General features: G+C 42.0%; 3 protein-coding genes across 6 annotated transcripts; 2 read left to right on the forward strand and 1 right to left on the reverse strand.

The window, feature by feature from the left end:
• Positions 1-3900: 3900 nt before the first annotated feature.
• Positions 3901-21951, reverse strand: LOC145356659 (soluble calcium-activated nucleotidase 1-like). Of its 2 annotated transcripts, none has more exons than XM_080209521.1 (4): positions 21866-21951; positions 9928-10581; positions 7249-7452; positions 3901-5407 (listed from the first exon to the last, which is right to left on the reverse strand). In XM_080209521.1, exons 2-4 carry the CDS (start codon positions 10559-10561, stop codon positions 5037-5039), a joined length of 1209 nt encoding a protein of 402 aa, XP_080065647.1. In that variant the 5' UTR covers positions 10562-10581; positions 21866-21951; the 3' UTR covers positions 3901-5036. The 2 variants fall into 2 exon arrangements, with proteins under 2 accessions (XP_080065647.1, XP_080065646.1); XM_080209520.1 differs by having other exon boundaries at positions 21783-21883.
• A 118-nt stretch (positions 21952-22069) lies between these two features.
• On the forward strand, positions 22070-62885 carry cog1 (component of oligomeric golgi complex 1). 2 transcript variants are annotated; one of them, XM_080209523.1, is made up of 15 exons: positions 22070-22788; positions 26220-26464; positions 31374-31555; positions 31782-31952; positions 33183-33339; positions 37989-38199; positions 40993-41793; positions 43963-44109; positions 47042-47203; positions 48409-48536; positions 48645-48753; positions 50356-50465; positions 51803-51881; positions 58019-58072; positions 61221-61306. In XM_080209523.1, exons 1-14 carry the CDS (start codon positions 22090-22092, stop codon positions 58034-58036), a joined length of 3219 nt encoding a protein of 1072 aa, XP_080065649.1. In that variant the 5' UTR covers positions 22070-22089; the 3' UTR covers positions 58037-58072; positions 61221-61306. The 2 variants fall into 2 exon arrangements, with proteins under 2 accessions (XP_080065649.1, XP_080065648.1); XM_080209522.1 differs by lacking the exon at positions 58019-58072 and having other exon boundaries at positions 61221-62885.
• An 11680-nt stretch (positions 62886-74565) lies between these two features.
• Positions 74566-182026, forward strand: map2k6 (mitogen-activated protein kinase kinase 6). Of its 2 annotated transcripts, XM_080209189.1 has the most exons (12): positions 74566-74862; positions 101830-101896; positions 115897-115945; positions 123914-124027; positions 134489-134608; positions 136796-136912; positions 138866-138917; positions 142676-142803; positions 145013-145090; positions 154169-154308; positions 168823-168868; positions 181805-182026. In XM_080209189.1, exons 1-12 carry the CDS (start codon positions 74844-74846, stop codon positions 181880-181882), a joined length of 1008 nt encoding a protein of 335 aa, XP_080065315.1. In that variant the 5' UTR covers positions 74566-74843; the 3' UTR covers positions 181883-182026. The 2 variants fall into 2 exon arrangements, with proteins under 2 accessions (XP_080065315.1, XP_080065316.1); XM_080209190.1 differs by lacking the exon at positions 145013-145090.
• Positions 182027-288358: the final 106332 nt, after the last annotated feature.

Below are 288358 nucleotides of genomic sequence, written 5' to 3' on the forward strand. Positions count from 1 at the left end.
AAGAAATAGGAGCAGGAGTAGGCCATCTAGCCCTTCGAGCCTGCCCCGCCATTCAATAAGATCATGGCTGATCTTGACTCCAGCTAGGACAGTTAGTGAGATTTTCCAAGCCCAGGCATGTCATGGGGGTTACAGATAGTGTGACTTGAACCCAAGATCCCGGTTGAGACTGTCCTCATGTATGCAGGACTTGGCTATCAGTCTCTGCTCAGCGACTCTATGTTGTCGTGTGTCGTGAAGGCTGCCTTGGAGAACGCTTAACCGAAGGTCAGAGGCTGAAAGCCCGTGATCGCTGAAGTGTTCCGCAACAGGAAAAGAACACTCTTGCCTGGCGATTGTCGAGTGGTGTTCGTTCATCCGTTGTCGTAGCGTCTGCATGGTCTCCCCAATGTACCATGCCTCGGGACATCCTTTCCTGCAACATATCAGGTAGACAGTATTGGCTGAATCTGGAGGTTTCTGTTGTGATTCTCCTCATCTGAGCAGATCCTGTATATATGGAGGGCTTGTCCAGCCACTGAAAGATGCCCTCATAAAAACAGGTTATGGGGCTCAGCTCAACGATCACCAGTTCTGACATGCCACTGCGAAAAACTGCACCGACCTCCTCAGAAGACAAACATGGGACATGGCAGACAGAGTACCCTTTGTTGTCCAGTACTTCCCCGGAGCGGAGAAGCTACGACATCTTCTCCAGAGCTCTAACATGTCATTGATGAAGACGAACATGTCGCCAAGGCCATCTCCACACCTCCACTTCTTGCCTTCAAACAACCTCAAAATTGACCATTATCCGCAGCAAAATACCCAGCCTTCAGTAGAAGTGATCGTGACATCACACACCCCTGCAAGATGTGCCAGATCATTGACATGGATGCCATCATCTCACATGAGAACACCATCCACCAGGTACATGGTACATATTCCTGTAACTCAGCCAACATTACCTACCTGATACGCTGCAGGAAAGGATGTCCCGAGGCATGGTACATTGGGAAGACCATGCAGACGCTATGACAATGGATGAATGAACAACATTCAACAATCACCATGCAAGAGTGCTCTCTTCCTGTTGGGGAACACATCAGTGGTCACGGGCATTCGGCCTCTGATCTTCGGGTAAGTGTTCTCCAAGGCGGCCTTCATGACACACGACAATGCAGAGTCACTGAGCAGAGACCGATAGCCAAGACCCGCACGCATGAGGATGGCCTCAACCGGAATCTTGGGTTCATGTCACACTCTCTGTAACCCCCATGACTTGCCTGGGCTTGCAAAATCTCGCCAGCTGTCCCGGCTGGAGGCAATATACATCTCTCTAAGCTGTGCTTAAATCACCTTGTCTGTACCTTTAAGACTTGATTACCTGTAAAGACTCGCATTCCAACCATTATTTTGTAAATTGAGTTTGTGTCTTTATATGACCTGTTTGTGAACAGAACTCCCATTTATCTGATGAAGGAGCAGCGCTGCAAAAGCTAGTGGCTTTTGCTACCAAATAAACCTGTTGGACTTTAACCTGGTGTTGTGAGACTTCTTACTGTGTTTACCCCAGTCAAACATCAGCAACTCCACATCATAGATTGGATAGATACAGGGAGGATGTTCCTGATGGTGGGAGAGTTCAGAACTAGGGGTCATGGTCTGAAGCTTCAAGGTAGACCAAGGGATGGAGGTGAGGAAAAACATTTCTTGACCCAAAGAGTGGTGAGATAGTGGAATTAATTACCACAGGAAGTAGCTGATGCCAAAACATTGAATGTATTCAAGAGGTGGCTAGATATCGCACTTGGGGCAAACGGGATCAAAGGTTATGGGGAAAAAGCAGGATTAGGCTTTGAGTTGATCAGCCATGATGGTAATGAATGGCGGAGCAGGCTCGAAGCACCCAATGACCTCCTCCTATCGCCAATGTGCTCTCCAAAGAATAATTTGTAGAAAAACAAAGAACAATCTTAATGATCAGTAGTTGTATGCCTACTGCTCACACTCATGAGGCCCAAGCCATTTGGAGATCAAGGCTTCAACTGCAGTCTGCGGCGACCAGCTGAGCGAATCCCACAGGTTCTGGGAGAGTGGGAAATCGGTCAGCATCCAAGTTAGGTTGGATGACAAGTCAAAGCCTGGGAGTGGAGGGAGAGACTTTGGACAGGCCAAAAGCCTATTCAGTTTTTTTTGTTGATCCATGAGAATATTTTCTGGGATGTTGTGGGAGTAGATTTCAGCAATCCCTGTAAGAGTTGCTCATCATTTATAAATGGGCAAATCACATATGGTTTAACCTCCACCCATTTGTATCCTGAAATTGCAAGCAGGGTTTAAGTAGGTCACACGTCTGGGCAACTGGTCTGGTATCATGGTCATTACATTACTGTGTTCATTGTAGCAGGTCATGCTAGAGGGCTCAGGCTTCTCACAATATTTACCAGAATTATACCAGGAGAGTATAGAAAATCTGGGATTCTTCTTGATTGAACAGAGAAGGTTAAGATAATTTTTATTTTAGAATTTTAATTTCAGATTTTTAGCATCTGTTGCATTTTGTTTTTCTTTAAAGTTAAGGGAAGCTTGAAAACAGCTGTACAAAATTGTCAGTAAGGAAAACCCGTTTCACCGGTCTGTAATCAGGATACAACTGACAACAGAGACGCGTAGCAAGTTATGATCTGAAATGTACTATCTGAAGCGGAAGCAATTACCAGGTATATAGTTGGAAAAATAACTATGCAGGCATACAGGTAAAGAGCAGAATACACACAACTTTATAAAATAATAACCCTTATACAAGATGAAACTCAGAGGGAAAACGAAGATCAAAACATATAGATGATAAGCTCAAATATGGCAACTTACCAGTCCTTTCCGATTTACTGATTCGAGAGGTATTCAATTTTGTTTCTAATTAACAAAATTACTGTCTTACAGGCCACAAAAATCTGGTGTGATTACTTAATAGATCAAATATATGTTCGCTAACAGCATAACAATTTCTAGACGTGGAAACTCACTCGATTATGAATGAATTGACATTCCTTTGCCAGCTTAAATGAACAACAACAACCAGAGTTTGGAATGTTGAAACCTCGCAGTTCGGTTGAAGATTTTATGAACAAAATACATAATTGACAAAGGCATTGTTTAAATACTTGGGTGATGTAATTCTATCATGGTGATACAGTGGATAGCACTGCTGCCTCACAATGCCAAGAACCCGGGTTTGATTCCCGGCTTGGATTACTGTCTGTGTGGAGTTTGCATGTCCTCCCTGCGTCTGCCTGGGTTTCCCCCTGGTGCTCCAGTTTCCTCCCACAGTCCGAAAGATGTGCTGGTTAGGTGCACTGGCCATGCTAAGTTTTCCCTCAGTATACCCGAACAGGTGTCGGAGTGTGCTGACTGGGGGATTTTCACAGTAACTTCATTGCAGTGTGAATGTAAGCCTACTTGTAACACTAAAAACAAATAAACTTGTAATGGGTCAGCGTAACTCCGGGAACGTCTTGCACATTGTTAACTGGGGGCTTCTCTACTACTGACAAAATTAGTTGCATTTTCTCCAAATCAGGCACAGTGATTAAATGGGATGTGCCTATATTGTTGTCTTTAGTACATTTCCCCCTTCCATCTTTATCTAAGCACGAAAGCAACTTGTAACCAGATATGGGACAAAACTTAGTTTTCATATGCCCTTTTCCACCATATGGTGCTAACGTTTCCCTGAAAGATAAATTACAAAGAGAATTCTGAGGGTAGAGTTTACCCTTTGGATGCAATCGACAATCCAGGCATAAACTGCACTCAAATTATCATTATTCGTCCAAAATGAAATTAGATTCCTGTTTCCACTCCCTTAGTTGCATAATCACAAAAGGAAAATCTTCAATAAAGCAAAATTGGGCAGCATTTTAGAATGTAATTGTTTATTGTTTCTCCTTGCTTTAAAAACATCCTTTAGTATATATATATATATGGCAATCTAGTGCAGTTTTATTGACATCTGAAAAGGTGTTCAGCACAAAAAGCAGTTTTATTACAATTTCTAGTCCACCTTCTAGCAAACCTTATTTTTAATAAGGTCATGAGAAATAGGAGCAGGAGTGGGCCATACAGCCCCTCACTGAAAAGGGACTTAAACAGTCAGATCCATTTCCCAGTTTCATTGGTGTATCCTAGTAAATTTCATAGTCAAATTAAAGTGGCACATGAGTGCAAAATCTGTTTGAAAGAGCTTGCAGATTGGTTGAAAATGAGCATAAATTAACAGAGACCTGCCACCGTGATTAGTTTGATCTGGGATTTGTGAACAGGGATGATTTAGCATGATTTGCTTTAAATCATCAATAAAAGATCATAAAAGCTGTATGCAACTTGCACTTGAAATTCAGCAAGCTTTTGCCAATTTTGAATGAACCTTGCTGTAAACACCAGTGAAATCCAGCAAAAACTCCACACCTGTATATGTCACTTTGCCTGCTCCCCCCAGCATGACACAGAGTAATTAATGAATTGCTGCTTAAAGATCAGTTGTGCCAGTCAAGTTTGGGATATCTTTTAGAAAGTCAGTGACATTGGCCAAATTCTACCCTGGTAGTTACTTTAGTATGCAACCCTTGTGAGATGACTGGTTTATAATACTTTCTAGTTCTCAGCTATGCAAATTCAGCAAGTGCAAAGTCAACAAGTTCATAAGCAAAATCGGTATTGATTTACATTTAAAGAAAAAGGCATACTTTTTTTTTGGACTGGGTTGTAGACTTTACACCACATAAGCATGAGACAACATCCCCAGAAATTGTTTTATCCAACAGATTAATTGTTTGATCAATGTTCGCAGGAAAGAAGAAAAGTGTGAATCTTGCAACACCTTGTATTCAGTTCCTTACATGTAAACATGAGGGAGGATATTACACAAGGACTTTACTTCAGGTTAATGGTGACCAAGAATCATTTTAACAGATAATACCAACACTGGAAACTGTCCTTCTGAATATTCTTGGAAACAGTAGTACTTGAATTCAGATCTGTGCACTTGTAATGGCTTATATAAATTCTATTCCTTCATATTTTATATCCCCCACTTTTGTTTCCTCTAAAAGGAAGCGTCCATCTAAAGTAAAAGCCATAATATAAGTCGCTACTTTCCCATTATCTTCCTCAGATTTCAGTGATACAATGATCTGATCGTCCGTATCTGGAACAAATTTAAAGGAAGAGAATCCGTGAGTAGGGTTAACCACTCCAATCTTGCTCACCAGGATCTCCTTAAAATCTTGAGTACTTTTAATAATGAGGTTTGTTCCCCTGTGCTCATCATCTTTCTCATTATAGCGCTCACTGCTTGCTCGCCGTGGCAGGAAAAACCAGCGCTGTAGTCGATCACTCCAGGCCGCAGATTCATGAATGAGGTATCCTATGTCGTGGAAAATGAAAAGGCTTAATTTTCAGTCAAGGTAAATCGTGATAACTCAAATTACACTGAATCCTTGGCTTTTAGCTTCTTGTATAAAATCTTCCCAAATTGCACTTACTTTAAAGCAGACATTTAACAAGAGAAAAACTGCACTTAGTTAATGAAATGTTAATTCTGATCGAAAAGAACATGGAATGCTAACAACTGATTCAGCATATTATAAAGTGCAGCTTAAAAAAAAGGCCTCCTGACTTCAGACTTGGTACGTTAATAGTACAAAAATACAATAAAACCATTGAGAATGCTAACAATGTAAACATAACTAAATTACATTATAATTGTAATAAATAGACCGAATCTTGATTTCAGTAGACTGGAAGCGATGGTGACAAAGGCAGCATCAGGTAATTGGCTCACAGCAGTATCAATGACCACACTGAAGTAGTCTGAAACTACACCATTCTGTTAGATTAAATCAAAATTACGTAGGTAATCGATAACTTCACCTTCTGAAAGCACATTATGATTACAAATTAAAGGCTTTGAAAATGGCACCTTTTAAATGAAAGCCAATAATCACTGGTATTATTTGCATTCTCTTAAACCTTATTTTAAAAGCCTTGGTACGTCGTGGTTAATCAATAAAAATTAATGTTTTTGGTTATCTGGTTAACTGGTCATCCAATTAACTGATTGGTGTAATTCCAAACTGATTATCCAGTTCATTAACTGTGTTACAGTTCCAGGTGTATTTGGCATGGTCCTTACATTAAAATATAATTCCAAGTTGTATACTTGCAGTATATCCAAGATAGCATGTGCCAATAAATCTAGGCCAGCAATGCCAATGGCAATGTTCTAAAAGGTTTCCTCTTGGCAAAAAAAATTGCATTGTACTCTATAATTAAAGAAAATCAGAATCTGATTTTTAAAAGCAAAGTAATTAATTGCTTAAGTAGTAGGATTGGCTAATATTTTATTACCAAACTAAATGCATTGCTGCAATAGAATCCATTGGCTCTGACAGTACCATATGCCAGAGCTCTAAAGAAGAAAGTTGAGGGTTATGGTGAACACTTGTTACAAATTTAAGTCTGACAATATTACAAAAGTAAGATTACACACAAAAATATGTTTAAGTGTAGCCATGTACAACAATCCGATTTCTGGATTGTTCTTCCAGAGAAAAGTGGATCCTCTATATCTTGTCTTCGTTAAGGCTAGCACTAAGTTCCAGACAGTTAAAAAGGATTTTCATGGAAGAATCATAGAATCCCTTCATTGCAGAACGAGGCCATTTAGCCCATCGAGTCTACACCTACCACAATCCCACCCAGACCGTAAGAGCGTAACTCCACATATTTACTCTGCTAATCCCTTGACACTTGCATCAATTTAGCTTGGTCAATCAATCTAATCCATACATCTTTGGACTGTGGAAAGAAACCGGAGCACATAGAGGAAACCCACACAGACATGGGGAGAACATGCAAACTCCACACACACCTGAAGCAAGAATTGAACCTAGGTCCCTGCTCAGTTAGCATTGAGGTAGCAGTACTAATCATGATGCCACCAAACCACTCCATGTAGGTTGAGCGGGGCTAAAGAAAACTGCAGGTGTTTTTTTTTAGCTAAATCAATGGGAGCAATGGGAGAGTGGCAGTAGAGTAAGAGGAGGAAAGGATCACGATCATATAATTAGGGTAATCAGTGTCACTAAAACACTAAAAACTGCACTGGGGCATTCACCTGCGTAATTTTGTTACTCATGTATAATGCAAGTTTTCTTCAAGCACATGCAATAACAAAGCACCTTCCTTTCTCCAACAGTTTCTTACCTGGGGCTTTGATTCCAGCAGCTGTGCGGAGTGCATTGTAGTGAGACACCCAGTTTTCATGATTTACATCACCTTTGTAACCAATAACTTTCACCCACTCTGGGTTTTCATTGACTACTTCTCCCGTGGTGGTAGTCCACTCCTTACCAAGTCCACCCACATAAAGGTGCTCGTCTTTTACTGCCAACCATTCAGCTTTGAAACCTTAAGAAATAGCAGAAGAAAGTAGTCTGAGTGAAGGTATTCCATAATAATGTAATGGGATGAAGGGCACACATCTGAAACATCAGCTAGTCCTTTTCTTTTACAACAACTGACTGACCTGCATATATCCAACACATTCTGTTTTTTTGTGTAATGCAGATACATCACAGCACTGATATAATGAAGTAAACTAGCAAGCAACTAAAATATACATATTCAATACCAAGGAACGATTATCCTGCACTTGAGGATTCACTCAGGTTATTTACCTTTAGTAGTTGTAAACAGCTGCTGTGCTTGCCGTTCCATCCACTGTTTCAACAGTACTATCCTTACACAGCTACAACAGGAAAGCTTTGGTTTCAACATGTTCAACAAAATGCCTCAAATAACAATTCTTAAACGTCTCCCATGGAGCTGTACAGAATAAACTCTTCTGTACTCCTTTCTCCACAATATTTTAAATTTATTACAACAACTTTTTTTGTATAGATTAAACCGTTTGGTAGATAATAGCTATAATTTGCCAGCCGTTCATCACGGCGGGATTCTCTGTTCCCACCGGCAGTGCACTCCTTGCTGCAGGTTTCCCAGTGGCATGGAGTGGCTTCAATGGGAATTTCTGTTGACAGTGGCAGGACCAGAGAATCCCACCATCAGCAAACAATACGTCACCTTAAGACACCGAGAAAAAGGCTTAGGAGAGGAGAGGCCAGAAAATCTTGCCCATAAAATTTCAACGTCTTGGGGAAGTGATTTTGGGGACTGAGAGCGTGAAGGGAGAAAACATTATACACTTAAGAGTAAAATTCTAAACCCAAGACAATGGCAATGACAATAATTAAGAAGGGGAATATAAAGCACAAGAGCATAGGTCAAGTCACCATAGTGTGATAATACTGTGCCTTTAAGAAATGAATTTTTATCATGTGTCTTGTGAGGGGTGTTTAAAATTCAGCTCTGTTTATGGTGCCAATTCATCTGTTCCAGGCAGCCCATATGCTGAGAGTGCAAATGAATAATCAATCCTTGATAATAAGATCTTTGTTTTAGCCTGAACTCATACATTTTTTGCTTATTTTTATTTTTTCTCCTGGAGTTTTGGAGTAGGGTTTAATTAGGTTGATTTACAAGAGGCAGAGTCATGTGACTGAGCAGAGCTAAGCTTGCAGAGATAAGCAGGAGATTTTACTTGGGTGTGCAAGAAGGGTTTCTCTCTCGCTGTCTGGAGGCTGCTGTTTGAGTGTCAGAACAGTAAGAAGTCTCACAACACCAGCTTAAAGTCCACCAGGTTAATGTGGTAGTAAAAGCCACTAGCTTTTGGAGTGCTGCTCCTTCATTGGGTAAGTGCACTTACCTGACGAAGGAGCAGTGCTCTGAAAGCTAGTGGCTTTTACTACCAAATAAACCTGATGGACTTTAACCTGGTGTTGTGAGACTTCTTACTGTGTTTAATCTAGTCCAGCACCGGCATCTCCACATCACGAGTGTCAGAAGACCGATGTCTCTCTGTACATCTCTCTCTGGAAGTCTTCAAATGCTCTAGGGACTGTTAATAAGTAAAAGTAGGCAAGCCTGTGTTGTTTGCGAACAGATTTTTGAATAGGAGTTTGATCTATGAGGAATATTGCTTAAGTTGGAACTAATACAGGTAGGTTAACAGTTAAAAATTGTGAGCAGTTTTAGGCTCCTTATTGGAGGAAGGATGTTCTTGCTATAGAGGAAGTGGAATAAAGGTCTACCAGACTTAATCCTGGGATGGTAGGCACTGAAGTACGAGGAAAGATTGCGTCGTTAGGATTATATTCACTGGCGTTCAGAAGAATGAGTGGGGGGATCTCATGGAAACCTATAAAAGTCTAACTGGACAGGGTAGATGCCAGAAGCATGTGATGGCAAGAGTGTTCAGAAACAGGGGTTACGGTCTATGGGTATGGGGTAAATCATTTAGGACTGAGATCAGGAGAAATTTCTTCATCCTAGACATGGTGAGCCTGTGGAATTGTCCAGCACTGAGGCCAAAACATTGCTTGTTTACAAGGAGTTGATGTAGCTCTTAGGGCTAAAGGGATCAAACAATATGGGGAGAAAGTAGGAATAGTTAATGGGATCACATGATACAGAAGGAAAAAGTGAGAACAGGTTACAGAATTGGATGGTCAGCCATGGTCATAATGAATGGTGGAGCAGGCTTGAAGGGCCAAGGGGCCTACTTCTGTTCCTGTTTTCTATGTTCCTATGGATTGGAAGCAGATCACCTTGCCATTCTTTAAGAGGGTCAAAAAATGTTACAGTAATTAACATGCATATAAATAACACTTTTGGTTTAACAGGATAATAAAATGTGTTTAATTATCCCAGAATTTACTACCAGTAAAAGCTATAATAATTTAAAGTGATTGACAAACTACAATATTCCATAGGACCATAGAAATTACTTTTGCAAACTAAAAATAAAACAAATTACTATAGTACCTTTCTCAACAGTTCCATCTCCATCGGATAGAATTACCCAAGGGACTGCCTTATCGCCATCAATATCATATACCACTCCTGTCCTATCATCCACAGTGTAAAGCTTTCCATTAAATGCTATGAGTTCTGACAACTCCATGCCACGTCCCTTTTCTGACAAATGTGTTTTGAGAATGGACACGTTTTTGTCCCATTCCAGAGTCACTTTGTCACCACTGTTTGATAATATCAAGTATCCTTTCTTTAAGTAACTAAACCAAGTGTCACTGTTCAGTTCATTCTTTGAGTTGGTGTCCAGGTCAGCGATCAGCCCAATACGGTATCGGATACCTTCCAGGGTCTTCTGTGGGGGCGAAAGAGGATAAGTGTCATTGTATCTATCCCTTGGAAAATTATCAATCTGCCAGTTGTGGACATTTCGTGGATGAGGACTAGTTGGGGAACTCTTGTGAAAATATAGCACGTATATTACGAAGAGAGCTAGAGCAGCTCCTAGTATAGTCTTCCATTTCAGGTGAAAACGTGAATCTCTTGCTTTTGTCATGGAAGCTATAACAGGAAGACCACCAATAGATATGTGAAGGGAGCTCATAGAATCATTTCCATTGGATAAACCATAAAGGTGTACAGGCATGAAGCTGCAGCAGAAGAAACCTACATGAAAGAAAAACAAGGATTAAACAAAATACTTTCAGAAACATTGCAGTCAAAAAGTGTGAAGAATATCTTGTAGAATGGTTATAAGTGATAATTGTATATAATTTCAGCACAATTATAGTATTCAAAACAAAAAGACATTGCTATCATGGTTTCAATGCAAATAAGTTACTTTTACGATAATTGGCACTACTGTATGTCACAAATGGAAATCTTTACCTCATAGCATAAGACTATAATAAAACAAAGATGATATGCATGTTAATCCAAACAGCAGCAACTACAATCAGGTTATTTGAAACATCCTAAAGGGCTTTACACTTCAGTTGACACTGAAGCAAAGCCTAACATTATCCAACATGCTCAAATGCAAAATATAATATTCTAAAGTAAAGATCATTTATTTATAAATAAACTTAAGTTTAGACAATTATATTTTTATAATTATAATTTTCTTGACCTTCCACAAGAACACTTACATTTATGACTACTATAAATTGCTTAACACACTCTTTCCTGCTCACCCTATATCTTCTCTTGTTCTGATTGGTCTTGCACAACAAAAGTAAAAGTGAACGCTTCACTGTAAAAGTCGCATTGAATTTCGGAATCTAATCCAACATGTGGTGTGAAGTATGAACAGCAACAGTAGCAACACTTGACTCACCCAACGAGAACTCCTCTCTAATCCTGCCTTGATATTAGCCCATTGATCAGCTCTTACTACTTTTAGCCAGTTTGTTAACCATAACTTTAACTACAAATATATATGTTAAAAGACTCCAAATTATTTTAAACATTTTATTAGGCATATACGGTTTACTACAATCAACTTAAGTTGTCATTTTCTCCAACGACAAGGAGGTTGGAGTTGCTATTTATTAGGTTGCTGCACAGATAAACCCTCAACATCACCTCAGATTATCCTCAAACTTATTCCAACTAAATGATTCAATTATTTTGCTTGGACTAGATGTTTGGATGCTTGCATCTGTTTTGTCACTCTTTTTGAATTAGGACATTAGCTTGATTACAATCTATTGTGATTTCCCCCGTGTTCATTGGCTCTATTAAAAGCTGGTCAGCACTTTGTAAATCTCCTTGCTAGTTTCAACATTTTAAGTGAAGTATCATGTAAACCTGGGGAAGTATGTGATGTATATATATTTTTTGCAGGCCACGTTATAACTTCCCCAATGAATGTATTGAGAAAGTGGTCATTCAGAATATTCATTATCACTCATTTAACAGATTCAAGTATATTTGCATCTTTCAGTATTTTCACTTCTGTTCTTGATGTTGTGTTATTGAAACCTTTTACTTGTCTATTTTGCATATATAGTTGTGTTTTTTCAACATCTTAGTTCCTCTTCTGATCAGCCTTTTAACTTGTTTCTACACAATCTGACATTACTCAGCAGCTGCTTTCTCATTTCTCACTGAAGGATTTTTGGAGGTCACTTTTCCATTATTTTACTTTTGATTTGATTGTTACCCATTTAGGATCATACTTGTTTAACCTGATCTTTAGATTTTAGAAGCAACCAAACTTGCCCAGCTGCTTCTTCAGTACACCTCGGTAAATCCAGTTCACATTCTATCTCAGTGGAGTCCCAGCAATACCTTTAATTTCTCATTCAAGCTTTTCCAAATAACGTTACAGACACAGGTTTCATTTTAGACTGCATTAGGAAACATTAAAGTATTGTCCTGTCTTGTTCAGGAAACAAGAAAGATTCAAATGTTTAGATTATTTACTTGTGACGCATTATATCCTTAAAGGTGTGGCATTTACTTTCTACCGAAATGCTACAAACCACTTCCTCAAATCCATTTATCTCAATTTACACTCACCTATTTGCATTTACCCTTCTAAAAATCATAAACCAAGCTCCTGGTCTCTCACATTACTGAGTCCCAGATAATGGCAAACTTAATTGCCCTGGAGGTGCAGGGCTGCCATGATTTCCATTTAAAAAAAAAGTATATGTTATTTCTTTACCTAGACAGGGTAAGTTAAGATATGTAGTAATGCATTATATTTATCAATACTTACTTGTATTTCCTCATTTAAATTATGCTGAATAAAGTATTTCAAGTAACTAAAAATTCAAGCTAACGAGAGTAATTCTTCCCAAAGCTTTATTCCCTCGATTTAAATTAATTTACCTTCCAGTTGTTCACGAGATAAGTGATCAGCACTTTTTCTCAGCTTCTGGAATACATAATTGCCCCAAATATTGACACAGATTCTATCTTCTCGGTTCATTGATGCTTCAGATGTTCCCACATTTATAAATCTTGTACAATGGCCTCCCAGTTCTATTGTTATTCCTACTTCTTTCAGTGTTTATATATAAAGCACCTAAAGTTTATTTATTCATCACAAGTAGTGTTATATTAACACTGCAATGAAGTTACAGTGAAAATCTTTTAGTCACCACACTCCGGCGCCTGTTCGGATACACTGAGGGAGAATTTGGCATGGCCAATTGACCTAACCTGCACATCTTTGGACTGTGGGAGGAAACCGGAGCACCCGGAGGAAATCCATGCAGACACAGAAAGAATGTGCAAACTCCACACAAACAGTGACCCAAGCTGGGAAATGAATCCCTGTCCCTGGAGCTGAGAGACAGCAGTGCTAATCACTGTGCAACCTTACTGTAGATTTAGCAGAGAGCTGAAGATATATTTCTGTAACTTTGAAGCACAAATGGAATTCTTTGAAGAATAAATTCACACTCAAACAATCACAGAGATACCTTTTTACCATTTCTAGCACTTGGGTAAATGGTTCCTTGACATTTTTACACTAAAGGCGCTTGGAAGTTTGCAAACTTACAAAACCTTAGGAAGTAACCAATTAAAATTGACCAGTTTAATTAGTCAAACAAAAACTTTTTGACGAAATTAATTTTCAATTTAAAAATAATTATTAGAATTCAAATTGTTTGTCCATATTCCAGCTGAACAGAAAACCTGGGTTTGCAGTGAAACCTGATGGAGGTTTGTATTGGAAAAGATTAATTTTCAAGATAGTTTTTATGGCTCGTGAAATCCAATTGTCTTTGAAATATTTTTGAAATTAATCAAGCATCTATATTATGGTTGGTTTTGCTTTTTGAATTCCTAGTATAAATCTGCAAGTATTCTAAGAATCCACTCTAATTTTGGGGAGGAAACTAAACTTAGAACATATATGAATTTTTTCAGTGTATTCTAGTATGTTGACTTTTGACGTCCAATGCCTTTAACTTAAGCTTCTTATCATAGTATTGAAGTGTGTATACAGCCTTGCCCCTCCCAGCACTGTAACTTCCTGCAGCTCTACAACCATAAAAATTATTTGTAATCTTGCTTACTGTGCATTGTCCAACTTGTCGTCCCCCCATTGGTGGCTGAGCCTTTAACACAATTATTCAGACACACCTTAAATAAAGAATGCTTCTGTTGCCACACTTCTCTAGTAGAGGACAAAGGTTGTCAATTGTATGATGGCTAGAACCAACCAAACTTGATCAGCTGCTTCTTCAGCACACATTTGCAAATCCAGTTCACATTCCACCAGGATGGAGCTCCTGTGATACCTTTAATTTCTCATTCAAGCTTTTCCAAGTAATGTTAAAGACACAGGTCTCATTCTCGGATGTATTAGCAAACATTAAAATATTGTCCTGTCTTGTTCAGAAAACAAGGAAGATTCAAATTTTCATGCACTTTTTTTTGAACTGCAATTTCCACTTCTGGTTGGGGTCTGATGGAGAATTGGGTGGGAATGGAAAATGCTTAGAGCGAAGGACAAAAACTGCAAATGGTGCTACTATTCAAATATCAGAACAGAAAATAAAAGTGCCAATGTGACTGACTATGACTTCTACAATAAAAACTGGTGATCTTGACAATTTTTAAACTTTCCAGTATCAATGCAGATAAAATTTGCTATGCCTATTACTATTTAATAATGTATTCTTTGTAATCCTGTGAAAGCACAACAAGACCCAAGTGTACTTCAAAATCTTTCCAATATGCATATAAATTGTGAAAAATTTCTGTTGAGCATCATGAGTAATTCATATATGCTTGGTAACCAGTAATTTCAATGAAGGCAGTGTTCAGCTACTTCAATTTTAAAATATATTATCCGCTCACTTCATGAATTAATCAAAATATTGCATTGCATTGTTTAATTTTTCTCTGGCACGAGTTTGAACCTGGCACATTGCAAATGGTTTTGCCCTTTTCAGCAAATTTCCATTCTTTTATGAGCTGATCTTACCAGATGTTAATTCTCTATGTAACTGCTTGCAGCTCAAGTAGAAGAAGTGAAAATAACTTTGAGGATTAGAGGCCCAGAAGAAATTAACTGATGGCTCAACACCTTATATATTGAGGGTAAAATAACTTTATGATAGTTTTAGACAGTTAAAGAAAACGCTGCATGAATTACTGTATATAGTTACGCAGAGCCATAACAGTCAAGCATCATGACTCAAGTTAGATCATTAGCCTTGGCATCAGATACATTGATATAGAAAAAACAGTATTCAAGTATAATAGTAAAGTGTTCACGATATATTCAAGGCACCAGTTTCTAAAAACATAAGAAGGTGCTTTAGAATCAGTGACACATACAGTTTAGACGAGCACTGCCTTCAGATCTAAACAAGCAAACTACAGATATTACCACGTGTGGCTGTTTGCCAGACAGTATCGACTTACAGAAAAAAAACCACTTCAGCAGACTATACCTGTCTACAAATAAGACACGGATTTCTCTAACACCACATTTACCCAAAAGCAACTAATAAAGAGCTCATTATTCACTACTCCAGCGGGGTTTCAGCTTCAACATTTGATTTTTTTTAAATAAATGCTTTAGTTGTGAGCTCTTTGCTTCTCCCTATGCCACAACTATGATCATGAACTTACTTTGGGAGGCTCATATAAGGAAACTTGCATTCTAATGGTTTCACTAAGCACTTGTACGTTACCTCAATTTTTCTATTTAAAATTATTGAAAATAACAGTAATACATTTACTAAAATATGCCTAATCTGAGAATAATAGCTAATGATATATTCACTGGTTAAATGGATGGCTGGTTTGTGATGCAGAGTGATGCCAAAGCGCGAGTTTAATTCCCATACCAGCTGAGGTTATTCATAAAGGCTCGCCTTCTCAATCTTGTCCCTCGCCTGAGGTGTGGTGATCCTCTGGTTAAATCACCACTAGTTAGCTTTTCCCCTCAAAGGGGATGGACACTGATGGTCATCTGGAACTATGGCAAATTTACTTTACTCTTTGTTCAACTATACAACATCTAGTACAGCTAACTTAATCTCTGGGTGTTGAGGTGTTACCATTCTGCTTATGTTATGGGCAATATAGGCAGAATGTGGCAACATTGCATATGGGCAACGGTCAACAAAATATACAATGGCCTATCACCGCTCTGGGTGAAGAATATCACTTAAGAATATCCTTCCGTTGAGGGATTCACTTAACCACTCTCTTATTTGGAAAAAAACTTCCTCTTTATTCTTATATTTTTGCTAGTTTACTTTCAATCTACTTTTTCTCTCTTTACAAATTTGTAGACATAGATTTTTGGCAGCTGTAACAAGTGAAGGAGAACTGGAGAAGAATTTATTCTATTTTTGCAGACTTATTGTTAGCATTGTTTGGTGAGCAATTTTAGGACCTAACCTGGAAAAATTTGAGACTGATGATATAACCTATGGAGATATATATGTCACTTAAAGTGATGACGGTAGATAGGCATTGACAAACATTCAAGGAGTACAAGGGTGACCTCCAACAATTGTTTATTCATACCTGTTGCCAAAACTAAAATTGGAATGGTGGCCAAACAAGAGAAATTAGAGATAGCATTAGCTCTAAGATATGGGTTAGGTGGATTGGCCGTGCTGAATTGCCCCTTAGTGTCGGGGGACTAGCTAGGGTAAATGCATGGGGTTACAGGGTTAGGGCCTGGGTGAGATTGTGGTTGGTGCAGACTTGAAGGGCCGAATAGCCTCCTTCTGCACTGTAGGGATTCTGAGAGACTTCTATGAGAAACCAATAACAATTATTTTATTCTTATATGTAGAGTCAGGCTCCAGTTCAAATCTACCGATTTGCTTTATTTCTTCTGAAGATTGGGGATAGCTAAAGAGATGCGAACTGTTTACTGACAATGGACCCATTAGCACAAGAAAAAATTAATGGTTGGAGACACAAAATTTTAATTATGTTCAGCTAACTAAATTTAACTCAAATAGCCAGGCAAATGGGACGTAGTGAATCAAAATCCCTGTAGTGCAGAAGGTGGCCATTTGGTCCATCACGTCTGCACCGACTCTCCAACACAGCATAGTACCCAGACGCTATCTCTGTAACCCCAAGTAACTCACCCTACTAATCCCCCTAACTTACACTTCTTGGGACACTAAGGGGTCAATCAACATGGTCAATCAACCTAACCTGCACATCTTTGGACTGTGGGAGAAAATCGGAATACCCGGAGGACACCCATGCAGATATGGGGAAAATGTGCAAACTCCACACAGATAGTCACCCAAGGCCAGGTCCTTGCTGCTGCCAGGCACTTGTGCTAACCACTGTGCTGCAGAAACTAGAAACGTTAGATAGAATCTGAATAAACAAAATAAAGGAAATTAGAGAATAACGGACACCTTTTTTATTCATTCATGGAATGTGAGATTCAGTGGCAAAGCCAGCATTTATTCCCCTTTGGAAATCACTAGTGAGCCACCGCTGCAGTCCAAGTGGTGTTGGAACACCCATAGCGCTGGTAAGAGAATTCTAGAATTTTGACCCCATGACAGTGAAAGAACTACAATATACTTCCACGTCACAATGGTTTGTGACTTTGAGGGAAGCTTGCAGAGCATGGTGCCTTCTTGCTTGTTCTTATAGGTGGTAGAGATTTGGAAGGTGTGGTTAAAGAAGAGTTGACAAGTTACTGCAGTGCATCTTGTACTGCCATAACTGCTGCTATGGTGCACTGGTAACGGGTGAGATCTCAATCAAGCTGAAAGATCAGAAATTATTACAAAAACTGCAAATGGTTGCAACCAATCAAGTGTATCGGAGTGAACACATTCAGCAAAAATCTATTTGCAGGGAATGGAGACTCTCTGTTCGATCCCATGCATGAGGAATGGTTGCTGCCAAGGTTCAGTGGACCCTTGTCTAGAAGGCTGTTGTCTATTCTCTGACTTACTAATAAATAATTTAATGTTGGTGTTACCCTTTGTATATTTGAAAAGTTTGATGAAATGCTCTTTTACAAAGTCTATTTATTCTTCACCATCTAACCACATCTATTGTTCTTTTCAATTCAACAATACATAAGCACTAAACAAGCCCACTTTTCTCTCTAATCAAATAAATGCCAATACAATAAATCTCAGTCAGAAATTTCCAACATTTCATTGAGAAAATAATTAATTGCTTTGAAAAATTATGTCTTCTAGTTTAAGAATCTACACTGAACTCAATGACCTTACTTTTTACCACCATTTTAATGGAGATGAATTGAGTGAGAATATTATGCACCAAGTTGCTCGCAGTGACGTTGAGCCCAGGTTCATTAAGCTTCTTCCCTGGGGAGCTTGTTGTTGATCAGTAAAAGCTTTTTAGTTTAAGTATGAATCATCAATTGATTATTTAAAAGGTCTTCCTTTGTCTATGCCTTCTGGGCCACACTCAGAACGCAGGTGGACCGCACGTGGCCCTGGGCCACAGATCTCCCATCACTGTCTTAAAGACCAAGTCATTAAATATATTCAAGCCTGAGATAGTCAGACTTGAAGATCAGCCATAATCTTGGTGAATGATAGAGCAGGCTCAAGGAGGCATATGACCTATCCCTGCTCCTATTTCCGATATTCTTTTGTGTAATAGTAACTAATATAACTTTCCCCTCCCATTTTCTATCTCATTCCTGATCCCCACGCCACAACTCAGGCCCAAGTACCCCCGCTTGGAAACCAGTTAAACATTAATGGATTACAATTAGTCAAATTCTTGGTTCAATTGCTTCAACCACTGCTACACAAATATCAAAAATGCCTGCCGTTCTATTGTCCACCCACACTTTGGTAAATCAGACCACAAGGTCCTGCTCCCGGCTTACAAGCAAAAACTCAAATGGGAGAATCCTTCAAACAAAGTCATGCAATGTTGCTCTAAGGAATCAGATGATCCCCTGTGAGACTGCTTAGAGTCAGTAGACTTGTCAGCACTTAAAAGCTCTGTGACCAGCCTGCATGACTACGCCAGTACTAACTGACTTCATTAGTAAGTGTGTAGAAGACCATGTTTCCCACAGGGAAACCATGGATGCACAGGGATATCCACTGCCTGCTGAAGTCCAGGTCTGAGGTGTTCAAGTCAAATGACCCTGACCTATACAAGAAAGCCAGATATGATCTACTGAGATCCAACAAATATGCCAAAAGACAGTACCAGACCAAGCTAGGAACTCAGGCTAACTGTACAGACTCCTACCAACTATGACAAGGCAAGACTCTCACCAACTTTTATAGATGCACCATAGAAAGCATCTCTTCTGATTGTATCTCGGCTTGATACGGCTCCTGCTTTGTCTAAGACCGCAATAAACTACAAACGGTTGTCAACAAAGTCTAATCCATCACTCAAACCAGCCTTCCATCCATTGACTATCTACACTTCCCACTGCCTCGGAAAAGCAGCCTGCATAATCAAGGGTCTCATGTACCCCGGACATACTCTCTTCCACCTTTTTCCATTGGAAAAAAGGTACAAACATCTAAGGACATGTACTTACCAACAGAAAAACAGCTTCTTCCCTGCTGCCTTCAGACAATTGAATGGACTTACCTCGCATTAAGTTGATCTTTCTCTATTTCCTACCTTTGACTGTAACATTACTCTCTCCTTTCCTTGCCTATGTATGGTATGCTTTGTCTGTATAGCATGCAAGAAACAATACTTTTCACTGTATACAAAAACATGACAATAATAACTCAAATCCTTTAAAATTGATGTGAATTCCTTTGACCAATGTTGCCAGGAGATTTAATCACTACATATGAACCAAGTTGAAGCATGCTGAAATCTTGGCATTACGAATTGGCTAACTGATCCAATTCCTTACTTTGAAGTTTCACTGGGCAAAGTTTGAACAACTGATCCTAGCTCTGGTAGGCCACCAGCCAATTTCTCAGAAGCTTTAGTTTGGTTTTCACTTAAACTTTAGCTCAGATGTTGAAGCTGCAGCAACACAGGTGGATATTTGTGAACAGCACTTCCTACAAGATAGTTCCCTGGACAAACATGACTCCAAGTGGCTTACAATAAATGGTCATAAAATTAACAAAGGAAACAACCTTGTTACAACTTGTCTCAGGTATCTCATATTAGTAATTTCCCAAATTCTTGTGGAAGGCTTAACGAATCAGGATGTTGTAATTAGGATTGTGTTGGGAGAAAACAACATAGTTTTAAACTAAACACTAAGTGAACAGTCTCCCAAAAATCAGAGAAATAATGTTCAAATTACTGTAAATAATTCCAACCATCAACAATAGGCTGCTCAACTGTTGCTGGGAATGGAGTTACTCAATCCACTGTTAAGGGCCACTTAAATGGTTGAAGGTCAGAATGGTTGCATATCAACCTTAGTCATTTCATAGCATATCAACCCTGATTGATAAAATGAAATTAAATGTACCCATGTTGAGAAACATTAACATTTTAGCTTTCTCACAGATGCATCCCAGATTTCTCATAGATGCATGACAGCTTAAGTTACAATCCTTTACTAGTGTCATTAAAATGGGCTACAATATAATTGGAATGATACTCATGTATGGAAATGTTACATTTTCCACTTTGCTCTGATGCACAATCAATTTTTAGTTCAGATGCACACCTCCCCTGATTTGGACAGGGAACGGGAGAAATATAGAGAAATAAAAGTGAGTAAGATTGATTGAGATTCATTTCAGTTAGTATGAACCACAATATGACGACAGCAAAATAACTCAGTAGTTACCAAGCTACAGAAGCCTACTAACATCTCCACAGGCTATAAGAAGTTGACAAGAAATTGAGTCCTCCCAGAGGCACCCACAGTCCAAATCAAAAAGTGTAGTTTACTTATAGGTAGCCAACTGTTACAGTCACCATACATATTACTTTTAAACTTCAAATCATATTTAAATATACAGAAATTTACACAGTGAGACCAATCATAAGAGAATCACAATTAAAATCTATGCCCAGTATTGGATACCCACTCTTACAGGAAATAGATTTATTTTAGTCCATAATATATGCCCCAATTTCCAACAGGAAACATCACTAAGGTTTAGTAACTGAATAAAATTGTACTCTTCCTAAATTCAAAAGGAAAGGACATGGTTGCACAAAGATTGCACAATATGGAATGGGGGGGGGGTGCAGGCAGAGAAGACTGATTTCAAACAGGTCAGATTGGGTGCAAAACTATGTCACAAATTGTGGTAGGTGCCATGGGTTTACGGGGTCTGTGGGTGTAATAATGATTGATAATATGGGCATCATCACAGTGGCACAGTGGTTAGCACCGCTGCCAGAGCACCAGGGACTTAGGTTTGATTTCCAGCTTGGGTTCACTGTCTGTGTGGAGTCTGCATGTTCTCTCCGTGTCTGCGTGTCTCCCCCATTTCCTCCGGGGGCTCCAGTTTCGTCCCACAGTCTGAAAGATGTGCCAGTTGGCCATGCTAAATTGCTCTGATATGTCTGAGGGACCAGCTTGGGTAAATGTATGGGGATAGGGCCTGGGTGGGATTGTGGGCAGTGCAGACTTGATGGGCCGAATGGCCTCCTGTGCACTGTTTCTACGATGATCAGATGTTCGTGCCTTCATAGACCACCTCATATTCCTTTGATCATTAACCTGATCTGTCAACTGCAGTGACACAGGAGTTGGGCCAGACCATAGATAAGATTTTTTACAGCTGGACTTCCTGATAGAAGCAGTCCTTGTTCTTCATGGGCACAGCACTGGTTCCGGGAGGGAGAGGGTGGAGGGGGTCCAGCGCCCTGGTAATGCCGACCGGTCTCCACCATGGCATGGAACCCTCGCCCTGCGGAAAACACCAGGGAATCCAGAGAGCCATTCCGGAGCTGGTAACACTTACCGAGCCAAGCGTCGCCACCGTTCCAGGGTTCTCGCTCTCACATTACAGCCAGGGAGTGGAGAGCTGCCACACCACTCACTCACCTGTGAACTTCCGCTGGGAGACAACAGCCCCGCCCCCCTCATTCCCACATCGCTGCCAGGAGAGGAGGGGATGGGGGAAACGAATGGCGCAGACTCAACCGCACCGCTACAAACACGCATGCGCTGGTCTGGAGACAAGTTCCATCATCGTCAGCCGGAATGGTTCAACTAGTACGCATGTGTCGGTCGGGCCAGGTTCAATCAGAGCGCAGGCGTCAGCCAGAATGGTTCGACTGGTGCGCACGCGTCGGCCGGGTTCGGTTCCATCAATGCAATGGTTGGCATGGTTCGAGCAGGGCGCAGGCGTTAGCCGGCATGCTTCCAATAGTGCGCATGCGCTCGACCGGCAGGTGCAATTAGCATGTTTGTCAAGTCAACTACTGTGCATGCACTGTCCCGGCTTCATTCCTCTGCGCAAGCGCACTGTGTTCCCCATCGATGAAGGCCACGTCTGTTTAGAGAGAGTTGTTGTTGAAGGGAAAACCGCCACTTCAGGCAATCCTCTGGTAGATTTTTCCCCTTTAAATCGGAAGGTTAGATTGTGCGAGGCCTGGGTTTGCCCAGCGGGGTGGAAGAGCGGCGATTTGCCTCCGTGGGTCGCCGGCGACATGGCCGTGCCTGCCAGGAACCTGCGGATCAGCGACATCCAGGACCCCAGCGCCCTCTTCGAGCGCTATGGCACCGAGGAGATCCGGCAGGTGGAGCGGAGGGTCCGCGCCGAGATCGAGCAGAAGAAGGAGGAGTTGCGCCAGATGGTAGGAGAGAGGTACCGTGACCTGATCGAGGCGGCCGACACCATCACCGACATGAGGCTGTGCTCCGAGAAGGTGGTCAGCTCGGTGCGGGATATGTACGAGTACTGCAGCCGAATCAAACCGTCCGCCGCCGGCAGAGTGGCTCCTCTCAGTGTCAAGCGCAGCCAGGTGTGTGCCTGCCAGCCAGTCCCTGTTTCTACAGCAACCGGGGTGGGGGGGGGTCCTCATCACAGGGAAACCTTCACTAGCGAAAGCGAGGAAGAGCTATTATACTGTGCTATTCCATGTTGCAGCTTATTTACTATTTTTATACTGTGCATTCCTTATTGCAGCTTATTTACTATTCTTATACATGCCATTCCTTGTTGCAGCTTATTTTTCTTCTGAGTTTTGACTGGGTAGATGCTGGGGGCCTTTTTTCCCCGGCATGAGAATCTAGAACTAGGTAGCCAGAAGCAAAACACTGCGAATGCTAGAATTCTGGAATATAAACAAAAAAAGGCTCGACGTGCTCACAGAATTTGGCAGCATCTGTGACCTTTCATTTGGTTTAGGGAACACAGTCTTTGGATAAGAGTCAATTGTTATTCTCTGGAACACTCAATGCAAAGAGCTGTGGATTCTCAGTTGAGCGTTTTTGGATGTTTGGGGAAAAGTTAAAGTTTAATTACTAGTCACAAGTAAGGCTTACATTAACACTGCAATGAAGTTACTATGAAATTCCCCTGGTTGCTACACTCTGGCGCCTGTTTGAGTCAATGCACCTAACCAGCATGTCTTTCAGACTGGAAGGAAACCAGAGCATCTGGAGGAAACTCAGGAGAATGTGCAAACTTTAAAGTTGAAGAATGTTGGAAAAGTGGAGATGAGACAAAAGATCGAACATAATTTTACTGAAGGATGTACCAGGCTCAAGGGGCTCTCTAGCTTACTCCAGCTTCTTATTTCTTGTTTTCTTTCCACTTGCCATTCCATTTCTCTCTTCGTTCTGGTGCAATTTTGATTCATGTCTAAAGCATATAGGCTATTACTTTTTTTGTATTCATCAATTTTCAGCTAAAATGTTTTCAGTGTTTTATTATGACATTAGCAAACACCTATCTCAACCAGCATTTACGAATTGTATTAATACTGTACTTAGCATTGTTATGTTCTCTGTTCAACGTTTCACGCTATTTAACTGACCAAAAGAACAGTATATTAGTTGTACAGTCAGGGGAGGTAACCTGATTAATGTATGGCCAAAGAGATTAGCGTTTGGGATATTTTTAAAAGAAGAACAAGGCATACTAATGTGAGTGGAGTTGAGGAAGAGGATTCTAATGTATACTATAAAGAATGCTGTGGATGTTAGATGTTTGGGAGTTAATGTGGGTTTGGATGCAGGCACCAGTGTTTTAGGCAAGTTTGTGTTTTATGTAGAGCAACTCTCAAAATATTGGCAAAGTTGATCTGACTGACCATAATGTTAATTTCAGGTGGTAATTTAGGCAGATATAGATATTTAAAGTGGCAAAAGGCATCTTGTTAACAATACATGAAATTGGATTTATAAAGCAACTTTTAATGTAGAAAAACCCAACCAGTGTAATTATTTTAAAAAAATTGTACCAGATAAGGAAATATCCAGATGATACGAAGGTTGGTGGTGCTGTGGATGGTCTGGAGGTATGCCAGAAGTTGCAGCGGGACGTAGATAGGATGCAAGACTGGGCGGAGAAGTGGCAGATGGACTTCAACGCGGATAAATGTGTAGTGGTCCATTTTGGCAGGACCAATGGGATGAAGGAATTCAATATCAAGGGTAGGAGTCTTAGCTGTGTTGAAGAGCAGAGGGATCTTGGGGTCTGGGTCCATAGGACTCTTAAACCGGCCTCGCAGGTGGAGGATGTGGTCAAGAAGGCGTATGGTGTACTGGCCTTCATTAATCGAGGGATTGAATTTAGGATTTGGGAGGTAATGCTGCAACTTTATAAGACCCTTGTCAGACCCCACTTGGAGTACTGTGTGCAGTTCTGGTTGCCTCACTATAGGAAGGACATGGAAGCTATTGAAAGGGTGCAGAGGAGATTTACAAGGATGTTGCCTGGATTGGGAGGCATGCCTTATGAAGATAGGTTGAGGGAGCTGGGATTCTTCTCCCTGGAGAGACAGAGGCTGAGAGGTGACCTGATAGAGGTTTATAAGATGTTGAGAGGAATAAATAGGGTGGATTCTCAGAGGCTATTTCCCAGGGCTGAAATGGTCGCTACGAGAGGACACAGATTTAAGGTGCAGGGAAGCAAGTACAGAGGAGATGTTAAGGGTAAGTTTTTCACTCAGAGGGTGGTGAGTGAATGGAATCGGCTGCCGTCGGTGGTGGTGGAGGCGAACTCGCTGGGGTCTTTTAAAAGACTTCTGGATCAGTATATGGGATCTAATGGGATTGAGGGTTATAGGTCTATGGCTTAATAGGTATAGATGTGATCGGCGCAACTAGTGGGCCGAAGGGCCTGTTTGTGCTGTTATGTTCTATGAAACATTAAAAGAAGTGAATAATTGCTTTGACCAAACTTATGAAAGGAATTCCAGTATGTTGCTTTGATGGTGGAAGGCATAGGAAAGGGGGAGATGTACAAGGAGTTGGCATCAAAAAATTTCTGAAAGACTGCTGCAGGGCTGGACAATGTTAGAGTTCAAAAGAGAGGACATGGAGGGGTTTAAATGCGAGTTCAAATTTTTTTTGTAGGTTGACAGGAAAGGGAATGGGCAGCATTGTTTGAGATGGGCTTAAGTCAATGACGAATAGGAAGAATATAAATTGACCAAGATGCTTTGGAACAGTTGAGTCTGGAACTAACAGGTGCATAGATAAAGGTTTTGAAATTGGATGGAGTGAGCTTGGAACAGAAGTAGTTGGTGTCATGAAGGTGATGTATGTAGTGTTTATGGTAAAGATTATATGGGATTGAAAGCTCACTGATGGGGTGGGATGCTTGTTGTTGAAGGTTGAGAATGGCAGTGAATCAAATTGCAAAGGAGAAGAACCTGGTGGACAACTGTCTTTCACTGCCATGGTATATAGTTTGATGTTTTAGGTTATTAATGCATATGCAGAGTTCAGAAATAAACTCCAAAGGAAGGGTGGATTTAGGATTGAAGCTGCATACTTAATGGGAGGAACTGAAAAGGCATTGGTTTTGCTGTTTAATTGGAGAACATTCTGGACTGTTTATGACAATGTGGGAGAAAAAGGCAGCAAATAATAGTGGTGGTATCTGGAAACAGAATCCATCAACGTGTGTAGAGTTTCGAGGGACAGCACGTTGTCTGAGTTAGGGGAGGGGAAGCCAGCAAAGGCACCTTGGGCCATGGGAAGTAATCAGACTCCAATGAAAAACAAGTGCAGGATGTCTCCCGATGACGAGACAGGTCAGAGTAAAACTGAGTAAAAGTAAAAACAGCCTGTGATACACAACAGATTAATCAGTGTCTCTGAAGGGAAAAGGCAGGGTGTAAGTATAACCTCAGCAGACTTGATCTTTAAACGATGTTACTGAGTTATCAGCAACAGTAATGTAAATGGAGACAGTGATTTTTTTTTTGTTTTTCTACTTCAGGCTCAGCAACAATCCCAGGAGAAATTCTACAGTATGGCAGCACAGATCAAACTCCTTCTGAATATGCCAGAGAAAATTTGGAGTGCCTTAGAATCATCACAATATCTCCATGCTACTCAGTTGTATCTGCTGTGCTGTCACATTCATAGTATTCTCCAGTTGGACTCATCGGGTTCCTATTACAGCCCAGTCCTGGCCCGCTTTCCCATCCTTGTTCGACAGGTAGCAGCGGCAAGTCATTTCAGGTTAGTTGGCCATGAATAAAAATAACTATCTTTGGCAGTCACAAACAATTTTAATATATTTGCTTTGTTTTAATACCTATACAAAAAAGGTTTGAGTAGAAGTGCTGCTGTGTTTTTAAAATGACCTTTTAGATGTTTCTGCATCTTTCCAGTTTTGGCTCTATATCTGTGAAATTGTCTCCCTTAGAAGATTATCATAGTTTAAAGTCAGGTTTGTTGAATGACAGCAATGTGCAATTGGAATTAATCTTGTTGGTTGTTGAAAAAATTTAGAAAGCCCATGCAATGTTTTCATACGTCAACAACAAGTCTAAGCTTTCTCATGGGTGGCACAGTGGTTAGCACTGCTGCCTCACAGCACCGGGGACCTGGGTTCAATTCCCAGCTTGGGTCACTGTCTGTGCAGAGTCTGTATGTGCTCCCTGTATCTGCGTGTGTTTCCTCTGGGTGCTCCTGTTTCCTCCCACAGTCCAAAGATATGCAGGTTGCGTTGATTGGCCACGCTCAATTGCCTCTTAGCGTCAGAGGAACTAGCTAGGGTAAATGCATGGGGTTATGAGGATAGGGCCTGTGTGTGATTGTGGTTGGTGCAGACTCAGTGGGCTGAATGGCCTTCTGCACTGTAGGATTCTATGAAATTCTTTTGTTTTAACAGTCTTTTTGAGAAGACTGTGGCAAATTCTGTGCTTGAAATTCATGGATCAAAAAGGCAGAGTTTCAGACACAACACAAGTTTGCAAAGGCTTCCGTAAAACAGGACAAGATTCATTGCCAGAGTTCAATTAATACAGAATACTGAGGTCTGACTCTGATTTTTAACTCCTTGTATTGTGAATACAAACTGAAGAACTGTGATGTTGAAGGTGGCTTCTATTGTTAAGTGGTTATTGAATCATAGAATCACTACAGTGCAGAAGGAGGCCATTCAGCCTATCGAACCTGCATCATCGACAATCCCATCCAGGCCCTATCTCCATAACCCCACGTATTTACCCTGCTAATCGCTCGGACGCTAAGGGACAATTTAGCATTGACCTCACCTGCGCATCTTTCAACTGTAGGAGCACGCAGAAGAAACCCATGCAGACGTGGGAAGAATGTGCAAACTCCACACAGATGGTCACCCATGGCCAGAATTGAACCCACAGGAGCGTGATGCAACCTTCCACAGCAGTTAACTCATTGTTTGAAAGAGAAGCAACCAAAACATTGCAAGTACATAGCCGAATTGGAAACTTTGTGGGAAAAATCACAGTATTTTCAATGTTATACAATGCGGTTGAGAGCTATGGTAACAAATTGCACAATTGCCTCCCCACAAATGTGAGTTAGCAGTGCTAACCACTGTGCCACTCAAATCACTGACTGAAAAGTAATTTTCTTCAGAACTTCCGGACATACTGATTTTCAGTCACCATGAGTTACTTTACCTCGTGGGATAGAGTTGCAACTAGAGAAATAAAGTAGGACTTATCAACAGTGTCAGTTCTATGCTGGAGCATCTAACTCCATTGAACTGATTTGAGACATTGTGTCTGGAGTTAGATGTTTGTGACTGAAGAGAGCATGATATATTTGTGGGGAGGCGATTGTGCAATTTGTTACCATAGCTCTCAACTGCATTGTATAACATTGAAAATACTGTGATTTTTCCCACAAAGTTTCCAATTCTGCTATGTACTTGCAATGTTTTGGTTGCTTCTCTTTCAAACAATGAGTTAACTGCTGTGGAAGGTTGCATCATGCTCCTGTGAGGCAGCAAGGACCATTTTTACTATTTTAAAGGTGCTGTCTAATTTATCTTTGTGGTGTTTTTATTATCTTCCACACTGTGAGATTATTCATGTCATTCTGTCCTGAAAAGTTACCATCAAGTTAGGCTTCCCCATCTCCTCCTTCACCTAAATGTTCCCTCTACAAAGGCATTATGTTGATATACTGCAGAACTGACAAATGAAGATTGTAAGACAGGGCTAATCTGTAATTTGTTTGAGGATGTAGTGCTGTGCAGCATTAGATAGAATCTTGCTATTCTGAACTTATATTGGTCTTTGGATTGATGTTTTCTATTGATTAATGGAGTGCCAGGCAGAGGCAGCAACTTCCTGAACAAGACTGTTCCTGTTTTTTTGCTCTGTATTGAAGCCAAACATCACGTTTGGCAATTTTCTCGAGGTACTGTTACGGCCAATGTGGGAGGAGTGCACAGTTTCTCTAGCCCCACTACTCCACAGGTCGCACCATAAGTGTACATGTTAAATTCACTCACTACATTGGCCAGCTGTTTACCTTTGTTGCTGCTAGACCCAGAATAAAAGAGACTTCTTGCTAACAAACTCAAAATAATAGATTTTTTTTAAACTAAAACATTTTTAATGAGCAAATTGCAAAACTAGTTAACATACAGTTTGTAATCCAGAAGTGTAGTGATTTGCCCCTTTTACTATCCCAATGAACATGCAAAAGTGGCCTTGGAGGGCGTGCAGAGGAGGTTTACTAGGCTGATGCCGGAGTTGAGGGGGTTGAGCTATGAGGAGAGGCTGAATAAACTAGGCTTGTACTCGTTAGAGTTTAGAAGAATGAGGGGAGATCTCATTGAGACATATAAGATGATGAATGGGATGGATAGGATTGAGGTGGAGAGACTCTTCCCGCTCAGAAAGGACAGTAGGACTAGGGGGCACAGCCTCAAGATAAAGGGGGGGCGGTTTAGAACGGAGTTGAGGAGGAACTTCTTCACTCAAAGGGTGGTGAATCTCTGAAATTCTCTGCCCGTTGAAGTGATGGAGGCTGCCTCGCTAAATATTTTTAAGACGCGGGTTGATGGGTTTTTGATAAGAGAGGGGATTAAGGGTTATGGGGAGAGGGCGGGAAAGTGGAACTGAGCCATGACAGATCAGCCATGATCTTATTGAATGGCGGGGCAGGCTCGAGGGGCTGGATGGCCTACTCCTGCTCCTATTTCTTATGTTCTTATGTTCTAAGACAAGACAAATTAGGTCTCTGCGGAGGTTGGAGTCAGGGAACACTTTATGAAAAAGGGTAAAGTTCAAAAAAGGTCTTGATCCTGATGGTTTTTGTGTTCCTGTTTGAAAGACAGTGCACTAGTCACAGTAGTTATCTGGACGCCCTTTCCAAAGAATCCTCGGTGCAACACTGTCTTTGTTAATTCTTTCTTGTCGCAGTTCCGCAGGCTTCCAAATACGGACAAGTTATTCTAAGATGAGAGAGAGGAGCAAACTTTCTTCACAGTTTGCTCTCAAGGCACAGAGTTTTAAGAAAAATGTTCAGCCTGTTTACTCAACCAATCAGCAGGAGCCAACAGCAGTTTTTAAAAATGTTAACTCAAGTATTAACTCTTATCTGCCTAGGTGTCTTCGTCTTTGGATTTAGCTGAAGTTATGTGGTTTATTTGGTGGGGGATGGTGGTAAAACAGCTCAGACCAGAGTGAACTTGTAACCTTTTTAAGAAAAACCCTTACGGCAGTGTCCAAATAACTTGCTCTCCTTTTTTTTTGACAGCATTTAATTCTTGGAGATGTAGATTCCTAACAATACCAACAAGTAGCTGCACAGATGTGAATGAGATGTGCCAGATACTTCTTTGAGTGTTTTCAGAAGATTGGGAAACGTAGCTAACTTTGTAAAGTAATATCTACTTAGATCCAAAGAATGACTGATTTTGTTCTTTATGCTTGCCAGTTACTCAGAACTGATCAGAATTATTCGTCTTGGTTTAGGTGATGTGGGAAGAATTTTAAAGTTGTGCGAAAAAAAGAATCAAATATGAACGGTGAACAATTGTCAGGAAAACTTTCCTTTCTTTGTCAAGTCCAGCAGCCTTCAAAGCGCTTAATTGCAAACCTCAAATGTTAAAAAATATACTAAGCCATGCTTGGATTTTGAACTGTACTTCTGTAAAAGTAGATATGATGGGTAAGGTTATGTTCATTTCAGGACTTTCAGCGGCTTTATGAACAGAAAGGAATCACACAAAAGGTCATAAATATAGCTATAATGTAAACATTCAACATATATGCAGAAATGATGCTGCTGACTGACGTGGCTACTTGTTTCCGAAGGCAAATCATGGAGAATTTATGTTCTTTCCTTCTGTATATTAAAATTTATCAGGTTACAGGGTTCTTAAAATAAACACAAGTTCCCATTCCTTGGCTGATCCAGTTAGTGGGGTTATTTCTTCAACCAGAAATCCACAGGAGAATGCTTAATGGAGTTCACTTGGGTTGTACGGTTCACTTAATATCAGGCGCAAATCTCTTCACCAGCCCCACAACAAATGTGACACACTGTACAGCACAAGGTGAAAATTAAATTCCTATCTTTTAGTGCAGCATTCTAGTAACTGCACATATAGGTGTACCTATTTACCAATTTTGCAGTGATATTACAGCTAAATAAACTAAATAACTTCCTTTTGAATTTAAAGAAGCTATAGCATACAGCTGCCTTTTGAATCAGTTGTCGTTAGTTTGAATTTGACATCCTTAGTCAGTGATCACAAAGATTGTTAGTACAAAGCAGTAGTAGACAGTATCGAACTTCTGATGGTGGCATTGAAGTTATTAATATAGAGGAGTTGTAGTTTTATAGAACACAAGTGGAACTTAAAGTGATTTAATTATGGAATGCAAAGTACAGATATTATGACCTTTTTATTACATGATCAGAAATGAGCACAGTCTGAAGATTTTAAATTTCATTGCTTCTTAATTATTCAGTTCTGCTTCATGGGAATAACTTAGCCTTGGTCTTGCTAAATCACAAAAAAACCCCTTTGGTTTTTAGTGAGAGCTAGCATGTCAGCATTAATTATTTGTGAAATGAAATGTTCATTCTAATATGAAACGGGAAGAATACAGGTTCTAAGTCTTTTTTTATTTTATAGGGCATCCATTTTACAAGAGAGTAAAACACTTCTGAAGGGCCGAGCAGTCTCAGACCAAGCAATTGCAGAGGCTCTTTGTTCCATTATGCTCCTGGAAGACAGTTCACCACGCCAAGCTCTTGCTGATTTCCTTCTAGCGAGGAAATCAGCAATTCAGCAGTTGCTTAGCCAACCCCATCATGGTGAGCACTGGACCTTGTCCTGTTTCTGTAAATAAAAAAGGAGTCGTTGTGTTTGAAACTAACCTTTGGCTAAATTAAAAAGGAAAAGTATGTTTATTATAATCAATTATCAGAGTTGATCCTCATGGATTAAGAAGTTTTTCTATCTTAATGGTACCTTTTGAAGATTGAAAGGCTAATTCACATTTTGAAGCTTGCAGAAATTAAATCGTGTTGTGTCTTTTAGGTGCTGGTATTAAGGCACAGGTATGTTCACTTGTTGAACTGTTAGCCACCACATTGTATCAAGCTCAAGCTGTATTTTATACACCGACTGAAGGAAAAGTGCCAGATACATCACTGACCTGCAGCCTTCTCTTCACTACCTTGGCATCTATCACAAGTGAGTCTCCAGCAGGTATGTAGGGGTCTGTCTTTGTCATTTGCTATTAAAAATTGTTTCTAAACTTGTAAAATGCCTACAGAATTATTCCAAAACTTATCCTTTTTGATTACTGACTGACACCTCTTTAGTAATTGACATCAGAAGTGGATGACAAATGGAATAAACACTAGCTGGGGTGTGGTGACTAGCATTGTTCTCGAGGGTCCCATAAGGTGACACAATGGCAGTGGTTAGTACTGCTCCCTCATAACGACAGGGATCCAGGTTCAATTCCTGGTTTGGGTCACTGTGTGGAGATTACACAGTCTCCCTGTGTCTCTAGGGGTTTCCTTTGGGTGCTCTGGTTTCTTCTACAGTCTCAAGATGTGTAGGTTAGATGAATTGTCCATGCTATATTCGCCCTCAGTGTACCCAAACAGGCGTCAAAACGTTAGGAAATTTTCACAGTAACTTGATTCTGAGTAGGGGATTTTCACAGTAACTTCATTGCAGTGTGAATGTAATCCCACTTGTGACTAATAAATAAACTTTACTTTTTACTTTATTTTCTATTATTTTTCTTTTTGTGAATATGTAACTATATTTGTAATGTAAAATTCTTGAATATGTTTTGCTGTCTGGTCAAATAGTGAGTATAAACTCACTTTCCCAAAGGATTGCTGTTTTGTATAGCGTTAACTGTACAGACGAGGTTGGATTATAATCTGGGCTGAATCAATTGATAATTCTTGGTGGGAATGGGAATGAGTTGTACAATTGGACCCTGGGAAGGGAAAAACAGATTTGGTTAAAGCTCATGATCATTATCCAGTGACTCCTTTTGAAAGAGCTTGCATATTGATCACTGTTGGCTTTTTGGCATGATTGGACTTGGGTATTGAGCCTCCTGTGGTCCATTGTATGGTTTCTGTCAAAAATGATTGCTTGCATGAGATATTGGAGGGATACGAGATATCTTAGAAAGATACTGCAGCTTGACTTAGCACATAAGTCTACCAGGATTTAAAAGTGGTCGTAGAACTTGGAGCTGATTGTTCCTGCTGCACTGCAGAAAACACTGGTGTATAACAACAGCATTGATTCTGTGTCTTGTCGAAAATCCCAGTCATGTGAGAGTAAATCCCGTTCCCTGAGGTAGAAGATCATTGCTTTCAGGCAGAGTTCATTGTGTTTGGAAATACAGGAGAGAATATTTGTTTGTATGCACAAGTAACTAAACACCTCTTTGTTTGATTGTTGCAGATAGAGGAATCTCAGTGTTAAAAGAAGAGATGAAATCTGAGACCTGGTTCAAATATTTACCACCTTCTATTGTGGATTTTCAGCCTCCTCTGAGGACTCTTGCTCATCCAATAAACCGCGATTACCTGAGAGACACTCTTCAGCAGTGGATCAACATGTAAGCAACTGGATTTTATTTAGATGTTGATGAACACCAAAGAGCAGAAACCAATGACATTAAAATGAAACACTGGATTAACTGCCAAAAATGCATTTAACAAGAAATAGGTGGCATGGTAGCATAGTGGTTAGCACTGCTGCTTCACAGTCCAGGGACCTGGGTTTGAATCCCGGCTTGGGTCACTGTCTGTGTGGAGTTTGCACATTCTCCCTGTGTCTGCATGGATTTCCTCTGGGTGCTCCGGTTTCCTCCCACAGTCCAAAGATGTGCGGGCTAGGTTGCTTGGCCATTCTAAATTGCTCCTTAGTGTCCTGGGATGCATAGGTTAGAGGGATTAGTGGATAAACATGTGGGGATAGGGCCTAGGTGGGATTGTGGTCGGTGCAGACTCGATGGGCCAGATGGCCTCTTTCTGCACTGTATGATTCAATGATTTCTGTGAAGAATTGTAAAGAGCATATGCATTTCATCAATTCCAAGATTAAGGCCAGTGAACAGTTTTTACTAGCTTGTCCTGTCTTTTCTCCTTGTTGCTCTTCACTCTGAACTTCCAGCAACGTCTGGTTACTTTTCTAAATTATTTAAAGAAAAGCTAGATTAAAAATAAATTCGGATGAAGTCAGTATTGGGCTTTTTAAAACTGAAGAGTTGTCCATGTGTTTGTGTGTATGCATTGATTTGACTTATTATTGTATTGGGATTCAGTGAAAAAATATTGTTTATTGTGTGCTATACAGGCAAAATGGACTGTTCATAGAGTACATTAAGGAGAAGGTGCAGGCTCTAGTGTTGTGGTTACAGGTAGGGTGAAGAGTAAGATTGGCGTAATAAATGCCTACTAATTACACAATTGTTTAACACTCCCTCAAGGATGCACTTGTGCGTGATGTCATGTAGCAATCTGGAATGTATCTCAAATTGAAATAAACAGACTGCTGTGTTCTTCAGGGGAAATTCCAGCGTTATGTCAGTCATGAATTTGTTAAAAGTGTGAATTGCCCAAGTCACATACAGAGGAGTTTGTAGCCTGCACAATGCAAAGAAAATGTAGAGGAACGTTATACTTGCAACAATTTTTATTTATGCAAAAATTCCAAACACTCTTTTTGCTGGAGAAATCTAATTCTGCTTCACCCTACAGAAGTAAAACATTTTTTTCTTATTCATTCTATTTATTAAGTTTTAACAACAATCGTAATGAATAACAGTGCAGAAAATAGCTTAATGTACAGCAATAATTTGGAAGCGAAGTGGGGGCAAGAAGGATAAAAGGTGAAAAAAACTTCCTAAAAGGTAAATAATGAGAAACTTAACAACAACCGTAGAACAGATGTAGTTTTCATATGAAATAATATGTACAATCTAATTGGGGTCAGTTTTATATGAAAGTAGACAGCTGTAGTTCCTTAAAATAATCTAGGAAACTTTGCCAGGCTACCTAAAACCCACCAGTGGAACCTTTTATAGTGAGCTTTATTTTCTCAAGTTTAAGATCAGGTATCCAATTAGTAAAAGAGAGTGGGGCAGGCTGCTTCCAAGTTAATAGTATAATGTACCTAGTAGAACTATTGAAAAGGTGAGTCTGAATTTTTGTAAGAGGAATGCCATTTGGTTCCATTCCAAAGAGTGCTGTAATAGTAAAAGAATCAGTATTTGTGTTAAAAATATGACAGTGTTTTAAAAGTGTCTAAATCAAAACCAATTTAAGAAATGGCTAGTATATTTGAAGTAGAGGTGCTGGGGCAGTATGACATTTAACACAGGTTTGATCAAAATTTGGATGGATCTTAGATAATTTAGTTTTGGTAAGATGGATAAAATTTTAAATTATAGCAAGCTATATCTTTAGATACTGATGAGAAATGTACACGAGGAAGAACAGATTGCAAGTTTTCTTCTAAGTCTGAATCAATGGCAAAAATTCTCCCAAAACAGTTCTAGGTGTACAATTTGTATAAAAACTGGAGTTAATCCTGTTGGGTTTTTTTTGAGTGGAATTTTTAAAATGAATCATTCACCTGTGCACTGCAGAGTACCTCAGCGTGAATCGTGCTAAAAATCTGTGGGCAGGCCCTATTCCAGCTGGAGAGGTCGGCATCATGGTGCTGAATGGGCCACTGCACACATGCCAATTTTTCAGAGCCGAGATCGGCACATGCGCAGTAGCCCGTACTGCCGGCCTCTCGATTGCTGGCCAGCTCACTGGCTGCCCCTCTGGGCATGTCCAGGCCAGCCCCGATTTTCCCAACCCCACACCCCGGCAGTCTTGTTGCCCCGACTCCTCCTGGGGAAGAATTGCCCCCAATATCTTGCTCCTAAAGCAGCATGGTGGCACAGTGGTTAGTACTGCTGCCTCACAATGCCAAGGACCTGGGTTCAGTTCCTGGCTTGGGTCACTGTCTGTGCAGTTTCTGCACGTTTTCCCCATGTTTGTGTGGGTTTCCTCCGGGTGCACTGGTTTCCTTCTGTGTCCAAATGGACATACTAGTAGGTGCATTGACCATGCTAAATTCTCCCTCAGTGTACCCCATCATATGCTGAAGTGTGCGACATGGGGATTTTCACAGTAACTTTGTTGCAGTGTTAATCTAAGTCTACTTGTGACATTAATAAATAAACTTCTAAAAAACAGTTTTTAAGGTAGAAGGCAAATGGCAGTGTAGTGAACAAATTAGAGAATATAATTTAAAAATGAACACCCTAACAAAAGGATTTAATTTTAATATATCGCGCTGTCAGAGGGCAAAGAACCACAATTATTTTTGCGCTGAAAATTTCTGATTTGTGAGCAACGGAAGAAGTGTATGGGAGCAGATCAGATTTCTAAAAGACAGTCAAAAGAAACAAGGCTTTTATCAATGGGTAAGTTTTTTTTAAATATGATCTGATTACAAACCGGCATTTAGTTATGAAAATGCATCAGCATTTAGTTTTACTAAATCACCACATGTAGGAGGCTATAGTTCATTCAGTTAGAAAGTCCAGAAGTTCTTCCTTCCAACATCCATTTGGTTCACCCTATGTTCCATTCTTTCATCAACTTAAGCCCATAACCTCTGGCACAGAATATAAAAAGGTTTGCATATTCTGCCAACGCAGTTGTACCGATATGATGTCATTGCAAGGTTCCATTTGTTGGTGATGTCTGTGGATAGTATACTTTTGATTTCACTGTTTTTCAGTGAAGCGACCTAATCTACTTGCAATCATTTAATCTTAAGTTGTTTAATCTTGGTCAAAAGTTCATACAATTCCCTCACGGGATTCTAATTTTCTTTGATTCCCTAGAGCAATGCAGTATCAAGCTGCTGTCTTTTGCATCACAAGAGGCTAACAAATCAAAGCAAGCAATGGCCGAAAGCAGGGTTATTTTCCCCTCGCAAACCCCAAAATGTCTTCTATTCTTTCCCATTGAACGTGATAAGAGATAAACTTGAGTATAATATACTGTTAGATAAATGTCTGAAGCTGGTGTCAATGGAAAAATGATTATCTCAGAAAGTGATGAAATTCTGGCACATATGGATTGTGAAGCAGTCCTCTATGGTTTGCTTGGCACTATACAGTTTTCATTGTACTACATATTTCACTGCATTGGGAGTTTCATTTTTTGAAAGAAAAATAAGGCAGACTTTTTGAACTTGACTGGTTTCTATGATAATCAGCCTGGTACAAAACATGACTATGCAACAAATGAACACTGGTTTCTGTTCCTGATTCTCCACTCTGTCGTTAAATCAAAGCTATATACTGGGGTCCAGTGTCACTAGTCTTCTGTTCGTGCGCAGGTGTGTATCAGTGGCCATCTTTGCGGGGGCAGACAGTGTATAAAGAATGCTGCCATTGAATCAAGTTGATGAAAACTAATGCTATTGTAACAATGAAATACAACACTGCATGAAGCTAAATTGGAAATTTTATTCACAGGTGCATTTTATCTCAATCCTCCCTCGGGTACCATGCCCTAAGAAGGTATTAGCGACCATGAATTTTGATTAGATTGGTTCATGATTATGCTTGGCAAAGTACTGCAGTGATTTGCCATTGCCTTCTGCAGAATGGCTGAGCAGCTGACTCTCCCACCTTTACTGCTTACCTTCAGGCATATTGGAAAGATTTACAGAATGTTAATTAGACATTTGGCCACATTACAAACTCTCCTACTGTAGCCATCAAGTTTGAAGTGGACCTTAAAGCTGGAGTTTCTAGCCCAGGGACATAAATGGTACCTGCTGTGCCAAAAAGCCTCCGGTTACCCTATCCCAATAATAAATTACATGCTTGGCTGGTCCTTGGGCTCAGCTTCATTGGATAAGACCATGAATTTCTGTAATGTTGGGACTGTATATGATTATAAATTCTATTTTGTTCAAGATGGCAATGATTTGGGAGGAATTTTCGAGTTTTGTCCTCCAGAGCCACCGAGTAGTCAGACATGTATTTACATCATGATAGTTAATATGGTAAAACAGAATGAGGAATATTAGTGCAGTATAGCAATTGAAAAAGTTAGATGTAGACAGAAATGAATAGCTAATGATCATGCAAACAGGAAGTAAATTTTTTACTCAATTTTTAACAATATTTGGATTTAGTGTAATGATTTAATTTTTTAATTCTGATTTAGACTTTAACTTTTTTAAAAGGTGTAAGGAAGACATAAAGATGGGAATTGGAAACCTGTTGATCTATGTGAAAAGTCTGAAGGGTCTTGCTGGAATTCGAGATGCAGTGTGGGAGCTCCTGACTAGTGAATCAATAAGTCAGAACTGGGAAACTGTATGCTACCGTCTACTGGAGAAACCTTTCTCCTTCTGGGAGGACTTCCTTCAGCAGCTCTTCCTTGACAGACTGCAGGTAGATAACATCAAGCCATATCAGCATAAATGCAAATGACTTTTGTGCTTTTTGGTGGTTTAGGTTCTTTCTCAAACTGGTTGTAACCTCCAGCTAGTGATTTCTAAAGTTTTCAGTTTTATAGAATCTTTTTTGCTGTCCACATTATTGTGTTCGGTATATTCATACTGTAAATCTATTCTTTATCTGTAGATTTAGGGAAGGTAATGACTCACTTTCTCTGTGGTCTCTATAATAACGATAAAAGATGGGTTTCAAAGGTTAAAGTCAAGAAAATGGGCTTTTTTTTATTTCTAAAATGTTTGAAATATCAAAATAAGAAAGAGGTTTTATTTACCTTTCATTCAGCATCTAACATTACACAGAAAGACATGGGCTGGGATTCGCTCAGTTCCTCTAAGTTCCCAACGTGTGGGACATTGGGAGTAAGCCCCTTCAGTTTTTTTTGTTGCATGATTTCCTGAATGAATCTCCGACCACTCTGAGCACTGCATAGTGCCCTAGTGTGATTCACTATGAAAATCAGGGAGCTCAGGGCTGTCACCTGAGAAGCTGGCAGCATAGCGCTGAACTGGGCACTACGCATCTGCCAAACTGTCAGTACAGAGATCAGTGCATGTGCAGTGGTCCCCCATTGCTGGCCATCAACACCCCATTGCTGACCTTTCGACCCCCTCGCCTCCGATTGCTGGACTCCCGTATCACCCTGTCCTATGTTGTCATGATGCTCTCTCTCTCTCTTCTCTCTCCCTCCCTCTCTTTCCCTCCCTCTCCTCCCCCCCCCCCCCCCCCCCCACCACACACACACACACACACACACACACACACACACACACACACACACCACACACACACACACACACACACAAATCCTGGTGACCAGATCTAATGTGCAGACCTGATTGTCAAAAATCTTATGCTCGGAGAGTGCGGATGCTGTGATGCCCTGCGGGAACCTCACGAAATGGCTGTCACTGATGTCTCCTGGCCTGCTGCACTTCTCGAACAGTGCAGTGGGCTGGTAGAATTGCCCCCATAGCGTATCTGATTCATCAGAGAACTCCTTGCCATAGTTTGTGAAGTTACAGAACAAATCTCTTCATTGTTCAAGATTATTAGATAGATCATCAGTTTCATCCTGAGCCATTGATGTCACTTTATTGAGCTGTTAGAGGTTGTTTGCAGCCTTGATGTCATATCTGAGATATAGCTGAGCTTCCAACTTTAAACCTTTTTTATTGGCAAGAACATCTGCTTACACATCTGTAACATTTAGTGTTTCTGCCTCTGCTTTAACACATCTGCTGAAACACTCACTCATTCCACCATGACTTCCTACCTCAACTATTCAGTGCTTTCTTAACTGACCTTTTGTATCCCTCCTCCTCCTATAAACTTTAACTCATCCTTAACTCTGCTGACTATATCCTTTCTTGTGCCAGGTCTTATTCTACCATTACCTCTGCTCTCGCACACACCTACATTGCCTCCTAGTCTTCTCGAGCTCTCAAATATGAAAATTTAATCCTACTTTTTAAATTCTATCTAAAGGCTCATTCCTCCCTATCTCTGAAACTTCCTCCAATGTTGCAACTTTCCTCCATCCCCTTCCTTTCCCGAGCTTTGTTCTACAGACGCTACTGATTTATACACCTCCCTGTTGTCTTGCCAGTAGTGGCTTTCTTTTCCATATCCTAGTCCCATGATTTGAACTCTCCTTAAACTTACTTAACTTCCTCCCCTCCTTTAAGATCACTTGTAACACCTTTGACCAAGCTTTTGGTCACTGCTGCAACATCTCCTTTGTTGGCTTGGTATTCATTTCATCCTTCAGGTTTTTATAAATCCTTTGTGAAGTATTCTGTTAAAGGTATTGTAGTTTAGTAGTTCATAACTTCACTGTCAAAGCTTTTCGCCTTGCACTCATTAGGACAGAATCACAAGAATACCAAATTTCAAAGGAACAAGGAACTTGTACGACAAGCGAAGAGGGTGGTGATTGGTTGGGAGGCGGGTCCTGATTGGTTGTGACATTGCCATGGAGAACGCACGAGGGAATCACTATCCCAAAGATTTTTAAATTCGAAACAGGCAGGTGAACTCTGGTCGAGATATTGCACCAGAGAATACTTTTGTTTAGTTGAAAAAGGTGCAATGCCAGGACATGTTCTTCTTGTTTGCAGAGGACAGTGCCCTGAGTATGAATATATGTAGCATATAGCAGATGTAAGTGAGCCGCAACACAGTTGGCATTGTTGTTCAACTGCAGAATTGCACTAACAACTAATTTTAGATCATCGGTTGAGCTTGTAATGTGGCCACATCTAGAATCTACACATTCATACACAGGACCCTGTCTGTCCTCTTGCAAATAAAAATAACATGTCCAGGCATTGCACCTTTTTCAATTAAGCAAAGGCTTTGGGGTGCAGCTGTCCCTGGTGCATTCCCAAGGGCAACATCTTGATCAATCAAAATCCATTTGTCAACCAATCTGCACCCTTTTATGTAGTATAAATTATTTGTTCCGTTTTGAAATTTGGTATTTTTGTCATTTCTGTCCTGATGAGTACAAAATGAAGCTTCAACAGTATGTATCTTTTTTCAGCAATAAAGGTATGAATATAAATGTGTATTGTCACATTGAGAAGAAAATCAAAGAGGTCTGTATCTTAATTAATAAAATTTAAAATGTAATTATAGAAATATCGACAGAAGTTTCACCGCGGGTGGTATCTGGGGACCTTTGTTCTGTTAAGACGTATTTAATAAAAGTCCTTTTTTTCTCTCTAGGCACTGACAAAAGAAGGTTTAGAATCCATCTCAAACAGTTCCAAACAGCTCTTGGTTTCGGCTCTACAAGAACTTCAGGTCAAGAACTCCAGCACTGCTCCACACAAACCTGTTCAGTTTGAGTACAATGTTGCTGCATTTCTATGGTCAGAGAGCAGCAATGATCTTTTAGCAGATACTGCCTGGGTCAGTGTAACAAATCGTAGCCAGTTTGTAAAGAGTGGACTCTCTATGAAAGCCCAAGCTCTCACACTTTGTGTTCAAAGTTTCTGTACTGCACTTGACTCCAAATTAAAAGTTAAATTGGATGATTTGGTTACATACCTTCCACCTGATCTTTCTTCTGTTAGGGACAGTTTAAATGAACACTCGTCCTTACAGCTACAGAGTTCAGCGTTTGATAGGTATGCTGATACAGCTAAGGTTGAAGAAATGCTGCGGACACATTGCCTTTCTTGTGTACAGTATATTCTGGACTGTGTGAAAGCAGAGCTTAAAATGGCAGAAGAGAAATTACAAAATTGCACATACACTCCTAATGATTCCAATCTCAGTGCTGTCCTGTTCATGGCACGGTTATGCCAATCTATAGGAGAACTCTGCCCTCATCTAAAGCAGTGTATTTTGGGTAAATCAAGTGGTAATGATGTACTCATACGTGAGCCCCGTCCTGTCAAGAAGCTGGGTAAAGGGAAGCTGCAAGAAGTGAAACCAACGCAAGCTAAGTGGCAGGAAATGAAGGATCAGCTGTTGCAACAGAGCATGAGTGCTTATAGGATTTGGAATGTTACCATATCAAAGGTCAGTGACCAATTTACCTGATATTTGCTTATAAATAGTTTTTTTTTAAACAATGCTTTTATGCCACAGAATTGTTCTGCGAATTCGGATTTTCATCTTTTTGCTTGTAAAGGTAACCCAAAAGTTAAAAATCCAGAGCAGAAAAAATGCTAAACAGTTGCAGGGTAATGTGATTGATTTATTTTCCCTTTTGGAAAGTATGTTTGTCCTCTGAGTGTACTCCAGTCAGCTGTTGCTCCACTTCCCCAGTTCACTGATTCTCCCTTCCAGTTCCAGTTCAGTCTTGCATTGCTGATTTATAGTCTCCTAGCCCCCGTATATCCTTCTGGGCCACCTCCAATTTTAGATTGGCATTATGAATCAGAATTGAAGGTTGGAGGATTGGATTATCGCATTATTTCACTGAAGGATGTTTCTGTCTGTTGTTGCTGTACATTGGGGGCTGCAGTTTTCTGATCATAATGTTTCCTTTTGCCTTCAGCCCAAGTTCCTCTTACTTATTTAAAATTAAATAGATACAGTGGGAGCTGAACCTGGTGGTTGAATGAAGATTGTCACTTAAATGCAAGAGCTGGAAGAATGGATTGAAAATAATGCAAATAATCAGACTTGTTATTATAAAAATTCCTGTTGGATTTATGACTGTGTAAATCTCAATCACAGAGAGGCACTTTCTTCTTTTATCTGATTTAACATACTTTTACTATATATAATAATTTTTTGTTTAATTGGGACAATTCCATTTGAACCTAATCACTTTGTGTTATCGCATCCTAATAGGACCTACTGGTGAATTTTGCTGGACTGGGCCTGGAATTTTTTTCACAGCAAAAACTGCATTTTACAGCCCATCATACAAATCTGCTGCTGGTTTAACTGCTAATACAAGTGGCGGATTTGTATTAGAAGCATGGTGATTTTATTGCCTCTGACTTCACAAGGCCACTGGCCTGAATAGCATTATAAATTGATAATAAAAATTCATGGTTTCCCTGGAGGAGAGCTCCCAGTGATTGCCAGAGCTGTGGGAAGAATTTTCTTCAATTTTACCCAAAACATTGGCCTAGTAGTCACTACTTATTGCTAAGGGTTCCCAGTGCAGCTGAATGTCACATAGAGGGAGAGAGAGATAGGAGGAGGAAGGTTTCAACTCCAGGGACTAACAGCTGTATATTTTCCTTTTGCTATATGTTTCGTCTCTATTTCCAAAATCATACTGCAATGTAAATGAGAGCATCTTAACAGGAGTTTGAGAACTCAAGCCTATTGAAAATCTTTGTCCTGTATTTTATTCTGTTAATATATCCACAGACTTTAATACAAAAATGGAATTGAGCTTTACATGAAGAAATTCGTCTCAAATGTGTAAAGTTTTCAGTTATTATACTGTAACATCTAATGTTTAATTACCTGACCTGTTCACTATGATGTAAAGTGTCTTTTTGAGAATTAGGTTAAATTGCAACTTTCACCTCCAGAATTACCAGCTGATTGAATAATTTGCTGCGTTTAGAAGCAATGGTACTATAGCTTTAATTTCTATTTCATTTGAGGATGCCCAGCAGGGCAAGGAAAGTTCTGCTTAATTTGTTTAAAATCATTGTGTGGTCCTGCGATCAATGTGCTATGAAAAGTGATTTGGTTTCTACAATGTTCACCTGATTAAAAAATGGTAGGTTTGACCTACCATTGAGTTCAATACTGTCTAGCCAAATCCTCAGATGCCACTGAAATGAAATGTTGCCTTGCAAAGCCAATGACCGTGCAGGCTGACTTGTTGCACACAACGGCTCCCACACATAGGGGTTTTGATTAATTATAGTTTAGTTTGAGCAACGTTTGTGAGATGAAGTGATTTTTACATGATGTTTGTAGCTTGGCTACAGTTGTTGGTAATGACTAAAGCTCTCATATCTAGTAAAATAGAGATGTTTTACATACAGGTGCTACAAACTTTTTGAACATATGATTGGCAGCATGCCTTATTGGATTGGATGCCTATTTAAAAGCATGAACGTTGTAAATTTAATCTTCAGTGAAATTGAGAAATCTCATTTTTTACAATTATTGTTCCGACTGGAAACAGAAACTTCCAATTTACTGGTGTAAAGACTAGCCATCGTTTTCTCATTCCTTTATAACTAGATATTTTTGATTTCTTTCTTTAAGGCCCTTGTTGACCACTTCAGTCCAACATTGCACTCTCATACGGCTGGAGCTATTTTATCTACAGCCACCAACTGGGATGAAATTGAAATTCAAGAGGAAACAGAAGCTGGAAATAGTGTTACATCCAAAATTCGTCTTCCTGTTCAGGTTCAAAAGATTGTTGTTTTTTTTTCTGTGTTGTAACTCTTCGGATTATTTTTACTACATTTATGCCCACTACTCCCAAAACTGTGAAAACTCTTCACCTCCTCCCTATATTTGTTGCATTAATTGTAGGATTGCTAGTCGTTAAGGTAATTTCCAAACTGTTGAGGAAATAGAGGCTGCTGATGGTAACAGCTCTTAGTATGAAGAATTACAATTATGTCATAAAAGTCCTCTTCCACGTATGACCAAATAAATCCAGACATTTTCACAAGCAGATAAACTATAGCCTCAGCTTTTAGTACTGTTGAATTAAAACATTTATTTTTATAAAATTTGCAAATGATGTTAATACATGGCACTTTGCACTATAGTTAGCCCAGAATTTAGAATAATTGCAGAAAGCAACAAGTGTAGAATGTTCATCAGTTCACGTGTACGTAATTATTCCTACTGTTATTTATAGTAAAGTACAACTGCTGCTGGAATTTGCTAGGCTATTTCTGAGGCAATAAAAGTAGTGCTCAAAGTAATGTGAAGCCACAGATGTCTGTAATCTAATCTAGATCATGTGGCAAGAATATAAACCCTGACTACATACAATACAGAACTGAAATGTAAAATTCTATTGATAGTTGCAATACTACCACTGAAACATTCAATCTGATGATAGTAATGGAATGGGAATTCTGTTTCTTGGAAGGCTTCTTTTGTATGTTTACTGATTTAATGCTTGGACAAAGTGGGCCCTGATGTGATTAAGGTAGGCCAAAAATGAGAGTTTTTTTTGGAATTATTTTTTAAACTTTTATTATGTTTTACTAACAGACTACAGTTCCATCCAGCCAGGCTTCTTCTTTCCTCCTGTGAGGTCTGCTCAGTACTGATATGATTTTTATTAATTAGTCATAGAGAAGAAAAAAAAGAAATGGACATGTGAAATATGTTCTTTTGTTCCCTTGGCTCAGCTTAACCCGAATGTCCAAATCTGTTCACAAGGCTACTGATGCTTCCATATGTAGGGAAGCTTTTCCAACACATCCATACATGCGAAGATTAATGCAGAAATTTAGAAGGTGCCCGCAGTTATTCTACGCTCTTCCTGAGTGCACTGTGGAGGTTCCATCAGCCTGCAATCCCAGTGACAGAATACTCTGCTTTTAAACTGCTCGTCTTGCTATGAAAACCCTTGAAAAATGTACATCTTTCAAATGAGATGTAACCTGGGTTTCTGAAGGATTACCAAGTTCATAATTATTGCTGTAAACTCCCAACTGTTTGGAAGAGCTGATTTTATATTAGTGAATGATCACACTTCTCCATTATGACACCATTTCACTTCAGTTTGTTCGTAATATTTTAGTTTCTAAATCCAATCATCATTTATTTCACTATTTGAAAATGTCAATTAAAAGTGAAGGAAAATAAATGCTTTTAGCTTCCTAGTTTGTTGTCTTTAAAAATACTTGAATGTGACTGCCCTTGATCTCTACAGAGATTGCTAGATCTTTCAGGGTAGTTTTCTTAAGACCAGCAGCCACTAATTAAAGTAATACACCTGGTTTACTTCCTGCATATTCTTAACAATTTTCCCTACATCTAAATTGACCTCTTGATGCTTCTTTGATGTGCTGAAAAGCACAAATTTTGCTTTCTAATCAGACCACAGTTTTTTGGGGTTAGCCGTACCACCCTTCACTGGGTGGTAAGGCTTGAACCTCCCTGTATTTCATTGGGATCTAGAACGGGATGAAATAATAAAGGTGCAGTCGATTATTTCAGCTCCAGTTTAACGTTATTTTGGCTTTGATTGCTGTTGCACATTGGTTAATGCCAAGTCTTTTAAAGGTTACTTCTATTTCATCCATACCTATTTCCACCCCATTTATGTTGTATGCCTCGTGTTCTTTTTCTTCTGATTTGTGACATTCTATAATAGACTACATTAAGTGACTTCTCTTTGTTTTACCTGTTTGCACATTTTGTTCAATTCATTTTGTAATTTGAGCTGCATCCAGTTCTGCACCTAGTTATGTCCAGGTCATTAATGTAAGTGAATTTCCTGTCTTGCTGAATTTATGCCCAGCTGCCAGAGGTGCAAAAATTATTCTTAATCTGCAATGCAATTCAATCCCTTTATCAGACTCTACATTTAAAGTTGTGTCAAAGAATTGTGCTATCTTTGAAAATTGTGTCCATGTTTTTGGACTGTCGTATTTCATATACACCCCGGTAATGAGATTTCCAGATGTTGCAGGTCCAACTGAAGGAGCTGAATTAATATTTGTGGTTGATATGAAAATACTTTGAGGCACCTCGTATCAAATTATCGTTGTTGAAGTTCACTCAGCTTCTTTGTGTCAATTGCATGATGGCACAGTGGTTAGCACTGCTGCCTCGCAGCACCAGGGACCTGAGCTCAATTCCTGGCTTGGGTAACTGTCTGTTTGCATGTTCTCCCTGTGTCTGCATGGGTTTCCTCCAGGTGTTCTGGTTTCCCCCCAAAGATGTGCAGGTTAGGTGCATTGGCCTTGCTAAATTCTCCCTCAGTGTACCTGGACTGTGGCAACAAGGGTATATTCACAGTAACTTCATTGCCATGCCAATAAAAGCCTACTTGTGACACTGTTTTAAAACAGTAACTTCTCTGAGCTACCATTTTGAATGAAAGAAATCTGCTCTCTAAAAATAGTTTTCTCAAAGCTTAACTTGAGAGGCTTCTCAAAGAGACCACAGTTCCTTTGTTTTTGCTAAAAGTGATATTAGTGGCAAGATTCCATTATATAATTGAGAAAATTCAGAGTCGCTTTAGCAATTTGTATTAATTGTTTTATAATTACTAAACCACATGTTTATCATCAAATTAATTTCAAGAACATTCAATTATTATTCTAGTACTTAATTTATTTTGTGTTTTTGTTTTTTCTTTTGATAGCCATCTTGGTACGTCCAGTCACTGCTATTTAACTTATGTCAAGAAGTAAACCGGGTTGGAGGTCATGCTCTCCCTAAGGTCACGCTTCAGGAGTTGCTGAAGACTTGTTTGGATGAGGTGCTTACCAGTTATGAAACATTATGTTCTGTAAAACAAGATAAGGTGCGTATTTATATATTTTTAAAAACTTGTCAAGACATTGTTGGTGCATCTAATTAATACTGTAATTACACAAAATACTCAAAGAAAATACCAAGTAGTGAACTGTACTTCAAAAATTAATACCTACAAGTTTGATTGAAAGCTATTCGTCATTGTCTGTAATTCCTCTCCTTGCTGTTTATTTAATTCAGTTGATCAGTTTGTTTACTCATGAGGAATTGTGTCCTTCGCTTCATATTAATATATAAACAAAATCTCCATTAATTGACTTGTTAATGGATAAAAAAAGTATGACAGGATGTCTTTAATTTCAGTGGGATAGTGGATTTTTTTGGCTCTGTCTCTTATGTTGCCTAGGAAACTGTATGTGTAGCCATGGTTATCTATGTAGACCATGTTAGCAATGGTGATAAGCAGCTCACACCATCAGTTTGCAATATGCTTTATATTTGATTAGTTGTTGATGACATCTGTAATCCTTTAAATAAAAATTATGATTGCTAGTTCCTGATTACACTTGCAGATCCTGCTTACATTGGGAGCACCTTCCCCCCCCCCGCCCCCCCACTCTCTCCAATTACAGTCTGATCTCTGAGCATTTGGAAGAAACTGAAGTCAACAATGCATCCTGTATGAGCCAACAGCAACATTGGCAGGGCAGATGCAGGGAGAGAACTAATGACTTTATTTGTTTTGTTTCTGTTGCAACTTATCTTCTGTTTTAGATCCCCATTGCTCCAAATTATTTTTCATTCAAGGGGCAGATAGATAACCAGCTGAATTACCTTTGACAAATTTATAGAGGATAAAAGTGTCTCCTGGATTGTAACCTTATTGCCATTCCATGTCTGTTTCTTGTTTGTTGGCCAAAATTCGTGACTTTTCAATGCATAGGCTGAGCTCTTCATTAAAAGACAAGTTGTTTGTCGCCATAGATCTACGATAACAGAATTTGCTGAGTGATATATTGTAAATTTACCTTGTAGGGAATTACTGGAACTCTGCTACTTTCAGCAACAAGGTGTGATGGCAAAGTTTTAAAGAATATCAACTGTACTTAGCAATCAGAAGTCCATCATTCAAGAACTTTTTTTTTTCTGACTCTGAGGCACCTTGGCATGAAAGATTACTGAACTAACTTCCTTGGAACATGATTGCAAGATGTGACGTTAACATTTTCATGTTCAATTTGTGTTCTGTTTCAGATCGATTCTGTGTTCCCTTTAACCCAAAATAGAGCTCTGCAACTGCTTTTCGATCTTAGGTACCTTGGTTCAATTTTAACAGCCAGAAATGAAGAGGTAAAAAGCAGCAGAATCCAGCAGGACCCCAGGTACTGAATATTTGTTAAGTAGAAAAGTGATTCAGATTCATAATTTTTATAGACCTGATATTGGACATACAAATGTTATGGTTGCTATTCCTCTGTTTTTTCACTCAGGGTTCAGAATGTGGCAGATGCTCTGGAAAGCCATATTGATCCATTTGATTTGGATGTTTTTACTCCACACCTTAACAACAATCTGAACAAACTTTCTCAAAGAACCTCAGTAAGTACAACATTCATATTCAAAATAAATTTATCCTGTGTTTTTTCAAGTTGCAACCTTGGCTGGAATATTGGGCCAATATTTAATTAAACTGAGCTGTTGCGAGGAAGGAAAGTTACTGGAGTATTACCTTTCTTGTGTGCGGCTGGCCCCAGAGCCACAGCTTTGTCCATATTATATAGATATCTAAGGTTGCCACCTTTTATGCTTTCTTTTGGGTTTGCTGTACTGATAAAGTAGAAATAAAACAAACGTTACTAGAAATGTACATACTTTCCAGGTTAAAACAATGATGTATAAGTGCTCATTTAATGCTTTGCAGTCTATTCATCATTGCCCAATTGAGATTTTACAAATACCGTTATGATTTATAACCTACCATTATTTAAAGGACTATATGTAGGTCGAGTATCCTTTATCTATAAATCTGAAAGCTGAACACATCCAAAAACAATTAATTTTAAAGCTCATTGAGTATGGGTAGTCTAGTTGTTTGTCTGCATTATTTAGCTTGCAATTTATGGTCAACCTGTCAAAAGGAAACCTTTTCAGGTACCCTGAACTACTTATTCAGTGATACATCTTAATTTTCTAGCCATTTTGTTTAGAGCATAGCTAACCTAAGCTTAAGCTATTGTAATGCAATTTTTTCATGTGGTATCTGAAAACCAAAATGATCTAAAATCCAAAACACAGTTAGTCCTGAGAGTTATAGATAAAGGATACTTTTTCTGTACCCTGAGAGACTCATAGAAAATCCTTTTTATAAACCTTTCTGTATTGATAGATCCTTATGTAAGTTAAAGCATATTAACTACTGTCTCTTAAGCTAATTAGTTTTGATGTACTGTATGACAGAAGTAAATCATTGTCATACGTAATAAAACAACTCTGTTAATTGTCACCTCAATTTATTGCTGACCATACTAAATTTAAAAATAACTCTAAATCATAGAATCAGAGGCTGCTATATTGCAGAACGATGCCATTTGGCTCATCTGGTCTGCACCGACTTTGCATCAGAGCATCTGATCCAGGCCTATCTTCGTAGCCCCAAATGTTTATCCCACTAATTCCCCTAACCTACACATCCTGAGACACTAATGGACAATTTAGCATGGCCAATCCATCTTTGGATTATGGGAGGGAATCAGAGCACCCAGAGGAAACCGACACAAACGCAGGGAGAATGTGCAAAATCTATACTGACAGTCATCCACGGCCGAAATTGAACCCAGGTGCCTGGCACTGTGAGGCAGCAGTGCTTGCTACTGTGCTGCCTAACTGTATCTTATATTGTATCAATTCTGCTCACGTATCATTCCTATTCTTACTGATATAAATTGGTTTCCTATCCTTCAGTACCTTAAATCTCAAGTTTTCATCTTTAAATCCCCAATTCCAAAAAAATGTCCTTCACTGCCTTAGTGTTTTCCCAGAATTGGAAGTTCAAATTCTTCAAACACATCAGATTTCGAAATGTAAGACTTGCTGACGAAAGGCTTTGAGCCAGAGCTTTTCAGCAGCCCTTAGCATTTGGTAGGAAAGTGTTGTTTTGATGTAGAAAGGTGTACTGTAAATATACATATTTCTGTCCTTTAGGTGCTGTTTGGGTTATTAACAGGCACAGAGAAACAATACACCAGCAGAAGTGCACCTTTTAATTCACAAGAACCTCATAACATCTTGCCACTGGCTTCTAGTCAGATCCGGTAAATGAATTCTTGTCGTATTTCTGCAGCAGTAAGCTTGAAAGGATTATATTGAAGTAAACTTGTCAGACCACATCAACATGTGCACAAGAATTGCAGTACCGCCAAGCTTGATCATTCGATGCTTTGGTCTGTTTTCCCTGCAAATGGCAAACAGGTGATACTAGGTGGCTCTATGTACCAAAATCATTTTGCTTTGATAATAGGAATTTAATAATTATGGAAATCAGAAGACCTCCATCCTAAAGGATTCCTCACCAAACGTTCTTCAGTGACAATGTGAAGGGCTTTGGGATGCTTTATAACATTAAAGGTGCTATATAAATGCAAGATCTTGTACAAAATTTAATTTGTAACAAGATTAAATTGTACAACTTAACCCACTGCCCCCCCTCCCCAGTTTTAACTATGCTTCATAATATTGTAACAATTTCAGGCAGATGGAGCTCTTCAATCCATCTAGCCTATACAGCCGCAATATTTCCTTAGTCTATTTGTTATAATCCTGAAAATTATCAATTAGAATCCTTCTTGAAACCCACTAAGGTTGAAATACATCAGCCAACACAGTAATTCTGCTTCAGTACCTTAGAGCATTATGTGGCTCATTTATCATGCGGACTGGGATTCTCAGATCAAATCTTCCCACCAGAAAAGCATTCCTTTAGAAGTGGTCCAGCAAGATGAATACTAATGAAAGAAAAATACTAATTTTGGTGCTAATGTTCAAGTACGTGTAGGCCACCTGGATTTATGGTAACAATAAAACCCTATGTTTTTGAGAAGTTCTGTCCCGTATGTGCCAGCTTACCACACAGCCCTGATAAAAAGTAAAGAAGTGTGTGCAGTTAATGCACCAAAGCAAATTGCAATTTCTGCTTTGACGCTGAACTTATTGCGTACTGTTATGTTTATCACAGAATCCCTACAATGAAGAAGGAGGCCCTTTGGCCCATCGAGTCTGCACCAACCATGATCCCACCCAGGCCGTATTCCCCTAATCCCACAAATTTACTCTGATTTCCCCTGTTACTCAGGTCAATTTAGCATAGCCTATCAACCTAACCCACACACCTTTGGACTGTGGGAGGAAACCCATGCAGACATGGGGAGAGTGTGCAAACTCCACACAGTCACCCAAGACCGGAATTGAACCCAGGTACTTAGCGCTGTGAGGCAGCAGGATTAGCCACGGTCTCGCTGTGTTATCATGGTAATATCAGTAAGGCTATGTAGGTTATGTAGCTAAATTTTTCATCTGCTTGGATCCATAATAATTTGTCACCTAGTGGTCAGCTAATCTACATGACATCAATATTGTGAATCTTTGTTTCCAGATTTGGTTTGTTGCCTCTTAGTATGTCAAGTTCACGAAAGCCTAAATCATCTGTCCAGGGAAATGAAGTTAAGAATCAGGTTAGTGTAATCCTGCTCATGCATCACTCCTATTCTTACTGATATTACTTGTTCTTTCAGTATTATTCAGATGTATAATATAAACTTGATTTAAAAATATAACTTCGGTACTATAAAAAAATTTAAATCTTTTAGTTTTTCCAAACTGTGTTTATTTATAGCTTATTGAAGTTTACATTATACAATGACCTGTTTTTTTCTCTAAAACGATAGCAAGGTGGGATTCTGACAAAATTAGCATTGCTTGTTATTTGCGGTTAAGTCTTTCGCAGCCTTCCACCTCATGAGAAGATGGTGGCCAGTTTCTGTTAAACATGGAGCTCAGGCACCCCGTTCTATCATGGCAGCCACTGCTGCATTGGCTGCAGGTGAAGACAAGTTTGTGGAAAGGGTGCAGGATTTGCTGGTCTCTGGTTTTCCCCGGGCCTTTTTCTTGGCCAGCCGAGCTTTCCATTTCATCTCGCCTCTTCCGAACAGTCAGCCTTCGGTGGTCATGGATGTCGACAACTGTGTCAAAGAACAAAAGAACAAAGAACAACCCAGCACGGGAAACAGGCCCTTCGGCCCAATGAGCCCGCGCTGCCTTTTCAACAAAGCATTTTCCTACACCTACCCTGCCCTGTGTGTATGTGAATGGAACCCCTAATGTAGCCAGATTCAGGGGAGAATAGTGTAGGGTCAATTTGGTACACCAGTCAGCCTAAGAGCACATATTTGGGGTGTGGGAGGCACCCGGAGGAAACCCACGCAACCACAGGGAGAATGCGCAAACTCCCACAGACACAGGCCCAAATCCATGTATCTGCACAGCTAGCAGTGATAGTCACTGAGCTGTTGTGGTGCCCGTCTGCCGGTCCAGGATTAAGCATACACAACGACATGAAGTACTAGGCCACTCTCGAAACCTCCAAGAGCAGCCCACGCACGACCTACCGTGTGCATGCCCCTCGTTTGACAACAAGGTGGACTGACACCGGTGGATTAAAAGAGACAAAACATTAACATGTAATACTACATTTCTGGTGTCATCCCGAGGCTCTGACCCTTTTTAATACCGTCTACTATAACCCTCCATCCCTGTTTCGCTCATGTGTCTATCTAAGTAAACCTTAAACAAGTCCAACGTGCCTGCCTCCACCACCTTACTTGGTAGCACGTTCCATACCCCCACTACCCTCTGCGTGAAAAACCTTCCTCTAGTATCCAAATTATACTTCTCCCCCCCTCACCCTTAGATCGTGACCTCTCGTAATTGTCCCCAATCTAGGAAAAAGCCTGTTGACTCTATCTATTCCCTTCATTATTTTATACACGTCTATCAGATCCCCCCTTACTCCCCGTCTTTCTAAGGAGAAGAGCCCCAGTTTCTCCAGCCTTTCCTTGTAACTCAGTCCTTCCATGTCAGGCAACATCCTGGTAAACCTCCTCTGCACCCTCTCCAGGGTCTCCACGACCTTCCGGTAGTAAGGTGACCAGAACTGGACACAGTACTCCAAATGCGGCCTAACCAACGTTCTGTACAACTGAAGCATTAGACGGCAGCTCTTATACTCTATACCCCTTCCTATAAAGGCTAGCATTCCGTAAGCTTTCTTCACAACCTTCTCTACCTGTGTTGACACCTTCAGAGACTTGTGCACCTGCACTCCCAGGTCCCTCTGTATTTCTATACTCTTAATCGGTCTACCTTTTATCATGTAACTCCTCCCAGCATTATTCCTTCCAAAATGCATCACCTCGCATTTGTCAGGATTAAATTCCATCTGCCATCTATCTGCCCAATATACCAACCTATCTATATCCTGCTGTGTCACCTGACAGTCCTCCTCAGTATCTGCCAATCCTGCCATCTTGGTGTCATCCGCAAACTTGCTGATCACACCATGTCCTATGTATTCACGTTAAATGTTAGCCATGTTTATAGTTAGCTTTTATATATCCTTTCAATGGAGGTTTGGTTGTCCAGCAGATAATGACTGTGTCAAGTTCACCACACAGAATATCTTTAGACATAAAGCTTGTCATCCATCCAATGAAAATGGCCAAGTGAGCGCAGATGTCTTAGCTCAACAATAACTGCATGCTGATGGAATTGACATGCTCCAGGATCTCCGACTCGGTGACTTTGACCTGCCAAGAGACTTTGAGGATATATCACAGACAGCAAAAGGTGGAAACTGTTCAGTTTTTTTTCCTGCTAGTCTTTTAAAGGCGTGTGTTAAAGATACAGGCTTGGTAGACAAACTGTTTGATGTTTCCAATCAGGTTGCTGCTAATGCGCACATTCTTCCTCCGCTTAGACATAACAACTGCACCTTTTACGATGCTTGTATCAATTTTGGCATCAAGTGACATATTGCTGCTGATTGTAGAGCCTAAATACATGAAATAACCACCAGTGTCATCTTGTCAGTACTCATTGGCAATAAGGTAACATCTACTATGCCACATGTCTTTCTGATGCTGATAGGCAAACCAAACTCTTTGCTTAAGTCTTATGAAAGCCTGCTAATTTTCTGCTGAAGGTGTTCCTTGATGAGGAATGCGTGTGCGGTATTATCAGCATAGAACAACTGTTTCAGGAATTGGGGCATTTTTGTCTTGGATCCAGTAGAGTGTCAGTTCTGATACATAAGTAGACGTGCTTTTGAGGTGAACTGAAAGAATATGACCACAGCAAAGAGTAAAAAATGCCAAAGATTGTTGATGCCGGAACACGATCCTGTTTGTCCCCTCTTTGGATATCAGTGAGTTCCAATACTGCCTCGTCATAGCTGACCTTACGCGTCATGTTGTCACGGAAAGAGATCATACTAAGCTTCGGGGGTAGTTTGTTTCCTCCAGCAGATTAGACACTATCTTTGCTCAAAGAGCACCATCTTTGCCACAGTGATTAGCACTGCTGCCTCAAAGTGCCAGGGACCCGGGTTCAGTTCCAGCCTCGGGTCACTGTCTGTGTAGAGTTTACACATTCTCCCTTGTCTGCGTGGCTTTCCTCCACATGCTTCGGTTTCCTCCCACAGTCTGATAGACGTGCTGGATAGGTGATTGGCCGTGCTAAATTGCCCTTTGTGTCAGGGAGATTAGCAGGATAAATCTTGGGGTCATGGGGATAGAACCTGAGTGGGATTATTGTCACCGCAGGCTCAATTGGGCCAAATGACCTCCTTCTGCACCGTAGGGATTTTATTCTATGATTGAAATGGTTGAATGTCTTGGTTAGATTGATGAAGGGTAATATGTCACAAAGTTGTAACAGTGCACAAGGCTTTTTGGTCCATTATGACTGCACAGCTCACCGAATGAGTAATTCCCTTAGTGCCATTCTCCTGCCTCCTCCCCATTATCCTTCACATTCCTCCTCAACTAACAGTTCAATTGCTTTTTCAGTGCCTCACTTGAGCCTTCCTCCACTACTATCTCGGGCAGCACTGCTGCACAGAAATGTTCTTCTTCACATTACTTTTGCTTCTTTTGCCAGTTGGTTTTAAGATGGGTTCTCATTCTTAATTCTTTCACAAGGAATTTGTCCAAACCCCTCATGATAATGATCTTCTTTGTTGATGAAATTTCTCTTGCAGCTACAGACAGAGAAGATCATGTCAATTGTGATCTTCCAATTGTGAAACCACACTAAGTATCGGGGTTCAGCCAGGATCTGCAGTCTGATGAGGGTAATATGGACAAATATTTTTCCCATGATGCTCAGCAGGGAGCTGCTTTCTTTTGCATTCACTCTGGTGGCCCTCATTCTTGTACAGGGTCTCTGTCTTTGCATCATGCATTTCCTGAGGCACTGCGCCTTTCTCCATCAGAGATGGACAAGTTTCTGCAGATGCTGCAGGTGTGCCAGCATCTTGTACTTGATGAGTTCAGATGGTATAGCATCAGCACCTGGAGCTTTATCAATGACAAGTGAGTCAATAGCTTTGCCAAGCTCCTCCACTGTGTGTTTGATATCCAGCTGTTCCATGACAGGCAGGCTTCCTGTAGTTGTAGAACCTCCTCAGTGACTGTGTTCTGCCTAGGATGCAATTCCAGATTATGTTTTACCCATTTCTCCCACTGTTTTTCACAGTCAGTGATGAACTCTCCTGCCTTTGTTTCCATTGGAACAGTTTCTTTTGGACCTGTTACCTTTTTGATCCCATTATACTTGTGTTGAAAGATATCTGTATAATCTGATAAAGTTGTAACCAATAGTTATTGGTGCACATCCAGCAAACTGTTGGACTTTATTTGGAGCTGCTCATAATACATTCTCCCCCAAATCTCTCTCATAACTAATGAGGTTTGATCATTTTGCTTGAATAAAAGATTTAATCACAAGTGATGTTAGCCTCAAACCAGTCAGTGTTTTTTGCTCTTGCTTTCCATACGTTGAGAGTATGGTATTGGTCCATCGTGTCTCCAAGTGTGTTCCATTTTGCTTCTGCCTTTGGGGGAAAAATGTTCAATTGAATCGAGGAACTATTAGTTCTTGTCTGGGTAGGCAGTATGGCAGATGTTGATATAAATATGACTTCTGTTTTGAATGAAGAAGTTTCAAGGGTTGCACACTAACTGATACACGCCACAGTCAGTAATGTGTTCAGAATGCTGTTGAGAGAGTTGGTGATCAATTCTAGTTGGTGCCAATGCCTCCAAGACACTTTGTGGCATGGTTTGTTTTGAAAGGAAGTGTTGGGTATGCAAGACAGTAGAAGCAGTAAAGTTTGAGTACTCTCTGCTGTTCTCATTTATTTTTCCCAGCCATGACTTCTGAGGCAGGAGGGCCATTTTTGCATTGAAATCCCTGGTAGGTGAAATGTTCTGACCTGGGAATTCTGCTGATGGTGTCAATCTGTCATAAAACTGATCTTTTTGCCTCTGAAGTGGAGCACAGCATTGGAGCATAATACTTTTGAGGTTAACTGCCCCAGTTTGAGTTGAGAGGCAAATGGAGAGAACACGTTCTGGATGATTTGTAGAGGGTTCTATTTTCGAGGTACAGTGAATTCCACACAGTGAAGCCGACATGCATTTCCTCTGCACTCTTTCTCCCGGCAGATTAATGTATAATATTTCTCTGTTCAGTGATCCACAGTGAGCAGTGAGTCACTTTGGAAAGCTAACCAGTGTTCATCCTAATGACTTGGTGACAGGAGTGGCTGTGAAAGATGAACTATTTGGACATATGTCTGTCTTTGGGCTCCAACTCCCTTAGAATTTAACCCTCCCGAGGTGTCCTCAGGGAAATGGAAGTATTTATCCTAACAGCATTTGGCTTATGAGTGCAATCTGAGGGCCAGAATCCCTCAAAAGTTTTAGCCTGAGACCACAAGGGACCCAATTTCTGTATGTTGCCAAGAGCTGAGAATTTGTTGATGGAGAATCTGTGAACGAACCAGGAGAGACTCATGCATTTGCCTCTTTCTTTCACATCGCTGCTAGACAGTAGCGTACGTTGAAAATGAGAAGAAAACTAATGCACAAAAAGCATGACGTACTCTTCACTCACACTCGATGCATCACATAGATTTATTGGACACATACCATACCAGAGCCAAATATAGTGCTTTGGATCCGATTGGGAAGGGGGGGTGGTCCTGACCTCTGGCAACCCTAACATTTTGCCTCGGTCTGCACCTTGGAGAGGACACTCTAGTTTTGCTGCATACTTAGCGTATCAGTCAGTTGGCTGGATGGCTGATTTGTGATGCAGAGTGACACCAACAGTGCAGGTTGAATTTCCGTACCGGCAGAGGTTGTTATTGAAGGCCCTGCCTTCTCAGTCTTGCCCCTCACAAAGGGGAGATCAGCCTATGGTCATCTGGAACTAGGTGACTTTATTAAACTTTATAATAATGATGAATAAAGTTATTCATATCGCTCTTTTATAATGTATACAGATACTGGTAATTAAATACATTGTCTACACATACCAAACACTGACTCATTGGAACAAGTGCATCACCTTGACAAAAAAAAATCCTTGGCTCTTCACTTATCCCACGTACCAAGATGGTAGACAATTATGATTGTTAAAATGGTGCTGTGTTTCGTTAATATTACACTACATATTCTTATGGTATGACACTGAAGTAAAAATTACATTTTGTAAAATGAGTATGATTTAACTCTTTCTGTAAATTCAGTTTCAGTTGACACATTGAGCTGTCACAGCTGCAACCTTCATGAAGCTTCACTGGGTATTTCATTGTCCTGTGTGCAGTGTACTTGGCTTTGCATTGCAGTTTGAGTAACTATATACAGTAGATAGTATTATGATCAGGTAACAATCAGTACCAGTGTATTTATAGTGAGTGGGTAGTGATAGAGTGAAGGTGAATTCAAGCATATTTAAGATTAACTTTGCGGAAACCAAATTTTTCTTTGAACCAGCAGAATTCTTTGAATCTTCACTAAAAATAGTTGCGAGATCTCATCTCAATAGTCGTAGAATCCCATGATCTCTTCAAAGTACCCAAGGAATAATATGAGCTTCATAAAGCTCAGAGCTATCTGTTTCTCTAGTAGACTGGCATTGAGTTTTCGGTTGAAATCGAATAAAAATAAATGGGTAAATTGAAGTTTCTTACTGGTTTCTGATGCTCCAAAATCTGATATTCTTCTAAACTCAAATGCACTGGTTTTGTAGTTGCCTGATTGTAATAATTTATCCCTTGTTCCCCAGTTGATATTTTTCTGTGATTTGTGAGTGTTCTTAGTATCTGTCAATTGAGCTGCCTAGCTGAAGCTGTGAATAATCATCGGAATATAGCAAGATTGACTTGTAATCTACTGATTACTCATATGTTTTATAAGTTGCTGTAGAACTTGGCAGCCCAGGTGCAAGAGGCATTTTTTTCTTCCTTCCTTTGGCTACCACAGTTGAAGACGTTATGACTTTAATGTTTGGCTATGCATGAATATGTAATATCCTTTGAGGACTGAGTTTTTTTAAGTAGTTTTCAAATTACATAAGTACCAACAAGTAAAATCAAATTTGAAGAACACAAGATTATACTTTCTCATCACGTTGAAGAATCCGCTGAAAACTGGAGTATAAAATATTTCCATTTTCCTCAGAGGTTAAATAGTCTTTATCTGTGATACTCACTGTATACAACCTATACATTTCTATTCCAAATGTACTAACTTAATTTATTGCAATGGGAAAGAAATTTGCACTGCAGTGCTTTTGTTCTTTGGAGCATTCTTGTTGATTGCTATTGTACCATTCAGCTTGTTTCCTTGTCTATCAAATTGCATGCTACAGATATGGAAGTGATTTCTAACACATAACAAATAAGAACCTATGTTGATGTCGTCCAGAGCCATTTTGTTAAGGCATTCTTAATTATTGATGATGAAGGGCATTCAGGGTCGCCTGTGTGATGGGGAACTTTTGGATAGAGTTTGCCGGTGGCACAGTGGTTAGCACTGCTGCCTCACAGCACCAGAGACCAGGTTCAATTCCAGCCTTGGGTGACTGTCTGGTGTAGAATTTACACGTTCTCCCAGTGCGGATTTCCTCCTGCTGCTTTGGTTTCCTCCCACAGTCCAAAGATGTGCAGGTTAGATTGGTTGGCCATGCTAAGTTGCTCCTTAGTGTCAGGGGGATTAGCAGGGTAAATGTGTGCGGTTATGGAGATAGGACCTGGGTGGGATTGTGGTCAATGCAAGCTCAATGGGCTGAATGTCCTCCATCTTCACTGCAGGGATTCTATATTGTAAATTCAGATCTTCTTTCTCCTATCAGTAGTCTGCAAGAAAATGACCATCTCCATATTGGGAATTCCGGGTTTGCTGTACCACTGAAGGTTTTTACACGTTTGTTAGTCGGTTGTTCAGTGAACAATAGATCAGAAATGCTAATGGATGTATTTCAACAAAATTTTATACAAAGATAGGGTATGGCTCAAGGAAGAGCTGCTTAGTTTTTGGCAAAGATGATGATTCTGATCCTGGAATTTTTTTAAAGGATTCACTCCCATTGGGAGATGGGTAAACTGACTTTTGATTTCAAATGTTGTGCAGTGTCTCAGCCACTGATGACATTTGTCATAGCTGTCAAAATATGAGCAGAGTTTTCAGAGCTGGTTGTTGGATGTAGATTAGCCTGAGGCTCTTCCAATGAGATGGAAGCTCTTAATAAAAATATTTATTTTTACACCTTGGTAGTTAGAGCATTAACCAGATAGAGAACAGCTGTGCAATTTAGTAATGTTGAGTCAATACAGTGTGGAGGAGATGTGTGCTAGTGGCCTTCACTTGTTAGTATTGTACTTGTGGTGTACATATGGGACAAAGAAAATATCATAATGTGAACTGTTGGCACACAGCCTTTTAGTGTTATTCAAATGAGCAACTGATTTTACTAAAAAGGATTGCAAATGCTTCATAGTTGTTTCCAATGTATTTTTCCTGAGTGAGTTACTCTTGTACTGTTATGGCTGATTGTGTTATCAAGAAGACTAATGTCACAATTTTTTGATTTGGGAGAAAGGAGCGGATGAGGTGAAATGTATACAAATGCACTGAGCGACATTAAATCCAAACATAGAAAGGAGTTTGGCTCCAAAGATTAGCTAATCTTTGTTTAGTACCTTAAGCCAATGGAAATTTCAACTTGGAGCCAAAACTGGTCCCATGGATCTAGTTTACTGTCAGGTGGACAGCTGTGTGACTGACCAGAACTAATCCAAACTTATTGGTACTTAAGGCTTTCACTCTCAGCTTCTAAAAACAATGTTATAATTTAGTTACAGTTAATTGAAGAGACTACCATATCAGTATCGTCTGTTTATTTGTGTGATTCATGTTACTCAAAAAAAAATGACAGCACCGAATCACGCCAAATCAGCTTGATTTCTGGTATCCATAGTTTAATTCATGAACTGTGATGACAAATTACGTAATCTTGATAATTCACAGTCAAAAGCATACATAGGATAATGTGCTTTGAAGCATATGGTCCACCTGAACGCCAAGAAAAAACTCCTCTTGCAGTTTACCAATAAGGAATGATTCTGGGAGAATTCCACCTTATTTCTGTGGGCACAGAAAGGGAGCACTTTGGGAATGCTGTCATCTTGGATTTTGGGGGAGTGAGGATAGGTGGTTGTGAGTTCATGCAATTAGTATTGAGTTAGTTGACTTGATAAGGAAGCTAAAATGTTATTCTTAGAGTTACAAGAGTATAATTATTGCAAACCACATTGTTGCTTAGCTGCAAATAATGAAATGGCTTACAAGGAGCTCTGCTGTTTCATTATATCATTCTGTTTAGTGAATTGTAAATGTATCCAGAATATAGCAATTAAAACAATTTCTTTTGGTCTTTTTTTGGTACAGATGCTTCCCACGTTGGTCACAGAAGATGCAAATCAGGGGCCTGGCTCCTTATTCCGGCAGCTCGCGGCTTTTCAAGAAGACGATGCATCATCGTCATCATCCCTCTTTAAACTAGGGTGGCTTTCAAGCATGACAAAGTGATAATGTCATCTTTCAAAACAGAAATGGTGGATGTAAAGTGTGATGTAGCTGCAAATTAATAAATACTGTGCAATAATACCAACTGCCATCTAAATGTAAATGTTATTGCCGTTGTAACTTACAGATGCACTAATAATGCATTTGTAACCATGGGCAGCCACTTTAATATAGCTATTACTTTAATATTGCCATTATTAGGGTGCATATTTTCTAGAAAAAGTATATCACTGTCATTTGGCCCACAGTATGTCAACTTGGGCCTTTATTGAATTGAAATATGGATTCATTCCTAATGAAATTGAACTAGTTAACCATGATTGGTAACATGAGTGTGTCTCTAGGGTGCAGAAGCAGCATTCAATGAATTCATTCTTCAGCTGTTCATACATGCAGCCATTATCTGTCAGTACAGATTTATCAATTAGCAAACTGCCATTCCATTAGCACTATGGGATATGTAGTCTTATTTTGATGATGAAGTCTCAAACAATATCTCTCAATATCTTCCATTAATAGGACACAGATGTAACAAACATCCTGTTTCTTCTTCTTGAACAGGAATATCATAAAACTTATTTCAAGATTTCAGTCCAAACAGAGAACAGATTACCTTCTTTTCAAATCACAAAATAATGGCATCTCCCTCCAGTAAAATCAGTTCCCTCAGCTGGATTGAAGCATTATCTTAAAACCAAAATACTGCAAATGCTGAAATCAAACAAAAACAGAAAATGTTGGAAAATCTCAGCATGTTCGACGGTATCTTTGGGGAGAGAATAGAGCCAGAGTTTTGAGTCTCGATGACCCTTCATCAGATGAAGATGTTCCAGCATTTTCTCTTTGTTGTTGAAGCATTATCTATTTTATGAATGCTCATGGAAATGGATAGTTGGATTACTGCTATATGATGATAGAAACCCTGCAGTGCAGGAGGAAACCATTTAGTCCATAGAATCTGCACAGACTGACGGAGCATCTTATCCAGGCCCTAACCCCATGCATTTACCATGGCTAATTCATCCAACCTTACACATCTTGGGACACTCGGGGGCAATTTAGCATAGCCAATCCACCTAACCCACACATCTTTGGACTGTGGGAAGAAACCAGAGGAAAGCCACACAGACACACAGAGAATGTGCAAACTGCACAGAGTCATCCAAAGCTGAATTGAACCTGGGTCCCTCCCAAGCAGGGCTAACCACTGTGCCACTGTGGTGCCTCTCAACCTCAGGACGTCAACTCTCCAAAGAAGCATTTTACCCCCACTTTCTTGTCTCATGACCCCTCAAATGAAGCTGCAATTTCTAACATAGCAATAATAGTTTTTCCCTGAGCATTATGTTTTATTTTTTCCCCTAAGTGTTACATTTTATTGGAATTTCATGTTTCAAAGTTGTAAATGGTTTAGCACTTGAGTTTGCAGTCTCTTTGTAACAGATGGACAAATGTTCAAGTTACATTGCTGTTGAGGGCCTACTGTAATATTGAAATTTTGCTTATTTATTAAACACCCTTTTCTGATTGTAGCATTATGATTTGACTGTGAAAACTGCTGTAATTTAAGATAGATTTACTAATCTAATCTTGATTAGTAAACCTAATCTTGGTTGATTAGTCTTAAATATAGCTCAAGATATAATCAGGGCCAAACTATTTATTGGTATGCATTCCTCATTTGATATTGGGCAAATATATGTACTCAGCCAGAAACCTAATGATCTGAAACATATTTTGTATCTGAATCATAAGATAGCTTTTGATTTTCCTGGTAAGTAGGAATATGTTGGGTAAATGTGAACTTGCAGAGAGGCATTAAATCCAAATCTTGAATTGATTAGCTTAAGCCAATGGAAATTTAAGTTTGAATCAAGATTGATACCAATCTGTATTTGCCTTGTCTGGGGACAGGCATGTATTGACTAGAATTAAATTCATAATGTGTGAGCTGTCACCAGAAGCTGAAACCTTTGGTACTGATAGTGATAAATGAAAGGCATCGTTCCAATTTATGTTTTATTTGTGAAGTGATTATTGTCATAATAATAAATGACAAAAATTCTACTCCTTTTCACAATGTCAAATGTGGGGTCAGTGGACGTTTTGAAATACAAGCAGAAAAAAACGTCTTAGCCAGTTTCAAGCTGTGTGGGGTGTGTGTGAAGGAAGAGGAGAGAGAAAGAGTTCTGGCCACAACTCTGAACTGAGATTCTGAAACCAGCCTGAAATTCTGAGTACATTTTAAATTTGGGAGGTACTTGAATTGCACACTCAGCTATTTTTATCTACTCTAGAGTTCTTAGTAAGCATGAGATTTTATTTAATCTTACTAAGAACAAAGCATCTTGGAAGTACAAGGATTCTAAAATAAAAATGTTTTCTCAGTGGAATAAAAAATAATTTGTTCATTTTCCCATCATTTTTGCAAATAATGGCCATCATTATTTTGTAGTTCCCTTTTGAAGTTTGTTCTAATCCGATTTTCCTTTGAACAAGAACTTTCTCCAGTTGCGCATCGATAAATTTATATCAGGCAATATGCCAACACAAATGGTGAAATAAAGATAGTACTGAAATTATCAGCGAATTAAAAACTGACTGTGTTCAATTATTATCTCCTAGGAGCAGCATATAAACTGGGGAGGGTAGAGATGGGGTGTGTGGTGGACAATGATGGAACATTATGATGCTCTGGAGGTGACTGCAATAAGATATTGCTGGAGAGGTTTGGGGCATATATCCTAATCTGCAATCAGGAATTTAAGGGTTAGACATGTCCTATGTGTCTTCAGAGATCTAAGTTTCCGAGTTTCATAGTTCATCATTTCACCTTGACTAGGTTGACAAAATATGAGAAAGCAACTGAGTCAGATTGGGGAAATGATGGGGCAAAGTCTCAAATGCAGGTGTATGAGGATGAAACAGGAGGAAGAAATGGCAGCTTGATTTTTGTGACAGGAAGGATCATGGGCTCCTTGGATTTGGTAAGGATGTATGATGCAGGGAGTAGGAAGTCAGGAGGTTGTTGGTCATTGAGGAGTCCATGGTTTTGCTTAGCTTAAGGATGATTCCCAATAAATAGGACAATTTAGCCTTTAAGTTTAGGCATAATGAAGAAACACTTAAGCTGATGTCTTTGTCTTGCAAGTTTCTCTATGTTTAAATTCTTTCAGTGGTATACACATTATAGTTACACAATACATGAGTAGGAAAGCAATCACAAAAAAAAATGAAACAATGGCATTTTCTCTAACTCAGTTTTTCAGCTTTCTCAATTACTTAGCCCACTCAATAAAATTCTGAAATACCCTAACAGCACTGTGGGTGTAAATGCAGCGGTTCAAGAAGACTGTGCCTCACCACCTCGAGGACAACTGGGGATAGGCACAGATATCCACAGCTAAAACCAGTATCACATCCTCCACCAAAAATCTCTAACCTCCCTGACTTAACTATATGTTTATCTCCCAAAATCTATTCTGAAAATGTTGACATCCGGTTTCTGTTTTATCCATGAAGCTATGATGTTGTTAACCATCATGATCTTTCTGAACCTTTTCAGATTACTTAGCAATGAGCTTTTTCCTTGATTGATTTCCCCTCTCCGTGTATCCCCAACTCTTCTCCCTGTCTACCATTCAACCAAGGCTGTACCTGCTCTTTTTTAAAAGATGAGAAATAGGAGCAGTAGGCCATTTGGTCCCTCATGGATGTCCCGCATCAACAAAATCGTTACTAATTATCTACCTCAACTCCATTTTCCCACTAGGACCATACCTATTCCCTACCTGTGAAGTGTGTGATGTGTAATAAGCATAAAAATGGGAATGCTTTATAAAGCATAAATTGCCTTCAAAACATTATTCAGTTAATAGTATTTTTAGTCACGAGTTCCAGTAAAAATCTTGTCTTGGCATCTTTTTCAGCTGTTAACTTGGAAGTTTGAATTTATTTTTAAACATCAATCTCTATGGGGATCATAGCGATTGCTCTATCAACTTTTCCAAATTAGTAAAGTGTTGTTGTCTTGCATTTATGCTTCTACACGCACACACACGCTAATGATATTTAACTTTATCTCTCTGCTTCTACCATCAATACAAAGACTGTTGTGATAAAGTCTGACTGCCTGACTGATGTTGAGATCTAAATTCCCCAAGGTGCTTCCAGCTCAAACTTGGCAGAACTGAAGCTATCCTTTTTGATTTTCATTAAAATATATTTCTTGTTGGCCTTGATTTCCTAGTTGGCAATGTAAGGCAATTGAGATGTAGAAACTTGGCATACTATTTGACTTTGAATTCATTTTCTTATCCCACATCTTTTATTATTAAGATCACTTATTCATCTTTGCAAGATTATCTGCCTCCAGTCTCATGATGAAATCTCAGTCCTTGTTTACATCTCCTGGTGGCTTGATTTTTTAAAATGCACTCCTTGCATGTCTCTCTGCATCAGCATTCCCTCAACTCATGTAAAATATCATGGCCCTTGTTCACTCACACCTTCCAATGCCCTTCCCCTCTAATCTCTGCACCTAAATTGTTTTCAAACTTTGTTCTCATGTTTTAATCTCACCAACTCCCTGTGTCACACTAATTCAGTGATTACCATCCTGCCTTACATATTTCTAACAATAGGTTTCTCCTTATCACCACTGTACTAGTGGTGACTCTTATTCAGCCTATTTCCTTAGCCCTGCCTCTTTATGCATGCCTGAAAACGTTCTCAAAATTTTTCTTTAATCATCCCTTTGGTTCCTTTCTGATTTGTCCCTCCTTGCCGTGTACTGTCAGTTTCTGGTCCATCTCAAGCTCAGGTGCTGTGGAGCATTTTTTGTAAGGAGCAGGAAAGAAATGAAAGCTGTTGTTCAGAAGAGAACAACAAAAATGGACAAAAAAAAATTTCTTCTTACAAATACCATCTGCATGTCCTCCAAGTGCAGGGAGTAAATGATCAGTTGCGTCAGATTCATCTGAATTTATTCTTTTCATGAGATGCAGGTGCTGCTGCCTTGAGCAGCATTTGATTCCCATCCCTAACTGCCCTTGCGAAGCTATTGGTGAGCCAAACTCTATTGCCTACATTTGTCTTTGGTAAAGTTCATGTTCTGCTATGCAAAAGGCAAAATGTCTCCCCCTTGTGCTTCTCTGAACATAGTGCATGGTGTCCCCCCCCCAGATTGATGCCTGGATAGTGCTTGTGAGAGTGGAAAAGGTATATCTAATGGCATTATCTCAAATTACATCTGGTTTATAGCTTAGACAGCCAACCTGTTTTTACAAGATCTGCACATTGTATACCAGTTCTTTGTTAACTTATTCTCACCTAGTCTTTTTCATTGCTTTGCCCTGACTGCTCCCATGATTCTTAACAAAAAATTGTCTCACTTATACTTCCCTATATTTTTTGTGCCTCTTCTTTCCTATGTGCATCTACCTTTACATGCAACCACTTCACCTTTGTTTTTCTCATACATCATTTGTTTTGGGTGGGAAGATGCTGTTCTCGTTTATTTCTAATGTAAACAGACTTACTCAGTAAAAATCTGAAGTTGTCAACATTTGCTCTGTGTAGACTGTGTTCTTGCTACTGTTCACATTTTGGTTCCCATGGCCTTTCTGCATCACAGAACTATTCCCTGCAGGTTTGGTGGCTAACAGGCACCAGCTGCCAGCTCTCCCAAGTGCTGGTCTTGATTATGCCACTAGGAGGTGTGCAAATTTCCTTAGTGACCTGATCTTAATGCTTCCCCCTCCTTTTGTGAGGAAGATCCTAACTTACTAAGCATTCATATGCCCTGCTGCGACTATATCAAGATCAGAAATATTAAGTCACTCTCTGAAAAAATAAACTGCATCAGTATTTCTGGGAACAAATTCCAGTTATATCTGTATTGTTGTAAGCTAATAATCAAGTCTGCACTTGTTTTTCTTTCTTTCATACATTGACGAAACTCGTCACCAGATGACTGCCTTCTATATTTACATCAATAGCATGAGTTAATATAAGGGCGGCACGGCGGCACAGTGGTTAGCACTATTCCCTCAGGGCCAGGGACCGGGTTCAATTCCCGGCTTCTGTCACAGCCTGTGTGGAGTTTGCACATTTTCCACGTGTCTGCGTGGGTTTCCTCTGGTGCTCCAATTTCCTCCCACAATCCAAAGATGTGTGGGTTAGGTTGATTGGCTCTGCTAAATTGCCCTTTAGTGCCTGGGGGTAAGTTGGGTTATCAGGATAGGGCTTGGGTGGGATTCTGGTTGCTGCAGACTCAATGGGTTGAATGGCCTTCTTCTGCACTATAGGATTCTATGAAGAGGATAAGAAATAGAAACAAACTGAGATCATAGAAATTTGGAGCAAAAGTAGCCCTTCGAGCCTACTCTGCTGTTCAATCAGATCATGGCTGATCTCTTCCTGGTCTCAAATCCATTTACCCATCTGTTCTCCATATCCTTTTAACCCGTTTTCATTAGAAATACAGCTCTTTGAGCCATTCAATAACAGCACTCAATTCAACTTTTTCTACTTCATCTCCTGATTCCTTTAGTCTCTATAACACACTTGATTGCTGCTGAGATGCATCATCCACAAGGAGTCAGGGATTTTTTTTTATCCTTCCATCTCTTGTCTGCTTATGGTGAAGCACAGATAAGGAGTGTACAGATAACAAAGGATCATGTAATTCATAGACAAGTTACAAAACAAGAGGAGGTCATTTGGACAATCATGTCTGTGTCAGTTAATAAAGAGCTACCTATTCTAATCACAACTTCCTGCATGAGGTCATAGAATCACAGAATTTCTACAGTGCAGAAGGAGGCCATTTGGCCCATCAAGTTTGCACCAACAACAATCCCACCCATGCCCCATCCCTGTAATTTCACATATTTACCCTGCTAATCCCTTTAACCTATGCATCTCAGGACATTTTGGGGCAATTTAGCATTGCCAAATAACCTAACTGCACATCTTTGGACTGTGGGAGGAAACCGGAGCCTGGAGGAAACCCACCCAGACAGGGGGAGAATGTGCAAACTCCACATAGGTAGTGACCTGAGGCTGGAATTGAACATGAGTCCCTGGAGCTAAGGCAGCAGTGCTAACCTCTGTGTCATCCAAGGTATTCAGCCTTGCGGGTCAGGGCTCTTCAAATGGACATCCAAGTACTTTGTAAATGCCTTGGTCAGTCTTTTGCATAATGAGCTTCAGGTCCCAACCACCACATGGGGTAAAAATTGCAATGAAGTGACTCAGTGACCATACAGTAGTAGTGTCAACTGCCTCTCAAACAAAGTATTCAAAGTGACAAATCCTTTTGGAAAAACTTTGAAGTGCCTGAATTTTGGAAATTCAGCACTGGGCCTTTTATTTCTGAATGATTATCTGGCAGATACAGTAATGCCATTTCCTGAGGATGTTCCCACAGCACAGCCTTCATCCTTTTCATTGTTACTGTCACAAATTGTTAATGGGAAATTGCATTTCACTGATACAGGAAAGGCTGTATTAACCAAGTCCACAATCACAGAACACGCTCTAAACTCCAAATCTAAAAAAAAATGTTTTTTAAAAGGATGTGTTTGGATTTATTTTCATGTTTGCACTTGCTGTACTTATGCAAATATACCCAGAGTGAATCTCTTAAAACAAGAATTCTTTGTTCAGGTTTGTAAAAGATTTTTTTAAAATTCTCTCCTTAAAACGGTATCTGTCAACAGCAGTGTGACACCAACATAGTTAACAGAGCTAATAACTTCCCTAAGGCAGTAAATTGCTGCAGTCTATCTGGAAGCATTCACTTTTAACTTTATTTCCCTGTGTAATTGAAAAGGTGATAATATATCAGTGGCATTAGAGAGCTTTTGGTATTAAATATATTGGAGAAAAAAAGATTTTCTGGGATGCTACATGAATTGCAGCTCTGGACAGCTACAAGGTTTACTACTACTGTAGTTGTGTGTATAACTGGGTGGCTCGATGGCACAGTGGTTAGCACTGCTGCCTCACTGCCAGGGACCCATGTTCAATTCCAACCTTGGATGATTCTCCCCTTGTCTGTGTGGGTTTTCTTCAGGTGCTCCAGTTTCCTTCTAAAGTCCAAAAATATGTAGGTCAGGCTGATTGGCAATGCTAAACTGACCATTAGTATCAGGGGGATTAACAGAGTAAATACGTAGGGTTATGGGGTTAGGACCTGTGTGGGGTTGTTCTCGGTGCAGGCTCATTGGGCTGAATGCCCTCCTTTTGCACTGTAAGGATTCTATGATTTCCTCTACACTTATTCAAATTAGATAAGCTGCCTGAATAATACAAGTAAATAGTGTTCTGGTATTGTCTATCTTTGGATATTACTGATATATTTAATAATTATTATAATTAAATATCTATTTAGAACAATACCTGCCACCAACAGATTTACTCTTATTCCTGACATTCAAATTTTAGCTCTGATGAAGGGTCATTCCGATTTGAAACACTGGTTCTATTCTCTCTCCAAAGATGCTGTCAGACCTGCTGAGTTTCTCCAGCATTTTCTGTTTTGTTTCAGATTCCAGCATCCGCAGCATTTTGCTTTTATCTCTAACTTTAGAAAATTGAGTGAGATTCTAAATGAATGGCCTAATTTCAAATTTCAGAGTCACGCAAACAGACTTGTTGAGGACTTTGTGAGCCAGTCTAATTCCCCATCTGACTAGGTGGAAAACTCAAATGATGCCAGCAAAAAAGATAGATTAAGTGAAATTTTAATTCCATCATTAAAATACAATTCTTTATTCATGCGCAGCACATGGGCATTGCTGGCTGGCCAGCATTTATTGCCCAACCCCAGTTGCTGTTGTGAAGAACTATAGTATGCAAATGTTGCCTGTGTCTGTGCACACTTGGAGGTTGAACTCCAAGCCAATGTGAGGACTTTCACCAACGCATACAAGAGCACAGGTTTACATGAAATACCTATGAGAAAGGTCCTCTACCAACCTGGCCATGCCACCACCTCCGCAACCCCATCCCCTCATTATTAAAATCCATGGCAACGCTATCTGGACAACGTAAACCACTTACGTATCTTGATAGCCTACTGTCAACAAGGGCAGACATCAACAATGAGGTCAACATATCTTTCGGTGTGCAAGTACAACCTTCAGTCATCTGAGGAAGAGTACCTTTGAAGTGCAGGACCTCAAACCTGCACCAAGCTCATGGCCTACAAAGCAGTAGATACCTACCTGCCTACACGGTTCAGAGACATGGACTATGCACATAGGCATCTCAAAACTCTGGAGAAACACCACCAGTAGTGTTTCCACAAGATCCTGCAAATCCATTGGCAAGATAGGCACACCAATGTCAATATTTCTACTGAGGCTAACATCCCAGCATTGAAGCAATGACTATGCTCAATCAGCTCTGCTGAGTGGGGCATATGGTCCACATGCCTGACACGAGACTCCTGAAACACGCTCTCTACTCGGTATGCAAGCCCCAGTAGGCCACATGAAACATTTAAAAGGAGGTGAACACCTCAAGTTTAATCACCAAGAGCAGGATGAATTTAGTGTTGCAAATGAAAGGAACATGCGGCAATCTGGGCACTTCACCCACCCACTCCTCCAACCACCAACTGCCCCACCTGTGACAGAGACTGCAAGTCACGCACTGGACTCCTCAGCACTCATTTTTAGTATGGGAGCAAGTCATCCTGGACTTCGAGGGACTGCCTGAGAGAGGTACCACTGTCTGGACCAGTTTAATTCCACTCTTGATGATATAGAATCATAGAATCCCTACACTGCAGAAGGAGGCCATTTGGCCCATCGAGTCTGCACCAACAACAATCCCACCCAGGCCCTATCCTTGTAACCTCCACCCGTAACCTCCTGACACTAAGGGAAAATCTCATCCAGACCTGCTTCCCGAAACCCAAAGTATTTACACCACTAATCCCCCTAATCTTGGGACACTAAGGGGCAATTTAGCACGGCCAATCCACCTAACCTGCACATCTTTGGACTGTGGGAGGAAACTGGAGCACCAGGAGGAAACCCACACAAACACGGTAGGGAATGTGCAGACTCCGCACAGTCACCCGAGGCCGGAATTGGACCCGGGTCCCTGACGCTGTGAGACTGTAGCGCTAACCACCGTGCCCTACAATATAATATGATACATAATGACAAGAGTTCCAGTTCAAATCCTATTTAAGAAAATCAGCAAATTAATTTGTGATTTTTTTTATCAGCTGTTTGTTGCTGCACTTGCAACTATGCTCCAAACAAACGTATGTGTAGAATGGCGTGTATGGTCATTTAGATTTAACTGGTTACACTCTCCCCCATTATCTTAGCATTGAGGCATTAACAAAAACAATTAGAGTGTCTAGTTTGGAGCGTGGTTGAAAAGGTAGTATTTAAAGCTCTAATGTTGGCTTTGATGTTAACTAAATCATTGTCATGGTAACAACTTAGGTTGCGCTATTCCATTGTCAAAACAGTGTTTTCTTCTATACTGGGTTAAATGTTTTTTCTTAATGCAATCTTCATAAGGTTACAAATAACTATCCTGCTGCCCTCTCCCCTTTCCAAAACCAATCAAATCTCAGCTTTCCCCCTATGCTGCAGAGTGGACTGAGAATAATTACATTTTTAACCTTCCTGCATGGCTGATTACATCAGCTTACTGTCAGGGACTAGAATGGAGTCCCCAGACAGTCCAGCACAGCAAATCAGAAAAAATGGCAGATGTCACCCAAAATTGCCCTAACATCTTTTGCACCTCTTGTACAAACAGAGTAGTTTTGTGTGGAAGAATTGTCCTGTCAAAACCAAAAAACTACAAAGGGTTGTGAACGAAGCCATCATGCAAATCAGCTTCCCATCCATTGACTCTGTCTACACTTTCCGCTGCCTCAGAAAATCAAGGACCCTACACACCTCAGGCATACTCACTTCCACCTTCTTTTGTCACGAAAAGGATACAAAAGTCTTGAGGTTACATACCAACTGACTCAAGAACAGCTTCTTCCCTGCTGCCCTCAGACTTTTGAAAGGGCCTACCTTGTACTGAGTTTCTCTACACCCTAGCTATGACTGCAGCACTACAGTCTGCACACTCTCCTGTCTTTCTCTATGAATGGGAGACTTTGTATAGCGCACAAGAAATGATACTTTTCACTGTATATTAATACTTGTGGCAATAAATCAAATTTGACTTGGGGGGGGAGCGGCATGGTAGCACAGTGGTTAGTACTGCTGCCTCGCAATGCCAGGGACCTGGGTTCGGTTCCCGGCTTGGGTCACTATGTGTATGGAGTTTGCATATTTTCCCTGTGTCTGTACGGGTTTCCTCTGGGTGCTTCGGTTTGCCCCCGCCACAGTCCAAAGATGTGCAGATTAGGTGAATTGGTGTTGCTAAATTCTCCCTCAGCATGCCCAAACAGGCACCAGAGTGTGGCAACTAGGAGATTTTCACAGTAACTTCATTGCGGTGTTAATGTAAGCCGACTTGTAATTAATAATTTAATTTTAACAGATGTTTAGAGAACTTTAGGGGACATAGATAAACTGCAGAGCTGGGCCGAGAGGTGGCAAATGGAGTTTAATCCGGAAAAACGTGAGGTGATTCACTTTGGTAAGAGTAACAGGAGTACAGAATATAGGGCTAATGGAAGGACTCTTAGTAGTGTTGATGTGCAGAGAGATCTCGGGGTACATGTGCATAGCTTCCTGAAAGTTGGCACCCAGGTTGATAAGATTGTTAAGAAGACGTACGGTGTGTTAGCTTTTATTGGTAGAGGGATTGAATTTCGAAGCCGTGAGGTCATGTTACAACTGTACAAAACTCTGGTGCGGCCGCACTTGGAGTATTGCGTACAGTTCTGGTCGCCACATTATAAGAAAGATGTGGAGGCATTGGAAAGGGTGCAGAGGAGGTTTACCAGGATGTTGCCTGGTATGGTGGGAAGGTCTTATGAGGAAAAGCTGAGAGACTTGAGGTTATTTTCATTGGAGAGAAGGTTATGATGTGACCTAATTGAGGCATACAAGATGATCAAAGGATTGGATAGGGTGGACAGTGAGAGCCTTTTTCCTCGGATGGTGATGGCTAACGTGAGGGGACATAGCTTTAAATTAAGGGGTGGTAGTTATAGGACGGATGTCAGAGGTAGGTTCTTTACTCAGAGGGTAGTAAGGGTGTGGAATGCCCTGCCTGCAGCAGTTGTGGACTCGCCAACTTTAAAGGCGTTTAAATGGTCAGTGGATAGGCATATGGGTAACATTGGAATAGTTTAGGTTAGAGGGTCATTAGATTGGTTCCACTGGTCAGCGCAACATCGAGGGCCGAAGGGCCTGTACTGTGCTAAAATGTTCTATGTTCTAACTTGAAGATGGTTCTTTTTTTTAAAACACATCATTCTATGTAAATATGCAAAATGTGAAGAAAAGATAATGAACGCAATCATGTACAACCACTTAAAACAAGAAAGATATCCTTGAATTCCAGGTAACCCAGCCCAGTGCAAGTCATACGTCAAAAACCCTTTCTGTGCGAAGTAACAAAATGCACTGGGATGGAAGTGATATTGGTAATTGAAATCAGAGTACAGTTTTATGTCCTGAACTATTCATGTTGAGTTCTTGCGTTCTGTATCTTTGGTTGGAGTGTACTTTAACATTTACTGCAATCCCAAGCACCTATTGTGTATGAGAGGTTTAGTTTATTTATTCTAGTCACAAGTAGACTTACATTAACACCACAATGAAATAACCGCGAAAATCCCCTACTCGCCACACTCCAGCACCTGTTCGGATACACTGAGGGAGAAATTAGCATGGCCAATGCACCTAACCAGCACGTCTCTTGGAGAAGACTGGAGCACCCGAAGGAAACCCATGAGGAGAACGTGCAGGCTCCACACAGACATTGACCCAAGCTGGGAATCGAAACCAGGTCCCTGGAGCTGTGAGGCAGCAATACTAACCACTGTGCCAACTTTAACATGTAGATGCTACTTCTCACCATGTTGCACAGTAAAGTGTTTCATGTAGATTTATTGCCAGATTTCACCCCCATACACACTCTCTGGTTTGGAAATAAAAGTTGGCTGCAAATGAAGACTACAATTCCCACAATGCTTGCTTCTGCTGCAGGAAGAACGTGATGACACGCTGAGAAGTTTGAAGCTGGTGAACTCAGCTCCGGCCGATCATGTAGCTGCAGCTCCGTAATTACCGATCCAGCTCTTTTGCATTTGCAAATCTTCGCTTGCTTCCGAGTTGTGCAACCGGCCATGCTCTGTGCATAGCTCGCAGCTGCAAAAAAAACCCAAATTCGAGCAGGATTCCCAGGTGGAGGAAAATTGGGAGGCACCAATCTTTTGCATCTTTGTTGCAAAGCTGAAAAGGCAAAGTCTTTTGTGATTCCCCTCCCCCCCTCCCCACACACAACTCCCCTCCCAGCAAGGGGGAGAGGAGGGAAAAAATGTCGCTGTCAAAAGGAGGTAAGGTTTGCACAGATGCATGGGGCGATATTTGAGTAGAATGCAAAAAGACCTGCGCTTAATGCAAAATGCAATGGTGCACCTTGAGCTTTGCAATGTCAGTGCTAAGTTTCAAGGCTTGTAAAGCTGATTGCATTTCCTGTTTTAGCTGAACACACTGAATTTGCATTTTGCAGACAGGATCCTGAGACTGGGTTTTGCTGTTCAGCTGGTCACTGACGTCTTTGCATTCCGATTACTGAGCTCAGGCTGCTTTTTTGCAAACAGATCGAGGTGTTAATATGTTACGTAAAGCGCGGCTGGGCTGGGGAGGGAGGGGGTGAGTGTAGCGTAGTGTTTAAATACGTTGCATTGATGAGCAGAGACTGCATGCCAATTCGCATTGAGGGAGTTTTTTTTAATTACGCGCATTAACTTCACACAAAACGTGCGGGTTCGCCGAATGCATGATTGGCAATAACAAAACTCAAATTGCAAAAAAAAGTAACTTGCAATGAAAGCGACCAGGACTTGGCGTTTCAACAACACGGTGGCAGCACATTCCAAATGCATAAAGTTACTCAGAATATGTTTGCATTATTTGGTAAACTGGACCGAAATTGCACCTTATCTGAATGCAATGTATTTGTTTCATTAGGTAAATTAGAATTGTACCTTGTTTGAATTTGGTAAACTACACCAGAATTGTACCTTGTTTGAATGCAATATGCATTATTTGGTAAACTGGACCAGAATTGTACCTTTGGTTGAATGCAATATGTTTGTTAGAAATTATTTGTCACTTTCAACACTCAAACATGGATATTACACAGAAGCAGCAATCGCGTTGATGCCAAATGTTAAATACTTTGACATTCTCCCATTTGCCGATCAGATGAAAATAACTAAATGGTGATTATCGCCTCCAGCCCACAAAGACTGGACACATCTGTCGCCGCCTTTTGTATCTATGGAATGACACAAGCGCTGGAACACTATTGGTGGCCGCTTCACAATAGCAGCACCCTGCCTTTGGACACCCTGTGACTCCTTCAAACAAACCCCCCCACTTTCAATCACATCCACCTCCTGACCACTGGGAAAGCCGACCCTCGCTTTGTTAGCGTTATCTTCATTCATAAACAGCTTCCCTTCCTCCCCCATTTGTGACCATCAGGGTTCAGCATGTCAGTGTTGGGAATGTAACGAGTTTCTAATTGTTTTTTAAGTGTTGGGAAGCGCAGTAAAGTAGCGTTTTCGCAATCTCGGCATCGCACTTACTCCATCCCCATGAGCACAGCACTCTGACAATATTCGTTACCAACTCCAGCAAGTCTCTATCGATCTGAGATTTAGCTCCTACAAACACGAAATGACACTTTGTTTCAAGTCCTTTTTTAATTTGCTCAAATTACTGTAAGGAGGAGAATATTTTCCCCTCTCATTCAGAGATTTTGGTGCGGGTTATATCCCCCTCTGCCTGCGCTTCCTGAGGGGTCCCAATTCTTCCCAAGTGACTGGGAATATCGTATTGCCTTATCTTACTTAAAAGGAAAAAATCCTCGGGTAGAAGAACTCTGTAGGACTCTGGAGTTAAAGACTGAATTATCAGTATTGGGAGAAGGAACTGTTAAGAGTGATATTTATGGTCACATGAAGTGACATGGCTTTCAGAATTATCTTAAGTATATAGTTATTAAATTGTGTACAAAAATAATTATTAATTCTAATTTGTGACCTAATTGTTAATTCTGATTGGTAACAAGAATTGCCTTAAACCCCTATCCTGGCCATTTAATTTATTTGGAGTCTTTCACATCTATATGGTGCAATAAAAGATGTCTCAAATCACGGCTAGTTAAGTTATTTTGAAGCGTGGTCACCACTGTCAAGTAGGCAAACAGATGAGCCAGCAAGCTCCCATAACTGCAATGGGATAAATGAGGCTTGGAGGGCTGAAGGGCCTGTTCCTGTGCTGTACTTTTTCTTTGACCAGGCATTCCATTCTGGTGATGTTGGTTGAGGGAACAGCCCTTTGCTTTCTCCACAGCAACACCTAGACCAATCAGAGCAACTTACCAACCCAATCAGCATCCATTTCTCCTCTAGTATGGTTCTCGTGTATTATAAATTGTTGTGATCCTTTGAAGTTTGACATTCTTGCATTTGGCCTGATGAGTGCAAGATGAAAATCTTGCAATGTGCAAGTGCGGTATTAAGAACTTCAATGGCACACTAAATTGTCTTTGATTATTAGTGGTCATGATTGATACTAATTTAGCTTTCTGATAATCATTAAAACCCCTGAGGAAGACATTTGTATTTTTGTGCTTCACATAAAATAATTATTAATGACTTATTTTAATTATAATTTTGCCACACTACTTTTGAAAGAATCCCAATGGTGAATCACCTACAGCTCCCAGAAACAATTATTTGATATATTTATTTAATTTGCTGGGTGCGAGGCGATTTCTACCCTAGAGTGAGTTGGTTCATTTATAACGATTGAACATAGGAATTAAGAGCAGAAGTAGGCGAATTAAGAGCAGAAGTAGGCAAATTAAGCCCCTCGAGCCTGCTTTACCATCCAATCAGATCATGGCTGATCTCTCCCTGGTCTGAAATCCACCTGCCAACCTGTTCCGCATATCCCCTTCTCCCTTTGTTTTTATTTGAAGTATATCTATCCCCTTCTGGAAATCCTTCAATGATTCAGACTCCACTGCACTATTGGACAGCGACTTTCTCAAATTCTGCCAGAAGTAATTCCTTCTTATCTCAGTTTTAAATCTAATGCCTGTCAACCTATAACTGTGAGCTCTTGTTCGAGATTGCCCCAAAGGAAGAAACATTTGGTCTACGTTTACTCTATCAATCTGTTTCAGAATTTTGTATACCTTAATCAGATCCCCCCCCATCCTTCTAAACTCCAGCGAGTCTAAACCCAAAGGTTTGACGTATGACGATCTCTCCTCTTAGGACAACTCTTTCAGCTCCAGAATTAAAATACATTCTTTATGTACTTTTAGACTATGGGCTTTCTTATGCTCCACATAGTACTGTAAATTATGTTGGAATAGTCTCCCAATAAAATGCTTTGTTGCATACTTTACAATTGTATCTTATGCAATGATCTAAATCCTGCAAAAATTTCATTACTTGGACTTTTTTATGTAATTGTGAAGCTGCGTGCAATAATCTGTCAGGAAAGAGTCCTGTTGAAGTGAGCTATTGCTAAAACTTAAAACATTTACATCTGTGATTGGAGAACATATAACTTTATGGTGCAGGCAGTAGTTATTGGAGGAGCAAATGTTCTCACTGTAGCAATCTTCAGATGGTTATAATGCACCTTTCGTTACACTTACTTATACACTGGCTTTATATTTGAAGGTGTTAACATTTCTTCATAAAAAACACAAATTATTTCTATAAGGAACTAGTCAAATCTAAATACTGTGTCTGTTTACTTGGCTGTGATAATGAAGTCTTGGGATTCAAGTCTTTTGAGATTGATTTGGATTAATACAACATTTTTAAATTCGTTATGTAACCAAACTTATTCAAAATCATAGAACCCCTACTGTTCAGGAGGCCATTCGACTCATCATACCTGCACTGACCACAATTCCACCCTGGCCCTATCCCTGTAACCCCATGCATTTACCCTAGCTGGTCCCCCTGATACTAAGGGGCAATTTTAGCATGGCCAATCCACCTAACCCGCACATCTTTGGACTGTGGGAGGAAACCCTCGCAGACATGGGGAGAATGTGCAAATCCACACAGACAGTGCCTAAGCTGGGAATTGAACCTGGATCCCTGGCGCTATGAGGCAGCAGTGCTAACTACTATGTCAGAATGCTGCCCCAAAGTAGTCCATGTTTTGCAGAATAAACTCACTTACATAACTGGAATAAATGAAAACTAATATTGATGATGAAAGTGTCCACTTTCACTGCCTGCTTTAAATTTCAGTTTCAAATTGTCAGTAAAGGATGACCAAGAGTATGTAAGTTGGAGTTTTGACATGAGGCCAAGCTGAGATGTTCATCATTGCCTTTCGATATTGTGTTTCTTGGATTATATACATAATAATGCTATTTAATTGCTGTAACTAAGTATAGGCAAAATACTGCGAATCTGAAACAAAAACAGAAAAATATGGAAAATCCCAGCAGGTCTGACAGCATCTGTGGAGACACAAAGGGTCATCCAGACTCGAAATGTTGGCTCTATTCGCTCCCCACAGATGCTGTCAACTGCTGAGATTTTCCATCAGTTTTCTCTGTTTGCTGTATTTAATTGCTGCTCACTCTTCTGGTTCTCACGAGTTTGAAATAATTGAACTCAAAATGTTGGAGTGTGTTTCTTGCTGTTTTCCATGTGGCTGGTGGACTGATACATTTGTGCTTGGCATCTGACTCCAGTGTGACAGTGAATGTAGCACGCTGGATGTATATTCACATAATAATTAGCTGTTTGCAAATAATATAACAGTGACCCTATAAATGAATTAATTGCAGATAACTTCAATATACACAAGAGAAAGTGAGACTGTACAGTGAAGGTTTTCGAAAGCTCTGGCCCACCACAATGTTGCTATTCTCTCAGCAGTGACCTAATGTCTTGCAGTGATTAGTTGTGATTATGCTGTCTTTTATTTCAAACTTCCAGTAAGTACTGTCTAATTGTATTTTCAAGTAGAAAGTATGTGACATTCCTTTTTTTTAGAAACAACATGAATAAACCTTCCAACTGACCACTCCAAAACCGACCGCAAATCAAGTAAGAGTATATTACACCAAGGCATGATGTAAAATAAGATAATCACAAATTAACTAGTATTTTGCCACAGAAGTGGATATTATATCGAAATGATAGACAATTTTGTATGCATAATATTAGAAATCTGATGGTGTTGATTAGAATCACAATCATGCTAACAGACGCAGTACGGTTTCGTTAAAGGGAAGTCGTGTCTGACAAATTTACTGGAGTTCTATGAGGATGTGTCTACAGCGGTGGATAGAGGAGAGCCGGTGGATGTGGTCTTTCTTGATTTTCAGAAGGCGTTTGACAAGGTACCTCAGAAGAGGTTATTGCAGAAGGTCAGGGGACATGGAGTTGGGGGTAGGGTGTTAGCGTGGATAGAGGATTGGTTGTCAAATAGGAGGCAGAGAGAGGGGGTCAATGGGTACTATTCGGATTGGCGGTTGGTGACTAGTGGAGTGCCCCAGGGTTCGGTGCTGGGGCCTCAGTTATTTACCATTTATATAGATGATCTGGAGGAGGGAACCGAGTGTATGGTGTCGAAATTTGCTGATGACACCAAGATTGGTGGAACGGCAAATTGCGTGGAGGGTGTGGAGAGTCTACAGAAGGATCTAGATAGGCTGGGCGAATGGGCCAGGAAATGGCAAATGGAATTTAATGTTGGCAAGTGCGAGGTGGTCCACTTTGGTAGGAAGGATTATTACTTACGTGGCGAAAAACTGCAGCAGGCGACGGTGCAGAGGGACCTCGGGGTCCTTGTGCATGAGTCGCAAAAACCCAGCCTGCAGGTGCAACAGGTGGTCAGGAAGGCAAATGGGATGCTGGCCTTCATAGCGAGGGGGATTGAATATAAAAGTAGGGAGGTCTTGCTGCGGCTGTATAGGGCATTGGTGAGGCCGCAGCTGGAGTACTGTGTGCAGTTTTGGGCGCCGTACTTACGCAAGGATATTTTGGCCTTGGAGGGAGTGCAGAGGAGGTTTACTAGGCTGATGCCGGAGTTGAAGGGGTTGAGCTATGAGGAGAGGCTGAATAAACTAGGCTTGTACTCGTTAGAGTTTAGAAGAATGAGGGGAGATCTCATTGAGACATATAAGAAGATGAATGGGATGGATAAGATAGAGGTGGAGAGACTCTTCCCTCTCAGAAAGGACAGTAGGACTAGGGGGCACAGCCTCAAGATAAAGGGGGGGCGGTTTCGAACGGAGTTGAGGAAGAACTTCTTCACTCAAAGGGTGGTGAATCTCTGGAATTCTCTGCCCGTTGAAGTGGTGGAGGCTGCCTCGCTAAATATTTTTAAGACGCGGGTTGATGGGTTTTTGATAAGAGAGGAGATTAAGGGTTATGGGGAGAGGGCGGGAATGTGGAACTGAGCCACGACAGATCAGCCATGATCTTATTGAATGGCGGGGCAGGCTCGAAGGGCTAGATGGCCTACTCTTGCTCCTATTTCGTATGTTCTCATGTAACATTTGGAATGTTTTAAAAGTGGACACCAGTTTGTTTCATCCCTAACAATTTTTTGACTAACAAATCAGCAATCTCAGACAAAGATATGCATCATTGGTCCATCTTGCCAATTTATTCAGCTTCCTATGTAATCCAGTTGTCCTGAATTGTACTTACTGACAGAAATTTGTGTCGTTTTGGGGACGGCACAGTGGTTAGCACTGCTGCCTCATAGCACCAGGGGCCCAGGTTCGATTCCCATCTTGGGTGACTGTGTGGAGTTTGCAAATTCTCCCCATGTCTGCGTGGGTTTCCTCCAGGTGCTCTGGTTTCCTCCCACAATTCAGAAATGCGCGGGTTCGGTCGATTGGTCATGAAATTGCTCCTTGGTGTTAAGGGGATGTCCAGTGGATTAGTAGGGTAAATATGTGTGGTTACGGGGATTTGGAGGGAGGAAGAGACTGTTGTCGGTACAAGCTCGATGGACCGAATGGCCTCCTTCTGCCCTGTAGATATTCTGTTCTATGATTCAAATTGCTTTTTGCACACTGTCATGATTTTTACTCTGCCTACCTCCCTGTTCTGTACCTTTATCATGATTGTACTCGAAAAAGATGTGCCTGACATTTATAATCTTCTTCACCTTCCCTAATTTGGACCAGAGACTACAGTACTTGATTTTTTGTAATTTGACATGAATCTACTTTTTTTTGCAACCCCAAATAGTGTGAAATATTTCCAATAAATTCCTGTAACACCAGCACGTCCCTCTCACATTAGCTCAATCAACATTTTTCAGTAAATCCAATCTTCTTATTGAAATGTTCATGTGTTCCAGAATTTAAAGATTGAAATGAAAATCTGAGCTTTTGAAAGGATGAGTTACAATGAGTTCTACATTTTCTGTTTTTTTTCAGCTGAAGTGATTTAAAAGACTGAACTTGGCTCATTGTAAAATTGAATGAAACAGCAGATAGACCACTGAAACCCATTAAAGTGTTAGGCTAATAAATGTTTGCATTAATTAAATTGAGTAATTTCTTAATCTTTATGTTGGCCAAATCCATTACTTCTAAACAGAATGTGTAAATTGGTGTATTTTATGTAGAGATTGCAGTACTGTTATTAAAACATTTTGCAGTGTTGCAATCGTCTCCAGTCATGACAGGTGGACGAAAACAGGAATTTGAAGATCCTAATTTAAACTGAGACTATGAGATGAGTATTACTGGTCCATGGAAATTTTCTTGAACAATATGAGCAGGGAACTTTCCTGAGTCAGTTTCTTTGGCTTTCCCCAAGGTATCCCAGCCCAGAGCTTGGAAGTTAGTTGTCTCGGGGGAAATATTGTGTGAGAATATGAAGATTAATTCTAAGACAGAGCTATATCTGGTACAGAGTGTGCTTCCTTTGTCTTCAAGAGATATTTAACTGAAGGTGCGCTGGATTACATTACATAACATATGGCTAACAAGTTAGGTAAGTTTCATGAAAAGTTTGCGTAATGGCATTCGAGATCAGTAAAACGTTGCATTTGCTAAATCTTATTTAGAGCCAGCCATTGTTAGAGGAAACTGAATTTGAGAGTGTCTTGAACAAGTGCGAAAGAGAATAAATACATTGTAAGCGCACTAAGACAGAAATAGGCAGATGGAGCCATGGCTATGACTTATTTTGTCAAATGACAGTGATACGTATTTCCATTCTGCTGTGTCTCCAGTTGTCTAGACCACATGGTTAGTGCTGATTCACTGCCAATTTTGATGAAGCTTTTCTTTGGATTACCCAGCAGTTACTGAACCCAGAATATTTCAGATTTTGCTCTTGTTAACAGTTTCATATTTCTAAGAGTGCAGTACCACCAGAAGACCTCCTTTTTCCAGTTCAGGGTTGGCCTGGACAAATCGATTGCAGCGATTCAATATTTACACCACAAATCCCCCCTGCCCACCCCAAACCAGATTTTCTTCTCCTTTTCTTCCCATTCTCCCAGGGGATGGTGATCCATGTTGGAATATAATTCAGTGATTTCTAATGCCCGTCTTACAAGTGCCATCCTTGTATTGTGTGAGGAATTGAGTGTCAGCAAGTTGTTTGTCTATTTTGAAGAACCGTGTATGTTGCACATTTTAAATCTGCATAAAAAGCATTGTTTTTTTTCAAACATTGTGCTTGACTTGCATTCTGTCAATATCTCAGATCCACCTAAAAATGGGCTGCTGCCTATTTACTGTACATTGTGCCTTCAATTAAAGAGATAAGAACTAATTTTCCTTGTCATCACTCTGATTTTGTCTTTTAATTTGGATTTTAAAAAAATTGATTCCATTCTTAATGTGACAAAGCTAAAGTTCAGAGAGGACAGGGCAAATCCATTCCTTACTTGCTCCAAAAACCAAATTCAAAAGCCAATTGAATCCAATTCAGGGTCCCCATGAGAGATAAACAAGATCTAAGCTGACAGAATAAGGCATTTCACCCCATTTTGGACTTGATCTGAGGCTTGATCTTAGCCAAAAAATTGAGACACGATTTAATTTAAATTTATTAAGCCAGATGATGATTTGCCAGAAACGTTACTGGTTTAATATCAGGTAATAGAACTCAGACTTCAGTGTGACACCATGCTGTTGTCCTAGCTTGGGTGGCAGGGTGGCAGAGTGATCAGTACTGCTGTCTCACAGCGCCAGGGACCCCAGGTTCGATTCCCGGTTTGGGTCGCTGTCCGTGAGGAGACTGCATGTTCTTCCTGTGTCTGCGTGGGTTTCCTCCCAGATGGTCTAGTTTCCTCCCACAGTTCGAAAGATGTGCTAATTAGATATGGTAGCCATGCTAAATTCTCCCTCGGTGTACCCAAACAGATGCCAGAGTGTGGCATGGAGGGGATTTTCATAGTAGCTTCACTGCAGTGTTAATGTAAGCCTACTTGTGGCACTAATAAATAAACTACAGATATGTTTCATTGTGAGTCGGTGACTCCATAACATAGAGGAATTCATTCAACTGAAAAATTCTGATGGAGTATAATTGGTCAGCACTGAAATATACTAAGATTATATTTCTTGGCTTTTGGCACAAAGATAGATCCTGATGCAAATATAACTTTCTGCTGCCCTGGAAGTATTTAGGTGAAATCTAAACATTTTCTGCTGTGGAGCAGAGAGCCTGCTTCTGTGCTGAATGATTCTAAGGCTCTAGAGGGTAGACAGGAAAGTAGATTTTAGGCCACACTCTGATCAGCCATGATCTTATCGAACGGTGGATCAGGCTTGAGGGGCCAAATGTTGTATCCTGCTCCTAATTCATGTGTTCAACTGAGGCCACTTGGTCCACCGTGCTGTGCCAACTTTTTGAAAAAAGCTGTTTAGTGAGTTCCTCTCTCTTGCTCTTTCTCTGTATCTTTTTCCTTTTCAAAGTTAAATCCCGTTTTCTGTTGAAAGGTATTTTTGATCCTGCTTCCATTACCCTTTTAGTATGGGGTTCATTGTTTACACGTAGTTCAACTTAATTTGCTTCTAACATCCGGGGATGGGATTCTCTGGCCGAGCTTGCTCCAAAACCGGAGAATCCCCCCTGAGGTCAATGGACCTTTGCGTGGTCCCACCACCACTGCCAACCTTCGCCCCCCCCCCCCCCACCATGATTCCTGTGGCTGGTGGGATCGGAAACTTCCCCCCCCCGCTCCGATCTTTTCCCTCCAATTCATTAGCAACTGCATTTTCAAAATCCAAACTGTCTACACTCCACACAACAGTTCTGCAACTACTGATTTGCTCAAGTGCAACCTCACCTCTCTATGTTTGATGAGGGCGTATCAAATAAATGGTAGGGCACTGGGAAGCTCAGAGGGACAGATGGATCTTGGGGTACTTATTCACAAATCTCTGAAGTTGGTAGAGCAGATGAATAGGGTAGTTAAGAAGGCCAATGGGACACTTGCTTTCATCAGTCGTGGCATAGAGCATAAGAGCAAGGCAGTAATGTTGGAGTTGTACAGAGCATTGGTTAGGCCACAGCTGGTACAGTTCTGGTCACCTCACTATAGGAAGGATGTGATAGCACTGGAAGGAGTGCAGAGGAGGTTCGTCTGGATGTTGCCTGGGATGGAGCATTTGAGCTATGAGGAGAGACGAGATAAGCTTGGATTGTTTACAGAGAAGGCTAAGGGGGACATGATTGAGATGTATAAGATTATCAGTGGTATTGGCGGGATGAGTAGGGAGCAGCTGCTCCCCTTGGTTGAGGGGTCAATCACAAGGGGGCATAGTTTTGGGGTAAGGGGCAGGAGATTCAGAGGCGATCTGAAATAAAACGTTTTCACTTGGAGGGTGGAAGGAATCTGGAATGCTCTGCCTGGGAAGGTAGTGGAAGCCAGAAACCTTACAAACTTTAAAACAGATTTGGATACTATTTGACATATCATAACGTTCAAGGATATGGAACAAATGTAGGAAAATAAGATTAGCATAGCTTTAGTAATAGTTATTGTTGGTGCAGACTCGATGGGTTGATAGGCCTTTTCTGCGCTGAAAGACTTTGACTCTGTAACTGTACAATCCCCAGTAAAATCATTACTCCCTCTCACACGAGTTCAACCTTCCTTTCCGTTTCCTAAACCCTTGTCCTTGCCTGCTACCCTAAGATTAAGACTGTCCGTTCAGTTGCCTGTGTCATTTCTCTCCCTTCCCCAAGCTCATCAGATCAAACTTCCTCTAAGATTTTCCCCATCCCAGCCCTGAACTCCAGTTTCTATCCCACCACCCACAACATGTCCCCTCCGAGCTAACCTTTGTTCGAGATCTACCTCCTGATCAAAGATCACAGAGCTGAAACAATTTCTCTCTCCATAGACGCTGCCTGAGCTGTTGAGTATTTCAAGCATTCTATCTCCTGTGATACTGTTCCATACCCTTCAAATCTGCCTGATCATCCCACTCCTAAGTACACCAAACCTTGAAATCTTTGGCCTTACAGCTTATTGTTTCAGCTGCAACCCCACTTTCCTCTCAAGTATTTAATGCTGTTACCTTCCAAATCCATGCCTACCTTTTCCCAAATCCATGTTTGAAGTCTTTATCAAGTTTCCATCCCTGCCAACGGTGCCAGAATAGCTCCTATCAAAGTCACAAATGATATCATATGTGACTGTGACAGAGGTAAACCACCTCATCGCATCCTTCAGGACCTGTCTACAGCCTATGACACGGTTGTCCACACCAATTTATTCCAATGTCTTTCCACTGCCATCCAGCTCGGTGAGACTGTTCTTACCTGGTTCCATTCTTCGTTATGTAATCATAGCCACAGTGCCATCTGCAATGGCTTCTCCTCTTCTCCTGCACTGTTGCCTCTGTTTTCAAATCCCTCCATGGCCTCACTCCCTGCTATTTCTGCAATCACTTCCAGCCCCCAACTCCCTGAGCCACCCAGTCTCACCTAATTTTAACCTCATGAGTGTGCCTGATTTTAACTGTCATTGGTGGCTGCATCTTCATCTGCCTAAACCTTGAAATTCTCTCTCTCTTCCACTCAGACTCTCTACCTCTCTTTCTTCCTTTCAGACACTACCTAAAACTATGATCAAGCTTCGGCCATTTTTCCTAACATCTCCTTCTGTGACTTGGTGTTATTATGTTTGACGTTCCTTGGAATGATATATTATACTGCAGGTGCTGTATGATATAAGTTGTTGTTGATTTTTCTCTAGGCTTCCTGTACGTCTGTGCATCGGGATACCAAATGCCACTTTTATGCAAATATCCTGCTTACTGTCTTTATTTAATATGCAGGCATGAAGTCTTTATCTTTTGTATAGGCCACAATTGTGGTCTGTCGCTAAACATTTTTGAATTGATGATAGCTTCACAATAGCATTGCTAATACTTTTATGACTGCTCAATGCTTTCTGTCACATTAAAAAGTCTTCAGATTTTACTCCTACAATACTCACTCGACTGCAAAATGGCTGATCCCATATCTCCTTTGTTTTCTTTGCTCCCATGTCTAGATTTCTTTCTCTGCCCTGTCTACAATGTAGAAGAAGGTCATTCAGCCCATTGCGTCTACACTGACTTAGCATCTTACCACCTCCCGCCCTATCCCTGTGTAATAAGTGGCAGAGGCAGAAGTCCCTTCCCCAAATTCCCTTTATTTACAACTCTAACAGCTGTACACAGAGTGCTATCAGTGAGCAGTCTACCTCCAGGGGTGTCAGAGAAACTGCCATTCCCAGTTGAGTACAAGGCAAAGACCCCCTGATTGGCCCAACAATTGAATCCTTAATCAGGGAGTTCATACTCCAAAAGACCAACCTCAAAGGCCTGATCGAAGTCATTACACTGTGTAACCCCCTCATTCACTTTCCCTCATCTACCTTACCTACACAATTTGGGACACTAATGGCCAATCCACCTAATCTGCACATTTTTGGTGTGAGGGAGGAAACCAGAACACCTGGAGGAAACCCATGCAAAAACAGGGAGAACATGCAAAATCCACACAGACGGTCACCCAAGGTTCGAATTGAATCTGGGTCCCTGGTGCTGTGAGGCAGCACTGCTGACTACTATAGCAGCCTTCCAGCTTTGATCTCTGCTTTGATTTTCTTCTTAATTTCGAAGGAAGAAACAAATTTCTGGGAAATGTTTTTGAGACAGCATTTGACCTTTCATACAGTGTCACAACTTGTTTCTGTTTCTGTAATCCAAACACCCTGCTGCATGAATTGCTCACTGGCTCTCAATCAGAAGGTGAACAGGTTGTCATGAGGACAACAATATAAGGTGTATGCTGGTGATTCACACCTCCTGATATCAAATGATAACAAAGTTCAATAAATGTACTATAGCTAAGATCTAAGGTTTTTCTTTCTTCCTTAAAAGATCCTGGCCACTGAGTGGTTCTGCTGATCTGCCAACTACATTTCTCACTCAATTATATTGAGCAGAATCCTGTATCTACAATCTTAGCCAGGAGCGGTGCAGAGAGACTAGGCGGAGATAAACTGATATTTAAGACTTCAGAATGATTTTTTTTGTTGGAAGTAGACAGAGGAGAAATAACTAGTTAAGCTAGCTTTTTGATTTGATTTATTATTGTCACATGTCTTAATACACAGTGAAAAGTATTGTTTCTTGTGCACTATATAGACCAAGCATACCGTTCATAGAGAAGGAAAGGAGAGGATGCAGAATGTGGTGCTAGGGTTAGAGAAAGATCAACTTAATATAAGGTAGGGCCATTCAAAAGTCTGATGGCAGCAGGGAAGAAGTTGTTCTTGAGTTGGTTGGTACGTGATCTTGTACTTTTGTATCTCTAAATAATGATGTGACTTTGATAATTATCAGATATCAAAATATGGTCAATCCTCTGTCGTTTGGTTCAGTTCCATAATTTTGTGTCCAAAATATATGCAATGAAGTGACATCAGGATTGTAGTTATCCTTGTATAACCAGCCCCTTGACATTGGCATGGGGCGGCATGGTGGCGCAGTGGTTAGCACTGCTGCCTCACAGCGTCAGGGACCCGGGTTCAGTTCCAGCCTCGGGTCACTGACTGTGTGGAGTTTGCATGTTCTTCCTGTGCGTGCGTGAGTTTCCTCCAGGTGCTCCGGTTTCCTCCCACAATCCAAAGATTGTGTGGGTTAGCTTGATTGGACAGGGGAAAATTGACCCTCATGTCAGGGGGATTATAAGAACATAAGAACATAAGAAATAGGAGCAGGAGTAGGCCATCTGGCCCTTCGAGCCTGCCCCGCCATTCAATAAGATCATGGCTGATCTGTCGTGGCTCAGTTCCACTTTCCCGCCCTCTCCCCATAACCCTTAATCCCCTCTCTTATCAAAAACCTATCAACCCGCGTCTTAAAAATATTTAGCGAGGCAGCCTCCACCACTTCAACGGGCAGAGAATTCCAGAGATTCACCACCCTTTGAGTGAAGAAGTTCCTCCTCAACTCCGTTCTGAACTGCCCCCCCTTTATCTTGAGGCTGTGCCCCCTAGTAGGGGTAAATTAGCAGGGTAAATGTGTGGAATTACAGGGATAGACTCTGGGTGGGATTGTGGTTGGTGCAGACTTAATGGGCCGTATGGCCTCTTTCTCACTGTGGGAGTTCTATGATTCATCCTGCTGGATTAATTTCTGGAGGCAAAGTTTTCACATTTATTAACGTGTGTGTGCGCGTGAGTGTGTGTGCGCGTGTGTGTGTGTGCGCGTGTGTGTGTGTGCGCGTGTGTGTGTGTGCGCGTGTGTGTGTGTGCGCGCGCGTGTGTGTGTGTGCGCGTGTGTGCGTGTGTGTGTGTGTGCATGCGCGCGTGTGTGTGTGTGCGTGTGTGTGCGTGTGTAGCTGAAATTAAGATGTTGATTCCAGTCGTTTTCATATTACATTTCAAATAGGGTGAAGATTCATTTTACAAAATTGAAGGTTAGGAGGTAACAAACACAATAAATCAGAATTATTTGGTTCAGCTCATTTAATAAAACTTGTTAATTTGTGGCAACTTTGCACATTTAAATGCATTAAAGCTGTTTCTTAATGTGGCATTTTGATGGGTATTAACCTTTATCCTGTACTAAACAAACAGAAACTGTAGTTAGCAGAGCAATGGTTGTGACTCACTTAAAGGGTTCATCAAGTTTGTTGATTTTTTTTTAATATATGGCTTCTGGTGATTCTTTTTGACAAGTAGGGGCTGGGTCTAATTTTAAATTGGCATGTTAACATGATGGGCTGTAGTGCCGAGTCGTTTTAGAGCTATTGATGTTGAGAATATGAGTTTCATATTTTGAATGCTGTGCAACAAATTCCATTTTGTTCTTTGAGAGGCAAAAGAACGAATGGTTACTTTTTCCCGAGCTGGTGATAATAGGAAGAAGTCAGAGCATTTGTTTTAGACCAGGAACAGTAATGATGCAATTTCAGTAATGCATTGTATTTGATTTGATTTATTGTTGTCACATAAGAACATAAGAAATAGGAGCAGGAGTAGGCCATCTAGCCCTTCGAGCCTGCCCCGCCATTCAATAAGATCATGGCTGATCTGTCGTGGCTCAGTTCCACTTTCCCGCCCTCTCCCCATAACCCTTAATCCCTTCTCTTATCAAAAACCCATCAACCCGCTTCTTAAAAATATTTAGCGAGGCAGCCTCCACCACTTCAACGGGCAGAGAATTCCAGAGATTCACCACCCTTTGAGTGAAGAAGTTCCTCCTCAACTCCGTTCTAAACCGCCTCCCCTTTATCTTGAGGCTGTGCCCCCTAGTCCTACTGTCTTTTTTGAGCGGGAAGAGTCTCTCCACCTCTATCCTATCCATCCCATTCATCATCTTATACGTCTCAATGAGATCTCCCCTCATTCTTCTAAACTCTAACGAGTACAAGCCTAGTTTATTCAGCCTCTCCTCATAGCTCAACCCCCTCAACTCCGGTATCAGCCTAGTAAACCTCCTCTGCACTCCCTCCAGGGCCAAAATATCCTTGCGCAGGTGCGGCGCCCAAAACTGCACACAGTACTCATGTATAACTATATGGTGAAAAGTATTGTTTTTTGCGTGCTATACAGACAAAGCATATTGTACATAGAGAAGGAAAGGAAGAATGCAGAATATAGTGTTACAGTCATGGCTAGGGTGTAGAGAAAGATCAGCTTAATATAAGATAGGTTCATTCAAAAGTCTGATGGCAACAGGGAGGAAGCCTGCTCTTGAGTCAGTTGGTACGTGACCTCAGACGGCAGCACAATGGTTAGCATTGCTGCCTCACAGTACCAGGGATTCGGGTTCAATTCCCGGCTTGGGTCACTGTCTGTGTGAAATCTGCACATTCTATTTGTGTCTGCATGGGTTTCCTCCGGGTGCTCTGGTTTCCTCCCACATTCCGAAAGACGTGCTAGCTAAGTGCATTGGCTATGCTAACTTCTCCCTCAGAGTACCCTAACAGGTACCGGAGTGTGACGACTAGGGGATTTTCACAGTAACTTCATTGCAGTGTCGATGTAAGCCTACTCATGACATTAATAAACTAAACTTATAATCTTAAACGTGTCCTCAGACTTTTGTATTTTTTGACCCAATGGAAGAAGGTGGAAGAGAGTATGTTCGGGGTGTGTGGGCTCCTTGATTATTCTGGTTGCTTTTCCGAGGCAGCGGGAAGTGTAGACAGTGTCAATGGATGGGAGGCTTTGCAATGCGATGGATTCTTTGCGATTGCTAATTTGATATTTTTGGCATACAACATGCTATTTACTGTGCCAGTAATTTTTTTTCTCTTGGCCCCTTGCCCACATTGGGGAGCCTTTTTTTTTCCTGAAGGCCACCCCTACTTTTGAGTGCAAATAGCTGTTCACGAATACAGCCATGGAATGTACAGTATTTTCTGATGTGTGTGCAGCACCATATCAGGCAAGTAGCAGGATTCCCCATCCTTTCAAAGGTTGATGGACTGTTGGCAGATCTGTTCAACATAAACCTTGCCATTTATTTGTGACATTTTGTGCCTAGTTAATACTTTCCCAGGATTTAAGGAGCAGTGAAACAAAATTAACCTGACAGATGTTTCAAGTACCCAGCACTTTAGATTATGACTGATTTTAGCTCTTCTGATGCCATGGATTGTGTTTAATTTTTGTTTTTCTAAAGGATTATTATCCTGCTCTTTATTGCAAACTGTTTCATGTAACAAGTTTCTCCCCCTCAGGGTGCAGAGAAGGAGAGTCTCCAAAAGTTCAATGATCACTACCTGGGAAGCACTTTCATTGCCTGCCCAGAGGTGAACCAATTTTTTGTGCTTCATCTCTTTTGAAAATCAAAGCTGTTGACAGAGTGTGAAGTCACTGACTCGCTCCTGTATCGCTACAGTGACATTGGCACAACGATTAGCACTGCTGCCTCACAGTGCCAGGGACCCGGGTTCGATTCCTGGCGTGGGTCACTGTGTGGAGTCTGCACATTCTTCTCGTATCTGCGTGGATTTCCTCCCATAGTCTGAAAGATGTGCTGGTTAGGTGCATCGGCCATGCTAAGTTCTCCCTCAGTGTACCATGTGCTGGAGTGTGACAACTAGGAGATTTTCACAGTAACTTCATTGTAGTGTTAATGTAAACCTACTTGTGGAATTCATAAAAAGAACTTCAAAAATTTAAGCATTGCTTTAGGCACAGGCACTAATTTTAATGGCAAATAGCCAATATATGCTAACAGATATATGTACTCCACATGCGTATATTTACTTAAACATCTTAGACCATCTAGTAGCCAAGTGAAGGAAGCACTCACAATAGTCAAAACACTCACATACTCTGTTGTCATCCTATCATTTATCAGCAAAATGTCAAACCCCACGTGCATAAGCTGTGTGAATAATAGTTTTTAGACCACCTGCGCATCGATAGTGTCTGTTACTCATTTTTAGTTACGACGGGTAAACAGAAATGCAGTAAGCCACATTTAGCTAATGGCTAATGCACTGGACAACACTTGCATTAAAATGACAATAAACACAAAATGAGTCCGTTGTGATAGATTTCAAACTAAGTCTTAATGTATACAGGAAAAAAGTCCTGCATGGTTATCCGACAGATCGATAAGAACAACTTGCATTTGTATAGTGCCTTTTATTGTGAGGTGTTTTACAAAAGCACCAAACAATATTTGACACACAGCCACATAAAGGAGATATTAGGGCATCTTGGCCAAAGAGGGAGGTTTTAGGGAACACCTTAGAGGAAGAGATGTAAAGAGAAGGAAATTTGAGAGCTTGGGATACAGTCAGCTGAAGACCTGGCCACTAGTGGGAAAGAGATCAAAACTGAGAATGGACAAGAAATAGGAATTCCAGGATCACGAAAGGCTTGGGAGGTTTACAGAGCTGAAGGAGATGACAGAGATGGGGAGGGATGAGGATTTGAAAACATGGAATGAACCTGCCCATTGAATTCAATAAGATCTGAGCTGAGCTGATTGTGGCCTTTTCTACCCCCATAACCCTTAGTTATCTTGCCTGTCAAGGATCTACCTAACTCAGGGTTGAATGTACTCAGTGACCCAGCTTCCACTGCCCTCTGGGAAAGAGAATACCAACTCTAACAACCTTCTGAGAGAATAAAATCTTCCTTATTTCTGTCTTAACAGGGAGACAGCTTATTTTTAAACTGTACCCCCTAGTTGTAAACTCTTCCCAAGGGAGAAGAATCCTTGCAACAACCCTGTGAAATCCATTCAGAATCTCATATGTTTCAATTAGATCACCACCTCATTCTTCTAAACTCCAATGGGTATAGGCCTAACCTGTTCATCCTTTTCTCATACGAAAACCTCTTCATCAGCTGAGTGAATATTCTCTGAACTACTTCCAATAGAGACTAAAACTGTAGTGAACCACAGCTGTGCAAGATTGCCTATTTTTATATCCCATTGCCCTTGCAACAAAGGCCAACATTCCTTTTGCCTTTCTAATTACTTACTGGTCTTCCATTCTAGTTTTTTATGATCCATGTGCCAGGATACCCAGATCCCTTCATATCACAGATTTGCACAGTCTCTCTCCAGTTATAGAAGATTTTGTTCTTCTATTCTTCCTATCAAAATCAACCATTCTGATGAAGGGATGGGTTGTTCCAAGTTGTTAACGTAAAGGCTTCTCTTGCCATTCCACAAATTCCCTTTCTAATTGGTGAAAACCATAAACTGATTGCTTTTTCTGCCTCACATGCCATCAGAATTATTCTTGCATTTGGTGGATCACTCAATCTTGATTCGTCCTGACAGGAAACCCTTTTGAATTTAATTGTTTTTTAAGCTACTCACGTTTTGAATTTTTCTACAGAGGGTTGCAGTTATGTCAAATCTGCAGCTGAAAAGTTGGTTACATCACTCAGTGCTCCCAAGGTTGTGCAAATTACTACTGCTTGTTAAAATTATGGCTTCATGTTTCATTGAACAACATGTAAGAAGAGCATGGCATACCACAAACACTCTGGTTTGTGCTAATAACTCAAATTTTGAGTACAGCTGCAAAAAAAAGACCTGTTATTGAAGCTTTTCATCTTGCATTCATCAGGACAGAATCAAGAGAATACCAAATTGCAAAGGGAACAGCAATATGTCCCACAAGAGGAGAGGATGCTGATTGGTAGAGATATTGTTATGGGCATTGTCCTGACGTTGGCAGACAGAATATGTCCACTCATTGCGCCTCTTTCAACCAAACAAATGCTTGGGGCCAGCCGTTCCCTGGTTCGTTCCCCACGTCAACACCTTAATCAGTAGAGACAACTTGCCTGATTTGAATTTAAACAAAAGCATGGCAATTAATTGCTCCCTGCTGCATTCTCCATGGCAATCCCTCCACCAATCAGAGTCTACTTACCAAACAATCAGCACCCTTTGCTCCCTTTGAAATTTGCTATTCTTGCTATTCAGTCCTGATGAGTGCAAGATTAAAAGCTTTCATAGCCTGTTTCTTTTCTTTAACAATACTCAAGCTCTGTGCTACTAAGTGACTGGAATGAGTGATTGTTATTCGCTTAGTTATTACAGCACATATGCTGCACCTGGATGAATTTTACTCCAATATTCCACAAGACTTTTGGAAATTGGAAATCTCAAACCGCCCTCCAAACCATTCACCAAATGGTATATTTTAATAGCTGATATGGGATCCCTCTCTTCCCACTTTCTAGTGAATTCACTGATAGAAAACTGAACTGCATGTCTTGAATTACGCACAATTGTATCTCACAGAAACAGGCCATTTGGCCAACAGGTCTCTGTCAGTGTATGTGCAACACACAAGCCACCTCCCCTACCTTCTCAACCATATCAACATATCATTCTATTCCTTTCCCCTCCTGTAGTTGTGTAGCTTCTTCTTACCTGTATTCACAACCTGGTGATCAGCCTTGGAACTGTATGCTGTGTAGTTGTACTGCTACAACTTACTACAATGCATCAGACAGATCGGACATCTCATGGAGATCGGTTTCACCAAAAAGCTTTAGCTTGTCTCAGACTGTATCCATATGTAGAGACCTGTATTCATGCACATTGGGTAGGACCAAGATGCATGTAATCAATGTGTTCTTCTCCCATTCTGTCTGTGCATGCTTGCAAATTGTCTCATCTTGGCAGCTTCTACAGTGTCGTAACTCTGCTCCTTTGGAATGATTTACCTGCTAAGTGCCTTAGAGCTGTTATTCTTGAAACAGTGATATGCAAACTCTGGCTGACAATGACAACTGTCTGATCGGAGGTGGCATGGTGGCACAGTGGTTAGCAATGACAGCTGTCTGACTTGGGATGGCATGGTGTCACAGTGGTTAGCACTGCTGCCTCACAGCATCAGGGACCCGGGTTCAATTTCTGGCTTGGATCACTGTCTGTGTGGAGTTTGTCATTCTCCTCGTGTCTGTGTGGGTTTCCCCCCACAGTCTGAAAAATCAGTACTGACTAAGTACATTGGCCATACTAAATTCTCTCTCGATGAATCTGAACAGGTGCTGGAGAGTGGTGACTGGGAAATTTTCACAGTAACTTCATTGCGGTGTTAATGATTCTGTCCTGATGAGTGCAGAATGAAAAGCTTCAACAGCCTGTCTCTTTTTCTGCAATACTGAAGCTCTGTGCTACCAAGTGACTAGAATGATTAATTGTAATTGACTTAGCTATTACAGCATATGTGCTGCACCTGGATGAATTTTACACTAACATTCCACAACACTTTGAGAAATTGGAAATCTCAAACTACTCTCCTGTGTTCACTCTCCTGAATTTTATCTGCTAGCCCCAGTTAAATGGAAACTTTATCAGCTGCAGATTTTCAGTTTTAAAATTGCAGGCACTCACCTGTGTGTTGCTTCACTAAACTACGGTAAATAATATGTAATAAAAGTATTAAACTCCTAGTAATAGAATATGGAGGCAAATTATTCATTTCCAGGATTGGCTGACTTTGTGTTCTCTTCCTATTCTTGGAAGCAGGTGGAGAGGCACTGTAGATAAGGTTATTATACTAACTGTGTTCAATAGAAGGGGCGGCACCATGGTTAACCTCACAATGCCAGGGACCTGAGTTTGATTCTCAGCTCAGGTCACTGTCAATGTAAGCCTACTTGTGACAGTAATAAATAAACTTTACTTTCCTCTTTGCAAACTTTATAAGGCAGAGTTGTTTTTGGTTGGATTTGTCTGCATTTGCAGCTGGCTCATGGGATCACTTTTAAAAAGGAATAGTTGTCTCCCCTTAAAGTTAATGATGTAATTGTGGTCCACCCAGATTAACTCTACGAGATCCTATTTTGTGATTTCATTGATGCAGGCTTTGCTCAGGCAGGGGTGAATGTGAAGGGTCCTTATTGATGTCACTGACTGCTTCAACAGTTTGCCTTTAGTTAACATATAACATGCAATTTTTCTGTTGCTAATCTTCCTTTTCCTTGTGATGGTAACATTGATATTGGCCAAATGAAGAAAAACTAGAAATCAGCCTTCTTTGAGATCATTTAGTTCCACTCAGAAATGAGGGGACAATATTTATGTTTAAAAGCAATTCATCATTGTTTGGCACTAGTTATATAATGCATCTTTCTCAATGCAGCTCAGCAAGAGCAAAAACTAGATCAAACACATTGAGGATACCAAAGTTTGGGGGGTTTCTGGAGGATGTGTGACTACAGGAATAAATGGTTGATTATCTTGGCTGGAATTCTCCTGGCCCGTTGCATTGCTGAACAACAATACACTGGTCATGAATCTCTCAAGTGCTTTTTTGTTGCGCTATGCTGCCAGCCTGTTGTGAGAATAGCACCACCTCCCCCCCCCGCCCCCCCCACAAGTTACCAGAATGAATCCTGCTGAGGTACTCTGTAATGAGTGTCAAAGATTCATTCAGGTAAGTACACCCAAAAAACAGGCAGGAAATACTCCTGTTTTCCTGCCCTTTGGGCATTTAGTTTTATCTTGGGAGATCTGAAAGATAGAAAGCAGTGTATTTGATTGGCATGTGGAGATGAAAAAAAAACTGCTCATTAAAAAAGAAAATTTCTGTGAATTGGCCTAATTTTAAGTTAGTACAATGCCGTTTACTAACTGTGCAAAGCTAGATGGACCGAGATCTCTCACCTTCTGTGTTAAGACCTGTGTTCAGGTCTTGCTGCATTTGGATGTGGACTGCATCAGTAGTAATATAGTAACAGGTATAGACCATTCAGCCCCATGAGCATATTCTGTCATTGAGTTATATCAAGGCTAATCTGTATTTCAAATCCATTTACTCATCTTAGCTCAGTTACTCTTGACACCATTATTTGATTTAAAATCTATCAATTCTGTGCAGTTGCCCCAGCACTCTCAGTCATTGGAGGCAGAAAGTTCCAGATTTTCAGCATTACTTGTGTGAAAAATTGTCTTTTATGAAATAGCCACCAAAGACCAACCAATGTACTGAATAGAGTGAATATTGGGTATTGTTATGTAGTGATAATGTGCTGACTGAAACAGAATTGAAGCTTTAAATGTCCGGATACTTGCTGGCTGGTGCAACATCAACGAGGGTGTTTCGGAAGTGGATTTTGGTGCAGTTTTGATGCATAAAGATTGTCCAGCAATAAGTGCCGCAAGATCATCTGATGCTATGGAAGGGAATTAAGAAAGTTGACAAAAAGTCACAGCTGGTGGATGGGAATAGTTTGAGAAATACATGTGTAGAAAAATAATGTTTGAGACTGACATGATGGCCTTGAGAAGAAAGATTTGCATTTCTATAGCGCTTTCACAACCTTGGGGCACCCTAAAACACTTTACATATGATGAAACACATTGAGTGCAGTTATTATTGTGGTGAAGGAAACATGGCTGACCGTTGCACACAGCAAACAGCAATGATTGGACGATCTGTTCTAGTAATATTTGTTGAGGCATAAATACTGCTAAGAACATGGGGTTAACTCACTTGCTGTTGTTTGAAATAGTGCCATGGGAATTTTCACACCTGGGCCTCAGTTTTTGTTTCATTTGAAAGATGGCATCTCCCACAGTGCAGCAATCCCTCACTTCTGTTTCAGCCTGGATTTTTATATTTAACTCTCTGAATTGCAATTTGAATCAGAGAAGAGAGAGCTACCAGTTGAGGTGCTGCTGACACGAACACCCAGAGAGCTGAAGAATTCCTCTTTCTTCTCTGAAGCTGTTGCAAACAAATGCTGCACTGGTTGCAAAACGACACCTGGGGAATGCAAGTGAGTCACTCGCCTGTTTCAGTATTGAATCTCTACCAGAAGATGATGAGTTTGAGCCCCATTCCAGACAGCTCCAATGAATTGAGATTAAATCAAGGGCCATCAAAAAGCCCCCGTCATTCTTTACAGAGAGAGGGGACCCTTTTTGTCCCTGGATATCAACTAAGCCTACTGTAGACATTGAGCAATGAGGAACCTGACGCGAGTATTATTAATAAGAGGCGTTCATGTGCCTTTAATTATTGGGGAACCGACCTTCCGGGAGATTCCTTTCAGCAAGTTCTGTGTCGACTTGATGCACAGATTAGCATGGAATTGGCAAAGAATCATAACTGAGATGCAATTTTTCTCAGAGACTGGTGGAATTTGTCCAACAACTTCTGTCAAATGCACAGGTAAATCTGTGGCAGTTGTGAGCAGGTGCCAGTTAAAGCATTGAGCATGTGACATGTTATATTGGTTCAAATAGAAGCTTTTGGATAGGCATCCAATCATATTGTTTCTCACAAGCTTAAAACCACAGTTTTTGTAAATAACTGGTAAAGTTGCACAGTTGTTAACACTGGTACTTCATGGTGCCAGGGACCTGGGTTCGATTCTGGCCTCGGGTCACTGCCTGTATAGAGTTTGCACATTCTCTCTGTATCTGTGTGGGTTTCCTTTAGGTGCTCCTGTTTCCTCCCGCAGTCCAAAGATGTGCCGGTTAGGTTGATCGGCCGTGATAAATTGACCTTCGTGTCACGAAATTAGCAGGGTAAATATGCAGGGTTACGGGCATATGGTTTGGGTCGGATTGTAGTCAGTGCAGTCAATGGGCTGAACGGTCTCCTTTTGCACTGTGGGGATTCTATGATTCTATAACCACAACTGGGTTGAGTGCTCAGTGCAGCCGGTGAACTCTGTTTAATTTGAAGTGAAGGTAATTGTCTCCAGGCACCTGTGAGGATTAATCTGCCACCTCCAATGTCATTTGGGCTATGGTGGTGGGCAAAGGGTCTCCAGGCTGGGAAAGAAGCCTGTGGTTGATGTCAGGCTGATGTAATAACAATACAGAAGGTGAGTCAGTGGGTAATATCTTATGGAATGAGGTGTGGTAGGTTTGACAGCACTTAAAAGTAAATTTTGGAAAAGCAGCAATACTTGAACTGGAATGCTCTTGAAACTGCAATTGTGATGTAAAAATGCAAGGATGGAGATTTCAGTTGCACTATGACCCACTTTTTCAAACTACAGAAGCAATGAGAAGGGTAGTATATTGGCTTGTTATGTCAAGAAACTGAGATTTTTTAAATCCAATTCTTTATTGCAGCCAAATTAAGTATCCAGCATTCATCATTTTCAAGAGAAAAAAAAGTTGATTAGTTTTGAAAATAAAATTAAGATTTGTTGGCCTATCCTATGTATACATGAAAACATGGGGGTGAATGAAAAATGATATTTACTTTCTTGAAAATGTGAATAGCTTAAGTAAATGATTCTGTACACATAACTTTGTATTTACTAAAACACAAAGTCAATATTTGATTTATGATACTTTTGTAATGGTTTGATAAATGAAAAGCAAAACCACACAGGAAAGCTAAAAACCTCAGGTCACAAATGTTGGTGTTATTGAGGTGCACGCTAGCTAGCTGTCTGTTCCTCATAAAAGGATCCTTATTCTCCTCGTTTTCACCGCCACTGTGAGGTCTGCTTTCAGTCATGTGGTTGGATTAACAAGTGGTCATTTGTTTTTTACATGTGACAGGACGAACTTATTCCATTCGGCCCTGCCATGCATGCACACATACTACACATGCACGCAACATGCATAAACAGAGGTTGACACTAATTGCCTTAACTGAATTGGTGCAACACTTATGCCAGTTTTCACTTTCAACTCACCCTTTTCCCATCTCTCATTTTTGTTTAATACTTGGTTGAAGTTTTATCACTGGAAGGTCATTCCTACATTAAAATTGCCACTGGTGAATTCTTTCATTTCTGATGTTTAAATGCCTCTGATACAGCCATGACCTTGAGAATTGCAGTGAAGGTTATAATGCCCAGACTGGAATGAAGCTGTGATGAGAAGCTTTTGGTGGATGGTCAGACTTTTGCATTTGACCCATTTGAATTTTCTTCCCTCTTCTCACTCCCTACATGATTCACGGAAAGGTGGGAAAGTGCTTACGCTAGACTAATAATCATTTGCCCATCTTATCTACTTCACACAAGCAGGAAACATCATTTTTCCATTCTAAGGGATAGAATGGATCTGGAGAAACTGGGATTGTTCTTGAATTTTTGATTTGTCCTGTTATTGTGTGTAAAAATATTGCGTGCTATACAGACAAAGGTTCCGTTCATAGAGAAGGAGAGAAGAGGGTGCAGAATGTAATGTTACAGTAATAGCTAAGGTGTAGTGAAGGATCAATTTAATCTAAGGTAGATCCATTCAAAAGTCTGACAGCAGCAGGGAAGAAGCTGTTTTTGAGTCAGTTGGTATGCGATCTCAGACTTTGGTATCGTTTTCCCAACGGAAGAAAGTGGAAGAGAGATTGTCCAGGGTGCGTGGAGTCCTTGATTATGCTGCCTGCTTTTCTGAGGCAGTGGGTGGTGTAGACAGAGTCAGTGGATTGGAGGCTGGTTGCGCGATGGACTGAGCTTCATTCGCAACTCTTTATGGTTTCTTGCAATCTTGGACAGCACAGGAGGCATACCAAACTGTGATATAACCAGAAAGAATGCTTTCTATGATGCAACTATAAAAGTTGATGACAGTCTTAGCAGACATGCCAAATTTCCTTAGCCTCCTGAGAAAGTAGAAGCATTGGTTGGGTTTCTTAACTACAGTGTTGTCATGGAGGACCAAAAACAGAAAAGGTTAAAAGGAAATTTAATAGGAGGTGTCCAAATTATAAAGGGATTTGACAGAATAAATATGTTAACTCTTGCAGGAGAGGCAGTACCCAGGAGACACAGATTTTAGATAATTGGCGAAAAAAAATCTAGGGAATTCTGGAATGCATCGCCTGAAAGATTAGTGGAAGCAGATTTAGTTGTATTTTTTAAAACCAAACTGTATAAATACTTGAAAGGGAAAATTTGCAGGGCTCTGGGAAATTAAGGGGATGGGGAGGAATGGGATAGAGTGGATAGCTCTTTCAAAGAGCTTGTACCAATTAGTTTGTGATGCAGAGTAATGGCAAGTATGTAAGTTCAATTCTCGTGCCAGCTGAGGTTATTGTTGAAGACCCATTTTCTCAACATTGCCCCTTGCCTGAGGTGTGATGATCCTCAGGTTAAATCAGCACCAGTCATCCCCCCACACCCCTCCTCAAAGGGGAGAGAAGCCTATGGTCATCTGGGACTATGGTGACTTTGCCTTTACAAACATAATGATTCGAATGGCCTCCTATGCTGTGTCTATGATTTCTGCAAAGACAATAGTTAACTTTGCCCAATATTTGTGAAGTTATGATTCCACCTCAGTAAAGGTGCAGGATGCCAGTTCAAAATCATCTTTCTTTCTGTGCTTTATGTCTGAACAGGTAAGAAAAAGAGCCGGGGATTGAAGTTGTCAAAGGAGGTTTTCGAGCAGCCACAGGCAAGCCCCACGTAAGTAATCACAATTTGCTGAAATTTGGGACTATTCAATATGAGGCAGGAGCGCAAGGTTATTAAAACCGTAGAGCAGATGCAAGGTTGGGGTGACCAGGTGGATAACATTTTGAGTAATGTTTTGAAAAGATTCTTTTATCAAAAATGGATGGCATTTCACCATTACTGGCATAAATGTGAAGGAAACAGCATGACCATGTGGGCAAACTGGCAGGTGGGATTGTTCTATGTAATATCTAATAAGATGATTATAAGAACATAATAAGAACATAAGAAATAGGAGCAGGAGTAGGCCATCTAGCCCTTCGAGCCTGCCCTGCCATTCAATAAGATCATGGCTGATCTGTCGTGTCTCAGTTCCACATTCCCGCCCTCTCCCCATAACCCTTAATCCCCTCTGTTATCAAAAACCCATCAACCCGCGTCTTAAAAATATTTAGCGAGGCAGCCTCCGCCACTTCAACGGGCAGAGAATTCCAGAGATTCACCACCCTTTGAGTGAAGAAATTCTTCCTCAACTCCGTTCTAAACCGCCTCCCCTTTATCCTGAGGCTGTGCCCCCTAGTCCTACTGTCCTTTCTGAGCGGGAAGAATCTCTCCACCTCTATCCTATCCATCCCATTCATCATCTTATACGTCTCAATGAGATCTCCCCTCATTCTTCTAAACTCTAACGAGTACAAGCCTAGTTTATTCAGCCTCTCCTCATAGCTCAACCCCCTCAACTCCGGCATCAGCCTAGTAAACCTCCTCTGCACTCTCTCCAAGGCCAAAATATCCTTGCGTAAGTACGGCGCCCAAAACTGCACACAGTACTCCAGCTGCGGCCTCACCAATGCCCTATACAGCCGCAGCAAGACCTCCCTACCTTTATATTCAATCCCCCTCGCTATGAAGGCCAGCATCCCATTAGCCTTCCTGACCACCTGCTGCACCTGCAGGCTGGGTTTTTGCGACTCATGCACAAGGACCCCGAGGTCCCTCTGCACCGTCGCCTGCTGCAGTTTTTCTCCACGTAAGTAATAGTCCTTCCTACCATTATTCCTACCATCATTTGGTTAAGTAGATGTTGGTTTTTAATCTGTTACAGGAGGTAAGATTCTAACTGAAGGAAATAACCTAGGCAGGAATAAATTATTCCTTTGGTAATGGCAGTGTGTTGGTGAGAGTTGGGCTTGTGAAATGATTGCAACTAATTACGAAGTTCCTTGAGGTGGGGTAGAGAGAGGAACAAAGGTAGAATTGGACTGCCATTGCTCACAGTGTTGACTTGTATTTGTTAATTAGAGAGTACAGTGACTGAGTGAATAGTCCTGGCATAGGTGCTAAGCTAGGGTGTTCAATGATTCAAGTCTTTGTTGGTTGTGTTTAAAACCTGATGTAAGGCAGAAAAGTTACAGTTTAATTAATTCCAGTATAGTTCAGGTCAGAAACGCCAAAGTGTTTTATGAAGTCCGCCTGTAGCATAAATTTTGCATCTTGAATTTGGCTAGGATAAGCATGAGATGTTTCACTTCAGGCATGATTCAAATGACCCAATAGGGAGCTTTAATCAAACAAAGTTTATTTAAGAATACAGTTAACATGTATAGAAAGAAAATTAACAATAATGTTTACCAATTACAAACAAAAAAATTGATATTCATTAAATCTTAACAGCTAAATACCATTCTGACCAAACCAATCCCATGAACAAAACCCTTGCCACAGGCTTAACACAGAAAATATGAATGCTCAGGTGATGCAGGAACTCAGTCCTTTGGTTAAATGCTGCAGCTCTCTTGATGCATACACAGAACAGCTTCCCAAAACAATAGAGAGAAAGAGAGAGAATCTAATCACTAGCTAACAAACCACCAACAGCAGAACTTTTACTCCAGGAAGGCAAGGAGACTTGCTGCCAGCTAGCCAGCAGAATGTATAATCCCAGAGCAAGAGAGAGAAAACCTGCCTGCCATTTGACAACCAGGGCAGCTTCTGACTCTAAAATCAAAACTGAAAATGAATCCTTGGGTTCTTCTGGGAAGGGACCACCTTGTCAATAAATCTTCCCCCTCACAATGCAAAAGGTCGTAAAATCCCAGAAAGTACCTAAAGTCCAGAATAAAAATAAACAAAAGTTCTTTAAGTCATTGAAGCAGAAATAAAAGGACTTCTAGCAGACAGCTGGTGCCACAATGAAACCAAAAGGCCAGCTTACAAACTGCAGAGAGCATGACTGAAAGCAAAACATTTCTTAAAGGTAGAATTGTATCACAATTCAATCATTTAGAGCAGATTCTGACTTTTGGCATTTGATTTCTAGCTGATATGTTTGACAATCTCATATTTCTTTACTGTCCTTTTCTTCTTCTTGCCTCTTTGAGAGATTGCATTGAATTAGGACCAATTGGACTCCATATGATCGCAGTTTTAGTTTGAGGAAATTTGTCCCCTGTGGAGAAAGTGCTGCTGCTCAGACCCATTGCTGATTCAGACTGATAATAATGAGAGAGCAGAGGGATTTCTTTTTGGCTGCTAATGCTTCAGTTTGAAGCTTTCCAATTTCAAGCGGGCATTGCACTAATTTATTGTATACTTGACCAATTCCAAGCTGCTTTTTACAAAAACGGAAACAAGTGTTGAGTTCAGCGAGTAGGAAGACCGGATGTCTGGCACTGCTGAGCAGCGGGACGGATGTTTGATTCTTCCCACTTCATTCAGTCACAGGGTTTGATGTGGTGCTGACAGACTCAATACACAGGGAGAAAGATTAAACCAGGAGGTGATTCACTGTCAGCTGACAGATGTGTGCCTCCAAGTATCCTGATCATTGGAAATGGCCTGAGGCTCACCTGCTTCTCAGGTGTTGGAAATAAAAGAAATTGTGGCTGGGGACAAGGGAGAGGGCAGTGAATAAGGAGATGAAATAACTTTCAAAATTGGCTTGCATCATCTCTCATTGTACGTACCGTGCAGAAACTGCAAAGATATTTTCAGATTGATTCATTTTGATGTGGACTCAGCTGATATGAAGGGGGTTTTGCCAAAGGGTCATCTGGACTTGAAACATCAGCTCTTTTTTCTCCTTCCAGACCTGCTGAGATTATCCAGCATTTTTGGTGTCAGCTGATGTAACTTGATTAACCTTATTCTCCCGCACTTCTTCAATCAGCTGATAATATTCCACCAAGTTTCAGCTATTACACACGTATGTTTTTGATCAGTGAATCAGAAATGCCATTTGGCCAGTAATATTGACCATCCATCTGACATTCCAGCGTCTTGGGATAATGCCCCTTTGGTCGTGTTAGCCGTGAGAAGACAGGATGGCATGTGACCAATGTGCATGTGGAAAAGAAGGACAGACCATTTATTCTATATATGAATATTGCTCCAGCTTTGGATTTGCAACTACTGACACAAAACCAGTGTACAAAAGATCTGAATTAGATATGGCTATTTTTACAAATTAAATAAATTTCCTGCTTCGCTAATATTTATCTTAATTTCTAGTTGATATTCGCGGTGATATGATGGATGTGACTACTTTTCTCAGATGGATTTATTACATGATCAGGGTACAGATCTTATTATGTCCCTCTGAAACCAGGAGTAGTAATGGTCAGTGATTTAATATTTAATAGACAATTCCAGAATTTCTCCAAAATTACTATTATGCCAAATATTATAAGGCTTGTGGCCTCCCTCTTCAAAACAGCTTGAAGTTAAATTACACAAGAAAACAATACATAACATTTATTTAAAATCTTATTGAGACATACAGGATTCTCAGGGGGCTTAACAGGGTAGCTACTGAGAGGTTGTTTCCTCTTGTGGGAGAGTCTAGGACCATAGAGCATAACCTCAGAGTAAAAGCTCGCCCATTGAAGATCGGGATGAGGAGGAATTTCTTCTCTGAGGGTACTGAATCTGTGGAAGTCTTTACCACAAAGGGCTGTACTGGCTGGGTTGTTAATTAAGTTCAAAGCTGAGATAGACAAACCTGTAATCAGGTAGGGAATTAAAAGTTAAGGGGATAAAGGAGGCAAAGTGGAATTGAGGATTATCATATCACAATAACCATGATCTCATTGAATGACAGAGCAGACTTGATGGGTCAAATAGCCCATTTCTGCTCGTACGTCTTATGGTCTTAAATGTACATATGAATAGAACATGAGTCTTGTGCAGTCGTCATCAAAAATGCAGCTTGATGTATATTTAGTCCAGATGTAGAGTTGCTTAAATTCAAAATAGCATCTAGAAAAATGTCATGAGGACAGCATTCCAGGAAATATTCTGTTTTATGGGAAATCTGGTGCTATGTTTAGAGTTGCAAACGGGAGTTTAAAGAGTGGAAGAAATTGGATTCTGAGAGACCTTTTTTGCTTAGTTTTAATTTACCCTCATGCAGACCTGAACTGGTTCCATTCACAGTGCCAGAGGTGCCATTAGACCAACTGCGTCCCTCCTTCCTGCTCCAGTTCCAGTCGGATTGATTTTTATCCACAATTACATAATTACAATTATATGGTATCTTTAATATATTGAAATGTCCCAGATGCTTCACAGGAACATTATAAAACAATTTGACACTGAGCCACAAAAGGAGATATGAGGAACATAGGATTTAGGAGCCAGAGTAGGCCATTTGGCCCTTTGAGTCTGTTCTACATTCAGTAAGATTATGCTTGACCAGGTGTGACTGATCTGATTGTTGTCTCAGTTTTACTTTCCCCATCTGCCCCTCATAACCCTTAACTTCCTTGTCTAACAAAAATCAGTCTAACTCAATGTTGAATAAATTCGAAGACCCAGTCTGAACAAACCCCTGGAGAATTCCACAGATTAATAACCTGGGAGATGAAAGTACTCCTTATCTCATAGATGAATCATAGAATCCTACAGTGCAGAAGGAGGCCATTTGGCCCATCAAAACTGCACCGACCACAATCCCACCCAGGCCCTATCCCCAAATCTCTATGCATTTACCCTAGCTAGTCCCCCTGACCCAAGCCAGGACTGAACCTAGGTCCCTGACACTGTGAGGCAGCAGTGCTAACCACTGTGTTGCCGTGATGCTCTGTCTTAAAATGGACACCTCTTGGGTCACTGTCTGTGTGGAGTGTGCACCTTCTCCCTGTGTCTGCATAGGTTTCCTCCGGATGCTCTGGTTTCCCTCCCACAGTCCGAAAGACTTGCTGGTTAGACACATTGGCCATTGCTAAATTCTTCCTTCCACTGTATCTGAACTGATGCCGGAATGTGACGACTAGGGGATTTTCACAATAACTTAATTACAGTGTTAATGTAAGCCTACTGGTAGCACTAATCAAAAACTTTAAACTTAAAGTCAGACACTGTACTCCTGGTTTGCAAACAGCTTGGGTGTAATCTTAGACTGTCGTCAGGGAGACGGATGGAATTGGTAGCTAGGGAACAGAGTTTGGAGTGGGGAATGAAAACAACAGCTTCACTCTTCCCATGATTTAATTAGAGAAAATTTCTGCCCATCCAGTATTGGATGTTGGATAAGAAGTCTGGTCTGACAGCAGATCAATAGAATAAGAATCAGTTGAGTACACAGGGTTGGTTTGGGGGTAGTTGAGGACATGGTAGCAGAGGGAGCAAGCTTCTCTCTCAAAGTACCATCCAGGCATTGAAAATGCTCATTGGCCTCAGTCTACCCAGAACTCCCTGAGCTTCTCTTGACTCTTGATAAGTCAAGATAAAGGAGGTTTCCTTCAGTAAGAGTCAATACATTGATTTCTCCATGATTCTGCTGTTATGAAAGATGAGCCTGAGAAAAGTTGCAAATTGTTAAAACTAGGAACTCAGTGTTGGCCACCTTCTGATATTCTGGCCATGTTTTTGATCAAAACAACTACTTGTATTTAGATGCTGCCTTTAACATGGACTAAAATGTCCCAAGAGGATTCACAGACACTAAAAACAATTGATGCTGAGTCAGAGGAGATGTTCAAAGGGGAATTGTAAGCTTCGTTAAAGAGGTGGATTATAAGAAGAGTCTTCAGGAGGAAAGGCAGAGAAGTGGATTGGTTTTAGGAAGGAACTCTAGACAGGATCCCAGCAATCAATGGCTTAATGAAATGACAGAGGTGGTGGAGCGATGGACAAAATGCAGTTTTGAAATGAAGAGCTCACGGCCCGCAGCTGGATGCTGCAGTGCTGTAGGAGACTATAGAGTTGGGAAGGTGCGCACCTCGGAAGAGATTTAGGATGAGAATTGTAACTTGGAGTTGTTGCGGGACTTGGGGTTGGTTAATGATGGTGAGGAAAGCCAGGAGGGTCTTGGCCATGATAAGGTGTGGTTGGCAGAGTGTTGGACAAGCTGAAGTTTATAGAAGTGGATGAATGGGAGCCTGACTTGGAGGCCACTGTGACACTTGTATCTGATAGTGACAAGTGGCAGAGGCTTTTCAACAGGAGGTTGGGTGAAGGCAGGTGATGTTACAGAAGTGAAAGTGAGTCACCTTTATGAGAGGGAGCACGTGGAGCCAGAATCTCGGCTTAGCGTTGAATAGGATACTAAGGTTGCAAATTTTATTTCCTTGCCCCGTTGTTAAAATGCATATATTACAGAGGGCTTACATTTCATTACCTGAATCCCGTTAGTGTAACTGCATTGCTGCAATTTTAGGAATTCTTGCATGAACAGATGAGGATATACACATGATAAATATACTTGCTATGTGTGAAGCAGTACAACCTAAGTGCTTGCTGGATGTTTTGCTATTGAAGAAATGAGGATGTAAGGATCCGATAGTTTGAAAAACTCGCGTGGGCATGTTGTACGATTGATTTGCGGGTTGTTACTTCTTTTAAACAAAAATTGTAAGAGATAAAAGTGATACCAGGTACGCAGGATGTGGAGATGGCGGCGTTGGCCTGGGATGGGCACAGTAAGAAGTCTCATAACATCAGGGTTAAAGTCCAACAGGTTTATTTGGAATCACGAGGTTTTGGAGCGCTGCTCCTTCATCAGGTGAGTGGGTACACAAGTGATGAATGCAAACCTTTTAATTCTGCAGAACTTTGATGCTGGGATGTTAAAAATAAATCTATTATAAATTTGATTAAGACCTAAAGAAATAATTAACACTGCATAAATTAGAGGAGGCTTAGTTCCCTCGTGTCATATTGGTATCTTAGCACCTACTGGTGCTTCTCAGTCTCTGTTCTGTTTATCATGTTCAACTGCTGGTTCAAGGCAATCTCGTCTTCATCTTTCATTCAGTTCATGACTGTTAGGTGCAGCTTTAAACCCAATTCCTCTTCACTGATGTCACTGGAATGCAATGCCATAGTTACACCATTGTGTCCAAACTGTCTGCTCCCAAACTCTGACCATCCGTTCTGAAATAAGTGAGCCTGCATCACCACCCCCTCTACATTCCATTACTCTGCTCCTTCACAATAGTTAGACTGACAGGACAATTCAGTTGAATATTCTTTTCATTCAAAACACATCAATATCACTCATAAATCCTGTTGGGTAAAACATTTTGTTTAAATGAACAATTGTTGCATAACGGCGCAATTGTACATTTACATTGTTGGCATTTATTTGAAGTAGATTAAGAGCAGTTTCTCTGAAATTATTTACCTATTTCTTATTGATAGCAATAATGTGGAGATGCTGGCGTTGGACTGGGGTGGGCACCTGATGAAGGAGCAGTGCTCTGAAAGCTCATGATTCCAAATAAACCTGCTGGACTTTAACCTGATGCTGTGAAACTTCTTATTGATAGTTTATAGACATTGCAATCTCTGGATATTTGTGAGGAATTCTACAATTCCTTTGGGATGGAATGGCACTGTCATGCATGATATCTGATATTTCCATCAAGAGTTAGTCATTCAGAGGAGGATAGCTGGACATGGACAAGAGTGGGCAGCAAATTTTACACAGGAGCAATCTGCTCTTGACACAACTGCAATGTTGCTGATTGTCCTGCTGAATACTCCCAGTTCCTACCTGTGTAGCTGAGCCCTCACAGACTCTCATTATAGTCTGTACGTTTAATGACTATCCACTGCATGCCCCAGCACTGTGGAGAAGGAAATGAAAAGTCGTCACACTGTGAATTCCTTTACCAGTGTTATCCTGTGAATGAGAGAGCCATGCTGGAGTATACAATGCAACATAAGCTTGTGGGTCTGGTTGCTTTGTTGTTGCTCTTGAGTTTGTTAAGAACCAAGCCAGAAACTCCATGGTATTTTACAAAGTTAACCTACACCCAAACTTTTACATTTGGTTTTGGCATTAGGGTGAGCATAAGGTGTTTACTCAAAATATGATTCAAGTGACCCACTAGGAAGCTTTCATTAAAACGAACCTTATTTAGTAACACAGCTATAATAGAACTAGCATAACTTTTACCAATTAAAATACTTAAACATGACAAAGTATAATTCTTAACATCTAGCTATCTCTAATGTTCCACTTTAGCAGTATCCCCACATAAACAGAGATCTCTTCTTTAGAATCAGTTAGCATAGAAACCGAACATGGTTACATCATGCTAGATTTCCAGCTTTTGACTCATTCTGGGGAGTGATCCAGACAGATCTTTGTCTTCTAATTCTCCTGCAGCAATGTCCAGAGAGAGCTCCACTCCCAAACAGTAGAATCTCAGAGGAAAGACTTATTTCTTGGCAGATTCCAGTCTTCACTTCAGACAGAGCAAGAGATGTAGAGGAAGCCACCTCTCTAAAGATCCCAGAAAACAGACTGCTTGTGAAAGCCTAGTTATACCCAATAAAATGATCTTACCTATCAATCAACTTAATCAAGCCCTGCTCTGCAAATTCAGGAGAACACTAAAAATAACAAAACAGCATTAGTCGAGATTAAAGCAAATATTTTAACAAATTATACTGTTGCAGTAACAATAGAGGACGCCAGCCATATACATAAAGGCTCGAGTACATAGAACAGACCTTGCACAAGAAACATGACTAAAATAGATTTCTCAAAGGCACAGTATTGTCGCAAATTTCATTGTTGTCTTCAGTCATAACAGTTGCTTTTCACTTTATTCACACCATCCCTCCCCTCTTCTCCCTCCTGTTGCCTGATATTTTCACTCAAAAGGCAAGGATGAGGAACAATGAGTCATGAAGCTGAGAAAAGATTTTGATTAAAGGCTATTGTACGGTCTACATACACCGAGGATCTTGTCGCAATAGATTTCCTAGTGGAATGAACATAGTGACTCAGGAACTGAGCATGTATTTAAAAGGAGCTGCATATGTATTATTGCTTTGCTGACCACAAACTGTAGTATCATGAGCTGGAATATTGATGTGAAACGATCGAAACTCTGATTCAAAAATTATCACTTGATTTTAATCAGGGGCATTTTGATCTCTGCTTCCTGACTTGAGATGATGTCCCTCGGCATGTTAGTGTCTGATGACATTACTGTCAGTTTGTAAGGTGCAAGTAACAGATATACTTTGCAAATTGTCAGCTGCTTGTGATGAATGGTTGTTTTATTAGTTACTATTTTCCAACTATCCTGCAGCTTTTGTGTTCAGATTGTTGAAAGTAAATGTCATAATTTTTTTTAAGACTAGTTGTGCATTGTCACACTTTTTTTGTTTTGCATTCTCTCTTTGCCCTTTATTTAAGATGCTGACCTGTTTTGGTGAGTTTGCTGTCATCTCATTTACATTTATTTGCACCTGCTGTTACCTAGTGTGGCCCCCTCTTTGGGTCCTGATCTCCTCTCTCTATCTGATTGTGGCACCTTCTCATTTTCTCGCTATGTTCACATCGGCTGACAGAAAAGATGATTACACCTCAAAGGGAGTAAAGAACCTTTGGAGGGTATCCTAGGGATGGGGCACTTTATAAATGTGAATCGGTCTTTGTTTCCATTTCACGAAAAGCCATGGGTAACTAAAGAAGTTAAATATAGTATTGACATGGAAGAAAAAATCTACAGTTCTGTGAAGATTAGTGGGAGGTCAGAAGATTGGTCAGAATTCAAAAGCCAGCAAAAAATACTAAAAAAAAGCAATAAGGAGGAAATCCACGCAGACACGGGGAGAATGTGCAAACTCCACACATTACAAAAAAACTTAATCTGTACTTTTGTACTTTGTAAATGTACTCTGATGTTAAATTTTCTGTTTTAAAAGATGAGTTATATTATTAACAGGTAAGCTGCTTAATTGCAATGGACTAAGAGTAAGTTTGTGTCGGCTGGAAAAGTTGGTATCTGTCAGGTTCAGATTCTCGTGCCTCTCCTCTGTCAGCTTTTGCTGAGATTACCATTATTTTTGCTCTCCATGTTTGCACCAAGCCCCATTCCCCATCCCCCTGTCTTCATTGAACAACATTGTCTACCAGTTAAACAATACCTCAGTTTAAAAATTCTCACCCCGATTTTCAAACCCCGTCATGGCCTCGCCCCTCCATATCTGTGTAATCTCCCCAGCACCTCTAACTCTGGCCTCTTGAGCATCTCCAATTTTAATCTCTCCACCAATAACAGCTGTATCTTCAACGGTCTAAGCTCTGGAATTCCCTCCCTATTCCTCTCCACCTCTTTGCCTTCTTCTCCTTTCGAACAATCCTGAAAAAATTGCTCTCATTGGCCAAGCTTTCGGTCATCTACCCCAAGATCTCCTCTGTGGCTTGGTGTTGTAATGTTTCTGTGAGGTACCTTGGGATGTTTCCTTACATACAAAGCGCTCTTTAAATGCTCATCCTTCAACTGCTAAGTGCAATGTTCACTTCTACTAAATGCGTCTTGCTTTTGTAATCAAGTGGCTGGAATCTGTAGATCTGGGGTGAGATTCTCCAGCTTCCCAGCCACATATTTCCCACCGGTGGAATTTGGTTCATTGTTTGCTAGAGGTCCCACCGCTGTCAATGAGAATTCCCATTGATGTCACCCCATGCTACCAGAAAACCTGCAGGTGGGAGCGTGTGCTGCTGGCGGGACCGGAGAGTCCCACCAGTGAGAACGGCCAGAGAGTTCTGGCCCTGTTCTCTTGCACATGGTACAAGTCAGAGGGCACGATCCTAGCTTTTGTCGTGCCATGCTCCCACTGTAGGAAGGTCAGAGAACTTGGCACCCAGCTAAATCGCCATTCACTGCAGTAGGATGGGAAAATCCTGCCGGTATGAAGAGTGGTAAGATTCCAGTCGTAGAGCACAGATACAGGTCCTTTAGCCCACCATATCTCTGCCAACCATCAAATACCAATGTATACTAATTCCATTTACCAGCACTTGGACAAGAAGAATAGAATATTCCAACATTTCATAGGCTAAAGGAATTTTGTAAGAAATTTATAAAGAGGAATCTAGAAGTATTCAAAGCTCCACTCCTGCATGTGAGGAGAACAGCCGCAAGAACTTTGAGGACTCCTGTCATTGGAAAGGAGAGAGATACCCATCTCTTGTGTGCCTATTTGTGGTCTGATCAGCATGTGAGGCCAGAAGGTTTGGGAGCAAGTTTTAAAAGGGAAAACCAGAAATAATTGAGGCGAAAGTACAGCAACTTGAATTGTATCTGTCTTTCCAGCTTTGCCTGAGGGGGTGGAATTGGAAAATTGACAAATGTTTGGATGTGGTGTAGCAACATTCCTGGAATGAAGAATAATCCCAGGCAATTGATTTATGCATGCTTCTCAGTGTTTCAATGTATGAATGAAATGCAAGATCTGATTCCTCTGTTCTCCATCTAGTTTCCTTCCCTTTTGGTAGTGGGGAGCTGGGGGATGGGATGGAGTCCTAGGTTGTACGCCTCCTTGCCTTGTAGTTAACTTCCAAAGGGGCATGAATATTCTCTTCTTGAGAAAAGTGTTGTTGTAGTTGTAATTGCAATAGGATGTTGGTGAGACTATGCTTGGGGGGAGTATTGTGTCTAGTTTTGGTCTCCTTATTTGAGGAAGGATGTGGTGGCATTGGAAGCAATTCAGAAGAGGTTCACCAGATTGATTCCAGAGATGAAAGGATTGATGTATGAGGAGAGATTAAACAATTTGGCTCATACTGGCTGAGAGGAAATCTGATCAAGGTATATAGAAGGGATTGATTTGGTGAACGTAGACCAAATCTGTCCCCTTCTGGGGCAATCTAGAGCAAGAGGTCACAAGTATAGATTGAGAGGCAGTAGATTTAAAACTGAGATGAGGAGGAACTACTTCTCGCAGAGGGTGGTGAATTTGTGGAACTCGCTGCCCCAAAACACGGTGGAGCGTGAATCACTAAATGTTTTCAAGGAGATAGACGTATTTCTCATAAAAATGGGTTAAAGGGATGTGGGGAACAGGTACAGAGCTGGATTTGAGACCAGGGAGAAATCAGCCATGATCTGATTGAATGGCGGAGCAGGCTCGAAGGCCTACTTCTGCTCCTAATTCTTACCTTCCAGTAATAGATGTAGCTACTGAGCCAGATTTGTCAAGTAATGGTTAGCCCTGGCCCTCAGACATGTAATCCTCAGAATTTACTGGTCAGACTGTTTCGTTACCCTGCATATTTTTTCAGAAAAGCAGCAATAACGTCACTTTAGGACAGAAGCAGATAATGTGACCCATCATGTTTATGCTGAGTGTCTGGAAGAGTTATCCTTTCAAACTCTGTCTCTGTTCCTTTCCCTGTAACCTTCTGAATTTTTATTTTCTCAATTATTTATCTTTTTTCAAAAATAATTTATTGAGGCTCTGCTTTCAACATTGGTTTGAAAGGCCATTCTATGTTTTGTCACTTCCTAAAATAACTTCTTACTAATCCTCATCTTTGTTCTCAAGGTGATTTGTTTTCTTTTAACTTATGACCTCTTAATTTGAGAACTCCTTAAAACGCTCACTTGCTAACCAGTGGAAATTATTTTGGTGACTTACTCAAAACCTTTCATACCTTTGATGGTCTTCATCATTCGAATGAAAAGCACCTCAGGTTCTCCTAGTTTAACAACTAGTCTTTTGGGGGAAGGGGGGTAGGTGGCATGGTGGCACAGTGTTAGCACTGCTGCTTCACAGTGCCAGGGACCCAGGTTCCATTCCTGGCTTGGGTCACTGTCTGTGTGGAGTTTGCATGTTCTCCCTGTGTTTGTGTGGGTTTCCCCCGGGTGCTCTGGTTTCCTGCCAAAGTCCAAAGATGTGCGGGTTAGGTTGATTGGCCATATTAAAATTGCCCCTTAGTGTCCTGAGATTTGTAGGTTAGGGGGATTAGTGGGTAAGTATGTAGGGATATGGGGGGAGAGCCTGGGTGGGATTGTGGTCGGTGCAGATTTGATGGGCCCAATGGCCTCTTTCTGCACTGTAGGGTTTTAATGATTTCTTTGATGATGAAACTCAATGGGCCGAACGGCCTTCTTCTGAACTGTAGATAATCTATGACTCAATGAATACAGTACATTTCAGACACTTTACAATGGTTTTACAAATGTTGCAAAATTATTTTAAAAGTTGTCCACATGGAAAAAGTTGCACTCCGAATACAACTGAGATACATGTAATATTCGCTGTATACATTCGGTGAGTTTGTTCTTTATTGGACATTTATTGCCCTTGAACTGAATAGATTACAAGGCTATTTAAGATTCAACCTTATTGTGTGTCTGGAGTCACCAGTAGGCCAGACTAAGTAAGGCTGGCAGATTTCTTTCCCCAAAGGACACAGAAGAACCAGATGGGTTTTTACAAAAATCCATCCATGCTCACCATTAGACTTTTAATTCCAGGTTTTGTTCTTCTGAATTCAAATTGCGCCATCGTCCATGGTGGGATTCAAACTGGGATCCTCAAAGCATTACCCTGGATCTCTGGCTTGCTAGTCCAGTGACAATACCACTACACCACATCTCCCCACCTTACCATCTAAGTGAAACTCTTCCACACAGTTTTATACAGCCTGATGCTTGTGTTGCCGCTGAACTCGTGTGAAGATGTTCCCTCGCGTGTTGTAGGAGATTCTCAAGTTTGTTTTCTGAAGTGTGAGCTGAAATCCTTTTGTTTCCTCTCTGCAGCCCACCTAGAGACCTGGATTCAAAGGCTTGCATTGCTATTGGTGAAAAGGTAAGAGTCATTACTCTCCACAACCTTACATGGGAATGGGAATGTGAAGTGTGGAAAGAATATAGGATGTAAATCTCTTATTTTAAGATGTGATCTTATAGCAAAGCTCTCAGTGATAAGTTTCATATTATCCATTTATTTTGGAATTCTTGGCAACAAAATTTTAAGTTCTAACTGTGTGAAGTCTGAGACATCGGGGGTCAGGGGTGGTGTAGCTTCAAAGAAGTCACACCAAAGACAAGCCACAGGAACAAGAGGGTTTATTGAAGAACTGTACTCTCTGCACTCCAGCCCTCGAGTGACTGCGGAGGTGCTTTCCTGGGCAGGTCACCCCATACCCTGGGTCATTTGATCCGTCTTCTTAAAGAGGCTGCGCCCCACATATATTACAGGTTCAAACCCTTATAAACCAAGTGAGTGAGCTGCCCTTTGTGGTGGGTAACGGTGGCATTGTCCCTTTAAGGATTTTAAAAATAAATGTTTCCTGAGCCAATGCTGTAAACTCATGAGGTAAATTGCAAACTGCTGTTGTTCACTCAGATCAGAGACATGCAGGACAGTGTTATTTTTGGGATTAGTTTATATTTGCAGCAGGAGATAAAAGAACAGGGAATTTTACAATGCAGAGACAGTCTGTCTCTGGTCTGCTTTCAGTCGGACAGGTCTATACCTCGCTCCAGCTGGCTCTTATACTTTTATCCCATCAGTTGACTTGTTTACTGATCAGGGCACTGCTGATTTTTAACATTGTCACCCTCTGTCCTTGCATTGATAGAATTGCTCAGAGTAAAACCCCATAAAGGCTCGAATAAGTGTCTGAGAATGAGGGCCAGTTTTTTTTTATTATTCATTCATGGGACATGGGTGTCGTTGGCTGGCCAGCATTTGTTGCCCATGCCCAGTTGCCCGAGGGCAGCTGACGGTCAACCACATTGCTGTGGCTCTGGAGTCACATGTAGGCTGGACCAGGTAAGGATGGGAGATTTCCTTCCCTAAAGGAACCAGATGGATTTTTCTGACAATTGACAATAGCTTCATGGTCATCAGTAGATTCTTAATTCCAGATTTTTAAAATTGAATTCAAATTCCTCCATCTTCCATGGCAAATCATTAACTGAGTTTCTGGATTAATAGTCTAATGATAAAACCACCAGGTCATCTCCTCCCCATAACTTGAAGTTTTTGCAATGCTTGGTCAGTGATTAGATGAGTATCACTGATACAGGCGCCAAATCTTGGCAAACAAGTATGTTTCCATCCAACTCGCAAAAGCATGAATTTGATGCCCACAAGAAGATCAATCGTATTTTTAAAAAATGTTTTGGACAAAATTGCAGGGTTGTCCTCAAGGTAGAGCCATCCCTGCAGTATACCTTCCAAAGGGGTACCATTATAACTGATTAAACTTTTAAGAACATAATAAGAACATAAGAAATAGGAGCAGGAGTAGGCCATCTGGCCCTTCGAGCCTGCCCCGCCATTCAATAAGATCATGGCTGATCTCTCGTGGCTCAGTTCCACTTTCCCGCCCTCTCCCCATAACCCTTAATCCCCTCTCTTATCAAAAACCCATCAACCCGCTTCTTAAAAATATTTAGCGAGGCAGCCTCCACCACTTCAACGGGCAGAGAATTCCAGAGATTCACCACCCTTTGAGTGAAGAAGTTCCTCCTCAACTCCGTTCTGAACCGCCCCCCCTTTATCTTGAGGCTGTGCCCCCTAGTCCTACTGTCTTTTTTGAGCGGGAAGAGTCTTTCCACCTCTATCCTATCCATCCCATTCATCATCTTATACGTCTCAATGAGATCTCCCCTCATTCTTCTAAACTCTAACGAGTACAAGCCTAGTTTATTCAGCCTCTCCTCATAGCTCAACCCCCTCAACTCCGGTATCAGCCTAGTAAACCTCCTCTGCACTCCCTCCAAGGCCAAAATATCCTTGCGCAGGTGCGGTGCCCAAAACTGCACACAGTACTCCAGCTGCGGCCTCACCAATGCCCTATACAGCTGCAGCAAGACCTCCCTACTTTTATATTCAATCCCCCTCGCTATGAAGGCCAGCATCCCATTCGCCTTCCTGACCACCTGCTGCACCTGCAGGCTGGGTTTTTGCGACTCATGCACAAGGACCCCGAGGTCCCTCTGCACCGTCGCCTGCTGCAGTTTTTCGCCCCGTAAGTAATAGTCCTTCCTACCATTCTTCCTACCAAAGTGGACCACCTCACACTTGCCAACATTAAATTCCATTTGCCATTTCCTGGCCCATTCGCCCAGCCTATCTAGATCCTTCTGCAGACTCTCCACACCCTCCGCACAATTTGCCTTGATGTAGGTATATTTGTTGCTGTACTGGCTATATCCACTGGAGGGCAATGTACCACTGCTGCATAATATTCTCAGTCTCAGACTCTAGTTCTGGTCAGTAGGCATCACTTCACTCAATTTTTAAAATCATTTCTCTATTTATCCAAGGTAAAACTGGACTCTATTTTCCATTATTTGAAACAATTTCTGTGTACAAGTATAAGTGGCACGGTGGCACAGTGGTACTGCTACCTCACAGCACCAGGGACCCAGGTTCGATTCCTGGCTTGGATCACTATCTGTGTGGAGTCTGCATATTCTCCCCATGTCTGCGTGGGATTCCTCGATCAGTCTGAAAGAAGTGCTGGTTAGGTGCATTGGCCATGCCAAAATTCTCCCTCAGCGTACCCAAACAGCAGCCAGAGTTTGGCGACTGGGGGATTTTCACAGTAACTTCATTGCAATGAAAGCCTACTTGTGACACTAATAAATAAACATAAGCATGTAGTCTGCATGCCGGTTTACAGTGTATACCCACACCAGGGACAGATGAAAAGAACCCAATGAGTTAATGGGCAGTCTAACTTTTTTTTGTTTTTATTCCAATTCAATCAAAACAAGTCCAATTCAGAGTCTCAACAAGTTGAGACATTCCTGATCCAAGATTACGCAGGCCGAGGGCTGTCTAATCCTTAACACAGACAAGGAGAACGTTACAGGGCTTATAGGGTTCCAAGCAATGGCCTTCAATGTGCATATCTGCAGAACGACTTTGACGTACAAATGTTGGAAGAAATTTAGAACTCTGTTTCGCAAAGATCCATTGATGATGATGGTCAAATTTTAGTTTTAAATCTGAGATTAATTGATTTTTGTTTTCCAAAAATATTAAGGGATATGGGGCTAATACAGAGGGGCAGAGTTAGGCAGATTAACTATGATTTAATTGAATGCTGGAAATTTAGGCTTGAAGGTCCTGTTTCTGCATTCCCATCAAAGGTTGAAATTCTCATGAGGTCTTTGCACTCCTGTCTTCTGTCACTGTGGATTGGAGGGGGAAGTTATTCCGGGGTGGTGTTGGTGGGGAGGGGGTTGTTATTTCAAAGATGGCAGCCAGGAATCTGATACTTGTGAAACATTTTGGTTTTGATCTGTTCACCTTGGAATCAAATGAGTTGGTGGAGGATAGACATGGTAGGATTTCATTTGATGGATTCTTGCAGAAACAGAATTTGTCTGAACCTGATGTTAGAAATTGCTCAGATGGCCTGTAATGTTGTGTGGTTGATTGATCTGAGAGAGAGTGATAACCATCGTGTCAGAATTTTCACTAACACATATTTTCACACTTTAATTGTTCGTGGGATTTCCGCTCCTGGGGACAATTTGGTCTTATGCAAAAACTTTTACTTCCCCTCAGAATTGGCCCTGGTGTGTCCACAGTCACAAGTCACAACTGTGAATTTGCATTGCAGAAGCGATTAAGGCTAATCATAGAATCTACAATGCCAAAAGAGGCCATTCAGCCCATCGAGCCTGTACCGACAGCAATCCCACCGATCCCTGTAATGTCACATATTTACTGTCCTAAGCCCCCTGACACTAAGGGGCAATTTATCGCCAATCAACCTAACCCGCATATTTTTGGAGTGTGGGAGGAAACCGGAGAACCCAGAGGAAATCCATGCGGACTCCACACAGACAATCACCCAAGGCTGGAATCGAATCCAGGTCCCTGGTGCTGTGAGGCAGCAATGCTAACCACTGTGTCACCTTGCTGCCCTCATGAACATCCCCAAAATGACACTCTGCCATTTGCTTATGGTATTGGGATATCTGTAAGAGGATGGGATGGACAATGAGGGAGGGGTAACAAGTGCTGGCTTTTCCAGAAACACCCACATCCTGTGAATTGAATAAATGAAGAAAAATTCCCCTGGCTTAGTGGGAAGATCGCACAGATATGGTATAAAGCAGTGATAGGAGCAGTGATAGGTGAGTGAGTGGGCTGCATGGGAGGCCCTCCTTCACCTCTAGGGGGGCCATAAGATCAAAATCAGCCTTGTTCGCTAACCATGACCCCTTGAATCAGATTAAATGGCTGAATATTTCATATCGTGTTATAGAAAATGATCAATCATTTATGTATTTATACAACTGTCTTCAACCTCAAATGGTAAACACTATAGAAATGTCTATGCTTTGATTGGATACAGAGGGAGCACAGGGCTCTCACAGTCAATGTGGTGTGTATCCAGCATGCACCTCTCTTCACTTGCCTTTGCTTGATGTGCCTATCACTTCAGTCACGCCACTAGGGAAAAAAAGCACATGGACAGTAATCAGTGGAATCCTGCTAACCCTGTGTGTGGGCAATGGTCAGCAAAATGTGGGCCGCCGCACTTAGAACCCAGATGTGTCAGATGTGGCTCCCTCGGGCCGCAGGCTGTCCACCCCTGGTATGAAGGCAGGCAAGCTGAACTATCCCAAGCTTGACTGCAGCCAGAGGGCTGGGAAGGAAGGACCATTAGGCAGGCCTCAGCAGCCTGGGCCGGGAATCCTGGGTCCACTCCAGTGACATTGTGGATGTTGAATCAAGTCCTGACGCTCTCCATGGGAAATGAACCAGGTGGTTCAAGTTCACAATGGCTGAGAGAGAATCCTTGGCCCATCTTGATTCATTTGTCTAATGAGATCCGACCGTACCCTCCACCAACAATTGTTTTTTCAAAATGCTGCTAGGGTTTTTTTCAACACTGAGTTATCCATTCATTCTCACCTCTCTCTTTTGTGCTGGGGAATCCAATCTCAACAAATTTGAGATCCTTTGGGGGGAGAAAAGGAGAAACCTGCAGAAAAATACATCGTACACACACCACATGACCAGAAATGGTCAATGCAGTCATGTGGTAATCTGTCTTTAATGTTCCTCCAGCGATAGAAATGAGTGACCTCTAGGGGGCAGCAGCAGTATATAAATACTATGTAAAGAGAATCAATAGTCCACACACTAAAATGACAAAAGTTTAAAGGCAAGTAGAAAATGTTTGGTGTGCAGCTGCTTAAAGTAAATTCCAACCCCTGAGTATGAAAGATGTCTTCATCTTCACCATAGCGGTGATCCCTATAGTTTTTTTTCATTCGTGGGACATGGGCTTCACTGGCTGGCCAGCATTTATTATCTGGAGGTGCCACCGTTGGACTGGGGTGAGCATTGCTTTCATTGGAAAGACGGAGGTTGAGGGGAGAACTGAGAGAGGTCTACAAAATAATGCGAGGCATAGACGGGGTAGGTAGTTAGGGGGCTTTTTCCCAGGGTGGAAGTGTCAATAACAAGGGAACACAGGTTCAAGGTGAGAGAGGGAACTTTTAAGGCAGATGTACAAGGGGGAGCTTTTTCACACAGGCAGGGGTGGGTGCCTGGAAAGCGTTGCCAGAGGAGGTGGTGGGAGCAGGCGCATTAGCAACATTTAAGAGGCATCTGGATGGGTACATGAATAGGGAGGGAATAGAGGGATATGGGCTGGGTAAGGGTAGAAGGTTTTTTATTAGTTTAATTAGGGCATCATGATCAGCACGGGCTTGGAGGGCTGAAGGGCCTGTTCCTGTGCTGTACTCTTCTTTGTTCTTTCTTTGTAAAATACTGCGGATGATGGAATCTGAATCAAGAACAGAAGAAGCTCCTTCAATGTGGTTTATTGTATCCATTGCTCCCAGTAGCGTCTCCCCTACACGAGGAAGACTAAGTGCAGATTGGGCGACCACTTTGCGGAACACCTGTGCTTATTTCGTAAGCATGACCCCAACCTTCCTGTTGCGTGCCATTTTAATTCAGCACCTAGTTCTCATGCCCATCCTTGACCTGCTGCAGTGTTCACAGTGAAGCCCAGCGCAAGCTGGAGGACCAGCAGCTTATCTTCTGGTTGGGAATGTTACAGCCCATGGGACTCGACGTTGAGTTTGGCAACTTTAGATTTTGATCTTTCTCTTATATCTTAAGCACCCCCCCTTTCTTCCCTGTTAATTCTTTTAATATTCCATGCATAGAAAGCACCCCCCGCCACACACACACACACACACACACACACACACACACACACACACACACACACACACACACACGGCCATCTGCAGTTTATTTTGCTCTCCCATTCTCCCTCCATTTAGTTCCGATGATGGGTCTGTGATTTGAATATTAACCGTGTTTCTCTCCTGAAAGATGCTGACAGACCTGCTGAGTTTGTCAGCTCCCTGTTCTTGTTGCAGTGAAACCGTCAGAGAATTTCCAGAATGCATGTCAATCGAGTGTTGGTGAAGTTTTGTTAAAGTGCTCGATTTTAACTCTTGAAGTGAATGGGTTTGAATAAACTAAAATCGGGCACAAAATGTTCTAGAAATTCAGTACAGGCCCTCTTCGCAGTTCCAGAAGCAATGACCATGAAATGTCATAGTGTCCTGTAAGCGATGACTTTTAAGTAGTATTTAAAACTGACATCAATACTGTTATTACTTCCAAGCAGCTGAATACTATTGGGAGAGCATATTGATTGAAGTGATAGCTACCAAGATACTGTGCAATCTCTTTAATGAGAGCTCATGGCCATTCCGTTAGTTAATGATCCAGTGGCCATTCTTGGTGTGGATTTCATCACTTGTACCAACCAAGGTGGCACCTTGCCCTAAATGTAGGCTTAACCAGTGCCTCAGCTCAGACCTAGCTGCGTCATCTCTTCATCCCTGCAGCATCTGAACAAAAATCATTTCCTTGACCCGCTGCCTGAAGGGCAATTTAATTGTAAACTCAGCCACAGCAATGAATCCTTCTGATGTTAGAAACAAACCAGTTCATTGTAGTCATATATAGTGTATCACACAGCACAAGACTTGTGTCCTGACCAATCATCTAACTTAGTGTGAGGAACATTGTGACAACATCCGCTGACAGAACCTCGGTCAACACAATTCAGGTGTCACATTCTGACATTGGTTTCTTGATTGCTAACTGGGAGCAGTCAGAAAATCTCACCTTATTTTGAAAGGCAAGATTATTTTGTTCATAATACTTGCCCAAAATGTTTTGTTTTGATTACCCATTGCCTGCCAAATAGATTTTTGAAACACTTTTCAAACATTAGATAATACCGTGAACCTTCGGCTGTCAATAAACACTAGATACTGGTGGATTTATGTGGACAGACCATGTTCTCCACCAATCAGCAGCATTGTAATACACAGTCCAAAGATGTGCGGCTCAGGTGGACTGGTCACGCTGAATTGCCCCATAGTGTTAGGGGGACCAGCTAGGGTGAATGCATGGGGTTTTGGGGATAGGACCTGGGTGGAATTGTGGTCAGTGCAGACTCAATGGGCTGAATGGCCTCCTTCTGCATTATATGATTCTATGTATGACATAATATAATACAATGCTCCTATCCCTCCCTGATCAGCTAGAGATATATCCCTCTTCATGATGCATTACCTTCTGTGGGATTCATTGGTGTACCTTGTGCATATCTGTGTCTGTCTGAGTAGCTGGCTGGCAGGGCTACGGGGTGAAATGTTTGTGTTGACCATCAAATCCTCCACAGTGTGTGCTGCTTTTATTCACCTGTTCTGGATGGCCCACTTATCGGACAGCATTAAAGCCAAGTCTTTATTTCTGTAGAATTTTGAAGTGAAAGCTGATGACCTGGAGCCACTCTCGGAACTGGGACGCGGGGCGTATGGGGTTGTGGAGAAGATGCGTCACACACCGAGTGGTACACTAATGGCTGTGAAGGTAAGGCCAGCTCATTCAATTGAGACAAATCTCTGGGAGGAGACTGCTGCAACCTTTGACCAATGTGTGACAGTTTAACCTATGCCATGAGCAGTAACAGTAACTAGAGGCACTTTCATTTGGCCAGGTTACCCCTGTCATCCATAGAGAGAGAGAGAGAGGGGGGGGCACCTCTGTGCAACGCTGTTCACGCAGTATGTCCAACTGGCTGTATTCTACATTCCTGAGATGTGGAGATCCAGGGTGGGATTGTATGGGTGTGCTCACCTCAAAACTGGAAAATTCTGCATGAGGTCAATGGATTTTTGCATGGTCTGCTAACCTCATCCAATACAATTCTCGTGGCGGTCAGGACGGGGAAAGACCCCCCCCCCACCTCAGAGTCTAAATATGTGACACCAAGGATAGGATTTTGGGCTCTGGGTGAATGGGAACAGAGGCAGGCAATGTTGAAAAACCATACCTCTGGCTAGTGTGCTGGTTCCCTGCATCCCTAATTTGTCAGTGGAATTACTCCTGGAATGAAGAATCCTATCCTCACTTATATGCCAAAAATAGGAAATTGTTCGCATCCAGTCTGGCTTCATAATATACCTTGGGGTTCAGGTCCAGGACCCCAACAGTCATAACTGCAGGAATTCCTCGGGATAATGTCCAAGACCCAACCATCTTCAGCCACTTCACCAATGGCCTAAGTTCAGAAATGGGAATGTTTGCTGATGATTGCATAATGTTCAGTACCATTCGTGATTCCTCAGGTACTGAAGCACCTTTACAATATCCAGGCTTGGGCTGACAAGTAGCAAGTAACATCCGCACCATTGTTTTTAGTGTCAGACAATTACCATATACGTCAAGACAGGATCTGACTATCGCCCCTTGATATTCAATGGCATTACCATCACAGAATCCCCCACTATCAACAAAACATAAACTGTATTATCTAAATGAATACTGTGGCTACAAGGGCAGATCAAAGGTTAGGAATCCTGTGGCAAGTATCTCACCTCACAAAGCCTGTCCACCATCTACAATACACAAATCAGGAGTGTAATGGAATTCTCTCCACTTGCCTGGATAAATGCAGCGCAACAACACTGAAGAAGCTCAATACCATCCAGGACAAAGCAATCTGCTTGATTTTTACCCCTCCACCACCGACAAAAGGAGCAGTCATGTGTACCATCTACAAAAAGTACTGCAGGAATGCACCACAGTCCCTTAGGCAGCACCTTCCAAACCCACAACCAGTACCACATAGAAGGACAAGAGCAGCAGATACCTGGGACCACCACCTGGAGGCTTCCCTCCAAGCCACTCGCCACCCTGACTTGGGAATGTGTTGCCTTTCCTTCACTTTCAGTGGGTCAAAGTCCTGGAATTCCCTCTCTAACAGCACAGTGGGTGTACCTACACCTTAGGAACTGCAAGAAGGCAGCACACCAGCCGCTGAAGGGCAGCTAGGGATAGAAAATAAATGTTCATCTGCCAGCGAATTTCACGTCCTGTAAATCAGTATTTTTTTTAAAAAAGCGAGCCTCCTTCTGACACTCTTCCCCATGCCTCCATTACTCTTGAGACTATTGCTTTGGCAGCATAGAAAGACTAACCACACAAGCCCTTGTCAGATGCTGCCATTTACCCGGAAGGATGCAGGTTTGGAGTCACAAGTTGGCTGCAGTCCACCAGCCTTGCCCTTGGAGGCACCCACCTCCCTCCTCTCATCCCTGCCTCTGCCTGCAGCCAGTGGCGAATGGTACAGAATGAATGGGAACACTGCACCTTGCTGGGATCTAAATGTCATGAGACCATGAGGCTGCAACAAACCTGCAGCTGTATGGGCTTGACCATAGAGAGAACATGACGGAGAGTCCAGTTGCTACATCATTATCAAGTTGTCCCTTTTGTTGGTCAGTTGTGTTGACCTTGAACTCCACCCGCTTGCAGTTACCTTCCTCCCATGTTTTAGGATCTCACTGACATCTAACCACTGAATTGTTCACCATCAAACTATTACTCTTGAGACAAATGGTCAGAGCGATGTGACTGGGGGAAAAAGTTGAATGGGCTTCCGTATGGTGGCACAGTGGTTAGCACTGCTACCTCTCAGTGCCAGAGGCCTGGGTTTCCTCCGGGTACTCTGGTTTCCTCCCACAGTCCGAAAGCTGTGCTGGTTAGGTGCATTGGCTATGTTGAATTCTCCGTCACTGTACCCAAACAGGTGACAGAGTGTGGTTACCAGGGGATTTTCACAGTAATTTCATTGTAGTGTGAATGTAAGCCTACTTGAGTCACTAATAAATAAACTTCAATAATGATCTGTTCCAGCTCCAATCTTTTTCATAGAATCCCAGTAGTGCAGAAGGAGGCCATTTAACCCATTCAGACTGCACAAACTGTCCAAAAGAACACACTACCTAGGCCCATTCCCCTGCATTATAACCTCATGCACTGATCATGGCCAATCCATCTAACCTGCACATCTTTGGGCTGTGGGAGGGAACTGGGGCACTCGGTGGAAACCCACTCAGACATGGGCAGAACATGCAAACTCCACACAGACAGTGAGCCAAGGCCGGAATTGAACCTGGGTTTCTGGAGCTGTGAGCTAGCAGTGTTAACCACTTTGCTACCATGCTGCTCTATTTTCAATCTCTGTTTCAATGATCTGCCTGCAATCCTGTCTTGGAAGTTTATCTATGCTGATGATATCTACTGTACCTCTCAGGCGCAGACATTTTCTAGACTTAACATGGAACTAAACAATATTGCTGCAAAACTAGCCAACTCAGTGAGACCCAGCGCTGGGCCAAGAGGGAACTCGACCTGTTCTTGAATGGCAAGAGCCTGAATCACGAACAACATCCTGTTTATCTTGGTGTTGTCTTTGACCAAACACTGACATATAAAAACATCTGAACAACCTTCTCAGCAAGGTTTCTGACTCTTCATGAGATGTTTAAACCTTAAGGACCTCCGCTCTTGCCATTATCTGCTTACCTGCATTAATCTGGAATTAAGAATCTACTGATGACCGTGAAACCATTGTCGATTGTTGGAAAAACCCATCTGACTCTCTAATGTCCTTTAGAGAAGGAAATCTGTCGTCCTTACCCGGTCTGGCATGCTTGAGACTCCAGAACCACAGCAGTGTGGTTGACTCTCAACAGCCCTCAAAGGGCAACTAGGGATGGGCAATAAATGCTGGCCAGCCAGTGACACCTATGTTCCACAAATTAATTTTTTAAAAAAACCTAAATAGCTGTCTTGCAATGCTTCCATATCACTTTCCCTTCAACTTGATATTTATCTCACCTGTTGTTGAAACAGGGATAGTTTAATTGCATGGGAACACAGTTTAAGATGTTAGCTAAACTGACTGGGGTACAATGGATCCTTTAGTGCCTTCACCCCATGGACAAAGGATGTGTGTGGCTTGTTCACTCTTTGGCAGGGAGGAGAAAGTCTGTCATCATTTTTGCATGTTCTCAATGAAATGATGCTTGCTTTGTGCACGCCTCATTATTTCCCTGTGATCCAGTAAATGGCTCTTTTCACATATTAGCAGCAATTTGAATATATATTGTGCAGGATGTGCAGTGATTGCTGTGATACCAGGTGTTAATCTGAATGTAATTCTGTTCTCTCTAATAGTAAGTTAATTCTCTTTCTCTCATCGTTGTTTATTAACTCGCACTTCATTCCAGACACATTTTACTGCCCTTTTCTGTGTCTCTGTATCCTTTTGTAAAATGTTATTATGTTTAGTTGTGTTCACAAGACTAATTTTTCACATTCTGTTACCCAAACTTGTCTTAAAAGAGGCAGCTCATAAAAATTGTTTATAGCAGGCAAAAGTAACTCAATAAATGATTAGTTTACTACAAATGACGAGAAGCTGCAGGCTGCACTTCTAATTTAAGGGAGCTGGCCTGTGTGGAAATTAAGCTATGCAGTAACCTGGCGATCTTTCTGATGTTCCTTGACGCAAAGCCCAGCATTAAACCTACAACATGCTGTGTGTAGTAGCCAGTATTGATTGTGCTGTTTATTGCTATGACCTCACGTTTAACTTGCCATCATCATAAGTTTGCTCCATTCACAAAGTGGATTCAGCTTTTTGATCACCTTTTGATCCAGAATATTACTCCACTTGTTTGCTCAATCCATCATCTACTTGGCATTTGAAGAAGGAGAAATATGATGTATTTTGCTTTTGCCTGATGCGTCAACACTTGATGCATTCAATCCACTAATGCCTCCAACTTAAAATTCTTATCTCCCACCCTACCTCAGTAAAATCCTTCAGTTCTACAATGCTGTGGTAACACTGTATTCCTTGAATTCTGGCTTCTTCCACATCCCTGGTTTTCTTTGCTGCACCATTAGCAGCCATCTGCTGAGCCTCGAAAGTCTTGAATCCCCATTAAGGCTTCTACCTCCCCTTCTTTCTTTAAGATGGTCCTTAAAATACTACCTCCTTGACAAAACTTTTGATCATCTGTTATAGAATATACTCCCTACAGTGTAGAAGGAGGCCATTTGACTCATCAAGTCTGCACCGACAACATTCCTGCCCAGGCCCTATCCCTGTAACCCTATGTATTTACCCCGCTAATCTTACTAACCTATATATCCTGGGACACTAAGTGGCAATTTAGCATGGCCAGTCAACTTAACCCACACATCTTTGGACTGTGGGAGGAAACCAGAGCGTCCGGAAGAAAGCTACGCAGACACGGAGCGAATGTGCAAACTCCACACAGTCACCTGAGGCCGGAATTGAACCCGGGTCCCTGGTGCTGTGGGGCAGAAGTGCTAACCACTGTCCCCATACTATGAGGGCTTCTGACCCCCACTTGACCCTGACGACAGGATCTGAAGCCCACATCAAAGTCCTGCCCAAGCTTTAACCTAAGTACTAACTTACTGCCATAACTTTAGGTTTGTGGATCCTCAGGGTCTGAATTTAAATTTTGACGTAAAAGTGAATGTTTGTCCTTATGTTCTACTCTCCTTTAATAATAACACTTGTGTGTTCTAGCCTGGTCTTTAAGAGTGCTGTATTTTGAAAGCTTGTTGTTAATTATCCAAAGCATTAGGAGAATGTGATACAGTGTGTCTGCAAAGGCTTAAATTCAAAGCTTTGATTGAAGTGAAGTGAAGAGATGAATGGCTGAACCTGCAGGCAAAACATGATCAAATGACTTCACTCCTGATCTGTGTGAGAATGGATGGAAGGAAAATCTCGTGCTGACTGCTTCTAATGAAACCCTGATGGTCTCCAAATGCTCTGTTCTCATCTCCCTCTTCCTCCACTTCTCTACTGGGGGAATGTTCAGCAGCTGGTTGAGTTGACCAGCAGAGATCCTTGCTTCCAATCTTATGTCCTGGCTTGAATCTCACCATTTTCACCAGTTATATTTACTATGCATGGTTGTACAATGATATTGGTCACTGTCATCGTCACGAGACCGCATTACTGAACTTGATAATTGATCTGCACATTTAATTCAGAGGGTCTGAATTCATATCATGCAATGTTTGATGTTCTTTAGTCTCTTTATGTTAATCTTTAATTTTAACGCCTCTATGCACGACCCCTTCCTAACACACAAACCACTGGGGTAAAGGAAAGATGAACTTGCCTTGTTTTGATTTGATTTATTATTGTCACATGTATTAACATACAGTGAAAAGTACTGTTTCTTGCACGCTATACAGACAAAGCATACTGCTCATAGAGAAGGAAACAGGAGAATACAGAATGTAGTGATACAGTCTTAGCTAGAGCATAAAGAAAGAGGTAGGTCCATTCAAAAGCCTGATGGCAGCAGGGAAGAAGCTGCTCTTGAGTCAGTTTGTACGTGGCTTCAGACTTTTACATCTTTTTCCCAATGGAAGAAGATGGAAGAGAAAATGTCTAGGGTGCTTGGGGTACTTAATTATCGTGGCTGTTTTGTTGAGGCAGCGGGAAGTGTAGACAGAGTCAGTGGATGGGAGGCTGGATTGTGTGATGGAGTGTACTACATTAATGACCTTTTGTAGTTTCTTGCAGTCTTGGGCAGAGCAGGAGCCATACCAAGCTGTGATACAACCAGAAAGAAGCTTTCTATGGTGCATTTGTAAAAGTTGGTGAGAGTTGTAGCTAACATGCCAAATTTCCTTAGTTTCTTGAGAAAATAGAGGTGTTGGTGGGCTTTTTTAACTATAGCGTCAGTATGGGGGGACCAGGACAGGTTGTTGGTGATCTGGACACCTAAACACTTGAAGCTTTCGACCGTTTCTACTTTGTCCCCATTGATATAGATAGGGAAATATTCTACCGTTCACTTCCTGAAATCGATGACTATCTCCTTTGTATTTTTGACGTCGGGGGAGAGATTATTGTTGTCGCACTAGTTCACCTGACGTCTGTACAGCTCGGGAATATGTCACATGCATTATTTCTGAAGCATTTTTTACATTGACTGTTGCATTTGCTAATGCAACTTTGGTGCACAGTCAGATCCAATAAAACACAGTCAGGTGAATGAAGAGTCTTCTGTGTGCTGGATGTTGGGGGTGGTGTGTTCGGGACAGAATTGGGGAAAGGATAGGCAGAAAAGGAAAGATGCCTTCGTCAGAAATCAACAGACAGGATCTTTGAATGGAAAGTTCAGATTCCTTTTTTGTAAATTTAGTTGATAAATGGACTTATTTCAGGCAGACGCTCCACTTTATTTATCCAAATTAAGAATTGTAATTTTTCAATTTCCATGAGTCATTGTAACAGAGTTTAGTTGTTTGCTGTTGTAACCATGACCTCTGCTGTGGAGGCTGTGTTTTCAGTGGGTCAGTGTCACACTCTGTACGCAGCCATCAAACACTGATCTGATGCTGACTTGTACCAAGTGGTGAAACAACCTCATCCCGTTGTGTCAGTCTCTTTATCTGGCTTTTTAATGGATGTTGCCTTACGCGGTGAACTGTTAAGAAAACACAGATGTTCTGATAATGGAAAAAATTACGAGTGGGATAATCAAGACCATTCCAAGGTTTAGATCATTGAATTATGGAGCGAAAACAAAGGATGAGGGGTAAAAGTTAAAAAAGGGTGATGATTTAGGATTGTGTAGTAATGCTGAGACTGGACGAGGTGGCTATTTTGTGCAATATCAGGAGTGTCGAACCATCTTGTCTCATTGCCAAGAATTAAACTTGAAGGAATAGCATTACTTTGAGTTACTTTGAAGTAACGTTAACATGCTGAGAGAAGGAGTTGACTTGTTCCTAATTTGGCACATTAAGACGGTATAGATTTGGAGTAGAGGAAAAAGGATACAAAAATGGCCATACTAAAATGACAGTAAGTAGGATACCTTGAACAGCCTTTCTTCAATCCTGTGATGTTACCTATTGCAATGAAAGGGAAGCTCTCATTTCGTGAGTCTAGCGCATGGGCCTCTGAATCATATACATATAAGTGAAAGAGCAATTGTTTGACTGAGTTTGTTCCATTCAACCATTTTGCAACTAGACAAGGTGACACCTTCCCTCATGCCATATTCCCCATTTGCTGACAGCTGAGCTACCTCCTGGACAGCCACAGTATAGGAACAGGGTTACACCCTTTAGACTCTTGTGCCTTTCCACTGTTTGAGCAGATTGCAGCTGATCTGATTATCAACATCATTTACCTACCTTTAACACCCTTCCCTAACAAAAATCTATTGACCCCAGTTTTGTGGGAGTGAGTTCTGGATTTTTGCTATCCTTTATGATAAGCGTTTCCTAGTTTCATTTGCCTTGATCTCTGAATTCTAAACTTTTGTCATCTGACTCTGGATTCCATTTCCCCCTCTGAATGAAATAATTTTTCTGTATCTATCCTGCTGCATTCCTTAATCATTTAAAATATCTTGATTAGATCACGCATCAACCTTCCCAATTTAAGAACTTGTTCTCTTAAATTAACCTCTTAAACCCTGGTATTATTTTGGTGAACCTGTACCACTTCCAAGACCAATGTATCTTGACATCTGACGATTAATCAAAAAAAACACACACAGAGGCTAGCATAACAAATATCAAATTGTGGGAATTAACTTTCCAGCCAACGAGGGGAGTGAAAATACACTGAGGTGATGAGTACAGCATTTGACCTACCCTGGACTTGTTTCGATTCTCTTTTTTCTGCTTTAAGGGTTTTAAAAACAAGGTAAGATTCCCATGAATAAAACAAATCCTATAATAGGTTGGGCACTAAAGAAGTGGTAAGAGAGGTTCTATCTATTTGGAGCGATGGTCAAATATATGTTTGTAAATCCTTTATAAATGCTTCCATAGAATCATAGAATCCCTACAGTGCAGAAGAAGGCCATTCGGCCCACCAAGTTTGCACTGACGGTCCAACAGAGCATCTTACACAAGCCTACCTTATCCCCACAACCCCAAGTATCTTCCCCACTAATCTCCCTAACCTACATATTTTGGCTTCACTAAGTGGCAATTTAACCTGGCCCATCCACCTACCAGCACATGTTTGGACTGTGGGAGGAAACCGGAACACTCAGAGGAAGCCCATGCAGACATGGGGAGAGTGTACAAACTCCACACAGGCAGTCACCCAAGGCCAGAATCGAACCTGGGCCCCTGGGCACTGTGAGGCAGCAGTGCTAACCACTGTGTCACCGTGCTGTCCATCACTTCCCCGGCAACAGGAAGTGCACAGAGAAAGTGAACATAGCTTTGCTCCAAGTTCACTGACTTCCTGGTTCTCCTTAATGTCTCAGTTGGTAGACTTTGATTTTGGACTATGATTATGTGGTGATCAAAGGAATAGCATCACTTTGAGTTACCAACATATACAATGCAGTAAGTACTGTTCATGTTCTCAAAGAGGGAGTTGATTTGTTCTTAACTCGGCAAAGTAAAGTGGCAAAAGAAAACTTTTATCTTCATGAATCTAGCACAAGGGCCTAAGGATCATACACACAAACAAAGGAACAATTTGTTTATTGCGTTTGTTCCATTTAGCCACTTTATAAGTAACTACTTTATGCAACTTAATATAGATTTGAAATGGTTGAATACAAAGTATGTTAGCATGCTTTATAACCTAATATGACATCCAGGAATTGCTGACTTACAGTGAAATTCCTGTGCAGTGAATGGTTTGTTTATATTATCTTTAATGCATGTGTATGTTATTACATATCTATCTAAAGCTACTTCTTTCAGTTCACTTTGCTGTTAGTTCTGTATAATTGAATCTATGATAACAGTTGGATAGTGACCTTAGTTTTTAAAGTTTATTTATTAGTTTCACAAGTAGGCTTATTCACAATGCAATGAAGTTACTGTGAAAATCCTTTAGTCGCCATGCCTCGGCGCCTGTTCGAGTACACTGAGGGAGAATTTAGCACATCTTACAGGAAACCGGAGCACCTGGAGGAAACCCAGGCAGGCACAGGGAGAGGGTGTAAGCTCTGCACAGACAGTGACCCAAGTCGGGAATCGAATCTGGGTCCCTGGTGCTGTGAGGCAGCAGTGCTAACCACTGTGTCAGCATGCCATCTTGTGTTCGGCAATAAAGTTTTATGCGTGAATGTATAAGTCAACAGAACCATAGAATGCTACTGCATAGGAAGGCACAATGCCACAATGGTTAGCATTGCTGCCTCACAGCACCAGGGACCCGGGTTTGTTTCCAGGCTTGGGTCACATTCTATGCAGAGTCTGTACATTCTCCCCATGTCTATGTGGGCTTCTTCTGTGTGCTCTGGTTTCCTCCCACAGTCTGAAAGACATGTTGGTTAGGTGCATTGTCCATGCTAAATTGTCACTTGAACAGGTGCCAGGGTGTGGCGACTAGGGTATTTTCACAGTAACTTCATTGCAATGTTAATGTAAGCCTACTTGTGACATTAATAAATAAACTTAAACACAGTAGCAAGCCATTTGGTCCATCATCCATCCCTGTGCTGGTACTTTGAAAGAACTACTCAGTTAGTCCCATCCACCTGCTTTTTCCACATAGCCCTGAAGATAATGACTTTGTTGTAACACTTTAATGGAATCCAGAAGAGACTTCACAGAAAGATACAAATCACTCAATACGGGTGAATGTGAAGGAAGATGTCTTGAATATTTTTCATTTGGATTGCTTGGCTGTTCTGAAGTTGTATGATATTAAAATGCTATGGAGAATTTTTGACCAACTAAGACACTACAATGTGTGGCTGATTGACATTGGCCAATTATGGGAAGGATTTTCTGGTCTTGCCCACCATTAGTATCATCCAATCCACTGAAAATCAAAGGGCTTTTGGCTGGGCCGCTGAATCTTCTGGAGCAGGTTCTGAAAATCCTGCCCATAATTGGCCAATGTCAAGACGTCATGCTAAAATCACTGATCCTGAGCCTTTCCCTCTGCTTTTCGTTCCACTCGGCAATGCCCTAATGTCTTATCTTTTTCAGAGGATCCGTGCCACAGTGAATAGTCAAGAGCAGAAGAGATTGCTGATGGACCTTGATATTTCCATGCGTACAGTAGACTGCCCCTTCACCGTTACCTTTTATGGAGCACTTTTTCGTGAGGTAATTCTGCTGACCTTGTGCTTTGGGGGTTGTAGGGAGTGCCACTATCACCTTTGCATGACATTTGTAGTAAAGTACTAAAATTGCAATTGGAAGTTGTTAAATGGGTTGCCATGCTAAAGTGCCTCTTAGTGTCCAAAGATATGTAGGTTAGGTGCATTAGCCACTTTAAATGCACCGGGGTTATGAGGATAGGCAGGGGGCAAGATGCTGGACAAGATGCTCTTTTGGAGAGTAGACATAGACTCGATGGGCCAAATGGCTTCCTTCTGCATAACAAGGATTGTATGGTACTTTGTAGAAACACCATATTTGCAACAGAGACACTTCTTTTAAAGATACAGATGACGTTTTAACATTTATCACAACTGCCCACATTTGGTGTTGGGGTAAACAACCAAACTCGATCCTTATTTTCTCTTCCTATTCGAGCCTTTCACAATGTGTTTATTTTGCAGCATTCAATTTCCAGCACTATCCTATTTCAGCAACTTTCCATTCCATTCATTACTGTCTGTTTCTTGAGGTGGAATCAGAGGTTGAAGCTTTAATAAGAGCAGAGGATGCTGGAAAATCTCAGCAGGTCTGGCAGCATCTGTTAGGAGAGATGGCAGAGTTAATGTTTGGAGTCCTTTGACTCTTTGTTTGTGGTTTTAATGTTTCTTAGTACTGTACAATCACAGAAATTATAATGTAGGAGGAGGCCATTTGGCCCTCATGTGTATACTTGTTGAAAGTGCGGGTATGCTTAGCCAGATATCCAGTGTCTATCTCAGAGGTTTATAAGATGAACTGTTGGAATAGGTCCCATGTTGATGTTCAGCCTGGCAGCCATGTTTATTGGTGCAATCTGATGCCACAAGATGAGTCACATGATAAGGTAACCTGTGCTCTGTGCTTTTTGGAGAGGAAAGATGGCCTCCTCCGCAATTGAAATTGTAAAATTTGTTGTATGTTCCCCAATAAAAGTATTCTCCCACTGGTTTTGAAATACAGCAATGTGCTTGAAACTTAAGTCAGGGGTTCCTTCTCTGGAGAGAACAGGGCGAACGTTTCAAGTCTGGATGACATTTTATCAGACTCTAGGGAAGGGTCATCCAGACTCAAAGCGTTGGCTTTATTCTCCCTCCACAGGGGCAGTCAGACCTGCTGAGATATTCCAGCATTTTCTGTGTCTGTTTCAAATTCCAGCATCCACCGTGATTTGTTTTTAATCAAGGGATTCCTGTTTGTTAATTTTCAGGCAAGAAATAATGCTAACCACACAGAAATTGTATTCCCAGTTGTAAGTCATTTTGTTGTAAGGGTATTGTTTTAGTCACTCATTGAGTCTTCTTCAAACAAAAGATTTGACGATACCCTGATACCATTCCACAAGTTCTAGAATTTCTTCCCTAAGCCTCTTTGACCCTCTGGGCAGGATTTTACAACTTCTCTTGGGCAAGATCATAGAATCCTGCCTGAGGCCAACAGAGATTCCCATTCTGTGAGCCTCACCTGCTCCGATTCCAGGGTGGGCAAGGAAGTAAAATTCCGGCCATATTTCTCTTTTTTCTATTGCATTGTTTCTTAAAACCTATCTCTTTTGCCATGGTGTTAGTCATCTGCCCTATTGCTTTATGTGTCTTGATGTGTAATTTTGCTTTGTAGCCTTTCTTTGAAGCTATAAAGTTTTGTTTCCCATTGGATCGTTGACTTTGCAGCTTGGCGGTATAAAACAAATTTCTAGTTCTCTAGTGGGGAGAGAGGGGTGGAGTTTACACATTGTTCCATGTGACTTGTTGAAATGGGCTGCAAAATGCATTTTGGCACCAAATCTTCAGCCTCTATCCATTTGAGGCTCTTCAGTTGACACAGCCTTGATTTTACTGGCACGCCTCCCCGATATCAGGCTGGATGAGGTTCACAGAGCAACATTCTCTGTTGGCCCTGGGCGTGATCTTACGAGCCTCAGGTGGTCCTGCTGGTATAATTCCGGCCCACATTTCAATACAAAGCCAAGCAGAATGAACAACGCTTTAAAAATTCAAGCTTTCATTTAAGATCTTAATAGTTATCAGCCCCAATCCTGCAGGTATCTCAAGTTATTGACATCACTATACACCTTATTTCCTTTAATCAAGTTACAGTCTGGACGGTTTGCATATGCACATGAAACTGATGAGGCTTTGTTTCGGATTCTTGCAGGGAGATGTGTGGATTTGCATGGAGCTAATGGACACTTCATTGGACAAGTTCTATAAACAAGTGATAGACAAAGGAATGACTATCCCTGAAGACATTTTAGGAAAAATAGCAGTTTCTGTGAGTCTCTTTTTATTTTCGTTAATCTTTTCTGTGCTGTATTGTATCTGCACCTAAAGATTACATTTCATAATTAATAGGTGCTGATGCTGATGCTTAGTTTGAGGAAATCAGAAAGAACCATTTATAAATCATTCTCTTGTGTAAGTGCATCAAGTCTGTATCCTTCTCAGGTTGGAATTTTAATTTAAGGCAATGAAACGTTACCCAATCTAAGTAATTAATGAGAAACTGACCCAAATATATATTTTATCTTCCTCCAGCCTTTTCTGAGTCTTCACCTTTTTCATAAGTGTGTTGATATTGTACCTTTAAGAAATGTATTCATGTTTCATAGAACATAGAACACTACAGCACAAACAGGCCCTTCGGCCCACTAGTTGCGCCGATCACTTCTATACCTACTAAGCCATAGACCTATCTATAACCCCCAATCCCATTAGATCCCATATACTCATCCTGAAGTCTTTTAAAAGACCCCAGTGAGTTCACCTCCAACACCACCGATGGCAGCCGATTCCATTCACTCACCACCCTGTGAGTGAAAAACTTACCCCTAACATCACCTCTATACTTGCTTCCCTGCACCTTAAATCTGTGTCCTCTCGTAGCAACCATTTCAGCCTGGGAAATAGCCTCTGAGAATCCACCCTATCTATTCCTCTCAACATCTTATAACCCTCTATCAGAGAAGTTTCGAGAAGTCCCTTCCATCTGATTGGAGCCATTGTGTCTCCCGGCATCCTGTGTTGCTGCCGCAACAGCGCATTTGTTTTTAATGGCTAAATTTTGGTTTTAATCTGAACTAATGCTGTTCTGCTACTTTCCCATGGGATTTTGTAGAGTGGGGCTTGATTGGGATGATTGGCAGGGGATGCAATGGGGGAAGCTTGGTTTACACTGAATATTCAAGCTGAGATGCTGCTTTTGCAGTTGAGAGAGAGCAGTATCTCGCATCCCCCAACCTCCTCCCTCCCCCCCGCCCCGCCGCTGCCTCCTGAAGTTGGTGACTGGAGTCTGCCAGAAATAAAATCTTGTTTTAGGGGGTTCTGCTGTATGAGAGTGGACCTTTCTCTCAGAGTTGCAGTTTTGAAAATTGCTGAAGGGAGGGGATCACATAGAAACATATAAAATTCTAACAGGGTTAGACAAGGTAGATTCAGAAAGAATGTTCCCGATGGGGGCAGAGTCCATAGTTTGAGGATAAGGGATAAACCTTTTAGAACTGAGAGGAAGAGGGTGGCGAAGGTGTGGAATTCACAACCACAGGATGTAGTCGAGGCCAAAACATTGTCTGATTTCAAGAAGAAATTAGATAATGCCCTTGGGGCTAAAGGGATCAAGGGATGTGGGAGAAAGGGGGGGGGAGGAAAGGCCATGATCAAAATGAATGGAAGAGCAGGCTTGAAAGGCTGAATGGCCAACTGCTGCTTCTAGTTTCTATTTTTCTATGGATTGCTGTCCAGAAGTGTTAAAAAGCTGGAAATCCAATATCATGTGAGCATACTACTTGTTGTGCAAACCAATTCTGAAGACATGTGTATATCTGTGGAGTAATGCCTTAAATTGGAACAACAGAGATAGCTAGCTGTTGAGGATTATACTTTGCCATGTCTAAATATTTTAATTAGTAAATGTTATGCTCATTATTTTTGTTATATTCTGACTGTTCTTAAAATAAATTTGTTTTGATAAAAGTTTCCTCATGGATCACTTGAATCATATCATGAGTGAAACACCTTATGCGCACCCTAATGCCCAAAACTCAAATTCAAAAGTTGAGGTTTAGGCTAACTGCATAACATACCTTGGAGTTCCTAGTCTGGGCCGTAACATAGGTTAATTCTATGCAGACTGAATTTAATTAACTGTATACCACAGTTTAAAAGACACATGGCATCCCGGTATCCTTTGGTGTTCTTGTAGGTGACTTGTGCTGTGTTTGTTTTACAGATTGTGAAGGCCTTAGAGCATCTACACAGCAAGCTGTCTGTGATACACAGAGGTACGTGTCTGATATTACCTGCAATGTCCTCAACTGTTTCATAGGTGTGTAATGGGGTAAGAGTGACGTGGCGATAGTTTAATAAATTTGGGTCCAAAATGAGTTGTGCTGCTCAAGTGTTAAAATATCTAGCGTGACTGCTATCATTCTAGTAACACTCTTGCTTTGTTTCCTGTGGGAGAGCTGGTAATGGTTTTACCCCTTTCCAAATAGTGATATCATGCAGTTTTGCTCTTTCTTCCTTTTTAACACACGGCTGCCCAGTAACAGTCAATTTCTTTTGGCATTGTTACGAACCCCAATGATGTTATATGCGAGAGTGTCCCAACTTGAAACACTGGCATATATTTTTGCTTTGATTTATTACTATCACATAGACAGTATACAGTGGAATGTACAGTTTCTTATGTGCTATACAACAAAGCGTACCATTCAGAAGGAAAGGAGAGAATGCACAATGCAATGTTACAGTCACAGATAGGTTGTAGAGAAAGATCAACTTAGTATGAGGTAGGTCCATTCAAAAGTCTGATGGCAGCGGGGAAGAAGCTATTCTTGAGTCTGTTGTACATGTTTTCAGACTTCCGTATCTTTTTCCTAATGAAGGAAGGGGGAAGAGGGTACGTCTGTAACATGTGGCATTCTTGATTATGCTGACTGCTTTTCTGAGGCAGTAGGAAGTGTAGACAGAGTCAATGGTTAGGAGGCTGGTTTGCATAATGGACTGTGCTACGCTCAGGAGCCTTTGAAGTTTCTTGCAGTCTTGGACAGAGAAGGAGCCATACTAAGCTGCAGATTAATGTGAGGAGCCACGTGTAACCTAATGAGAAATCAGTCCAGTTTTAATATAGATAAATATTAGAGAGTATTTATTACAGGAAAAGAAGAAAATGTATGACTAGAAAGACTGTAAAACATTATGACACTTAAGTATATGAATGTTTAAACACACACCATTTCCCTGAGATTTTCATTTATTCCCAAACTATATCCACATTGTCTGAACTCACTGAGACACCCCTTTTCTCAAACAACATCTGATCTAGTAACTCTATAAGTTAAATCCAGCCCATAGTTATTAAATAATACAGCTTCAATGATCAAGTCTGTGAAACTGTCTCTTGTTGGTTCAGCAAAAGTGCAAATTTACATCTTTAAGAACAATTTCTGCAATATGTCTTGGCTCTGAATCTTAGTTGAAAATCTGACCTGTCTGTAGCCTCTCAGGCTGTTAGATAGAACTCGCTTCTTGAGCTGAAGATGGAAACTAGTCTCTCTGGCTGTTGGATGGCTCTCAGGTAGTAGATATAAAACTGATCTGGTTCCCCCTCAGGGTACTGTCAATTATACCCTTTAGCCTTTTGATTTTTTATTTTATGATTTGCTTTCTGCATCTCTCAAATTCCTTGACTTTAGAAATTAGCATCTGTATACCTTCACTAATCTCTCAGTCTTCTAGGTAAACTGTTTCTACTGATGGGGCAATTTATATTTTGTCTCGAGGCCTGCTAATCTTGCTACTGAGCTAATTGCATCTCATTATGCCCTTAGAATGTTGGCTACTGCTGTTGCTAGGCAGATTCCTGATATCAAAGACTTTTAATTGTTCACTTTAAATTACCTTCAGTAAAATCTAGTACAAGAGTTGCTTACTCTGAGAAATCCTGCTTCATAAAACCACAACAAAAAATAGAGACATCAAGGGGCTAAGAATGTAAATCTGCAGGCCCAATATGGGTACAAAAAGGACTAATTTAGGGAACACAATTCCCTATGCATCAAGGAGGCCTGAAATACATGTAACTGACAATTAGGTTAGGCAACTTTTCAGGTGGCTGTCTAAAATGGGTGTTGGGCCCCCCTCGTGTTTGCGAATGATGAACGCTATTGACTATTTCAGGACCCTTACAAGACATCAGGCTGCTGTGCTTTGCTCAGTTTTCTGGAACCTGGGTGTATTGTAATCAGTGGATGTTCCGAACAGGTTAATTCTTTGGAGCCAAGAGGAACACCAGGGTGCCCCTTCCAACTCTATGGTAGTTTTTTTTTGTTTCAGTCAGCCCCCTAACCACCATCTTGCCATTCCCTGTTTTCTGAGGAATGCAGGCGAGTGAAGGTTGCAGGGATATGACAGGCACCAGCAGTTCACTCTGAATGTTTAAATGAGGCCTGGGGACACTTGGGTGATGAGATCATTTCCTGTGGCCATTTTATCTATCGAAAACAGCATCAAGGAATTGCATGTTTGGTTAAATTTTTTTTCTCTAGTAGATCTATTGGTTTATATATACCAATGGCAGCAAAGCATCCTCTTCTATTTGAACAAGTTATGTTGTAATCTTACCAGGAAGGGTGGAAATGATGAGTTTTCATGCATTTCAATGCAATTGATGTTGAGTAATCTCAAACACACTGACACATCCTGTTTATGTTATCGATGATTGTCTCAAATCATAATTTCTCCAAGATCGATCAATTAACCTTGTCTACTCAAGTGACAAATAGTGTGGAACATATGGCATTCTGTTCAGCTGGTGACTCATACTTACAAACCTCACCTCCTGTCTCCCCAAAGCCTGTCCACCATCTACAAGGCACAAGTCAAGAGTGTGATGGAATACTCCCCACTTGCCTGAATGAGTGCAGCTCCAACTGCACTCAAGAAGCTTGATGCCATCCAGGACAAAGCAGCCCGCTTAATTGGCACCACATCCACAAACATTCACTTCCACCACCTCTGATGCTCAGTAGCAGTTCACCACAGATCCTTAGACAGCACCTTCCAAATGCACAATCTCTTCCATCTAGAAGGACAAGGGCAGCAGATACATGGAAACACCGCCACCTGCAAGTTCCCATCCAAACCACTCACCATCCTGAATTGGAAATATACCGCTGTTCCTTTGCAGTTGTTGGGTCTAAATTCTGGAACTCCCCTAACAGCATTATGGGTATACCTACATCACAGGGACTGCAGCTCAGCACCACCTTCTCAAGGGCAACTAAGGATGGGCAATAAATGTCCCATGAATGAATAAATATGGATAGTGTAAATAACTATTTCACTTGCAGTATCAATGCCAGATGTGAACTCAAAATTGCAATGGATTCAGCACTACTCAGCTATCTGTGGGGGATCAAGTACACCATCCTTTTGTTTCTGCAAAAACTACTTAATAATAGAATTGTAGTTTATAATATTGAACGTTGTAGATGATAACATGGAGAACATTCAGTGAACCTGTCAGGTAGTTGCTTCTGACCTTGAACCAAACTCAGGGTCAGAGATCCCAACCCATCATTCCCATCTCCAAAACGACCCCAAAACACATTCCAAAATGATTCACCTCACACAGTTCTGTGCTGAATTCCATTTACAGCCAGCCATTTCTCTTGCCTGTTCATATCTTCTTGTGGTCTATCATTAGTTTCCTTACTCTTCAGTACAGTTCCAAGTTTCCTTAAGGTATCAATGGTTATTGCACTACTTTGGGTAAAAGAACCCAGACTTATGTAGAACAGATTGTCTAGTGTGTAAAATGAATCTCTCTTGTTCTCTGTTTCTCATGTGTCCTTATTAGCATGTCATGTGCAGTGCACCTGTAAATCTTAACAAACTGGAATGTCTTTCATCTTTTTTCTAAGAACATCTTGAGTATAGCATATTTCCATTGCAAACTCTTTTAAGCTCCTCTAGCTGTGGCTCAATTTGTTTTGACCAAACAGGAGTGTTGTATGATCATTGTGCTTCCTTTCAGATGTGAAGCCATCCAATGTCCTGATTAACGTACAGGGCCAGGTTAAGATGTGTGACTTTGGCATTAGCGGCTACCTAGTGGATTCAGTAGCTAAAACCATGGATGCAGGCTGCAAGCCATACATGGCGGTAAGAAAAGTCCTTACACCTTCCAAACAACAACATCTAGAGTAATCAAGGCTGAGTTTGGTTTGGGGCTTCAGACTTGCAGTAACAGGCCTCTGGAGCGACCTGCTTTAAGCAGAAACTTCACTTCTCTGCCAGAATGTTTGATGTCAGAATTTGAATTTTTGAGAACGTCTGATGACTTCTCATGTTTGGACTTTCCCATAAGAGGGCCAAAGTTAAAGAGTGTTTGTTACCTCAGGAGCTTGTTGGATTGTCCAGCACAAAGTAGGAAGGTTGGGTGGGGAATGTACCCACAGAACAGATGGTCATGTACTTATAATATGAATCATTTCTGATAATGAGGATTAATAATTTAAAGCTTCTTTGTATGAAGTGGCAGCCCATTAGTTGCTCATCACAGAGGCCATTCTTCAATGAGGAGCTCAGATTGATTGTTGCCTATTTGCCTTTGGGAAAACATTAGGCTGGATTTTATGGACAGAGGGTCACTAGCTGGGAAATTGAGGCAACTTGGCCTTGGCTGGTAATGGGAGCCCCAATCATGTGCTGATTAACTGCCAGCTTCTGGGTTCCTGTCTCAGGGACAAAGGACCAGCCATCACCCATGTCCTAACTCCTCAGTCGGAGGACTGGCAGTTCTTCAGCCCCAGCAGTGCCATCAGGAGTTGTGGCCACTGCTGGGATTGCAACCAGGCAGCAGCAGAGCTGATGGAAAGTCCTGAACCATAAGTAAGTGGCGTCAGGCCCTGGGGAGGTTGGGTGGGGGGCTGTTTATGGTTGTAATAAAAATCTGGTATTAAAAGCCTAATGGTGACCACAAACCTATTGTTGATTGTCATAAACAAACCCATCTGGTTCTCTAATGTCCTTTAGGAAAGGAAACCTGCTGTCCTTACCTGGTCTGGCCTACATGTGACTCCAGACCCACAGCAATGCGATTGACTCTTAACTGCCCTCAGGGATGGGCAATAAATGCTGGCCCAGCTGACCCAAATGGTGCCCCATCAGGAGTCCTTTAATTGGCCACTTTTGGACTCCATTGGCTTTAGAGTGGGCTAGTTTCCCTGCTACTGGTTAAATGCCAGCAGCTGCAGGATGACAATGGGCCCGCTGGCACACTTCCTGAAGCCCCACAAAACCTCAGCTATTATAACGAAACCCCATGCTGCCTGAGGTCATCGCCACACTCGTATTTTCCAACCCAAATCACTGGACACCATTCAAGAGTGAATCTGGTTGATCACTTTTTCCCCGCTCCATCTTCACTCCCTGGCCAGGATGGGTTGTGGCATTCTGTGGAGCAGATTAGCCTTAGACTTGGAACTGATATGTGTCACCTAGACCAGAGATCTAAAACGTGACAGATTTTTGGATGGAACTTGTGTTGGTGTTGTTCACTCTGGTACTGCCCTTCTATCTGTTAAGGAGTGATGAACACGAAGCATTTCAAAAGTCCACATCACTTCATAATCAAAATTGCAACATGTAGAGTGAGTTGTTTTGCATGCCATTGGCCTACAGCAACAGAGCATTGGGTTTCTAGCTGGGAGTCATGAATTGAAGTAGGTTTTGATAAGCTTTCATGACTTTGCCTCCAGAAGAAGAGAAGGCATGTGCTATGTGATAGAAATATGACCCACGCCAGCTACCATAGTAACCAAGAATGATGCAGTAGGGTCAACAAATCTCCTGAGGAAAATCTTCTGGTGGATGAAATTGCTTTTGAAAAAACAATTTCAGTTCTCAGAAGAGGAGAGCCTTTTTTTAACAAGTATTTTATGGCAGCCGCTTAAAAAATTTAATCTTGCATCATAACAGATCAATAAAAATGGCGTGAATTTTCCCGTCGTGCCCTCCACCGAATTGTAGCGGGCAGACAATGGAAAGGTCCATTGACCTCAGATGGGATTTTCCGAATTCGGGATGAGGGCAGCTGAAAATCCCACCCCATATTACCATTGGGAATTCTGACCTGTACAGCAATGATGTGACAATGCCATCTTTGTAGGAGACTTTGACATAAGGAGTGGATTGAATTCCCGAGAAACAACAAAAGGCTTTCCTATCTTGCCTTCTCTCTGGTTGCAGGATGTATGGTGGAGTATTTCTGCCGGGAAGATGTTCCTGTGTTAGTCAATCAGGGATGTTGAATGTAGTTTCACAAAGTGACTCCTCTGCTGAACTGTAAAACCTTGCCTCTTCTCTACAGCCAGAAAGAATTAACCCTGAGGTGAACCAGAAGGGCTACAGTGTCAAGTCTGACATCTGGAGTCTGGGAATCACCATGGTAAGTTTTTATCCCGGAGATGATTCAGCTTCTGACCTGAGATTTGTAAATGTATGGGTGGTTAAAAATAGAGCAGTTGATAACTGCATCCTGCGTTACTCGATCATTCTCTGAACTCCTGTATGAGTTTATTGCCTTATGTTAGTTTTAGGCAAATGTTTACAGGCCAACAAAAAATAGACACAATTAAAAGCAATTACTGTCACTTAGTTCTCGGATAATTTGAGCACACCTCGACATCATTACAACGGCCTGGAATGAGGAATAAGAAGACGTTTCACCCATAAATGAGCTAACACGTTGGTGTTCCAGGATATGGTCTATCAAAAATCTGTCTCCCTCTGCCTTGAATGAAGTCAATGATACTGGGGGAGAGAATTCCACGTACTCATATCCCTCTGAGAGAAAGACTTTCTCTTCAGCTCAGTCTTGACACAATGCTTAGCACTGCTGTCTCACAGCGCCAGGCACCTGGGTTCGATTCCCAGCTTGGTCACTGTCTGTGCAGAGTCTGTATGTTCTCTCCGTGTCTGCGTGGGCTTCCTCAGGGTGCTCTGGTTTCCTCCCACAGTCAGTGCATTGGCCACGCTAAATTCTCCCTCAGTGCACCCGAACAGGCACTGAAGTGTGGCGGCTGGAGGATTTTCACAGTAATTTACCTAGTTCTGGTCTCCCCCATAAGTGGAAACGTCCTTCTGATATTTTCCCTGTCAAGTCCCCTCAGAACTTTATAAATTGCAATGAGATCACCTCTCATTCTTCTAAACTCTAATGGGCCCAACCTTTCTTCATAGGGTAAGCCCTTCATCCCACGAATGAGTCAGGTGAATCTTCTCTGAACTGCTTCTAATGCAATTATATATATTTTTTCTCAATAAGGAGACCAAAATTGTACACGGTATTCCAGATGTAGTCTCACCAATACCCTGTCCAGCTGCAGTAAAACATCACTACTTTTAAATTCTATCCTTGTTGCAATAAAGTGATACAGTTGATTCACTTGATTGATACTCAACAGTAAGTGGGAGTTTTCACAGCCAACAATCAGGTTTCTTGGACACATAGTGAATGTATCAGGAATAAAAATTGATCCAAAGAAGAACAGAGTCATAAAGAATTTCTTGTTCCGAGAAACATCACAGAGCTACAAAGGTGAATGGTGAATCAAGTAGCAAAACATTGGAGGGAGCTCAATGATCCACCATGTCATTTGTTAATCCAAGACAATGAAGGGTGTTAATAGAATCATCGAATCCTATAGTACAAAAGAAGGCCATTTGGCCCACCATGTCCGTACAAACCACAATCCCACCCAGGCCCTATTCCCGTAACCCTCATTTACCTGGCAAATCCCCTGACATGAGGGTCAATTTGGCATAGCCAATCAACCTAACCCATAAACCTTTGGATGTCGGAGGAAATTGGAACACCCGGAGAAAAGCCACACAGACACAGGGAGAATGTGCAAACTCCACACAGACAGAGACCTAAGTTGGGAATCGAACCTGGGTTCCTGGTGCTCTGAGGCAGCAGTGCTAACTACTGTGTCACTGTGCTGAGAAAATACACATTAGGAATCCTTCGAGAAAATCAAGGAAAGGTTGATGTTACCTGAGGTTTAACACATTACGATCTGGAGTTACCTACAATAATATCAGCAGGCACACCCTCTATAGGATTGGGGGTAGTACTTTTTCAGGGACAAAGAGATAAAAATGCAGACCAATCTGTTATGGAGCATGTTCATGAACTGATACAGAGATGAACAGTAATCAAAACGAAGCATTAGCAAGCACATGAGCATGAGAGAAATTTGCTTTAAGGCCTGAATTCTCACACCCCATTACCGCTGACAGCAAGAATGGAAAATTTCTGTTCACAGTAGCAGGACTGGATAATTCCAGATGCGGACAAGGTCAGAGAATTCCAGCCAATGCCTTAGGTACACAAATTAGGATAAGAACAAACCGTAAACCTTTAGTCACACTACTGGATTCAAAAAGAGTTTTCAGTGATGAATTCAATGGTTTAAATTACAATTAATGAGGTTGATACTCATATGGTATATCATCAAAGGAAATAACAGAGAACAGCAGCTGCATTATCACACAGTGAAACAGAGAATCCAGAAAAATGTGATATTGAACTTATGGAGGAAGTTGAGGAGTTTCCTATAATGACAGTCCAGACATTACCAGCAAACTATACAATGAGTCAGTGAAATCCAAGAAGCTCAAAAATCAGACAAGGAATGTAAGCATTTCACAGCATTTTGCCTTAGATGATGGCTAACATATAAATACGTAGTCCTATCTTAAAACCATACTTTGTGCAGAGATTGCATCTGACAGTGAACGATAATTTACTGGTTTGTGATGATAGAATAGTAATTGCTTGAGCATTGACACTTAAGATCTTCCAAAGCCTATATCAAGGCCATTTAGGTATTACCAAATGCAGAACCAGAGCGCACTATTCTGTATGGTGACTGGACTTCTCAGTCATTGGATCATACAATCCCTACAGAGCAGAAGGTGGCTGCTCGGCCCAGAGAGTCTGCAGTGACCACTATCTCACCCAGATGCTAATCCCTTAACCTCACCTATTTACCTTGGTAGCCCCTGTCCCCAACACGAAGGGGCAATTTAGCAAGATCAAACCAGCTAAACCCCCCCACCCCCCGACACACGGGGCAATTTAGTAAGACCGAACCACTTAACCTGCACATTTTTGGACTGTGGGTGGAAACCGGAGCACGTGGAGGAAACCCACACAGACACGGGGAGAATGTGCAAACTCCACACAGACAGTGATCCAAGACCAGAATCGAACCCAGGTCTCTGGTGCAGTGAGATAGCAGTGGTAACCACTGTGCCACCAAAGAATGTCTTTCACATGTATCACATGTACAATTCACAAACGGGAATGAAAAGAAACGCGAATGCCACCTTTTTTATAGGCCTTGGGAATGGCAAGGAATGGATTTATTTGAGCATAAAGGGAAAATGTTCAGAATAGATAATAGATTAGTCCCTGAGATGAACTGTGAAACAGTCACATGGTCACATATTAGAAACTAGGTTAATGTCATTGAAAGAAATTTTCATAATCCATGGGACTCCTGATGTTATTGAAAACAGTTAATGGCCCACAATTTCCGAACAAGGTTTCAAAAGTTTATAGTCTTCTTTGATTTCCTCACATAACAAGGTTTCCTCTGGCTACTTGAGAGAGCTGTCAGAACTGTAAAGGCATTACTGAATAACGTGAGGAATTTCAACTGGTGCTTACAACTTGATCCTTGCCTTTGCAGAATCTTAATTTACACCCATTCAAGTAATAATCTATGTTTCTGTTATTGTTACCAAAGTGGATAACCTCACATATATTCACATTACACAGCATCTGCCATGCCCACACATTCAGCCTGTCCAAATCACACTGAAGCATCACAAACAAACCTTGCGATTGAGCAACAGAATGAAAAACAGAAAGATCACAGTCATCAGGAATGAAAGAAAACATTGGAGCAAGTGGTCCCAAACCATTTACCAGTTTGAATTTTGTTCAATAGTGTCCAGTGGACCAGTAGTAGAATGAGGACTTATTCCCTATAAGTGAACAAAGTATGGTAGACTTTTATAAAGGCAACGCAACGTGTATCATTGTAAGATAAGGTGAGAATCTCAAAGGTAATCAGAAATAAGAGAGAGAACGTGGAGAGAGAAAGTAAAACAATTTTTCCCTAAGAGAACAAAAGAGGCTACATTCTCTGCCTGTCTTAAACACTGAAATGTGTAGAATGACAAGAAGACTGAAGCATTGAGGAATGTCAGAGAATGCTGAAGTCTGAGCGGAGATGTATTAGAATGGAATGTGCTAGACTAAGTCCTGTAGTAGGGTTCATTATAATATGTGTCCTCATAGAAGGAAGAGGCATATGCTTATGAGATTAGAGAGAGTCTAGGAGAAAACAGCGTGGAAAGAAACTAGTGTTCCCATACTGTAAATTTGTATTTGCTGTTAGAGTATTTGAGAGGAGGAAGGAGGGTGGGGACCAGAGGAAGGAGGGTGGGGACCGGAGGAAGGAGGGTGGGGAGAGGAGGAAGGAGGGTGGGGAGAGAAGGAAGGAGGGTGGGGACCGGAGGAAGGAGGGTGGGGACTGGAGGAAGGAGGGTGGGGACTGGAGGAAGGAGGGTGGGGAGAGGAGGAAGGAGGGTGGGGAGAGGAGGGAGGAGGGTGGGGACCGGAGGAAGGAGGGTGGGGACCGGAGGAAGGAAGGTGGGGAGAGGAGGAAGGAGGGTGGGGACCGGAGGAAGGAGGGTGGGGAGAGGAGGAAGGAGGGTGGGGAGAGGAGGAAGGAGGGTGGGGAGAGGAGGGAGGAGGGTGGGGAGAGGAGGAAGGAGAGTGGGGACCGGAGGAAGGAGGGTGGGGAGAGGAGGAAGGAGGGTGGGGAGAGGAGGAAGGAGAGTGGGGACCGGAGGAAGGAGGGTGGGGAGAGGAGGGTGGGGACCAAGTGCCTCAGCCTCTCAATCTGCATAACAGGTTTGAGGTTCTTGCTTCCAGTGTGGACAAGAACGAGGGCTGTGAGGTTGGTAAGCAAACTGCACACGGTACAGTGATGCAGACACAGGACATAGGCAAAGAGGTGAAAAGGAACGTAGTGGTAATTGGGGATAGTGTGGTTAAGAGTATTGACACTGTCCTTTGTCACAATGACAAAGTGCACACAAGGGTGTGTTGTCTGCCTGGTGCTCGGGTCCAGGATGTCACATCTGGGCTGCAGAGGAACCTGGAGTGGGAGGGTGAGAATCCAGTTGTTGTAGTGCATGTGGGTGCCAACGACGTAGGCAAAATGCGAACTGAGGATCTGGGGAGGGAGTATGAAAAGCTGGGAATGGAATTAAAAAGTAGAACCGACAAGGTGGTTATCTCTGGACTACTGCCTGAACCGAGTGCAGACGGGCGTAGGGCTGATAAGATTAAGGAAGTGAATGGGTGGCTCAGGGATTGGTGTGGGAGGAATGGGTTTGAATTTATGGGACATTGGCACCAGTATTGGGGTAGGTGGGACCTGTTCAGGTGGGATGGGGTTGGTCTGAACTGTGCTGGGACCAGAGTCCTGGTGAATCGTGTAGATAGGACTGTTGATAGGGCTTTAAACTAATTTGGGGGGTGGGGGGGAGAGGGAGGGTGCGAGGGTAGGTGACATTACGGGGTCTAAAGTAAAGGAGAGGGTACAGGTACAGGAAGAGGCCGAGGATGTCCCAATAATAAAGGGAGTAGGGGGTGTGAGTATGGTTGGTGGCGTTCTGGCAAATAGGGTCCAGGTGAAGGCTGGGATGAAGGCGCTTTATCTGAATGCACAAAGCATTCGGAATAAAGTGGATGAGCTGGTGGCGCAGATCGGCACAAATGGATATGATCTGGTGGCCATTACAGAGACGTGGCTGCAAGGTGACAGGGACTGGGAGCTGAATGTCCAGGGGTATCAAGTGTTTAGGAAGGATAGGCGGGAGGGAAAAGGGGGGGGGGGTAGCTCTGCTGATTAAGGATAGCATCAGGGTGGTAGCAAGGGATGATATAGGAACCAAAGAGCAGAAAGTGGAATCGTTGTGGGTGGAGATTAGGAACAGCAAAGGGAGGAAGACGCTGGTGGGTGTCGTCTATAGGCCCCCGAATAATGATCTGGAGGTGGGGCAGGCTGTTAACGTGCAAATAAATGCGGCGTGCAGGAATAGAACGGCAATTATTATGGGGGATTTCAATCTACATATTGATTGGTCGACCCATGTTGGACACAGTGGGCTTGAGGAGGAGTTCTTGGAATGCTGCCGGGATAGTTTCCTTGAGCAGTGTGTGTTGGAGCTGATGAGGGAGCGAGCTATCTTGGATCTGGTGTTATGTAATGAGGCAGGTAGAATTAGGGACCTTGTGGTGAAGGATCCTCTTGGGAAGAGTGATCATTGTATGGTGGAGTTTCTGATGCAGATGGAAGAGGAGAAAGTGGGTTCCCGGACGCGCGTCCTTTGTTTGAACAGAGGGGAGTACGGTAGGATGAGAGAGGAATTGGTGAATGTTGATTGGGGGAGTGCGTTGGAAGGTAGGTCTGCTGAGGAGCAGTGGAGGATCTTTAAGGAGACCTTTCTTGGTGCTCAGCAGAAATTTATTCCGATGGTTAAAAAGGATCGTCGGAGGAAAGATAATCAGCCGTGGATAACGAAGGAGGTAAAGGAAAGTGTTAAATTGAAAGCGGATGCGTTTAGAGTAGCTAAGAGTAGTGGGCGAGAAGAGGATTGGGAGAGGTTTAAATGTCAACAAAGAATGACAAAGAAGTTGATAAAGAAGGGTAGGATAAACTATGAAGCTGGGCTAGCGCTTAATGTGATAAAGGATAGCAAGAGTTTTTATAAATATATAAAAAGGAAGAGGCTGGCTAGGGTGAACGTTGGACCCTTAGAGGATGAGAGGGGGGACTTAGTGGTAGGGGATGGGGAAATGGCTGAGGCCTTGAATAACTTTTTTGTTTCGGTCTTCACGGAGGAGGACGTGAATAATTTGCCGGGTGTTAGCAATGGAAAGATGGTAGGAGTGGAGGGTCTGAATGACATTATTGTTACTGGAGAGGTGGTGCTTGACAGACTGGAGGGACTGATTGTGGACAAGTCCCCAGGACCGGATGGAATGCATCCAAGGGTTCTGAAAGAAATGGCGGAGGTGATAGTGGATGCCTTGGTGATTATTTTCCAAACGTCGCTGGATTCCGGGGAAGTGCCGGAAGATTGGAAAACGGCTAATGTTACGCCGTTGTTTAAGAAGGGTGGCAGGCAAAAGGCAGGGAATTATAGGCCGGTTAGTTTAACGTCTGTTGTAGGTAAAATGTTAGAATCCGTGATCAAGGAGAAAATAGCGAGGCATCTTGAGGAGAATTGTTTGATAGAGCAGATGCAGCATTGTTTCGTTAAGGGGAAGTCGTGTCTGACGAATTTGTTGGAGTTCTATGAGGATGTGTCTAGGGCGGTGGATAGAGGAGAGCCGGTGGATGTGGTCTTTCTGGATTTTCAGAAGGCGTTTGACAAGGTACCTCACAAGAGGTTATTGCAGAAGGTAAGGGGGCATGGAGTTGGGGGTAGGGTGTTAGCGTGGATAGAGGATTGGCTGTCAAATAGGAGGCAGAGAGTGGGGTTCAATGGGTGCTATTCTGATTGGCGGATGGTGACTAGTGGAGTGCCCCAGGGGTCGGTGCTGGGGCCTCAGCTACTTACCATTTATATAGATGATCTGGAGGAGGGAACTGAGTGTATGGTGTCGAAATTTGCTGATGACACCAAGATTGGTAGAACGGCAAATTGTGCGGAGAGTGTGGAGAGTCTGCAGAAGGATCTAGATAGGCTGGGCGAATGGGCCAGGAACTGGCAAATGGAATTTAATGTTGGCAAGTGCGAGGTGGTCTACTTTGGTAGGAATAATAGTAGGAAGGACTATTACTTACATGGCGAAAAACTGCAGCAGGCGACGGTGCAGAGGGACCTCGGGGTCCTCGTGCATGAGTCACAAAAACCCAGCCTACAGGTGCAGCAGGTGGTCAGGAAGGCAAATGGGATGCTGGCCTTCATAGCGAGGGGGATTGAATATAAAAGTAGGGAGGTCTTGCTGCAGCTGTATAGGGCACTGGTGAGGCCGCAGCTGGAGTACTGTGTGCAGTTTTGGTCGCCGCACTTACGCAAGGATATTTTGGCCTTGGAGGGAGTGCAGAGGAGGTTTACTCGGCTGATACCGGAGTTGAGGGGGTTGAGCTATGAGGAGAGGCTTGATAAACTAGGCTTGTACTCGTTAGAGTTTAGAAGAATGAGGGGAGATCTCATTGAGACATATAAGATGATGAATGGGATGGATAGGATAGAGGTGGAGAGGCTCTCCCCGCTCAGAAGGGACAATAGGACCAGAGGGCACAGCCTCAAGATAAAGGGGGGGCGCGGTTTAGAACGGAGTTGAGGAGGAACTTCTTTACTCAAAGGGTGGTGAATCTCTGGAATTCTCTGCCCGTTGAAGTGGTGGAGGCTGCCTTGCTAAATATCTTTAAGACGCGGGTTGATAGGTTTTTGACAGGCAAGGGGATTAAGGGTTATGGGGAGAGGGCGGGAAGGTGGAATTGAGACACGACAGATCAGCCATGATCTTATTGAATGGCGGGGCAGGCTCGAAGGGCTAGATGGCCTACTCCTGCTCCTATCTCTTATGTTCTTATGTTCTGTTGGCAGTCCTTGGGCATTACTGAAACTACTCCAACTGAAACTGCTATAATAGAATATCTTCTGCTGGTCCTACCTCTATATATGTAACTGGTCTTTTCCCTTCACAGATGTTTACTCAATTTGGGTTGGAAATTAGTTGGAGCTGGCTTGAAGGCCCAGCTGCCAAGAGAACAAGAGACATCCACAGCTTCCCAAAGGAATGTGTTTGTTTCAGGGAACATAGTGTTAGCAGGCAGAAATTTCAGCATGGAAGGAAGTGTTCTACACTTAAATAAAATTTGATGCTGAAATAATTGTCAGACTCCACCCCTGAATTCTCCTCCCACCTCCGCCCCACGCAACCCCCACCCCCCACCTCAACCTGCAAATAGAGCCATGCATGTTTTGAAACTATTTATGAGCACTTTACCGAACACAATGGGAAAATTACTTGACAGATTTTAAACCTAATTTTGACCTAAGCCAATTGCCACTGGACATTGCGGGCAAGGTCGGCATTTAAGACCTCTCCAATTTGCCCATGAGAGAGTGGTGGTGAGTTGCTGTCTTGAACTGCACATCTGTGTATTAAGGTTATCCCACAGTACAATTAAGTCGGTATCCCAGGATTTTGACCCTGTGACAACTTGTGGTACAAATATCATGCAATTAATGTCTTTGCTACAGTGCCATTTACTCTCTGTGCTATTTGTGACTTTGTTCTTGCTGAATTATTTCACCATTCTCTCTTATCAGCCCACGGCAGTATGAGGATTTCTTCAGTGTTGTTCACTATCGTGGACCTTGAGGAGATTAACAGTGCCCATATGTGTGTTCTGTTTAGATTGAGATGGCAATCTTAAGATTCCCGTATGATTCCTGGGGCACACCTTTTCAACAACTCAAACAGGTGGTGGAAGAGCCTTCTCCACAGCTTCCTGCTGACAGATTCTCAAAAGAGTTTGTTGACTTCAGTGCTCAGTGGTAAGAAGTTTTTTTTATTTATGTTAAAAAATAGGCTTACATTCGCACCGCAATGAAGTTACTGTGAAAATCCCCTAGTCACCACACTCCAGCATCTGTTTGGCCATTCTAAGTTCTCCCTCAGTGTACCTTATGTGCCTAACCAGCACATCATTTGGAGTGTGGGAGGAAACCAGAGCAACCGGAGGAAACACACGCAGATGCGGGGAGAATGTGCAGACTCCACAGGCAGTGACCCAAGCTGAGAATCGAACCCATGTCCCTGGTGCTGTGAGGCAGCAGTGCTAACCACAGTGCCACCCAAGATCGATAAGCTGGAAATGTTGGTCCTCTTTTTGAGTTCATTAATTCCTGGAGTTTCAAAATGTTTTCCCAGCCTCCTTCCCTGGGGAAATAAAAAAATGAATGAATTAGCATCAGAAGGCGGTCTTGATGCGGGGACACATTGATATCTTGATGTGGGGGTCTGGCAGGAGGGCCCATCGAGTATACCCGATTGTGTCAACCTGTGTTGAGGAGAGGGGTGTGGGAACACTCCACCGAAGATGGGGGGCAGGGTGGGGTGTTCCCAATGTCTGTGCGATGAAGGAAGAGGTGGTCTCCCAGTGCACTCTTGGATGGGGCGCCCCTGCAAAACAGTGCCCGAGAGCTCAGAAGCTGGGCTCACCAGCATATTTGGCGCCCTTCACCCCCTCTGGTACCAGCACAGAATTGGACTCCTTGCCCCTTCAAATAGTCCCATGGAGCCTTTAACTACAGAACCACAACAGGTCAATCTTGGTTTAACATCTGACCAGAAGATTGGTACCTCCAGTAATAAGAACATAAGAAATAGGAGCAGGAGTAGGCCATCTAGCCCTTCGAGCCTGCCCCGCCATTCAGTAAGATCATGGCTGATCTGTCGTGGCTCAGTTCCACTTTCCCGCCCTCTCCCCATAACCCTTAATCCCCTCTCTTATCAAAAACCCATCAACCCGTGTCTTAAAAATATTTAGCGAGGCAGCCTCCACCACTTCAACGGGCAGAGAATTCCAGAGATTCATCACCCTTTGAGTGAAGAAGTTCCTCCTCAACTCCGTTCTAAACCGCCCCCCCTTTATCTTGAGGCTGTGCCCCCTAGTCCTACTGTCTTTTTTGAGCGGGAAAAGTCTCTCCATCTCTATCCTATCCATCCCATTCATCATCTTATACGTCTCAATGAGATCTCCCCTCAATCTTCTAAACTCTAACGAGTACAAGCCCAGTTTATTCAGCCTCTCCTCATAGCTCAATGGTGCTTACTCAGCACATGCTGAGATATACTGAAAGTGTATGTTGTGTATCATTATTCATAGCTGTTAAAAGAAATTACTTGATTACCACAGGTATGGCCAGTACAAGATATTTTTAAGGGAAAATTGACTAGAGAATTGGGGAAGCGATGGCCTAGTGATATTATCGCTAGACTATGAATCCAGACACTCAGCTAATGTTTTGGTACCGGGGTTCAAACCCAACCAGGGCAGATGGTGGAATTTGAATTTAATAAAAAAAATCTGGAATTAAGAATCTACTGATGACCATTGTCAATTGTTGGAAAAACCCTATCGGTTCACTAATGTCCTTGAGGGAAAGAAATTTGCTGTCGGGCCTAAGTGTGACTCCAGAGCCACAGCAATGTGATTGACTCTCAACTGCCTCCCAAAGGCAACTAGAGATGGAGAATAAGTGCAGGCCAGCCAGTGGCACCCATATCCCATGAATGAATAAAAAAGAAAAAAAATTGAAATGATTTTATAGTATACTGGGTTTAGTTTTAGATGGGCAGAGTGGTCTCCTTTAATATTGGAACAATCTTGCTTTGGTGCAATGAACATTCATGTATTCAAAACTGTTCTCTGTACAGTTTTGTTTTGGAAATAACTTTTGAAAGAGGTTTATGGGTTATTTTATATCTTCTAAGGTCAACAAAGTTGGCAGGTTAACCCAGTTTTTCAAGAGGACTTGTTTTATAGAGCTTCCTTTTTTATTTGCACACTTAAGTACATTTTGGAAAGAGACAGTTGCTGATGACTTAACTGATGGTAAGTTTTATGTGTTCAAAGCAAGGGTCGTAGTGGATTCATTAAATTCAAGATGCCTATTTTGACAAGTTCAAACTCAAAATAGCATCTTTAACTGTAGCCTTTTATGCTAGCAGTGGAAAATATCAGCCCTTCCTTAAAGGTTGTCTGTATCTAATTTTCCTTTCAAGTAAGTTTAGAACATAATTTTGGGAGCTTTCTTGATTTAATTTAATGGCAGAAATTGCAGGAAGTCTGTCTGATTTTTGAAATTAGACAGCTTCCTGTATGAGTTACTTAAGAGTTGCTGCAAAGATTCCTGTATAAGTTAACTCAAGAACAGCTTCTTTCCTGCTGCCATCAGACTTTTGAATGGACCTACCTTGCATAAAGTTGATCTTTCTCTACACCCTAACTATGACGGTAACACTACATTCTGCATGCTCTTATTTCCTTCTCTATGAACGGTATGCTTTGTCTGTGTAGGATGCAAGAAACAATACTTTTCGGTGTATGCTAATACATGTGACAATAATAAATCAAATCAAAGTCATCAATTTTATAACAAATGTAATTTCTTTTCACCCAAGTTATATTTTTGGAACAGCACGTGGTTCAGAGGAAATATCAGCGCACAGAACTGAGATTGACCCAGTGGAATTGTAGGAATATTCGAGCTCAGCTGGTCTCCCAATGGAAACTAACATTTGTAGGGTTACCATTAAGATAATGTAGCAATGTCAAGCCAGGGCAGGGCTGTATATGGAAGGATGAGTGTGACCATTCGTACTGTTCAGATTTGCAAATTGTCATAGCAATGACCATTGCTGGGAGATGACCTGAGACTCAGCTTAATGGTGGAATCTCTGTTTGTGGCCAATATTGAACCGAGCAAACTGCTTCTTCACAGCAGTAGATTCAGGGAAATGGCTCCCTATTTTTTGCTGACTGTGATAAAGGGCCAACATTCTTCTGGGACCACACTCTCCATCGACAGGAGGATGTTCAAATGGATGGCTGAGCTAAGTCTTCTCTGTATCTGTACTTGAATAAACAGACCAGCTCAGTTCATCTCAAATAACTCTTATGACTTTGAAATCATACTATGGAATACTAGTGTACCCCTGTGCTTGTCTGAAAGCACATTCTCCAATATTTCCCTGAGACATTAACTAAGATGACAAAAGAACCTCAGATGGAGGCATGTTATGTGCTGGTAACCCAGATGTAATATCAGGACCACTATCTCAAAGTTTGGACCATGTAGAGATTGCAGAGCTATTTGTCTTTTTACATAAATGAAGGCTCAAGGAGAGCTTGCTTGTATTGTAGTTCATGTTTGGCAGTTCCCAGCCCAATTGAAATCTCGGATTTCAAAATAATTTTAAAAAAGCTACAAAGTATTCTTGTGCAGCTGTATGACTGCTGCCACAGTTTTTGCAAAAAGGAATGGGTAAAATGGATAATTTGAACAATAGGTTGTATGGGGGAGGCGATGGCCTTGTGGTATTATTGCTAGACTATTAATTCAAAAACTCACGTTCTGGGGACCCGGGTTCAAATCCCGCCAAGGCAGATGGTGAAATTTCAGTGCAATAAAAGGAAAATCTGGAAGTAAGAATCCGCTGTTGACCATGAAACCATTGTCGATTGTTGGAAGAACCCATCTGGGAACGAAATCTGCTGTTCTTATCTCTGTGAAAAGAGTTGGCTTGATGGGCCAAACGACATTTTACTTTTCTACTTCTGTTATGAACATGAGTTCCCCAATATTCGCAGGGAGTTTCTTAAAGTTTATTTATTAGTTTCACTAGTCGACTCACATTAACACTGCAATGAAGTTACTATGAAAATCCCCTAGCCGCCACACTCCAGCGCCTGTTCGGGTACACTGAGGGAGAACTTGGCATGGACAATGCATCTAACCAGCGCATCTTTTGGACTGTGGGAGGAAACTGGAGCACCCTGAGGAAACACTGGGAGAATGTGCAGATTCTCCCAGACAGTGACCCAAAATGGGAATCGAACCTGGATCCCTGGGGCTGAGAGGCTGCAGTGCTAACCACTGTGCCACTGTGCTGCCCGTGCTGCAGGGATTGGGGGAGCACGGTAACAAATTGAAACCCAGAAATCCAAATGGTACAGAGCCCCTGGTGAGCTTAAAGGTAAGTACCTCGTTATCATTTTCTTCTACCCTTTCCCACTGAAGATTGACAAGGTGGCAGGTTGGCAGTGGGAAAAGAAGCCTCAGGAGGCAGCAGCCATTGAGAACATTCCCCTGTCATAGGGAGAGACCAGGGATAGAGTGAGGGGGAGATCAGGCCCAAGGTTTGAACTTGTTGGGGGTTTGCGGGCAAGAGTTGGAAAATTGGGACGGGAGGGTGGTAGACTCTGGAATTGGTGGGTCTTGAGAGGGTGGGGCAGCAACGAGCAATGGTTGCAGACGAACTTAGTTATTCATGAAAGGTCATTAATTTAGGATGTTAATTCTGTCTTGCTCTTTACAGATGCAACCTGACCTGCTGAGCACTCCCAGCAATTTTCAGTTTTTATTTTGGATTTCCAGGACATACAGTATTTAAATGTTGTGTATGCATTTTTAATGATCAGCCCTCTTCATCCATTGTGTGGAGGGGGTGTGATTTAATATCAAGAGCAGTCTGTCTCCTGCCAACCAAAGAGGGAAAACAAAACAATAAAATAAAATGTGAATGCAACCAAAATGTCCTGTGGAAATAACCAAATGAACTTCTCTTGTCGATTGGCAACAAAGTAGCAAACTTGAAATGTAGGACTTGAATTGGCTCTTTTCTGACCCCAATGTGTAAACGCGTTCCTTCCTTGTCACGCAGGGGCATTTACTGGCACTTACTCTATCATGGTCCTTCATAGTGTCACTTCTCCAACCTTGCCACATTGCTTCTTGCTTGTGCTGGTCCCGGATAATAGCGTGTGAGCCTAAAAATCTGTTCCTTGTCCAGCACCAAGCAGTTTGCCCAGTGTCCTGGCTCCTTCCTAATGCACAAACTGGGTCCGATTAGCATATTTAAATATGCAGAGCCTGTTCAAATCCCAGCGTACAAATTCACCAGCCTTTGGGCGTGGCGCGATAGCAGCAAGAATCACGGGAGACTTGGTCATGACAGGGAACTCGGAGGACAGTGAAGGTGGTCAGTGGGCATGGCTGGGCAAGGTCCACCTGATACACTGGTGGTGCCTGGCAGTGGCCACTAGACAGCCAAGCATGGCCAGTTGGGTACTACTAGTGTGCAAGGTCAGTGCTGAGGGGATGGGGCATTAGTGGGGACGATGATGGATGGTTGAGGGGTGCTATGCAGTGGGGATTTGACGGCAGTGGGGTCACGCAGGGATGGATTGAGAAGGTGGTCTTGATGTGGGGCCACGTAGGTATCTTGATGCAGGAGGTCTGGCAGGAGGGCTCATCGAGAGGACCCGATTGTGGTGACCTGTGTTGGGGAGAGGGGTGTGGGAATGCTCTATCGAAGATGGAGTGGAGGGTGGGGCATTCCCAGTGTCTGTGCGGTGAAGGAGGAGGTAGTCTCCCAGTGCACACTTGGATGGGGCGCCCCTGCGAAATGGCATCCGGGCCCTCAGAAGCTGGGCTGACCAGCGTATTTAGCGCCCCTCGCCCCCTCTGGTACCAGCACAGAACTTCCAACTCTTCAAAAAAGTGATTGAGTGTGAGAGAATTTTGGATCACTCTATTGTTCTCCATCATTTTGGGAGAATTCTGCCGCTAACAACCAGAATGGGATTTACAATGAAAAGTAGAAAATGTGGCAACACTTAGCAGGCCTGGCAGCATCCCTGGAGAAGAAGCAGAGTTAACATTTCAGGTTAGGGCTGGTGTATGTGACTTCGGTGGTGAATGAGTTAAAAGTGTTCCTGAGGTTTCGGCAAATGCACTTATTCCATTTAGTTGGGTTTGGCTGGCATCCAACCCTTCAACTGGAAGGAGCTTTGAGTGTAGCAGGAATGCAAGGTTCCAGAGTGCAGACCCCATACATTGTTCTGAAAGAAAGGCAGGTGCATCAAAATATTGGACCTATGCACTAAATGGCAACAGCACTGTCCATAACATCAATCTAAATGGCAATCTCTTCAGTTATTGATATTGATTTATTATTGTCAGATGTATTAGTTTATAGTGAAAAGTATTGTTTCTTGAGCACTCTACAGACAAAGCATACTGTACATAGAGAATGATGTGGAGATGCTGGCGTTGGACTAGAGTGGGCACAATAAGAGGTCCCATAACACCAGGTTAAAGTCCAACAAGTTTATCTGAAATCACGAGCTTTCAGAACACTACTCCTTCATCATGGTGAAAGAGCAGTGCTTCTAAAGCACGTGATTCCAAATAAACCTGTGCGACTTTTACCTGGTGTTGTGAGACTTCTTGTACATAGCGAGGGGAAGGAGAGAGTGCAGAATGTATTGTATCAATAGAAAGCCCTTCATAACTCTAAGCTGAATGGGCAGTGAGCAACGTCAACAACAGAAAATATCTTGCTGTATATTTGAAAAATGTTAAAACCTGCATGGATATTTTCCCCACCACTTTCAAAATGCAGAGGTGATGGCCTAATGGTATTATCGCTAAACTATTAATCCAGAAACTCAACTAATGTTCTGGGGACCCAAGTTCGAATCCCACCACGGCAGGTGATGGGATTTAAATTCAATGAGAAAAGGTCTGGAATGAAGAATCTACTGATGACCATGAAACCATTGTCGATTGTTGGAAAAACTCATCTAGTTCACTGATGTCCTTTAGGGAAGGAAATCTGCCATCTTTACCTGGTCTGGCCTATATATGACTTCAGAGCCACAGCAATGTGATTGACTTTCAATTGCTGTCTGAGCTAGAGCAACTAGGGATGGGCAATAAATGCTGGCCAGCCAGCGATCCCCATATTCCACAGATGAATAATAAAAAATAACCTGATTGATGTGTTTCCAGTGCATGAAATTTTGCTGACTATTTGTAAACTGATGCACATTATTGAACAAAAATATGACTTTTAATAACCTCAGTCACTTAAAATTAATCCACTCCTGACTAACCTCCAGCGAAATTCAATTAAATCCTTGGAAGTAAAAGGACTAAATGCTTATATTGAATAACAAAATAAAACATTGTGATTTGCTAGTTTAGGAACTGCCAACATGAGATGGTGCCTAGCAACACGCAATAGAACTTCAAAATAGCATTCCTAGATAAGCCATAAATGAGCTGAGCTGACTTCAGGGATATGGATTTGAGATTTACGCTTTTGAATAAATGAGAGAAAACAAAATGCAATTTTCCCGAGGCGTGTTTACACTCTCGAATCACCCTCCTTAGAAACAGGTAAGTTCATCAGTGCAGTTCAATCATAGATGGCAAAGCTCGGTCTGTGCTCTTAAATTGAAGAACTCTTCAACTTGCGTTGCAAAATGGATTTCCACTTTTGAAACAGAAATGATAAGGTTACAAAGACCAAATTCTTCCAGCATTGCAAGTTGCTCATTTGATCTTCTGAGACCGTTCCTATATAAAAAAAATCTGCGAACTTCAACTATTCCCAGTGGATGGAATCCAAAGCAAATAGTCTCTCCATCTTTCACTGGAAAATTGGATTCTGAAAATAAAGTCCCCACGCAGTACATTTTCCACAGAAATTTCAAAGCACAAATGAGTTATAGAGGTTTACAGCATGGAAACAGGCCTTCTGGCCCAATTTGGCCATGCCGCCCAGTTGTTACCACTAAGCTAGTCCCAATTGCCCGTGTTTGGCCCATATCCCTCGATACCCATCTTACCTAAGTAACTGTCTAAATGCTTTTTAAACAGTTAAAAGTTAGTGCAACATTTCACTGGTGGATAGCTGTGTCTGAATTGTTTAGAAGACAATAATCTTGATGCCACTGTTTGGTGGATTCGAAACGATATGAATGCATACAGCATCAGTGATGGGCTATCTATTTAGCAACTTCCAACCTTTTATTATCATATGAAAGCAAAAGTTGGCTGCTCCCAAACTGATGAATCAAGATTTGTTTTTTTTTATTATTCGTTCATTGAACATGAGCGTTGCTGGCTGGCCAGCATTTATTGTCCATCCCTGATCGCCTTTGAACTGAGTGGTTTGCTAGGCTATTTCACAGGGCGGTTTCATATTAGTTGACCATTCAAACAGCCATTCTCCCATCAGGACTTCTTTTTTAGCTTTTCATGCAGGTCCTTGTCAGTCTTTAGTTCAACAGGTGGAAGGATTTGATTCATACTTGTGGAACACTCATTGCATTTCAGAATGTCTTTTGTGATCCTTTTTGAGATAAGCAGGTTGAGAATGTTTTGGAGTCATCACTGAAAGATGCCAAATTGCCTGTTCACATATCCCTTTTCTGAATGAAGGCTTCTTCAAAGTTCTTTTTTTGGCAGACATTTGCTTTTCAAACAGTTGTCCTTAAAAAATCTATAAATCATAACTACATATTTCTGACATCTTGTAGAAACTCTTGCTATTGTTTCTATATTTTTAGCCAACTTTCTCACATACTCTTATAGTCTAGGATTCTTATTTTTTGTGAAGAGAGCTTAGTTCTGTCATACTCAACTCATGACTATATATTGGCCATTCAGAAAGTCCAAATGGAAGAGACGGCTTACTATCCATTTGCTGTTATTTTGTGTGGCGCTAATAATTCCATCAGGGCATTGCCTTTGGCTTCAGAGATCCTGAATTAAGAATAGGAAGACCAACTGATGTTCCAGTCCTGCCATTATTGAATAATTGGCTTCAAGCAGAATCAAAGAACAAAGAACAGGACAGCACAGAAACAGGCCCTTCAGCCCTCCAAGCCTGCGCCAATCATTTTGTCCTATCGAGACCAACCGCCTGTATACCTCTATTCCCAGCCTGTTCATGTGTCTATCCAGATAAGCCTTAAATGACACTAATGTATCTGCCTCAACCACCTCACTTGGCAGCGCATTCCAGTCCACCACTGCCCTCTGTGTAAAAAAATTTCCCCTGCACATCCCCACTGCATCTTTCCCCCCCTATCTTGAACTTGTGCCTGTAATTGTTATTTCTGCTCTGGGAAAAAGCTTCCAACTGTTCACCCTATCTATACCCCTCATAATTTTATAAACTTCTATCAGGTCGCCCCTCCGCCCTCGTCTTTCCAGGGAGAACAATCCCAATTTATTTAATCTCTCCTCATAGCTAATACCCTCCATTCCAGACAACATTCTGGTAAACCTTTTCTGTAATCTCTCCAAAGCCTCCATGTCCTTCTGGTACTGTGGTGACCAGAATCGGACACAATATTCCAAATGTGACCTAACCAACATTTTATATAACTGTAAAGTAATTTGCCAACTTTTAGACTTGGTGCCCTGTGCAATGAAGGCAAACATGCCAATATGCTTCCTTCACCACCTTTTCCACCCGTGTTGCCACTTTTAAGGACCGGTGAACCTGCACACCCAGATCTCTCTGTGTCTATGCTCCTGATGGTTCTGCCATTTATTTAAAATCAGGCTCATCTGTAGTGTGCCCTTGCTTTAATAGGCTGCTGAGCCTTTATCGAGGTCTATAGGAATAATGGTCACAGGCTAGATAATGTAGCTTTGACTGGAATTCCACTCCAGCAAGGAGTCAGTGGTGTCAGGAGAAGAAGTCATTTGAGGGGCATCAAAAGAAATTATTTTCTTCCTGAATTGCTAAGACGGACTCCTGTGTTGTCTGTCGATAGCATTCTGCACAAACTAATAGCCCTTCCTGATTGGACCGCAACTATTTAGAATGGCTTTCAGTGTTCTGATAAAATGATGCCCTTACCTTAATTCATTTAGAATTTATTGGGTGTTTTTTCACAACTGGATAAGGGCAAAATATCACAAAACTGTAAACAACATACGACCAAAGTCAGTTTGGAGAATCGGAAAAAAGTAATTCCATAAATAATTCTGATCCAGCTCAAAAGAATAAAGGTGCCTGAGGATTGAGAAAGAGACAAAAATTGTTGGTGTAATGTGATTTTTTTTTAAATAGACTGAGTTGTAACTATCTTAATGCATGTCAGCTATGTAATCATGCAGGGATTTGTGTGTTTTCTTCTGACACACAAGTTCTGATTTGTTCTCTGGGTGCAGGAAATGTGGATTCTCCTGGAGTTGGAGGGAGGGAAGGTGCAATTTAGAAATGTTTCACACAATTGAGAAGAGAAATGCTTGCAGTTTCTATAATTTAGACATAACAAACCTATATACACCCGAACAGTGAATTTAAGGGTGTGGAATTGTCCAATCTCGTTTGCCCTGCCATTGCTGCCAGTGAGAATGGAGAACTTGCTGCTCATCCAAAACTCCATTCACTGCAGCATGCCAGGAAAATGGGTAAGGTCAGAGATTTCTGGCAGAAGAGTTCTTCACTAAATTCACGATGAACGTGGCTATATCTTGGCTTTGAAATACCTGCCCAAGTTTATTATTTTGTGGGAGTGGCATAGTGGTTAGCACTTCACAGTGCCAGGGATCCGGGTTCAAAACCGGCCTCAGTTCACTGTTGCGGGATTTCCATGTTCTCCCCATGTCTGCGTGGGTTCCCTCTGGGTGCTCCGGTTTCCTCCCACAAGTTATGTAGGTTAGGTGGATTGACAGGGCAGAATTTTACCACCCTGGAATCTGGGCAAGGGGCGGACAATAGGAAGGTCCGTTGATCTTGGGCAGGATTTTGCGGTTTCTGAACGAGTGAAATGGTAAAAACCCTACCCATCGTGTTAGGAGGATTAGCAGGGTAAATATGCGGGGTTGTGGAGATAGAGCGTGGGTGGGATTGTGGTCAGTACAGACTTGATGAGCCGAATGGCCTCCTCCTGCACTGTACGTATTCAATGAGATGGAATCCATTACTGTGATGATCTTTTCCTATGGCTATACCGTAGTTATGTGATGTTGTGAAACCAGAATGGGCCTTCTCGATGCTGTTGCTATGGGAACTGATTTCTCTTGCTTGGCACATCACGATTCTGTGGAGAATAAGGGTCCACTTCAGAACTGCTGCAGATCCAACATACTGCTTATAGGTATCCTGTGAGTTACTGTGTTTCTGCTCACAAGTTTCTCACAGAGGGTGGTGAATTTGTGAAACTTGTTGCCCGATAGAGCAATGGAGTCTGAATCATTAAATTGTTTGAAGAAGGAGATAGATATATTTCTGATTTAAAAAACACAGGTTAAAGGGATTTGTGGGACAGTGGGAAAGTGAGACCAGGAAGAGATCAGCCATGATCTTATTGAGTGGCAGAGCAAGTTTGAAGGGCTAAATTGCCTACTTCCGTACTTAATTCCTATGAACATGGCCATGCTTAATTGACTCTTAGGCCGGAATATTAATGCCCTGCCCACCACAGGAATCAGAGTGGGTGAAGAGCGGATAATGGGAAGCTCCATTGACCTTGGGCTTTATGGTTTTGGGATGAGCGAGGCCATAAAAATCTCGCCCTTGGTATCAGGAGGATTTGGAGAGTAGGTACGTGGGATTATTGGGATAGTGCCTAGGTTGGGATTGTGGTCAGTGCAGATTCAATGGGTTGAAAGGCCTCTTCTGCACTGTAGGGTTCTATAAGATGTAATCCATCAGTGTGTTTGGCTTTTCCTGTGGCTATACTGCCATTAGTTAATTAGTTCCTCTGCTGTTAAACTTACCACTCACCTGGATGCAGTCAAAATCAGGGAGTGATATATTAACTCACGGGGTGAGATGGAAAATTTTCACAACTCGAGGGTGCAGAAAGGTGGTGGTTACATCAAAATGTAATCATTTGTAATATTTCTGTCACTTCACTAAGTTTTATTCTTCCATCTAAGACCAGCAGGCATTATTTTATCTGACTGAAAGCTGACAGAGTCAGCGGAGTGTAACTTTGGTCAGGGAATAGATATCTCAGTTTCTGCTGTGGGTTCGGTTAAGATGATATTCTGACCTTCGTTATTTGTTCACTGTGGCCCAGTTGGCAGCATTGCAGCCACGCAGCAAAATAGCTGAAAGTGTACATTACTGATGATGTGAAAATGTTACTAATTTTAATCATGTTGGAATACACTTTACCTAACATTCTACAAAACTTTCAGAAGATGTAAGTAACTTTTTTCCCCCTTGTTCCAGGTTATTTACATCATAAAACCATATCTTCCTTTGTGGATTTGCTGCATTCCTTTGAACTGCAAACACTTTACTATTTCCTCCTTGAAGACTTCACTTCATTATAATACAAATATTATAAACTCTATTTTCTCTCCCCCTTCCTCCCCATGACTGAACCTGCTGCAAGAATAATCGGTGTAGCAGAAGCTCTCTCTTTTATCTCAGCACTGACCAGTCCTGATTGAGTGACCCAACTGCAATGTCTAGGGCACTTCTTTCCCTATGGGTGGCACAGCGCCAGGGACCCAGGTTCACTTCCTGAGTTGGGTCACTATCTGTGTGGCATCTGCATGTTCTCCCCATGTCTGTGTGGATTTCTTCTGGATGGTCTGGTTTCCTCCCACAGTCCAAAAAACACACTGATTAGATGCATTGGCCATACTAAATTATCACTGTGTACCCAGGGGCAGCATGGTGGTTCAGTGTTTAACACTGCTACCTCACAGCACTCAGGACGTGGGTTCAATTCCGGCTTCGGGTCACTGTCTGAGCAGAGTTTGCACTTTCTCCCCGTGTCTGTGTGGGTTCTCGCTGGGTGCTCCGGTTTCCTCCCACAGTCCAAAGATGTGCGGGTTAGGTTGATTGGCCATGCTGAATTGACCTTAGTGTCAGGGGAATTAGCAGGGTAAGTGTGTGGGGTCACAGGAGTAGGGCCTGGTCGGTACTGGACTGATTGGTCTCCTTCTGTAGTGTAGGGATTCTATCGAACAAGCGCTAGAATGTGGGGACTAGGGGATTTTCACAGTAACTTCAATGCAGTGTTAATGTAAGTCTACCTGTAAAATAAATAAATTAACTTTAAAAGTTTAAATGTTTTCTCCATTGATTGGAAAAGAAATCTTCTCCAAGTAACATCATTGATTCAGAGTCTATTTAAGGCTTGAAGTAAAATACTTTCTTTGCATTTTTCACCAATGCTGGTTCCTTATGGTCATTTGAACATTTCTGTCTAAAATTCTTTCTTAGACTTGTGCACCTATAATGGAGTAGGTCAGAAGACGGTAACTCCCATGAAGAGGTTTATTTCTTTAATTTGATTTGATTTATTGTTGTCACATGTATTAGTATAGAGTGAAAAATATTGTTTCTTGCGTATGCAGACAAAACATACTGTTCATGAGAGAAGGAAAGGAGAGAGTAATTGTAGTATTACAGTCATAGCTAGGGTGTAAAAAAAGATCAACTTAATGCGATGTAGGTTCATTCAAAAGTCTGACGGCAGCAGGGAAGAAGCTGTTCTTGAGTCAGTTGGTACACGATCTCAGGCTTTTGTATCTTTTTTTGCAATGGAAGAAGGTGGAAGAGAGTATGTCCAGGGTGCATGGGGTCCTTAATTATGTTAGCTGTTTTTCCAAGGCGGTGGGAAGCGTGGACAGAGACTAATTTCCCAGAGATACAAGTGGAGCGTGACCCTGAGGCTAACGGGACAGGTTAACAATGCTGTTAATAAATCATATGGGATCCTAGGTTTTCTAAAGAGAGGCACAGAATACATAAAACGCTAGTTTGTCCCCAGCTGGAATATTGTGTCCAATTCTGGACATCACGCTTTAGGAAGAACACAAAGGATTTGGAGAGGGTGCAGAAGAAATTTACTGGAATGGTTTCAGGGATAATTATGTGAATGGGGCGGAGAAGCTAAATTGTTCCCCTCAGAGTAGAGAAAATTAAGAGGAGATTTGGGTGGAGCGTTTAAAATCACAATGAGTTTAAATAGAGCAAATAAAGCAAAACTATTTTTGATTGGCTGAAAGGCTGTCAAGGGCAGGCTTAGATTTAAGGTGGTTGGCAAAAGAACCAGAAGGTAACAAAAATATTTTTATGCAGTGAGTGGTTAGGATTTGGAATGCATCGCCTGGTCGGCATTGATAGAGACAGGTTCAATAGTAGCTCTCAAAAGAGAACAGAATAAATACTTGAGAGAATATCAGAGAAGTGGGCAAAGGGTGGTGCGTCACTGTAACTAGCTTGTTCTTTCTGGCACAGACTGGTGCTGTGCTGTTCAATAAATCTATTGTCCCCGCTCCTGCCAATCATTGACCCAGAAACCTCAATGAAATGCGGAGATCAGCAATATTATTGCCCAGATCCTCTGCCTAAAACTAATGTCTGTTTTTCCAGCTCTAACTTCAGTGTGCTGCCTAAGCCCTAGGTGCTGACCATTTTAGTTATTCAGGATTTGAGACCTAATTGACCCATCAAATCTAACTCAAACAATTTCACTAAAGTAACTTTCTGTATTTCTATTACAGCCTGAAGAAAAATTCCAAAGACAGACCAACTTATTCAGAACTTATGGTAAGGACCTACTCACTAACTCTTAAATGTATTACCCAATCTAGTGACTGGTTGCTATGTTGGATTTGTTTTGAATTTAGTTAGCTGATTGAGTTGAAAGTAACAAGGCTGCCAAGCATCCCATATTCCATTTAATTGATGCATCAGTAGGAAGTAACTGTCTACGTACTCCCCATCCTGCACTCCTTAAAGACACTGTTGGCCTCACCACAATAAAGATAAATTTGTAAATAATCTTAACAGTTAATAGTTAACCTGAGTGTGGAGTTAGAAGGTGCACTTTGCCAGTTTCTGCTCAGCTCATTCCTCTCCAAGTTTCTGTGCCTCTCCCTCCCAATCGCATCCACCCCTCCCTGCCAGGACTACTTGGACCTTTAATTAAAGATCCTTTTCACTGAACAGCTGCCCAAGGATGCCGAACAGAGATCAGCAACTCACTGATCTGACTTAGTAGCAAACCTGAGAACTTGTGTACCTTAAGCCTTGTTTCTGATTTTTTTTGATTTTGATTTATTATTGTCACATGCATTAACATACAGTGAAAAGTGTTGTTTCTTGCAGGCTATACAGACAAACCGTGCCATTCATAGGGAAGGAAAGGAGCGACTGCAGAATGTAGTGTTATAATCATAGCTAGGATGTAGAGAAAGATCAACTTAATGCAAGATAAATCCGTTCAAAAGTCTGACAGCAGCAGAAAAGAAACTTCTTGAGTTGGTTGGTACGTGGTCTCAGACTCTTGTATCTTTTTCCTGATGGAAGAAGGTGGAAGAGAGAAGGTCTGGGGTGCGTGGGGTCCTTAATTATGCTGGCTGCTTTGCTGAGGAATAAAGAACAATGAAGCACAGGAACAGGTCCTTCAGCTGTCCAAGCCTGCACCGATCACGTGTTCCTAACTAGACCATCCGTTTGTATCCCTCTATTCCCTGTCTGTTCATGTGCTTACCTAGATACGTCTTAAATGATCCTACCGTGTCTGCCTCAACCACCTTGCTTGGCAGTGCATTCCAGGCTCCCACCATCCTCTGTGTAAAAAATGTCCCCTGTATATCTGTATTGAACCTTGCCCCCACCTTACCTTGAACTTGTGACCGCTTGTGTTTGTCATTTCTGAACTGGGAAAAAGCTTCCAACTGTTCACCCTATCTATGCACTTCATAATTTTATAAACTTCTATTAGGTCGCCCGTTAACCTCCGTCTTTCCAGGGAGAGCAACCCCAGTTTACTCAATCTCATTTCATAGCTAATACCCTCCATACCAGGCAACATCCTGGTAAACCTTTTCTGTACCCTCTCTAAAGCCTCCATGTCCTTCTGGTAGTGTGGTGACCAGAACTGGATGCAGTATTCCAAATGTGGCCTAACCAACGTTCTATATAGCTGCAACATCATATGCCAACTTTTATACTCTATGCCCCGTCCAACAAAGGCAAGCATGCCATATGCCGCCTTCTACACCTTTTCCATCTGTGCTGCCACCTTTAAGGATCTGTGGATTTGCACATCCAGATCCCTCTGTGTGTCTAAACTCCTGATGGTTCTGCCATTTATTGTGTAGCTCCCCTCTGCATGAGATCTACCAAAATGCATCACTTTGCATTTATCTGGATTAAATTCCATCTGCCATTTCTCCGCCCAATTTTCCAGCCTATCTATATCCTGCTGTAATCTCTGACAATGTTCATCCCTATCCCCAACTCCAGCAATCTTTGTGTCATCTGCAAACTTACTAATCAGACTAGCTACATCTTCTTCCAAATCATTTATATATACCATAAACAGCAGAGGTCCCAGTACAGGGCCCTGTGGAACACCACTAGTCACAGACCTCCAATCAGTAAAAGACCCTTCACTGCTACCCTCTGTCTTCTATGGCCAAGCCAGTTCTGTACCTATCTAGCTAGTTCACCTTTGATCCCGTGGGATTTAACCTTTTGCACCAGCCTGCCATGAGGGACCGTGTCAAATGCTTTACTAAAATCCATGTAGACGACATCCACGGCCCTTCCCTTGCCAATCATTTTTGTCACCTCCTCAAAAAACTCAACCAAATTTGTGAAGCATGACCTCCCTCGTACAAAACCTTGCTGTCTATCACTAATGGGACTATTCAGTTCTAAATGTGTATAGACCCTATCTCTAAAAATCTTCTCCAACAATTTCCCTACCACAGACGTCAAGCTCACTGGCCTATAATTACCCAGGTTATCTTTCTCAAATAACAGGACCACATTTGCTATCCTCCAATCCTTTGGGACCTCACCTGTGTCCAATGAAGAGACAAAGATTTCTGTTAGAGGCCCAGCAACTCTCAGTAATCTATTTCATCTCTTGTCTCTCTCAGTAACCTACTGAGTGTAGACAGTCATTAGAGTGAGTCTTTAAAACATCATTATATTTTCTTTTGGAATTTGTGTGAAGATTGAAGTAGGTAATTTGATTGTTGGGGGCGGAAGGAACCCTGTCTGCCCACTAACTTTATTCATTTGAGCTTTGACAAAAGGGTCATCTGGACTCGAAACGTCACCTCTCTTCTCTCCTTACAAATGCTGCCAGACTTGCTGAGATTTTCCAGCATTTTCTTTTTTGGTTTCAGGTTCCAGCATTGTAGTAATTTGCTTTTATCCAGAGCTTTATTCATTTGTTTCAGAAAGGACCAGGTCTCAGACCAATTCTGTGCCAATCTGAGTTCCCGAATCCATTTTGCTTACTTGTTGACTCTTTCCTTCACCCACATGGTTCCATAGTTGTATGGGAATTATGTCTGTAATGCGGCATCTGAAGGTGTTGGGCTGAGCACGAAATGGTAGTGATAACATCATCAGTGTGATTATATTTCCTGCAGTGCACACTGCTGTGTTTATAAGAGATGTTTATTACTTCCTATTGCATGTGGTTCAGTGCAATAAGTTCATTTCTGGTAATGAGTAGCAGCTTTCTGTCAACTAATGATAAACCAGCTTCCTGTCCCTGATGCCTTCTAATTATTTGAAAGGAAATTAATAGCATTAGGAATATTGTTGGTTAACAATATGTGTTCTAAAGCGCACCCTCACAATTTGGGTTCCTTGTGCATTTCTGCTGATTCTTGATTCCATCCAGAAGTTAGCAATTTTGAATCGAAGCGCAGTTGTATATGGCAGCTGTGCCTACAGTTCAGTGAGTTCTCTGGTTATTCTCTGGCAGTGTCCGGTGCAGTTGATTAGGCAGTGAGTAGGACTGAGGGCGTCATTGATTTTTTTTGCTTTGAAATTACAACTCTTTAGAAATGGTGATGTGGCGAAAGCTAATAAAGTAGTGTCATAGAGGTTTACAGAATGGAAACAGGTCCTTCAGCCCGACTTGTCCTTGCCGCCCTTTTAAACCACTAAGCCACTCCCAATTACCTGCATTTGGCTCATATCCCCCGTACCCATCTTATCCATGTAACTGTTTAAATGCTTTTTAAAAGACAAAATTGTACCCGCCTCTACTATCACCTCTGGCAGCTTGTTCCAGATACTGAGCACTCTCTGCGTGAAAAAATTGCCCCTCTGGCCATTTTTGTATCTCTCCCTTCTCACCTTAAATCTATGCCCCCCAGTTTTAGACTCCCCTACCTTTGGGAAAAGAAATTGACTTTCTAGCTGATCTATGCCCCCTTATTTTATAGACATCTATAAAATCACACCTCAGCCTTCTATGCTCCAGAGAAAAAAGTTCCAGTCTATCAAGCCTCTCCTTATAACTCAAACCATCAAGTCCTGGTAGCATCTTCTGCACTTTTTCTAGTTTAATAATGTCCCTTCAATAATAGGGTGACCAGAACTGTACACAGTATTCCAAGTGTGGCCTTACCAATGTTTTGTACAACTTCAACTTGATGTCTCAACTCCTGTATACAGTGTTCTGACCGATGAAACCAAGCATGCCGAATGCCTTCTTCACCATGCTGTCCACCTGTGATTTCACTTTCAAGGAGCTATGAACCTGTAGCCCTAGATCTCTTTGTTCTATAACTGTCCCCAATGCCCTACCAGTGGCTTGTGAGGGTCACCTTTTGAGTCGCAGGAAACACTGTACAAAGTGGTGAGAGTTCTCCTTTTCTCTTTCTGTAAAACAAGTTAGCTTGGATGAACTATTTTGTGTACTGACTGCACTTTTAGAATTTTCAATGTTGAATGTTGTTGAGTGCTGCAGAAGCAATTCTTTGGACATTTCCTGCATTTTCCGCTTGTGAAATGTGTTCCGAAGCGCACCCTCACCTTATAACTGGTAAAGAGTGGGCCAGAATCTGCAGTGAAGATAATTGAGGCCAACAGTATTCACTATTATTAATGGATAAACTGTGCAGCAACGTCAGCTGAGGCAAGGCATCGACTTGCATTTAAATGTGAATATCCAAAAGTTGCTGTCTTGAGTTACTTCACTCCTGCCCCTGCTTGCTATTGTCACCATTGCACCTCTCCTGCTCTGTTTTTCGGAGCTTGCCGCGTTTGTCAGTTATATTTGGTTCAAAGCTAAGTCTACTCCTTACCCTTTTAACAACGTAATAAGTATTTGTAGCTGCCACTCAGCCTCCCTGGCACAAAATTAATTATCACAAGTACGGAGACTCATTCAGGTCTCAAATTCTTCCCTTGAAAACTATCACACTTTTTAAAAAAGTTTTATTTTTCCTTTCAGTCTCTTTTTTCTCTCTCCCTCTCTCTTAGCCCAATCTTTCCTTCTCTTGATTTCTCTTTCTCTTTGACATTCAATTCACTCCCTTTTAATCCACCCACTTTTGTAGTCCTTCCTCCATTTGTTTTCTAATTTTTAAACCTCATTGGTTAAGGACATAGTCCATTGGTTGCCCTGTTAACTTCAGGTCCCAGATACCCTGTTTTCTTCACTGCGCCATTATCAGTTCACACCTGTCACAACTTTGTGAACAATATGTTTTGAGCTGGAGTGTGTTGGGCAAGTCTGGCCTTGTATCTTCCTGCCTCGCTAGTGGATTCTGATTGCTTGACCAGTACATTACGCACAAGATCAGGCAGTTGATTGTCCTTTTTGATGATGTTGGTCATCTTGTTATTTAAATTGCCAGTTTGTAAAGAAGGAGGTCTCATTGCCTAACTTAAATAGCCCAACAGGAGTACTAATGCCTCAGTGTCACAACCAGAAAGGCAACCGTATCAGTGTTCTTGAGTTTTACATGGCTGCACAGCTGCCTCACTGCTCCAGGGACTCAGGCTTGATTCCCTGCTTGCGTCACTGTGCGGAGTCTGCATGTTCTCCCCGTGTCTGCATGGGTTTCCCCTGAGTGTTCCGGTTTCCTCCCACAGTCTGAAAGACGTGCTGGTTAGGTGCATTGGCTGTGCTATATTTTCCCTCAGTGTACCCGAACAGGTGCCGAGTGTGGCGACTATGGGATTTTCACAGTAACTTCACTGCAGTGTTAATGTAAGTCTATTTGTGGCACTAATAAATAAACTTAAACTTAAACTAAAGGAGAGAGTGACAGAGATACAGATTGCCCAATGAACTCTGGAGTTTCTGTTACAGACATGCCAACTAAATCCTTGCAATCTTAACTCTCACATGTCAGTTGGTGAACCTGAAATGAAACCCCACGTTTAAAGATGTTCAACCTGCCATGCTGAAGTTGCTCTCGGGTGTCTTCTCCAGATGTATTAAACATTTTGTAACATGTTTTACACACTTTGTTGAGGAAATGGATCTTTCTATGTCACCATTTCTTGTATCATGCAACAAAAAAATTACTGAACTTCTAGATAACTGATTAATTGCAAAATTAGTTCTTCCAAAGGAAGAAACTGTTTAAGATGTGGTGATTGCTCCTTAAAGGGCAACACAGTAAAAGAGGATCATCTGGCTTGAGGGACCAATTGAGATAGAGAGTGGGTAATCACCCCAGAGAGTGGAGTCCTAACTTGGGCAGAAGACAGTCTAAAGACATGTAGGAACTCGTCAGGACAGCGAGTAGACTGCTCCAGGGCAGCCGGAGTGTGTGCATGCACGCGTGCATGTGTTGTGTCTGCCAGTCTCTATCGAGTTTCTCTTTGTTAATAAATATCTTTTGTGTTTCTGACGAAGTCTGTGAATGTGCATCACGACAGCACAGTGGCACAGTGGTTAGCACTTCTGCCTCACAGAGCCAGAGATCCAGATTTGATTCCTGGCTTGGGTCACTGTCTGTGTGGAATCTGCATTTTCTCCTCGTGTCTGCGTGGATTTCCTTTGGATATTCTGGTTTCCTCCCACAGTCTGAAAGATGTGCTGGTTAGGTGCATTGGCCGTGCTAAATTCTCCCTCAGTGAACCCGTACAGGCACTGGAGTGTGACGACTGGGGGATTTTCACAGTAGCTTCATTGCAGCGTTGATGTAAGCTTTCTTGTGACACTAATAAACAAAAGGGGAGGCATAGTGGCATTGTCACTGGACTAGCAATCCAGAGACACAGAGCAAGACCTGGGGACTTGGGTTCAAATCCCACCATGGCAGATGGTAAAATTTGAATTCAGTTTTAAAAATCTGGAATTAAAAGTCTAACAACGACCTTGAAACCATTGTCAATTATTGTAAAACCCCGCTAATGCCCTTTAGGGAAGGAAATCTTTCATCCTTCCCTGGTCTGGCTTGCATGTGACTTCAAATCAATGTAGTTGATTCTTAAATGCCCTCTTGAATGGAGGGGAGTTAGAGATGGGCAAATGAATACTGGCCCAGCCAGCGATGCTCACATCCTGTAACTGAATTAAAAAAAAACTTAAACTTAAGAAAAGAACTAGAATTGATACAGAGCCATTTCATGATCTCAGGACATCCCAGAGTGGTTTATAGCCAGTGAGGGGCTTTTTGAAGTCACTGTTATATTGAGGGAAATGTGGCAGTTAATTTGCACATAGAAAAGGGAACCAAGCTAGATGTTAAATTGATGGAAGTGAGAACTTGGTTGGAGGATGCTGAATTTATGTAATACCACCAGCAGTGATTTCTACCCTCCTGATTGTTATTAAAAAATAAGTAAACAAGATGTTTGTTTAGGAATTTCCAGACAAGTGACTGGGAGTAGGACAGGGAATCCACCTCAGCTGAGAGAGGCTCAATTTTCCAAATTGTGTTGTTCTGTCGTTCTTTTGTTCCACGTGACTATTAACATTTCACCAGAAAAATATCATTGTTGATGTCACAGGTGATGATAAGCATGTTTTTTTTTAATTAAAAAGAACACTGCGTGCTGGGAGGAAATAAATTGCTTTCAAAATATGTTGACGCGTGGTCCCGAAGAGCAATAGCAAAATAGTTTCTGGAGATTTCTATGGTTTGAGGTTACATGGAGCCCAGCCCCTGGCGTGCAGTCAATGTAAGCAGCTTCTTAATCTGAGGACCTCTCGTTTGACAAGGAGTTTAGTCTATATTCTCTTTGCAACAGCAGAACTTTAGAAGCTGCAGAGGTGAGCCAGTCTCCCGTTCGCTATGTACACAGTAACAGATCCCAAACCATGTGGATCTTGCCTGCCAAACAGTTGAGAATGGCAGTCTGAGAGATTAGAAAAAGTCTCCTCTGAGGAGGTGAGATGCACAATAACCCTAAGACTACATGACTGGTTATTTTAAAAGGGAGCTTAAGTTTGGGTAAGTACAAGGTGTCTTGGCTGCAGATCCTGACATAACTCTCGGACACTTTCCTGACTGTAGGATTCCATGATAATCCTTTGCCCAGCAATTTATTTGTCTGTTTTTGTAGAGCAGGATGTCATACAACATTCTCCCCTTAATGCAGGTGGATTGGTGCCGATGGTTGCTTGGGGATTGGAATGTTTAAGAATCTGTATTTTCAAATCAGTGGATTAATGGACTTGTTACAAACCATCTCCCACACACTGGAGTTTCCTTTGAGCAGTGCATCTCCGCTATTGTGTCTGAAGGATAGAATCACTGCACACAGTGCTCAGAGAAATTCAGCTAGCTATTTGGAATTCCTCTAATACTTGTTTCTTACCAAATAATCTACAAATTATTTAACTATTTTAACCGTTTAATTGTTTGCAGTAGAGTCCCAGTGCCTTCCACCATCCTGGCTTATCCCAGACAGGCACTTATGTTGAGCAGATGGTGCTGACTATATACCATTGCCATCAGTGGCAGTTACAAAAGTGCTAATTACGCTGCATTATATGAGTAAATTATGAGTGTCGTAGACGTTTACAGCATGGAAACAGGTCTTTCGGCCCAACTTGTCCATGTTGTCCAGTTTTTACCATTAAGCTAGTTCCAATTGCCTGCGCTTGGCCCACATCCCTCTATATCATCTTACCCATGTAACTGTCTAAATGCTTTTTCAAAGGCAACATTGTACCCACCTCTACTACTACCCCTGGCAGTTTGTTCAGGCATTCACCACCCTCTGTGTGAAAAAATTGCCCCTCTGGATTCTCTTTTAACTCTCCCTGCTCACCTTAAACTTACGCACTCTAGTTTTAGATTCCCCTACCTTTGAAAAAAGATGTTAACTATCTACCTTATCTATGCCCCTCATTTATTTTATAGACTTCGATAAGATCACACCTAAGCCTTCTACACTCCAGGGAAAAAAGTCCCGGTCTATCCAGCCTCTCCTTATAACTCAAACCATCAAGTCCCAGTATCATCCTGGTAAATCCTTTCTGCACTCTTTCTAGTTTAAGTAATTTTTTATAATAGGGTGACCAGAACTGTACACAGTATTCCAAGTTTTCCCTTACCAATGTCTTGAAAAATTTCAATAAGAAATCCCAACCCCTGTATTAAATGTTCTGACCAATGAAACCAAGAGTATCAAATGCCTTTTTCACCACTTTGTCCACCTGTGACTCCATTTTTAAGGAGCTATGAGCCTGTACCCCTAAATCTCTTTGTTCTATAACTCTCCCCAGTGCCCTACCAGGGAATGAGTACTCTGGGCAGTTCAAGCAGCGTTTAAACCACACAAACACAGAATCAAGGTGCACATTTAAATGTTTCCTGGTGGGAAGTTCATACTGAGTTCTTCAGGACAAATGGTTGTCTTTTTAACAAAAAAGCATTTCATGGTATATGTTTGTAGAAGCAGCCATCCCTCTGGTGTGAAAGGCCATCTTTCTGTAAGTTTACATTTGTCCGTCTTTCTTTAGAAATGGACTATCGGTCCTACTTCACTTATTAATACTATTTGCTTTCAAGTGGTCCATGCTAACTTTTACATTAACGTACTAGAACTGTTTTCCACAAGACCAAATGCTAATTGTTACTTGCTCAAGAAAGATCATAGAATCTCTACAGTGCAGAAGGAGATCATTCGGCTCATTGAGTCTGCACCAACTACAATCCCCAGGCCCTATTCCTACAACCCCACATATTTACCCTACTAATTTCCTGACACTAGGGTCAATTTGTGGCCAATCAACCCAACTGGCACATCTTTGGAGTGTGGGAAGAAACCGGAGCACCCAGAGGAAACCCATGCAGACACGGGGAACATGTGCAAACTCCACGTAGACACATTATATTGTGCCATGGAAAGGCAGTTTTGTTTTCATTGTTTTAAATGACAGAATATACATGAAATGCAGAGAACTGTGTTTACTACACAGTGAAACATCTCTGTTGACTCCCAACACCAATTTGATCTTGGAAAGGGCGAAAGAAGCTTAAGAAGTGGAGGAACAATTGAATCTACATACAGCAGATTAAATTATGCAGCGTTACTTGAATCTCAGTATTGTAACTGGGGACCTTCCAAAGATGTGCGAATTGGGTGGACTGTCAATGCTAAATTGACCTAGTGTTAGGAGGATTAGCAGGATAAATATGTGGGGTTATGGGGATAGGGCCTGTGTGGGAATTATTGTTGCTGTAGACTCGATGGGCTGAATGACACTTTTCTGCACTGTAGGGATTCTATGATTCTAGGAATTCTATGAAAACACAATGCCCCAGCCATTAGGTATAATGGACAGATGGCATTCATGTTGAGGTATCTGCTAAACTCAGTGGTGTCTTTTTTCATAAATCACATGTTAAAGTGTCATAATCAAAGATTTTGACCTTCATAGTATTAAGGATTCACAGCATCTCTTCCTGACCACTTTTCTGTGGATCGGTGACACAGTGGTTAGCACTGAAGCCTCACAGCGTCAAGGACCAGGGCTCAATTCTGGCCTCAGGTCAACGTGTGGAGTTTGTATGTCCAGGTGCTCCGTTTTCCTCCCATAATCCAAAGATGTGCAGGTTAGGTTGATTGGCTATGCCAAATTGATCCTAGGGTCAGGGCATTAGTAGCGCAAATATGTGGAGTTACAGGCATAGGGCCTGGGTGGGGTTGAGGTTGGTGCATTGTAGGGATTCCCTATGATTCTATGATCTTTCTTGAGCAATTAACAATCAGCATTTGGTCTTGTGAAAACCAGTTCTAGTTTTCATTGAAAATCCATGTGAAGGGCACAAAGACACATTAGCAACATTGAGGAGGCATCTGGATGGGTACATGAAAAGGGGCGGAATAGAGGGATACAGACTGAGGAAGGGTAGAAGGTTTTTTTTAGTTTAGTTAGGGCATCATGAATGGCACGGACTTGGAGGGTCAGCGGGCCTGTTCCTGTGTTGTACTTTTCTTGGGTCACCATCTGTGCAGACTCTGCACATTCTCCCTGTGTCTGCGTGGGTTTCCTTCGGGTGCTCCAGTTTCCTCCCACAGTCCGAAAGATGTGCTGGTTAGTACACATCTAACCAGATTGGTTAGATGTGCCAATCTGACACATTGGCACATGTTAAATTGTCCCTCAGCGTAGACCGAACAGGTACTGGAGTGTGGCAACTGGGGGATTTTCACAATAACTTCATTGCAGTGTTAGTGTAAACCTATTTGTGACAATAAATAAGCTTAAAAAAAATTGACACTAATAAATAAGTGGGGAGGCGATGGCCTAGTGGTATTATCATTAGACTATTAATCCAGAAACTCAGCTAATGTTGTGGGGACCTGAGTTTGAATTCTGCCGTGGCAGATGGTGGAATTTGAATTCAATGAAAAGAAATCTGGAATGAAGGATCTACCATGAAACCATTAGAAAAACCCACCTGGTTCACTAATGTCCTTTAAAGTGAAGAACTCTGCTGTCCTTACCTGGTCTGGTCTACACGTGACTCCAAAGCCACAGTAATGTGGTTGACTCTCAACTGTCTTTTGAACAAGGGCAACTAGGAATGGGCAATAAAAGCTGGCCAGCCATCAACATCCATGTTCCACGAATGAACACAAATAAACTTTTAGACTTTAAAACTTTTCTTTGTTCTAAACCCAAATTTTTGAGTGGGCACCACAGGGATAGATGAGGGTCACATGGGAAAATAGGATAAATTGAAGAGTAGATGTTATGTAATTTCTTGCTTGGGCTTTAAAGAGAAAAATGAATAAAAAAGAGCTGATGAGAACAGAGATTATAGTAATGTTAATAAAGCAAAGACCCAGCACTACTTTGCTTTTGCTCAGGTGAACTGATTCACTTCTTTTTAGACCAGGATATCACTGATGCGGAGAAGTAAGTGGGCAGGAATTTCTGGCAGTGCTTGCCCCGAAACTGGAAAATCCTGCTCGAGGTCAACGGACTTTTCCGTGGTCCACCCCTTGCTGGCTACGACTCCCGTGGTGGGCGGAATGGGAAAATTTGCCCCAGTTGGGTTCAGCCTTGAAGCTATCTTGTCTTGCAGCTCTTCACTTGAACAGAAATCTACCCTAAGTATGCCAGGTCAAGTTGAGAGAGTTTGCTAATCTTTCATTTACATAATGCAGGCCTACAAGCCATAAGATCTATCTTTAGCTATTGATTCTTAATATGGAGAGACCAGCCCCTTTACCCACTGCCCTACAATGTACGGCATATTCCTAGTAACTAGCTCATGCCGTTCTCACGTACAGTATCCATCATAATACCAGAGATGTTAACTTCTGGTATTGCATGGGAGAAATAGAATTAATCTTCTTTGTCATTAAGACCCCTTTTTTGTGATCTCCTCCCATCTCCACCCCTGGAAGTCTTGAATCTGACACTGCATGGTTATAAAGAATGGAACTCACTGGAAATTGGTTTTGCATTGGCCTTGTGAAATGATGTGACTTGTCTAAAGAGGTAATTTACATTGCACCACCTATTGTTACTTCAGTGTTGTACTATTAGGATAATTTGCCCATAATGGATGTGCTGATATTGAAGTTGGGATTTAATGGTTTGATCCGCATGACCTGATTACTGATACAACAACAGCCTCTGAGTGAGCAGTGAGGACTTGAGACTTTTCCAAAATCACTTTTCACCTATGCTTTCTAATGAAAAGGCATTTGTTTCCTGATGAGCAATCAAGGCTGGCATGATGGCACAGTGGTTAGCACTGCTGCCTTACAGTGCCAGGGACCCCAGTTCAGTTATGGGCTTGGGTGACTGTGGAGTTTGCGCGTTCTCCCCGTGTCTCCGTGGGTTCTCTCCAGGTGCTCTGGTTTCCTCCCACACTCCAAAGATGTGCAGGTTAGGTGGATTGGCCATGCTAAATTGCCTCTTAGCGTCCCAAGATGTGTAAGTTAGATGGACTAGCCATGGTAAATGTGTAGGGTCACGGGGATAAGGAGGAAAGAGGGCCTTGGTAAGATACTCTGTCAGAGAGTCAGTGCAGAGTTGATGGGCCGAATCCACATGGTCTCCTCCTGCACTGCAGAGATTATATGATTCTTTAATTCGATGTTCACCGTTAATCTCCCTGTTAGAATGTCACAACTAACCTGAAAGTTAATATATCAAAAGGAAACATTTAGCTATTTGGGTTGAAATTTTGGTGTTCTGCTGGGTTAGATGGACTCTTTTAAACATCTGTCATTGAAAATAGACATAAAAGCATTCCTTGAGCTCTAACCTCTATGTTTCTCTGTTCTCTGTAGCAACATCCCTTCTTCACGCTGCACGAATCCAAAGAAACAGATGTGGCATCTTTTGTGAAGCTTATCTTGGGAGATTGAAAGGCTCCTGTGAAGTGCAACACCTTTTGCCATTGGTCCATCTACATGTTCTGGATTCACAGGATATTTTCTGTCATTGTCGATCTCGAAAATATATCAAGAGTTTTGAAAGTAACTCTGGCCACTGGCAAGAATGGGATGGGGAAGGGGGGTGGGGGAATCTTTAGCAAACTTGTGCAGTTGAAAGAAAAGATTCAGGCACCTGCTGCTCTAAATGTCTGAGTGGTGCAGTGGGAATCCTTCCACAAACTTTAGTCAAAGATTTTTGACTGCCTTGCAAAAACAAATAATTGGTAGTCAGTTCACTTTTTAATGAGTTGATTTGTTTTAATTTAAGTGGATAGTGGGTATTGTTCTCATAATTATCTGCACAGGCTCCCTGTGCAACTGTGATGAAGACTTGCATTGAGTCAGGCAATACGTCAGCCTCTTAAAGGCCACTAGCTCTCAAATTGTAGACTTTTGATGCAAGGCTGTACCGTGTGTGCAAGTGCGTGTGCGCGAGTTTTTAAATAGGTGCACTGAAAATTGTGTGACTGCGGGCAAACCAAGGGGTGCGCAGATGACCAGTTCAATTGGCAGGTGCTATGGTGGAGTCAGCCTTTGGCTTGACAAGTCTACCCACTCCTGGTTTACGTATGGTGTGGCTTTTGGTTGTATGTAAATACTGTGATGTAAATAAATGCTGACTTCCGTAAGTGTAACTCTGGACACACAGAAACGTTGCCCCTACCCCCTCCCCTCCCCCAAACCTGTGCCCCGTGTTTCATACTCTAGATTAGATCTAGTCAACATCTATTGAAGGATTCTCCAACCTTTTTCGCCCCACCACCGCTGCCAAAGGGAGAATTTGGCCCTCAGCCAAAACTCCATTCACTGCAGCAGGGCTGGAGAACCCCAGCCAAGTGCGAGGTCGGAGAATTCCGGCTTGAATCTTTTCATATTTTTGCCTACAGTACTAAATCTTGGAGTCACTAAAGGTAATAGCAAACTTACCCTTGTAAAATGTAATTTATTTTTTAAAAGATGTTAGTTTATCCAGCCTAATGTATGTCGTGCACATCCAATTAAGTTTTGCAAGTAGTATTTTATTAAGTGGTTAGGGTGAATATTGCATTTTTACCTTAAACTTGTGCAGGTCACCTTGTAATTCCGAGGTAGATTTAATGAGCCCATAATTTAGTTGGAGTTTTAAAAACGAAGATCCTTTTTAATTAATTTCTTTTTAAATGGTGAGAAGCGGAATGTTGCAAATTTCTGACCCACATTAGTGTACACCATGCAGGAAAGATGGCCTACCTGCTCAAAACCCAGTTGCTGTTTCTTTTCCCATTTATAATGGTATCAGTTAGCGGGATTTTCTGGTCCCACTCACCTATGGGATTTACTGCTGTCGCTGAAATCTATGGACTTTTGGCTGACTCGCCACATTTACTGTGGCAAGATTTGCCATGCGGGGGCGAGCAAATCCCAGTGTCACCTTGGGCTCAAATTCCATCTCCTAGATTGTGCAGGAAAGAAATATTTGAATCAAGAACCACTTCCTTCACTCTTGACTTGCGATAACTTGGCAGTTGACATCAGTGGACCTTATTGGCGAGTCCTGCGTGACGTGGGAATGATCCTTCCTTCCCCATTGAATGGAATGAAATGGGAAAGCTCATTCTCTCGGGAACTGCTCAAGTGTGAATTTGTTTGCAGTAACCATGATTTTGAAATCTCTGTCTGTTGAAAATTGGAAACTCATGTTACAGCTTCAAGCCAATTCTCAGAAGATTATTCTTTTCCTCCCATTTTCCTTTCCTGTCTTGAAGGCAACTCCCAACTTAACCTGAGGTCAATAACCACAATTACTGCTGCCAGCCAAGTAGCTGTTATTTAATCCTGAGATTTTACACAGCATTCTTTTCTCCCACTGTCTAGTAAGCGAGGTATACTTTCCTCCCCCTGAGGGAAGAACGTTTGTGAGTTGCTATCGCAAACCACTTGTCCACATTCTGAATTTTTAGACAGGAATGAACTGCTTTTTGGCAGTGTTGTTAATCCAACACTAATGTGCTGTTACTCATGAACCCAATGCTTATGAACAATGCTAAGGAGGAGCGCTGCAGACTCACCTATGCATCACATGGTCAGGGTTGACCATGTGATGCATAGGCGTTGTATCAGTGATATTCCATTTGGAATTGTAGTCCACTGCTGGAGGAGTTCTGGATGATGTATGTTTTCCAGCTACTGTTCATACTGATACAGGAGCTGGAAAGACCATTGGAAGTTTTTGTGAAGAACATGTTGTTCTCAGCTCCATTCATCATCCTCAACTTGGTGATTGTCCGAAACTGCTACTTGTGCCAGCTCCATGGATTTCTTTACTGCCCGAGAAACACAAATGTTTATCTTTTTTCTTGATGCTATTGTGGTTGCATTTGAAAATGACCATTTGCCACAGTTCACCAGTGTTTCGAGAGCAGGACTTCCTGTCAGGTATAGCAGCTTAAAATTCTGCAATTGGTTGACACTCTTCCTTGAACAATTTTGAGATGTGCTACCCAAGAAAAGATATTCTTGTCCAGGGCAGTATTGAGTAGATCTTTGAAGGTGCTCCATCAAAACTAAAACTTCAACAGAAATGAATTTTTTTTTGTAAAAAGCAATGGTAGAAATGAAGATTTTAAAAAATATATTAACTTCACTATTCACTGATTTCATTGGTGACCTTTGTCCCCACTTTGACTGAAGTAATATGCTTAATTACCTAATGTTATGGAATTTAGGTCATTTAAAAATTTAGGTCTATGTGGAGTTTGCACATTCTTCCCTGTTTCCTCCCACAGTCCAAAGATGTGCGGATTAGATTGATTGGCTAAGCTAAATTGAACCTTAGCGTCAGAGGATTAGCAGGGTAAATGTGTGGGATTACGGGAATAGGGCCTGGATGGTCAGTGCAGACTCAATGGGCCGAATGGCCTCCCTCTGCATTATAGGGATTCTATGATACTCTTCACTTCAGTCACTGGTGTCTTGCAAGCGTTAGCTAGCTAACTATTTGTAATACCTAAATTTGTCAGACTATTGTGACATTTTCTTTTAAATAGGATGACAGAAGATCAGAGCTAAAACATAGTTAGGTGCTGGTAATTTTAAACTCTGTCTTCTGTGTGTTAGGGTACATCTAAAGCAAAAGACTAAATGGCATCTTATGGAAGGAATAGGGAGTTAATTTACTAGTAGGATTCTACTCTGATATGATAAGAAATTTAATACTCAGACAGCTGAATCAGACTAACCTTTAGCCATGGGTCTAGCTCTGTTCATGTGTCTTCAGTGAAAACGAGAGCACCCCTTGCTACTGGCCACGGCATTCAATCCACAGAGGGGAAACTTGGCATCCCTCTTTGAGTCCAAATATTCCTGCAATTTAAAAAAAAGTTCTCGATGGATTAACTATCTGGAGATGTGAGAGTATCAACCAACTCTTGGATTTCAATATACTAAATGTGAGCTTTAGTTGGTGTTGATTGTGAGGATTGTTGATACATGGCCCTTACCTTGCTTTCTAAAAAAATTTGAGTCTCCACTTGCCAGCCAAATGTATCGGGAAATACACTTCAATCCTAAGGTGCTATTTCCAATGCCTCGATCCTCTTTGTCCCAGTTTTGCCACCTGACCCTTACTCCTCACGAGGATGCAGCAGTGATGCAGTTCATATGTTCACTCTTGATGATCTCTTCATTATTGATGATCTGTACAGTAGTGTGTAGTGTTTACAGCTATAATAATGGTTGGATAGTAAATGAAATCCACTACAACTGGTTAAAAGTTTGGCTGATTTAAAGACTGGAGTGGTGTTTCTATCCAGTTCCCTACCTCCATTATGTGAATTCATGTTTAAGAATTGAATATCATTGATGATCTTTTGTGATCTTCATCAAATCAGTAAAATTACATTTGACCAGGTAATTGTAGGATTCAATAAATGAACTTCTTTTGTGATGGAGGAACACGCTGAAGAATTCTAGGTTGAGATTCCTGACCCCATCACGGTAGAAACTGCCACAGAGGTTGCAGCAGGCCAGCCAGAAGCCCATTGACTTTGAAAGGGGCGGCACCCTGGTGCATTGCTTAGCACTGTTGCCTCACAGCGCCAGGAACCCGCATTCAATTCCTGTATCGGGTGACTGTCTGTGTGGAGTTTGCACATTCTCCCTTTGTCTGCGTGGGTTTTCTCCGGGTGCTACGGTTTCCTCCCAAAGTCCAAAGATGTGCAGATTAGGCTGATTGGTTATGCTAAAATTGCCCGTAGTGTTAGGGGGACTAGTTAGGGTAACTACATTGGGTTATAGAGTTAGGGCCTGGGTGGGATTGTGGTGGGTGCAGGCGTGATGGGCCAAATGGCCTTCCTCTGCACTGTAGGGATTTTATGATGCAATGACTTTCAGCGGGACTGGAAGATCCCAGTAGCTGCAGGGCTGGAAAACTCTGTGCAGACGGGATATATACATTGAAGAACGTGATGGTTTGTCTTACCTGTTGCTAGGACATGACAGTGGACTTGACACAAAAGGACAAGACAACATTGTCAATCTTTTTCTCACAAAGTTTGTGCTTTGTTTAGCCTGACTCTTCCCGCCCTCCAGGCCCAATCCCTCTTGCAACATCAAACATCGATGCTGATGTTTGCTCTGGATCTTTGAGGCATGATTTTTTTTTACAACCCTGTAGATGTTTGTTGGATAAGTAAGACAGTAAAACATTTCCTGTGCTGCTAAAACCCACCTAAGATTTAATCAGGTTTGAATCTAGTGCAAGCCCTTCTGACTGACTCTATACTGAGCAATTTCTGGAAGGGATAAGTTTAAACACATGCCGTCATCCCATTAGATACTGTAACCACATTGTGATCTCATCAGTCGCTTGACTTTAGATTTATTATTTAATACGTAGTTCAGGCTGATTAAAGTGAAAAGCTTTTCTAAACACTTAAATTGCTCTATGGTTTTGCATGTGAGGTGAAAAGTAGGCAGCTCTCAGCTGATCTTGTTTCTCAACCACTTTGGTGTGAGTGTGTGGGTGTGCATGTTTGTGGTGTAGGGTAAGCTTACTCATTTAACTGTACATGTAGGCAAATGTACTGCACAATTGTTTGGGTTGACTATATTTATCGCTGGTATGTAATTTAACTTGATTTATTTGAAGTCTGGGAGGGCGTGTGTTGAGCGGGGGAAGTGGGAAGTAAAGCTGCTGTATTCCTTTCTGATGGTTACTTATTTTCCCAGGGAGCAATTTTCCCATTTGCTTTGGATGGATGGTACTCTTCAGTTATCAGGAATTGATAGCTAGCAATCAGCTGTGTTCTGTTGCTCATGACTGCACAACAATATTCACTTTGGTTTTGAGTGTGGTTCCTGGTCTGTGGTGCTGTCACCATCACACCTGATGAGGAAGCCAAAATGAATATTGGTTGAAAATTGCACCTGTAGTTATTTGACTGAGTGATGAGATCTTGTGGCGCTGTTTCTCAGACACCTTTGTCACAAAGCGAAAGGTGTCTTACCTCAGACAGAAGGGGATGGGTTTGAATGTCTCTTCCCACAGCGGACACTCTGTTTGCCTGCTGAGTGCGCTGCTGTTGAAATGGTGAAATTTGCACCCTGCTCACCTGGCCTTCAACCTCCAGGAGACAGAGTGGGAGGAGGCAACACGGGAGGATAAAGGCTTTACGGCAATGGGTGTTGTATAGTGCATAGAACATCGAATGTAATAGACCTCAGAGGGAAGGCCTTTCTAACACTTGAGCACTACACTGGAGAAGAGTAGGGTGGCAAATCAGAATTGCTAACAATTAGAAAAGCTATTTATTCAGGTCAGGGCAGAAAGATTGGAGTAATATTTTAATAATCTGAAATGATTTGAGAGCAGACTCAAAGCTGAAAACTTGGTTTCTCATGCATTAATAACGGTAATGGGCACTGTTAGGGCTCTGTGTGAGGAGTCCAATGTCTACTCATATTGGAAGCTGAATTGCCAAATGCAGCAGAGTCTTATAAAGGGTGGTGCAATGACTTATATTGTTATTTATAACACACTGATTATTTATTTATAATGTGGACTGACTGTTACTGCTACTCTCTGCGGATCAACTCAGCCATTCTGTCACAAACATTAGTCTTTCAAAGAAGTCCTCATCATTTCTCACTGGGCTCTGGGTGGGATGTTGGCCACAATGCTACCAGACAAGATAAAAATATAATAATTCTCCCCCGTTTTCCCCATCTCCACAGAATAAAACTCATGACGCTACATCCCTGGAGGTTCAGACTGGCATCATAACCACTTGATGAGATTATTCCCCCATGACTGCTCAGAACAATTTCCTCCCACAATCCAAAGATATGCAGGTTAGCTTGACTGGCAATGTTAAATTACCCCTTAGTGTTAGGGGGATTAGTTGGGTAAATATTGGGCTATGGGGATAGGGCCTGAGTGGGATTGTTGTCGGTGCCGACTCGATGGGCCAAATGGCCTCCTTCTGCACTGTAGGATTCTATGAATAGGTTGTTCAATCTGGTAATTTTTGCTAGAGTTTGGAGGATGCACAATGTTGTTGTAGACCAAAACTTTCACAACTGCTTCTAATATGAGTGGACAGGAGGCATATTTGTGATTGGGAGTGAGGGAAACTATGTTTTTCTATGAACCCAGTCTCCTGTACAACAATGCTGTGCTATGGTAAATCCCTCCAGTAGGTTGCCTTGTAGCACACTGGCACCAATTGCCTCTGGTGTGGCAAGTGAATTAAAGGAGGTACCAACCTCTCTTTTTGTAACTAAAACTACCTGGGTTGTAGGGCAAGCAACTTATTTATAGATGAAATTGGTCTTCGGTCTGTACTATACAAGACATCGCCGTTCATCATCACGGATGTTGAATAAATGTGGTATAAATTCTGTTAATATAACAATGGGTACCATCTTACTCCCATCAGCAGTTAATTGAGTAAGTGGATTTGGCATTGTGTCGATGCTAGTATAAAACTACATTATGGGTGTAGCCCAAGGCCTGTTAAATGAAGTATGTGAGTGAGATATTCATTAACATTAAAATGTATCTTGCAGGCAAACAGAAAGGGATACTGCAGCTTTAAAGGAGGGCATTCAAAAATGCAACATAAATTACTTCCATTTATTTGTTCAATCTTTTAATATTTGGAATGTTCGAGCTGTGTTTTTTTTTAACTTTCTTGAGCTTTTAATGTGTTTGTAGACCTGTGATTTTTGACTGTTTGAAACTGGCACTGCGAAGAGAAGTCCTGTATTTAACAAGCTATTAGGTTTGTTTCAAATCTATTGTCCCACGTTCAAGGCTGAGGATTTGGGCCTACTGAACTCGAGCTCGTTCCTCCTTTCAATGTGCGCGTGCGTGTTTCAGCACCCCAATCCCCCCCCCCCGCCAATCCCCCCAAGTCACTGATACTCCGCTCTGCTTATTTGAATTTGGAAAGAGCTGAATTTATTTCAGCCCCAACAAAGTGACGGGATGCTATCTAGTCCTGGCTTTATCTACTGCACTGAAGGTCCATTTTAATTTCAGGTCCTTCAATCGCTACTTTTATGTGCATTTTGGCTATTTATAAAGTGCAGCTTTGAGGTAATCAGAAGCTTCCTTCAACTCCTGACCCCCTCACAACCTACCCTCCTAATCCCTCGCCCATGGCCCAACACCCATACCAAAATTGTCTAGTTTGAAACATAACCTCTGGTGGCATGTACAAAGAGAAAAGTACCTTTTGACTTTGAATTGTTCTGATTTGACCAGATTCCAATCTACACAAAGTGGATTGGTCCTGTCTAAATCACTTTGATGGCCCCATCCCCCATTACACATTAGTATTGAGTCAAGTATTTTGAGATAAATTGCCTACCAGTCTTTTCCTCAGATAACGGTTTGATTATGCACACTCTAGTAAAAAGGCAGCAATGATTTAATTGTGTTTTGGATTTTCCAATGCTCTTTTTCTGTATACGGTACTTGTCCCAGCGATGGTTGGTTTGTGGATTGTAACCAGAACACTAGTCACATATCACTCAAATGTGGCGCTGTTTTTCCATGTGGGTTTCTGTGCGTGGCCTGCAACTCTCGGCAGTCATGAATATTCTTTGTTGTCGCACAATTCACAACTAGAACTGGGAATATTTGAATCATGCAGATACTTGATGCAAGGGAACTGATCCAATTCAGTCATTGAGTCAAATTAAACTTTGGAATTGCATTGCAACAAGACAAAGAAGCTCTGTAGTCCAGCCTACAGTCTTCATTCGGTTTCCACATTGACCTGAAAGTGCCATTTGTTGCTAACCGTTCAGTCCTAAGCTTGATTTTGTATTTGAATTTTTAAACTTGTATTCAACTATTTTGTCAACTTGAAGCTTTTACAAGTGTAGATTTTCAAACCCATCAGATGAAAATGTTGTTGCATCTCCATTACAAATGCTATTGTTAAATAGTTCATCAGGTACTGTACCAGGGTGTTTTCAAAAGAGATGGTCAAGTCTTGAAACAGAAGAGAAACCAAAAACCTAACAGCCATGGGTCTTTTTTTGAGCATTCCCCTTAGAGTATGTTCCGCTGGTGTCTGAGACATTTTTGTCTAAGACAGTTTTATCTTTAATCTGTGTTCTGGATGTGCTGTTTACCTCGCTATACTCAAAGGGATGAGCATGCAATATGCGAAAATACTGTTTGAACTTGTATGCAAATGACTTTCGCTTGAAGTTGATATTGAAATGAGGTGCCTGTTTTATTACTTGAAGGTACAATGGGCATGCTGCCACTTACGGGATATGCTAATGTGCTGGAAGAGGCTGCAGCATAGTGAACTATGAACCAGCCAGTCAGTCCTGAGTCCCATGTTATCCTGTATAGAGAGAAGACAAATTTTTGGTGATACTGAGCATGATAGAACTTTCCGTAAGGATTTTGGAGGAGAGGTGTGAGTGATCTCCTGCGGTTTCACTGTCACATCCCCTGATGTTAATGAGTTAGCAGGCAGCTTTTGCTATGTTAACTGGATGATGCTGTCAAGCTATGTCCAATGGGGATAGCTGGAAATTTCACGAATTTAACACGTTTTCTCTATCATTAACCACTTACACTACCTGTAGGGAACTATTTTTATTCTTAATGGTATATTAAGTTGCCACCGTTTTTATGGAGGATGGAATGGATTTATAAAATCGTTTTTATTCCAGCAGTCAATTTAATGCAAATATTTTGTACAAGTCAAACCTGCTAATACGTAGGATGTCGAAAATTCACTTGCGTGTTTAGTAATGCATATAATTTGGTGTTCACACTTTAAAAGAAGCTAAAACTAAGGCAGTTCAGGCTTCCTGCCATTTTTTAAAAAAATCTGCCATTCCTCTATTTTTTATAGCACTCAGCTGCCTTGTGTCTGAGCCAAGGTACAAACTATTGTTAAGATATAGGATTACTGGTTGTGAAGACTCCCCATCTGAGTTAACCTTTTGTCTGAAGAGTCCTCATTTACATCTTGATTTATTCTGAAAGGCCAAATGGAATTTCCTCAGCCTGCCAACAAGTGAAAGGAGAGAAATGATTGGGATGTCACTGGGCGACACAGTGGTTAGTACTTCTCCCATACAGTGCCAGAGGTGTGGGTTTGATTCCAACCTTGGGTCACTGTCTGTGTGAACTTTGCATGTTCTCCCCATGTCTGCGTGGGTTTCCTCCAGGTGCTCTTGTTTCCTCCCACAGTCCAAAGATGTGTAGGTTAGGTTGACTGGCCATGATAAATTACCCTTTAATGTCCCAAGATGTATAGGTGATGGGGAATTAGTGAAGTAGATGTGTGGAGTTACAGGGATAGGGCCTGGTAAGATGCTCTATTGGAAAGTCAGTGCAGACTCAATGAGCCAAATGATCTTCTGCACTGCAGGGATTCAATGATATCGGATGGGCTTGTGTTTGGTAGTGCCAGATTCTGAGTCTGACCTGCCGACATGTTGATCTGCCTACCTCGAGAGAGGCTTTATTATCCTTAATCTGACCTGTGTTATTCTGCTGCTCTGGCTGTTTGGAGAGGTCTTTAATAGCACGTCTTATATATTTTTCACCCTTCTTAAATAATCAAAATACATACCGAGCAGTAAAGTGGCCCTTCAGCTGATCTTCACACAATGAAGTGCAATTCCTCTGGTTTTCAGTGTGAAAAAGAGAAAGGCATTTCTTTAGTGATTGAATAACCAAAGAGACAGTACAAACTTGGTCAGCCAACAGGTTGTGCAAAATGATAGATTGGCCCAGAATTTCCTGAAAGGTTTCAGCACAACTGTGACACAAGAGCAGCACTGTGCCATTTTCTTCAGATGAGCTATTTCATGCAGAATGGTTTTCCACTGGTTTTATACTGAAATATTGGTACGACACTGTTCCCGAAAGGGTGAAACCCTCTGTCGCTCGTTTACTTAACCTTTGCCTCCATGAGAAAGACTAGCTCACACAGGTTTCCTGAACTTATGTGCAGGTACAGATCCACACACAAAAAACGAAAGGCCCGAATCATTTTGTTATTTGACACAGCTAAGGTGTCTGGAGTTTTGAATAAAGATTTCCTTTGCTTTTCTTTTGACTTTAACCAAAGTGCTAGCGGTCCCAGTGCACCTGAAATTGTTTGGAATCTCTGTCCTTTCCCTTGTTACTTTCAGAAGTAATAAAATGCCTTTCCAGTGGCCATACACCTGTGTAGTGGTGGAAAGACCCAAGGAACAGCTGTGGGGCAGCACGGCGGCACTGCTTCCTCACAGTGTCACTGAACCCGGTTTGATCCCCATCTTAGCTCACTGTGGAGTCTGCACGTCCTCTCCCCATGTCTGCGTGGGTTTCTCTGGATGCTCCGGTTTCCTCCCACAGTCCAAAGATGTGCTGGTTAGGTGCATTGGCAATGCTAAATTCTCCCTCAGTGTACCCAAACAGGTGCTGGAATTTGGCGACTAGGGAATTTTCACTGTAACTTAATTGCAGTGTTAATGTAAGCCTACTTGTGACACTGAGAAATAAACTTTAAAACAGCAGCAGCAGGAGGCTCAGTGAATGAGACAACCTGGCACAATTCAGCTGCCCACTCACTTCCACGCCTGTAGATGCATTAAATTTGCACTTATTACAATGTTTTTTTTTCACATTGCCACATGGTAATAAACCCGACAGGAAGTTTCTGTGCAAGTTCTCATCAGCAAGTGTAGAAACCAGCGAAAGAACATTAATCTCAGTGCAAATTCTGCACAGGTGTGGTTCAGGAAATTCCAGGCCATCGTTTTGTAATCTGTGAATGAATTAACATGGACAGTGTTGAATACCGAGGGGTAGTGTTTCCTGCAAACTTGTACTTGTTCAGTCAGCGCAATGTGGTTCAAGTCAGCCAAAACAGCAAGGAATTTTAAGCATAGGTTAATGTTAAATTTCTGTTATCCCTAACACTGGATTAAAAAAGCATTTGGCCCAAAGCAAACCATGAGTACATGTCCCGAGATTGAAACGGTGAGGATGAAGAGTTTCTGCCGGTTGCAGCCTTCTTCAAATTGAGCTCATTGTCTTGGGAATTAGTTGGTGTGTTTTAAATTTTTTGTGCGTTTAAAAATATTTATTAAGGAATTGAATAGTGTACACTGATAGAACTAGTAAATGGTTCAGTATAGTTTTATTAAACCATTTTTAGTGATTTTAAAAATCAGGCTATTCAGAAGATTAGAACTTCTTTTGGAAAAAAAATGCATATTTTCAATTGTATTAATAAAAATAGACCAGGTTACCACTCTTAAATACGCCAATGATTTTTTGTTTAATTCACCAGAAAAAATGCCTGTTACATTCCGTTACACTGCTCACTTGCACTGTGATGGAAGCTTTTAAATTTATGATTAGGCAAATTAACTTTAGCAGAGGGTTGAACTGGAACCTAACCAGTGCAATTTGCGCTCAAAGCAGAAACATGATTCCCAAGTGTTACCAAGACCACCCGAAGTATCAAACACTAAACTAAATCTGCTTCACAACAGCCAGAAGATGGTGCTGCAAGAGCAAGGACAGTATTGTCCAGTTAAGCATTGTCTCGTGAGTTCACTAAAACCTGTTCTGAGTTAGACATCTTTGTAGACTTCAAGCACCGTGGCACAGGTTTAAAATCCCAGGTTCTATACTTGGGAGAGAGAACTCTTCGTTAAAATGCAAATAAAATTGCAAAGACTTTCAGTAAAATAAATGGCAAATCAATAAAAGTGTGTTTTATATAGTCAACCAAATGCCTTTTTTATAAGCCTATTAGACTAATAAAAACAAAGGATAATATCAAGAAATTAAATTGGTCTGCCTTACATATTATTCACTAACAAAAAAAACAAGGTCTGAAATTTCCACTCCGTAATGATTTGATTGGAATGGAATCTCCTAAAAATGGTAGTAGGACTGTAAATAGTCCATTACTGTAGACCTTTTTAAAAGGGTCATATTTTCTCCAGGTTTTGTAAACCAATTCTGTGATCGAAACCGATGTACATGTTTTTTTTTAAATCCTCTCTCTCAATGGCCTTTCCAGTATTTATATAGACAATGAACTGATTAATTATTGCAATATAAAAAGCTACAGAACCTTTCCTTGGCTTATTAATCCTGATGTGACGCTGGTTTCTAACCCTTCACCCAGGCTCACTATGCTGCAGGTTCCTATTCATTGACCTTTGATCCACTGTGCAGCAGCCCAAGACCCTGCTCAGTGGCGATTTGTTCATCATATCCTATTGTTGCTGTAAGATGTTTGTAAAGAATTATTACTGATTTTGGAAAACAAATATATATTCAGGTTGCTCATTCTAATTGTGTGCAATTGTACTGATTTAACTCAATAAAGAGGTATTTTTCCACAATATACCACCCATTTCAGAGTTGTATTTCACGATGCAATTATCTGCACAATAACAAAACACTGAGATAAGGGCAAATTACTGCAATACTGGAATCTGAAACAAAAACAGCAAACGCTGGAAATTCTCAGTAGGTCTGACAGCATCTGTGGAGAGAGAATGGAACTAATGTTTAGTGTCTGAATGACCCTTCACGGTGGCACAGTGGTTGGCTCTGCTGTCTCACAGCGTCAGGGAACTGGGTTCGGTTATCAGTTTAGATCACTGTGTGGAGTTTGCACGTTCTCCCTGCGTCTGTGTGGGTTTCTCCAGATGTTCCGGTTTCCTCCCACAGTCCAAAGATGTGCTGGTTAGGTGCATTGGCCATGCTAAATTCTGCGTCAGTGTGTCCAGACAGACCCCGGACTGTGTCGACTAGGGTATTGTCACTTCATTGCTATGTGAATGTAACCTACTTGTGACTAATAAATAAACTTTTTTTTTACTTCGGCTAAAGTGGTTCCATATCCCTAGCTATGACTGTTAACACTATATTCTGCACTCCTTCCTTTCTCTATGAACGGTGTGCTTTGTCTGTATAGCTGTGTTAGTGTAAGCCTACTTGTGACTAATAAATAAACTTAACTTGAACCATTCATCAGAGCTCTATGACAGCTCTGACAAAGGGTCATGCAGACTCAAAACATTGGCTCTTTTCTCTCTCTACAGATACTGTCAGATCTGCTGAGATTTTCCAGCAATTTTTGTTTTTATGACAAAACATCGATGCTTGATGAGTATGAACAATATTCATTTTCATATCAAAGTAAGAATATTTGGACGTTGACACTATTGCTTGTGACATTTCTCTGAATTTGCTTTTTTTTAGTGGACAAATGAACATCTTTGAAATAAATGGGCTAACACTTCGATTAAAGCAACAATGCGAGGAAGTTCACAAAATGTGTACCCATTTTTCCTATTTCTTGGGTGGGAGGAGCATGCAGTTAGTCCACAGTTCACCACATTTAGTTTAAAAGTTTGATTCACACATCAAAATAGCTAATTATTTATCTTTGTGATTGCTGGATCCAGGGTAGAAGAGACTCCAAGCAGGTTTCTTTCAATAAATTTAAATTCATTATAAAGTAAAACTAGCCTTCATTGACTCCATCTACACTTCCCGCTGCCTCAAGAAAGCAGCCAGCATAGTTAAGGACCCATGCAATCCGGACATTCTCTCTTCCATCTTCTTCCATTGGGAAAAAGATACAAAAGATTGAGGTCACGTACCAACTGACTCAAGAACATCTTCTTCCTCGCTGCTGTCCGACTTTTGAATGGAGCTACCTTGTATTAAGTTGATCTTTCTCTACACCCTAGCTATGACTATAACACTACATTCTGCACTCTCCCCTTCTCTATGAATGGTATGCTTTGTATAGTGTGCAAGAAACAATACTTTTCACTATATACCAATACACGTGATAAAAATAAATCAAATCAAAACTTATTTAAAGCAACTTGTAAAACTGGTTAGCGTGCAATTTGTAATTCAGCAAGGTAACTATTTACCCACTTTTAAAATTCCAAGACACCAAATACAAAACAAAGGACAAGACAAATAAGGGGCAGGATTTTCCGTCTGTACTCATCCCAAAACTGCAAAAATCACGCTCAAGGACAAAAGACTTTTCCATGGGCCACCCCTCGCCCGCTATGATTCCTGTGACAGGTGGAAAGGGAAAATTCACCCTAAGCACTCTGCAGAGTTGGTATAAGGAACCACTTTTCATAAAATAAGGATGAAGTTTGAGATGGTTTTGACATTGCTGATCTGCTATTGTAGTTATCTGTCAATTCTTTGCAAAGGATCCTTGGTGAAACATATTTCTTAACTCCCACTGGTCACCACTTTGCCAGCTTTCCATATAGGTACGTTATTCTGAGGTGAAAATTTTCTGCAGAAGGTGAGCAGCTGCTCTGGATTGCAGGCAACACAGATGGAGAGAAGGAGACGAGCACCTTCCTTCACATTTTCTCAAAGCACACACCACACAACTGAATTTAAAACAAAATCTTCAGAGAAAACTTCTCCCGGGCCAAATGTTTTCAGCCAGTCAGTAGGAACCCATGGTCTGGCAACTGCCATGTTTTATGTTAACTCAAATATCTCTGGGTTTTCTGATGGTCATCTCGCTGAGGTCATGTGATTTCTTGGAAGAAAACACAGCTTGCTCACAGACCAAAGTGAACTTGTTCCTTTTTTTAAAAAAAGTCCAAATATTGTCCAAAGAATTCAATGTTCTTCAAAAATCACATAGCTCCTGGAGACATAAGGCAGAATTCTTCTGTTGTTCATGCCCCGCTGGCACTGCCAGTGAGAATAGAGAATTTGGCACTCAGCCAAATCTTCATTCACTGCCGTGGGACCAGAGAATCTGAAGCAAAGGTTCCTAATATGATATGTCCCACGTTATGATTTCAAGGCTGAAAAATTTGATTTGCAGGTATGTTTTCAAATCCCATTTGCTATGGAAATTCTCTATATTCATCAGTGCTCAGCACCAGTCACGGGACTTACCATAGTTATCAGATCACAAAAGAGACTGAACAAATCTCAGTTATGAATATCACCTCTTGTGAAATTATTAAGTGCAAATGCCACAATGAAAAGTGGTTGAAAGCTTTCATTTGAATCACATTATTTCACATGCATGTGGTGGTCATGGTCATAACTTGTGCTCGAATCCTTTTCAATCCAATAGCATTATTTACAAGTGATGCAGTATTGTGCAGTGTAAACCTGGCTGATTAGTCCAGTTTCTTTTGGGTGCTCCGGTTTCCTCCCACAATCCAAAGATGTGTGGGTTAGGTGGATTGGCCATGCTAAATTGCCCCTTAGTGCCCCAAGATGTTTAGGTTGGGGGGGTGGTGCGATTAACAGGGTAAATATGTGGGTTACAGGGATAGGGCCTGAGTAATATGCTCTGTCAGAGGATCAGTTTAGATGGGCCTACTTCTGCACTGCAGGGGTTCTATAATTCTGTGACAATGCTGAATTTTGTAAACAATGGGCCCTTTGCTCTGCTGAGTTGCAATGGGAAAACACTATTAATGGGATGCCAATCAATTTCCAAAAATACGGTCCTTATACAAAAAAATTGAATCATTCCTGAATGCTTTTTTCCTGGAGAACTGTTAGAATGTGCTACTTGCCACCAGTGGGTAGTTGAGTTGTTGTTGAGTCAATATAGTGTGGCTAGCTTACCCGTGAAGGCATTTAAGTACATTGAGGAGAAAGGAATAAAAGGATTTGCTTCTACTGAGATGACACAGGAGAGAAAGAGGCCATATGGAGCATCAACACTAGAATAGATCAATTCAGCTGAACGCCTTGACCCATGCAATAAATTATATTGGTGGTTCTAGAATCCTGAAGTTGGTGGAATCAAAGAATCCCTACCATGTAGAAGGAGGCCATTCGGCTCATCGAGCCTGCACTGACAGCAATCCCAGCCAGGCCCTATCCCCGAAGCCCCAATCAACCTAACCCACACATCTTTGGAGTGTGGAAGGAAACCATTCTGAGAGCCATGAGGGAATAATCTCATCAAGTGGTTACGATGCCAGTCTGAACCTCCAAGGGATGTAGCGTCATGAGTTTTATTCTGTGGAGCTGGGAGAAGGGGGAAGAATCATTTTTATCTTGTCTGGTAGTGTTGTGGCCAACATCCCACTCTGGGCCCACTGAGAAATGATGAGGACTTCTTTGAAAGAGAGTAAGAAGTCTCACAACTTCTCACAACAGGTTAAAGTCCAACAGGTTTATTTAGTTTATTTGGAATCACGAGCTTTGTATTAGTGACAGAATGGCTAAGTTGATCAGCAGAGAGTAGCAGTAACAGTCAGTCCACATTATAAATAAATAATCGGTGTGTTATAAATAACAATACAAGACATTGTACCATCCTTCATCACAAGTTTGCTGCAAGTGGCAATTCAGCTTCCAATATGAGCATCCATTGGACTCCTCACCCAGTGCCCTAATAACTAAATCTAGTAGATGTTATCAGTGCATAAGAAGCCAAGATTTTAGCTATCAGTCTGCTCTCTAATAATTTCAGATTATTAAAATATTATTCCAATCCTTCTGCCCTGACCTGAATAAGTAGCTTTATAGTTGTTTGTAATTCTTATTTACCACCCCACCTTTCCCCAGTGTAGTGCTCAGGCTTAACAAAGGTCTTCCCTCTGAGGTCTATTATGTTAGATGGTCTAAGCATTATATAACACTCATCGTCATCAGGCCTTTATTTCCCCAGTGTTGCCCCCCGCCCAACCCCTAACCACTCTCATTGTGATTCTGTCTCCCAGAGATCAAAAAAGGGTGTGGACATTGTTGAAATGTTATCCCATGATCAATGCTGGTTTTGCAGTTTCACCAAGTTTATCCTCAAAAAACCCATCAGAGAACTGCCAAACAAGGAACTTAAAACAATTCCTATTTTGACTATCTTCTTAGTTTTGTTGAATAACTTCAAATCTTGGAGAATCATTCTGCTAAATAATTTGCACAAAGATTAAACAACCAAGTAGAATTGATTCATCACTTCTATTTTGAGGTCAAAGATAGAGGCTTAGTAATGGACTCAGCAAGACTGAGATTGCCTCATGGGTCAACGTTCACTGCAGTAGACTTGATGAGCAAGTGGACCGTGCTAGATTGGTCAATCTGCATTATTAGGACATGGCTGGTGAGATGGCATTGCTAATCATGCCCAAGTAATAATGTCCCAGCCACTATGTAGTTAGTTGTATTGATTTGATTTTGATTTGATTTGTTTTGATTTATTATTGTCACATCTATTAGTATATAGTGAAAAGCATTGTTTCTTGCGCACTATACAAAGCATACCATTCATAGAGAAGGAAAGGAGAGAGTGCAGAATGTAGTATTACAGTCATAGTTAGGGTGTAGAGAAAAATCAATTTAATGTGAGGTAGGTCCATTTAATCGTCTGAAACAGTAGGGAAGAAGCTATTCTTGAATCAGTTGGTACATATCTTCTGACTTCTGTATCTTTCTCCCGATGGAAGAAGGTGGAAGAGAGAATGTCCGGGGTGTGTGGGGTCCTTGATTATGCTGGCTGTTTTGCCGAGGCAGATGAAGAAAGCCTATGGTATGTTAGCCTTTATAGGAAGGGGTATAGAATATAAGAGCTGGAGTCTAATGTTGCAGTTGTACAGAACGTTGGTTAGGCTGCATTTGGAGTACTGCGTCCAGTTCTGGTCGCCTTACTACCGGAAGGACATGGAGACTCTGTAGAGAGTTCAGAGGAGGTTTACCAGGATGTTGCCTGGTATGGAAGGACTGGGGTATGAGGAAAGATTGAAGAAATTGGGGCTCTTTTCCCTTGAAAGACGCCGACTGAGGGGGGATCTAATAGAGGTATATAAGATTATGAAGGGTATAGATAGAGTAAACAGAGGTAAGCTATTTCCTATGATAGAGACACGTAGGACAAGGGGCCATGGACTTAAGGTGAGGGGGGAGAGGTACAACACAGATATTAGAGGGAGGTTTTTCACACAGAGGGTAGTGGGGGTATGGAATGGTGGTGGAGGCAAACACACTAGAGTCATTTAAGAGTAACTTAGACAGGCACATGACTGAGTTGGAGATGGGTGGATATAGGAGGTTGTTTTAAATAAGGGTCATTAGCATTGGGGCGTCCCTGGTAATGTAAATGGGTATAGTATGATAATAATGTTTTTTCTCTTTTCATTCACAGGTTTTAAGTCAGTCCACCTCGTGTCCAACAAGGGGCATACACGCGATGGGTCGTACTGGGGCTGCTCTTGGTTGTTCGAGATTGGCCTAGTGCTTCATGTCGTTAGTGTGTACCTAAACTGGACCAGATACTGGGCAAGACGACAGCTTAGTGACTATTGCTGATTGCTGTGCAGACACATGGATTTGGGCCGGTGTCTGTGGGAGTTTGCGCATTCTCCCCGTGCTTGCGTGGGTTTTCTCCGGGTGTTCCGGTTTCCTCCAACACCCCAAAGATGTGCTGCTAGGCTGATTGGCAGGAATAAATTGTCCCTAATCAGATTCCCTCAATCTGGATGGCCATAAAACATTAGACAGGGGTCGTGGGTGGAGAGGGGGACTGGTGGTGTTGAGATGGCGGCGCGGGCTCGTTGGGCCGAAGGGCCTGTTTCCCGGGCTGATTTTGTTCTTTGTTCTTTGATGTCAATAGGTGGGAGGCTATTTTGAGTGATGGACTGGGCTTTGTTCACGACAGAGCAGGACCCATACCAAGCTGTGGTACAACTAGAGAGAATGCTTTCTATGGTTCATCTGTAATAGTTGGTGAGAGTTGTAGCTGACATGCCAAATTTCTTATTCTTCTGAGAAAGTAGACACATTAGTGGACTTTCTTAACAATAGTATCGGCATGGGGGGACCAGGATGAGTTGTTGATGATCTGGGTATCTAAAAACTTGAATCTCTCGACCATTTCTACTACATCCCCATTGATGTAGACAGGGGTGTGTCCTCCACTATGCTTCCTGAAGTTGATGACTGTCTCCTTCATTTTGTTGACGTTGCATCAGTTCACCAGATCCATACTCCATGTCATTCTTGTTTGAGATCCAACCCACTATGGTTGTGTCACCAGCAAACTTGAAAATCGAGTTGGAGGGGAATTTGATCACACAGTGATAGGTGTTTAATGAATATAATAAGGGGCTGAGGACACAGCCTTGTGAGGTACTGGTGTTGAGGATGATCATGGAGGAGATGTTGCTGCCTATCCTTACTGATTGCAGTCTGTGGATAGGAATTTCAGGATTCATGTGCAGAGAGAGGAGCCAAGCCCTTGACCATAGAGTTTTGGAATGAGTTTCGTAGGAATAATGGTGTTGAAGGCTGTGCTGTAGTCGATAAGTAGGTGTCTGATATAGGTGTCTTTGTTTCCTAGTTTGTTAATATCTTTGTTATTGATTGAGGGGTTTCCAGCACCCAGAGAGTTTGCGGAGGCATGTGAGGAAGGAATGTTGTTGCTTTCCTTCTTACTGGCAGCGTCGAGTGATCCTTTAAAGATTGTTGGCCTGGCTACCATTTGTCTGAGAAAACTGGCCACTGCATGCATGGTTCACACCAGTTAGTCACTATCCAATGAGCCTAGTAGGAGGCTGGGCCTTCATTTTGCTGAGGCATTGCATCTAACGGCAGCTCAGGTGAGACCCAGGGATAACCACAGAGCACACTCTACATTGGACCATTCATTTTGAAAAATTGGGGTTGTGTAGCCAGATGTCTTGGCTATAAAAATCTGATGAAGGAGTATATCAGCATTGAGGAAGTGGATGGGAGTGTGACTGTAATAAGTCTCTGGAGGCAGGAGTCCCTTTATGCCTTTATTTACAATTTCAACAGTAGTACACAGAGCACTATCAGTCAGCAGGCCACCTTCAGGAGTGCCACAGGAACTGACACACCCAGTTAAATACAGGGAAAAGACTCCCTGATTGGCCCATCAATTGATTCCTTAATCAGGGAGTTCATATTCAAATAGGCCATCCTCAATGGCCTGGTTGAAGTCATTACAGTGACAAAAGTGAACTACTTGGGCAACATGGAGGAATTCAGTATTGTTAAACAATATTATCACAGTTAAATACAAAGTGGAAAATGTTCCATTCCTACACTGTGATCCCCTGAACCTCAGCAAGCACGTGTTTGACCAGAATAAAAATACAGAAATTTGGCATGCAGCATATTTTAGCTGCTATTGTAGATTGGTTTCATCAGATAAATAAACTTGGCGCTACATTCTGATTATATCTGAAGACTTTTTGAAGCAGTGAGTTAGAAACAGCAAATGGACGTCCCTGTTCCGAAATGTCCAATTTGAACTGGGTGTTGACTTTCTCAGTCAGCAAGCTACTGCTCTTGTTGGACAAGATTCGACTGTGAGGCCCACACACACTGGATTCTACTTGGCCTTTTATTTCTTCTTAAAAGGCGAATACCAGAAAACTTTAATTTGACAACCCTTTAAGGCATTTGGCACAACGAATACAGTGGCCCCAATTGCATAATTGCCCCGCAAGGCTATTTGAAAAATGCAGGTGAATTATAAAGTACTTTGAAAATAATTTGCTTGTTTTGCATGTTGCTGGATTGTGCGAGGCCTCACTCACGTAGGCATTTGCATTCTTTCCATCAACAGGCCGTATTGGGAAATTTAAAATCTTGGTTAGCCCACGGTAATTGTAATGTTTGTGCCACAATCTGTTCCGTGGTTAACTGCGCAGAAAAGAGATTTGGGGAGCGGAGGAATGAGGAGGCAGTGGGAAAGTCAGCCTTTTGGAATTACACATCTTCGGTGCTTCATAAAATCATGTCTTCATGAGCGATGAAAGAAAGACAAGAGTAGAGAGAAGGATAAAGCAAACTGACACAGCCTTCGATCACAAGCGGCAGTTGCAGCTAACCAGATATTTATAGATTCATAGAATCATAGAATCCTACAGTGCAGAAAGAGGCCCTTTGGCCCATCGAGTCTGCACCGAACACAATCCCACCCAGGCCCTGCCCCCATATACCAACATATTATACCCACATATCCCTCTAACCTACGCATGCCTGGACACTAGGGGGAAATTTCTTAGCATGGCCAATCAACCTAACCCGCACATCTTTAGGCCTGAAGCAGGTCTAAAAATATTAGCACATTTCTTGAGGAAGTGGCACCTCCACTAGCTCCTGCCTATTTTAATTTCAATATATGGAATTTATGTTCCTGAAACAGGTCCGAAATTGGGCCTAACTGGTCTATGTGAATGTTTATACTCCGTGCCACAGTGATCAACACTGGTGCCTCACAGCGCCAGGGACCTGGTTTCGATTCCCGGCTTGGGTTACTGTCTGTGGAGTCTGCACCTTCTCCCCATATCTGCATGAGTTTCCTTCAGGTGCTCCGGTTTCCTCCCATAGTCCAAAAGATATTCTGGTTAGGTGCATTGGCCGTGCAAATTCTCTCTCAGCGTACCCGATCAGGCACCAGAGTGTGGCTGTAGGAGATTTTCATAGTAACTTCACTGCAGTGTTAATATAAGCCTACTTGTGACACTAATAAATAAACTTAAAACTTAAACTTCCACTCTACTTTGTGACACTGGTTATACAGGATGGTGTGTATTGAATGTCATGCATCTCAGGGCAGCTTTGAGCTGTATGTTAGTCTTATTTAATTAGTCTTATTTAACTTTTGTAGCAGTTAGCGTGTTACTAAATGTGTTTGAACAAAGACCAGTGAGAGCTCTTTTAGAATAAGAAGTTCAAAAACTTTGACCCTTGATAACAGAATCCTAACTTGGGTATTGATATAAGAATTGGAGGATGCTGATTATGGAAAATGAGGAATGAGGCAGCAGTGATGAGGAATGGGGGGATGAATAATGAGCTACTTTGACAATAGATATAGTTACATCCCCAATGCCCTGAACAACAAAATTATCGAAATGACAATAGTCTGTATCATCTACAAGAAACAGCAACTTGGCAACGCTCCTTTAGCAGCACCTTCCAAACCTATAATCTCTACCTAAAAGAACTAGGTGCATTGGGAACACCGTCACTTGCAAGTTCCCCTTCAAGTGGCATATCATTCCTGTAGAATAAAGGGTTAACTCTAATAAGTGTATACTGAACATGTGCAATGTCATAGTAATACCACTCATCGAGAGAAAATGCCTGAGTAGCATCTCAGGGCAGCTTTAGCTATATGTCAATCTTATTTAACCTTTGTAAATAGTGTGTTAATTCATGTTTTTGGACAACTCCAGTGAGAACTCTTCTAAAATAAGAAGCTAACATTTGCTTGACCGTTGATAACAGAATCCTAACTTTGAACAATATTGTTGCTCAGTCAGTGTCACTGGGTCAAATCCTGAAACTCCCTTGCTAACAGCATGGTGGGTGTACCCACACAGCATGAACTGAAGTGGCTCAAGAAAGTGGCTCTTTATTACCCTCTCAGGTGCGATTAGGAATGGATAATAAGCGCTGGCCTTGACATTGCTCACGTTCTGTGAATAATTGAAAACCACACAAAAAAAAAATCACACTGGGTGTTTAGTGCCTGCGTGCAGCAGTTTGGTTTTGATTTGATTTGATTTATTATTGTCACATGTATCAGGATACAGTGGAAAGTATTGTTTCTTGCGCTCTATAAAGGCAAAGCATACCATTCATAGAGTACATAGGGGAAAGGGAAAGGAGAGGGTGCAGAATAAAGTGTTACAGTCCTAGCTAGGGTGTAGAGAAAGATCAATTTAATATATGGTAGGCCCATACAAATGTCTAATGACTTAGGCTGATTACATTGGATGTTGAGGCTCAAACTGATTCTGAAGCAAAACTGAGTGAGATTTCCTTCTCTGATTCAGGCTGCATTCTCAGTGTGACTGCAGAATCAATATATAGTGAAATAGTTTAAAACAATTAACACTGTTGTTACATGAATACATCCTCACACCTATATAGCGAGGCAAAGGAAACTCACTTTGTGACTAAAAACTAATAATTTCCAAACAATTAACACTGTTGTTACATGAATACATCCTCACACCTATATAGCGAGGCAAAGGAAACTCACTTTGTGACTAAAAACTAATAATTTCCAAACATTTACCATTTTGAATGTAAAATAACACCAGGTTATATATTGTCTTTGTTCAACAGGTGGCAAAAGATGAAATGAATTGTAGAATACATTCTGTGAGAGCCTCCTGCTCACACCAGCACCTCAGCTGCGTTCTGCTTTCGGAGCTGCACATCTTGTACCTCTTTAAACTGTGATCAGTGCTCCTTCCACTCACATTATCAGCCCCTTCAGGTCTTGAACAGCAGGTTAGGTGTAAGGATTCGCATTTTAATCAGTAATCTCTAAACTGTCTGTGCTTTATATGCTCTGTCTGAGGCCAGAACTCTCCATTCACCTGACGAAGAGGCAGTCCCCTCGAAAGCTTGTGAGTATATTATCAAATAAATAGGTTGGACTAAAACCTGGTGTTGTCAGACTTTTTACTGTGTTTACGCCAGTCCAACGGCATACCCACATCATCTTGTACCGAGCAGGATCAAGATACAATGTGGAGATTGACAGTGATTCGCTTGATTACATGAGACATGAATAAAATAAATCTTTCAGAGTAAATGTTGGTGACGACCCTGAAGTAATTTCAGCAGAAAATTTAATGAGCGATTTAGGATTTTCAGTGCAGCCTTCAGTGAGTGCAACAGAGACTCCTTATTCAGGTACAAAATGTACAATTCACTTGTACATAAAGCTCTACAGGTTGTCATGTTCACCATTTGAAATGTTAATCCAGTGGAATATTTCGGGCCTGTGCATTTTTGACCTGCTCCATTATTTTAATGAGACTATTCGCAAGATCATATGATAATATCGTGTGTACTGATATGAAAGGACAACTTAATAATAAACGTCTGCTCCAATGTTTTCTCCCTAGAATGTAAAAGCCATTTTTGAAAAGGGTTTGCATATTCCTGTAACCCAGCCCACACTGAATGACTTTTACAGATTTCAACGTATGTATCCTCTCAATCTAATAGGTCAGATATTCAGTAATATTTCTCCATAAACATTTCTAATATTGAATTTGCAAAGTGGAGTTAGGAAAATGCAACTAGCCACAGGGCATTGTGCTGACCACACTTAAAAATTTCATAACTACAATTGCTTCAGACTGTGCTTTTATACTGTATTTACTGATTTGCTACCTCCTCATACTTATAGAGAAAGATGAGTTGACAGTTATCCTGTCATGTCTATTCCTTGGTGTACTCTGTTTTTGACATTTATTTTTATTTATTAGTGTCACAAGTAGGCTTACATTAACACTGCAATGAAGTAACTGTGAGTATCCCCAAGTTGTTGCACTCCAGCGCCTATTCGGATACACAGAGGGAGAATTTAGCATGGTCAATGCATCTAACCAGCACGTCTAGTACCAGCAACTATGATGCTGTTGCCACTAGAGACTTGGTTAAAGGAAGGACAGGATTGGCAGCTTAACATTCCAGGATACAGATGTTTCAGGTGGATCAAAGGGGATGTAAAAGGAGTGGGGGAGTTACACTGCTGGTTAAGGAGAATATCACAGCTGTATTGAGGGAGGACACCTCGACGGACTCATACAGTGAGGCAATATGGGTAGAGCTCAGGAATAGGAAGGGCGTAGTCACAATGTTGGGGGTTTACTATGGGCCACCCAACTGCCAGCAGGAGATAGAGGAACACATATGTTAGGTAGATTTTGGCAAGATGTAAAAGTAACAGGTTTGTTGTGGTGGGCGATTTTAACTTCTCCTATATTGACTGGGACTCACTTAGCGCTAGGGCCATGGATGAGGCAGAGTTTGTAAGGTGTATCCAGGAGGCCTTCTTGAAACAGTATGTGTAGATAGTCCAACTAAGGAAGGGACTATATCAGATTTGGTATTGGGGAATGAGCCCGGCCAGATGGTCAACGCTACAGTAGGAAAGCAGTTCAGGAACAGTGACCACAATTCAGTAAGTCTTAAGGTACTGATGGATGAAGATAAGTGTAGTCCTCAAGTTAAGGTGCTAAACTGGGGAAAGTAATTACAACAATATTAGCCAGGAACTGAAGAATGTAGATTGGGGACAGATGTCTGAGGGCAAATCAACATCTGGCATGTGGGAGGTTTTCAAGTATAAGTTGAGAGGGATTCAGGACCGGCACATTCCTGTAAGGATGAAGGATAAGTATGGCAAGTTTTGGGAATCTTGGATAACGAGAGATATTGTGAACCTAGTCAAAGAGAAAAAGAAGCATTTTTCAAAGCTAGGAAGCTGGGAACTCACGAAGCAAGCGTGGAATACAAGGAAAGTAGAAAGAAACTTAAGCAAGGAGTAAGGAGGGCTAAAAGGACTCACAGAAAAGTATTGGTCAGCAGGATTAAGGAAAATCCCAAGGGTTTTTATACATATGTAAAGCGCAAGAGGGGAGCCAGGGAAAGGTTTGGCCCACTGAAAGACAATCTATGCGTGCAGCCCAAGGAAATGGGTGAGGTATTAAATGAGTATTTTGTGTCAGTATTCACCAAAGAAAATGACATGACGGATGATGAGTCCAGGAAAGGGTGTGTAGATAGTTTGAGTTTTGTTGAGAACAAAAAGGAGGAGATATTGGGATTCTTGAGAAACATTAAGGTAGACAAGTCCCCAGGGCCTGATGGGATATATCCCAGAATACTGAGAGAGGCAAGGGAGGAAATTGCTGGGGTCTTGAGAGAAATATTTGTATCTTCACTAGCTATAGGGGCGATCCCAGAGGATTGGAGAATAGCCAATGTTGTTCCTTTGTTTAAGAAGGGTAGCAAGAATAATCCAGGTAATTACAGGCCGGAGAGCCTTATATCAGTGGTTGAGAAATTATTGTAGAGGATTCTTTGAGACAAGATTTATTCCCACTTGGAACGAAGTGGACATATTAGTGAGAGGCAACATGGTTTTGTGAAGGTTTCATGTCTCACGAACTTGATAGAGTTTTTTGAGGAAGTGACAAAAATGATTGATGAGGGTAGGGCAGTGGATGTTGTCTACATGGATTTCAGTAAGGCCTTTGACAAGGTCCCTCATGACCGACTGATGCAGGAGGTGAAGTTGTGTGAGATCAGAGGTGAGCTGGCACGGTGGATACAAAACTGGCTTGGTCAAAGAAGACAGAGGGTAGCAGTGGAAGGGTGCATTTCTGAATGGAGGGCTGTGACAAGTTGTGTTCCTCAGGGATCAGTGCTGGGACCTTTGCTGTTTGTAATATATATACATGACTTGGAGGAAAATGTAATTGGTTTGATTGGTAAGTTTGCGAACGACAGTAACGCTGGTGGATTTGCGGATAGCGATGAGGACCATCAGAGGATACAGCAGGATATAGATCAGTTAAAGACTTGGGCGGAGAGGTAACAGATGGAGTTTAATCCAGACAAATGTGAGGTAATGCATTCTGGAAGGTCTAATACAGATATGACATATACAGTAAATGGCAGAACCCTTAGGAGTATTGATAGGCAAAGGGATCTGGGTGTACAGGTACACAGGTCAGCGAAAGTGTCAATGTAGGTGGAGAAGATAGTCAAGAAGACACATTGCATGCTTGCCTTCATCGGCCAAGGCATTGAGTTTAAAAATTGGCAAGTCATGTTGCAGCTTTATAGAACCTTAGTTAGGCCGCACTTGGAATACGTTCAAATCTGGTCACTATACTACCAGAAGGATGTGGAGGCTTTGGAGAGAATACAAAAAGATTTACCAGGATGTTGCCTGGTATGGAGGGCAATAGCTATGAGGAGAGGTTGGAGAAACTTGGTTTGTTCTCACAGGAATGACGGAGGTTCAGGGATGACCTGATAGAAGTTTGCAAGATTATGGGAGATATGGACAGAGTGGATAGTCAGAAGCTTTTTCCCAGGGTGGAAGAGCCAATTACTAGGGAGCACAGGTTTAAGGTATGAGGGGCAATGTTTAAAGGATATGTACAAGGCAGATGTTTTGCACAGAAGGTGTGGATGCCTGGAACTTGTGGCCAGGGGAGGTAGTGGAAGTGGATGCAGCAGTGACATGTAAGGAGTGTTTTGACAAATACATGAATAGGATGGGAATCGAGGGATATGGCCCCCGGAAGGGTGGGGAGTTTTAATTAAATCAGGCAGCATGGTGGGTGCAGGCTTGGATGGTTGTTGGTTACTGTAGATTAGATTGTAATAAGTGTGCTTGCTTGTTTTATCAAGCAGAGCTGGAATTAAAAACAAACTTTTGATAAAATTATTCAATAGGATTCTTGTGTACCATTAAATTTATGGACTATTAAACTGATTGTGCTTATTACTCTGTCGCATTTGTGACATGGCTGAAAACAATAGTTTCCTTTATAGAGCTCTGGGTGTGCATTGTTGAATGAATTTACAATCTTGCTCACTGGCTGCCCAGTACTGCTGAGATATTTGAAAGCAAGATGTGAGATATGTAATAAGTAAAATGTGAGTTTTAATACAGAGTACAAAGTGCCTGGATTAAACGGACCTCAGAGGACCCGAAGGAGGTTCTAGGAATTATTTTCATGAATGTGTGGCGAAGGATTCGATGTTCAATGTAACGGTAATTTCAGAAACGGAGAGTCAGCCAATACAAGTAATTACAGATCAGTTTGTTTTACGTGTGCAGGTGGGAAGAATTTAAAACCTTTAATTAAAGGATGAAATTGTTGCATATTTAAATAAAAAGAAAATAATTGGAAGCTGCCAGCATACTGTATTTTTTTCTCTCCTCCTAGCCCAAGTCACTGAGAATTTTAAAACACACCAGCTGTCATTTTGGTTGATATAACATTGTGTTGCAGAAATTGGACCTGCTGACTCACCTGATAGGCTATCGTCACAACCAGTTTAAAAGCTAAGTTTATTTATTAGTCACAAGTAAAGCTTACATTAACACTGCAATGAAGTTACTGTGAAATTCCACCCCCCCCACCCCCCCAATTCACTGGGCTTTTGGCTACAAAATCTTGATAGCAATCTAGCAGACTATCTGGCATATTTTTAAGCGTTTATTTTAGAACTGAAATATTTGGTCTTTCACTTGTTATAGTTATACCATAGCCAGTTTGAAGCCAAATGAGTGTGGAATGGTAAAGGCTCAGGTGCTAGGAGCCAGAATCTTACCACAGTTATGCCAGAGGGGTTTTCCCAACCCGCTGTGGTGAATGGGGATTTGCGTGGCTACCAAATTCTCCAACCTCGCTGCAGCTGGAGTGTGGTATGAATGAGTGGAAAGATCGCACCTGAAATTTGGGCATTGCTGCTAAGTCTCTTGGAAAGGTGGTGGCGAGCCATTGCTTTGAACCCTTGTGGTGACATACAACACAGTGTCGTTAGTTGGGGTGTTCCAATATTTTAATTCATTGGCAATGGCCTTTTGGCTAAGATCAAGTGTAGTTCTGGCATCCTGCACTTGATTGAAGTCATGAGGCTACACTGAGGCTTCGTTTGAAGCAATTTTTAAAAGCAGCATCTCGGCCTTTTGGCTAAGATGCAAATGAGATCAAGCCTTGGAGGAGTTGCAATGCCTGCTCCAAACAGCTTGGATCATATAAATCAAGCCCAAGACAGGAAGTGGCCAGCATGGATCTGGAATGCTTCACTTGTTGAGACTTTGAATTGGGCTTTGATTGGATTGAATTGGATATAAACAAAAAAAAACTTCAGTGGATAGATCCTGTAAAGGAAATATCTGAACAGCTGAATAGAATTGATATGTATTTAGGATATTATACTTTAAAAGTGGACACGTATTCAAGTAAAGCTATTTTTACCCAGAAGCCTTAAACTACATACATGACCAGCACTTGCTGACAGCTTTGGTTTGAATAAGTGTTAAACAGACCTCATCTGTCCCTTATATAAATAACACTATGGCTTTCCAAGTTCTCTTCACACTAAGTAAAGATAAGAGAAAGCTTTGTAGTCATTTTAAAAGGAACTTTCAGAACTTTTATGGTATTATCTCCTTATTTATTCAGGAGTCATTCTTAAGTCAGCAAATTAGAAAAACAGACTTTAAAAATCTACAATAAAAAGTTTAAAATCACTTTTAGCAAAATAGTAAATGCACTAGTGATAATTTACAAAAATTCGCTGGACTCTGGGCTGGTTCCTGCAGATTGGAAAACAGTAAGTGTGATGCCACTGTTTAAAAAAGGAGGTAGACAAAAGGCAGGCAACTATAGGCCGGTTAGTTTAACTTCTGTAGTAGGGAAAATGTTTGAATCTATCATCAAGGAAGAAATCGTGAGACATCTGGATATAAAATGTCCCATTGGTAAGACGCAGCATGGCTTCTGAAGGGAAGGTCATATTTGAATAATTTGGTGGAATTCTTTGAGAACATTACATGTGCAGTGGACATTGGGAACCTCTGGATTTGGTGTATCTGGATTTCCAGAAGGCATTTGACAAGATGCCGCACCAAAGACTGCTACATAAGATAAAGGTGCACAATGTTACAGGTAATGTATTAGCATAGATAGAGGATCCATGCTAATACATTACCTGAAACACTGTTAACTAACGGAAAGCAAAGAGTGAGGATAAACGGGTGTTTTTCTGGTTGGCAATCAGTGACTAGTGGTGTGACTCAGGGATCAGTGTTGGGACTGCAATTATTTACATAGACAATTTGGAGTTGGGGACCAAGTGTAGTGTAGTGTGTCAAAAATTGGAGATGACACTCAGATGGGTGGCAAAGTGTGCAGAGGATGCTGAAAGTGAGGGGATATAGATAGTCTAAGTCGTGGGCGAGGGTCTGGCTGATGGAGTACAATGTTGGTAAATGTGAGGTCATCCATTTTGATAGGAATAACAGTAAAATGGACTATTATTTAAATGGAAAAAAAATTGCAGCATGCTGAGGGACCTGGGTGTCCTTGTACAAGAATGTCAAGGAGTTGGCGTAGCAGGTGCAGCAAATAATTAAGGAGGCAAATGAAACTTTGTCTTTATCGTTGGAGGGATGGAGTTTAAAAATAGTGAAGTTGCAGCTGTATAAAGCGCTGGTGAGGCCATACTCCAGGTGTACTGTGTACAATTTTGGTCTCCTTTATTCAGAAAGGATATACTGGCACTGGAAGGGATGCAGAGGAGATTCATTAGATTGACTCCGGAGTTGAGAGGGTTGGCTTATGAAGAGAGATTGAGTAGATTGGGGCTATACTCATTGGAATTCAGAAGAATGAGAGGAGATCTTGCAAAAACATTTAAGATTATGAAGGGAATAGAAAAGATATAAGCAAGGAAGTTGTTTCCACTGGCAGGTGAAACTAGAACTAGGGAGCACAGCCTCAAAAGGGTTGTGAATCCATGAAATTCCCTGCCCAGTGAGAAGTTGAGGCTACTTCATTGAATGTTTTGAATGCAAGGATAGATAAATTTTTGAACAGTAAAAGAATTAAGGGTTATGGTGAGTGGGCAGGTGAGTGGAGCTGAGTGCACGAGAAGATCAGCCATGATCTTATTGAATGGTGGAGTAGGCTCAAGGGGCCAGATGGCCTACTCCTGCTCTTAGTTCTTACGTTCTGTAGAAATAAAAACAATTGGAGGTAAACAGTAAACAGTGGGTGGCACAGTGTTTAGCATTGCTGCCTCACAGAGCCAGGGACTTGGGTTCAATTCTGTCTTCGGATCACTGTCTGTGTGGAGTTTGCACATCCTGAGTCTGCGTGGGTTTCCTCCGGGTGCTCCTGTTTCCTCCCACAGTCCAATGATGTGTGGATTAGGTAAATTGGCCATGTTAACTTGACCCTAGTGTTCGGGGATAAGCAGGGTAAATATGTAGGATTATGGGAATAGGGCCTGGGTGGGATTGTGGTTGGTGTAGACTTGATGGGCTGAATGCACTCTAGGGATTCTATGAAATATATTAAGCAAATATTTAAGAATATGATCCTTGAGGGAGACATGGTTCACTTTCTCAGAGCCAAAATAAGTGTCTGTGTGGAGCTGCTGCCTTGAATGCAATGAGGGAGATTGTTGAGAGAGTGCTCCTGGTCTAACTTAGTCTATATTTGGTGCTAGAGTTATAACCCACTTCCTCATGGAGGATATGTATTTGTGGCACGTTGTTGAGGAAGCATAATTAGCTCGTTACTCCAGTGCATGTTATGTTTTGTTTGTTGCATGTCTATTTTTTGAAACATGGTGAGTGATGAATCAAATAGCACCTGAAGTCTCTCCACCTTGGCAAGTTCTATTGCACTGTTGTGAATTTATTGTGCATTTCACATACCGTATGCACGACCTTACATTTTCCAATGTTGAACTTAATTTGCCACAGATCAACCCAAACACAAATCCTTCTGCCTCACTTCATAAAATGGTAGTTGCTTCTTCTAATCCACAATCTGCCACAGCCCTGTGTTAACTATGAATTTAAATACCTTATATTGAAAATTGCAAAGCCGCGTTATTTGTACCAGCACACAAACCATTCTAGAAGGAAAACTCCTTCTCTCTCCTCCTTCCATTAAAACAATATTTTGCTTCATTCCCTTTTGCCTGATTGCTGACTGGAAAACTGCATCTATTGAGAAAGATTGGATAGACTGGGATTGTTCACCTTGGAACAGAGGAGACTGAGGGGAGATTTGATGGAGATGTACAAAATTGTGATGGGCCTGGACAGAGTGGGTGGGAATCATAGAATCCCCACAATGCAGAAGGAGGCCATTCAGACCATTGAGTTTTCACTGACTACAATCCCACCCAAGCCCTACCCCCACAACTCCATGTATTTACCCTAGCTAGTCCCTCTGGCACTAAGGGGCAATTTTTAGCATGGCCAAACCACCTAACCTACTCCTCTTTGGACCATGGGCGGAAACTGGAGCACCACAGGAAACCCACTCAGATATGGGGAGAATGTGCAAACTCCAGACAGACCCAAGCTGGGAATTGAACCCAGATCCTTGGTGCACTGAGGCAGCAGTGCTAACCACTGTGCCACTGTGTTAATTAGCAGTGAGGTCAGTGACTAGGGGACATAGATTTAAAATGATTAATGAAGTGATTAGAGGGGAGATGAGGAAATAAATTTTCGCCCAGAGGATTGTAGGAGTCGCGAACTCACTGCCTGGAAGAGTAGTAGAGGCAGACTCATTTTCTAGATATACACCTGACGCACTGTGAAGACAACAGACCAAATGCTGGAAAGTGGAATTAGGGTAGCTAGCTTGTTTTTTAGCTGGCAGAGACACAATGGGCCAAATGGTCTTTTTCTGTGCTGTAAACATTCTATGATTGTAAGATAAGTTATGGTGTCGCTGGTTGAAGTAGATGGTGAAATGGTTTGAAGACAGTCAGAGACTTTTCCAAAGGGAAAATGGATTGACAAACTTGGTGCAAGGGTAGCTGGGCTTAGTCCATCAAAAGGATTGGACTTTTTGGACCTGATTTTGTTTCCAACTGTATTAAAAAAAAATTCTATCCTTTTGAAGCTGCCTCAAAAAAAGATCCAAACATTCATCTTTTTTAGAGTAAATGAATTGTCCTTTACAATGAATGTCCCAGTAAAATAGCATTTCATTAATCAGATTATATAATGTGGAATGGCAATGATATTCCTATTTGATGAAAACACTGAATCAATAAAATAGATAAAGAGATTAATCATTGCTTAAAACAGAAGACTGATTGTCAATAAACATTTTGGAACATTTACTTACATCTACTGAATACTGTCAATTAGTTAATCAAGATTGAGAGGAGCTTAAATATTTTACAAATTTGATTAATCCTGGATGGACTGATTATAGCTGAAGAAATCAGAGCTTTTAGGTTGAATAATTGAGGCAAATAGAAACGTTTATTCTGCATTTATCATTTGAACAGGTTGGAGGAACAATCCACAAATAGCACATCTAGACAATCTGTACAAGTTAAAATTGTCTAACTGAGACAAGACTACATATCTGTCAGTTTTTATTGCGCTCGCAGATTCCAAATTCTTGGACCCTTCGCCTGTTGTCTCAGATTTAACATTTTCAGATCCACACTTACTTTTCTAGATCACAAGTCTGGATTTTCTGATTCCAGATCTTCAGTCTCGATTCGCTGATCCCGGATTATCAGTCCAGATTCTCTGATTTCAGATCGTCAGTCTAGATTCTCTGATTCCAGATCAGTGATCCAGACTCCCTGATTCCAGATCCTCAGTCCAGATTCTCTGACTCCAGATCCTCAGTGTAGATTCTCTGATTCCAGATCCTCGGTCTAGATTCTCTGATTCCAAATGTTTGGCCTGGATTCTCTGATTGCAGGTCCCAGGTCTGGATTCTCTGATTCCAAGTGTTCTGATTCCAGACTTCTGATAACTCACAGTTCTGTCTTTCTGTTTGTTTCACTAACTGAAGCTATCCATCAGATTCTGACAGGTTCTGTTGAATGCAAATGATTGTAAAATATATCTTTTATGAAAATTAAACTTTGTGTAGAATCATGAGTCCAAATCTCTCACCTGTCGGGACATGGAAGGGGAGACGATCAGCCCCAGAAGGCAATTTCACACTTGGCCAAATAACATGAAATGTATTCTGGAAAAGGCTTAACATTGCCTGGAAAAGTGCAGACACCAAAAAAGGAGGTGTGAGGTCTTATACTTTTAATGTTCTTTCTCAGGGGACTGCCTTTCTGAAGCTGCCTCAGCAAACTGTAGACCTGCAAAAGATACTTTGCAACAGTGAGACACTGCAAAGACTGTCTAGGCAGCACAGTCCCCAGGGAACTTCTTAATTTTATTTGAACACTGACATTTCACCCTGCCCTGGATGAGGTTCTAGCTGAAATGTAAAAGCTGCTGGCCACTCGGCCTGCCCAACATTCATGAAAGCAGATGGGCTGCATAAATTTGCATCCAATTGGCCCATTTACTGCTTAATGGTCAGTGGGTATGTTAATACAAAGAACAAAGAACAAAGAACAACCCAGCACGGGAAACAGGCCCTTCGGCCCAACGAGCCCGTGCCGCCGCATCACCCTACACCTATTCTACCCTGCGTGTCTACGAATAGAACCCCTAACTTAGCCAGATTCAGGGGAGAATAGTGTCAATTTGGTAAAACCAATCAGCCTAAGAGCACATCTTTGGGGTGTGGGAGGAAACCGGAGCGCCCGGAGGAAACCCACGCAACCACAGGGAGAATGCACAAACTCCCACAGACACAGGCCCAAATCCATGTATCTGCACAGCTAGCAGTGCTAGTCACCGAGCTGTTGCGGCGCCCGTCTACCGGTCCAGGATCAAGCACACACACCGACACGAAGTACTAGGCCACTCCTGGAACCTCCAAGAGTAATTCTTGTGCAATTCCACTGATTCTTGTGCAAGGCCACCAACCAGAATGTTGCACAGGTGGGAGAGATCATTATCTCATCTGGTTTCATGTGCTTCCAGGATTGGAATTCCAAACATTATCTTGCAATTGTGTCTTTGTCTATATATGCCGTGTTTGTGAAACCTACCTCTCCACTCACCTGATGAAGGAGCAATGCTCCAAAAGCTCGTGATTCCAAATAAACCTGTTGGATTTTAACCTGGTGTGGTTAGACTTCTTACTGTGCCAGTCCAGCGCCAGCATCTCCACATCATGGCTACCCTCTGGGTGAAAAGATGTTTCCTTATCTCCCATCTAATCCTTCTCCCAATCATCTTATCTCTATGTCCCTTAGGTATTGACCTCTCTGCGAACTGAAATAGATTCTTCCCATCTACTCTACCCTCACAATCTGTGCACCTCAATCAAATCTCTGCCAGCTTCCTCTGTTCCAAGGGGATCTATCCCAGTCTTTCCTCCTAGCTGCAAATTTCAAGTCCTGGGTAGCATTCTCATAAATCTCCTCTCTACCCTCCCTAATGAAATTACATCCTCTCTGTAAACATGTGACCACAACTGTATGCAGTACTCAAGCTATGGCCTAACTTGTGTTTTATATAGCTTCAGTGTAATATACCTGCTCATACATTTTATGCCTTGGCTAATAAACGAAAGTATTCCATATGACTTCGTAACCATCTCATCCACCTGTCTGCTACCTTTACGGATCTCTGGGCATGCATCCTGAGGGCCCTCATTTCCTCTACACCTCTCAGAATCCTCTCATAGATACATAGAAGACAGGAGCAGGAGGAGGCCATTTGGCCCTTTGATCATGATCATGGCTGATCGTCCAACTCAATAGCCTAATCCTGCTTTCTCCCCATAATCCATTCACCCCATGTGCTATATCTAGCCACCTCTTGAATACATTCAATATTACGGCATCAACTATTTCCTATGGTAATGAATTCCACAGGCTCATCACTCTTTGGGTGAAGAAATATCACATCATCTCCGTCCTAAATGGTCTACTCTCAGCATAGTAAGAACAAATTGGATGGAACTAATGCGAGAAGACAACGTTTAAAGTTTATTTATTAGTTTCAAGTAAGGCTTACTTTAACACTGCAATGAAATTACTGTGAAATTCTCCTAGTCGCCACAGTCTGGTACCTGTTCAGGACAATGCACTTATACAGCACCTCTTTCAGAATGTGGGGGGAAACCGAGCATTCAGAGGAAACCCACTCAGACACAGGGAGAACGTGCAAACTCCACACAGGCAGTGATCCAATCTAGGAATCGAACCCGGGTCCCTAGCACGGCGAAGCGGCAGTGCTAACCATGTGCTACTGTGCCGCCCCTTAATTTGAATATTATTTTAATGGACAACAAATCACAGGCTGGAATATACAACTTTATAGAAGTGGACTATTTATACTCAATATTTGTAGTTTAAAGTGCAGAGCAAATATTAAAAATGACCCACCTATCAGCAGCAACGTTATAACATTGCTACAATCATAACTAATGCAGGGAGGAACATCTGCCTGAGTCATCTAATAATCACCAGTAGAAGCCAGGAGAATAAAGTCTTGTTATGTTTGTCTATTACGTTTGTCCACAGTTCCTAACTCACACGTCACATATGGCAATCTACAACTGTTTTCTGTTAGTGCATGAACAGGATAGAAGGGCTCTGTCAAAGACCCAGAACAAAATAATTTACCCCAAATAGTTGTGATAGTAATTCAGATTTGAACCATCTGCTGTTCCTTGCCTTTGAACTGCTCTTCCTGCATTCCAGTTTATCAGCTGCATTTCCGCTTTGCAATGCTGCTGCAAAATGTCACAAGACTCAAAAAAAAAACATATCAAATGTACTCGTATCACAGAAAGAAAAAATTCTCAAGAGTTCCTGAAAGTTGGGGCACCTAAGATCACACTGGGATGTGGTTGATGTGGAATGCTTGTCTGTGCATTGTCCTGACTGAGATCTCCAGCCTTCTTAATAATCTGGATCAGAAGATGAAAACTGGACTAAGCTACTGAGGGAGTACTTTGATAAGCGTCACCCACTTCACTCTGTCTGTGAGATTGCAGTCTGATTTGAGCCATTCACTACTTATGCTGATACTAAATTCTGAAGCATGGTGATACAATGATTAGCACTGCTACCTCATAGTGCCAGGGACCCTGGTTCGATTCCTGGCTTGGGTCACTACCTGTGCAGAGTCTGCATGTTCTCCCTGTGTCTGCATGGGTTTCCTATGGGTGCTCTGGTTTCTTCCCACAGTTTGAAGGACGTGCTGGTTAGGTGAATTGACCATGCTAAATTCTCCTTCAGTGTACCCAAACAGGTGCCAGGGTGCGGTGACTAGGGGAATTTCACAGTAATTACAGTATTAATGTAAGCCTACTTGTGACACTAATAAATAAACTTAAACTTAAGAAGTATAGCTTGCTGTTAGGACTAAAGCCATAACATTGCTGAAAGTTATTTTTCTATCACAATTTCATTTGTTTGGGAGAATTCCATCCCTTGTGGAAGAGGGTACAAAAAACTTTCTCCCAATTTAGCAAATTCCTAAAGCCTTTGTGAATAGGGAGGTAGATCAGGTTCTTTCATAAACATTGCTGGTAGATCAAAGACAATTCTAAATGCAAGTCAGAATTATTAATTTTGCCATCAAGAGTGTATTTAGCTGAGTTTTAAATCCATTCTGAATTAACAGTGACAAAAGTTCTGAAGTTCAGATAATTTTATTTGGAGGATGGATTTCCCTCTCTGGTGCCTATGTATAAGAGTTTGGCAGGACAAAAACATTTATTGCGAATTTGGACACAATCTGTCCAGTACCAAACAGCTCATATTAAAGTAATTCTGAGCTCCCAGTGTCAAGTTGCTGTTGTATGTTTTGCAGGTCCTATTTCTGACCTATGTTTTTATGCAGCCGAACTTCCTTTCTTGGAGCTCAAAATTAGCGTGCAACTGCTTTCTTTTCCCAGATTCCCATTAGAAGTCAACCCTCCTAGGGTAGGGACCCAATTTCCAACCCTGGGACAGAGGTCAGATTCCTGATTGCCAACCCTTGATCTAGGGGCACTCCTACTGTTGGTGAAAATCTAATCCAATGTAAAAATCAAGCTTGGTGAGCTAGAGGGAAAGAACCTTGGCCTCCTGGTCCACACAGTAAGAAGTCTCACAACACCAAGTTAAAGTCCAACAGGTCTATTTGTAGCGAATGCCAGTAGTTTTCAGAACTGGCTGTTCCTTCATCAGGTGGGTGGGTTTTCTGATCACAAACAGGGCACATAAAGGCACAAACTCAATTTACATGAATAATGATTGGAATGTGAGTCTTTACAGCTAATCAAGTCTTAAAGGTACAGACAGTGTGAATGGAGAGAGCATTAAGCACAGGTTAAAAAGATGTGTATTGTTTCCAGACAGGAAAGTTAGTGAGATTTTGCAAGTCCCAGGGAAGTTGTGGGGGTTACAGATCGTGTGACATGAACCCAAGATCCCAGTTGAGGCTGTCATTATGTGTGTGAAACTTGGCTATCAGTCTCTGCTCAGCGACTCTGCGCTGTTGTGTGTCACCTTGGAGAACGCTTATCCAAAGATCAGAGGCCGAATGCCTGTGACCGCTGAATTGTTCCTCAACAGGAAGAGAACAGTCTTGCCTGGTGATTGTTGGGAGACACTTCAGTGGTCACGGGCATTCAGCCTCTGATCTTCGTGTAAGCATTCTCCAGGACAGCCTTCATGGCATACGACAGCGCAGAGTCGCTGAGCAGAGACTGATAGCCAAGTTCCGCAAACATGAGGACAGCCTCAACTGGGATCTTGGGTTCATGTCACACTATCTGTAACTCCCATAACTTGCCTGGGACTTGCAAAATCTCACTAACTTTCCTGTCTGGAAACAATACACATATTTTTAACCTGTGCTTAATGCTCTCTCCATTCACATTTTCTGTACCTTTAAGACTTGATTAGCTGTAAAGACTCACATTCCAATCATTATTCATGTAAATTGAGTTTGTGCCTTTATATGCCCTGTTTGTGATCAGAAAACCCACCCACCTGATGAAGGAACAGCCAGTTCCAAAAGCTATTGGTGTTTGCTACAAATAGGCAGGTTGGACTTTAACCTGGTGTTGTGAGACTTCTTATTGCATCTCCCCTTCTTGGCCCATAGGCAGTGCTGCTCAAAGGCATGCCTTCCCCCTGAAGTTGTTCTCACCTCCTTTGAGCTGTTGTGTTTCCCGAGGTCTTGTAAATACAACTGATTACCAATGAAGTTGCAAAACTGACTCAGTCTGCCTCCTGGGAGTGGGTTGATTGTTTGCCCCCATTCCCACTTTTGCTAAACCTGGGACAGGTTGGGTTTGGGTTGGTTTCGAGATTTTTAAAAATTTTACTATCTGACCCATCCATTTTAAGAATTAAAATTCAGCCCACTGAGTGTACTGCCACGGATGGTTGTATCCAAACTGATTTTCCATTGATATCTTGGAGTGAATTTGATGCTGCATACTGTTCCTAATCACCTTAAACAAGACAGTCGTTAGCTGGTCAACACCTCCCAGGGCATTGGCAGGGGGTCTGACATCTAGTCTGATGTAGGAGATGAAAAATGATAATTATCTGAACTACTTGATATAAGGATGAGAGTTCCCAGGAATATTGGTAGGGAAAAATGGAGTTTATGTTGAGAAAGTATGTAGAAAGATACAGTTTAATATACATAGAGTTGGATTTTATATTTATTGGTGGAATGAGGGATGTGGAATGGAAAGTGAATGATCTGCTTACACTCACCCCCCCACCATCTCAACATGGTGAATCAAAAATCAGATGGCCAATTTGTGGCTGTCTGGTGTGAAGGTGACTCATTAGAGTGTGAATGAAAGCATTGTGCTCAATTTGGGAATCTGGGCCGGGACATTTATAAAATCCGTACAGTGCAGAAGGAGGCCATTTGGCCCATCGAGTCTTCGCCGACCACAATCCCACCCAGGTCCTATCCCTGTAATCCCACATATTTACTCCGCTAATCCCTTGGCACTAGGTCAATTTAGCATGGCCAATCAACCTAACCCCACATCTTTGGACTGTAGGAAGAAACTGGAGCACCCGGAGGAAACCCATGCAGACATGTGGAGAATGTGCACACTCCACACAGACAGTGGTCTGAGGCTGGAATTGAATCCAGGCCTCTGGCTTTGTGAGGCAGCAGCGCTAATCACTGTGCCCCTGGGCCACCACATTTTGCGGCAGAGGGGTCTTGCTGTTAACAGGAAGGTGGAATACAGCTACTGCTGAAAGGCCTCTTGCCCTCTCAATCTATCTTAATTTGTTATGGTCTTCAAAAAGTTAAAATAGCATACAGATACTGCCATCCTTGCCAATAGAATCATTCATCCATGGCCCTGGTGGCAGGACTTTCCCATTCTTGTGCCACTTCACCATAGCTGCTGTAGTAAACTCCCAAACATTTTCAAACTCGACACCCAAAAATGCAGTGGGCAATGAAAAAATTGCAGGTTATTGTGTCGATAGATTTGTCAATAAATTAGACAGTTTGTTAATTTGTCATTTCAAAACTGCAGGCTGGCTTCAGATCCCCAGGTTTGCTCGCCTTCCATAACTTCAGGGACTGATATGATGGGCAAGAGCCTGGCTTGTCCCAAAACCATAAAATCCCAGCCCAGGTCAACGGACCTTTCCATGCTCCACCCCTTGCCCGCCCCAATTCCCGTAGTGGGTGGGGCAGCAAAGTTCTGGCCAATGGCTTTGTACTGCTGACCCAATACCACCATGCCCCATTTTACATTTACTATTTGCAGAGAGTGGGGATGACGGGAGAAGTGACAGTGGTGGTGGTAGGAGGAGGTGGGAGGTGGGAGAGGGGAGGGAGGAGGTGGGTGCAGTGGGGGTGCTGGTGGAGAGTAGCCCAGTAGGTTTGCGGCTGTCACACCCATAGTGCCAGCAGACTCACCTTAGCTGCTGAGGTTTTTGGATTTAGGATTCATGAACTTTGTAGGTTCGTGGACAGTTCTCCACAGAGGCAAATCTGCACCTTTTTCTACATCCTAGCTATGACTGTAACACTACATTTTGTACCCTCTCTTTTCCTTCTCTATGAATGGTATGCTTTGTCTGAATAGTATGCAAGAAACAATACTTTTCACTGTATACTACTACACATGACAATAATTAATCAAATCAAATAAGACCATGAGACGACAAGACATAGGAACAGAATCAGGCCACTCTGCCCATTGAGTCTGCTCTGCCATTTGATCACGGCTGATATGTTTCTCAACCCATTTTCCTGCCTTTTTGCCATAACCTTTACCCCTTTTACTAATCAAGAACCAATCCATCCCTCTATTCAATACACACATAAGACCATAACGTGTCTGCTCCAGTTGCATTTTTAGCATATCTGTTGTAACTGTTGGAGAAATGAATGAGAAAGTTGAAATGCCAGTGATGCACCGTAAACAGGATTTCATTCCTGACAAACAGCTGCCTGGCCACACAGGGGCAGCAAAATACACAACTTCAAAAGGATCCCATTTACTAAATAAGCAGCAAAATGGAGCAGAAAAGCAAAGCAACAAGGAATCCAGTCTCTTTGTGTGATTCTCAATGAGGGGGGGAGCAGAGGTTGCGACCTGAAAGTTAAGATAGTCTGAAGAAACAGCTTAATGAAGAAAGAGTCTTGCTAGTTTCAGATTTGGATATATTTTGGACGTTTATTTCTTTTTCAATGGTGAAATGGAAACTTGGAGCTGAGACAAGTTTTCACTTTCATACTTAAAATATTTGACAAGGTATTTTGCTGTGGGGGATGTGGAGGCTGAGATTCAATAGATCTGAGCAGGACAAATTCGGATCAAGCCAGATAATACTTCCAAATCCATGTGAAGATCTTTTTGGATTTACATGTCATCTGTGGCCAGATGAAGGAAATTCTGTGCTTTTATTAAACACAATTGCAACATCTCAGCAAAGTGTTTATTACTGAATTGCCTTTTGTGATAAACTGATCGGAGTGAAGGGGGGGTGGTGACTCGTAGTTTAGATTTGGCGCACGTTTGACAGGAGGCCAATCCCATGCTATTTGTAAAAAGAACTTTATAAGTCAATGCTGAGTGAGTGCACATTGAAGGAAGGGAATGCACATTATCAGCAAGCACCATCTATTTAATATAGTATAAACATCTTAATTATGCACACATTACTTCTCTGATGGTCCTGAGGGAGTTGGAGTCAGATCTTAGGTGTGGGTCTGTTTGATCAGCATTAGTGAGTATTGAGACCCACAACTGGATACGGTTTGTTGTTAGGGAGGATAATGATGTTTACTGAATGTTCTTTGCTAAAATGTCAAGGACTCTGTACATCTGTGTGTAAAGCGATAAATATGCAAACTAAGGATTGAAAAGATGCTGAATTGTATAGGTTGAAAGTTCACACCAAACTGTAATGCTATTGGTGTTTCAACTAGCATGTATTGGCTGCAAAATCATAGAATCCTACAGTGCAGAAGGAGACCATTCAGCCCATCAAACCTGCACAGACCACAATCCATGCATCTTCATCCCTATACATTTACCTTAGCCAGCCCCCCTGACACTAAGGGGTAATTTTACTAATCCACCTAACCCACACATCTTTTGACTGTGAGAAGACCGGAGCACGCAGAATAAACACATGCAGACACAAGAGAGGATGTGTAAACTTTGCACAGACAGTAACCCAAGCCAAGATTCGGATCTGGGACCCTGGTATTGTGAGTCACCAGTGCTAACCACTGTGCCACCATGCAGCACCTTGAAAATGCATGAATTGAAACTGTTTTACAGAAGCTGATCAAAACATCATAGTGAGACCCAGTGTGTTGCTCTCCTTGTGCACAAGCTATAAAGGCATAGTTTTTGAGTACTCATCATACATTGTCTAGTTAATTTTCAACAATCCCTACTCCCTAATGCCATGCTTTTGCCCATTTGTGTTCATTTTCTCCCATTAGAAACTCTCATGACCACATTTATAAAAGAAGCTGCATATGCAAATTCGTCACTCTTGCATCTCCCAGCTCATCAGTATGTATTATCTGGCACCTTCTATGATCCGATCAATTATACAATCCAAATTGTAGGAAGTTTTCTTCTTCAATCATGAACAGGAATACAAAATCAAAGTACTAAACAAAGAAAAGGGCAGAGTGTATAACTTTTGAATAGAGTGTAAAGCAGGGAAGGTAATGGTCTAGTGGTATTGTCACTAGGCTAGTAATCCAGAAACTCAGCTAATGTTTTGGGGACTCAGGTTTGAATCCTGCCACAGCAGAAGGTGGAATTTGAATTCAATAAAGCAAATCTGGAATTAAAACTCTGCTGATGAAATAATTGTTGGAAAAATCCACCTGGTTCACTAATGTCCTTTTGGGAAGGAAATCTGCCATTATTCCTGTTCTGATCTACATGTGACTCCAATGTGGTTGACTCTCAACTGCCCTCTGAAACATTCTAGCAAGTCACTTAGTTATTCAAGGACAACTAGACGTGGGCAATACATGCTGGCCACCAGTGATGCCCATGTCCTATGGCTGAATAAAAAGAAAATTCTATATGCATGCTTTGATCCAATTTTCCCTTTAAACTACAGATGGTCTTTACATCAGTTGTACAATATCACAGGCCACTGACCAGAATTTGCAGCCCCCCAAAGACCCTTTTGTTGGACCCCTCGGCATTGAATTTACAATCTACAATGTTTCTGATGTTCCCTTGTGCTCTGTGTTGTGCTCTTAACGTTTTTTATGTTCTTTGCCAATGTGCAACCTTTCTATTTGCAAAATTTATTAGATTCAAAAGAGTTTAAGGTATGGAACAGAGCATGACTGCAAAAAAAACAGGAAAGGGATTATTGCAGATTCAGTGTAGAAGGGATCACTAAGCTTAATTTTCTGCCAAAATATGTTTGGTGAGCTGCGAATAAACAATGTGGTATGCCAAACTATTCAATGAACTTCAAAGGTTTATCACTCTAAATGTAGTTGGAGTTGGACTTCTAGCTTCCAATTAGTTTAATTTCTTCACTAAGGTTTGTAACTATACCAAATATAGTGTATTGATGAGTAGCTATTATAGAAGGGACCACAAGTCTTTACTGTCAATGTAATGTTTAAATGCAATAGTATGTATATTACTGTCAATGAACAACAGTGTGCTTTGATGAAATCAGACAATGGAAAAGCTATGAATCATTTTTTATTGTAGACAGTGCCCCAATGACATACATTTATGTGATGTAATGCCTCATTTTTTGATTTGTGTTTCATTTCAATGCTTATCAAACACTTGTGTAACTTTTCTTCAAAAACTGTCAAAGTGCTAATGAATAGTAAAGTAAGTTTTTAATCCTCGCTTTTTCCTATTCTCATAATTGTGCATGTATTCCGATGTCCACATTTTAGGTGCATGTCTTTCATGTGGCTGTGGAAGTCTCCAAACAGTGAACCAACATGGGCGGTACGAAACAAATTAAATGACAAAATTTATATTCCAGCATTTTACTACAAATCTGTAGTTAAAAAACAATTTATGAGTAGATTGCTCCAAGGGGTGACATATTGATTAGTGCTGCTGCCTCACAGTGCCAGGGATTCAATTTCTGGCCTAGGGTAACTGTCTGTGTGAAATTTGCACCTTCTCTCCGTGTCTGCGTGGGTTTCTCTGGGTGCTCCTGTTTCCTCCCATAGTCCAAAGATGTGTGGGTTAGGTTGATTGGCCATGGAAAATTGCCCCTTAGTGTCAGGGGACTGACAGGATAGATAGGGGGTTTCAAGGATAAGATTTGGGTGGGATTATGGTCAGTGCAGGCTGAATGGCCTTTTTCTGCACTGTTGGGATTCTGTGAATCCATAATATAATCTTTGAGTACTAGATTAGTTTTGTAATGTGAAGGTGGAGAGCTATTTCAGCACAGAACATACTGAACTACATTATGTTCATGCTATTACTGGTGTAACTTTTACCATTTCCATTTTAGAATTATTATATTTTTAGCAAATCACTGCTATGGGAATTACATCTGGTGTGGGAATTGCACCCAGATTTTACAGCAATAATTGTACCTGAGCTGTTGCGAATGTTCTTTTGTACAATGCCCTCCAGAGTATTGTATTCTATTCTAAATGTAAAGGGTAAGATTCATTGTTGGGTCAGAGTAGAGGGAACATGTTTATGATCTACTTGAACTGGGAGTTATTGATACTGATATGGAGTAACAAAATTAACAGAAACATCCTCCCAGTCCTGGCATCCTCCACTTTGACCAGCACATAAGGCGACACTGCTGCCTCACAGTGCCAGGGACCTGTGTTCGATTCCCAGCTTGGGTCACTGCCTGTGTAGAGTCTGCACATTCTCTCCGTGTCTGCGTGGGTTTCCTCTGGGTGCTCTGGTTTCCCCCCACAGTCCCAAAGACATGCTGGTTAGGTGCATTGGCAATACTAAATTCTCCCTCAGTGTACCCAAACAGGCACCAAGTGGGTGGTAACTAGGGGATTTTCACAGTAACTTCATTGTAGTGTTAATGTAAACTTACTTGTGAAATGAATAAATACATTTTTTAAACAAAACAGTTTTTAAAGGGTAAAATATCCTAACTGAATAGTGATAGAAAGGACACGTTAGAAATTATGGCAGGATGAGGCAAAATAACTATGATCTGACCTCACTCAAACAAATATCTGATTATCATCACATTGCAACTTGCGGACAAGTTGGATGCTACGTTTTTTACATTGCAAGTGATTCATTTTGAAAATAGCTAATTAGTTGTGGAGCCCTGAGATTGTGAAGGGCACAATGTGGACAATCAAAGTATCACTTTTAGATTATGATGTAACTTTGAAGGAAAGAAGGAAGTTTAATTTCTATGAAGATGAGTGATAATGTGAGCAGAGACTTTGATCATTCAACATGAGCAGTTTATTTACACATTTGCGAGAAAAATTGATCTTATCTGAATTCAACTGTTATTACTTTTTTTGAAAAGGAGAAATATGTAATGCTGTGTTGTGTTGGGGGAGGTTGTGGCCTAGTGGTATTAGCGCTAGACTATTAATCCAGAAATTTAGCTAATGTTCTGGGGACTCAGTTTCGAATCCCACCATGGCAGATGGTGGAATTTGAATTTAGTAAAAAATATCTGGAATTAAGAATCTACTGATGACCATGAAACCGTTGTTGGAAAAACCCACCTGGTTCACTGGTGTCTTTTAAGGAAGGAAATGTGCTAAGAGGCCTAGCCTCAAAATAAGGGGAAGCAGATTCAGTTGAGGAGGAACTTCTTTACACAAAAGTTTGTGAATCTATGGACTTTCCTGCCTAGTGAAGCAGCTGAGGCTACCTCATTGAATGTTTTTAAGGCAAGGATAGATTCATTTTTGAACTGTAAAGGAATTAAGGGTTATGGTGAGCATAAGAACGTAAGAACATAAGAAATAGGAGCAGGAGTAGGCCATCTAGCCCTTCGAGCCTGCCCCGCGATTCAATAAGATCATGGCTGATCTGTCGTGTCTCAGTTCCACATTCCCGCCCTCTCCCCATAACCCTTAATCCCCTCGCAGCGGGTAAGTGGAGCTAAGTCTATGAAACGATCAGCCATGATCTTATAGCATGGTGGGGCAGGCTCGAGGGGCCAGATGGCCTACTCCTGCTCCTAGTTCTTATGTTCTTACTTTTTTTACCGGGGTTGGTCTACATGTGACTTCAGATCCACAGCACTGTGGTTGACTCTCAACTGGCCTCTGAAATGACTTCACAAGCCACTGAATTTCAAGGGCAACTAGGGATGGATAAACAATGCTGAACAGTCTGTGATATCCATGTCCCATAAATTAATTTTAAAAAATTCAATTATAGGGGACATTGCTGAAGGTTTCCTCTTTTCATGAATTGTAGTTGAAATGATGAACACAAGTATGGGATTTGTGTCTGGTGATGAATAACTGGTTTGGTTTGCTCCCGTCCTGACAACAAGTTAAATCTGGCACCAAATCAAGGGGATCTTTTGACATGTGACAGCAGTGATGTCAGCAAGCAGGTAAGGAACCAATCATACCAAAGTATTCATACACCTCAAATCAAGAAATTAAAAGCACTAAATATCCTTCACTTTTAATTTAAATTTTTAGTTTGTGAGACAAACAATTACGATTGGATTAAAATACAAGCTAAAATAAACGTGCTTAAAAAATTATTTTTGTTTTCATTGTTATGGTGAAATCGGATGTTCCACAAATATAAAATTAGTTTCTCAGCAAGATCAGGAAGGTCACTGAGCCGTTTTTGCGATGTTAATATATTGTTAAAAACCCTGTCTGAAAGTTAACGGCTCCTCCCACTGGTGGGGTCTTCCGATCCCAGTGATGGCATCTTCCAGTCCGGCTGGTCAGATTTTCCAGTCTCACCAGCAGGAGCTTCCAGTCACACCAGTGGGATCTTCCAGTCCCACTGTTGAGATCTTCCAGTCTTCTGGTCACACCAGTGGGAGACTCCAAGTCCCACAGGTGGGATCTTCCAGTTTCACCGGTGAGATTTTCCACTCACACTGGCAGAATCTTCCAGTCTCAGTGGCGGGATCTTCCAGTCCCACCAGCAGGACCTTCCAGTACTACTGGTGGGATCTTCCAGTCGCACCAATCGGATCTTCCAGTCCCACTAGTGGGATCTTCCAGTTCCACCGCTCAATGGACATTTGAATGACTGAATGCATCCGCTGTGGGACAACCTGGCACAGTGGGGCTGGAAATTCCTGTTACACCTCATGGGTTTTTACAAGCAGACTAACAGCATGGAATTGGAAATATTCACCAAATCATGATTGCAATGAAGCTTGTAGTTAGTGGGAACCTCTGCAAGTGACCACTTATAAAGGAACATAGACTAACTGGGCAAAATCTTCACAGTCATGTGGAGACAGGTTTAAATACAGGATGCCGGTGTAAGATTGGGGACAAGGGTTGGGTTGCTGCCCTAACACATTCCTGCCATTTTGCTGGAGGCAGGTTAATATTGATTGCCACTACTGTGTCCTCTGCCATTACCCTCCTCACCCCGCCTGACCCTCAGCTATAACAGGGTTGCTGATCAGTGCCCAAACGGAGAAACTGTGAGCAGGGCTCTTGTTGGCATCTGAGCAGACTCCCTCTGAGTGCTGAGTTTGGCAGCTCCATGGGGGTGGTTTCCTGATGGCAGCCCAGGCCCATTGGAACTGATGCTCAATGCCAGGGCTGTGGGCATGAATGGGCGCAATTGCAGCCAAAACAAATCCTCCAGAGGAGTTGCTCTCCAATCTGATGACTGTCTAGCTTTGGGCTTGTTTATTTTTTGAATTTACTCACCCTTCAGAGTACATCTCCTTTTGAAGCACCCTCACCTTTGCCTTTCTGCCTGAGGAGTATATCCACCTTTCCTGTTAAGGTTTATAGCTCTGGGTCCTCTGGTTTGACCCAGAGCCTCAGGAACCCATCTGCTACTGCTCTTAGTTTGACAGCAAGCATGGAGAAGTCCACTTAGCAGGCCACCTGAGGGATGGTACGGTGGTTAGCACTGCTACCTCACAGCGCCAGGGACCCCGGTTCAATTCTAGCCTCAGGACACTGTCTATGTGAAGTCTGTATGTTCTCCCTGTGTCTATCTGAGGGTGCTCTGGTTTCCTCCCACTGTCCAAAAATATGTGGGTTAGGTTGTTTGGCCATGCTAAATTGATCCTAGTGTCAGGCGATGAGTAGGGTTAAATATGTGGGGTTACGGAACTAGGGTGGGATTGTGGTCAGTGCAGACTTGATGGGCTGAATGGCCTCTTCTGCACTGTAGGGATCCTGTAAGTTTGTGGGGGTGAATGCAGACCACTGTGGATTCAGGACTCCGAAACTAATCCAATTCTTGAGAATAAACCACCAACAGTAGATTCCACCCATTGTCAACAGCCCCTGGGTTTCCACCTCATTTACACATGTGCAAAACCTCGCATGAAACAAGAATGGTAAATGTTGACAGTTTGGCCACGATTACCTCTGCAAGATATAGGTCACATTTTTCACATAGCTGTGTATAACTTTGATATGAATAAAGACAGACACAAACTTCCCCAGGATCCCTTAACAAAACTGCCTGTCAATTTGAGAATTTTCTGACCTGAACCCAGCCACATTCCAGTCAGGTTCATAGCTAAGCAAATTGCTGTTGGGATATTTTAATAACATTTGATATAATAAAAGGACACAATAGCAGGAATTCATTCAGTGGGGGGATAAACATTAAATTTCCTGTACTTTTTCACACAGTCCTGTGCAGAGAGAAAAAAAACTATCGACGTGACCCTGAATCAAAACAGAACGTGGACCAATCGTGACAAAGCAAGTTAGCAGACCGTGGATTACAAATAATAAATGTAGCCCGAAGTAGCTAACAAAGTGACCTGACTTCATTTACATGTTATAAATAATGAACAAGAAATGCTCCCAACATCTACAAGCATGCCAGAAATGAGCATTTATTTGCCTTTGTTATGAAAAAAAAGCTTATTTATGTTGCTTTTGGTCAGCACCTGTTTCCACAATATATATCTATTGTCATGAAATTGTGTTTGCGGCCACCTGCCAGTGCTGACGCATTTTGTTTTGACGCACATCCTTGCCCCAGTACTTACTCCGAACCCCCCGTCCACAGTAAATCACTTGATGCGTATTTTTAGCTTTTGGCTGTGAACACTTCCCACTTGACATTGAGCTCGAAATATTGTCTGATTTCCACAAAGCCTAAATGATGATCAAGCCTTCCTTCCTCCCAACATGAAAGGCCGACCCAGAAGCCAGCTTGTATTGGGAAGCAGTCGTCACGTGTCAGGGCTCTTCTCTGAGGGTTACGGGGCTCGAGAAGACACGCAGGAATTGTTTGATGTGTTTTACCCACTGTGCGAACTCAATAATTGCTACTCATCCGGTTGAGTGAGAGATTTGTGAATGGAGTCAGACAACTCGGGAAGGAAGGCTGTCATACTCAGTGCTGGATTTTCCCATTCTGTCTAATGAGAGATCTTTGGTTATCATCACTGTGCCATTATCACAGCAAGCTGAATATCAGCTGATAAACCCTTTTTTTTAAAAACTTAAATTGTACTAAATTAAATTAGCATATTCCACTGTTCACCAATGCTAGTCATGTAATCACAACTCCTCTACATTTCTTCCATGTTGCAACAATTCTGCAGCAAAAAGTATAATTTTTCCACTTTGCTGTTATGCCTAGATAGTGTTAATACTTATGAAAGAATTTGACAGCTTCTTTTTCCATTGTGTACAAATTTACATGATGGATTCAAAGGGTTAAGCTTTCATTTTGGATCTTCATAGACTCATGGAATCCCTACAGTGCAGAAGGAGGTCATTTGGCTCATCGAGTTTGAACATCCTACCAGCTCCTCTCCCTCACCTTATCCCATAGCCCCACACATTTCCCATAGCTAATCCATCTAACCAACATATCTTGGGACTCTAAAGGGCAATTTAGCACGGCCAATCCAACTGACCTGCAAGTCTTTGCACTTTGGAAATCACAGCACCCGGAGGAAACCCATGCAAACATGGATAGAAAGTGCAAACTCCACATAGACTGTCACCCAAGGTCGGAATTGAAGCCAGGTCTCCAGCATTGTGAGGCAGCAGTGCTAATCACTATGCTGTTGTGCCCTGTAATGCAGATTGGCATTTTTCTGAGAGAGTGGGAATGGCGATTAAACCTCAACACACAGAAAGAGCCACGTCAAACACTATATTTTATCCGACAATGCATCTTTAAAAGAGTTCAGCTCTTCAGTTAACAGCCAGGATCCAAAAAAGCTGAAGGTCAGCTCGAAAATTAGGAATTTCCAAGGTATCTTCAGCCTTCTGCTGCGTTCGAATACATCCAATGAGATAACATCATTAATCTGTTTAATGAAATAAAGATGAAAACATAAGGAAGTGACAGTTTGTTACGAGCCCCCATCCAGCAAGTTTTGAAACAAAAACAGAAAATATTGGAAAATTCAGCAGATCTGGTGGCATCCGTGGAAATAGGAGTAAAGTTAAATTTTTTCAAGGCCAATGTGACTCGTCTTTGGGAATCAAGTTTGACCTTTACTGATTTAAGAGAAGGCGGCTCACCTCACTAAGAAGGGAAGAAATTGTGCACAGCCATGTGATGAAGAGGCGATGGCCTAATGGTATTATCGCTAAAACACTATTAATCCAGACACTCAGCCAACGTTCTGGGAACTTGGGCTCAAATGCTGTCACGGCAGACTGTGAATTTGAATTCAATCCAAGAGAATCTGGAGTTAAGAATCTACTGATCACCATAAAGTCATTGTCTATTGTCAGAAAAATGCATCTGGTTCACTAATGCCCTTTAGGGAAGGAAATCTGCCATCCCTACCTGGTCTTGCCTACATGTGAATCCAGAGCTACAGCAAAGTGGTTGACTCTTAACTGCGCTCTAAGGGCAACTAGGGATGGGCAATAAATGTTGGCCAGCCAGTGACACCCATGTTCCATGAATGAATAAAAAATGTTAATTTCTCGAGGCCAATATGATTCATCTTTGGGCATCAAGTTTTGAATATTATTAATTTAAAAGAAAGATATTCACCTCACTGAGAAAAGAAGGAGTTGTGCATAACCATGTGATGCAAAATAACATAATCATGCACCATGATGATGCAGAAATATAACGACTCTAATGTGTATTTATTTATGAAACAGTAGAAAAAGTTCAGCATTTTAATAACAATGATAATCTATCAACACATTTTTAACACTGCTGCCACACAGTGCCAGGGACCTGGGTTCAATTCCAGCCTCAGGTCACTGTCTATGTGGAGTTTGCATGTTCCCCCCGTATCAGTGTGGGTTTCCCAGTTGCCTCCTAAAGTCCAAAGATACGTGGGTTAGGTTGATTGACCATGCTAAATTGACCCTTAGTGTCAGGGAGATAGTAGGGTAAATACATGGATCTGGGTTGGATTGTTGTTGGTGCAGACTCAATGGGCCATAATAAGAACATAAGAACATAAGAAGTAGGAGCAGGAGTAGGCCATCTAGCCCTTCGAGCCTGCCCCGCCTTTCAATAAGATCACGGCTGATCTGAAGTGGATCAGTTCCACTTTTCCACTTTCTCCCCATAACCCTTAATTCCCTTGCCTACCAAAAACCTATCTACTCGTGTCTTGAATATATTTAGCGAGGTAGCCTCCACCACTTCAACGGGCAGAGAATTCCAGAGATTCACCACCCTTAGATTGAAGAAGTTCCTCCTCAACTCCGTTCTAAACTGCCCTCCCCCTTATCTTGAGGCTGTGCCCTCTAGTCCTGTTGTCCTTTCTGAGCGGGAAGAATCTCTCTACCTCTATCCTATCCATCCCCTTCATTATCTTATACGTCTCTATAAGATCCCCCCTCATCCTTCTAAACTCCAATGAGCACAGACCCAGTCTATTTAGTCTCTGTTCATAGTCCAACCCCCTCATTTCTGGTATCAGCCTAGTGAACCTCCTCTGCACTCCCTCCAAGGCCAAAATATCCTTGTGCAAGTGCGGCGACCAAGACTGCACACAGTACTCCAGCTGCGGCCTCACCAATGCCCTGTACAGTTGCAGCAAGACCTCCCTGCTTTTATATCTTATCCCCCTCGCTATAAAGGCCAGAATCCCATTCGCCTTCTTGATCACCTGCTGCACCTGCAGACCCCCAGGTCCCTCTGCACCGTAGCATGCTGCAGCTTTTCGCCCTTTAAATAGTAATCCCTCCTACTATTATTTCTGCCAAAGTGGATAACCTCACACTTGCTGACATTGTACTCCATCTGCCAGGTCCTTGCCCACTTGCTCAGCCTATCTAGATCCCTCTGCAGACTTTCCACACCCTCCGCACAATTTGCTTTTTCACTCATCTTTGTGTCATCAGCAAATTTCGTCACCCTACACTCAGCCCCCTCCTCCAGATCATCTATATAAATGGTAAATAGCTGAGGCCCCAGCACCGATCCCTGTGGCCCTCCACTAGTCACCAGCCGCCAATCAGAATAGCACGCATTGATACCTACTCTCTGCCTCCTATTAGACAACCAATCCTCTATCCACACTAACACCTTACCCCCAACTCCATGCCCCCTAACCTTCTGAAGCAACCTTTTGTGCGGCACCTTATCAAATGCCTTCTGAAAATCGAGAAACACCACATCCACTGGTTCCCCTCTGTCTACTGCACTAGTCACATCCTCATAGAATTCCAATAAATTTGTCAAACACGACTTCTCCTTAACGAATCCATGCTGCGTCTGCTCTATCAAACAATTCTTCTCTAGGTGCCTCGCTATTTCTTCTTTGATGACGGATTCAAGTATTTTTCCAACAACAGACGTTAAACTAACCGGCCTATAATTCCCTGCCTTTTGCCTGCTACCTTTTTTAAACAGCGGCATAACATTAGCTGTTTTCCAATCTTCCGGCACTTCCCCGGAATCCAGTGAAGTTTGGTAAATAATTACTGAGGCATCCACTATCACCTCTGCCATTTCCTTCAGAACCCTGGGATGCATTCCATCCGGTCCTGGGGACTTGTCCACCATCAGTCTCGCTAGTCGATCAAGCACTACCTCTCTAGTGAGATAGTAATCGCATTCAGGACCTCAACTCCTACCATCCTTCTATCTTTAAGATCTGGCAAACTATTCATGTCCTCCTTCGTGAAGACTGAGGCAAAAAACTTATTTCAGGTCTCAGCCATTTCCTCATCTCCCACCACTAAATCCCTCCTCTCATCCTCTAAGGGTCCAACATTCACTCTAGCCAGCCTCCTCCTCTTTATATATTTGTAAAAACTATTACTGTCCTTTTTTATATTTAGTGCTAGTTTAGCTTCATAGTCTATCCTTCCTTTCTTTATCAACTTCTTAGTCAACCTTTGTTGATTTTTAAACCTCTCCCAATCTTCTACTCGCCCACTGCTTTTAGCCACTCTAAACTCATCAGCTTTTAATTTAATACTCTCCTTTATTTCCTTCGATAACCACGGCTGATTACCCCTTCTCCTACGTTCCTTCTTTGCCATCGGAATATATTTCTGCTGAGCACCGAAAAAGATCTCCTTAAAGATCCTCCGCTGTTCCTCAGCAGTCCTACCGACCAATCTGCGCCTCCAATCTACATTTGCCAATTCCTCTCTCATCTTATCGTACTCCCCTCTGTTCAAACAGAGGACGCTGGTTCAGGCCTCCTTAGAGTGGCCTCCTTCTATATTCTTGGGATTCTATGATCAACTGAATTGCACGACTAGAACTCAAAACTAAAATTAAATCTTTGTTAGAAAATGAATATTAGCAGAGATTTAGATGAAGACAATGTTCTTTTATTTTACTGTGTTGCTGCAGTAATGTTTTATTACAGTTCTCCTAACTTAAAAACAAATTTGCTTTCCATCCGTGATACTATGAGGCATATCCTTGTTTATAAATAACATCCTGGTCAGATAGTAATGTCAGAGTACCAGTCAGCAGGATAGCAATAATTGAAGAGTGCAGAATTCGGAAGAGAACAGTGTCATTTTTTGGCTCCCAGAAGTGTCACAGGAAGTAATTTGATATTTTACACAAGGGAAAAAATTTTTTTGTTTATCATAACACTAATTTTTTTTCATTTGGCTTTGGGGTTTTGTCATTGCATTACAAAGAAAAAAGGCCATTGCTTTTATTAAATAACATCCTGCATGCAATGGTTGTGAGAGACAATGCGTGGAGATTCATTCCCACTGATCATTTAACTCCAACACTGTACAGTAATAAAATGGAAAAGAAAGGCTTGCACGACCAATAGACATCACAAAATGTTTTACAGCCAATGACGTAGTTTTGAAGTTACTGTTCTAATATAGGGAATGTGGTTGCTAATTTGTGCCGAGCATACATTTGCAAAGAACAATACAACATAACAAAGTTTTAAGTTTATTTATTAGTAGGCTTACATTAACATTGCAATGAAGCTACTGTGAAAATCTCCCAGTTGCTACACGCTGGTGCCTGTTCAAGTACACAAAGGGAGAATTTATCATGGCCAATGCTCTGAACCAGCACGTCTTTTGGACTGTTGGAGGAAACCAGAGCACCTGGAGGAAACCCACGCAGATGCGGAGAGAATGTGCAGACTCTGCACAGACAGTGACCCAAGCCAGGAATCGAATCTGGGTCCCTGGCTCTGTGAGGCAGCAGTGCTAACCACTGTGCCACCGTGCCAATAATACAACATCTGAAGCATAAAAATATTTAACCTGGATTGTTATTTGTAATTGAACAGAAGTACTAAAGCAATATGAAGCAAAAGGTTAATGGGCGGGATTTTCCATTATTTTGGCTGTGCAATGTTTGGTGAGAAAAGCAGTGCGTAACCTGCCGTGCTGGCTTGAGTGGTGGCCTTGGCAAGCTTTCGTGTTGTATTTTTAGGCACTTTGAAAAAAAATTGGCATCAATTTCACACCACGCCCTTGGCAGGCTGACTGTTATCACTTGAGCTCTTCAATCAGGAGAGGGCGCTGCATTTAAACACATCCCAAGCACGTCTTCCAAGTCAGTCAAGGGAATAGCTGCTCAGAAGGCTACCCTGAGGTTTCCTGAAGGAACACTCACCAGAATGCTGGATGAGGTGGAGGTGAGGGGTGGGGGGGGTGGGGGGAGGGCTCACATTGTGCCCACAGGCTGGCAGAAGACCAACCAGCAAGGTCACCAAATCCGCACGATAGGCGGTGCCAGCATTGGCAACACCAGCTCCCTGCATAAGAGAGCAGGCATCTAATGCAGGAAGAAGATGAATGACCCCCTCTACGCAGCCAGGGTAAGTCACTTTCTCATTTCACAACACTCACCCACTCGCACGTCATTACATGTCCATTGGGAACTCACTCACCGTCACCTCTCAGGGCCTCACTACTCAACCTCCCACAACCCCCATCATCTCCCCTGCGGCTTCTCTCCTCATCATAACCCACCTTCCATTCACCAACCACGCATGCCATCCTCACCGTCTGACCTGGCATGTGCCCTGTTTACGCTCTCCCCATCTGTCTCCTTACAGGTCAAGCTGGCTCACAATAAAAAGGAGACAGCACAGACGGGAAGCTGCGCGCCTGAACTGAGAACCTTCTTGCCATTTGAGGAGAGAATCCTTCAGCGTGCCATACAGGAAGAAGACTGCTCATGTTCTGAGGGTGAGATGGGTGAAAGAGCAAAAAGTGAGGAGCCGCAACATAATAGCCCCAGATGAGTTTTCTCCCTCCAATCCTTATGCCCTTGCCATGCATGTCAACACTTCTCCCTTGCAGTAAAATCAGTGGAGCAGTCTTGTTCATCCAGACGTGTGGATTTGGCGGTCAGCCAGGAGAACAACTCCTTAAGTTGAGAGGGGAAAGAATTAATGGGAACCTGAGGAGCAAGTTTTTTACATGGAGGGTGGTAGAAATGTGGAATGAGCTGCCAGAGGAAGTTGTCGAGGCAGGGACATTGACAATATTTAAAAGGCATTTGGACAGATACACGATAGGAAAGATTTAGAGGGATATGGGCCAAATTCAGGCAAATGGGGTTAGCTTAGGTGAGCTTTTTGTCAGCATGGACCAAAGGGTCTGTCTCTGTGCCATGCATTCTATGATCTGTGATTCTAATGTGTTGTCAGATGTTGCCATCAAAGAGGCATCATAGCTGTCACTCATACCATCCTCAGCGCAGAGCTGTACACCTCAGTGGGAATTAGTAATAAACTGGCTTCTGATGATCCACAGCAGGTGGAGGCTGGTATGTCCTAGGGATCCAGCATTCAGAGGACTGCTGGAGGCCAGAATTCTACAGAACCCCAGTCAAATGATGTTCCTCTGGACTTGGTCATCCCTCAGCTGCTGTAACTACAAAGACAAAGTTGGGAACATCAGAAAGAGATGTCAGCTTCACTCCTCAGATTGCAAGGCTAACTGAAGGAGCCCCATCACATCCTGTCCATGGAGACCATGCCAATGCGGCAAAGCAACCAGACCAACACGGCAAGAGTGGTGGCTACAGTGGAGATCTTGGTGTAGGATGTACATTCAATGGCAGGGGACATTCAATACATAGTTCAGACCATGAACTCCACACTTCACGGTATGAACTTTGTGGTATGGTACAGGACATGGTGATGACACTTGTGGGCATCCATGAATGCCAGTGCCAGAGGATGGTGGAGCTTCTTAATCTCACTCCAGTTCCCCCTTCATCTCAAGGAGGAATCCCGGACCCCCTGGCTCCCATAGGGAGGAGGTGAAGCTGACACATATACTCATGTCTTTCCAACCAGAAGATCCTGGGGATGCTCAGCACATCTGACTCCTCTCGACACAGCTCCATCAATCCACACACATTGAAGAGGACAGCACCACCGTAGAGAACAGCCCTCCAGGTCTTGTCCCCCCGGAGGCTGCCTTTTTGTTATTCATTTGTGGGACATGGGCATTGCTGGCTGGCCAGCATTTATTGCCCATCCCTAGTTGCCCTTGAGAAGGTGGTTGTGAGCTGTCTTCTTGAATTGCTGTAGTCCATGTTCTGTGAGTTGATCCACAATGCCATTAGGGAGGGAAATCCAGGATTTTGACCCAGCGACTGTGAAGAAATGGTGATATATTTCCAAGTCAGGATGGTGAGTAGCTTGGAGGGGAACCTGCAGGTGGTGGTGTTCCCATTTATCTGCTGCCCTTGTCTTTCTAAATGGAAGTAGTTGTGGGTTTGGAAGATGCTGTCTAAGGATCTTTGGTGAATTGTTGCAATGCATTTTGTAGATAGTATACACTGCTGCTACTGAGTGTCGGTGATGGAGGGATGTGGTTTGTAGATGTGGTGCCAATCAAGTGGGCTGCTTTGTCTTGGATGGTGTCAAACTTCTTGAGTGTTGTTGGAGCTGCACCCATCCAGGCAAGTGGGGAGTATTCCTGACTTGTGCCTTGTAGATGGTGGACAGGCTCTGGGGAGTCAGGAGGTGAGTTACTTGCCGCAGCATTCCTAGCTGCTGACCTGGTCTTGTAGCCACTATGTTTATGTGGTGAGTCCAGTTGAGTTTCTGGTCAATGGTAACCCCAAGGATGTTGATAGTGGGGGATTCAGTGATGGCTACACCATTGAATGTTAAGGTGCAGTGGTTAGCGAGTCTTTTATTGGTAATGGTCATTGTTTGGCATTTATGTGGCATGAATATCAATTGCCACCTGTCAGCCTAAGTCTGGATATTGTCCAGATCTTGTTGCATTTGAACATGGATTACTTTAGTATCTGAGGAGTTGCGAATGGTGCTGAACATTGTGCAATCATGGGCGAACGTCCCCACTTCTGACCTAATGATGGAGGGAAGGTCTTTGTTGAAGCAGCTGAAGATTGTTGGGCCTAGGACGCTACCCTGAGGGATTCCTGCAGAGATGTTGTGGAGCTGAGATAACTGACCCTTCACAACCACAACCATCTTCCTATGTGCCATATATGACTCCAACCAGCAGAGAGTTTGCCCCCTGAAATCCCCCTTGATTCCAGTTTCGCCAGGGCTCCTTGATGCTACACTTGGTCGAATGCAGCCTTGATGTCAAGGGCAGTCACTCTCACCTCACCCCTGGAATTCAGCTCTTTTGCCTGCCAAGGTAATCTCAGATAACAGGGAGTAGACTACCCCCACCTCAGCTGTAGATCCTAGGGAAACACAAAGGCATAGTGACAGGAGGTAGGAAGGTGAAGATGTTAGAATTGCAACAGTGTTGTTAGCCATTTGTAGACAACAAAAACTTATATAAGTATGTTAAATTCCTGAACCTTCTTAGTGTTGCCCTGTTCTTATTCCATTGCTCCACAACCTGCCACATACACAGCTTTGTACATCTAAGACATAAAAGTCAGATGCTAACTAACAGCGCTGCCTCCATCTCACGTCTGTCTAGGTGTGAGCCCACTGGTTGGCCATCTGATAGGACACAACCACACCAGTGTCAGCTTGGCCACAAGGAGAGACCCCGTCCCCCATTCAAACTAGTCATTTGGGAAAATCTGATCCCAGTGTAATGAACTCAGTGCTACACCCTTTTGTGAGCCTTTCCTCTGGCATCACTGACTAAGGAGGAACCTGCAGCAAGACAGATGGCTCAGTCTGTGTATCATCGTGCTGATATTACCCTAGTCACTGAGAGTGCATGACCTACCTTTAATCAGGCAAGAGCCCAACGTTCGCAGTAGATGCTTGAGGATCAATGATCTGTCCTCACTGTAAGTCCTCCATCATCTGGACCATCGCGGACCACACCCTTCCCATGACAGGGGCAATATCAGTGCTACTACCAACAGTCAGGAACAGCCACCACCAGTGATGGGACCAGTGAAGGGCAGCATAGTGGAACAATGGTTATCATTGCTGCCTCACAGCTCCAGGGACCTGGTTTGATTCCCGGCTTGGGTCACTGTCTGTGTGGAGTTTGCACATTCTCCCCGTGTCTGTGATGATTTCCTCCAGGTGCTTCTGTTTCCTCCCACAGTCCAAAGATGAGTGGGTTAGGTGGATTGGCCATGCTAAATTGACCCTTAGTGTCTCAGGATGTGTAGGTTAGAGCGATTAGTGGGGTAAATATATGGGGTTCAGGGATAAGGCCTGCGTGGGATGGTTGTCAGTACGGATTCAATGGACCGAATGGTCTCCTTCTGCACTGTAAGGATTCTATCACCTCAGTGTCCACCCTAGTCCTGGTCATCAATGAAGTAGGAAGCAATCAGGGCATCCTAAAATCCCCTCCACAGTCCAGCCCTCACCATTGCTGTGGTCAAACACAGGCACAAAATCTTGGGCAATGCCTAGTTGAGGAGAATTTCCTGCTTCTTAATTGGGAAACCAAGATACTTCTTTCTTTTTCTTCTGTTCTCTATTTAATGGCAACACAAAATGTTATGGGCCTGAGTTTATTGGAAAATTACACCACTACCATATCTATGATGTATTATAGTGCAGAAAGCACAGGAAATTAAGGCATGAGTGACTTACATCGTTGCGTCCAATGCTCCATAATTAGCTTAAAAATCACTCACTAAGAAAGTTAAACAGTTGATCATCATGGCTCTGCACTCTCCTCCCAGTAAAAGCAATAGGGAGATTGAGTTTGCTAAAGTAACACTGCTGTGATTGCAAGGGCCATTTATACTGTTGTGGAAAGGCACTGACGGGCTCGACATGCTTGGTGGTATCACTGGATTTGTAGTTGACTGTTTCAATTGAGAAATAAGTGCGTTGTCTTTATTAGGTGCTTCTAAAAAATAATTCAGTGGAGCAGTCCTGACAGTGTTCAGGTTCGCTGGTGTAAAGTGTAGAGCAACAGAAATTATTTATCTCTGTTGAGAGCAGGTTATAGGCCTTAAACTGCCATCTGAATCTGACGTGTTTTATTATGTATTTCAGACTGTTAATCCTGTGAGCTGTGAATGTGCTAGCCATGATAATATGGTAGACAGTGATCACAATGCGCTCATTTACACCTTGTTAAAATCCACGTAGTAAATCATACATCGTACTGGGATTACAAACTGATTGAGCAATTGGAGACTAAAGAGCTCCAGTATCTCATATTTTCATGACCTCAATAGGACAGGACGTGGTCATTGATCCATCAAATGAACTAACCAGGCAGTTATTAGAGCTGACCTCAAGGCAAATCTGCTCTCTATAACTTAAACTGGTGTTTGTTTTTGCCTGTCAGTTCTACCTTTGCACATCCACTCAGGACACTTCCGTACCTGATCCGATCTCAGCCTGGTGGGACTTCCCGAGCACCATGGCACCAGCTGTAGCAGATTCCAATCACTTTATCAGCAAATTGGAGTGTAACATTTGTCACTGGAGAATTGGGAGAGCAGAATGGTCGAACTTAGTAGAATGGTGTCAAGGTGCTTCATGGAATTGCAAAGAGCCAACATTAATGTAAAGCCAATTGAAGTTAACATAGGACAGGTGACCGAAAGTTTAGTCGAAGAGCGAACTTTGTGTAGCATTTTAAAGGAGGACAGAAAGATAGACGCGGTTTAGTTCCCTGTTAAGAAAACCTAAGCCTTCAAGAACTCCATTGTTCTGCTGGTATTGTAAACATGGGTTTTTTATTTGCTTCTCCTCAAAGTAGAAAGCACCCTCTGCAATGTGAAATGCTGCTGGGATGTTATGGTGGCACAGTAACTTCAATGCAGCGTTAATGTAAGCCTACTTATGACTATTAAAAAATAAATAGTAATGTATGGTGCGTGCCTTGATAGCTGTAAAATAAGACACCATTCAGACAGTGAACCAAATACAGTTGTTGTGGGTGTGACATTTAAACATTATTTGTGGTGACTTGATTGAAAATGCAGTGCTGAAGAGTAAAGACATTAGCTGCAGAGAGAAATTGCGATGTCACAGTGTGGAAGCAGCAATCTGCATTGTGTTTAAAAAAAAGCCAAAATCCGTCAAAACTTTTTATCAAATTCAAACTTGCTTTTGACTCCAAGCACAGATCACTTTATATCATCCTTAATGCTGCATGGTGCAATTTGGTGTAATTTGTTCTGCAGAACAACCTTGACAAAAATTAATACCATCAGACAGATGTCAAATAACACAAGAGATATTTTACATCCAAAGACCCTTACATCCATAGCTAGCTGTACTAGCCCCAGTTAGAAAACAATGGATGGGACTTTTCGTCTCAAAACTGTAAAATCCTATCTGAGGTCACTAGACCTTTCCATGGCCCGCCCCTCGCCCACTCCAATTTCAGTGGTGGGTGGGCCCATGAAAGTCCGGCAAATATTTGTACACACTTCTTTGATTTTTGTTTGTGTTGCATACTAATGCAGTCACAGTTATCACTGTGGGACGTGCACTGCAATTTGTATAATCTTACTTCAGACTCCATTCTGACTCGGGCAGCACGGTGGCACAGTGGTTAGCACTGCTGCTTCACAAGCACCAGGACCTGAGTTCGATTCCTAGCTTGGGTTACTATCTGTGCGGAGTCTGCCTGTTCTCTCTGTGTCTGTGTGGGTCCTCTGGGTGCTCTGGTTTCCTCCCACAGTCCAAAGATGTGCAGATTAGATGAATTGGCAGTGCTAAATTCTCCCTCAGTATACCCAAACAGGCGCTGAAGGGGATTTTTACAGTTGTTTCATTGCAGTATGAATGTAAGCCTACTTATGACTAATAAATAAACTTTAATTAGGTTAACTCTAACTGAAATGAGTAAATTACAGTACAAAGTTGTGCTTTCTTCTGTGATTATTGAAATTACTTGGCGGGGGGGAGTGGATGGTGTTACAAAGATAAAGTTTGAAGTTGGTAAAAAGAAAGCTGGTAAAAAGCATTTGTGACTCTTGGCTTTATCAACATAGAATAAGAGTGCAAAAAGAGGAGTTAATCTAAACCTTCATAAGCTATTGATTAGACCTCAACTTGAATTTTCGATTCTGGGCATTACACTTTAGGAAGTAGTCAAGGTCTTGGAGAGGGTGCAGATGAGATTTAATATTATGACAGCAGGAAAGAGACTTCAGTTATTAGATGGACAAGAGAAATCTTTGTAAACACAGTTCAAATACAGGAAAAGACATTTTGTAGACTTGATCAACAGCCCTGTATTTTGTGGTAACTATAAGCTGGATTTGACTTAGAGATTTTTTTTTGAATATTGTTTGGCAAAGGGAAGTCGTACTAAGTTCAAGCATCATAGATGTATTTTGGAACGAGAGACAATTTCTATATACACTATGTGTGGTGTTTAGTTATTCATGTCTTGGAGTACTGTAGTCCTTGTCATTGCATATTTTTCTATCAAGTTAATCAATATTCATTGATAATTGTTTATATGGTGACTAGACTAGGTTTTACATGACACTTTACAATATTCCAAACAAAACCTATATGCCATCATGGACCAGCGTTTCAACTTGGGACACCCTCTCAGGTAACATCAATGGTTTCGTGACAGAAGATATAGGGATAAGTTGTTCCCATTTTCTGGGATGAGGATGGAACAGGATTGCTAACCAGAGGATCCAGCTTTGACGCAAATGAGCCAGAAGCATGATGAAGATTTTTTTTTACAAATCAAGTTCTTATGGTCTGCAATGTATTGGCTGAAAGGTGGTTGAAACAGATCCAATAATAACTTTCAAAGGGGAATGGGGTAAGTACTTGAGGGGGAAAAAACTGCAGGATTATAAATTATGAACTGGGGAATAAAATTAATTGGATACCTCTTTCAAAGAGATGGCATAGGCAAGGTGGGCGGAATGATCTTGTTCTGTGTTCTATGATTCCAATAACAATGACTGAGAAGAAGTAGCCAAACACACTGAATGACAGACATCTTTAAAGATCAGCTGGAGCTAAGTTCTCAGTCAGGAGTTCAATCCTCTGCCAGCAGAATTATTGGGCTGGTTAAACCACAGAATAGTTCTTTTTCTTCCATGTGTCAAAGTAAATGTTTTTTAAAAAAGTTAATCTGGTTGTATTAATCATTTGGAGCCGGGCATCTACATCTGAACAATAATGAAATTAAGCAACAAGGCAGATAGATTCTTTGCCCATGTAACAGACTAATTTGTGTTATGTAATTGTATTTTGTCAACACTCAGAAAGTAATTGATGGAAAGGCCACCATGGGAGTTGAGTGGCACAGTACACTGTTCTTTCACCTCCAGGACTTGCGTTTAAATCTAGCCCAGATTTCCAGTCGCTCTCTTTTTCTTTTTAACTCTTAATGGCTCTCTGTGAAATGAGACTGTACTGTCACTGCAGTGATCAATTGTCCATTGTTGACAGCTCCTGACAGGTTGGTACAGGTTGGATGACCAAGGCAACCTTCCACACAGATGATGTAGGAGGGCTTCTGTGAGAAATGGAAAAACTCACCCCAGCTCTCTTTTTAACCTCTGATTTAAAGGAAGCTGATGAGTTGAGGGATATGTTGGAAATGATCCACTAGGACCAAAATGGTCTATTGGCCAGCACAGATTTCTATTACCTTAAGCATACAAATTAAAACACACATTGAGGTGATGTTAGTTATAGAATTTGCGATACTTTTAACAATAAAATTGTACAGCATAGGATAAAAACAAATTACTGTGGATGCTAGAATCTAAAACCAAACGAGAAAATGCTGGAAAATCTCAGCAGGTCTAGCAGCATCTGTAAGGACAGAAAAGAGCTGATATTTCGAGTCCAGGTGACCCTTTATCAAAGCTTCAGCTTTTTTCTCTCCTTACAAATGCTGCCAGACCTGCTGAGATTTTCCGGCATTTGCTCTTTTGCACAGCATAGATTGGGGCAGCACAGTGGCACCGTGATTAGCAAGGCTACCTCACATTGTGGTCAGTGCAGGCTCGATGGGCTGAATGGCCTCTTCCTGCGTTGTAAGGATTCTGTGATTCTATACGGGTAAGGGGAAACTGGATAAGTATATGCAGGAGAAAAAGTAGAAGGTTATGTTGAAAAGAGTGGGAGGAAACTTGTTTGGAACATAAACAGATGGATCAGTTGGGCTTACTAGCCTGTATCTGAGTTGTATGTTATTTGCAATTCTATGCAATACTAAACACATCTTCAATTTCTATTGAGTTTACAATTCCAGGTGTGAGGCCAGCTGGCAGTATTCTCTCACTTAGTGAAATGCACAAGGGTTTCATTGATTTATTAAGTATTATTGCAACTATCAGAAGTCAAAACCAGTTCTCATTTCTTGGTTTTCAGTCAATGTAAATGAATATTCCCAAATCTACATTTGACTTCCATTCTGCTTTGGAAGCATTTTGTGGCATGCCTTTGACTCCGTTTCAGGTTCTGTGAATGAATTTTCACAGAGCCATTATTTGGAATAGATGACGAATGAGGCTGGAATATCCTGGCGAGGTTCCACCACTCACAGGATGGTGTTTATGAATTAGATCCTGTTTTCTTCCTCTTTACAAAAGTGCCGCTCCTTTCCAGGTGCTTCTCTTTGTGTTGATCCCGGCAACATTTAAGGCCGAAAGAGGTTTCCTTTAGCTGTGTGAAAAAAGCAGCTAAAAAACTGGGAACAAGAGGAAAAGGGCTGAAGCAGGTTAGAGGTCACTTGGCACACCTGTGCTTAAGTTTTCATCAACGCTGTGGGAGAATGGTGTTGGTTCAGGTCAAGGCACTGTGTTAGAATAAGGTTACAGGAAAGCAATGGCTGCCCTTTGAAGTACTTAATCTTTAATTAATCTAAAATTGTCCTCGTGTCGTTAGGATGTTCAGTGTGTGGTTTAAAATAGCAGGATGACGAGTGTTCAGAATTCGTGATCTAGTGATGTGTCCATGCATTTCCATATTTTAAGCATCATAGCAAAATAGAGATAAATTATCATTTTCCAACCTTTTGGTAACAATTTAATGGTATCTGGGGTTGTCTGTTATTACCATACACTGTGTTATGCAACTCCACATTTTGACAATTTGAGAAATATGTGTGCTATATCCGGCAATTAAGCTGTTGTTTTTTTGGCACACCATTTGAATGGGAATCTCAGCTGTGAGTTGTGTTGCAACCCTCTTTATTCTTTCACAGGACATGGGCGTCACTGGCAAGGTCAGCATTTATTGCCCAACACCAATTGCCCTTGAATTGAGAGGCTTGCTGGGGCCATTTCAGGGGGTTGAGAGTCAACCACAGTGCTGTGGGTTTCTGGAGTCACATGAAGGCCAGGCTGGGTAGGAACAGCAGATTTCCTTCCCTAAAGGACATTGGATAACCAGATTTTTTTAATATGACAATTGATGATAGTTTCACAGTCATCATTACTGAAACTAGCTTTCAATTTCACCTTTATTATTTGAATTTAAACTTTCACCAGTTGCCATGGTGGGATTTGAACCGATGTCCACAGACCATCAGCCTGGGCCTCTAGATTACTTGTTCAAAGATGTTACTGCTCTGCCACTCATTCAGAATGGAGCATTGCTAATTTGGAAATGTAAGGTAAGACAATGTATAGTTACAGAAAGATTGGAAGCAAATGTTTGTTCTTGATGGGTGCAAATTTCTAAATGGGAAAGAACCATAATGAATGTGCTGCATCTGAAAGAGTTAGAGCCTGGGAGATCCATTATTGTACATTGACTGTCCCTAATGTGTAGCATAAGCTATATAGGATACTGAATTAATAATAATGGATTACCTATGTTATTTCTTGAGAGGTTTTTTATATCCATTTGTGGAACATGGGTATCACTGGCTGGCCTGCATTTATTGCCCATTCCTAATTGCCTGAGGGCAATTCGAGAGTCAACCACATTGCTGTGACTCTGGAATGACAGATTAGGTAAGGATGGCAGATTTTCTAAAGGGCATTAGTGAACCAAATGGGTTTTTCCGACAATGATTTCACAGTCACCAGTAGATTCTTAATTCCAGATTTTTTTTTATTGAGTTCAAATTCCAGCAGCTGCTGTGGTGGGATTTGAACCCAGGTCCCCAGAACATTAGTTCAGTTTCTGACTTAAGGATCTAGCGATAATGTCACTAGGCCATCGCCTCCTTATGTATAACTCACACTGGTCAGAGGCATAAACGTATCACAGTGAGCTTTCTCAGCTTTGAAATCAACAATGGTGTCAGAGGCTTTCTCTCACATTTTATTCACCAGTTCGCTCCTTTATTTTTCTGAAAGTGATGCCACATTTTGAAGGATGGTCCATTAGTGGTGACACCACAAGATACCTACTTTATTTGCTCCAGGGATATGAGCATCATTGGCATGAGCAGCATTTGTTGCCCATCCCTAATTGCCCCTGACAGCAATTGCAGATCTGGAGTCACACCTGGGTCAGATTTCATTCTCGAAAGGACATTAGTGAACCAAATAGGTTTTATCAAGACTAGTTTTCAATTTCAGATTTTTTGTCTAATATAACTTAAATTCCACCAGTGTAGCATACACACAGTTCAAGAGTGTTAGGGATGACCAACAAATGCTGATCTTGCCAGTAATGTCCACTTCCGATTTAAGGGTTATGGGGAGAGGGCGGGAATGTGGAACTGAGCCACGACAGATCAGCCATGATCTTATTGAATGGCGGGGCAGGCTCGAAGGGCTGGATGGCCTACTCCTGCTCCTATTTCTTATGTTCTTATGTTCTTATTCATTAGTGTCACAAGTAGGCTTACATTAACACTTCAATGAAGTTACTGTGAAAACCCTCTAGTAGCCCACTCCGGAGCCTGTTCGGGTACTCCGAGGGAGAATTTAGCATGACCAATGCACCTAACCAGCACATCTTTTGTACTGTGGGGGGAAAGTGGAGCACCAGAGAAAACCCACACAGGCATGGGGAGAACGTGCAGACTTTGCACAGACTGTGACCCAAGCCAGGAATCGAACCTAGGTCCTAGACCTGTGAGGCAGCAGTGCCAATCATTGGGCCACCATGCCACCCTCACATGAAAGAATAGATAACTTTTCAACCATCCATGGTGTAAAGCATTTTCTGATCTTCCATTTAATTCTTTATGTGATTCTTTATGTGCACTCTTCACTGCATTGCCAGGCAGTTATCTCATAAGCCTTTATGATTGTGAATATCTCGATTAGTGATTCTCATTTAATCTTTTTGTCACCAAGAAAAGGAGTTCTAAATTCTCCAACTCTCTTTTTATTCCTGTAATCTCACAACCTGATAAAGTTTGTGTCCAGACGTCATTTGATACGGCACATGTTGATGAGACAGAAGGAACTCAGAAGGGAGGAAATTGTATTCAAGTCCACGCCTGTTCTCACTCAGTGACTACACGTGTTTTTTCCAATAATTTAGTCACCAGAGAGCAATCGGGAACATAGTTGACATTTGCACTGTAGCATTCTCCAATTTCAGTTACTGAAACCAATTGTAGCAACCCTGGTATCTGAGGTCAGATTTGGAAAATGACTTGTAAATTTCCTATTCTTTCTGCCTCTGTACTTAATTAGTCAATGCATTAATCCAGTGAACTATCAGGAGCTACAGTTCTCTTGTTATATAGTCTTCCCATCTACATAGAACATAGAACACTACAGCACAAACAGGCCCTTCGGCCCACGAGTTGCGCCGATCACATCAACACCTACCAACCTACAGACCTATCTATAACCCTCAATCTCATTAAACCCCGTATGCTCATCCAGAAGTCTTTTAAAAGACCCCAGCGAGTTCGCCTCCACCACCACTGACGGCAGCCGATTCCATTCACTCACCACCCTCTGAGTGAAAAACTTACCCCTAACATCACTTCTGAACTTCCCTCCCTGCACCTTAAATCTGTGTCCTCTCGTAGCAACCATTTCAACCCGGGGAAATAGCCTCTGAGAGTCCACCCTATCTATTCCTCTCAACATTTTGTAAACTTCTATCAGGTCGCCTCTCAACCTTCGTCTCTCCAGGGAAAAGAGTCCCAGCTCCCTCAACCTAACTTCATAAGGCATGCCTCCCAGTCCAGGCAACATCCTTGTAAATCTCCTCTGTACCCTCTCAATAGCTTCTACATCTTTCCTATAGTGAGGCGACCAGAACTGCGCACAATACTCTAAATGAGGCCTGACAAGGGTCTTATAAAGTTGCAGCATTACCTCCCGACTCCTAAACTCAATCCCTCGATTAATGAAGGCCAGTACACCATACGCCTTCTTGACCACCTCCTCCACCTGCGAGGCCGATTTAAGAGTCCTGTGGACCCGGACCCCAAGACCCTTCTGCTCTTCAACACTACTCAGACTCCTGCCCTTGATAGTGTACTCGTTCATCCCATTGGTTCTGCCAAAATGGACGACTACACATTTATCCGCGTTGAAGTCCATCTGCCACTTCTCCGCCCAGTCCTGCATCCTATCTATGTCCTGCTGCAACTTTTGCCATCCTTCCATACCATCCACAACACCACCGACCTTAGTGTCATCAGCGAACTTACTTACCCATCCCTCCACTTCCTCATCCAGGTCATTTATGAAAATGACAAACAACAAGGGTCCCAGAACAGATCCTTGAGGCACTCCGCTGGTGACTGACCTCCATTCAGAAAAAGCCCCATCCACAACCACTCTCTGCCTTCTGCAGGCAAGCCAGTTCTGAATCCACAAGGCCAAAGGCCCTTGGATCCCATGCCCTCTCACCTTCTCAAGAAGTCTTGCATGGGGGACCTTATCAAACGCCTTGCTGAAGTCCATGTACACTACGTCCACGGCACTTCCTTCGTCAATGTGTTCAGTCACATTATCGAAGAACTCAACTAGGCTTGTAAGGCACGACCTGCCCTTGACAAATCCATGCTGACTATTCCTGATCATGTCAAACCTCTCCAAATGTTCGTAAATCTTGTCCCTCAGAAGCCTCTCCATCAGCTTACCAACCACTGAGGTCAGACTCACCGGTCGGTAATTTCCCGGGCTATCTCTGTTCCCTTTCTTGAAAATAGGAACTACATCCGCAATCCTCCAATCCTCCGGAACCTCTCCCGTCTCCATTGACGACGCAAAGATCATCGCCAGGGGCTCTGCAATCTCTTCCCTTGCCGCCCACAGTATCCTGGGGTACATCCCATCTGGTCCAGGTGACTTATCTACCTTGATAGAATTCAAAAGTTCCAACACATCCTCCTCCTTAATATTCACGTACTCAATCTTTTGAGTACGTGAATATTGAACTAGGAAGTCAATCTGAAAAGGGGAAGTGTTATAAAATTTTATTTGATTGGTGTGTGATAGTCATAGATCGTCCTTTCACTCATTCATTATCCAACATATTCAAGATATATTACCCTCAGAATTTTTAGTATTGCCCTTTCCTGCATCATAAAGTGAGGATTAAGTAAATTCGGCATGTCCGCAATGATTCTCACCAACTTTTATAGATGCATCATAGAAAGCATCCTTTCCAGATGTATCACGGCTTGGTATGGCTCCTGCTCCAATTAAAACTGCAGGAAACTACGAAGCGTTGTGAAAGTAGCCCAGTCCATCATACAAACCAGCCTCCCATCCATTGACACTGCCTACCCTTCCTAATGCCTCAGAAAAGCAGCCAGGATAATCAAGGACCCCACACACACCAGACATTCTCTCTTCCATCTTCTTCTGTCAGGAAAAAGATACAGAAGTCTGAGATCACCTGTCAACTGACTCAAGAACAGCTTCTTCTTTGCTGCCACCAGGCCTTTGAATGGTCCTATCTTGTATTAAGTTGATCTTTCTCTGCATCTTAGCTTGACTGTAACACTATATTCTGTACCCTCTCCTTTCCTTCTCCCCTATGTAATCTGTGAACGGTCTGCTTTGTCTGTAAAGCGCGCAAGAGACAATGCTTTTCACTGTACACTAATACATGTGACAATAATAAATCAAATCAAATCAAAAGAATTTTACCTGTTTTGACAATAACTGGCACATTCAATTCACCATGATATTGGCTGGCTGGTTTTGACAAATAGAGGCAAGGTACAAATTTGACCAACATTTTAAGATGAATTGCTGAAAACAGACGATGAATTCTTGCAGGAATGAAGCTCTTAACTTGTGTTTATATGTACACGGTTTGTACAATGCTACCTCCGGGTAATCTGCTGATTATAACATTGTTAAACAGAAACACCATGACCATCCGTTTGGTGTTGAACTAAGTGACTCCAGTCGACTCTGGCATGCTCTACCTGATGCATAATGTAATTCGCTGTGCATTTTGTTTCTGATGGTGATTCCAGCATTGGGAAGATCAATCTCATTCAAATGATTCCACTTTATTCTAACCAGTAAACAGCATTGCTATAACACGGTCCAGAATTCGGGAGGTGTCATTCATTACTGGAACACTCAGTGACTTGTCACATTGCTAAAACCAAATTCTGCCAGTTTCCAGTGCATCCTGCCAATTCCATTGAATTGAAGATCATGTTTCAAACAAAAGTTTGATTCTGGCCCTATTTGCTTGCGGCAGTTAAATGAAAACTGCTTGTCTTTGCTGTCCCAGTGCCAAGGCATCAATTCCTGACTGGCCAATTAATCACTCTTCGAATAATAAAAAAATGTAAGTCTGTTTTTATTCAACTGACACAATCTAGCTGACACAAAATAGTTTAAAGGGTCTTTTTGACATGACTCTTTACGGGCTATATCTTGCATGACAGTTTGAAGGACTTAGTTGATGCACCAGTTGAAAATATCCATATTACATGACAATTTGAAGAAATGATCTTGCATACTAAATGCAATTCATTGATTTGACTATGATTTGGCAGAATCCTTTAAGTATGAGGGTGCAAAGAGATTTACTAAAATTGTACCATGGATGAGAGGATTTTATTGTGTTGAAAGATTAGAGAAACTGTATTCTTCTTATTCGAATAGCAAACATTAAAAGGACATTGGATCTGATTCTGGATGGTTTTGATGAGGTAAAATAGGCATTAATTATTTCCACTGATTGGTGAATTTCTAACCAGGGGCGTAAATCTTCCATCATCAAAAAACTGCAACGACAGTGGAATATTCTTCACTTGTAAATGCTTTGCAGTGATGGTAACCACAAGGCCAGCTTCAATGTGTCCACCAATGATGCATATCCTCACTGTTCAGTTACCATTAACTCCAAGAGTGTGCTACCCTGTATTACTGCCTGTTTGACATCAAGTCCAACAAGAATGTTTTGGACATTGATATCCAGAATTGGTAGTCACCCTCTGAGGTGTTTGTCCCCTTTAAGCGGTGATCTGCTGAGAGGGTCACATGAACTGGGTAACCAATCAGGGACCAGGGTGGGTGATCACCCTAGCAAGTGAGGGCTTTGTGTCTGTTCCTGGAAGTGGGCTGGCAGCAATGAGGCTGCAAGCCTTTGCATTATAGTTAGATGTAAATAAACAGAGCAGTTGTTACTTTCCTAATGGGCGAACAGGAATTATTAAACATGTTTACTTGTTCCTTGTGAAAATGTCACACCTTCATCGGCCACCAGCCCCCTAACTCCCTTGCCCCACCCCCATCCCTCCCACATATACATACACGCAATGCTGCAAATGGACGGCACGGTGGCGCAGTGGTTAGCACTGCTGCCTCACAATGCCAGGGACCCGTGTTCGATTCTGGTTTTGGATAACTGTCTGTGTGGGGTTTGCATGTTTTCTTTGTGCCTGCGTGGGTTTCCTTTGGGTGCTCCGGTTTCCTCCCATATTCAAAAAATGTACAGGTGGATTGGCCATGCTAAATTGTCCCTTAGTGTTAGGGGGACCAGCAGGGTAAATACTTGGGATTATGGGATGGGCTCTGGGTGGGATTGTGATCAGTACAGACTCAATGGGCTGAATGGCCTCCTTCTGCACTGTAGGGATTCTATGATTCAATGATCTAAATGTAAAAAGACTGATGGATCAATATTGTCACACATTCCATTATCCAGGTGATCCTTAATGTTTTAAGGTAGAACCTGTATCTTTTCATGACGGCCTTTCAGGGTCTGGCTGTGCTGTAAAGAATTGTACAAAATGCAGAACAAAATAGATGCTTGCTGAATATTATCAGAGTTAAATAATCTAAAAGGCAATAGCAAATATTTGTAAAGGTTATGTACTTAACGGGGAAGGAAGTGGGTGAGTCCTTTCCCAAGTCGATGACATACATGGATGACTTATGTTGTGACATGTGCTTTATTTGATTTGATTTGATTTATCATTATCACATGTATTTACAGTGAAAAGTATTGTTTCTTGTGTGCTATACAGACAAAACATACCATTCATAGAGAAGGAACGGAGAGAGCACAGAATGTAGTGTTACAGTCATAGTTAGGGTGTAGAGAAAGATCAACTTTACTGTTGCCGCTGAAAATCCTGAGATGTCTGGTGAATAAAACTGTCACATTATAAAGTCACAAGCAACTGTTAAAAGAATGGATTGCTATATTCAAGAAACATCCCTTGAGCACCTAATTTACATTCTAAAAATTATTGGACAAACCCAAAGGGGTTAATTTTATATACGGAAGAAAACATGCAGAAGCATTGGAAATAAATGCTAAAAAAGAAACACACAACAGATCAGTCAGCATTTGTGGAGAGAGATTGTTGTCCTTAAGCTACTGATCAGTTTAATCCCATGAAATATATACAATGCTTTTGAACTTTTCAAAGCTAGCTGCTGGAAGCACATGAGAGAAATAATACAGAAATAACTATCACAAAGCGTTCTCAGCTCAGCCTAACAAAGGGAAATAAATGTGTATTCTTGTATTTTTGATGTAGTCACGTAAATACTTATCTCTCATTTTATTCTCTTGCTTTCATGCCCTTGTATTAGATTACTGCAGCAAGCTCTTTATACAGGCAGTGAATTACGACACGATTCTTGTGAACCACATAATTATTTTTCACAATTGTTTACACCTTTAGGAAATATCCAGATAATGGGAGGACTGCCTCTTAAAACAGTGGCCAAAGCAAGGTTAAGCTACTAATATTAGCAGCAGTAGTTTTCAAGCACAGATCTCTGGGGCTTTAATAAGACTTGGAGAGTATGCTGTAGTAAGCAACAGGTTGGATGTATCGGCTTTTGAAAGTGTGTAGCGACATGGAATGGCCGATGTTATGCAGTCCAGGATATGAAGCCACCTTCTTATACATCCAGAGATGTTACATGTGTTTAAGTTTGATAGCTGCTCCAGTTTCCTCCCACGCTCCAAAGATGTGTAGGTTAGATTGATTGGCCATGCTAAAAAAGAGTGCCGTTTAGTGTCAGGGGATTAGCAGGGTAAATATGTGGGGTTATGGGAATTGAGCCTGGGTGAGATTGTTGCCAGTGAGTTGGTCTTCTTCTGTACTGTGGGGATTCAATGATTTTCAGTGGTATTTTTATTTGTGTAACAATCATTCAACACTGAGATAAAGGCATGTTCGCTCTGCTATGCAGAGGGACACGAGACAGATTAGGAGGGTGATTTTGACAGCTTATTATGACCTGCACCTAAAGAAAAAGTTCAGACATGCACAAACAATGAACACTTTCCAATGTCTTCATCTGATTGCCAGTCCAATAAAGCAACAAATTCCAATGATGTTGCCTTGCAGGATTTAACAGATGAAGTGGTGTCTTTAACATAGTCAGTGGAAAGTAAATTGTGGGAGAGAAAGGAAAGCAAAGTGTATGAGTTGTTAAAGCCGGCAAAGTGTGCATGCGGTATCCTGTTCAAAACTTCCTGCTTTAGTCAGTTCGGAAAACAACTTTTAGAAAACGTGCTGAAATCCTTCCAGGCAAAATATTGTAAACATGTAGCCTTGAGGCTTAAGTGTCCGGCAGTGAATTGCTCACCACACAAGCTTTTCCTATTCAGGTCAAGGAAGGTCATCGCTCTCCCCGTTAACTCGCTAACTGCTCCACTGCAGATTGTGAGAAGACTTAACCACGCAGAATTAAAAACAAGCACTATCAACATATCTGAAGCTGCGTAGCCCCTTGGTGTTCATTTAAGTTTGTGATATTTGCAGTTACCATTGCTTCATCACAGTTGGGTCAGAAGACTAGAATTTGCTAGTTAACATCATCATCACAAGTCTTTCAGGAGAAAATCCACCACCTTGTCAAGGTAACTAGGGATGGGCATAAATTCTGGTCTTGACAGTTTCGTCCAGATCCTCAGAACAAATTAAAAAAAACAAATAAACTGGGCTGGATGCAACAGAAAGCCCTTTTAAGGCATTTTTTTCTCGGACATTTTTGTGATGTGCAGTAGTGTGTGAGTCAATAAATAGTGCTCCTCAGCTGCCCCCAGCAAACCCCATTGCCCTTGTAACCAATCTGGAGGCAGGAGCGCTAGTACAGAGAAGTGCAAGATGGCGTGTCTCACAAATCTCCATCAGGCAAGGAGCAGGATTCAATTGCGCCCTTCCCAAATTGGAAAGCCGGTTCACGGGAACTCAGGAAACTATTTCAAAGTGAACTGAAAAATCAGACATTGGCAGCAAGCAGCCAATCCTCCACTTCTTAGTCAACAACGCTGCAGTTTTGTAGCCTGAATCTGGTTTTGAGCTCAATCCTGGACTAATATGTGGAGTAGAAAGTTTCACTCTGCTTCAGATCAGGTCTTCACAATTAACTTACACACGCCAAGTTTGGTTTGAAACTGAAATCCGCGTGGTGATCAGACAGAGAGGGGAGCACTGGTCCCAAGAATCTGAACTATATTACAACAAAGGATGCTATCTAATGCATGATACTACTGAAAGCAAAAGCAAATTAAAAATAAGCACTGGGAGCGTTTTATATCATCACATTCATAGATTAATGCTTTCCCTTCGTTATGCCATAACATTTTCATTATAGTCGATCGATTTGCATTTCAAAATGTGTTACAAATTGATAATTCAGTTTAACAGCTGGGTCTTAAAAACGGACGTGCAAGCTGTACTTAAGGAAATGAAGGGTGTAGCACCTGTTTAAGGACTTTCCCACTAAATTGGCTGGGCCTGCACTGGATGAGAAGCGGCCACCAACATAAAAGTAAGCCATTGTTCTTTAAAGTTTGATGTGGAGCCAAGAGGAGCAAGAGTGCTCCGTTCCCAGCTCCAAAACATCGCCTCAGACACTCCTGCACCCCATTTAGCCTTCCCTACACATTGTCCTCCCCTGACCTTATCGTGGGTTGCTGCTGATGAGCTGAACAGCCCAAAATTCACCTTCTTCAAATGGGCAAACTGTCTCTGGTGTTGGTAGTTTGCCCAAATAATTATCACATGAGTCGCAACGTCCAATTCTAGGCAGACTTTGGGCCTTCCCAATGGGGTTAGTTACACACCTAAAACCAGACATACTCTTCAATCTTTACACAATTAGAATTGCTTGGACTTGAAATTTGAACGAGTTCTACAATCAAGATTTGCTGACTGCACCTTTTACAACTAGACAAAAGATTGGAGAAAAGCCATTCCCTGATTCATTCCCCAGGGCTATACCTTGGTTAATCAGAGTCAATCTGCCTGATTATGAGCAAAACTTAGTAGTTAACTGTTCTTAGCTACATTCCCCATGGCAAGCGTACTAAGGTACACCACCATTTTCCTCTCATTCAGTGTAAACTGTTGTTCCTTTTACTATTGGTAAATCTGTGCTGATGAGTGTAAGATGAAAAGGTTCAATAGAATGGCTAGAATTTCCTGGCCATTTATGCTGGCACAGTTTTCTGGTCCTGTCGATGGCGCACCCTGGCTACATATTTCCCCACTGCGTGGGGTGCAATCAGTGGGACATCCAATTGACCGTGGTGGAACCAGAAGATCCTGCCACTAGTAAATGGGGCTACGTCTCCTGCCGTGAAAAACACAGAGCGGGGAGGCCAAAAAATCTCCCACCATGTCTCTTTTTTCAGCAATACTCAAGTTCTATGCTATTAAATGGCTATTAGTTCTGCAATCATTACAATCCCATCCAATAAACAACTTTGGTCATGCCATCTACATACAATTGAGCCTTATACATGTACCTACTTAAAATGCTAATTGAAGCATCACCAACAAATGGATTTCTGCAAAGTATTATAGAAGTATTTAATGCACAGAAATAGTTTATTTAGCCCAATATTGGTGTTAATGTTCATCATGAGACTTCTCCCACACTCCCTCATCTAACTTCAACATATCCTTGTATTTCTTTCTATCTCATGTAGTTATCTAGCTTTTCCTTAAAAGTAATCTATGCTAATCTATGCTGCTTTCATCAAAAAAATTCCTGAATGAAGCAGCAAATTGGTTAGAGCTAAAGATAGTAGGATGGGAAAATAGCAGTCAAAAAATGAAAGTCCAATTGCATTCTTTCAAGTTACACTAACTAGCCTTCATTACTGAGCGCACAACAAAATATTTAAGTAGAGCAAAATAATGATACTTATCTTTGAACGTGGTGAAATAAAATCTGTGAATGAGGATAACTGTGGCCAGACATTGTATAGGGAATAGACTGAAGGCTAGAGGGTGTGACCCGAGCCCTTTCAGATGGATACAATTACAGACTTGTGTGACTTCAGATCAGAGAATAGCATGTCAGTTGTTGAGAAGTCTCAGTGTTTTGAGAAACGGCGCAGCTCTAGGAAAATTGGCAGAAAATTTTAATGGCAGTATTAACAGATGCCCCAAAGAGGAAATTGCAACATATGGCGCCGTTTTTTGATCAGGCAAATTTTATAAGTTCAAAGTGGCCCTTCGAACAAAGGTAACAAAATTGGACAGATATATGAACCCCACATATGGTAACATTTTAGTGGTAAACAATCCAAGCCCTTTCAGCTGATGGAAACAAATTTGGGCTGAATTATATAGAGTGGAGGAATCTATGGTTGAGATATTTTTGTCAGCATTGTTAACCCTTTATTCTTCCATTTTTAAAAATCTCTTTCAGATCCCATTGCCATTTATCCTTGCTTCCTCATTCAGCCAAATTTTGATTTGATTTATGATTGTCACATGTGTTAGTACACAGCAAAAAATATTGTGTCTTGTGTGCTATACGAACAAAGCACACTGTTCATAGAGAAGGAAATAGCAAGGTGCAGAATGTAGTGTTACAGTCATATCTAGGGTATAGAGAAAGATCAACTTAATGTAAGGTAAGTTCATTCAAAAGTTTGATGGCAGCAGGGAAGTAGCTGTTCTTGAGTCAGTTGGTACATGCCCTCTGGCTTTTTTATTGTTTTCCCTATGGAAGAAGGTGGAAGAGAGAAGGTCTAGGGTGCATGGGGTCCTTGATTATGCTGGCTTCTTTTCTGAGGCAGCTGGAAATAGTGACAGAGTCAATGGATGGGAGGCTGGTTTGTGTGATGGACTGGGCTTCATTCACGATCCTTTGTAGTTTTTTGCAGTATTGGATAGAGCAGGAACCATACCAAGCTATTCCAACCAGAAAGGATGCTTTTTATGGTGCATCAGTAAAAACTGGTGCGAGTCACGGTGGACATGCCATATTTCCTTAGCCTTTTGTGATGGTAGAAGCATTGGTGGGCTTTCCTAACTATAGCATCAATGTGGAGGGACTAGGTAAGGTTGTTGGAGATCTGGACACCCAGAAACTTGAAGTTCTCGACTATTTGCACTTCACCCCAGTGATGTAGACAGGGGCGTATCCTCCACTATGCTTCCTGAAGCCGATGACTATCTCTTTCATTTTATTGACGTTGAGGGAGATATTATGGTCGTAACACCAATTCATCAGATTCTCTCTCTCTTTCCAGTACTCTGCCTCATCATTGTTTGAGATCTGATCCACTACAGTGATGTAATTAGCAAACTTGAAAATTGATTTGGAGGGAAATTTGGCTACACATTCATAGGTACATATTGGTATAGTAAGACTGGATGGTGGAGCCACATCTTTGCTCATAGTTACTACTAATACTATATATTAATAGTCCTTTAAATGAGCTGTCCATTGTCAAGTCGACAATCAAAATGGCTAGCAAGTTGATGAGTGTTATGACTGGGTGAGGAGGAATGAACTGACTCTCCATTATTCAACCCTCTTGGTTCGTCACAACAAAGGTATTTTAAAAGTTTATTTTCCCTGGAAATGCCTTTCCCACTCAAAATGAATTTACTTTTTAATAAGAAGCCAACTAAAACAGGTTTTCCTGAGCCAAAGAAAGAGTAAAGGGTGCTTACAGTAAAAAAGTAAGTACATTAGTTATGAAACCCTCCCCAAAAAAGATATGACTCACATCCCACAGGTATCGTGTATCAGAAGTAAGAAAAGTTAGAATCCAAATAAAAGTTAAAAGACTATGATTAAATTCTTTGCTTGTTCTTGAGGTATAAATCATTGAATGTTACAGCCATTTGAGTTAGCTGGTTTTCACAGTCCCCAAGTATTGTCTGCTTTGGAGTAGGCTGTCTTCCCTTTTCCCTTTACAAATCGGATTCTTCAGCAGGAGGAAGGGGAGTGAGGAGAGGGGTCTGGAGGAGGGGAGCGAGGGGAGGGGTTAGGAGGAGGGGAATGGGTTGTAACTTGAGTTTAAGTCCAGGCACGGTATCTGAAATCACTTCTGGTACCTCATTTTTAGTGGACTCAACACTGCGGAGGTTGTTGAGATTTAGGATTTGAGTTTGATCATTTCATTTACCAGTGGATAACTCAGCCTAGAACTCAGCCTAAATTTCACTGCTTGCTTCCATAAGAGTTCCCTGTTTTGTATCGAATTATACAATACTACAATGTAGAAGAAGCCATTTGGCCCACTGAATCTGCATTGATCACAATCCCACCTGGGCCCAATCTCCATAACCCTTAGCATTTCCCCTAGCTAGTCCCCCTGACACTAAGGGGCAATTTAACATGGCCAATCCACCTTACCCGCACATCTTTGGACTGTGGAAGGAAAACAGAGTACCCAGAGGAAACCCATGCAGACATGGGGAGAACATGCAAACTCCACACAGGAGCCAGGATTCGAACCTGGGTCCCGGGTGCTGTGAGGCTGCAGCGTTAACAACTGTGCCACCCTACTTTTCCTCTCTTTCTCATTTGGGGAAGGAGCATTCCTCTAACCTGTCCCATGTCCTCTGCAACGTTATTGCCCTCAGGTGATTACTCAGCTCTTGCTGTACTCCTAGTTACTCTTCAACCAACTCGGGCCTCAGTCTTTCTCGGTCTATTTGGGAACCGCCCTGATTTCAATAACCTGCCTAGCTACCTGCTAGACAGGCTATTGGCTCATTAGAACCTTTTTCTTGGAAATAGGTATTGTTCTAAACTGTTCCATGTCCACTGGAACACCATTGTCCCCAAGTGGATACTTTACACTCTTGAGCCTCTTCAACTGGGTGAGGCATTTCCTCATTATCTTCTATTCTGTTTGGAAACTCCCTTTGCCCTGTTTATATTTGCCATGAAGCTGTTGCTGAACAGGTCACTGCCTTCTTCTTCTTTTCCTTCTTAACCTTTACAGGGCCCTTATGAATCTTTTTTATTTCTGTGCTCCAGCTTTGGCCCTTTTCATTTCCTCAGTTTCTATCTTGGCTTTGTATTTCTGCTGACCTGGCTTTGGCCCTCCAGCTATCTCCTTACCTGCTGTGGGACCTCCCTAGTCCCTATTTAATTCTGAGAAAAATGTATCTGCCAACCCAATTTCCAGAACATTCTTTTTGCCTGTTTTAAATTCCATTGGTCCTTCCTGGATCTCCTTTAACTCTACGAGCCTAACCTTAAATGCAAGCAGCTGTTTCTTGGCAACTCCAACCCTCAAAGTTTATATTGCCCTCTTTTGGTCTTCTGAACATTCTCCAGCTCTCTGCACCTCACTCGGTTTCTCTGATCCCACCGGGTCATTGAGGAGGACCAGATCAACCCCATCCATGGGCAAACTCGGGATGACTCCCACGGCCACTGGGCCTGATGAAAGGTTGCAATCCTGGTCACTTCAGGGAACCCACACCTTTTCCCTGCTGCAGTTCCTTCAGTTATATTATACATTTACTTGTCATGCTCTGGGGAAATGTGGTCACTTTTCTTTCAGATACAAAATCCTTGAAATTCTTGGAATTTTTAAAATACCCTCAGTGGTACGTCTAAAGCAATGTAATACTGCAGTCAGAGCCTTAGCTTGGTCTACTACACCTCTGAATGACTTCCATTTCCTGCTTGATTAATCTCATGGGTTTTCCTTGTAACTTCCAATAGTTAGCATGAAGGTGTCCTGGTAATTTTATTTTTAGGGTGGCATGGTGGCACTGTTGCCTCACAGCGCCAGGGACCCAGGTTCAATTCTGGCTTTGGGTGACTGTCTGTATGGAGTTTGCACGTTCTCCCCGTATCTGCGTGGGTTTTCTCCGGATGCCCTGGTTTCCCCCTACACCCCAAAGGTGTGCGGATTATGTTGATTGGCCATGGGAAATTGCCCCTTAGTGTCAGGCAGTCTAGCAGGGTAGGAATGTCGGGATATGGGGATAGGGTCTGGGTGGGATTGTGATCAGTGCAGGCTCGATGGGCCAAATCACCTTCTTCTGCATGGCAGGGATTCTATGATTTTATCGGCAGTTAAAATGAACTGCTTCTTGGCTCCACTTCTGTGTTCAGCACCATCCTGGCCTGAGTAGGTCCCGTTGCATTTCCAGCTGTCCCTTCTCTCCCATGGGTACTCAGTTTTCCTGTCACTCTCCTGCCTTCTATCCATTTCAGATGTTTGGGTGACTAGGGAAGGGTTTCCTTTGGGAAGAGTGTTTGTGGATCAACTCATAGTCATCAGTAATCATTGTTGTTTGTGGCCCCTATTACTCACTCTTTTTCCATGTGTGTTCTTATTGAGAAAGTTACAGAGTTTCTAAACTCAGAGAAGAGAATTATTTCATGAAAGGTTATCCAGGCAGTCTCCATTTTAAGAGCCCATGCAACTGGTTAAAAACAAGTTGCCTTGTAAACCTTTCAAACTCCAGGTACACCTGGTCAGGATGTTTCCTGAGGGGTTTGAAAAATTTTATTTTTATTCATTCATGAGACATGGTGCATCACTGGCTGGCCAGTATTTATTGCCCACCCCATTTGCCCTTGGAGGGCAGTTGAGAATCGACATTATTGTTGAGTCTCTGGAGTCACAGGTATGCCAGACTTTTGAAGGAAGGCAAAATAGAAAATGTTGGAAAATCTCAGCAGTCTGGCAGCATCTGTGAGGACAGAAAGCTGACAAAGTGTTGCCTGGACTTGAAACATCAGCTCTTTTCTCTCCTTACAGATGCTGGCAGACATGCTGAGGTTTTCCAGCATTTTTTCTATTAGTTTCAGATTCCAGCATCTGCAGTAATTTACTTTTATCCATTGCGTAAGGACGGCAGATTTCCTTCCCTAAAGGACACTCGTGAAGCAGATGGGTTTTTCCAACAACCAACAATAGTTTCATGGTCATCAGTAGATTCTTGATTCCAGATATTTTTTATTGAATTCAAATTCCACCACCTGCCATGGCAGGATTTGAACACAAGTCCCTAGAACATTAGTTGAGTTTCTGGGTTAATAGTCGAGCGATAATAGCATTAGGCCATCGATTCCTCTTTTCATACAGTACATCTTTGGCACTAACTAGTACACTCTTAAAATAGCCTTTTTTGCTGCTTCACAATCGATGGGATTTTCTTCAGGCAAGCCGGAGTAAACTTCATAAGCTTTTTCTGAAAGTTTATTTTGCAACAGCTGGGACCAGTGCTGAACTGGCTGCTCTAACTACTGTACTAGCTGTTCAAAAGAGATAAAGAAGTTGTCCATCTCTTTGTCATCAAATCTATTAAATGGATAAACTTAAAAACTGTAAAGTGCTTTTGGACATCACAGAGTCATAGGATCCCTACCGTGCAGAAGGAAGCCATTTGGTCCATTGAGTCTGCACTGACCCTCCCATCGAGCACTTTAACCAGGTCCAGCCCCCACCTTATTCTCTTAATCTAACACATCTTGGGACACTAAGAGACAATTTAGCATGGCTAATCCACCTATCTTGCACATCTTTGGGCTATGGGAGAAATAGATAGAATCACTGCAGTGCAAATGGAGGCCATTCGACACATCAAATCTGCACCGATCACAATCCCACCCAGGCCCTATCCCCACTACGCCATGCATTTCCCTAGCTAGTGTCTAAATCTCATTCTAAGTGCCCTACCTCAGAAACCTTTGATACATTTCAAGATAATAGAACTCAGCAGAATTTGGAGTTATTTCATTTTCCACAGAGGATTTTGAGTGTCTGTTGGGCATATCTACCTGGTTAACAGTTCCCATTGCTTTGACAGAATGATGACATCCAGCACTATGCATTTTAATGCCTTCCTTTCTAGAGCCCCTTTTTGAGGTAGATCCTGACACCCTCCAAGTGTGAAATTACATGCAATATGTCATGGTAGTTCTTCAGTCCAATCCATGCAAGACCTTCCTAGAAAAGTGGTCAACTTAATGCCTAGAAATCAGCTGACTGGTGGCAGCTATCTTTGGTCAGTATTTTTTTGTATTTTTTTATAAACAGGTCCCCTTCAAACAGTTCGATATGTTTATGGTTGGCCGGTGAAATTATAGATAGACCTCAGTCGCAATTTGCTATCATGTTAACAAGAATCCCTCAGTAATGATGAAATATACTTGTGTGAATGTTGCAGAGGTAACAATTTAATCTTTTAATGATCCACGCATTACCTGGGGTTGATTGTCTCCGGGTGAATCTTGCTAAGTTCAAATGTTGCCAAATTATTGCCGGCTGTTATACAGGAAGAAACTTCCCTGATGGCATGGTTCATTACAGCAGGTCATTAAACACCGGAGAAAAGCAGTGTTATTGCAGGATTTATAAATAAGGTCGTAGTTCTAGCCATGCTGTATGATAAATTGCATGCTGGAGTGGAGAGTTAAGGAGTTTAATTCTGGAGCTGGAATAGCCATCTCCTCAGCCAGTGTTCATCTAAATATCCTTCCAGTGGAACCTGTTGAGAAGAGATATACACATCTGCTCAATTGTCTATGAGACAAACCCAAATGGTCTCACCTTTCATTGCTTTGATCAGTTCCATTTCATCCTAGTGTCAATCGTAACCTGACTGTTAGCATCAACACAAATAGATAGCAGAAGAAGGTAAAACATGACTGAATGAATGAAAGAAACAAGTTTGCACCACAATTTAGAATACAGTCTATTTACAGATGCTTCAATCACAATGGTATTATTTGGTCTGTTGATATATTTACTGTGTAAATATATAGGCATATGGTGTTATTTAAATATCTAAATTTTACAGTAGTCTGGAATTAGTGGTTTGGCAGCAATGTTGAATGGCAACCATCTCACACTGCAGTGGCTGCTGGCCCTAACGTTCTGCCAATGCTCCATTGTTCCTGTCGCAGTTGCTTAATTTCAAGGAAAAAAGGTGAATATTTTCCCTTTCTTATGTGATCCCACATAGCTCCCCCCTCCACCCACCGTTTTGCTTGAAGAAAAGATCTGTCCAGCAGAGATTTCAGCTGCAGTTTTTATAAATTCGATTCACAAGTGCCAACAGCCAACATCACTGCATGTATTTGACTTGTTGGATTTTGAATGGGAAGGGTGGATTACGTTTGGCTGGTGCATCCCTCCTTGCTTTCTTGTGCAGAAGTGAAAAGTGAACACTTTTCCTATTGTGTCCTCTGCAGAATCATCATCTCTAGTTGTCAAGAGGATGTGACAGAGGCACCAATAGATTAAAGTTGGGAAGTTCGGGTCATTGTTTACTTAACCTAGGATAACTGCTCCTTATCTCACGATACAATCACCTACCTTTTTTTAAAAGTTTACTTATTAGTGTCACAAGTAGGCTTACATTAACACTGTAATGAAGTTACTGTGAAAATCCCGTGGTTGCCACACTCTGGCACCTGTTCAGGTACACTGAGGGAGACTTTAGCACCGAAATTAGCACCCAACCAGCACGTCTTTCAGACGATGGGAGGAAACCGGAGCACCCGGAGGAAATCCACGCAGACATGGGGAGAACGTGCAGACTCTGCATAGACAGTGACCCAAGCCAGGAATTGATCACTGGCGCTATGAGGCAACAATGCTAACCACCCTGCCTTTGTTCTGTTTTATTGAATGGAAAATTATGGAAGTTAAAGAAAAGAACCATTAAAGATGACAAAATATGTTTAAAATGTATACAAAGGTGATTTCTTATCATTTTTTAAATGTGTTACCAATAATTAACCATAGTTTTGAAGTAAATCTTCCCCCCCACTGGCTTTTGTGATGATTATTTTAAATGTATATCCTATGGATGAAATAATCTCATATTCCATCACACTTCCATCTCAGTGTTTGTGTGTTCTGGAGCCAGAATGGGACTGGATGAAATCTGTGGTCAATTCAGAAATAGCAGCATTATCACAACCTTGGTTTGATTGTCTCTATGAACTAGCACAGTTCTGCCAGGGAAGGAAAAACCTTTTACTTGCTGCAGGTTTTCAAAGTGAGCCTGTAATAGCTGGGGTAACTTTATGAGACTTGGCTGCCAGTGGGGCATCTCGGCAAGCATTACAGATTCACTCACAGTGAGTTTGCACTGTGTGGATTTCATTATTAGCTGGATACCCTACTTAAATAAGTCCAATAAAGTAAGGATTATTTCATGATGCAAATATCTCTTAGAAATCATAGAATCCTATAGTGCAGAAGAACATCATTTGGTGCATCGAGTCTCCGCCAATTACAATCCCACCCAGGCCTTATCCCCGTAATGCTATGCATCTACCCCAGCTAGTCCCCCTGACACTAAGTGACAATTTAGCATGGCCAATCAACCTAAACTCTTGGAGTTAACAAGTTTTATTACATTTTCTAATAATAAAATTGGATTGAGCTGGACAGAGACAGATTTAAGAAAAGAAAGTCAAGCTATTAATGCAGAATAAAGTAAAATGACAAATTACGAAACAGCAACACGGAGGTGTTTCAAGGTGAATTTGAGTTGAATAAGTGTGCCCTGCATGCTTATTGCAATCACCTTGTTGTCATAAAAGCACTACAGTGCAGAAGGAGACTATTTTGCCCATTGAGTCTGTACCTAATCTCGAACAGAGTATCTTACCCAAGCTCTCTCCTCTAACCTATCCCTGCAATTGCACACATTTACCATGGTCAATCTTTGAAGGGTGGGAGGAATCTGGAGCACCCGGAGGAAACCCATGCTGACACAGAGAGAAGGTGCACACTCCACACTGACAGTCACCCAAGGCTGGAATTGAGCCTGTGTAACCTGGCACTGTGGGGCAGCAGTGCTAACCACTGTCCCACCGTGCTGAGTGGCCAAACAAATCCGTCTTCCTTGACAAGACCAGAGTCATTGAGAAGAGATTTCTTGTCAAGTGGAGATTAATATTAAGCATTTACAGATCTGCTATTTCTCTCCAACATTGCACCAGTTGTCATTTTCCAACTAAATATGTGTGTATCCAGTTCCATAGTTTCTGCCAATTCTGTTCTATCCTTGACTGTTTTGTCCTCATTGTGATTGGGAAGAATATTAGCCTATTGTTGGTTATAATAAAGGAGAGTTGAATGCTACTTCAGATTTTTAAAGGTTATGACCAAATATGGTTTACACCTGGTTTGAATGTTTCCAATAGGAATTCTCTATGACTGCACAGCAAGCCACTTATTGGGAAGCAACACTTGTGAATGCTGAAAAACATTTAAACCCCTGAAAAACATAAGAACATAAGAAATAGGAGCAGGAGTAGGCCAACTAGCCCTTCGAGCCTGCCCCGCCATTCAATAAGATCATGGCTGATCTGTCATGGCTCAGTTCCACATTCCCGCCCTCTCCCCATAACCCTTAATCCCCTCTCTTATCAAAAACCCATCAACCCGCGTCTTAAAAATATTTAGCGAGGTAGCCTCCACCACTTCAACGGGCAGAGAATTCCAGAGATTCACCACCCTTTGAGTGAAGAAGTTCTTCCTCAACTCCGTTCTAAACCGCCCCCCCCTTTATCTTGAGGCTGTGCCCCCTAGTCCTACTGTCCTTTCTGAGCGGGAAGAGTCTCTCCACCTCTATCCTATCCATCCCATTCATCATCTTATATGTCTCAATGAGATCTCCCCTCATTCTTCTAAACTCTGTGCAGGGAAGTGCAGGGAAGCTTTGATCAGTTGCAATTGCAGGAATTTTACTGATGTGGGCAGCACGGTGGCGTAGTGCTTAGCACTGCTGCCTCACAGTGCCAGGGAACCAGGTTCAATTTTGGCCCAGGGTGACTGTGTGGAGTTTGCATGTTCTCCCCGCATATGCGTGGGTTTCCTCCAGGTACTCTGGTTTCCTCCCACACTCCAAAGATGTGTGGGTTAGGTTGATTGGCCATGTTAAATTGCCCTGTACTGTCAGGGGGACTAGCAGGGTTACTACGTGGGGTTAAGAGGATAGGGTCTGGGTGGGACTGTGGTCAGTGCAGACTTGACGGGCTGAATGGCCTCCTTCTGCTCTGTACAGATTCTATGAGGAAAGAAGTTGAACTAAAATGTCACATGCTGAATGTGCAGAAAAGTGTAATGTATGGAATCTTATTCTGATTTATTTCCTCTTTAGGAACATCATTCATTCTTCAATAAAAATGCACAGTAATCCTTGAATTGAACTGCGTCATGATATTCAGTATGGATATGTCAATAGATGTCCTTACACTGCAGTTTTACCGTTCAGTTTCTATGTTCACATTCTTCTGAGACATCATGCTGTAGTATTATATAATCATCCTTATTTTCTCCAGAAGACTCTGTTGTGTCTGCAGGATTGATGCTAGGAGGCACGGAAGCTGACAAGCTAAAGGAACTTTATTAATGAGACATGTTTGATACAGGCTGCTTCTTCAATCTGCACAGTTACCCCCGCTAGCGATTGCTGACGTCTCTCCCGGTGACGACACGCACATTTTATTACACAGCGCTGAGCACAGCTTCAGCGTTGCTTCCCCGAACTCAGTACAAATACATAACAGACTCAGGCCTAACACACGACTGGCAGCTATTAAATGTGGAAGTTATTTTGCAGGTGCTTTGGCAATGGGAGTTTGGGAAAGTGAGAATGAGGCCAAGCGTCCTCAATCACGCGAGTTGCGTGTGACTTAACAGCTAAATGCCAACATTCACCACTGCTACCCTTTTCAAAAAGCACTCTGAGAGCAGCCTCGTCTGTCTTTAATCTGCTCCTGGCACAATACAAATGTTTTAAATAAACTGCAGCACGACAGTGCCATTGCCCAGCATTGCTGGGCTCAATAACAAGTGCAGGAGGTAGTTTTTTTTAGAAAAGCTGCCATTGTTTCAGAAATGGTTTGATTTGTGTTGAGCTAAAGGATTGGGCTGCAATAAGCTGCCTGAAGAAAAAGAAGAATATAAGCTGCATTCCTATAGCGGCCTTCATGGTCTCAGAATGCTCCAAAGCCCTTTATACAGCCAACACAATGCTTTCTGAAGTATAGTTGTGGCTACAGTGCAGGAAAAGTGGCAGCCAATTTCTGCACAGCAAGATTCAACAATGTGATAATTGCCTGTTTTAACGATGTTAATTGAAGGGTAAGTATTGGCCAGAATAGAAAGAACTTCCCTCCAAAATAGTGCCATGGAATCTTTTAGCAAAATTGCTCTTCTCTTAAAGGTCACTGTGGACTGATAGCTCTTCCAACAAACAACATCCAAAATATAAGCCTACAAATACAAACAGGTTTGACTCTCCATAAACTCCCTGTGCCAAGTTTCTTATCTAAGATCTTTCAGCCTTCTTGGCTGACAGATTGTTCACTTAAGTATGTATTAGGCTCAAGCCTGCAAATTTGTTCCTTGTTATTCGGGTCAGACAAAGAAGTTACATTATAAAACAATTATTTCCAGATTTTGATATGATATCTTTATAAAGTGAGATTTCTGATTTAAATTGAAAATGCAGGAGAGAAACATAATACAGCAAACTGAGACTTTAAATGAGCACATGAAAGGAGCAATTACAGTGATTTGGGGGCACATTATTCCTTTCTGTGGAAAAGATTAATAGCCCATGTTTGTAGATTATAGTAAGTGCCAATCAAAGTTGAGGCTGAGCTAGATTCCCTTGTGGGTGATTTCATAAAATGCAAATTCATGAGTGTGAATTCCAGCATATTTGTAGCAATGTTTGATTCACACCCCTCAAGCAACTCCAACTTGTGTTTTCACTGTCCCATTCAGAGCACTGTGTACCTTCTACATGATGCACCACAGCAACTCACAAAAATTCCTCAGCAGCACCTTGTAAATGCACAGCTTCCATCACTTGGAAGGACAAAGGTATCAGATACATGGGGCCACCCCCAATTAGTCACACATCACCCTGATTGGGAATTATTGTTTCCATTTCTTTATTATTGCTGGGTTGCATGTAGTTTTGGTATTACCAGCCCCAAAATGGCAATGGCACTGTGCACACACTTCTAATAGAATAGAATGGAATCTTTATAATGCAGAAGGAGGCCATTCAATCCGTCGCATCTGCTATCCCACCCAGGTCCTATCTCCATAATCCCACATATTTACCCCGCTAATGCTTCTATCCTACACATGCCCGGACACTAAGGGGCAATTTAGCATGGCCAATCCACCTAACCCGCACATCTTTCGAGTATGGGAGGAAACCGGAGATCCTGGAGGAAACCCAGGCAGACACAGGGAGAACGCGCAAACTCTGCACAGACAGTGACCCAAACTTGAAATCGAACCTAGGCCCCAGGAGCTGTGAGACAGCAGTGCTAACCACTGTGCCACCATGCGGCCCTCACCAAACGAGAGCTTGGTGGGGGTTTTTGGAGTGTATGCAGAAGTATTCAGAGTTGGCAGATCATGATATGAATCAGTGTGTAAAGATAATTTGACACCATTTTCAATCTCATCACTCTTGTCACTTGTACCTCCTACAGCTGAACATGCTTTCAGTAGTAGGAGGAACTCACCTGCAAATCCACCAGCTTTATTCAAAGAGGTCAACTATTTGTAGGTGACAAGTGGACCTCTTTTCATCAGTCCGGTTCCTGCATCAGATCTTCAGCGCTGCATTGGAAAACCTGAAAGCCTGCTCTTTGCCATTGTGTCTCATCTTCTTGTAGGTAAGTCTGCAATGACTTTCAACACCTCCCGCAGCCTGAATGTGTTTTGCCTCTAATAGGTACAGTCTGTCTGTATGTAGTGCAGGCTTACTGTAACTGGTGATGTTATATTATACCTTTAAAGGATAGCAGCATGCCACCCATTAAAAGGGAAATGTGTCATGTGATCCAGCCTCAGTCTCACTTTGGCTTATGAGCAGTGCACACAGCTCTGCAGCCGATAACTTCAAGCATTCAATCAACATATGCTTGTTCTCATGTGCCTAATTGAAACAAGTGAACATACAACATGTTTCCGCAATCCCTTATGAGTGATTAGTGTTTTTATATAATTAAAAAAAAACACTAGCCTCACACAAACGTTGGTCCCCAAGCTGAGATGTGCAGCCACCCAACAATGCATTTAACTTCATGCTATCATTTCGATTATTAGGCGCTTGAGGTTTGTCTGCTGTCTGGGTGGGAGTTGTTCCCACAGCACAATACACCTCGCTTGAATTTGATAACTATGGAATTGGTAGCCCATGCTGTTAACTTTCAATCTGTTGAAAAACAGGAATATAACCATTTACTTACCATTTGATTATCTAGCTGTGTAATGTTTAACACAGGTGTGGATTATCTTCACAAATGGTACAAAATCTCACTTTAACTCGGCCACCCAGAAAATTGGACCACCTGGATCCTCAACTATCAGTCCCAAGTAAGCACACCACCTGTGTGTGCTTATTTGTATTAAGATCATGTAGAATTTGCACTTGCTGTCCATTAAAATCAACCCCTTTGAGATCATCATTACTTTTGTCATGCTTTTAATTAACTGTCATAAGACACCCCAGGTTCCATTAAGTCCTCATCTCTACCTTCACTCTGTATAAAATAATAGTGTGGTAATATTTTAAAAATTCAGTATATTACCAAATCCTGTTACTATGCGTTCTGGTTAGGATGGCAAGTGAACTCATTCACATACTCCTTTAAACTAGCTATAGCTCATGGGAGTTTTAGTTCATAATATGGTTATATTAAGGTTGGAATCAAACATGGCCAATATCAGCAATGAATGAATCAACATGTTTATGTCAAATTTCTTTATCAATTTGTCAAATTTCTTTATCAATTTGTTAAGTAACCTACTTAATTTGAGTGGGAGAAACAGTGAACAAATAAACTTTACCATCATCATGGATCACCAATATTGTACTCTCTATGAATCTGGAACATTTATTGAACATTTGGACTTGCTCTCCTTATTGAGAGCATTAGTGGTTTTTCGATATTAGCTATTTGTTACACTAATACCTCATAATTTTGCTCTTCCTTCAAATAATTAAAAACAGCTATGAGTTAGAGTCATGACTCCCCTTTTGTTCTTCCAGACCTCCAAAGGGTTTTCTTCATTGACCTCAATGGACTTCAACAAGAATATTTTCTGTAACCCTGCACATTCCCCATGGCCAATCCACCTAACCTATACATGTCTGGACACTAAGGGGCAATTTAGCAGGGCCAATCCACCTAATCCACACACCTTTGGGGCTGTAGGAAAAAACTGGTGCACCTGGAGGAAACCCACGCCGATACGGGGAGAACGTGCAAACCACACAGACAGTCGCCCAAGGCCAAAATTGAAACTGTGTCCCTGGCACTGTGAGGCAGCAGTGCTAACCATTGTGCCACCGTGCCACCAATTTGAACAAATGTATTTGAATAATGCAAAAAAAATTATGGACATAATGAGCAAGGAAGGAATGTTATGTTTATCCTAGCTCTGTACGGATGGTCTCAGGGTAGAAACTTTCATTGTAAAAATGCTTAGAGTCAGATCTCAATTTTCCCTGGTGGATTTGAACCACTTCCTTCCAACTCAGACTGAGCTGTTTTCTCGGCTATGTTATCAACCAGAAATTCCAAGCCTTGATTCAGATTGCTGCCCGAGATGTGTATGTGGATCTAAGATCTTAACGATGCGAGTATGCTTTGGGATTGAATGTTATGTATAGAATGCTGCTTCCCTTAAGTCCTTTGCTATCCATTTCCTCAGCATTGCCAACCATTTGAATTGTTGACATACGTGATGCTACTTGGCAAACCTTGTCTATGAGATAAATGCTGATTTGCACGGATTTGGCCCCACCTGCGACTGTTGAGTTGGCCTTGCATGCGAGGCAAAGCACACCGTGACGACAAACCGCACTGACTTCATTGGAGGCTGTGTGCTGTCAGCCGCAGAACAGCCTACATGCACGCCAAAGACAATCACAAGTACTTACCTAGAACACAGCCGAAAAGTGGAAGTGACAGCATAATTAGCAAGAAAACAACTAATAGCTAACATATTTTTGTGTTAAAATCATTCACAGCTTTTATGTGGGAGGTGATAATTGCACAATTAAGGTCTCCACAACAAAGCAAAAGCCTTGAGCCATATGACTGAATGCGTACTGGTTCCAAATCGCCTGGTAGAGGGATATTTTCTCCCTGTAGGGCATGTTGAATTGAACAAATTGATCAGCGGGGGTGCTGCCTATTTTAGAAAAAAGTGGTTGGCTGACAAAACCCGATAAAGTGCAAAAAATTAAAAAGAAAGTTACCACTGCCAAATGCCTTTGATTCTTGGCTCATAACTGGTGGCTGGCAGGCGGATTGCGCCCACTGCTCATATGTTCTCACCATCATGGAGCCTACCCACCATAATGAAGCCAGGATTCACCTCAGGGGCCAAACTCGTGCTCTATGATAACTCAGCCTTTTGGGCAGGCGGCTAATCATCTGGCTTCTACAAAGGGCAGGTTAGTTCCAGGTTAATCCAATGACCCTGTCTACACTTCCTGCTGCCTTGGAAAAGCAGCCAGCATAAGCAAGGACCCCACGCACTCTGGACATACTCTCTTCCAGCTTCTCCCAATGAGAAGAAGATACAAAAGTCTGAGATCACATACCAACTAACTGAAGAACAGCTTCTTCCCTGCTACCATTAAACCTTTGAATGTACTTACCTTGCATTAAGTTGATCTTTCTCTATACCCTAGCTATGACTGTAACGCTGCATTCTGCACTTCTTTCCTTCTCTATGAATGGTATGCTTTGTATGGCGCACAAGAAACAATACTTTTCCTTGTATACTAATACATGTGGCAATAATAAATCAAATTAAATCAAATCAAAATCAGGAGCGAACATTCCTGAGGCAGGAAGGGGATGCAGTTTTGTGGGTCCAGAAAAGAACACTCCTGTTTCTACCATCATTACAACAATAACATCTGAAAAAAAGACCTCTGGCTATGCCTGCCCCAAGACTGGAAAATCCCACCCCAGGTGAATGGACTTTGCACAGTCCTGTCCTGCCCGCTATGATTCCTGTGGTGGGCGGGATGGGAAAATGCTGCCCCATCAGTTTTTTTCTATGGAACTCCGTATTTCTGTTTCTGCTTATTTTTAACCTTAAGATTTTCATCAGGGTCCTATTTACATCACTGCTATCCAAATGGCATATTGCAAATGGATCCTAATGTTAATAACTTGTGGAACTTGGCCCTCTAAGTTGATGATGTGACCTGAACTATAAGATAGTTTTTATGCTTGGTAGTGTTATCCTAAGGCACATTTATCCGAGGTTTGTGTTGTCAATTTTGCACATTAAGGCTAACACAACTTTTGATTACCCATTGGTTTTAAAGTTTAAGTTTATTTATTTATTGTTGCAAGTAGGCTTACATTAACATTGCAGTGAGGTTACTGTGAAATTCCCTTCATTGCCCCATTCTGGCACCTGTTCGGATACACTGAGGGAGAATTTAGCATGGCCAATCCATCTAACCAGCACGTCTTTGAGACTGTGGGATGAAATCAGAGCATCTGGAGGAAACCCATGGGGACAACATGCAGACTCCACACAGGCAGTGACCCAAGCTAGGAATCAGACCCGGGTCCCTGGGGCTGTGAAGCTGCAGTGCTAACCATTGTGCCACTGGTGCAGTTTGTTATATAATGTCACTAATATCCTTTAAGGAAGCAGATCTGCCACCCTTACCCAGTCTGGCCTACATGTGACTCCAAAGCCACAGCAATGTAATTGACACTCGACTGCCCTTGGGAACTAAGGATCGGCAGTAAATGCTGGCCAACCAGCGACGCCCATGTCCTATGAATGAATAAAAAAAAATGCCTCCACATTAAACATGTTGTTTAACTGGAAATATCATTTTCATTTCTGAACATGTGCTAATCCTGATCACGTTCTTTTCCATTCAGAGGAGTGGTAGCTTCAGTTGCTTTGGGCAGACATTGTTGATTCAGAGCTTAAATTATTTGGTGTTTCTGTTCCCTCGTTGAGCTGCCTGGGAGGATTGATTGTACTTGCATTCCAGGAATATGGAACCTGCAGACAAAATTAGTGAACCGTTGTACGCTCAGAGTTTCACAGCAGTAGGCTTTGCCATGGCTTTCTGTATCTGTGGATACACATTGTTTAGAATTTTCGGAGTAGTATGTTGGCATCTGCCCTTGTGTGAATAACAAATAATGAATTAATGATCAATAATGAATCATCACCAACTTTGTCAGGGCAGGTCATTTGTATCTTGGCAAACACTTCAGATAGATTACATCTACTTTCTCCATGAAAAAGTTTATTTATTAATTACAAGCAGGTTTACATTAACACTGCAGTGAAGTTACTGTGAAAATCCTCTAATCACCAGACTCCGGCACCCGGAACATTGAGGGAGAATTTAGCATGGCCAACACACCTAACTGGCACATCTTTCAGATTGTGGGAGGAAACCAGAGTACCCAGAGGAAACCCACGCAGACACAGGGAGAACATGCAGACTCCACATAGACAGCGACCCAAGCCAGGAATTGAACCTGGGTCCTTGGTGCTGTGAGATAGCAGTGCTAACCACTGTGTTACCGTGCCACCCTGAGATTGACTGTGTAAAACATTCATTCACCATGTAGTCTCATCATGCACGTCATTAACATTTTCTGCTTTGTCAATATATAATTTTGTTGAAAATGTTCAGGTGAGGAATTCTGATTATGTTTATCATGTAACTGTAAGATAGTTGTATTAGATTTAGGCTGTAATAGTTAGAGACTTGAGGGAGCCTTGTTCCTAAGCATGTAGGAATATTATATTCTGAAACAAAACTATAATGCAACCTAAATAAGTTAAAGTAGCAAAGGTTCAACTTATTAAACATTTAAATTGTGAAAGAACTATAGCTATACAACCTGGCTAACACCACAAGGTTCTGAATTGGTAAGACTCGCAACAACTTTGAAACATTTGAGTGTCCAATTTCATTCCCAGTTTCATGCCTTTATCAGAAGATTAAGGAAATTTGGCATGTCAGCTACGACTCTCACCAGCTTTTACAGGTGCACCATAGAAAGCATTCTTCCAGGTTGTATCACAGTTTGGTATGCCCCTGCTCTACCCAAGACTGCAAGGCAGTGCAAAATGTTGTGAATATAGCCCAATCCATCACGCAAACCAGCCTCCCATCCATTGATTCTGTCTACACTTCCCGCTGCCTTGGCGAAGCAGCCAGCATAATTAAGGACCCCAGGTACCCCGGACATACTCTCTTCCACCTTCATTCCATCGGGAAAAAGATATAAAAGTCTGAGGTCATGTACCAGTCGACTCAAGAACAGATTCTTCCCTGCTGCTATTAGTCTTTTGAATGGACTTACCTTGCACTATGTTGATCGTTCTCTACACCCTAGCTATGACTGCAACACAAATTCTGCACTTTCTCTTTTCCTTCTCTATGAATGGTATGCTTTGTCTGTATAACGTGCAAGAAACAATGCTTTTCACTGAATGTTAATACATGTGACAATAATAAATCAAATCAACTCAAAAGTCTATTCAAAACTCTATGCTCCTGTTTGCTTTTGAATGTATTAAAGCACCCCCTTAAAATGTTTGCGATCCAGAATGTTTTTCTGGAATATTCCTAGCAGCCAACTGTACTATTAGTCCATGAGATAACATACGCCATGCCTCATCCCAATCCTCCCTGATGCAATCCCATAAAACATAGGGCCATCAGAATGTTTCATTTCCTCATATCACTCCAAAAACATGCTTGATTCAACAAGGTTTCAAGCTTTCACATCCTAATTAATCTACAAAGTTTTTATGGAAAGCCACTTATTATAAATTAAAAGCTTTACTCTGAAGTGGAAGGGGAGACTGCAAAAGTAGTTTGCTTGGTGTAATCAAATTAATTAAGCATCATTCTATCTGTTGTTTTAGCCCTTTACGTGACTGCAAAAACGAAGGTTCTGTTACTGGATTGTTGGATACACAATAAGAACAACAACAGAGATTTCAGGTATTCTATCAGACATTCTTGGAATTGAAATTGAAGTTGATTGCAAGCATTTTATCAAAAGCCTACAACAATTAAATCTAAAAGATCCTGGGAAAGAAAACAACATTAGTACAGATTAGTTGTGTGAGGCAGCTGATAAAAGTTTATACCACCACAATTTACAAAGAAGAGCTTTTGATGAATATCAGTTTGGGTGGACGGTACAGGGTGGGGAGTTGGGGGTAGGGGGGGGAGGTGTTGGGGGGTGGAGGTGGGGGGGGTGGAGGTGGGGGGGGGTGAGGGGGTGTGTACTTAGCAACCTCAAACTTGTACTCACTTCTTTGTGTCTCAAACTTGCAAATATAACTAACCCTCAGAGAGTGTATTTAAAAAGGGATTGAACTAAAAAGGGATCAATGGTATTTCTTATGAAATATGCCCGTTTTTATATTTAGTTTACTTACATGGGCATGCTGGCACTCGATCCGTATGTAAACAGGACAGCATTTTCCTGCTGGGCCCACCCCAAAACCTGAAAATCCCACCCAAAGTCATGGAATCACATCGTGCAGAAGGAAACCATTTGGCCCATCGAGTCTGCACTGACCACAATCCCACCCAGGCCCTATCCCCATAGCCCCATAGCCCCATGCATTTTCTCTAGCTAGTCCCCCTGACACTAAGGGCAATTTAGAATGGCCAATCAACCTAACTTGCACATCTTTGAGAATGTGAGGAAACCGGAGCACCTGGAGGAAACCCATGCAGACACGGGGAGAACAATAGACCTTTGCATTGTCCACCCCAAACCCACCCGCCCACTAAAATTCCCATGGTGGGTGGGATGGGAAAATTAGATAGACAGTTTCTTATGGAGAAAATGCCCTTATTTAAATTGTGCCATTCTATTTTAGGATATTTGGAAATAAGGCCAATATGTGATGTTTGAAGAAATAGTTGGAAAGCAGCTACATTGCTTTGGACCCAACCTGTTGCACAATGCTCAGGTAATGCATAATATCAGAACATAATATGAAATTGGGAGATCATGTACTGTAGACCATCTCAGATATTTGGGGAAATATGGATTATATACAGCACTCCTTGATTTTGAATAATTTTCAAATCTCTCAAATTACTTTTCCCTGTGGAGAACAACTTCAGCTTCTCCAATCTATCATCTAACTGAAGTCCCTCATCCCTGGAATCATTCATGTTGGGTGGACGTTTCTGGCCATTCATGCCAGCGGGATTCTCTGGTCCCACTGCAGTGAATGGAGGTTTGGCTGAGCACCAAATTCTCCATCCTCGCTTGTAGCAGCAGCAGAGCATGAATGGCCAGAAAATTCCGGCCGTAATCTTCTTTTAGCATTTACTCTGATATTTCACATCTTTGCTGAAGTGTAGTACCCAGCAATGGACACAATCCTCCAGCTGTGGCTGAATCAGTGGTTCATAGAGATTCACTAGAATCTCCTTGCTGTTGCATTTTAAGACTCTGGCTGGGATTTTCCAGTCCCACCAGTGTCAGGTATAATGACGGGTGGCCTGGAACAATGTGGTGGGAACTGAAAAATCAATTTGACACAAGTGTCTTTGTGTTCATCCTTTTGGCCTTTTTTGCTAGTTACATCTATCATGGACATTCTTGAAAAGTATCAATGATCCATCCAGCCAAGCAGTCAGCTCAAGAACTCACAGATCCAGGCTCACTAACTGCTGCTCCCTCACCTTTCTCCTGTAATCATTTCCCAGGTGGTCTTCTTAAAGGTAGATCTCTAATTTCCACACACTCTGCAGATGACTCCATTGTACACAACTCTGATGGAGCTGATCCAGAAATTTCAGGTGTTAACCAGATTGGGAGGTGGTGGCACAGGGGGATTGTCACAGGAGTAGTAATCCAGAGGCCAAAGATAATGCTCTGGGGACTAAGTGCTAAGTTGTTGTTGTATGGGAATCCTCAGCACCAGCACTAGCACACAGCCTGGATTTAATATCTCCAACTACTGGAATTGGACTTGACCTCATAACCTTCTTCGCAGAAGCTAGGAAGTGACCAACTGAGCCCAGCTGATGTTATATTAATGAAAAAAAGAACCCTTCGCTGTTCTTGATGGCAAAAATGCAAATTCTTAATGGACATTGCATAATTCAGCCTTGACTTCTTTTCTTTGTCATTTCAAAACCTTTGTGTATCTTTAAATAGGACATGACAACATGACAAAAAGCTGTTATAAATCAACTTTCTAAATGGCCAGAGAGATCCATGTGATTTGTGCAATGTAATTGAACCTTTCCCTGCAAGCCTCACATCCATCTTCTTTTCATTATCCTGTAACTAAATAGACTCTCTGGGACTGTTTGAAATGCATCAAAATAAAGAATCAGTTGCAAAACTTTACAAGTGTATTTCTAGAAAAAAGATCTGGCTCTTTTGGGGCTCTTAAAGAACACGAGGCACAGAGCTTCACATATTTGTGTTCCTTCCTTGACCTGAAACTGTGTCTGAAATCAAATCACTGGGGTATACAGATAGCTGCACCAGACGGAACCAATATTAAATTCTGCATTGTGGAACTCTTCTCTGGGCTCACACAAGTTATGGCTGGTTGGTAACTGGTAAATGTAGATAATATAGCATAAGACGGGGAACATTTAATGAACAGGATATTTCCTACACAGTGACTACACTTCAAAACTCCTCCTTTGGTTTGTAAAAAAGAGCTTTGGGCTGAGCTGATGTTAAGAAAGAAGTGCAAGTTTCTTTTTACAAAACTGTTTGATAGGATGAATTGCAGCTTCTAAACCATCTCTCCAAACTATTAAAACTCATAAACCACTTGTGCAACACAGATGCATTGTCCAACTAATTTTTATCACCATTATATCATATTTTAACCAGCATATTTAATGCTCTAGTGCAGCCTGTGTTTCTGCAGATTTTTTGTGGTATGGTTCTCTTTTGCTCGCATTTATCACTAAGTGCAGCTAAAGTGCTGAATAGACAATTTATTCAGAAGTTTCTGCTGAACATGTCACCATGTTGGGTAATGTTCAGAGCTCAGTGTGACCACATATCTGAACTTACGCCTTGCTCACTGATACTTCAACCCACTCTGCCATCCTTCTCTGCAGTTCCTTTAAAACAAAATAGCAATATCTATCAGTTTAAAAAGATTCTTCCACAACACTAAGAACAACATGCATTTATATAGCATCTCCAGCTTAGTACAACATCATAACGTGCTTCACTGGAAGGTTAAAATTTGACACTGAGACACATAGGCAACATTAGGACAGGTGACCAAACGCTTGGTTAAAGATGGAGGTCTTAAGGAGTGTTTTAAAGGACAGAGAGAGGTAAAGGGGTAAAGAGGTTTAAGGAGCGAATTCCAGAGTTAAGGACTGAGTTAGCTGAAGACATGGCCACCAATAGTTGGAGCAATTAAAGTCAAGAAAGTGCAAAAGGGCTGAATTTGAGTAGCACAGGGATCTTGGATGATTGCAGGTCTGGAGAAAGTTACAGAATTAGGGAGGGGTGAAGCTGCAGGGGGATTTGAAAGCAAATATGAATATTTTAAGATGGTTATGTTGCCATTCTGGGAGTTGGTGTAGGTCAGTGAGAAAAGAGATGAATAGGACCCACTGTGAACTAAGACATGAGCAGCAGAGTTGTTGATAACTTCAGGTTTATATAGGATGGAAAATGGGAACCGATCTGTGCAAGTGTTGGGATACTCATGCTTAAAGGAAAGACAAAGAAACATGTAAGTTTCAGTGGCTGAAGCAAAGACAGAATTGGACACAAATTCAAAACAGGTATATCTGAGATAATTAAGCAGATAAAAGATTGGTAATATCTAGTGTTTTCAGTTGTTAGAAATTGAAAAAGCTCATTTTGCTTTGATATATTTCTCAGATGGGCCAGCCAGCTCAGCAATGCTAGAAATTTTCTATGCCTTCCACTTAAGGCGTATTCCCTAGCTGTGTAGTGGATGGCCATGAAATTTCACCTGAAACATACAAGTGGCCTGACTCCATAAGTGCTTGTAGAATCTCAATCCCATTTTACCAAGGGTATACTGAGAGAAAGTTCAAGGTTGAAATAGAAGACTCAGGTTTTTAAAGCCTTCCATTTTTTTCCCATCTATATTAGTTATTAAAGTGACTGTGGTTTTTCAATGAATTGTCACAATTAGATGACTCAAACCCTGATCTCCGTTCAGATCTCCATTCTGAGTCCCCTGTTGACTTGTTGAAAGGTTACATTTCTGTTTCCTTTTGAATTGAATTGGCTGTAGATGGAAGGATGGCTGAAAGGATGGCTGGATCATTTTACTAAACTCACCACACACACTGGCGTTAATTGAGCATGATTAAATTGTAAGAAGTCTCATAACATCAGGTTAAAGTCCAACAGGTTTATTTGGGCCATTCATCTGATGAGGCAGCAGCATTCTGAAAGATTGTGATACCATATAAACGTGTCAGACTTTAACCTGGTGTTGTGAGACTTCTTACTATGCCCACCCTAGTCCAATGCCAACATCTCCACATCATGGCTGTCACTAATATCGCAAACTGCTGGGTCAAAGTGGAGAGGATCGTCAAGAAAATCGCACATGTTGCAAAGACATCAAGGCTGTGATTCTTCCATCCCAACCTGTAACATTTCTGTTGGATTGTGGTGAGAGATGCGCATTGCCAGCCTTGTTCCAGGATTTGCGCATGTGCCGGGAACACATCTCCCAGAGCCAGAGAACAGTTGGAGACCAGACCATGCTGGAAACCGGCGAGAAAGCAGGGAAGTCATTTGAATCCTTTTTAAATCCATTCTATATGTATTTTACATTTCATTATTGGGAATGTACCAGTCCTGATTGAATCTCCCACCCTGTCAGGAGTACTTCATTCCGCCGGGGTTTAGTATAGCTCCCCATGTTCAAGGAACTAGCGAGAGACCCCGCCAGACTGAAGGGGATGAATGATCGGGACCTCCCAGGGGGTGGGGCAGCAGGGGCTGTGGTGCTCCCTGAGCATGGGCACCCTGGCTGTATCAGCCTGTGATCCCTGGCACTTCCTAAGTGGCAAAGTGCCCATGCCCAGGGGGCACCCACCAGGCATTGGGCAGTGCCATGGGGATTGGGCCTATTGTGGGAGAGGCCAAGGGGTGATTGGTGGGGGTAGGGATCCCGCTGACACTTTGCATCGTGATCATTCTGGGATGGAGGGAGGGCAGCGATTGAGGTGGGCTGGGGGAATGGTCTGCTGGAGGGGGCCTGCTACCCGGGGGTGGTGGGGGGGGGGGGCTGACCCCAGGTGAGGTCAGCGGGAGGGGGGGAGGGGCTTGCCAGGGTGGGTGAACATAGAACATAGAACATAGAACATTACAGCGCAGAACAGGCCCTTCGGCCCACGATGTTGCGCCGACCAGTTACAAAAACAATGACCCACTAGCCTATACCAATCCCTTTTCGTCCATAAACCTATCCAGAGATCTCTTAAACGCCCCCAAACTAGACGCATCTACAACTGCAGCAGGCAGGGCATTCCAATCCCTCACCACCCGCTGGGTAAAGAACCTACCCCTGACATCCGTCCTGTAGCTACCCCCCCTTAATTTAAAGTCATGCCCCCTCGTGCTAGCTTTCTCCATCCGAGGAAAAAGGCTATCACTATCCACCCTATCTAAACCCCTAATCATCTTATATGTTTCAATAAGATCCCCTCTTAGCCGCCTTCTTCCCAACGAAAACAACCCTAGATCCCTCAGTCTCTCCTCATAGGACCTCCCCACCATACCAGGCAACATCCTAGTAAACCTCCTCTGCACCCTCTCCAACGCCTCCACATCCTTCTTGTAATGCGGGGACCAGAACTGCACACAGTACTCCAAGTGCGGCCGCACTAGAGTAGTGTACAGTTGCAACATTACACTGCGACTCCTAAATTCAATCCCCCTACCAATAAACGCCAAGACACCGTACGCCTTTTTGACAACCTTATCTACTTGATTCCCAACTTTCAGGGATCTATGTACACACACACCTAGATCCCTCTGTTCATCCACACTATTCAAAGTCCTCCCGTTAGCCCTATACTCGACACATCTGTTGCTCCTACCAAAGTGAATTACCTCACACTTCTCCGCATTAAATTCCATCCGCCACCTCTCGGCCCAGCTCTGCAACCTATCTAAGTCTCCCTGCAGACTATGACACCCTTCCTCACAATCTACCACACCTCCAACTTTGGTGTCATCAGCAAATTTACTAATCCACCCAACTATACCCTCATCCAGATCATTAATAAAAATTACAAACAACAGTGGCCCCAAAACAGATCCCTGAGGCACACCACTCGTAACTGCACTCCATGATGAATATTTACCATCCACCACCACCCTCTGTCTCCTATCTGATAGCCAATTCCTGATCCAACTTCCTAGATTACCCACAATCCCATACATCTGCATTTTCTGCAGAAGCCTACCATGGTGAACCTTATCGAACGCCTTACTAAAATCCATGTATACCACGTCAACTGCCTTACCCCCATCCACCTCTTTGGTCACCTTCTCAAAAAACTCAATAAGGTTAGTAAGGCACGACCTACCTGCTACAAAACCATGCTGACTATTTCTAATCAATTCATTACACTCCAAATAACTATAAATCCTATCCCTAATAATTTTTTCTAAAACCTTGCCCACAACAGAAGTAAGACTCACCGGTCTATAATTCCCGGCAAAGTCTCTGTTCCCCTTCTTAAACAAGGTGAGGTGGGGGGATTGTCACTGCTGGGGGGGGGGGGTCGGTGGGCTGGACATCAGGATGCTCCAGGGTGGGGGGGTCAGGACTGGCCCGGGAATTGTTGTGGGGGGTCATGGTCAGGCTGTGGGAGGGGCCTGGAGGGGTAGTACTGTGGGGGTTCCGGGCTGGCCAGTGATTGAGCTGGCCAGCAAACAGGGAGACTGACAGATTGGAACCACTGCACAACTGAGGATCTGGGGAGGGAGTATGAGAAGCTGGGAATGGAATTAAAAAGTAGAACCCACAAGGTGGTCATCTCTGGGCTACTGCCTGAACCGAGTGCAGACGGGCGTAGGGTTGATAGGATTAAGGAAGTGAATGGGTGGCTCAGGGATTGGTGTGGGAGGAATGGGTTTGAATTTATGGGGCATTGGCACCAGTATTGGGGTAGGTGGGACCTGTTCAGGCGGGATGGGGTTGGTCTGAACCGTGCTGGGACCAGAGTGCTGGCGAATCGAGTAAAGAGGACTGTAGACAGGGCTTTAAACTAATTGGGGGGGGGAGGGTGTGAGGGTAGGTGACATTACGGGGTCTAAAGTTGAGGAGAGGGTACAGGTAAGGGAAGAGGCCGAGGATGTCCCAATAATAGAGGGAGTAGGGGGCGTGAGTATAGTTGAGGCAAATAAGGTCCAGGTGAAGGCTGGGATGAAGGCGCTTTATCTGAACGCGCGAAGCATTAGGAATAAAATGGATGAGCTGGTGGCGCAGATCGACACAAATGGATATGATCTGGTGGCCATTACAGAGACGTGGCTGCAAGGTGACAGGGACTGGGAGCTGAATGTCCAGGGGTATCAAGTGTTTAGGAAGGATAGGCGGGAGGGAAAAGGGGGTGGCGTAGCTCTGCTGATTAAGGATAGCATCAGGGTGGTAGTGAGGGATGATATAGGAACCAAGGAGCGGAACGTGGAATCGTTGTGGGTAGAGATTAGGAACAGCAAAGGGAGGAAGACGCTGGTGGGTGTTGTCTATAGGCCCCCGAATAATGATCTGGAGGTGGGGCGGGCTGTTAACGCGCAAATAAGTGCGGCGTGCAGGAATGGGACGGCCGTAGTTATGGGGGATTTCAATCTGCATATTGATTGGTCGACCCATGTTGGACGTGGTGCGCTCGAGGAGGAGTTCTTGGAATGCTGCCGGGATAGTTTCCTGGAACAGTGTGTGTTGGAGCCGACAAGGGAGCGAGCTATCTTGGATCTGGTGCTATGTAATGAGGCGGGTAGAATTAGGGAACTTGCGGTGAAGGATCCTCTTGGGGAGAGTGATCATTGTATGGTGGAGTTTCTGGTGCAGATGGAGGAGGAGAAAGTGGGTTCCCGGACACGCGTCCTTTGTTTGAATAGAGGGGAGTATGGTAGGATGAGAGAAGAATTGGCGAATGTGGACTGGGGGAGCGCGTTGGAAGGTAGGTCTGCTGAGGAGCAGTGAAGGATCTTTAAGGAGATCTTTCTTGGTGCTCAGCAGAAATTTATTCCGATGGTTAAAAAGGACAGTAGGAGGAGAGGTAATAAGCCGTGGATAACGAAGGAGGTGAAGGAAAGTGTTAAATTAAAAGCGGAGGCGTTTAGAGTAGCTAAGAGTAGTGGGCGAGAAGAGGATTGGGAGAGGTTTAAATGTCAACAAAGATTGACAAAGAAGTTGATAAAGAAGGGTAGGAGAAACTATGAAGCTGGGCTAGCGCTTAATATAAAAAAGGATAGCAAGAGTTTTTATAAATATATAAAAAGGAAGAGGCTGGCTAGGGTGAACGTTGGTCCCTTAGAGGATGAGAGGGGGGACTTAGTGGTAGGGGATGGGGAAATGGCTGAGGTCTTGAATAACTTTTTTGTTTCGGTCTTCACGGAGGAGGACGTGAATAATTTGCCGGATGTTAGAGATGGAAAGGTGGTAGGACTGGAGGGTCTCGATGACATTACTGTTACTAGAGAGGTGGTGCTCGATAGACTGGAGGGGGCTGATTGTGGACAAGTCCCCAGGACCGGATGGAATGCATCCGAGGGTCCTGAAAGAAATGGCGGAGGTGATAGTGGATGCCTTGGTGGTTATTTTCCAGACGTCGCTGGATTCCGGGGAAGTGCCGGAAGATTGGAAAACGGCTAATGTTACGCCGTTGTTTAAGAAGGGTGCCAGGCAAAAGGCGGGGAATTATAGGCCTGCTAGTTTAACGTCTGTTGTAGGTAAAATGTTAGAATCCGTCATCAAGGAGGAAATAGCGAGGCATCTTGAGGGGAACTGCTTGATAGAGCAGACGCAGCACGGTTTCGTTAAAGGGAAGTCGTGTCTGACAAATTTACTGGAGTTCTATGAGGATGTGTCTAGGGCGGTGGATAGAGGAGAGCCGGTGGATGTGGTCTTTCTGGATTTTCAGAAGGCGTTTGACAAGGTACCTCACAAGAGGTTATTGCAGAAGGTCAGGGGGCATGGAGTTGGGGGTAGGGTGTTAGCGTGGATAGAGGACTGGTTGTCAAATAGGAGGCAGAGAGTGGGGGTCAATGGGTGCTATTCGGATTGGCGGATGGTGACTAGTGGAGTGCCCCAGGGGTCGGTGCTGGGGCCTCAGCTATTTACCATTTATATAGATGATCTGGAGGAGGGAACCGAGTGTAGGGTGTCGAAATTTGCTGATGACACCAAAATTGGTGGAAAGGCAAATTGTGCGGAGGGTGGGGAGAGTCTACAGAAGGATCTAGATAGGCTGGGCGAATGGGCCAGGAAATGGCAAATGGAATTTAATGTTGGCAAGTGTGAGGTGGTCCACTTTGGTAGGAATAATGGTAGGAAGGATTATTACTTACGTGGAGAAAAACTGCAGCAGGCGACGGTGCAGAGGGACCTCGGGGTCCTTGTGCATGAGTCGCAAAAACCCAGCTTGCAGGTGCAGCAGGTGGTCAGGAAGGCGAATGGGATGCTGGCCTTCATCGCGAGGGGGATTGAATATAAAAGTAGGGAGGTCTTGCTGCGGCTGTATAGGGCATTGGTGAGGCTGCAGCTGGAGTACTGTGTGCAGTTTTGGGCGCCGTACTTACGCAAGGATATTTTGGCCTTGGAGGGAGCGCAGAGGAGGTTTACTAGGCTGATGCCGGAGTTGAGGGGGTTGAGCTATGAGGAGAGGCTGAATAAATTAGGCTTGTACTCGTTAGAGTTTAGAAGAATGAGGGGAGATCTCATTGAGACGTATAAGATGATGAATGGGATGGATAGGATAGAGGTGGAGAGACTCTTCTCGCTCAGAAGGGATAGTAGGACTACGGGGCACAGCCTCAAGATAAAGGGGGGCGCGGTTTGGAACGGAGTTGAGGAGGAACTGCTTCACTCAAAGGGTGGTGAATCTCTGGAATTCTCTGCCTGTTGAAGTGGTGGAGGCTGCCTCGCTCAATATTTTTAAGACGCGGGTTGATGGGTTTTTGATAAGAGAGGGGATTAAGGGTTATGGGGAGAGGGCGGGAATGTGGAACTGAGCCACGACAGATCAGCCATGATCTTATTGAATGGCGGGGCAGGCTCGGAGGACTAGATGGCCTACTCCTGCTCCTATTTCTTATGTTCTTATGTTCTTATGCACAGAGTTCCAGAACTGTCAAACTCCGGCACGAATAGGCCCCCCCCCCCCGGGTTTCACATGAGATTCACGATTGGGACCTCTGCTGTGCACA

Source organism: Carcharhinus amblyrhynchos, chromosome 21 (genome assembly GCF_965287045.1).
Source record: "Carcharhinus amblyrhynchos chromosome 21, sCarAmb.v2.hapA, whole genome shotgun sequence".
NCBI lineage: Eukaryota > Metazoa > Chordata > Chondrichthyes > Carcharhiniformes > Carcharhinidae > Carcharhinus > Carcharhinus amblyrhynchos.

What these genes read in the sequence shown, in the direction of transcription:
- LOC145356659 (XM_080209521.1), bottom strand. Translation starts at nt 10,561, where the DNA reads ATGCCTGTACACCTTTATGGTTTATCCAATGGAAATGATTCTATGAGC. An exon ending in AGATGGAACTGTTGAGAAAG is followed by an intron (nt 7,453 to 9,927) that starts GTACTATAGTAA and finishes CTATTTCTTAAG; the next exon opens with GTTTCAAAGCTGAATGGTTG. An exon ending in TGCTGGAATCAAAGCCCCAG is followed by an intron (nt 5,408 to 7,248) that starts GTAAGAAACTGT and finishes TCCACGACATAG; the next exon opens with GATACCTCATTCATGAATCT.
- cog1 (XM_080209522.1), top strand. Translation starts at nt 22,090, where the DNA reads ATGGTTCGACTGGTGCGCACGCGTCGGCCGGGTTCGGTTCCATCAATG. An exon ending in TCAGTGTCAAGCGCAGCCAG is followed by an intron (nt 22,789 to 26,219) that starts GTGTGTGCCTGC and finishes TTTCTACTTCAG; the next exon opens with GCTCAGCAACAATCCCAGGA. An exon ending in GCAGCGGCAAGTCATTTCAG is followed by an intron (nt 26,465 to 31,373) that starts GTTAGTTGGCCA and finishes TTTATTTTATAG; the next exon opens with GGCATCCATTTTACAAGAGA.
- map2k6 (XM_080209189.1), top strand. An exon ending in GCTGCAAGCCATACATGGCG is followed by an intron (nt 142,804 to 145,012) that starts GTAAGAAAAGTC and finishes TCTTCTCTACAG; the next exon opens with CCAGAAAGAATTAACCCTGA. An exon ending in GGAGTCTGGGAATCACCATG is followed by an intron (nt 145,091 to 154,168) that starts GTAAGTTTTTAT and finishes TGTTCTGTTTAG; the next exon opens with ATTGAGATGGCAATCTTAAG.